The sequence below is a fragment of the Sprattus sprattus genome (genome assembly GCF_963457725.1).
Source record: "Sprattus sprattus genome assembly, chromosome: 9".
Classification (NCBI taxonomy): Eukaryota; Metazoa; Chordata; class Actinopteri; order Clupeiformes; family Clupeidae; genus Sprattus; species Sprattus sprattus.
In genome coordinates, this window is record NC_137928.1 from 27,213,228 (window position 1) to 27,445,727 (window position 232,500).

A 232,500-nucleotide genomic window follows, 5' to 3' on the forward strand; every position below is an offset into this window, starting at 1 on the left:
GAGGAGGAAGAGGAGGAGAAGAAAGAGGAGGAGGAGGAGGTTGAGGAGTAGGAGGACAGACAGAAGGAAGAGGAGGACAAGGAGGAAGAAGAGAATGAGGACAGGTGAAGAAGGAGGTGGAGGAGGAATGAGAAGGAGAATGGTAATCTCTAATGAGATTTGGGCCGCTGTGGTAGACCATGTTTTCATGGTTTTTCATTAGAACCTTCAGGATGGAGAACAAGTACGAAATCTGTTTGCCTTGTATACTGTAATACTGCATATTAATAGAATATAGTGTGCTCACAGTATTTGTATTTTGCAGGACTGAAAGAGAACCACACTGTGGAGGAAGAAAACACACTTTCAATATTTTTTTTAATCAAAGTAGCATTTTCCAGGAGATATTAGATATAGGTGTTTAGAGTTTTGAGAAAACGAGGCATGCTTTCAAAAAATGTGTGTAAGCAATTGAGAAAAACTGTAAGCATTTTGTATACAATATTATGTCAATACAATCTAGTGTTTGGTGGAACAGGAGACTGAAATTGTAAATATGGTTTGTGAGAACAACGGTATTGCTGTTTTATGTTTGACTATGAAAAATGAAGGCCTACACTGATACATTTTACAAAAGGAGAAATGGCTCAATGAGTCATTGTCATTCATATGGTGTGTTTCGATGATTGTGTTTTCAATTTTGCACTTCTGTGTGCTGTAAATGCTTGGAAGTGTGCAGCAAATGCTTAGTTGTGTGTACTAAATGAATGTATGTGTGTGTGTTTTGAAAATATGGCTGTGTGTACCAAATTAAAACACGAGTTCCATTTTGTGAACAGTTAAGAGATTTGATAGCAAAGAGTCATCTTGCAAAGGGAGTGTCAGGTTTAGCATTTTGTGTGTGAGGTTTTCAGTTTTCTGTGTGCAGTTTTGAGAAAGCCGTTATTGTTTTGAAAAACGGGTTTTAGCAACAGTGAAAAACTGTAAAAGACAACAACTTGTTGATTAGTAATCAAAACGATTAGGTATATATATACTGTATAAATATTTGCAGGCAGCACCTGTGTGACTTTCATGTTTTCACAAAACAGAGCTCTCATTGCAATCTCGCTTCCGGGAGGGCTCTCCCCACCGTGCTTTCGTAATACGTGATTGCGTATAAGGACATCATACGGATTTGATCAAGTCACATTCTGTCAAGATGGCTAACGTTCAGTGCAACAACTCGATTCGCTCTTTTAATAACCTCCTTTAGTCGGTGTACTAATGAAGATAAATTGACAAGGATCAAGACAGCTATCTAAGTTTTCGAACACCGCCCTGTTTTGTCAATGAGAGAGATCTGGGGCGATTTCCTTTTCGCCCCAAAAAGGGGCGGGCCATAATAAGCACCACTTTTGCCACTTTTGGCAAATTGACTGATGATTGATTCGCCAATGACATTCAGAGGCAGATTAGATGGTCTAGTGGTAGAATCCGACAGAAAAAAAATCTCCTTCTGCCTAAACACTGGAGAAAGTATTTTGAGTATTTTAAATACAAAATGACTCGACTCTAAAGTATTTTGTTACAAATTATATTCGATTTTTTTATCGGCCATATCAAATACAAATTACAAAATACTCAAAAGTAAAATAACTGGTATTTCAAATACAAGTAATTGAAATACTGCCCATCTTTGCGACACACACACACAGACACAATTACTGCGTCCATGATGAGGGCTCTCTCTCACTCTCTCTCGCGCGCACACACACACACACAGACACACAAACACACAGATGTCTTTGATCTCAAAATCCCATTAGACACAGACTTTAAGACCTCACTAGGACCATGCATGCACTGCATGCTCTCTCATTTTTCAAATAACTTACCCTGCATCATACAAACACACACACACACACACACACACAAACATACACACACACACACACAAACACACAAACACACACACACACACACACACACACACACTCACTCACACTCAATTTGTGCTATTCCAGATCACATTCGTGTCTCCTATTGTACTGAGGGATGTGGGAGACAAATCCGCCAGTTAGGGGCTTGGTGTGCTTTGTGCACTATTAACTCAGTGTTACCCTTCAGTGAGTCACACACCAAATTAAACACAAACACACTTGCATACACACACAGGCACATGCACACAAACAAGCACACTTGCAAAACATACGCACACACTCGCACAGAGGAATGGAGTCAGGAGAGTATGCTTGTCTAATAAGAATCTAAAGGGCTTATTTTCAGTCTTTTGTTCTTCGCGGGAAGGTTAGAGTCTTAGCCCTGAGAGAGTGAGTCATCTCACAGCAATTACACAATCCCTTCATCCTCCAGCCCTGCTTTCAGGCACACAGAGAGAGAGAGCGAGAAAGAGGAAGGGATGGAGGGAAGGAGGGAGAGGGAGAGAGAGAGAGAGGGAGGGAGAGAGAGAGCAAGAGAGACAGAGAAGACTTTACGACTTTTTAAAAACTCTTTATTTTAAACATTTGAGCCATCAAAAAGAAACACTAAAAAACAAGCCTCCCAAAGATATTTAAGCTAACTTTCCCCTCCCGTCCACACCATTTCTCCCTGAACGGAGCCCTGTTCTCCCTTTGCTGCTTGAACTTGTCCCAATACCCTTCCCATTACAGCAGGTAAAGGTGCTAGCCTTGCACATTCACAGAAAAGATGGAACACAGTATCTGTAATACTGTAATACAGTATCTGTAATAAGGGCAAATGGGCGACACCCCCTCATTGAATCTAGATACCACCTTATTTGTAGGAACTGTACAATGCAGCAACCTCCACAGACGGTCGCCTGACCTTTGGGGCTATGCAGTCTTATAGAACAGCCTCCATGAGGGAGGCAGCCCATCAGGTACTGAAAGGTGGACCCTCTACTTTGTCTCATGCCGTCCCTTTAGCTGCGAGTAACCGTGCAATCTTCACACAAGTTAAAGTAAGCACCTTTTTTCCAATGGTATGGAAACTCAAGTCACAATACCCAGTTAATGACAGTATACAGCTAGTGTGATCCATTTCCATCTCTATAATTTGGGGTATTCCCCTCAAAGCTAGGAAAGCCATAGGAGCTGTACAAATGCATAAGGCATGGTCAGCACATTTCCTCAAAGTCTGGGGCAAGGAAGCTTTAAGACTCCCCAGCAACCCACTGACCAACCTAACTAACCACAGCCCAACCTGCTCTGCTATGAACTGTGGAGTTCATACTGTGGACAGTTGAGGCAATCCACTCCTCTACTGCTGCCAAAATCAAAAGCATCAAAAGCTCATAAAGCTACTTGTAAAAATAGATAGCATGTGGAACAATCTCTGATCAGATGTCTCCCTGCCATCTGGCAGTTTAAGCTGTAAAAGTTGTTTCCTCTTCCATATCTTTTTCTGTAGTTCTAAAAGGAGGGATGTTGGTACAATTATAATTCCCATCAATGTACTGCATTTGCTCAATAATTGCTTGTTCAAGGGCCAGCATCCTCTCTTTAAGGGTCCTGGTGTACAGTGTACTGCAAACAAAATGTCTTTATCTGCACCATGCCCATATCCCATCATTGGCTCAGGCCTGTCATAATCTCGTGTTGAAGTGCCAGTGCAAAGAGAAGCGCTCATTTGAGTGGCCAGAGGCAGCTACTGAAACATAATGATGGTAAGACACAAGGTTGGGGATATAGAGCTAGAACATGCTCCTCCAATCAAGTCTTGCCCCAGACACCTGAGTGGCACTTGTCCTTAACCAAGTGTACTGTCTAAGCCTATGAAAGGCATTCTGCCACAGATCAATTAAAATGAAATGGTCAGTTACTGACCTGAGTGCTTCAGCAGATTGAGGATGTGGGTCTCAAGATTCCTGTCCAACTCATGATCTAATGTACTGTTAAAATCAACCCCCACAACAACGTTACCCCCAGGGGCCACCAATGCCTCAGACAATGGCTTAAAAAAACCTACACGTTCAGATCCTACATCTGGTGCGTACACATTGAAAAAAGAGAACATTTTGTCTCCCAGGGTCACATCTACCCTCAGAAAGCGGCCCCTCATAACCTCAACTATAACTGACTGACCCTTTTATCTTGGTTGAGGGAGGTACTCCAACACCTGCCCTCAGGTTAGTCCCATGACAAAAACAAACATTAACCCTCCATTCACGGATCCACTGCATTTAATTTGGTTTCTTGCAACAGAACCACATCAGCTTTTTTAACCTGTAGGAAATTAAATAAAGCAATACGCTTTGCTACACAAGACTCAACGTTAAAGGATGGCATAGATGCAGTAAGAGAAAGCCACCATATGATCCACGCACAACATACTATCTTAGCCTGGGAGATAATTTCTTAAGCCTATATCGTTTTGGTTTTAATCAAGCCCCCTCAAACATTGCCTTTTTCATCGCCATAGCAAGGAAAAGTCCTAGATTAGGAAAAAACTTTAGGATGAGTTTTCGTCTGATCAAGAAAAAATATGTATTTGTTTAACTGTGTAGCATGAAGGCTTCAGGGTGGGTTTGGAATCTGTCTTGCTAGTATTATCCTGAGAAATCTTGTTAGTCAAATCATTTATAAGCTCGTTCTCACTGTCAGTGTCATTCTGTGCTGACTGGTTTTCTCTGACAGCAGATCCCGGTCACACTGTGGCATGTTGCTGTCTGGCACCTGTGACACCAAGGAGTCCTCCGCCTCCACAATCGCAGACTGATCCACAGTATTTGCACCTCCTTCGCTACCGAAGGGGGTCAGAGCTGGCCGGGACCGTGCTGTCATTTTTACCATTCTGATTCACATTGCCAACAGGGGCTGCATCTGTGTTGTTACTAACTGGAGCTGTTCTCCCTGAACTCTCCACACTTTCCACCAGAACAATGACCTCAGCTGAATCCTGCCCTGCCAGATTAGACACCGAAACATCGGGCTTATCGCCACCACTACCCCCAACATGGCCTTCCCTGATGTTGCAAGTTTAACCAAATCATCCCGTATCTCATCCTCCGCCCTCAGTGTCATGTTAGTCCTCTCTAAACGACATGAGAAGCCCAAGAGGAAGCCCAAGAGGAATCATTCTAATAGGTCCAATCAGTTTACCATATCGTGCAAGGATGTGCTCAAGTGTTTCATCAGGAATGAACAGGGGAACATTTGAAAGGATCCCGGACAGCGGCAGGACGGGAAAGAACTGATCTTTCATCCTTCATCCAAATCAACAATAGACTTGTTCATTCTAGATGCTGCCAAGATATTCTGAGACCCAATATCACTGCCAACAGCTAGTAAACTATCCTAAACAGACACTGATTCATCTGCCAAACACTTGCATCCATGCCAGGCAGTCAATTCGGAAAGACCATCCGAATTATGGAGTTCAACGTTGACAAAAGTGTAATAAATGTCGACAAGCTACAAACAAACAATTATATGGCACAACCAGATAACCTAGATTAAACTTGAGAGAAAAGGAAAAAGAGGAAATCAAAACTCTCTCAAACAAGCCCCCACTCACATGCTCATGAACTCTGCACTGGCGCTAAGAGAGAGACTAAGAGGGAAGGATAGAGAGAGAGAGTGAGAGAGAGAGCAAAAGGGAAGGAGAGAGATGGGGAGGGAGAGAAAGAAAGAGGCAAAGAGAGAGGGAGGGAAGGAGAGGAAGGGACTAAGAGAGATAGAGAGGGAGATTGAGAAAGCTAGAGAAAGAGAGAGATGGAAGGAAAGAGAGGGACAGTAAGGCTGGGTAATGTAAAGAAAGACAGTGACAAGTAGAATGAAAGAGAATGAGGGAGGGCTGGAGGGAGAGACAGAGAAGGCAAGGAAGATAGAGAGGAATGTGCAATGCTTGGAAAAGACACACATGTTTCTCCAGAATAAAAGATGACCCTTACTGCATGTTATTAATAGTGTAGACCCTTTCAGGCCCATATCTTATGTTTATCTGTGTGTGGGAGGAAAAAAGGGCATGTATTGCATGCATTACTCTACTGCTCGCATTATTATTGGTGTCAGTGTCTGAATGTGTTTGCATAAATAACTGAGAACATGCATAGCTGTGTAAGTGTTATGGTGAGGCAAGTATGTGTGTACGTTTGTGTGTGGGGCTGACTGTGTGTGCCCGGGGGGGGGGGGGGGGGGGTGTAGGTAAGTGTGTGTGTGTGTGTTTGTGTGTGTGTGTGTGACTGACTGACCCGGCTGCTCCTGTCCATGGATCCAGTGAGGATTCGAGAGCAGTCCCAGTTAAACTGCACACTACTGATCTCCCCACGGTGACCAATCAGTGTGTGCAAACGCCTTAGAGAGAGACAGAGAGAGAGAGAGAGAGATGAATTGCGTCTACATCACTTTGTCAGGTTTATGAGTCTATGCAAGGGACCGGTGCAGCATGCACAGTGTGTTTATTTGTGTTTATGTACTGTACCTATATTGTCTGAGCGTGAGCATCTATGTGTGTGTGTGTGCGTGTATGTGAGGACCCACCTGCCTGAAGGGACATCCCACAGAGCCACGGTGTGATCGAATGAACCAGTAACCAGCTGGTCCCCCACCGTGTTAAAGGCCAGAGAGATTACCTCAGCAGCGTGACCCTGAGCAGCAAACACACAAAAAGAGAAATGACTTCTCTGCTACATAAAGGGTTTGTTACATATTAGTAGGTGCTTCACATTGCATCACATTCACACCACGTTCATTGACACACATATTGTCAGCAGGACCCTCTCTGCCTGGCATTCTAACCCTCTTCCTTACACCTTTAACTAGACCCCAAGACACACCCATCCCCTTCCTGATGCTTTCCTGTCACGTGTGTTCCATGTATGCTAACACCTTCACACCAGGATCAAATTCCCCTCAAGTAGACCAATTGTCCACATTCTCTTCCCCCACGGAAAGACGGACACATTTACATTTACGTCAAGTACACCCAAACATCCACATATTTAACTAAAACTAAAACTAAAATTAAGTCACCCCCTCAGCCAAACTATGCTTTCCTGCCAAAAGGTCGCAAGTAGGTCACACCCTATATACCCCAAAAGACGGTGGATAAAACGCTAAAGGGTATTCTCAGTAACCTGTAACTGTACAACCTGAGACTACTGCCAGTTGCAATAATAATTCTGAGGCTAACCTTAGCCAACCGGCTTCCCAAGTCTGATCAAACCATATCATGTTACTCGTCATTATGACAGCCAATGGCCAATAAAATGACAGTGTCATGGTACCACTATCCTTAACTGGTTCGCAGATTTCTTTTCAGAATTGTGCATATTGTAGCCGCCTACGTGACAATGACATATGACATGTTTACACCAGTCTCATGATGAGAGGACAAGAATGTGATAAATGTTTCTTAATGTGACGTGACCTTTCCTTCAGCATCGCTTAGAGCTGCTTCATGCTACTCTATCTATTCAGTTATTCTTCTAAGTGCTACCACTAGGTGCTACCCTGTTGCTCATTCCATACATCTCAAACACACACTAAATATATACAGTTCATTAATGACATATACAAACCAAAAACTCATAAACATAACCAGCTATGATGGACGGTAATATGGTGGCAATTTCCACGAGTATTTTGAACATGCGGATGAAGTAAATGCTCCAAAACCCATTCTATAATATCTATGTTTGCACTGTACAGTACACTGCAGCCCCCAAGAGATTAGCATAGAGGGGGCTAGGGATGCTGGAACCACACAACCGGAGCGCTCCTCCGAGGGGACACACCCACTCTATTAGTCTTCCTCACGCTGCCAAACCTCTTCCTCATGGCGTCACACACTGCTGCTCCGTTACTCCATTACTATTCCCAGGGTTTGCCCGTGTTTACATACTCGTTTCATGACAACAAAGTGCTCATTTAATCTAATAGTTTGAGCTGCCAAAATAACAAAGCATTCAATATGAAACACAGAGAGGGTGGGATGGGGGGGGGGGGTAGAGCATTGTTGGAAAGGAAGGACAGGGGGGGTAAATGGGATGGAGTGAGGGATTCGAGGAGAAGAAAGGAATACAAGGACAGTGTGCGAAAAGAGGACAGGCAATTTAATTAATTTTTGTCTTTGCATGGATTTGTGAGAGAGCCTAAAATCCCTCTTAATCATCTGCAGGGCGTTCCAGTTGAAACTTTCCCTGTGCTTGTTGTGATTTTATAATGTGCTTCTCAGTTGCACTTTCTTCATATCCACTAAGACTTTATTTTGTGGGACTGACTTTGTCCTCTACCTCATTTATTAATTAATGCATTAATTTAGCTTTTATCCGACTAACATAACAATTTGGGGATAGCCTTCAAATCAGCAGTGTGTTGGAATCAAGCCTTTGCCCTTGGTGGTGTTAGTATCCCAGTAACAGTGTGATGGAATCAACCCTGTGCCCTTGGTGGTGTTAGTATCCCAGTAACAGTCACTGCATGAAATGTGGGATTTACGACAGTCTTCGACCCTGTGTATTGCCGTAGAAGCCCACATTGGTGTGAAAGCCCCCCCACCCCTTCCCCTTGGCCAGGCCTAGGTTTTGTTATGTTAATTGAATTGACCTGGACTGAAAACAACTCCCCCCCCCCGCCAGGGGAGGCACCCCGTCACTGCTTCACTGATTTAAAAAACCTGAAAGTCACAGGTTCGATCCCCACTAGTGGCAACCATGGCCCAAGTTGCTTAACGACTGTTAACGACTCTTAATGACTGTTATCAGAGTAAGCCTGACTGTATAATTACATGCCAGAAACGAATCTCAAGAACATTAAGGTGAAATAATAATATATAAGTTAGGAACATTACACATAGCCTAAGTTAAAACTTTTAAACACATACCACCCTAAACATGTGAGATAATTCGAGACATTGAAAGACAGCTAACTCACTGCTTCGTCAAATAAGAGAGATCAACTATATATATATCTGGAAACCACTTACAGATTCCGATTAGCTGTGAATGTCGATATGTAATGGTATGGTGTTATTGAAACTTACTACGTGTAAAAAAGACTAGAAATGGAACGTTTATTATTCGAATGTTGCCTCGGGCGCCTTTACGTGAACATAATTAAAACGTAACATAAGTCCACTAAACAATTCCCAATTCGCACGCTCCAGTAACAGAAGAGAAATACCCCAGAGGAGGGAGGAATGATAAACCAGGTACTTGGTCGCACCGACGAGCTAGATCCTTACCAGCAAAGGTGGCTAAGCGGCTAGAAACAGCACCATTAGGTACACAGTACCACTAACCTGAAGAGCGCAGGTTCGGCTCTTGCGAAGCTCGCGTAAGATTTCAAAATCTACCTGAAAAGACACAGGTTAGATATTTACGAGTGGCAAACATGTCCCAAGTTGCGAAATGACTATCTCAATATCAGAGTAAGCCGACTCTGTATAATTACATGCCAGAAGTGAATCTCAAGAACATTACAGAGAAGAAGCTCCGGAATATGAGTGGAACAGCCTCGAAAGTACATTGCAACCCTCGAACTCTGAAAATGGAAGGCAAAGCAAGAATCGTGATATCCCCGAAATCAAAACCCTAAAGACAGAACTCTGAAAACGGAAGGTGAATCAAGAAATGTGATAACCCCGGAGCAAAACCCTAAAGACAGAATATTAATTAAATTATTATCGTGTACATTTTAATTTCGTTTTTATGGGGCAATTGCTGTAAATGGGAGGGGATACGTTTTGCCAGTTGAAAGCTGACCTATAGACAGAATCTCATTCCGTCTCATCACAAGACGTTTTAATTCAATTCCTTGTCGTTTTCAACAAATGGCTGCAGCAGGGTGTGTGTGGCTAGACTGCTGACAGTCAATATGCTAATAAGAGCATTTCGCACCTCTGTCAGCGGGAGGTGAGAATGCTAAACACATCGGCCCCCCTCCCTTCGCAGGTTTATTTCCGGGAAATTCCGTTCGTATGCGGCAGACGGATATTTCGGGGGAATGTCTGCGATCAGCCAGGAATGGTGATCATTCGCGGCTGTATCACAGCGTATACGGGCCTGATAATCTTGCTTTTCGTGCAGTGAGTGTGATGGAATCAACCCTGTGCCCTTGGTGGTGTTAGCACCCCAGTAACGGGTTAAGTCATAGAGACACTTGAACATCTGGTACAGATAAGCTGAGGAGTAACAGGAGTTAACAGGAGTAATGCCAACCCTGGTCTCTCTGGGCATCATATCCCACCATATCCCGCCTCTCACCTTTTCTCCCTCTTTCCTCTCTGGATTTCCCTCCCTCCATCTGATTCTCTCTCTCATCTACCTTTCCTCCCCTCTCTTCTCTGTCCTCCTCTCCCACTCTGCCTCTCTCGCTCGAGTGGCACATTAGACTAATGGCTGGTCCTCATCTCTCACTCTGATGACTCTGTGAGTTTGATCTCTGAATCAGATGAGCCATACTACCCCCACGACACACACACACACACACACACACACACACAAACACCTTCACATACACACACCTTTGCTCACATATGTCCCACAATATGATACTCCGTCTGACAGCAGCACTGCCCGAAGCCAAAATAATGGCTCTCACCCACACAAGCAGGACGCTGGGAACAGTCCAGTACTCTTAGCACAGGCATGCCCCAGCACAGGTCCTCGCTCTCACAGCAAGCACTATAGAACACATACATCTGGAGCAGGGCTTGCCAGTGCGACTGATCTGGTCGCACATGCGACTGGAATTTTGGCCGTGCGACTTGATTTGAAATCACAGTCGCACGCGTGCGCCTATAGAAATAGGCACAAATTGCGGGTTTCAGGGTGTTTTTTTCCCCCACTAAATTTCCAAGAAGAACTGATTTTTACTTGACAACAATATTAATTTGGACTATCAACGTTAATGCGTTAATCTATGATATTATTGTAGACGGGCTTAATGCGATAAAATATTTTAACGCAGGTAACGCAACTTTGTTTACTTTCGGTTTGCGTTGACACGACACGAAACGTGCCTGCAGTCATTTAGCAGGAGATAACGAAGCGGTAGTGGAAGATAGGGAGAGCAGAGAGGAAAGTTTCTATTTAAGAGGCAAAATGACAGAACAATCGACCAAACTAAAGTTGTATCGAGAATTTGAAAGCTAAATTTAGCTAGCACAGAAGCAGCTTGTCTTTAAGTGATCACCTCAATGCAAAGCACCCGACAGAAAGCAGTCCCAGGTTAGATGGTCGCCAACCCACACTCCACGACTTAGGAAAATAACTAGACCAGTCTGTGGCGATATTAGCGGAGAAATTGAGAAGTTTCTTAAGCGAAAGGACTACTACCAAAACAATTATTATTCAGCGTAAATACAAACCTGATTCAATTATATTTGGTTTTGTGAATGGAGCGCAGTGTGTTGAGTGCGTTTTAAAGCTGTCTAATGAGGCGCTCAAGTCTGAATCGACATTTGGAGACGCGACATCCAGCAATCACGTACAGATGAAAGGCAGCCCGCTCCTTTTAAAACAAGTTAGACGAGTCGACGGACGTCAGTAAAGCTGCATTTGTGCTGTTTTTTGTGCGTTATTATTGGAGTGTTATTCTCCAAGAGGACATGCCTTTCTGTGGAGAGCTACCAATTCGAACTACTGCCCAGGAAGTGCTATTTATGTTGATAATATATTGCAGCCACAGATTTAAATAATTTTTCCAATTATTTGAACCTATTTGTTTGCATGTCTGAAGCATCACCTATTTTAATTAGGCCTAGCTGAGTGGTCTTGTTTGCATGTTTTATCACTTGATTTGAGTGCATGCTATCTTTTGGGTATATTCCGGTGTTATTTCCTTGCTTGTTTGCTGTGCACAAATAGGCCTAGGCCTACTGCAACTAAGTTCTGTATTTGATTTTATGTTGTTTTTTGGTGCACAATACAATTTTGATGCAATATCTAGAGTTAGATTTTCTTTTATTAATTTCTAGGCATCCACCTGTAGCAGGTGCTGATGTTCGCTTATTAATTAGAATTAATGGATTATAGATTAAATTAGCCTAATGGAATATATAGATAAACTTAAATAAGCGGAGTGTCTGTTGGGCCCTGACCTGTTACAAATAAGAAAAGTCGTAAAGGTTGGGAATCCCTTATCTAAATTACCTAAAATACCATGCAATTCTTTTCCACCTATCAATGTAGGCCTAAACAAGGTCATGCCTTTCCTTTTATAATCTGTTCAAACATGTTATTCCAGGTTGTTAACATTGATCAATAGTAGTATTACTTGATTTGGCCAACTTTTTATAGTGGTGCGCCTAGATATTTGCTGGTGCTCCCAAGCCAAAAAGTTAGTGTCAAGCCCTGATCTGGAAAGACACTACAGAGCATAGACATCTGGAGAGACACTATAGAACATAGACATCTGGAAAGACAATATAGACATCTGGAGAGACACTATAAACATCTGGAAGGACACTATAGACATCTAGAGAGACACTAAAGAACATAAACATCTGGAGAGACACTATAGAACATAGACATCTGGAGAGACACTATAGAACATAGACATCTGGATAGACACTATAGAAAATAGACATCTGGAGAGACACTATAGAACATAGACATCTGGAGAGACACTACAGAGCATAGACATCTGGAGAGACACTATAGAACATAGACATCTGGAGAGACACTATAGACATCTGGAGAGACACTATAGACATCTGGAGAGACACTATAGAATATAGACATCTGGAGAGACATTATAGACATCTGGAGAGACACTACAGAACATAAACATCTGGAGAGACACTATAGACATCTGGAGAGACACTATAGACATCTGGAAGGACACTATAGACATCTGGAGAGACACTATAGAACATAGACATCTGGAGAGACACTTTAGAACATAGACATCTGGAAAGACACTACATGCACACACACAGAACACGTGTTTACAGTTCGCATTCAAACATGTCAAGGCCACACACGGGCTACATGCGACCCTGCACAATGCTGCTCACAGTCAGTCTAAGCACTGCATGGGTGGATGGGTGAATTAGTCACAGAAGAGATGTAATGAATGATTAAAGAAATTAATAAATTATAAACATATGCGCGGATGGAACATTACCACACATAATCACCAGGGGAGGCTTATGATAACAATGAATGGAGACTGGGAGAGGGAGAGAGGAAGCCAGAGTAGAATGAAGTAGAGGATAAGAAATCCAGGGGTGTAGTAAGCAGCTACAGACCAAAGAGATAGAATTAAATGATAGTGATCACACTGGCAGATAAGGAAATGGTGACTGAGAGTGAGAGAGAGAAAAAGAGAGAGAGAGAGAGAGAGACGCACCGTGAGAGTGACCACCTCCTCTCCTGTCTGTACATCCCATAATTTAGCTGTGGTATCCATGCTTCCCGTGGCAACCAGAGAACTCTGGGGGTTAAATGCCAGGCATACCTGCATTGGAGGTGCACAAAAATCATGGATGAGAATCACACACACACACACAACAGAAACTTCATATCTGAGGTTAACTTGTCCATGCACAAAATTATACAGTACATGATAAACACCTTTGCGCACACACCAACACCCTTACTCATGATATTCACCTATACCAAAAACAAAAGGTGTGACGTGTGATTAATGCAGATACAGCACGTACACACACACGTACACACACACACACACACACACACACACACACACACAAACACACTCCTCTTGAGGCAGAGAGCGATTGGACTTACTATCTCTGCTGTGTGCCCTCGAAATGTGTGGAAGCACTTCCCCGTCGCCACACTCCATAACCTGCAGGTCTTATCAAAGGAGCCCGTGGCAATCTTGTCCCTGGAAGAGACAGGAAAGAGAGAGAGAGTTTGAGAGGAAAGACGAAGAGAGAGAGAGAGAGAGAATGATGGGATTCGGTGCAAAAGAGATAGAAAAAGAAACAGAGAAATGTGCCCATTACAAGTCCACACAGCCACTCACACCCCAGAGCACCCTGCCTTTTTGGAGGGCAGAAAGGCAGAAAGAGAGTAATGGACAAATGCAGGAGGACAGCCTGCGAGAGATGGAGCTCTCAACAAACAAACATTAGAGAGAGAAAGAGAGAGAGGGACAGAGAGAGAGAGAACAAACATTAGAGAGCGACAGAGAGAGAGAGACAGAGAGAGAGGGACAGAGAGTGGCAAAAGGAGAGAAAAAAGCAGACAGAGAGAAAGGAAAGAAAGTCCGAATATATACTGAGACAGTCAGAATTAGATGAAAGAGTGTGTGTGCGTATGTCTGAGTGTGTGAGAGAGAGAGCCATAGAGAAATGGCAAAGGAGAAGAGTTACCCGTAGGGATTGTTGAATGTAATGGCGTACACCACATTCCTGTGGCCCTCCAGTGTGTGGAGCTCCTCTCCTGATGCTGTGTCCCAAATCCTACATGTCCTGTCATAGCTGCCTGTTATGAAACTAGAGACAGACACAATATGCTGAGTGTGGAGTTTAAAATGGCAGGAGACAGACAGGAAAAAAAACGTGAAAACAACAGGGCAAGCGACAAGACAAAGAGCAACATAGGGAGAAATGTGTCCGAGAAATGATGGTGTGAGATAAAATAAAGGACAAATAGTGAGGTTTGGGGAATTTAAGACAGGACAAATAGTGAGGTTTGGGGAATTTAAAAAAGTGGGGCAGGCTGCAGAGAAAAAGAAAAAGGAAAAAGCCAATGACCACGACTGAAACCCAAACAAGCAGAGAGAGAGGACAGGCAATTGGTGGAAGAGAGAGATCAGCAGTGAGCCAAAAGCAAGGGAGAAACCTACCAGAGAGAAAGTGAGTGAGTGCGTGAGAATGCAGAATGAGAGGATGACTGGCTGAGTTGATCAGCCAGAGAAGCAGAGATGCCCGAGGAGTTCGTGTCTCTGCCTGATATATGAGCACGGCACATAAACTCACCTCGACCCTGATTTATTAAACGCTACGTTTGTCAGTGGAAGGATGTGTGCCTGAAGCGCCTGAGGGAGAGAAAGAGACAGAGGGAGAGAGAGGGGAGGTGAGGAAAACAGAGAAGAGGGGGAGGATGAAAAAGACACGCATTTATGTGCATTAATTCAATCCAAATCTATACGTTTGACCGTGTAATTTTCATACATAATGAATCGCTCTGATGTGCTGGATGTCCCACATGACGGCAGATCGCCATCTAGCGGCGGAAGTCGGAAGTGCAGTTTGACATGATTGTGCCCAAGGTTTAAATTCGCTCGTCAGTATTTCTCTCATCACATAGAAATTGTTTAAATTATCAGCCATATCTCTCTACTTATTATAATAATCGCTGTAACTGTAAAGGAATACATTTCATTAATTGCATGAACTTTCCAGCGGCAGATAAAGATAAATTACTCTAAATCTGATATAGGATTGGTGTGTTGGAGTAATGCTATACAAGAGACGAGGGTAATGGGCAAAAAGATAGATAAGCTTTCAAAATGGACTTGAACCTTGAACTGGTGGAATCGGCGGTCGCCTTGCTTGGCCAGTTTTTCCTGCAGAGTGCGTAGGAGCAGACGCATCTGGTCCGTTCGCGACTCAGTTATCAGAGGCTCTGACTCCTGAATCTCCCTGATAAGCTTCTCTGTGTCGGTCCTAAAGCAGTCAAGGGTTATCGAATCAAACTGTTACAGAGTCGAACAATGGTTGGCTTGACATCCTCTGATGGCAACATTTACGAGGCGGTTCCAAAAACAACCATCGTCAGTAAGGTTACAACACACAAAGTAGGAAAATACACTCACTCTGGATTTAAGTCCAGAAGATCTATGGATTTGTTCCTCAGTTCTCCACCCTTCACGTATTCAAGAATGATTCCTGCATGTGGAGACAGTTGTCTATCTAATTAGCTTGGCTAGCTTAGCAGGAGCCATGTCCATAATGCAAAAACACGCTTATGTCTGCCTCAACGCCCATTGGAACTGACCTTATTAATTCGTTGTCAAAGGCATGCAGAACAACTAAATGCACTTTAAGTTACTTTATTGATCAAAATTAAATTATTTTAAAGTTAACATTGCAACGTGTAAGCCTGTGTCTGAACAACGTTAACTGGTGTTAGAAACATGTCATATAAAAGAAGAATGATCACACATTTTGTGCTAGGATACTACTACAATGCCCAAAGCGTTGCTTTACTTTACCTGGAGGATAGTATCTAATAAGAAGTCGTTTGAGCCTCATTTTGCTCTACCGAGTGACTCGCGACGCGTAGACAGAGTAACTTGTCCCTTCACTGTCAACAAACTGTTACCACAGCAACGCGCATCATGGGGCCCTCATGAGGGAGCGTGATCTTTTAAAATTTCAACCCACAGCGCAAACTAGCCGTTACATGGCGCATGGTTTGTTGAATGTTTATTGCTTATCTACAAAAATGATAAGATGAAAGGCCTACCATAACACTGACTTGCGTGTTACATTGTACAAGTAGCCATAATACCAAGCCCTTGTCCTCTTCTTGAAAGAAACTTAAACTGTTAGTAGCACGTGAATAAAACCATAAAACATAGACAAGGTGCAACTCATGTAAGCGCTTGAATGTGAACTTGTTGGCTACTCAGCAAAACACATGATCAGGTATCGTCTTCCGCTGACCAAAGTCTAGTTTGTAGCTATAGCTATCGTAGGAGGCTATTGCCGTGAAGGACTTTTCTCACAAGGGCGTTCTGAAGTCGTTCTATAAGCTGCTAAAATGAACCTCCGGAAGATCTGCAGCTCGAGCTGGATTTATCCCACTGCAATTCTCTGCCTCTACGGGTTCTTTGCAAACTGCAGGCCTGCTGAACCTTTTTTGACTCCGTATCTGGTGGGACCCAAGAACATCTCAGAGGAAGTGGTAAGGATAACAGAGGCGTTTCATAGCAGCAGACATATAGGGTTACAGCGAAAATGTTGTAACATGATGCTTCTCAGCGATTTGGAGTCTTGAGGTCAGTAAAAAAAAAAAAATAGTCGAGATTGATGTAGTCCACAAGAACTGATTGTTATCAATGATCAGTGATTATTTATCAGTGTTGTGTCCAAGTTCGAACACTAAAATCCTTTGCCTTTACTAGGTTGACAGGGTAATTGCTATTATCTCTCAAGATTTTATTATGTCCCAATTTGACATTCCAGGTGACAAACCAACTCTTCCCCATCTGGACATACTCCTACTTGGCCATCCTCTGCCCGGTGTTTCTGCTGACAGACTTCCTACGCTACAAGCCTCTGATTGTGCTGCAGGGGGCTGCCCTGGTCACCAACTACTGCCTGCTAAGCTTCACGGACAGCCTCGCCGCCATGACAGCCTTGCAGGTAACCTACGCCGTGGTGACCTCCACGGAGGTGGCCTACTTCTCTTCCATCTACTCCCTGGTCCCTCCTGAGCACTACCAGCGAGCCACAGGCTACCTGCGCGCTTCCATGCTCACTGGGTATGCACTGCTGCTGGCCTTCTCCTGATCTGTCTGGCACACTCAGCCTCGTAAACACACACAATGTCACTGCATAGATAAATAACAAAGATGAAAATAATTTGCTGGGGTTCCTCACAATATGTCGTCATAATCTGTAAAGGCTATCGTACTACTGCAATGTTATTAACATGGGTCCTTTGTAGTTGTAGTGATTTTTGGAAACATGATAATCAAACAGGTTTTTTTAATTACCTTAATTCCCTTCATCTGTAGTGACTCTCTGGAGGATGTGTATGTTTTTTCACAGTAACAACGGGCATGATTGTCAAAGAGTGTTGACCTGTCTTCCAGGTACACATTTGGTGCCACCCTCAGTCAGCTGCTGGTGTCTCTAGCGGGTACAAGTCTGTTTCACATCAATGTCATTACACTGGGCATGGTGAGCATCTCTTTACTGGTGTCCATGTTTGTGCCCATGCCCCAGCGAGGCATGTTCTTCAAAGGGGCGACAGGGAAGGGAGAGGGTCAGGAGAAGGAAGTTGAGAAACAGACGCCCAGGAGCAAGGTGGAGAAGAGAGGTTGGTTTCCTCAATACAATGTTTTGGTTCTCAAGTCTGAAACTAGAATGCGTTTAGTGAACGAACTGCGAGAGTGTGCTTGCTCTGTTGCGGCCATGACAAAGAGAACAAGTGCCTTGGAATTGGGGCAGGTGTCAGCCGTGCGCGCCTACCACACACACTCTCCCTGCTGGATGAGCATGCACAAATGAGTATGCATGAGTGAGTATGCATGAGTGAGTATGCACGAGTGAGTAAACATGAGTGAGTATGCATGAGTGAGTATGCATGAGTGAGTATGCATGAGTGAGTGTGCATGAGTGAGTATGCACGAGTGAGTAAACATGAGTGAGTATGCATGAGTGAGTATGCACGAGTGAGTAAACATGAGTGAGTATGCATGAGTGAGTGTGCATGAGTGAGTATGCATGAGTGAGTATGCATGAGTGAGTAAACATGAGTGAGTATGCATGAGTGAGTAAACATGAGTGAGTATGCATGAGTGAGTATGCACGAGTGAGTAAACATGAGTGAGTATGCACAAGTGAGTAAACATGAGTGATTATGCATGAGTGAGTATGCATGAGTGAGTAAGCATGAGTGAGTATGCATGAGTGAGTATGCATGAGTGAGTTAACATGAGTGAGTATGCATGAGCTGTCTACCATTTCGCCACGAATAGACAGGCTGTGTGGACTTCACCATGCCCAGATTTTACACTGACAGGTCTCCCCTCTCCCCACACATGCACGAACAAACGCACACACGCACGTGCCCAGGCACATCAGTGGGCCGCGGATTACTTTCTAGTCAGAATGGTGGTCCCTGGGACAAAACCAGTTGAAAACCCCTGATCTATTGTATTATATTAAAACTTAATTATGAATATAATGTATTACGTTATAACTTAATTATTAATATAATAATGGCAATGCCGTACCGTCCACTATGAATATAATTAAGTACCTACATACAGTTTGCGGCTGTCTCTCTGTGTTTCAGGCTGGTGTCAGGGAAACGGGGTCGTCGTCCAGATGTGGGCTGCCCTGAAGGAGGCTTACGGCTCAGAGAGGGTGGTGTGCTGGTCCCTGTGGTGGGCCCTGGCCACAGCGGGCTACACACAGGTCTTTAACTATGTGCAGTTGATGTGGGACCACGTGGAGCCGTCCAGCTCAGCAGCCATCTACAACGGCGGGGTGGAGGCCGTCTGCACTCTCGTGGGTGAGCGATAGAGAGCGAGAGACAGTGGCAAGGAGAGATTTGAATGGAGATTAAAGAGAGAGGGAGAGTAAAACAAAAGCTGTTGGGAACATTTTGGAAATGAAAAGGCTTCTGTCATCCATTGTGTCCTTTTGTGTTGTGTCTATTAATGAGGTACTGAATAGGTGAAGAGGTTTTGGTTTGAGTCCTCTGGGAGAAAATGTTGTCTTGTTCTTGGTGGTCCAACAATACTGTTCTCATCCCATCCATGCCCAGTTATGATCCTGTTTTTGAGTGTAGGTGTGCTGACAAAGTGGGTAAAAATACATGATAAATGACACTGCGGGAGAACAATATTCTGAAAAGTCAAGCTATCCAGAGAGTATCAAGTACCACAGCTCTCTGGAGGAGCTGTACGACTTTGACTCAACAGTAAATTTGACTTGCAGGGACACCGATTCACCTCAGAGAATGGCAATGGCCGCGAGCGCGTACTTGCGTGTGTGACCGGGACGTAGATAACATCACTGCAGGGGAAGAAGCAATGAGGAATGTGAGCGCAAAGTAATTAAGACGATAAGAGTTAAGGTAATTCTACCCTCGATGGCAGCCGATAAGGACCTCAAGGCTTTTGGTGTGTCTGACAAGACAATAATGGAGGCAGACCAATTAAGATTAGCGGGAAGCTGAATTAATGGGGCTGCACAGTTCAGTCCCCCAGCTTAAGGCTGGTCGGGTCTGTCCTGACTCGGACATTTGCAACTGATCATGAAGACAGAGTGAAGCCAGGTATGTGTAAAATAAGCCAAGTATAGAATGTGTAAAATAAGCTGTAGTCCACACAGCGCACGAAAGAGTAACAGAAATATAAATTGTTGTTACACTGTTGTTTTTTTTTTGTTACCTCAGGTGCAGCAGCAGCTTTCGGGGTGGGGCATGTTCGCGTGGCATGGGACGTGTGGGGAGAGCTGTGTCTGGGCGTGTTCTCAGCTGTGGGGGCAGGGACTGTGTTCCTGATGGCGTTCACCACCAGCATCTGGGTTTGCTACGCCGGCTATGTGCTCTTCAAGGCGTCCTACATGCTGCTCATCACCATCACTACGTGGGAACAACAAACACACATGCATGCAAGCACACACATAACCCACTCATACATACACATGTGTTGGCCTACACACACACACACTCACTCCAGTATTCAGACACACACCACCACACAAGTTTCAACCCTTATGGACATGTTGCTTCTGTCAGAGAAATACCCACTGCCTGAATATTCTTTACCATACAGCTGCTTTGGAACTAATTGTGTCATTACATCACCAGTTTCCAGATTGCGACCAACCTGTCGATGGAGTGCTTTGCTCTGACCTTTGGCATCAACACCTTCGTCGCTCTGGCTCTGCAGACTGTCATCACGGCGATCGTTGTGGACGAGAGGGCACTGGGATTGGATATTGTGACCCAGGTAAGTGCCCCAAGCATCAGGGATACTGTAAATCATGGATGATGGTTTACCATCCAGGGGGTGTCAGGCTTTAGAGGGTTAGCTTCAACCAGTTTGCTAACTCAGTTATTTTGGTGCCAAGAAGTTGGTTTCCCAGAGGTTGGTTTCAATCATGCATCAGTGTGGCCGATTATTTGCATCAGCTATTGAACTCTAAGGGAGTGGTAATATGTCACCCTCTCCATGGTGGAGTCAGACTAAAGAGGTCACAAGTTCCCCACATCAAGCAGGAATACATAATGTCCAATACAGTTGAAGCACCTAAAGTGAACTAGGGATACTTGATGAAAATAAGGTAATGAGGTAAAAGAGTGTAAAAGAGTGACATCTAGTGGTGAGTTTTTTATCATTTCTGTGACATTCAGAACTGGAATAAAGGAGTGGATTGTGATTAATTTACTTTTTGAGAAGGAAATACTGTAGTACTTTTATAACATTGGCAAAGGTCAATGGTAAAGGACTAATTTAAAACATTTGGGAACAGTGCCCAAGTATGCAGATGTCATGGGTTTGATGGGAGATGTTACAAATAATTAATCAGAGGAATCCAGCTGTATTCAACTGGGTTGTTACACACTATAGCATTTCGTCTCTGTTTTTACACTGGCAGTACTATTCAAACTCTTCCATCAGTGCTGCTTGAAATTTGCAGCATCATTCCTTTATTAAGCTGAACCCAACTTACAGTATGTTCCAAAGTGGAATGAGCACCTATTGCCGTTATAACACTGCTTTATCTGTTTGTGTGTGTGTGTGTGTGTGTGTGTATTAGTTCATTGTCTATGGGAGCTACTACACAGCCGTCTCCACGCTGTTTTTCATCAAAGGACTGTATACTGCCTGCATTCATCACTCCAGACCCTCGCACCCAACACCACACACAGACATCGTCTCCTCTCAGAGGCTGTGATCCACAACAGGAAGCTGACATGGCATCATGCACCCAGAGGAAGTTGTCATCATAGACACAGACACAGCTACTGGAAACTCTTAGGCTGGCTGAATCTGGACCTTCTCACTTTCTCATAGGCTGCTTCTGACGAGGTCCAGAGGAAAAGGGACTGTATATTTGTATGAATATTTAAATTTCAAAGGGGGCCTGTGCAGAGCCTGGCAGTAACAATTTTACAATATAATTAAAAACAGGTTTACTGTATACTGTATAAAACAAGTTTACTGTATAGATACTGTACTGATAATGGACGTCACAGTAATGAGTGATCTAACTTCTTAAGACATGATTCATGTAAGTGAAATGTTCACAGACTTGATACTAATTTACATTACTTTAATTTTTATTTTATATGCTGCTCAGAATTGTATTATGCTGTAAGGTTTTTATCTGCACGCATACATACTAGGTCTAGCAATGCTTTGCATAGGTACTGTGATCTGTAAACAATGGGCCTCATTCTCGACCTTTTTCTGTAATTCTTCAGAAATGTTTCTTACACGACTTCGCAAAAACAACGTAAGAGAAACGCTTCCGCTGCATTCCCGCACGCTTGAAAATGTGTTCATAAGCAGCCGAAGTCTTCTCAGCTGGGTTCCTTCCGATTAGCTTCTTAGATTGATGCGCGTTCTCGTGAAAGTGGATTTGCATATATACACGCCCTGCCAGCTCCTTATTAGGAGACGCAATTTTAGAAACGTGTGCTGTCGCAATCTCCCGAATCCACCTCGTAACAGGTGTTCATTAATTAGGTGGAGATATTGTATAACGTTGAACGTCCGAAGTCCGTAAAACACATTTAAGTAGTCACTTTTTTTTTTTTTTTTTTTATCGAAAAATAGGCACCATAGGTGTGAAGACCGGTCCCAAGTACGAGTATAAATTGTAGTCCGTCCTGTCGTTCGAAATGGCCACCATAGGGGTGAAGACTGGCCACCAGTAGTAGTATAAATTGCAATAAATTCATTTCCTAGTTCTTAGAGATTGAGCTTAGTGTTTATTTATTTATTCACTTACATTTGCAGTGTTCATGTCATTCACAATCAGTCTCTTAGCAGACGCGGCCTTTGTCCAAAGTGACTTACAAGGGAGAGAACAGTCAAGCTACGAGCCATATAGACCTAGTGTAACAATAAACACTACCTCGTATAATTAGTGTGCTTGCCCAAAGGGAAGCACACTATTGTTCTTCGTTTTTTACTATTTTTTTTATTCTAGTAGTTTTTCTTGCAGCTAACTACTCCTCGCCCGATTGAGATAGAGACGCCGTTCAAACACCAAAACGTCCGGCCCGATCCGGTGCAAGCTGCTATGACTTTTCGTGGCGGTACTCCTTGCCACTCCTTTTTTATTCCTCTTTTTCCATCACCTTTTTTCTCCATAGACTTGCATGGCAGAACTTTGAGGCATTATGACATCATAATAGGCTCATTAAACTGGCTTGCACCTGTGATTCACTGACAACTCTCACTGACACCTGCGCACGGTTCCTCTTCTCTCTCTGTCCCTCTCCATTCAACTGTATAACTAGGAATATTAAGAGACACCTTCCATACCAGGGCTCTACTCACTCATGCATACTCACTCATGTTTACTCACTCGTGCATACTCACTCATGCATACTCACTCATGCATACTTACTCATGCATACTCACTCATGTTTACTCACTCATGTGTACTCACTCATGTTTACTCACTCATGCATACTCACTCATGCATACTCACTCATGTTTACTCACTCGTGCATACTCACTCATGTTTACTCACTCATGCATACTCACTCATGCATACTCACTCGTGCATACTCACTCGTGCATACTCACTCGTGCATACTCACTCATGTTTACTCACTCATGCATACTCACTCATGCATACTCATTTGTGCATACTCATTTGTGCATGCTCATCCAGCAGGGAGAGCTGGAGAGCTGACACCTGCCCCAATTCCAAGGCACTTGTTCTCTCGGTCATGGCCGCAACAGAGCAAGCACACTCTCGCAGTTCGTTCACGAAACGCATTCTAGTTATGACTATAAATGTGAAACGTAATTGTTAATGATACAAATATTCTCGTATTTATTATTATCATAATTATTTTAATCCGAGGGTGTCTGTAGAGTTGACGTGAACGCAATCTCCAACGGGTTCTCACAAATTCGCCCGTTAACCCTTTTACTGTAATACGGAGTTTTTTCAAATGTCATTCCTCAACGCGATTCCTCAAATAACCACAAGATGGCCCGTGGAATCCCATTTGAGAAGATTCCGGTAGAGTTACGACTGCTATTTCGAGTTCTGAAAGTTGTCTGAAGTTCAGAAGAAAGCACAGAAGAAAAAAATAACGAGAATGCAAATGTTTTCATAAATGTTTCCGAAGTGGAGTTCCTTCTGAAATCCTTCGGAAAGTCTTCCCAACTGCTGTCGAGAATGAGGCCCAATGTCTTTTTTATTACTTTAGTTTGTAAAGAAATGGTTGTGTACAAGGTAGGATAGTATGAGAGGACCAATGTCCCTTCTGACTTATCAAGGCTGTATTCTGTATTCTCACTATAATAGAGGACAGACATACACAAGGGCAACATATAAATAAAAAGTTACTATCTTTCAAAACTTCATTCTGTTGTGGAGCGCTGGGGAGATAAGAAGGAAAGGTCTTTAAAATAAATCTTATTTTAACCCCATACAAAAGAAAAACATTTCAGTTGAAAGATAAATTCGGAAAACATGTACAATATGAGACACCTGCCACTCTGCCATCCAAAGCTTTTCTGAGATCAATTTAGTTCATTAATTCATTATGTGGTAGGCTACGTAGTATGTAGTCATGGTCATTTGATTGATTGATACATAATCTATCATATTGAGTTATATATTGTATTATCAACAAAGGATAACATTTGAAATGTGGTAGAAATTACGAGAAAAAAAGGATACAAATAAGTATGCTCCACAGTCATGCAAATGTGCCCACTAAATCATACTTTTGTTACAAGACAAATTCATGAAACTAATGAGAATGTTCATAGTGTATTTTGAGAGAATTCATATCCTAAAACTTGACTGGGCCAAAAGTTCCCGGAGCTGAATTAACGTCAGGAAATAGCTGCCTAGCGAACATGATCAAGGCTATTTTCGTGTTTTGGCACAGCTCAGCTGGTCCGAGTTACTGTTCCTTTAAGGGTTAGTAATTTAGGGACTGTCAACCTTAAGTTATATTGAAAAAAGGGCACCTAATAGGTGCCACCTATGCATGCCATAGATATAGCACCACTTAGTTTACGATTTACATTACATCATGAGATGTGGGATTCGGATTCAATGTAATGAAACTTCAATATCATAAAAACACACAGGAAACCACCTTTAGTCTTTTAAATGTTTATTTCATAAACAAATCCAGTTAACCTATCATAACCTAAAGGCAGGTGCGATGAAAACTTTTGATGCTTAGCCTAGAGCTTTCTTTTGTTATTTTTGTCTGCTAAATGCACCGTTTTCAAACAGATTGAAACAGAAACAGTAAGCCTCGAGTAAGACGTCAAAGGTTTTGTGTTGACTTGCTTATTGTGTATGCACCACATTTTGTAAATAGAATCGAGGTGCGGACATCATGTTCTAATAGATCAAGGTGATGGCTGAGGTAATGGATGATTTGTTTGAATCCAAGGTTGCTTTAAATTCAGAAAGAAGGAAGAAGAGTGGATATTCATCCCTTTGTGCAGTGCCTACTTAAAAATCCAACCAACACTGCTGCAACAACAATGGGTATCAATATGAGTAAGGACTTTTCTTTGCCTTGTCTCTGATGATGTGAGGATGCATGTCTGCAAAAATAACTGAACGGTTCATATCAGGATATGTGTTAGTGCTTAGTTCCAATGAGGATTGTGTTCTTGCAGAGGCTGTTGCTGCTGCTGTCGGTGCCACAGTTGGAGCAGGTTGGCCTAATTGGAATTTCTGTTTCCTTTTCCATTCATCAAAATGTCTCTGTTGGGGTAGTTGTGCTTACCTACTTCAAAGAGAACACTCCAAAAGGCCTGTGGAAGCTCATGAAAAGTGTGTTTCATCTCTGTTTTTCAGCTGGAACCATCGCCCTGGCGACTTCAGCCCTTCCAGCCATGGGTTTCACTGCAGCTGGCATTGCTGCGGAATCTTATGCTGCTGGCATGATGTCAGCTGCTGCTGTCGCTAACGGAGGTGCCATTGCAGCTGGGAGCTTAGTGGCAGTGCTCCAGTCTGCAGGTGAGAAACACACACATATCATCATATCATCACCTGTTACCTGTTACTCCTGTCACAAATTAGCATAAGGGCTTAGTTGAAAAGACCACATATTGTATTAGGAAGGAGAAACTTAGTAAGTCAAAGTGTAATGTGTAAAAATATATGTATATACAAGTTATCAAAATCTAGCAAAATCTTATTAGGAAACCATTCTCCTAACCTCAAACTGTTTTTTTTTTTTTTTTTTTACCCTTTGACATGTTCTTACCTCATGCAGGTGTGATTGGTCTGTCTGGAGGGGCATTGGCTGCTGTGGGGACTGTAGGGGGCGCTGTGGTCGGAGCCCTGGCAGGTGCACGTAGATAGATGCAGGAATCAAGACCAATAAGAAGACTTCCAAAGGTGATTCGGAAGATGACCCTAAAGACGCATTATGATGTACTGGAAAAGGCAGCAGTGACATCCAATGAGTGGCCATAATTCAGCTCATATGTGGTTTTCGTTCAGTAAATACAAATAAATATGTAAGTACTTGTGAGTGGGCTTTTTTTAAATAGATGTTATGTTGTTTTTTTGAGGATCAAACTGACCATAATTCAATAATAATAATTCAATTAAAATGTATGACTAATTCAGTTTGTTGTTATTTGAGGACAGTTAGGTGAGCAATGGGGTGTGGGTACTGTTCGGCGTACTGTTCGGCAACGCTCGCTAAGCGGTTTAGCGAGCTAAATTCCAGGCAAAAAAAATGAATCGTACTACATTAAACTACAATTCCTACGAAGGTGAGGGAAGTCGAACCGGTGATCTGCTGCATGCAAGCCATACGCTCTACCCGCTGCACCAAAGTCACATGTCCAACAAGAGAAAAGATATCACCACTTATACAGCCTATAGACAGTTTCTTATATTGCTGTCGCAGCCGCGGGAGTGTTGAATTTTGACATGATTATGGTCTTGAATTCTTCATAACGCGTTCATGATCATATCCTGCCTCATCGGAGAAAAAAATGTACCATTGTACCTTTCAAGAAAATCATGGTTTTGGTGATCGACTTTCCTTGCCTTTTGAATCAGGACGTGCAACCATAATGCTGTTGTGGTCCAAAATGAGTTTGGCACCCCTGGTCTAACAGTTACATCCGGCCTTTTGAGGTCAACCATAATTCTGATGTGGCCCAGGGTGAAAATGAGTTTGACACCCCTGGTCTAGGATGTGCAGCCCTCTGGATGAACAGATTCTGGAGTGCCCTCTAGAGGTAATATCCAGTATTAGTACACAGACAGTCTCAAGAATGGCCAGATTGAGCTACAACCCCCTCTCCCTTTTTAGCTGTAAGATGTTTTTACAGCCTCCTGAAAAAGGAACATTTATTTTCTGAGTCTTAGATGAGGTGGAAGGAGAGTCAGCTGGATAGTACAGGGCCTCATCAGGGTTTAAGGGTCAGCCTCAGTCAGAAGAGCTCTGATGACGTTCATATGAGACTCACTGGGGGCTCTTGCAAAGACTGACAGATGACGTCAAAGGTGAATTAAAAAATAAGTGAGTGAATCAATGTCAGATTACAGTTATCTAGCACTTTCTAGACACTCAAAGTGCTTTATATATCATATGTGGACCCTAACACAGTAGCAGTCGTTATGTGCTAGTACACTCACTACTCACTGGCTGCCTGGGGGTGTCGGCAGATAAAGCACTCCCCTCCCTCTTTATGACAGCTCTCTTATGACCACTGACAGATAGGACCTTATGTTTTTGGGTTCTTATAAGGAACAGATACCACAAATCATTAAGGTATTGCCTTGAGATATGGATGCCTTAGATGTGTTCATATGATGTATGGATGTGTGCTTAGTATCTTACTCAGCACCCGTGTCACTGTTTTCATCTGTGTTCCCCAAGTTGTCACAAGCTGCAGAGCCTCTCTGATTTCTAAGGACAGCAATTACAACTTCATGAGAATGGAAAAATACAGTGCATAACTGTGATATGAATAACGTGAACTTGACCTTAAACTTCTGAAGGAAAAACATCCTGATGGTTCGCCAGTTTCCTCCGGTTGCTCAGGAGAGGCCTTCATCACTGTCTCCCTCCCCTCAGTCAAGGTCTCTCTCATCTCTGGCTCACCGAGAGCTGCAACAGAGCCTGGAAAACATGAGAGAAGAACCATAAAACATTAAAAATGTTCAGTTTACTTCATCAACTCAATTATGGGATTAGTGCTTACTAAACTACTGTTCAGACTTACTAGTGTTGACCACGGTGCTGGTGGCACTGCTATCTTGGCCTTCCTCAGTATTGATGCGGTGTAGTTGTTTATTAAGGTCCTTCCCTGAGAGTTAATCATGAAGAAAATGGCAACAGAAAAAAGCACACACCCAAACACAAACACTGTCCACGTTAATATTTTCCAGATACACGTACATAATACAGTTCAAATATTTAATGTCAAAATTTATGTAGGTGTAACGTCATGTAGTCATAATATTAATAGGATTTTAATTGCACTCTAACTTTAAACCAAACTGAACCTTCGGCATCTTGAGAAATGTTGAGTTTGAGATAAGGAACCAGGATGGTCTACAGGAGGTGTAGTCCCAGTAGAGCCCATAGTTTTTGCTAAGTGAATGGTCATTAACTGGACCACTGACACGTCAAAAAAGGGCCCCTGAGCCTCAAAAGTGACCTGGGGCATCTCTGAAGAGCCAAATTTTCTGATAAGTGTTTTGTAGACGTTTCTATAAATGTGGTGGATCTTCAGATGCTAGGGATAATTGGCCCATTTGTCAATGCGAGTGTCTCTAGCCAGCTCAGACAGGACTCAAGCCAGCTCAATTAACTCTCAAGACAAATCCAGCATAACATCCAAGAGACCATCCTGCTTTTTGTCTGTCTTCTGCCAATAGTTCTTTATTTCCTCCAAGAGGTGACTGACGAGCATTGACACCAAACAACTATTTCCAGCTGACTCTGGAAGCAGTGGGAAAGGTGATCAGAAAATGGAAAGGGAACTGTCTTTGTCTGTCTCCAAACCTGCAGGCACTGTATCCAATGTGTTTGAACTGCTAGGGTGCAGACCAGTGCTTGGTGGAATGGACAGCTGTGGTGACCAGTGCCTAGTGGATTGGACATCTGTGGTGAAGTTGAAGGTTTTAAGGCAGATCCAAGAGCTTCATCTGAACTCATGACATCATCCGCTGATGCTGTTTTGACAGCAAGTTGGTCCTTTTAAGCCAGACAGTCCACATTCTCTGGCCCTGCATCAAGTGTTTCAGGCATGCAAGGGATGGTTTTGGGCAGTGGGCAGGTCTGCTTGACACTGGCTTGAGAAAGTCACGGTCAGATTGTTTAGTGAATCTGGGACGGTTTTAACAGCACTTTTTTTTAAACTTTCAGCCACACCCTGTCATTTACATCACAATGTCAGAAAAAACTAAAACATGGCAAGATATACATTTAAGTTGTTTTTATAATTTTAAATTTCAATGGCGACTTTAAAATTACCTGCAGGAAATATATTTCTGATGATGAATAACACTACTCATGACATGAGCAATTTTAAGTAATAATACATTTAGTTCATGAAGTCGTTGTGTGGTGGGCTAGGTAGTCATAGACATTTGATTTATTGATACATAATCTATCACATTGATTTATATTGTATTATCAACAAAGGACAACATCTGAAATTTGGTAAAAAATTACGAAGCATTTAATGACGCATTAGAAAAATAAAATAAAAGTATGTTCCACAGTCATATAAATGTGCCCCCTATATCATACTTTTGACAAAAAAAATAAACTAATGAGAATGTTCAAAGGAAATAGCCTAGCCTACATGATCAAATTCAGGCCATGACCATTTTCGTGTTTTGACACAGCTAGTCCGAGTTACTGTACCTTTAAGGACTGTCAACCTTATTAAGTTTCGTTTTCGGAGGAAGAGCAAGATACGCAGTGGCGGATGCAGAACGTGACAGACGGGTGGTCGTGGAGTAAGTCTGGGTGGGCCTGATCACCGCTTCGCTAAAATTGATAATGCCTATGTATTGGTAGTCAGTGTTCAGACATACCACTACCTTATGGGGTTTAGGGGTTATCGACCGATTCTTTTTTTTTTTTTTAACTAGCCTGTTCAACGTGCAATTTCAGGGGCATAACTTGGGCGAACTCGAGTAAAGCTCGCCAATGAGCTCCCTATTTGGCTTATCGTTCGGGAAATTTTCTCATAACTCTATAAGAGAGGCACAGGATTGCTTACTTATGATGTAGACCAGGCACGTGCAGAGGGGGGGCTAAGGGGGCTTGAGCACCTGCCCCTTTTGCCCTTGATGCCCAAAGTGCCCTTTTGTCAGAGTGTTTTTTTATTATTATTATTATTATTTATTTTTAATTTGTGTGTGAAAAGTCCGTCTGTGCGGCCCAAAATAATAATACATTTAGCCTAACGAAATGATTATAATTTAGATCTACCTTGGTCGGTCACATGATCCACAACGTGCCCTCTCTCTGCCCTGACGTGCCCTGCTGACCGACGCCTCGGATAAGTTTCTCTACAGCTCCCGTTTTCTAGGTAAGCCGAGTAGCCTTGTGATGCCAAATGTGCCATGATGACTCGGGAATAACTCGGTGTAAAGTTTGCTATAGGGGCTTATATGCCTCTCTCTTGTACGTCGCTTTGAACAAAAGCGTCTGCTAAATGACTGCATGCAAATATGAGCCAAAAATAGTTGATTAACTCCCGTAAATAAACTTGTCAACGTATGAAGTTTGTATCGTTTAATATAGAGCGTGGTCTTTAAATCTGAGAGCATTTTCGTTCATTTCACGTCATGATTTTGTATTGGTTGGTGAATTTTGGTAACGTTATTTTCTTATCAATCAGAGAGAGAGAGAGAGAGAGAGAGGGCCAGATAGCGAGAGCGAGCAGAAGTCTTTGAGCAGAACGAGTGCGAGAACTTAAAATGAAACACAGGGAATTTTGCAAGCAACAGTGTATTTGAGTGCAGACAATCCGTTTTGAGCATGATCCCCCCCCTCTCTCTCCATCCGTCTCATTCCCTTTCTCACTATCTCCATCTCTCACTCCCTCCCTCTCTCTCCATCCATCTCACTCATTGAAAATTGTATGTTGAAATGGACCCACATTGACTATAAACATTGCACCCTTTTGACAACTTTCATACTCACAGTGAAACACAGCTGTCTACAGTACTTGCTGCCTGTAAAATTATAGTTTAAAGGCCTTGTTCCCATATAGTTCCCCCGCTCATTTAAAACCTAATGAGTATGCACCTGTTTGTGAAATGGATGTGTGTGTGTGTGTGTGTGTATGTGTGTGTGTGTGTGTGTGGTCAGCTGTGGAGACACTGTAATGTGTCTGGGGGTATAAACCAACCCCTTGTGATAACACTGTCCTATAGTGTGAAATGAACTCAGCGTCACACTGGTGGAAATGACCGTCACACCAGTGGACATAGGCTATAGAAAAGGCCTAGATAAATACATTTTTACAAATCCGTGCTACATGTGCCCCCTTTTTAACTTTGAGCACCTGCCCCTCCAAAGGTCTCTGCACGGCCCTGATGTAGACTACAATACATTAAGGGTTGCCACAATATGTTTGAATGAAAATCATTTTTTTGTTAAGAGTTAAGACTGATTATTGTTAAAATGTAGCCTATAATGGGCAGGTGGTGACTCAAGTATGAAAAACGGACATCATAACTGAGAACTGTTTGCGAATTGAATATGATAACGTCCCAATCACAACCTGTAAATTCAGTAAGAACTTGTATTTATCACTGATGAAGACACTACGGTAGGCTACGTTTTCGCGATCGATCACGCCACTGGGTCAGAATCAAAGATCTTGGAGCGCTATACGCGCGTATCGCTCTATGATTTTAGGTAAGAATTGTACGTGCGCAACAGGTGGGAATCCCCATCAGTCAGTTCTGTATTTATTCAAATGAATGCACACTTAATCAGTGTAATTCCTTCCTGTAGACGCACAGACCAGGCTTCCTTTGCTGGAAAATAAAGACATTTAATTTCCTCAACTCAAAAGAATCCAGCATGTCATCACAGACAGCATGGTAATAATAATAACATTAGGCTACCGTAACCCTGCAAAAGATACAAAACATTCTGAATATGGAGGCTACTGATTGATAAACACAGGTAGGTAGGCCTATAAAATCTGATTCTGATTCTAACACAATTCACAAAACATATCCCCCACCATAAATATAGGCTACAAGATTACACTAACCTATAATACAGTCAAGTAGCAAACATCTAAATCCATTAGTCTCGGACACAGTAAATTCAATTTCGCCGAATAGCGGCTAACAACATATGTATCACAATTCAAAGTGTAGAGTGTGTAGTGTAGTGTAGTGCAGTGTAAGTTTAGGCTATAATGTGGCAAAGTCCATCCGTCCATTCGTGCTGCTCGGGAAGTCAGTCAAAAGTGATCATTTCACTTATAGTCAGTCAAGTCAAGTGTGATGAAACACTTGATTATGAGGAGATCATCGGCGTCTTATCCGGCTACATCAGGCGGAGTCGCCTGGGTTTTGAATTGAAGACGCCGATGATCTCGTCATAATCAAGTGTTTCTGTCAGCTGTCGTTCAAAAGACAGAAGGGTCAAGTGATTCAGGCGTTCAGTCACCATAGATGACCTAAGGCGAGTATGGATCCTGTGAGTTGCGGAGAAAAGTCTCTCCACACTGCAGGACATCATGGGGAGTGTAATGATGGCCCTCAACAAACTGTTCAATCCCGGGAAAATATCGGCTGGACAGGCATACCTCAATGAGTGTGGGTAGTTTGTCTCTGTCAGCTTTGCCCTTGACGAATTGGGTAAAACAGGCAAATTCCGCATCAGTTACTTTAATCCCGTATAAACTGCACGGAGGCTCCAGCAGTTGTTGAGTGCCAAAAGTGGCGGATCCTGGGAGGAGGGTCGCTGAGGCCTGTATTATTCCATAGGTGTCGTTTTGAAACAGGTGTTGTACCCGATTATGCCCCCCCGTCAGAATAAGCCCCCCCCTGTTCAATTCTACCAGGAAGGTGTCACATGCATGAAACTCACTGTGCTTACTCATACTAGTCCCATGTCTGTACTCTGAAAAGCATTTGATGATCGGATCAACAGAATTATTTTAAAGGGGGGGGGGGGGGGGGGGTGCATATCACGACAGGCCTATTTTCATACCAGTTTGATTGCTATTATCCGAGGTTTTTGGAAGATAAACATCGCTTGTTTGTACTCTTTAGAACAGTTCTAAAGACTGTAATCACTTGTGTTCTTCTCTTCCATCTCTTTCACAAATAATGAAATCGTAGTATAGTATTTTTCCATGCGTTTATTAAGGCGAACTGCTTTCCTTTCCCGATCAAGGGGGGGGCTTATTCTGACGGGGGGGGGCTGAATCGGGTACATAAAATGCTTTTCAGAGTACAGACATGGGACTAGTATGAGTAAGCACAGTGAGTTTCATGCATGTGACACCTTCCTAGTAGAATTGAACAGGGGGGGGCCTATTCTGACGGGGGGGCTGAATCGGGTACAACACCGGCTGTTCAACTCAGACACCTGGCTGTCCAGAACACAGTTCCAGAGTGCCCTGAGATCACGTTCATTCCTGATAGGGGATGTTTTCCCCAATGTTGTGGTGACGACAGATCTACTGAACTTTTGAGGCAGCTTTCGCTCACGAGAGGTTGGCACATCCAAGCATGCCATCTCGTGTTTCTCCATCATCTCCTCCGTCAATCGCAGGACTTTGTTAAAGTCACCATCTGAATCATCTCGAAAAGTGGCAAAGGTCGCTTTCAATGTTTCAATTAATGAGATGCAGTCTGTCACGCAGAGTGCTGGACTTTGCAGCCCCTTTGTGGCAAAATCGCTACACTGAAACAGCTTGCAGAACACAACAAGCATAAAAACGAACTTTTTTGTTTGCATCTATTGTAAGAGGTGGTCTGCATCTAGTTTTGTCTGTCCGCTTGTCTCAGCACACTCAGCAAGAGCCTCAAGTAACACGTCCAGCATTTCGAAGACTTTGTGAACCGATCCTGATTTGGAGCTCCACCTGGTCTCACACGATCTTTCCAGCTCCTTGCATGGGCGTTCTGGGTGCATTTCCTTCTGGAGCTCCACAAACCGAGCGTGCCTCCCGGCCCCAGTGAAGAAGTTGTGTATCTGATTGATGACAGTGAAAAAAGTGCTGACGTGCCCAGAGGATTCCGCAGCAGTACAAAGCACTAAATTCAGTCTGTGTGAATTACAATGTACATACACAGCTTTAGGAAATGTCCCTTTCAAGATAGCTTGAACGCCACCTCTGTATCCAGACATGACTGATGCCCCGTCAAAACAAAACCCGACACAAAGAGAAGGGTCCAACCCAAGTGGTTCTAGGATTTCCAGGATCCTCTGTAAAATCCCTTGAGCAGACAGGTCCGCAGTTTGGACAAAGCCCAGCGCCCGTTCTTTGATGACCCCACTTTGGACAAATCGAATACACACAGCCACTAGCTCGCGCTCTTTAAACTCATCAGCAAGTATGGCAAAATACGTGCTAGGCTGTTATGTAATTCTTGGCTGATCCTCTTGAGCAAAAGTGAAGCATCAGCCTCAAGCAGTTCGTCCTGGATGTGGTGGGACATTAGTGTGGCATTTCGTGGCAGTTCGTCCAGTCTGGTTTTTATGTTTGGATCATACTTGGATATGAACTCAAATAGCTCCAAGAAATTTCCCTTATTCAATGCTTCCTGACTTTCTCGGTGCCCTCTTAATGGTATTTCCATTTTGGCACACTGCATTACGACATCCAGCACAACTTTAAGGTGCTGCCGATTACGTTCTATGAACGAAATGGAATCCCCGTGCATCTTATTTAATACAGTACCCCTGCCAGTGCCTTGGCCATGACTTTGGTTGTAGGACTGTAATTTTATGAGTGCAGAGGCATGCACCTTGCTAGCCTGATGCTTCTCACAGACCTGTCCCATTCGTTTCCAGTTTTTGAAACCCTCCCCCTTGGTGAAAGTGGCCTCAGTATGTTGCTCAGGGAAATGTCTGCACGCTTTACAAAAAACCGAGTCTTTCGACTGGCTATATTCGATCCAGGTAAATCTCTCATACCATTTGCTGTTGAAGCTTCGGGATGTCCCATCTATCTTTGAATATGGAAATGCCTGTAGCTGTGGCTGGGTCACAGGTTCCCCCAGGGCTGACAGATCTAACGGTGATCGTGGGTTAACAGGGGAGCTAGTCAAGGGAGTGGGCAAAGGCAGAGCAAAGGAGGTCGTTGGTTCCTCTTCATTCTCAGAGGAGCCTGCAGTTATTTCCACCACGATCCGCAGTCTCCAATGCCTGGTAGTCATTCTCAATACGAGGTTTTTTAAAAAAACGATTAAGTGAAATTTGTTTAGCCATAGGCTACTTAAGTTGCTAACTATCACAGTGCACAATCTAACGGGGTAGGCTCCAACGGTTAGGGCCAGATCGCAATAATGTTACATTAATGTTGCATTGACCAATGAAAACGCTCCAACAGACACACACACTCTCACTTTCTAATACATTGTCAAGATTATTATTGGATGTAGATTGCGCATCGTAAACGGGGGCCCTGTCCATGATCACACTAGCCTGACGATGTCATACTCGTAATTCTAGCGGGGTTTGGGCTGGTATCCAGGCTATGATCACACGGGATAGATACAAAATCATGTCGAACTGTCGTTCATTTGACAATGAAGCCACTCATTACAACAGATGCAAATCATTCGTTTTTCCATATGTTGTCTATCTACTCATTGTACATTGTTTCACCAAAATTAGTTTAATTGATTAAATACTGTGTTGATTTGTGTACTGTGTTCATTATAACAGAGTTGAGCAACCCTTAATGTGTAGCCTATTGTACACCATTGATAGCCTTGCGCCTTCTACCGTTAACAGCAGTCCGCGACTGCCGACAGCTAGTAACCCGGTCTCCTAGTGGAATTGTAACCCCTCTACAAAATATCACGGCCGAGAATGTAAGCATCTTACATTATTTCAGCCAATCAGGGCAAGCTATTCTTACATTCTCTGCCGTGATATTTTGTAGAGGGGTTACAATTCCACTAGGAGACCGGGTTGCGACAGCAGTTGTGGTAAAAAAAAATTGTTAACCCAATGTTAATTCTGTAAATTGTAAACACTGTAAATACATTTGTGAAGACCTTCATTTCACGTTAAATCATCAGGCAAGGAAGTTCAGCGTCTTTAGTGATGAAACAGACGTCAATCTGCGATCCGTGAATTTATCGCATTGTCTAATTAGGACGGGCGAGTGGTCAATCTGGGCGGGCATACGCCCACTCATGCACGCCATGCCCTCTCTGGCAGCATCTGGGGTAAATGTACAAGCGTCTACAATCAGACGAAAATTGAATAGACATGACATTCATGATCGGGTTGCTAGAAGGAAGCCTCTGCTCTCAAGAAAGAACAAAACTGCCCGTTTCAACTTTGCCTGAGAGCACTTGGATAAACCAAAGGCCTTCTGGAAGTCCCTTCTTTGGGCAGATGAGTCCGAGATAGAATTATCTGGTCACGATCAAAACCAACAATTTTCGTCTGATTGACCCATGTACATTTACCCCAGATGTTGCCAGAGAGGTATGAAACTCTTTAGAGGTGATGTGTGGGTTGACTTTTCTGATTTATTCTTCTTCTGGTGCTTCTTGGTGATGGTTTTGATGGGCGTCCACTTCTAGGCAGAGATGCGGTCATGTTGAATGCCCTCCATTTCTAAATGATTTGTCTTCGATGAATGGATGGAGCTGGAATCTTTTGGAGATGGTCTTATAGCTTTCCCAAGACTGATGGGCTGTCAGAACCTTCTTCCTGATGTTCTCGGATATCTTTTTTCCTTTCGGCATTGTTGATCTGTGTGGTTACACCTTGGCACTACAGTAGTTTGGTTGGTTTCCTCTCTCTTTTAATCTGTGATGCCCAACCCTTTTCCTAAGGATGTCTCAGTTGATTAGTTTGCTTAATTGACTAATTAAGCACCCAAATATGTTTCACCGAATCTGTTACTTGCCTTTACCAATATAGCTGGGGGTTCACTTACTTTTGAAAATACACTAATTCTTTCATGTAGTTTTTTGGCTACTCAAACTATTTCCTCTAAATAAGTACATGCAAATGATAAACATAAACCTGACATTTCATCTATGGAAAATTGGTGATAAAAAAATGAAAAATCATGGTAAAACAACAGAAAACGCTTAAGTGCTCAAGGGGTTCACATACTTTAAAGTGGCACTGTATGTGTCCATTCTATTCCACTATGGATATTTTAACGCGATTGGGTGCTTATTTATTTATTCATTCACTTACATTTGCAGTCTTCGTGTACATTTACATTTAGTCATTTAGCAGACGCCTTTGGCCAAAGCGATGTAGGCTACAAGGGATAGAACAGTCAAGCTACGAGACCTATATAATGCGCCTTCTCTGGATAGATATCAAGGCGGCTTGAATCTCCGACTGATGGAAATAATCCGACATGTCTGTTGTTGTTTGGCTGTACTGCACATGGATATGATGTCAACGCGTATGCGAGGATAGCCAGCGTGAGCAGCTCAGAGCACACTTTTGCGTTTTCAACCCTTTAGACGGGAACGCAACGGTGGAGCGTTTTTAAGATTTCCACTCTGGAGGGTGGGTTCATTTTTTTGCGTTTTCAAGCCCCCAAAACGCTGTCGCCATCTAAACGAAAGACACATCTGATCAAATATTTTGTCGGTTTCACCCGGGAGCGTTGTCGTGTAAAGCCACCCTCAGTATAACACATGACACATACAGCCGCGAAAAAATCAAGAGAAAACTTCAAAATTATCAGTTTTTCTGGTTTTACTATGTATTGGTATGTGTTTGAGTAAAATTTACATTTATGCTTTATTCAATAAACTACTGACAAGATTTGAATGAAAATTCAAATGAAAATATTGTCATTTAGAGCATTTATTTTGCAGAAAAATGACAATTGGTCAAAATAGCAAAAAAGATGCAGTGTTTCCAGACCTCGAATAATGCAAATAAAACAAACTCATATTCATTTTTAAACAACACAATACTAATGTTTTAACTAAGTGTTACGCGTCCGGCTAGGGTCAGGCAACGTAAACAAAAACAAGTTTGAGGAAAATGATGAAATGGCAAACAACGTCGGGTAAGGGAAAAATAATCGATAATGTATTATTATTAAACTAACTCAAAAATATAATGAATAATGGAAAAAAATGTAATCAAGGAAAAACGATGCGACAACCAAATAGAAAAACCAAAAAGCTCAAAGTAACAAAGAAACAAACGGGCCTTAAGAAACAGGCCTCAAGGAATCCTGGGCCTCACTCTCGGACTCTCACTCCGAGAATGTTAGAATGTCTGTAACGGCCTAGGCCAGGCACCGAGGCATCCTAACGTGGCAAAGGTGGGGCAGCCCCCGGGTGACGTCACAAAAGGCTTTTTATGGGACTGGCTCCGATCGCGCACCCAATAAGCAAACAGCAATTAAGCCGCCTGCAGGGCTGTCTGCAAAACACGGAAGACATAATAGTATTCACAGACCACAGAATGTTTAGGGACGTAACACTTAGGAAGAGTTCAGAAATCAATATTTGGTGGAATAACTTTGATTCACAATCACAGTGTGACTCAACAAACCAGGGAGACGGACGAGGGATGAACAAAATAACAATTATTTATTATAACACTGAGTTAACAATAGCCAAAGTCAATATCCAAGTCAAATGAGCAGCCGTCTGCAACTGGGAAGGGATCTCCCCTGGGAACTGGAGTAGAAATCCTGATATAGCCAAACCGGGCACAGGTGTCGCTCATCAGGCCTGATGACCCACCACTCCAAACCAGACACCTGGAAAAGAGCCAAAGGAAAAGGAAGAGACACCTAGTGGAGTGGAGGGGTCGTCACAGCAGCTTTTGTGTGTCTTGGCATGCTCTCCACCAGGCTTTCACATTGCCGGTGGGTGAGTTTATACTACTCCTGTGGCAAAAATGTAAGCAGCTCGGCTTTTTTGATGCCTTGTGACCTTCCATCTTCCTCTTGATCACATTCCACAGCTTTTAAATGGGATTCAGGTCTGGAGATTGGGCTAGCCATGACAGGGTCCTGATGTGGTGGTCCTTCATCCACACCTTCACTGGCTTGGCTGTGTGGCATGGAACATTGTCCTGCTGGAAAAAAACACTCCTCAGAGTTGAGGAGCTTTGTCAAAGCAAAACCTACAGCCATTGTGATAGATATACATTTCAAGACAAGTTATAGCCTACAAACATTATGGTAGGGCAGGATTTCTAGGCTACAAGTTGGGTACATTTTGGTCGTTATTAGTATTACTTCCTAACAACTTTTACAGTAAGAAATGTTCCCAATGAGAGTCAAACAAGACATTAATTGTGTACACCATCACTGGTATGCACCACATTTTGTGGCGCAGTTATTACTACAGTTCAGCACTGACTTTGTTACTTGACATATCATGAATGCAATGTGACTATTTGGGCTGTTTATTGATTACAAACCACACTGAGGGTAAAAGAGTAATGAAATTTTATATCAAAGTCTAAATAAAATCTAAGTAAGCATTTCTTACTTTGGCTTGCTGCTAAAAATCTCCATATGCCTATGGCTGGTTCAGTTTTCATATAGCCAAATCTAATCTATCATATGTTCTCTAACCGGCTCCTCTGAGTATCACAGGATGTCTGAGACGTGATAAGATAAACTATTTTAAAACCATAGATCAATTCAGAGTGTAATTTTATTTAGTTTTATTGCATTGGCCAGTTAGCTCCACATGCTGGAGAGGCAGCCGCTTCCTGCTATCACCTATCACTTGAAGACCATTGAATCATACAAATTGCAGTTCCTCCGCTAGCACATAAAACATCTTCCTATTCATTTTCAATGGGAAAATTAAGAACAGCAATTGACCCTTCGCTAAGCCACGCCCAAAAACTGCCCCAGGCCAATCGTAGTTTAGCAACGGGTAACTAAGCGCGGAGGACCTGACAAGCATTTGGCAAAGTGAAGATTCCGAAGCACTGTGCCTATGGGTTGTGCAATACCGACAGCCGATACCCAAAGAGTTTTGGAGGGTGGGGTTGAATTTTTCCATTCCCAAAACCCAAAACTCAATATGAGAAATGCCGTGAGTGGATAAAGAAGTGTGGGAGGCCCCAATCGCAGCTGAATGTTTACAAAGAACACTTACATTTGCTTACAACAAGCTAATGTTAGCAAGCGAGCTAACTCATCTCAGTATTGCTTGCATAAAATTACAGTTCTTTGTTCACAATGCACATATTTTAACGTAAAATGAGACTATAAGATACATATCTACTGTTCGCGTTTGACACACTGTTGAATGTATTTGGGCACTTTTTTAAGTCTCCAACATGAGGACAAGCTAATGTTATCAAGCTAGCGGATAGTTAACTCATCTCAGTATTGCTTGCAAATGATTACGGTTCTTTGTTTAGAATGCGTACATTTTAACGTAAAATAAAATGGTAAGAGTCAAGATGCAGGCTTGCTTTGACATACTGTTCAATATATTTTAGCATTTTGTTAAATGACGGCCGACACACGACTTCCCCAATCCGATTGCTGCTCTCCCTGTGTCAGTTCCTACGTGGGAGCATCAGGGGGGTTGCCGGAGGTTTTAATATGTATTTCCCCATTGTCTGACTTCGCGCAGATATCATGTATGTATCCCTCAAAAGCATACTGAAGCCCAGGGGTGCCCAAATTCTTTCTTGTCAGGGGCCAAATATTAATCGGAGTGGAGGGCCGCGGGCCAAAACCAGAGTTTCATGTTAGGTCATGTCCCATTATATTGAAATGTATTGCATATGTGTACCCAATTAACATTACCTTTAATGTACATACCTGCAAACTCAGAAGGGCTAAAAAAAGGTGACAAACCAAGCCCTGCCTGTAGGGGGGTCTGGGGGTATCCCCCCCAGATTTTTTTGTTATTTTAACATGTAAATTAAGCATTCTGGTATACTCCAAGACGAAAATAATGGGGAAAGATAACATTTGCTTCAGGTAAAAAAAGAAACATTTATTAACATATCATACTAATTGTATGTAATTTATTAGTATACACAGGGAAGATAGGTAGGGGACTTCTATAATGGCCAATCAACTAACAGCAAGTTAAAGGCTAATAAACATGATTGCAGGCAACAAGAGTGACTGCTGATGTTTCGATGGAAATACTCCCATTATTTTCTATTTGTATCCGTCAAAAGAGAAAGATATAACAGTTACGTGTAAGCTGTGCCGTGGAAACAAGCGCCGTGACAGCACTTGACTCCAAAGGCTACCTCCACAAACATTTGTTAAGCTAACACGAGCAGGTGAAACTTGTAGCAAGAGAGCGTCATGCCTTGACCTCAACTGAAGGACAGACTGCCCCAACTCAGATAGAGAGAGAGAGAGAGAGCTTGCACATTGACTACTGGTTGATTTCATATTTCATATCAACATTCTTTACACAAACATAAGTAAGGTACTTACAGTTGGCAGTTGCTAAACTCGTGTTGACATGTGTGAATTTGAACTCATGAATATGAACTTGTTCTACCTTTTCCCATTATAGGCCTACATGTAAGTTGAGAAGACTATAACATCAGCTAGATAACTAGCTATCATTTCATGCAAACGGAGCTCTTCCATTTAAATCGTTTAAGGTTAAGGTAAAAACTAGCTAGTTAGCTAGCATAGCAACAAGATAACCATAGATATGGATCTGTATTGACAAAAGGTCAATAGCGCCCCCCTTGACCCATCTGAAACAATGTTAAAACTGTGGCCAAGCAGTGAACTGCAACCAGTCTTAGTTAAATATGACGTTGAAACAGAGACCCTGTTAAAAATGGGTTAAAATGCTGTCTAACGAATGACGTTCTAACTATAATTCTGACCGGAGCGCGGGCCAAAATAAATCCAGCGCGTGCCACATTTGGCCCGCGGGCCCCAAATTGGGTAGCCCTGCTGAAGCCCCTTTTGCCTCGTTCTTTCAGAGATTTCCCCCTGAACTCCAGAAATGAGTAATTATCTCTCTGCGGACGTCAGATAACGGCACTTATCATTGAGATTGATATGCCAGGTACGAAAGCTTGTCAGGCATAGCAACAGTAGTTAAGGTGGGCGGGGCTTAGCGAAGGGTGAATTGTGAATTCTAGAAGGGTTTCCCATTCATCCCAGTAGGAAACAAAGCTTTGAGCTCAAAGATCCAAAAAGCCTCTCTGTAATCATTTCTTACCACCTTATCACCACCTCTCCTATTGGGGGGCGCTCAATGCCCAGGAATTGTAGATCAGAGGTGAATGGTTGGCTGATTGGATCACCTGTTATCTCTTAATTAACCTACTTATAAATGTGTGCTTTCTTTGTGCTGTATTGTATATTGTAGGTTGCTTTAAATTCAGTAAGAAGGAAGAAGAGTGGATATCCATCCCTGTGTGCAGTGCCTACGCAATAATCCAACCACTGCTGCAACAACAATGGGTATCAATAAGAGTAAGACATTTTCTTTGCCTTGTCTCTTGATGATGTGAGGATGCATGTCTGCAAAAATAACTGAACGGTTCATATCAGGATATGTGTTAGTGCTTAGTTCCAATGAGGATTGTGTTCTTGCAGAGGCTGTTGCTGCTGCTGTCGGTGCCACAGTTGGAGCAGGTTGGCCTAATTGGAATTTCTGTTTCCTTTTTCATTCATCAAAAATGTCTCTGTTGGGGTAGTTTTGCTTACCTACTTTAAACAGGACACTCCAAAAGGCCTGTGGAAGCTAATTAAAAGTGAGTTTCACCTGTTTTTCAGCTGGAACCATCGGCCTGGCCATTGTAGCCCTGCCAGTCGTGGGTTTCACTGCGACTGGCATTGCTGCGGGCTCTTTTGCTGCTAGCATGATGTCAGCTGCTGCTGTCGCTAACGGAGGTGCCGTTGCAGCTGGGAGCTTAGTGGCAGTGCTCCAGTCTGCAGGTGAGAAACACACACATATCATCACCTGTTACCTGTTACTCCTGTCACAAATTAGCATTAGGGCTTAGTTGGAAAGACTACATATTGTACTAGGAAGGAGAAACTAGTCAAAGTGTAATGTGTAAAACAAATATACAATTTAACAAAATGTAATTAGGAAACCAGTCTGCTTACCTCAAACTTTTTTGTTGTTTTTTTTTACCCTGTGGGTGTGTCATGTTCTTACCTCATGCAGGAGTGATTGGTCTGTCTGGAGGGGCATTGGCTGCTGTGGGGACTGTAGGGGGCGCTGTTGGTGGAGCCCTGGCAGGTGCAGGTGCATGGATGGACGAAGTGTTTGGCAAGAGTAATAAGAAGACTTCCAAAGGTGATGACCCTAAAGACGGCACTAAGAAATACCCCAAAAATCATGCTATAGACACATCTGATGACGAGTCTGAGGAGGAGCTGATGGAGCTGAAGGAAGGATTAAGCTCTGAGATGGAAACGGCCAAAGAAACAGGAACTGTCCCTTTTTAAAACAACATGTACTGGAAAAGGCATCAGTAAAATCAAATCAGTGGCCATAATTAATCTCATTTGTGTTTTTTTTTACCCCAGTTAATACAAATAAATATGTGAGCAGTCTAAGTGCTTGTGAGTGGGATTTGTTTTTAAATGAATGAAAAATTCAGTTAGTTAATGTTATGTTGTTATTTGAGGACAGTTAAGTGAGCAATGGGGTGTGATTTATTCTCCATCAAACCGACCATAATTCAAATAATGAACTGTAATGTTGATTATCGAGTAACATTCATGCCCCTTGGTTTCAAAGAACAAGTGTAAAGTTAGAGGCCGGAGGTCTGTTAACACCATCCTCAGGAGAAAACAAGGTGTCCAATGTTTAGTACCGTAAATCCTCAAATTGTGGTCGGGGCTTTTATTTACTTACCTTGCACAGCGCACCGGCCTTTATTTTGAGCAGGCTTGTATTAGGGGCAGGCCGTTATTTCTTATTTATCTTCTGTAATAGAATTATTGTATTATTTAAATCAAATAATGGGCATAATTACAGTAGGCTAATATCCACTGATCTCAAAAAGAAACTGGATAGCGCATCCCATGGTATCAAAGTGAGGCCACACGAAAAATCGTGGCGGCCATTTTTTTGAGACCAATGATTATGACGGGCGATGAATATTAGATATAAGATATTTAATGAATTTGCATATTAAGCCTTATAGTAATTTGAAGTTTTCATAAACCTTGTTATATAGCTAATGTGTTTGCTGGATATAAATAGTTTCAAATATTGAAACTTGTTCCTCTATTTTATTAGTGTTGATGATTAGAACCTGGCCAATTACTATAAGGCTTAACCCTCTAGATCCCATAGCGGCCGCCGACGGCCTGCTTGTATTCTCCCATAGCGGCCGCCGACGGCCGTAACTTTTAAAGACACAGTCCCTGCGTTCCGAAGGGCTTAAAATGCCTCCTTCCTTCCTTCCTATTCAGAGAGCGAGGACTGTCCCATGGGTCTTAAACCTTCAGTTCCGCTTTAGTCAGAGACCTTGAAATACGTCACATAACGGTTGTTTTTCAAGAGAGCGTCTGAGCTTCCTTGATGCCCTAATGGCGGCATTTATTACCCATAACTCTGTGCCCCATTCCCTAACCGGAGCTTTTCGTTTTATTTAGAAAACAATGGCGGACATAATGGTTACGGAAGCTACGGTAGCAGAGTCAGTAGACCACAAGCCTACAGACCATAAATGTAAATATCAGCAGTAATTAAACAACTGTACTGGTTTTTCACGATGTATACCGACAGTTAGCATACCTAGCTAGCCTAGCTTGGTAGCATTACCATTGGTTCTGAATGGCAGTTATGCTAAGCAGCTGGCTATCCCCCCACCCGGGACTGTAGTTAGACCGACGAAGAGGCACTAAATTGGGACACTTTTCGCTTGGTGAGCGGGGGCAGATGGCAGGCTCCAGGCACTCGTTACAATGGGCTATTCCACCACCCGGGAATAGCCTGTTGGTGCACTTTTAATCAGACACTTTTCGCTTGACTAGCGGGGGCAATTATGCCGTGATTGATTAACAAAGAATTGTCTGGATTTGTTAGGGAGGTATACGTTAGCCATGTCGCTGTCAGTAGCTGATGATGATTTCTCGCTTGCTAACAACGTGCTTGCTAACGCACAGCGTGATGACACCACATACTGCCGTCTGACAGAGCGCGCTAGTGCGAGCAGATAAGTACACACAGTGTGATGACGCCACATCCTCTCTGAATAGAGTGTCCCGAATATCGAAAATCAACGTTTTTTTGGCATACCTTGATCTCTCGTCAGACACCTCTCTGACTGGACATCGAGGAGTCAAGAGAACTCACTTGGTACCGGAACGCAGGGAGTGTTTATACTACAACATTAATATATGAAAAAATACACCGCTAATGGATAGATTAACTTAACCGGAAACTGGGTATGCTGTCATTAGCATTTTTGAAGTATTTGTTAACTAAACGTCGCTACTGACAGATCGCCTGAAAATGACTAGAAATAAGACGTCTGCATCTGTTCTCACTGGATGATATCATTTTTTTGTGCACCAATGACGACGACTAATCACGTTTGTATGACAGTAACGATCCTGTTTGAGAAGTCAAAAATAAAAAAAAAACGTATTCAAAATAGAAAAATAAGTATCCCTCTGTTTATTTCTAACTAGCTTACTCGCAAGTAACGTCTTCTTATGGCGGTCACTGAGAAGGGTTGGTTTACAAATAGCACCAGCCTCATCGAAGACAGACAAAAGTCATAGCTAGATCAGTGATATTTGAATGGATTCTAAACCCATGACACTTTTATTTGCAGAGATATGTAACATTTAATAATTGGTCTTTGAGGGAAGTTCAGTAAAGCTAATTTTCACGTTACCTCACTTGTGGAAATGGCGGTCAATTCGTGACTTTTGCAACCTACGAAGGAAGCACCCGCGTCTGTGTGTGAGAGCTATTATGTGCACATATAAACGACGTGGGTAATCGGCTGTGTTGTCTGTTTTTCAGGAGAAATGTCTTAAAATTTGTATTGTCATCTCAATTTCCATGACCATTTTGCCAGCTAACTTGCTAACTATCTACATTGACTGAGGTAACGTTAGTACTCTGAGGGTTCGAATACACATAAGCGTTAGTGATGTGTCGTTCGTGAACGATTCGTTCATTTTGAACGAATCATTACAACGACTCGAGAGTAACGAGTCCTCTCAAAAAAAGATTTGTTCTTTTTCTCGTTCATGACCGCGCATCGGGACTGTTGCATTGGCTAAGCCAAGGAAACAGAAATTATTTGTTGAATGCAGGTCACGTGAAAAATGATCCAAAGACCCGTATCCGAGAGACCCAGTCGGAAAAAGAACGACTCATTTCTGTTTCCTCTAGCTGACTGTACTGAGCCTATGCAGGTCACGTGGAAAAGGATCCAACGACCCATATCCGGCAGATGAACGAATCATAGATCCAAAGACACGGTTGTCAAAAGAACGAATCATTGAACGAAAGACCCATATCCGGCAAAAGAACGAATCATTGAACGAAAGACCCATATCCGGCAGATGAACGAATCATTGACTCAAAGACACGTTTGGCAAAAGAACGAAACATTGAACGAAAGACCGATATCCGGCAAAAGAACGAATCATTGAACGAAATACCGATATCCGGCAGATGAACGAAACGTTGATCCAAAGACGGTTGGGAGGTGAACGATTAGGTCATCTACCGGATACAAGTATTTGGATCATTTTTCACGTGATCTGCATAGGCTCAGCATGGGAAGCTAGAGAAAACCGAAATGTTTCGTTCATTTTGACTGGGTCTTCGGATTCGGGGCTTTGGATATTTTTTCACGTAACCTATATGCTCGCTCAGAAGAGGAAACAGAAAGGACTTATTAACCTCGTTCACTTTCGAGTGTATATGTTAAGTAAGACGTGAATGATATTCGTTCACAAGAAATAATTACAGGTTTAGTTATTTTAACTTTTTAAAACTTTACTTACAGTTCCGTGCAGCGTAATTGTTTGCCGTGATAATTAAATGCTTATGTGATAATAAATGACCATTTCCTCCAAACTTTCATAATACATTATTTGAATGCAGGAATTTCTTTTAAATTAGTATCTGCTGGTTTATGATACGTGTAGTGTAGTGTTTGTAGTGGACGTATTTACGCCAGGGAATTGGCTATAAAATGTAAAAATGTTGAACAGCACCCCCCGCCCTGTTGAAATGAACGAATGACTCGAAAAAAGATTCGTTCATTTTACTGAACGAGATTCAAAGATTCGAGTCGGTAAAATGATCCGAACTTCCCATCACTAATAAGCGTCTTTTTACAGGCGCAGACGCTTCAGTAACGCCTTGGCAAAGTGCGGACTGCGGAGGCCAAAACAGACTTTTCACAGCTAATAATAATCACTCCGCGATGAAAGCGCATTGATGAAAACCGTTCATTCAAAATTCTGACGTTGAAAATGGAACTATTTTTCGTGTTTGAATGTAAATTTGTTGACTGTAGAATTGTTTTATAAAAGCAATACTCGTGGGAGTGGGTTAGGTAAGGGATAATCCCACTCCCACTCGTGCTATATTGCTAAATCATACATCTTATCAAAACAGGAAATAAGTGATAAAGTAGTTAAGCCCGCCTGTTGCTTGATCTGATTGGCTGCCTGGGCCGAGTGTGACATTGATGAGCGGTGCGCTTCCCTGCCTTGCGCTGGAAAGTTGAGAATAGTTCAACTTTTAAGCGCACCTAAAAAACGCTACAAAGACGCAACTCGTGGTGGAGAAAGGGCGCACACGCAAAGCGCACCGTACCATAGGAATCAATGCATTTTCTTGCGTCCTGTTTTAAAAAAACGCGTATGTATTCGAACACTGAGGAGTTCGTCTGGAGTTGGTTGATAGCAGCTGTTGACTCAGCCTCATCACTTACTAAACTGATCAGATTTAGATAAATAACATGCAGAGTAAAAATCTGAAAATGTGTCACTTTGTTTCATTCTCACTTCTTCTTATTCTTCGTTCGTCTCTACTAGTATGTCAAATCCCTCCTTTGTTTTGAGCTGTAAGCTTATGGTAACAACAGTAGCTAAATACAATCAATAGCAAGGACATCATTGAATATTGAAAACCTCATATTGAAATGGTATTCAGTAGGTTATTCGACAGCCAACTAGTAATATGTTAATGTTGATGTTAAATTTTAAGCTTGTACAGCTTTTATGCTGTAGAAAGCTAATCACAATGAAATCAGGATTGTTGGCTAACAAGTATCTGACCTGGGTTCAATTCCTGGGCAATGAAAGATGATAGTGTAAATCACTTTGGATAGACATGTTTGTTTTAGTTCCCTTTTTGGGTCACTGTCTCATTGATGGCCTATGACTTTCATATACATGTACATTTCAACGCAAATGCTGTACTGCAGTATAGTTGGTAGCAAGGCTGCAAAACAAACAAATCAAAGATGTAAACTAAATACATTTATGAGTACATCAGTAAAAACTAAATCTGTCTTATGTCAAGTGTATAATTTAATTTGTCTGAAAATACAGGATCTTTCCATCTACAGTGATCTAAATTGTGTCTGGTTAAAAAACTAAAGTTAACTGTTTTGAACAGAGTATCTAAATATCTGGAAAATAAATGCTCTAGTTGCACAGCATTTTGCTGGTGGTGAACATTGACTGAGACAGGTATCCATGAATTTTGGAAGTGGTCATTGACTGCATTTTGTATCTAGGCAATGGAAAAGTATCCCATTTAGTGAGTCTACTGCTGGATGTGTTAAGTGTTTTGAGAAAGAGTACATGGTATTGAACCAAGTGTGAAAATGATTGGAAAAAACTGTAATGGTCTCACTGAAGCTTGTCACCAGAGTCTGCTTTCCCTGGGTTTGAACAGGGTAGGTATCTGCATAACTCCTCATACTTATTTCATGGCATTGGTGTCTGCCACATAGGACACTTGTAAGGCTGGATCAGATGAACATAGTCAAGAAAAGAGGGTAAATGATAAATACCCATGAGGATGTTTATCCTCACAAACACCTTCACCTCCTTGACAAATGCATTGCACCAGGATGTTTTTGAAGAGGCATAGAGAAACAATAGTTTAATGATAAACCGTCATTCTTCCTCCACTAAAAAATAATAGTTCCTAAATAAATCGTTGCCACGCAACCCTTGAAGCAACGCAACAGCCAGATGGAACACTGTGTATGAAATGCGCCATATGAATGCCTTGCCATTCGCTGCGCAGTAATATGGAATGTTATCAGGTCAAATTGTAAGGTAATGCTGGATTTTAGCCAATTTTAATCAAGGATTTGAACAATCGAGAATGACGGTTTATCATTAAACTATTGTTTCTTAAATTTAATTGTCTTTATTTATGAAACCATATAAAACATTTGTAGTAACAGTTCTAGAAAAGCAATAAGCCCCGCGAGTCCGTGGTTTGCGCTGATTTTAGAACAGGTAAGGGGGTTTAATGGCACTCCACTTCGCGTCGTGCCTAACAACTCCCCTACCTGTTCTAAAATCAGCGCAAACCACAGCCTCTTGGCTTATTGCTTAAATATTCATCGCCCGTCATAATCATTGGTCTCAAGCAGGAAAGTGGTCCCAACAAAATGGCCTCACTTTGAATCTGTCAGAAACCATGGGATGCGCTATCCAGTTTCTTTTCGAGATCAGTGGCTAATAGTATGCATTGCATATGCGTTCAACACTTCCTGCACATCGCATAGCGCTTTATAAACAGTGTCAACGTAACACTAAACATCAAAGTTATGGTCTCCACTGTCAGTCACGGAGGAAAAGATTCCCAAAGCTTTGTTTTTATCATTTTTGTAGACACTCTATTAATCTTATCGCAGACTGAAAAAATCCATTCGACGAGGCTGGTTTCAATATTCTTTCTACCTCCACCTGCTAGTCGCCCTCTGGTCTTTTTGGCTGCATTCAGTTCATTCTTTTGCTTCTTCGAGTATCGAATTCGTCTCGGGTCAACATCAAACTGCTTTGCTGCTCTTTCTCCCGAATGTTCTTCAGCATACACCTTCTCTATATCAAAGTTTCGCCTTAGTGCCAAAGTCTACTGCTTTATGATCCCTTCTGGGAAAAGTAAGTAACCTTGTCAACTAACGTTACAGAAAAACAACAGTAGGCTACGATACGTGCATTTAGGCTAAACAATAACACATTCGCCTAGTAGGCCTAGTCCTACGTGGGAATTATTATTATTTTTTTAATTGCAAACAGCAGATGAATTTAGCCAACAACATTAAACATGAGGAGTGTAGTGGCTTAAAGTTCCCTTCTTTTGGTCAGTGTGTAGTTCTCATATACCTTAAGTAACCACTCTTAGAATGGGTTGCACCAACATGGATTAAATTAATCCTGGTTTAGAGTTAATCTAGGTTTAGTAAATCCAGGTTTAAACTGGTTTATAATTAATCAGAGTTGTGTTGCACATCTTAATTTTAACCCCGGATTAGTTAAACTAGTTTAAACAAGGATTAAAACAGGATTAGTTTATGTTCGATGTCCGCCATGTTGGATTCCGACGAAATGTAAACAAATTGACAAGTTTGTTTAACAATTACGGAACTAAATGCATCCGGTATTTTTCCTAAACTAGCTGCTTTTTTGAATAAATGCCGTTACTGATACGGTTTGTTACCGTTTAACCCATAGACATACATGTCTTTGGTTGAGCCTACAACTAGCAGCTATAGCTAATAAACACAGTTACTTTAGCCAGCTAGCTAGCTATTATGGCACGTCAAAGAGGGTCAAACTTTTCAACTTTTCAACAGATTCTTCCATCTCGAGCAGGAGACACAGCTTATTAATGGGTCTCTCTAAAGTGTTGGTCTTCGTTTTTACAAGGACCCGACGGACAAACCCTTTGGCATCTGGGATTGTGTTCTCCACTTTTCCCATTAACCAGGACCCTCTTGGAGCCCTCTCATCCACGATGAGTACGACGTCTCCCTCTTTCACATTCCTCTTCTTCTCCAGCCACTTCTGCCTTTCTTGCAGGAGGGGCAAGTATTCTCTGGACCAACGCTTCCAGAAGATGTCGGAGATATACTGCACTTGCCTCCATCTTCGTTTGGTGTATAGATCCTCCTTCTGAAACACGCCTGGAGGGAGTGCTGGTTTTCCCTTGAAAAGGAGAAGATGATTCGGCATCAGTGGCTCGAGGTCGTCCACATCATCAGATGACTTGGTAAGGGGTCTGCTGTTGATCACTGCTTCTACTTCACACATCACGGTTTGCAGACATTCGTCGTTGAGTGATTGAAGCTTCAGAAGGTTGGTAAGTATCTTCCGTACTGTTCTTATCTGTCGCTCCCAGACACCACCGTGGTGAGACCCAGCAGGCGGGTTGAAGATCCAAGTGACTCCTCTTTGCAGTAGAGCCTCAGAGATCTGGGACTGGTTCCATTCTTTCATCGCCCGGTGGATCTCGTGTTCTGTAGCTACCAGATTCGTTCCGTTATCGGATCTCATCACTTCGACGTGTCCTCTTCTGGCTATGAAACGCCTCACTGCGTTTATACATGAGTCGGTGTCGAAAGAGTGTGCGATTTCTATGTGGACTGCTCTGACTGTAAGGCAAGTAAACAAGACTTCATAACGCTTTACTTGCACTCGTCCACGTTTACTTCAAAGGGGCCGAAAAAGTCTACACCAACGTTAGTGAATGGTGGATGGTCAGGCAGTAGACGATCAAGTGGTAGATTTGCCATCTTCTGTTCACTCACAGCAGCTTGACTCTTCCGGCATTTGACACACTTTGAAAGCACACTTCTCACCGCTGCATTTCCTTTACATATCCAGACCCTTTGTCTCAGCTGAGCAAGGGTATGGTTTCTTCCTCCATGGCCGATTTCCTTATGAGTGTTCCTGATGATCAAGGTCGTGATGTGGTGATCCTTGGCCAGGATAAATGGATGCTTTGTGTGTTCTGGCAAGGCTGCATTGTGCAATCTTCCACCAACCCGGAGAACCCCATCTTGAAGGAAGGGATCCAGCTTCACGATAGAGCTGCTTCTCTTGATCTTTTCACCTTTCTGCAGAGCGCGAAGCTCCTCATGGAAGGTTTGACTTTGGCTGAACTGAATGATCACAGTTTCTGCTCTTCTGACATCCTTGACAGTCAAATGGGTTCCTTTCAGGGTAGATTTCCATTTCTGCATGTGGTTTTTAACTGTCTTGATTTTAGCATCTGGACTTTCTGAAGACTGGGCTTGAGACTGTCGGTTCTTCCTTGTTTCGCACAGACTTCGAAGCAGCTCCTTCAGCCTCAACATCCAGGCCACCGCCTTCTTTAGGCTGTGCCAGTCGGAGTAGTGGTGAATCAGCTTGAAGAGAGGGTCTGTGCTTGAATCTACAGTCTTGATGATGTTTACATTGATCGTACGTTTCACTTCAGTGTCGTCTTCACTCATCTCTCTTGAGAACTCTGATAGGACAGGCCAGTGAGACACACTCTTGACTAGGAATTCAGGACCTTCAATCCAGCTCTGACACTTCATGAAGTGCTCTGCCGTCATTCCTCTTGACGCGTAGTCAGCTGGGTTAGAAGCCGTGTTGACATACTTCCAGTGTGCTGGCCTCGTGTTCTCTCTGATTGTTGATACTCTGTTTGCTACAAATGTTTTGAAACGAGCACCGTCGTTGTCGATGTACCGGAGGACGGTGGTGCTGTCTGTCCATAGCACAGACTCTTTGAGGTCCATCCGAAGATCTTGCTTCATGAGCTTATCCATTTTCACCGCAATGGCGGTTAGCTCAAGGCGTGGAATAGTGACTGGTTTAAGCGGGGTCACTCGGGATTTTCCTTGAAGAAACGAGCAGTGGACTAGACCGTGGCTGTTCTCGATGCGGAGGTAGGTGAGAACGCCATAGCCCTTCTCGCTAGCGTCAGAGAAATGGTGCAGCTGTGCTGACATCACTGGACCAAATCCGTCTGGCTTGATGCACCTTCTGACGGAAAAGCTGTTAAACTGGCTCAGATCAGACAGCCAGGCGAACCATCTGTTTGCCACGTCTTTTGGAGTTTCTTCATCCCAGGTAAGTTTCATTTGACAGAGACTCTGGACGATGGTCTTCGCTAGAAGAATGAACGGTGACAGGAATCCAAGGGGGTCGTATATAGAGCTTACGACCGAGAGGATACCCCGTCTGGTGATGGGCATGCTCTTCACATGGATCCGGAACTTGAAGGAATCTGATTCTATGCACCAGTCCACTCCAAGTGCCCTTTCCATGGGTAGTTCATCCTTGTCCAGGTCTAGATTCTTGATCTCCTTTGCTCTCTCTTGTTCGGGAAGTGATGACAGAACTTCGCGGCTGTTGCTTGACCACTTAGTCAAGCGGACTCCTCCACTCTCACACAGTGCAATGAGGCCCTTTGTCAAAGCTGTGGCCTTCTTCTCGTTGGACGTCGAGACCAGGCAGTTATCGACATAGAAGTGCTCTAGGACTGTAGCTACTGCTTCAGGTGATGACCTGTCTTTTCCATCCTCTGCAGTCCGTCTTAGAGCGTAGTTGGCGCAGCTCGGGCTCGACTTGGCCCCGAACAAATGGACCACCATCTTGTACTCACGCGGAGGCTGGCTCAGATCTCCCTGTGGCCACCAGAGGAATCGTAGAAGATCAGAGTCCTCGTCAGGAACTCCTACTTGATGATACATCGCTTCAATGTCAGAGATGATTGCAATGTGTTCATGTCGAAACCTCGTCAAGACTCCAACCAGACTATTAGTGAGATCCGGGCCCTGTGACAGTTCCTCGTTCAGTGACTTCCCCTGAAACGAAGCGGCACAATCAAAAACAACCCGCAGCTTTCCCTTTTGTGGATGGATCACGCCGTGATGGGGAACGTACCATACTCTGCCATCGTTGCGATTGCGCTCGTCTTCAGGAACTTCCACTGCGTAGCCTTTGTTCAGCAGGTCTGACATGAAGGTCTTGTAGTCATCGTGGAAGCTGGAGTTCATAGCAAGTTTCCTTTTCAGGTTAGATGCCCGTTGCTCCGCAACACATCTGTTGTTTGGCATCATTTTTGTTTCTGAGAGGCATCCCAATGCTGTAGTGCCCATTGACTTTCTTGATTGTCTTGGTCACAGACTTCATGAACTGAACGTCTTCTCGTGACATTTCTGATTTCTCTTCACAGGCTTGCTCAGGAAAGTCGTGGTTGTATTGCTGCAGCAACATGCATCCTGAGATTGTGTTGACTGATGCCCTTTGACTGCAGTGACTTGACTTGAATTGTCTTGACTTGTGGTGATCATCATGTTTCTTGAGAGGGCCATTAACGACCCACCCGAGAGTCGTCTTAACTGCGTAAGGCCCGTCATCTTGGCTGTGGATTATCTTCCACGGCTCCATCGCAGAATGAGCGTTCATTCCAATGAGTATGTCGACATCTGCGTCGATCTGTGGTAACCGTACTTCTTTACGCAGATACGGCCATCTTTCTAAGTCCTTCTCAACAGGAACGTTGTCCTTAGTTACAGGTACAGTGCCCTCCGCAATTATTGGCACCCTTAGTGAATGTGAGCAAAACAGGCTATGAAAAAAAGGCTTTGCTGTTTAGCCTCTTGGTCTTTCACTCAAAATATTCACAAAAATCTTACCTTTTCATTTTTGTTTTTTGACATTAAATAAAATATGTTCCTCCAAAACATGGGTGCCATAATTATTGGCACCCCTAGAAAATCTTATAATTAAAATCTATTTGAAGTATATTACAAGTATTGTTTTACATTTGTAAGTTCACCTGCTTGATTAGGAACTCTTAAATGGTCAACCATGACTTCCTGTTTCACTGGGGTATAAATATGAGGTGACACAGGCCAAATACCCTTAGTCATTCATCAAGATGGGAAAGACAAAAGAATATAGTGTTGAAGTGCGACAAAAAGTTGTTGACCTGCAGAAATCAGGAAAAGGATACAAGAAAATATCTAAAGAGTTGAAGATGCCCATTTCCACAATCAGGGCAATACTTAAAAAGTTCAAAGCGACAGGAAATGTAAGAAATCTGCCTGGAAGAGGGCCCATCTGTAAATTGACCCCATGCACCATGAGGAGGATGGTTCGAGTGGCAAAGGAAGCTCCAAGGATCACAGCTGGAGAATTACAGAGGTTAGTTGAGTCTTGGGGTCAGAAAGTCTCCAAAACCACCATTAGACGCCACCTCCATCACTACAATTTGTTTGGGAGGGTTGCCAAAAGAAAGCCTCTTCTGTCAATCACAAACAAACTTAGCCTACAGTTTGCCAGACGCTACTGGGACTTTCCATGGGGCCGGGTAATGTGGTCAGACGAGACCAAAATTGAGCTTTTTGGTAAAAGAGACAAAAGGTGTGTTTGGCGTAGAAAGAGAGACAGCCATAGAGAAAAGTACATCATGCCTACTGTGAAGTATGGTGGCGGATCTGTGATGATGTGGGGCTGTTTTTCATCCAAAGGGCCCAGGCATCTTGCTAGGATACATGGTATCATGGACTCCTTGAAATACCAGCAGATTTTAAAAGAAAATCTAACAGCCTCTGCGAGGAAGCTTAGGATGGGCTGTGGTTGGACCTTCCAACAAGACAATGATCCAAAGCACACATCAAAATCCACAAAGAAATGGTTCACCGACAACAGAATAAAGCTTTTGCAATGGCCATCACAGTCCCCTGACCTAAACCCCATTGAAAATCTGTGGGAGGAGCTGAAGAGGAGAGTCCAGAAGCGTCAACCTCGGAATCTTAATGATCTGGAAAGATTCTGTAAGGAGGAATGGTCTCAGATCCCGTGCAATGTGTTCACCAACCTCACCACACATTACAAGAGAAGACTCAGAGCTGTTATCATGGCAAATGGAGGCTGCACAAAGTATTAAATAAAGGGGTGCCAATAATTGTGGCTCACATGTTTTTGAGAAAAATATTTGTTTCATTATAAGAATTTTATGTTTCTTTCAATTATGTTTCTTGAATTAAAGGTTTGATTTTTGGAAATATTTTGAATGAAAGATCATGAGGATAAATAAAAAACTCATTTATTAGCATCTCATTTTTTTCATCTTTACTAAAGGGTGCCAATAATTGCGGAGGGCTGTGTGGGTGTAGACATCTGGCAGGCTTATGTACTTTTTCTCTGTCAGACCGCACACTTCCAGGTCTGAGACCACGTAGCAGGACACAGGCTTCTCCTGGCCCATAGTACGGAGCAGCAATTGAGTCTTCTTGCCATGGACGCCAAGCTGTCTCATCAACCTTTCGGAGCAAAACGTAGCGGAACTTCCTGAGTCCATGAAGGCATACGTCTCTATTGTTGTGTTGCTCCTCTCCGATTTGATGTGCAGAGGCACGATAGACAGGATGCAGTCATTGCCTCCGGCCCCGGTGACTGCCGTAACTTCACTCCTAGCTGGCGCATCTTTTTGTTCAGCTGAGTGTCTGCTGGCAGAGCCTTGACCTTTCTCGTACTTGATGTTCTCTTGGTCGGTGTTCTCGTCCCTTTGGCTGTGAAGCAGGCTTGGGTGTTTCTTGCTGCAGATTTCACAGGTGGCTCTCTTGTTACAGTCTTTTGCCATGTGCCCTTGGGTCAGACACCCGAAACAAAGTCCTTTACCTTTAATGAACTCAACTCTCTCTTTGTTTGGCAGACTTCTTATCTTGTAACATGCGCTCAGGGTGTGTCTGTTGTTACAGTACAGGCATGGGCTCTTGAAATGCATTGCTTGCCTGCTTGTACTTCCTTGGTTCTGAGGCATCCCCTTCGTCTTGCTTAACACTCGTAGCACAGCCAGTGGTTCTTTTCAGACCGCCTCCCTGGGCAGAGTTAAAGCTTGACCTGCCTTTTTCTTTAAGTACTCGTTTACATCACCGAACAGTGGGTCTGAACCTATCCTAGCTTGTCGGTTGATGTACGTTGTTAGATCAGAGAACTTTGCTCTTCTTCCTTCCCTTTCTTGTATGTCGAAAGCTATGACTCTCCATCTTTCACGAAGTCTGAAAGGCAACTTTGAGAGGACGATCCAAAGGTTGCTCGGGCTGTTCATCTCCTCGAGGTATTCCATGTTCTTCATGACATTGTTACATCCGGTGAGAAAGATGGAGAAGCTGTGAAGTGATTTGGCATCTTCTGCTTTGACTTGAGGCCATTTGAGAGCCTTGTCAACATAGGCTGCAGCTATTTTGTACTTGTTGCCATAGTCATAGGTCAAGAGCCTTCTCGCTTCATTGTAGCCTTGTTGTTCGCTCATGTGTTGGCAACTTCTTACAAGTTCTCTTGGTTCACAGCTGGTGAATTGCTCTAGATAGTACAAGCGGTCTTCATCGTTGTCTGTACAGCTGTGGATGATGTGCTCAAAGGCCTTCAAGAATGGCAGGAACTCGAAAGGATCGCCACTGAATACAGGGACTTCTCGTTGAGGTAAGTTGGCTAGTCTCTGTTGTGTGACTAACATCTCTGTGATATCCTTCTGTTTCAATATCACTTTGCCAAGTTCAATCTGCGTTCCATTGGAATTTGTACTTACGAATTTGTTGTTGTTGTTTTCTTCCTCTACTTGCGCATAAGACTGGTGTGTAGTTGGAAAATGAGAAGCACTGTTGTATTGGCTGACTAGAAGACTGCTGGTCAAGTTTGGTCTGACATCTGGAGCATGATGTTCGATGGTTGCAGCTGTAGGCATGTTCTTGAAGAGGTAGGAATTCATTCCGTTGTTGTCCATGTTATCATACTCTTCAAAAACTTGTAGCTTTGCTGTTGACTCTGCGATAGCAGTCTCAACATCTAGTTCCTCCATTTGAGCCTTCAACTGAATCTGCTTGGTTTTTATTTGAGCCTCCAACTGAATCTGATTGGCATTCATTTGAGCCTCTTCCAACCTCAGTGCCTGTTTCTTCTTAAGTGTGGCTGCGCGTGCAAGTAGGGCTGCGCGGTTAGCTTCCTTTTTTCTACGCACAGATGAAGCAGTAGATAACACTGTGGATGACTTTGAATGTCTACTGCTTACACTGCGTACAGTGACTGAACTGTATTTTTCATATACGGCTGATGCACTGTCGTCTGGATCCACATATTCAACGGCAGACTCACCTTGCTGTGTCGTCGCGCAAGTCTTTGGAGACACATATTCAGAAGCAGCCTGTTCGTAAGCGGGGTTGGCGTGCCGTCTTGCTTCTATTATACAAAGCTCTATATTAGTCAAAAAATGATCATACTTCATAAAGTTTGGCTCACTCCAATACTGCTGATCAAATTTCCTTTCTTCTTCTGATAATAGTTCACTTACTGTATTATTCACTTCAATAAAATCATTCAAAAATTTGGAGTAATCACTGAGATGAATCTTTTCCACTAAAAGTGCATTAGAATCATTTATAATGAGGTTTTCAATTTCCTCTGCTTTGGAGACAAGGCGTGCTAATATGTTTCCTAAGTTTCATTTGTTCATCACATTTCTGTTGTAGGGCCTTTGTAATGATGACATCATGGTATTTGGGTTTCTCTGTTCTCAGGAGAATCTGGGTCAATCAACGATCCCAAGATTGGTGGCATCTTGTGATGAATAATTGGACCGACAGACAGTTTCTACTTAATTTCAGAATGAGAAGAGGAACATTCAAATATGTTTGTGGTATGCTGCGACCCCTCCTGACCCGCCAGCACACCAGATACAGGAGGCCCCTCTCTGTCGAGATGAGTCGCAGTCTGTTTGTGGAGGCTGGCAACAAATGTAGTGTACAGATCCCTCAACAATTTATTCGGCATTGGCATTTCCACCTGTTGTATGATCACACAGGAGGTGATCACAGCAATAAACACAGTCCTTAAACCAATTTATATTAAACCACCAAGTTTGGCCTACTGCAGAACCATCATTCAAGCTTTCAGAGATAAATGGTGATTCACCCAGGTAGTGGGTGCCATAGATGGCTCCCACATACCAATTAAGGCACCGGCAGAGTCACCGTCCCACTATTTTAACAGGAAGGGGCAGTACTCCATTATTGTTCAGGCTGTGGTAGACCACAAAATTAAATTCTGGGATGTCAATATTGGACAGCCAGGACGAGTGCATGATGCTCGGGTTTTCTCTTTTCGACCACATGCAAGCAAATGACATTTTACCACCATGGACTGAGGTTTTTGAGGATGTTAACATGCCCCTTGTAATTTTAGGGGATGCAGCCTACCCCATGCTCCCCTGGCTTGTGAAGCCTTTCCCCGACAGAGGATTGACTGCTGAACAGGTCAGATTCAATCACCGCCAGAGCCATGCAAGAATGGTTGTCGAGAGGGCCTTTGGGCGGCTCAAGGGTCGCTGGAGATGCCTTATTAAGACACAAGATCACCACATTACTCTGGTTAGCCAGGTGACAGCAGCATGTTGCGTTTTACACAATTTGTGTGAAGAACAGAACGAAGAATACAATGAGGAGGACGGCTATGTGGAGGACGGAGATGAAGAGGAGGAAGGTGGAGAAAATGAGAATGACGGACAGAACGATATGGAGGAAGGAAATCAGAGGGCTCAGGACATACGAAATGCTCTTTGTACGTACTTTTCAAGGTTGTGAATTAAATATGATGTGAAATGAGGAACAAAAGTACGAGTTAAATGTATTCATATATTCTGTTTCTTTGTCAGAAGTGAACTGAAGTTGATGTCAAAATGTTTACCAATGGACAATAAAAAATAATCATTTTTATAAAGAATAGGCCTATAGATTTACACTTAGTAGTTTCAGTTTTTTAAATGTCAAGTATTTAAATGTACACAAAACATTTCATAGAAAACAGTTTCAGTATTTTAAAAAGGCCTATACATTTTTATAAAGTAGAATGGAAGTAAAAATAAATAATAATGCATGAGCACATGAATAAATAAATGGATAGATAAATAAATAAATAGATAGGCCTACATAAATAATCAATCCATTAAAAGGCATTACATTTCATACAGATGGCTACTGCTATTGACTTGATGCAGAATTTCTGAGATTTCATTTGCTCCAGTAGTGGGCCAGGCAGGAGCAGTGTTGGACTGAGCTAGAGCTGGGTGGTTAGGCATCCAGCAATTTACAGGAGGGTGCTGTGGTGGAGCTTGTGGGTGCTGTGGTGGAACATGTGGGTGCTGTTGTTGGACATGGCACTAAACAGTAAACTAAACATGTTGCTGTTCTCCTGCATTTGGGCTTGCATCATGGCATACCGTCTCTCTTCTGCCTCCCGCTGTGCCCTCAGGAAATTCTCCAGATAGCTATTCTCCTTCTCCTGACACTCAGCCTCCATCAGTTCCTGAAGCTGCTGGTGTTGCCTCGTCAAAAAAGCCTGCTTCCCATCCTCACTCTGTGAAGCCTTGCGTTTTCGGCCCAGATATTGCCTGGCTTTAGCTCCAGGAATGCTTGGCATTTTGGAAGAGGGTTGACTGGATGGCATGCTCTCTGTCAAGGGAAATAGCAATAAGTGAGGTTAAACTCAGATTATGATGACACAACATGTTGCAGAATGGTAGGCTATATGTGTGGTGTAATATATGCCAAGACAGTAGAGGGAGCCGTTTTACCCGGATCCCCTTATATGTCATATAGAGATGCACCAGTGTATTATGCTCAGGCAAGCTATTACACCAGTGAAGTGAAGCCACGCATTTCCCGGTCTCGTCTTGATTAATGTTTTATAAAGAACCCAACTGGACAACATGGTAACACATTTGAGTAATCAGGACAATACACAGGTAAATCAAGTAATAGTAATAGTAAGAGCAATACTGGTAATATTTACTCACCATTTAAGAAATCCTCCTCAGCGGGAGTTGGGGCAACGCTGCTGGCGGGTGTGATGTAGAGAATTGGTAATACTTCGTACTAGATCTGAGTTCGATAATCAGAAGAGCCAAGAGCCATCAAGATTGAGGAGAACTGGAGCTGGTTTAATGCCACGCACACGAGACAGAAGACGAACAGGAGTTTGGACTCCGGAATCCAAGATCTAACTAGCCACAGAATACAAACTGTTCTTATACCCATCAGAAATCCCAGAATAGTGTGTAACTTTGCCTACTTCTCATATGACATTTCCCCAAGTTACCTCCAAATAAGAGAGAGTTTGTTCAAAATAGGTGGAGACGGTTAGTCTAATGGGAAGTGGCAGGTGGCGTCCTGCTGAGTGTACTCCTTAAGTAAAAACCTCTTTGTCTAGCAGTTAGGCCTAAAATACAGTGAACTCTGACCTCTGCTTTACCATTTAAGGTACACTGGAGCACCCAAGAGCCACACTTATTAATAAAGAAAGAGGAGATGCTTAGATTAACTTAGAACTGATCATTTCAGGCCTACAGGTGATAATGGTGGGCTCCGCTGGTTAGTCGTAGCATCCTCACCCCTGTTGCTTCGTGCCGGCAGGGCCCCCTCAACTACGTCGACCGGTGAAGCAAGGGGTGTTGTCCCCGGAATGCCGTCTATCTCTTCAAAGTATTTTAACTTCAGCTTGGCATCACTGGAAGAACCACTTTTTGACAGGGTGTCCCGAATTTTTATATACATCTGGCGTAGTTTTTTCAGTTTGAGCCTGCACTGCTCAGGCGAGCGATTGAAACCGGACTCTTTCATTTTCTCAGAAAATATGCCAAATACGTCAGCGTTTATATGTGTACGCTCCAACATATATGAAATGTGGGCATCTGTCCACGGGTCTCCTCCTCGGCCCAGGTTTGTCCCCTACTCATTGTATTAAGATTTTTCCCAAAAGTTTGACAAATGAATACCGGTAACACAGGGTTCCCACGCTTGTCTTGAAAAAAAATTCCATGCTATCTCCTGATTTTCCAGGTACCATATTAAGTGATGATCTATAGGCCCATAACGCTTTCAACCCCCATCCGCGCCCCCCTCCCCTCACACACCCCTAGGACACCTGACTACTTACTTGATTTAAAAGATGTGCCAGTCAAGTTTACATAGTAAATGCTGAGAAATAATGTCTTATTGATAATATCAATGCATGAAATAATGCAACAAGCTGTAGATGAACAACAATTTATTGAACTGGAACTTTGAGACACATGAGCACTGGGATTGATGTATGTTCTCTCTTCCACTCCTCTCCATCTCATCCTGTCCTCTTCTCTCCACACCTCCCCTCTTGTGTCCGCTCCTGTCTTCTCTTCCTACTCTTCTCAATTCCTCTCCACTCTTCTCCCTTTTCCTCTGTCATCCCCTACTCTTATCCTCCTCTTTCATCTTCTCTTCCTCCTCCCTCTTTCCTTCTGTGCCCTCCTAGCTCCTCCCACTCTCCACTCTTCTTCCTCCTCCTCTCTACAGTCTGAAGATCTGAAACAAAATGTTATTTTGAGTTCAAATTGGTCAAATCTCCATAAGCTAAAATGGTGTTATATTTGTCTTCATACATCCATAAAGGCTATTGCACATACAGTACCTCATTGCTTTAACTTATTGACAGACTCTTGCAGCTCTTTCAGGTAGGGCCAATAGTTTTCCGCGAAAACGGAAAACGGACGGAATACGCGGAATGGACCATCTGAAACGGAATGGACCACTGAAAACGGAATTGCAACTTTTCAAACGGAAACATAATTTAACACAACAAACAATAAATAAACACAACAACGATCGCAACAATGAACAAACATTAATTAAAGAACAAAAGCGGTCAGAAAATGTCACGTCTGCGCTGAACTCTGCTCCGGCCACGCCCCCCTTTTCAAGGGTAGTCACGTTCATTTGCTCATCTTCCCAATCGCGTTAAAAACTAAAAATGTTAAGTCTTCTGTTGTGTTGATGGCTGGCAAACAACAATCTAAGAAGGGCACGTATTATTCACTGAGTTACCAAGCAGTCTAATTTATGGGGACTAATTAGCACTGCACTGAATTACATTACCATGACTTATTGCTACACAATAACAATTACACAACTAATATTACCAGATACATATAATAGTGGACATTACACTAGGCAACATGGATGTCATTCATATCTCATCCAGTCGAAATCTTAACAGGATTGAACCCATCTTTATTACAGCGAATCAACATAAGAACAGAACATAGCTAAATCTCCGCTTAGCATCATGCTAATCACTACTAATAGCACGAGCAGGTAGCCCAAAATTTGGTATTTAATTACACGATCTATTACAGAAGCAACTTCATGAAAACCCTTACTTTCATTAAGTATGCACATAATGCCTCACATACAGGTCGAACAATGATGATTTAAGCATTGGAAATGTATAAGGCACAGTATGGTCAACTACTTAGCGACAAACTGAACTCGACAGTATCTTAACTGTGGGTGCTGCACGCACGCAAACAGCGTTGCTAGGCAACATCACTATCAACAGAGTTTTTCATACAGTTAACGTGCAGAAAGGCATTATACGGCTGTTTTTATTTTTTTGACGCGGAATCACGGAATTACCAAAAACGTGACACGGAATTTGCTTTTTTTTGACGCGGAAAACTATTGGCCCTACAGGGCTTTGTCTAGAGCTGCCACCTCTTCCTTTTTATCAGCAACCCCTTTCCGATAGGCATTTGATTTTGACAGCAGTGTAAAATCATGTTTCTTTTCTGCCATGACTGCCATTTCATGTGCTTCTTTCTCCATCGTTTCAGCGCTTGTCATTACTTTTTGCCGCTTTGTTTTCACTTTCTGGATTTCCTGGCAGAGCTCCTTTCTTTTCTTTTCTTTGGAGGTTTGCTCTCTCAACTTCTTCTGGTCTTCCAGATACATCTCATATCTTGTCCTTGCTCCTCTGCAGTGTTGCTTGAGGTCTTTTGGAAGAGCTTCATCTGTGTGCCCAGCCATTGCATCGTGGACCAAGCGCATTGCTATTAGCGTCTTCTACTCTAGGTTTTCAACAAGCATATCCTTGTTAACAGAGTACCCCCTTTCTACTGCAGCTTGTCCATGAGACAGCGTGAAGAGACATCTTATGATGTTCCACAGTTCTGCATACTCTTCTTTGCCACTGAGATATCTTCCGAAGAATTCATCAAGTCTGCAGCTGTAAACAAATTCTTGGAACTCTGCTTTGTGGTTTGTGTTGACATTGAGTGAGAATGCTTTATACTGAGAAAGGACTTTGTCACACTCTGTGGCAGGGCACCATCCAGCACTGAGGAGAACCTGAAGGAGTTTCTCAAACATTGCTGTTGCACTTTCGGTTTCTGTCACAATCATCACAGGGTCAAGGGACCTCATATGCCGCACAGCTGGATACATGAGAGGACTTCTCTCCATCATTTTTTTGCAGGTCATTGCGAGTAAGGAGACACATTCTTTTTTAAACTCAACAATTTTCACTGGATTGTCCTGGAGCTTCTCACATGCCATCTGCAAAGCCTGCTTGGTTGAAAATCCTATGTCCAGGTGTTTGAGTGGTACATGGATTTCCTTCTCTTGGGGGTCCAGTTTAGTGAGCTGGAGAGGTGTCTTAATCTTTGCCAGCTCTTCTCTCTTGATAAAGCATGACAGCAGGCCTGTCAGGGTGCTTTGGAGCTCCTTTGCCAAGAATGGCACCATTGGGGCATCTGTTTGAAATACCTTCAAAAAAGGCTTCAGCTGTCTTGCAACAAAAGCAAAAAACTCCAGTTTAGCCAGGAAAAGAGGGTCTTCGGTTGCCTTCTTGACGGTCAAGTAGGACGCAGATGTTGGCACTTTACTCTTTAGAAGTTTCTTGTGGCTGTGGATGTACGCCGTCACAGCTGGCCACACCTCGATTGCCCGCTCAGCAACTTGCAAGTCTTCAACCCATCGAGTGGCACAGAATTTCAGAGGAAATCTTGCCGTTTTAGTCAGCTCACTGAAATCCTCTCGCCTTGCTGGCGAGTCATGGAACACCTGCCAAAGCGCTCTCAGTGCATCTCCGATTTTCCAGCCGGTTTCCCTCTCTCCAGTCTGGAAACTTCCATGCACAACATGTAGACCACAACTTCCCAGGTTGATGAGCTTTGGTGCATCTGGGTCCTCTTTGCTCTTGTCCTCTTGGAATATTCTCAAGAACTTCCAATTCACTGTAGGGCCGTCCATCGATATTTGCAGGAGCTTCTTGGGGTCCAGAGGTGACAGGGATCTGTTTATACCCTCCAAAAGCTTCTCTGCCTGAGTGTGTCCTAGGAACTCTGAAGTGAAGTAACGCACAGCTACTTTCCCTTCGCGCTCACTCCAGTAGCGCAGAATTATATCCATCTGTTCTGTTTGTGTCACTTTGTTAAGGCATTCGTCAAAAGACACTACATGACACTTTGCTTTTCTTACGTCCTCGATCAGCTGCTCTTTAAAATGAGGATACAAGCCAAAACATATAAGGTAAGCCGATTTTGTTGCACCACATGTAAATTGTTTGGCAATTTCGCTGTCTGGGAACATCTGAGCAAATGTTTTTGAAATGTCAGAGTTGGAGTTGAACGAGAAGTGGGACCTGACCATCTTCATGACCCAGAGAATCTCTGCTTCAAACACAGCTTGGCTTGAAAAAAATGTTTTCCCCTGAGCTCCAGAGCATTTTTCCGTAGGCTGTTCACTGCTGGTGCTGGGCACCTGACTGTCACTTTTGTTATCCTGGCTTGTTGGGCCGCGTCTTCCCTCTCCTGTTTTTGAAGTCAAGAAATCTGTTATTCTCCTTTCATTATTTAGCTGTCCAGCTACCTTGTTGTGTGTTTGTCCTTTTGCATGGCTCTTGAGGGAAGAGACCCCCATATTGCTGATGTCAAATGACTTGCGGCAAAACTTGCAATAAGCCTTGTGGACATCTCCTGGTACCTCTCCAATCCAGTCCTTGTATTGGGAGTCATCTTTCCAATAGGACATGAATCTGCAGCGTGTCATTGTCACTCACTACTGTAATGCACATTTGAGATTATGAGTCTTACGTAGAAGGGGTAGTATGCCTACTCTTACTCTGTAAAAGCTTTTGTAAATCAAACTAATGAACCTAAAAGGGAAAACATAAAGCTAGGGCCCTGTGGTTCCTCAGTACAGCAACCTCACTAGTTATCTTAGCTTAACAGTAAAGATGTATAGAATCAGTCTGGTCATGCTCAATGATTTTCAAAAATGTCTCACCCCAAATGTTCCTATTAAGTAGTATCATTTAAAAAAAAAAAAAAAAAAAATCACAAAATAGCTAAAAGGAGGTATAAGAATAATGTTACACAATTGGTCAAGACTAGACTGGTCACGTCAACTAAACATAGCACAAAAAGTAAGGAAATTTGTGTTAGAGGTAGATTACTTCTTTGTTGTAACAATGCTTCTTGGCAATAAATCTTGTACCGTTGGAAAGCCTGTTTATTTACCTTTGAAATGGTTTGTAAGGAACATGCATTTGGGGGATGAGTAGCAGAGCTGAGTATGTGGGTTGCGCCCATGTAAAATGTACCAAATCTTCTCTGCCACTACAGCTTATTGTTCCATAAGAAACTGTTTAGCATTTAGCAATAAGCATTGAGCAATTTTGGCAAATTTGTCAAAAGGGAAATAAACAGGCTTTCCAACGGTATAAGATGTATTGCCGAGAAGCATTGTTACAACAAAGAAATAATCTACCCAACACAAATGTCCTTACTTTTTGTGCTATGTTCAGTATAGAAGTAATGTCACAGCTTAATGTGAAAATGTATTGGTAGTTAGCTAGCAATGCAAGCTAGCCAACACTAGCTAGTTAGTTAGCAAGCTGAATGTTGGCTAGCAAGATTGCACTGCATGTGCTTGCTAACCATTATTAATGAATCCAAATTCAAAACAAACTCCCCTAAATGTGGTGAATAACATGGTTTTAGGAAAAGTAAATGAGTGAAATACATCAAACATAGTTCTAGTATTTTAAAAGCAAGCTAGAAATTACCTCAACAATTCAAGTGCAAGCTGCTAGATAGCAAGTTGCAGCTAGCTAGTTAGCAAGATTAATAATAATAATAATAATAAAACTTTATTTATATAGCACCTTTCATGCAAAAGAATGCAGCTCAAAGTGCTTGAGATTGCACTGCTTACTAACTAACATTTATAAACCCAGGTTTACTACACAGTTAAAACACAGCTACTTACATTTGAGGATAAACTTGCAGAGGTAGACACTTAAGATGTCAAGGCTGTGTGTGCAGTGTTGGCTGGGAAATGCATGTATTTCACCGTTCTATTGAGATCGCGTGTAATGTTTCTCGGTTATTATTCACAGAAGTACACCAAACCGAAACTATACTTTTAAAGTCCATATCACCAGGTAGGGTTGCCACCTGTGTCTGACAAAAAACCTGGACATATTGATGACACGACATACCACGGCCCACCCATGGACGGATTATGAAACCATGGGCCCCTGGGCCTGGCCGTCTAAAAGGCCCCCCACTCTTCGCGCCCGAAAAAAAGCATTCTTGTGCAAAACCTTACATTGAATTGACATTTTTTTTGTTCAACAGCACAATAACTTAATTCACCTGTACCTCAACAGGATATACAGTGCACATATACAGTACATTTGCTAACACAGCGCAGGTACACTTAATAGTTAATTACAGTGACTTCATGCAGAGGCTCTGGCTTAGGGGCCCCCTGAGCTCATGGGGGCCCTGGCCCAGTATGCTTGTTTGTCCAATCCATCCCTGGGCCCACCAATATTTTAAACATAAAGCAATCTCATGAGTGGAAACAGCTTACCTAGTTCCTTAGATACTGGTGTGTGCATTGCTTGTGCTTGCCTTCTCTACCTCTCAGCTAAACACATGAGGGATGACATTAGAGTTGCCTTTATCATACTTTGGCATCACATAGCCTATAACGCTTAATGCATCTGTCATATAGGCCTTCTTGATGTAATCATTTTCTTACCTGGTCTTCCATTCACACTGTGTGTTTCCCTTTGCTGCAGCTATCAGTGACACTTGACAGGTAGCTGTAACCATGTCGCACACCATGATAAGTAGGCCTAGCTGTTAATTCGGCAACAGTAACTTTGTCTGCTGAATATTTTATAATCATGAATGAAATTGCCTTGGTTTGTCTGGTAACTTGAACACGATTCTGATGTTTTTTTGTTTAAGCATGTTCATCCGAAGCAGATTTCACTTCATGCTTAACGAGAATCTTAACTGAGCATAGGTAACATGTAGCAGAAAGTGGATCGCCTGGTGTGGTTTTAGCCACTTGGAGAAATTTCCTTTTTTCATCCAATCATTATTAAAACAAGTGTTACCTTAAATTTTCTTTTTTAACTGGCCTGTCAGTTCCAGTAGTGCCGTCCTCGTCCTCAGTCTCCCCTCCCATGTCAACGTTGTTTCTATTCAGCACAACCTACAGTAACTTGCAGTAAGCGATTCAACCTCTTTCACACGCCCTCCGATAACAAGCATCAGTTGAATTAATGCGCGAGCGAGATTGGCTATGCAACGTCACACACCTAGTGGCCGTGCAGTCTGCGCAGGAGAGAGAGATTGAGCATAATGAGATACAACGCATATTTTGAGTGTATGGACGCAGGAAAACATATTTTATGATCAGGAATGTTCATGTTGACAAAGCAAAGCCCATGAAAAACCGGAACATTCCGTGTCCCGGGAGAATTTTGAAATTTTCCGGGACAGGCTACAAAAAAGAAGGACAATCCCGGTAAAACCGGGAGAGGTGGCAACCCTATCACCAGGTTGCCTGCATCAAATTCCAACATCCAATATACCAGATAGGATGTCCAGAGCATGCTCTACAACATGGGACCATTTCTATCTACAGTTAAAGCTGTTCACATGAAAAGGGCTTTTATGAACTCATCTTTATTCTAGTAGTTTCATTTAATTACTATTTTACACATCATCCAATACTTTTTTTTCCAGGACAACTGTTTCAATTTCCATGTAAGTGTTCACTTTTGTTCAGTTTCCATGACTTTTCCATACCTGGAAAAAGAAAAAAGAAATTCCATGTTTTCCAGGTACCGTGGGAACCCTGTAACAGTAGCACTACTGTGGTCGGTTTACACTCTGTTACCCAGCAACACCAGACCAACGACGGAAGCTCCCGAGGTACAAAATAGCAAAAAGTCTGGGATTAGGTCCGGTCTGCTTTCACACCTCCAAAAGGTCTGCACCAGGGTTGTTTGATCCGGACCGAGTCCGACCTATCAGCTCGGTCTCGGTCCGCTTGTTTGGTCCGGACCAGAGTTCGGTGGTTTGTATTCAGACCATCCCAAAAGGTCCGAACCAACGAAAATCTGGTCCGTTTGGTCCGGACCAAACAGGGTAGGTGTGAATACGCCCTAAGAAGCCTAGGAATAACAATACAGGGCAAATCATGCACTCTAATAAAGATGTTTATTGTAACTGATGTCAATGAACGTTAACGTCGTTAGCTACTCGCTAACATGTATGCTAGGCTAACATAAAACACTTATTTTAACCATACCTTCATAATTATGGACATAATTTGAAACGTATAGTTTGAATCCTTTGTCCTTTCTTGCGATGGCTGTGAAAGAATTAGCCCTGATGATTCTGCTCTCATCTGTCAGTAAGATTGTTGGGAGATCCAGGAGTTAGAACAGGGGTGTCAAACATACGGCCCGCGGGCCGTATCAGGCCCACAAGGGTGTCCAGCTCGGCCCGCCGGATGACTTTGCTAAGTGTGAAAAGAAAGACATAAATTGCAAAAAAAAGTGTCAGTTGTGGAAATGTTTCGTCAAAAAGTGGAACAGAACGACCAATGCAGGGATACATCAAATGATGGAAACGACGAAACACCAGAAAAGCGGCCCCGGAGAGAAGGAGGCTCGTTGCTGGACATGTATGATGAGATTGTGAATGAGAACGACAGCATGACACAGGAACAGGAGGGCAGTCCGGCACAAGCAGAGGTAGGCTACATTTTTTTTTAGCTAGACTCTAGCTGTGCTATTATTATACCTGAGAATATGCCTATGACCAATATAGTAGTTGTTTACAGTAGTGAATTCGTAGACGTATTAAACAGAACGTGTTCTTTGTCATTTATTTTATAGTTGCAAGGATACCTCGGAGAATGTCTTATTTCACGAGAGCAGAGCCCGTTGGAATTTTGGAAAATGAATAAGAGTCGCTTTCCAATACTGGCCCAAGCTGCGCGGAAATACCTGTCAGCCCCTCCTACTAGAGTGTGGATAGCGAGCGTCTGTTTTCTGCTGCTGGCCATGTGATTGATGAAAAGCGAAACAGGCTTGCATGCGAAAAAGCAGAAAAGCTTTTGTTTATTAAGAAAAACCTGCCACTCATGTCTCCCAAGTAACACACACCACATCCTCTCACCTACCCTACTGATGTGACCCACACACGCGCGCACACACACACACACACACACACACACACACACAGAATGTGTCTTGAATGTTGGATGTTATTGAATGTTATTTGCGTTGACTTTGATTACTTGATTGCTTTGATTATAGTGAATACAAAGTACTACATTTTAAGTGTTGTAGTGCATCCTGTTAAGTGTTGAGGGTTTAGCCATCAAATGTGTTGCTTACTGATGTGACACGCACACACACACACACGACAGTCTTGAATGTTGGATGTTATTTGCTTTGACTTGATATTATAGTGAATATAAAGTACTACATGTTAAGCGTTGTAGTGCATCCTGTTGAGGGCTCTAGCCATCAAGTGTGTTGCTTTTGATGACATTTCTTGTGCCCTAACATTTGAGAAAATAAAAAGGCACATCTAAAACCTTTTGTACCCTTTATTTTTAAATACAAAAATATCGGTTATCGGATCGGTATCGGCCACTAGTGGTGGGCGATACTGCAAAATTTGGTATCGATCCGATACCAAGTATTTATAGGGTCAATATCGCCGATACCGATACGATACTTTTACTTAAAAAAATACTTTTGTGTAGGAAGAACAGTATGTAATTACGAATGAATGATCAATTCTTAAGGAACTATTTTTTTATTGATGTACTGAAGTGCACACAATAGTCACTGTAGACACTGCATTACAGCCTTTTTTGAAGAAGAAAAAAGAAAGAAAGAACAAAAAATAACAAAAAAATCTCTGTTTTTTCTGGTTTTAAAAGCAAAAGAAATAACAAAAAGCTCTCCCTTTTTTTGGTTTCATAAGTAAATGAAATAAAGCGCACACTGAAGAACAAACAAAGAACAAATATACCTGTGTGCAATTTCAGTCCCTGAGCCCCCCTTTTCTGGGCCCTGTCCCCTGTTGAAGTCAGAGGTTTTTATTAAGAAACAACAACATATTTACATTTTTCCCCTTTATGGCACTTCTTCTATCGCTCACTAGCTGTCCTGCCTTGGAGAAGATCCTTTCTGATGGAACTGATGAGGCAATGACTCCCAGGTGTTTCCTGGCTAGCTTGCTTAGAGAAGGGAATGTTGCCTCATTCTGTTTCCTCCAAAGAAGTGGGTCTTGATCCCTGGGAACTGGCTTCTGTTCTGTGTAGCGGCGCATTTCAATAAGGGAATCTGTGCCAGTTGTGCGATGCTGCTGGGAAGCCTGTACTTGGGAATCAAATTCCATCCATATCCCACCTTTTGCAGCAGCCCCTGCAGGGGAGCATGAGGTAGTCGCAGGAGCCATTGATGAGGCAGAGCTGGTGGCAGAGCTTGAGTTTGGATCAGGAGGGGCTGACATTGAAGGGGCCGAGGTCTGGTTGATCAACTGCATTTCAGCGATGAGGCGCGCTTTCACAGGTTCAACATTTGCCATATCGCGGAACCCAAGGTTTTTAAACCTTATGTCCAGGTAGGTGCTGATTCTAAGAGAGCTCTCTTGACTCCTCGATGTCCAGTCAGAGAGGTGTCTGACGAGAGATCAAGGTATGCCAAAAGACCGTTCATTTTCGACATTCGGGACACTATTCAGAGAGGATGTGGCGTCATCACGCTGTGCGTTAGCAAGCACGTTGTTAGCAGGCAACAATCATCATAAGCTACTGACAGCGACATGGCTAACGTATACCTCCCTAACGAATTCAGACAATTCTTTGTGAATCAATCACGGCATAATTGCCCCCGCTAGTAAAGCGAAAAGTGTCAGATTAAAAGTGCACCAACGGGCTATTCCCGGGTTGTGGAATAGCCCATTGTAACGAGCGCCTTGAGCCTGCCATCTGCCCCCGCTTGCCAAGCGAAAAGTGTCCCAATTTAGTGCCTCTTCGTCGGTCTAACTACAGTCCCAGTTGGGGGGATAGCCAGCTGCTTAGCATAACTGCTATTCAGAACCAATGGTAATGCTACCAAGCTAGGCTAGCTAGGTATGCTAACTGTCGGTATACATCATGAAAAACCACCAAAATACTCATGTCACTGGCTTTAATTTGAGAATGGCATGTTATTAGTACATTTAATATCAGTACAGTTGTTTAATTACTGTTTAAAGCCTTGTGGTCTACTGACTCTGCTATCATAGCCACCATAACCATTATGTCCGCCATTGTTTTCTAAATAAAACGAAAAGCTCCGGTCAGGAATGGCGCACAGAGTTATGGGTAATAAATGCCACCATTAGGGCATCAAGGAAGCTCAGACCCTCTCTTGAAAAACAACCGTTATGTGACGTATTTCAAGGTCTCTGACTAAAGGGGAACTGAAGGTTTAAGCTAAATGGGACACTCCTTACTCTCTTGATAGGAAGGAAGGAAGGAAGGAGGCATTTTAAGACATTTGGAACGGGGGGTATGACTTCAATGATACTAGCTTTGACAGCCCACTCTCAGACAGATCGTAAGCTAATAATGTCCTTACAATGGGAACACAGTTTAAATACTCTGACTGGAGATGGCGTAACTATTCCCCACCCGAATTAAGTGCAGGACTGGGAGGATAACACGACGACGTGGCCCAACATAAATTACAGCGAGATTTGCGCGTATTTCGTGGACTCCATAGCAACAGATGGGAAAGCAATGGACAATCTGAAAGCCTCAGAGGCTTATCAATATAAGCTACCATTTGTAGTGGTGTAGTACTCCACTCTTGCGTTGTATAGGCAATTTTACGCGACAAACCCTGGGCGGCGCCCTCCACAAATGCATTTCACCTATTTCTCTGAATTACTACACTACCCATAATGCCTCACTACCAGGGCTCGAAATTAACTTTTTGCCTTACCAGCCAAAATGAAACCTGCCATTTCAGACCTACTCTGACATTGTTTGATACAAACAATCTTTACCTATGATTTTAATATCATCGTTAATCACTCTCAGAATGGATTTAAAGAAATCAAGCAATATTGCCCAATTGGCTGGTGACAGCCGCAACATGTGTTGTGTCATGCTGTACCCGGGAATCCTTAAAGTCCCTCCTTCACGATACGTTAATTATTTAATTAACTTTTGCATGACCTTTCTTTTTAAAGCACATTCAAGAGTTGGCTATTAAAGTGTACTTCAGATGAATTAATTTAACCTCATAAGAAGTGTTTCATAAGGTCTACTAAAAAAAAATCTAAATTAAGCTTTTAAATGACACCTATATGATAGATAAATATTGTCCAACTAACACTACAGCATAGATATTCAAAAGCTTATTATACTATAGTCTTACTGATCTGACAAAAAAACACATTGAAAAACAGAGGGAAGGCAAACAGTACCACTGCTTCACTGAAGGGGGCGTGCGAGAGCCCACCGGTCGGCGATAAGCTTATTCAGCCATTGCTCTTCTACTACGCTTATACTACCACCGTCAACGTATTTCAGCCACTGCCGTGGCTCCCCATTATTCGCAATGAGCCACCTACTGCAACATGCTCTTGGTGTAGCTGTAGCTGCTGTTGTGGCTGTTGTTTCTTCCTCCCTAAATGTTCTCTGCACCTTTGCTTGAGGTGATGCAACGGCAATGAATCGGCACATTATTTTAGCTTTCGTTTAACTGCGTTAACTTGCGTGTGGTTAACTAAGTCGGTTTCAACTTTAATTCGCGCTCAAAATATTATAACTTTATAAGCTCAAAGTATTAGAACTTTGTATTTGCTGGAAAAATATTAGAACATTGTATTCGCGTGCAAATTGTTATTGTTGTATTTAAATTCTAAGAACTTAATGTTTCCCTTTCACTTCTCCCACTGTTCGTGTTGGCGTTGCAAGCTATTTTTAACCATGACGGGCGCAATAGTCGGGAGATTTGCGCCGCAATGTCACTCGCCAAGTGGCGGAGCATCTGAGACAATTAAGTCGCCAGCCCAAAAATCTACACGCCATTGGCGCTTGCCAATTTCGAGCCCTGCTCACTACCCATAGTGCCTACGGGAAACGATAACCCACAGTGCCTACGGGAAACGATATCCCACAGTGCCTACGGGAAACGATAAAATACAAATACCTCGCAAACTATGAATTCAAAAATCTTCAAAATCAAGGATGCACAGGTTCATGACATGCGTAAGCTACATGCGAAATCTCATAACTAACGTAACTAATGTCAGGGAGATACGCCCTAGACAGACTGACTGACTGACACACAGAAAAAATCTTCAAAATCAAGGATGCACAGGTTCATGACATGCGTAAGCTACATGCGAAATCTCATAACTAACGTAACTAATGTCAGGGAGATACGCCCTAGACAGACTGACTGACTGACACACAGAAAAAATCTTCAAAATCAAGGATGCACAGGTTCATGACATGCGTAAGCTACATGCGAAATCTCATAACTAACGTAACTAATGTCAGAGATGGTGAGATTTCTGGATTTATAGATAGATACCGTAATTTTGCGGACTATAAACCGCTACGTTTTCCCCAGCTTTGTAGCTCTGTCTTTAACAATGACGTGGCTCATTTATGGATATTTATCGCTTCTTTAATGCCGCCAAAAAACTGGGCAAAAGAAAAAAATCTCTTTTTGGCAGTAGCCAAAGAGATTTTTTTCTTTTGCCCAGTTTTTGGGGATATCATTGTTATGGGCAAAAGGACCACACAAATAATACAAGTATCCTAGTTAAATTAAAACAGATTAAAGTTTATATTGATCAGTTTATATTGATTCGATTATTATAGTTTATATTGTTTGGTGTGATTATTACAATCAGCTCCTACAGGTCAGGAGGAGATATGGCACATAGCCATTCTCCTTATTGATGAGGTTAATGTGGTGATGATGATATATTTAACCAGAAGGCAAAAATCGATCAACTATCCCTCTTCCTACCTGTCTGTCTGTATATCTATCTATCTATCTGTCTATATATCTATCTAGAGATATGGAGGACACAGCCAGAAGACAATACACAGAAATAATGAGAGCACAACATCCCAACTTTCAAGTGCAGCTCTGCGGTCTTGCAAACCACATCTTGGGGCATCGGCGGATATAATAGCAAAAGCTACCTGCTGTGGGAAAGCAACTGTAAACAGTGCAAAAAACACAAGTCAGAATGAAATGTACCTCGAAGCAAATTATTTAATACAGTACTCATATTTCACATTAAACACTTGAATGTGCAATTAATTGTGTTTATGACAATAAATAGTTACTTACAGAATGAATCTAAATTAAGCCATCTTCTTGGGACTATTCATTTACAAAGGTTTGTTAAGAGGTCAACCTGTGTGAGTGGAATAACAATAGTCAGAATATTTTCATTTTCCCATCTACCTATTATTCTTTCAATGTGTTTTCTAACATTAGACCAACGCCTTGATATTTCCACTTCTTGAGCAGAGAGCTGGTTTTTACCTTTGGTAAAGTGAAGGATCCTAAGGGTTGCACCACGTGTGGCAAGCTAATCTGATGGTAAAATCACAATCTGCTAGTATCATCATTATGCTCTAGAAGGTAATAAAATCCAGACTCAGCTGTAATTTGTTTATCTGCAACTCGCCCACCCCAACCTGCCGACAGAAATGAAATGGCTCCTCAAGGTGACATGCCAACCAAATATTTAACAGTGTTGTGGCTTTTATAAGTCGAGTACGTCTGGGCTCTGGATGTTAAATTTGTAGGTCTGTTGATAAAAATGTATGTGCAGTCAATAATGCACCTGCAACGTTTGTATTTAGGTTTAAAACATTTTTGGCATATTCTTTAATACTGCATGCTTGCTTGGCCACTTTATGAGAGGCTTTAAAGTCGCAGACATAACAGGGAGCCAACTTCTCAAAATGTTTGAGATGTCACTTTCTGTGACATTAAATCTGAAAGTAATATCCTTGTTGCAGAGCAATAATCTTAGGTTCTTTAGGACGATCAATAGATGACCCTTCAGGTTCATAGAGCCACGCACAACCTCTACACTGTCTTTAAGTTTGTGTATCAACCAGTTAAATAAGACACTGGTAAGACTTGTGAAAAACAACCTGCACAGCTTTACTCTTGATGGAGCTAAAGGAAAATTGTGTATTTATGAGTGTTGCCTTTAGTTCCTCATTCTCAGAATTCAGTTTGTCGATCTCCAAACGTAGGTTGACACACTAGAAAGTTTGCTGTACTTGTGTTTCAGATCATCATGGAGAACCTTTGGGTCTGGCTTCTGAAATAGATAATAGACAATAGAAAAGAAGCACTGTCACTTGTATTAGTTGAGCTTTTCATAATATTTTTTTATGTTTTCAAACAGCATGTGCTAAACAGAATAATGTTCAATGTCAATGGACCGCTGTACATCATCTGGTGGTCTGTGGGTGGTTTCTTCCCTTTTTCTTTTCCTCTTAAATCTGATACACAGAGATGAAGGCAAACAGTCAGTCCAAAACAGTTAAGTTGCTTGGTAAATCATAGGAGGTTATCAGGTATCAAAACCAGGTCAAGTGTAAATTACATAGCATAGCTAATGCAGACATTACAAAAATCTGGTCTGAATAATTATCTAAAAACGATGTGACATTACTTGCCATACATTCTCTGCATTTTGATGCAGGTAACGTGATTCCAGTTAGCACTAAATAAGTCTAAAGTGCCAATATTTACCTCTTGTTTTGTATCGCCATTGTCTATTTCTCACTGGGTTGAGAAGGAAAAGACAAGATACAAACTCGGGACTATAGAAGTCCATGGATACCTCTCCTGTCCAAAAACAGTATTCTAGTTGACAGTACGAAAGTGTAACAGGTAAATTTAGCCTAAGTTTGCCAAGTTTACGAGACTAGCTAGTCGTAAAGGGTAATATATGCTCTGTTTGAGATGCAACGCGTAAGCACGTAAGATACACAACCCCCCCTTGCGCAGTAAAATACCCCCCCTTACGCTTAAGTGCTTTGCCCGAAATTTCTGACTATGCGACTAAAACACTCCGGCCCTACGCAGCTCGCAAAGACTGTGATTGGCCGGCTAACCACAGCCTTTCACAGAGTCTCACGTTTCCGGTTTTATATAGGGATGCACCGATCCGCTTTTTTCACCCCGATACCGATACCGATATCTGAGGTTTAGTATCGGCCGATACCGATCCGATACCGATGTTAAAAAAAACAGCGTGAAAGTATGGTAACTGTGTGTATGTGTGTGACCACACGTGCGAGAGGGAGAAAAGAGGAGTGCATGACATGAGATCTTGGTGCATTTTTTGCTCATTTGCTACTAAACATCATGTCTAGTCATCACTATCAATTCATAGCATAGGATAAAAATAATCAAAAATAATGTACGTTCTAACTAGGGCTAGTCTTCATATTAGTTAGCAATCATATATCCGCTAGCGTCAACTTTTACGTTACATTGTAGAGGCTCAGCATGGTGACCTGTTAATGCATTTGCTGGTTCTACTCTGTTAAAAGACCCACAATTACCAAAACTGTATTCTTTATCTCTCTTTAATGTGCATTCATCAATTTCCATTACATGACGATGCATGTGATTGTACACGTGTGTGCCTGCAATGAGAATGGGGACTGCACTGAATTACTTTAGCATGAGTTATTGCTACACGATAACAATTACACAACTAACATTACTCGATACATATAATTGTGGACATTACACTAGGCAACATGAATCTCATTCATGGCTCATCCAGTCGAAATCTTAACAGGATGAACCCATCTTTATTACAGCGAATCAACATCAGAACATAACTAAATCTCCGCTTAGCATGCTAATCGCTACTAATAGCAACCTGCACTCATAATACTCTACCTATCACAGCCGTAACTTCATGAAACCCCTTACATTCATTATGTACGCACACAATGCCTCACATACATGTCGAACAATGATGATTTAAGCATTGGAAATGTATAAGGCACAACTACTTTGCCACTGATGGGCGACGAACTGAACTTGTCACTATTCACCGAACTTAACTGAGCAGACAGCGTTGCTAGGCAACGTCACTATCAACAGATAGTTTTTCATACAGTTAACGTGCGGGAAGGCTTTTGATGGCTGTTCTCTGGATTGTCTGCTATCGCGCCACCCTAAATCTTTGAATGTGCGTGTTTCAATATAATAACAGTCCGTTTAAAACAATGATACCGGAGCATGATATGAATTAAACAAAGCCTCCATGTAAATACATACAAATAAACATATAAAAAAAAAATATATATATATATATATATATATATTTTTTTTAAATATGGATCGGCTCATTGTCACCGATACCCGATCTAGAAATGTCTTCAATATCGGTATCGATACCGATACAAATATCGGATCGGTGCATCCCTAGTTTTATAGCATACTACAGTCTTTTTTAGACCCATATTTTTTTTTAAATCATGAATACCCTGCAGACCGTCTCACAAGCCTTTTCTTATGGATTATGAACAAACATAACAGAAGAGGTCCGAAGACATGAAATCCTTTACAAACCCCCTTTTAACACTTATAAGGACGCTCAAATGACCGCAAATTTATGGAGAGAATATCCCATTCTCACCCGCGATTGTTTGGAGAGAATGTGCTAATTCACAAACAAATACTTTCATATTCATTTTCCACCACTTGTGAGTCATGGTGATAGATTTCATATTGACGTGAATCAATCAATTGCACCCGCGAGTTTGATAGAATGAGCCCGGTCTGCTCATATACAAAAGTTAACATTAACGTGGCGTTAACTTGTGGCCAGCACCATTGTATTTACAAGCATTGACAACATAGCTCCACTCATGATGAGATTCTCTCGCCGTTTACCTCTCATCTTTGAAAAATGTGACTCAAAAACACATAGTTTTAAAGCCTGTCGCAGTCATCAAGAGATGTGTCAATAAACAAACTTTTGCGTCATGTGATCTGTCTTTTTCACCACTGGTACTGAATTGCCAACCATTGTATTTTGTGTAACACATGTATTCATAACATCAAGCCTTTCGCCCGCTACTTTCATGCCCTGGTACGTTTTTTTCCTTTGTCCTACTGCAATAAATACGCTTACTTCACTGAAAATAAATCTACAGTTCTGGCGTCAATTTGCTTTGCAATACGCACAATCCTTGGGGAACCTTAAGGAACCGTAAATCAAAACAAGTCCCTTGTGTAAATTACGTGCTTACGGCTCTGTGTCTAAAACGAGCCTAAATCAGCCTTAAGGCTTACTACTAGCAAGACAACGTAACACAATTTAAGGTAAGCTATAGCTGAAAAGCCTTAAACTACATCATTTTGTGTTCTAGCGTTAGATAAGCGTACAACGTTACCGTTATTTTGTTGGTGTAAGCCAAACCAAGTGATGTGTCTGATTTAGTGTAGCTATAAAGTTAACTTACCTGATATGAAGTGTGAACTGCAGAGTCTGGCATTTTAAATATGGTCTTTGTTCCAATCGGAGCTTCTGATAAAGGCAGAGCGAAACGCAGGTCCAATTTCCCATGAGGCTTTGCTCCGATCATTCTCCATTAATTTATGAACAAAAATACATATTAAATCGCTGTCCAATTTATATTTGTGGTCATAGAAGTTATGTAACGTCTGAATAAAAAGAATTAGATCAAGATAGGAGGCTAAACAAAAATCAGTAGGCTGCTGGAATAATGAGAGTGCTTTTCATGACAGACACCATGAGTGAGAAGTATAGTGACAGCAAGTATTATAAATATTGGTTGGACTACTATTGTTTGAAGGTGTTGAAGACCTTGGAGATTTGCTGGGCAATGTGGCCAACTCCATTGCTAGTGATTTTAACTCAATGGGCTGCTCATGAATATTAGATGCAAATATATGTTTGATTTCATTTTCATATTCTTTTTCTTTCATTTCAGCACATTCAAGATCCCTGCCCATCTCCCTACCCTCCTCAGTATTGCTGATCGTTGGTTGTCAAGGTGACAGTTGCTTATATTACCTTGGCAGTGGCTTATATTACATACACATTTTTATATTTTTTTAAATATATATATATATATATATCCATCCTTAAAGCAATTTAGCAGTGATCCTTAAAGTATATTTATGTATTCATGAACTGTATTTTAAGCTATTGCCTTACAATCAGGCCTCAGCTCAGATTGCGATTGCACTTCAGGCAAAAAATACACATATTTACACATTGATTTTTACCCCAGCATTTTATTTATAGGTGGCCAAAATCTGCTTTGTCCCAACGGCTCTGTAGTAAGGGGTGAGTATCCTTTTCTGGGTTTCATTTCATTATTGCCATTGATTTTAACTCAATGGGCCACTCATGAACTTCACACAAATTATTGGATGCAAATATATGTTTGATTTAATTTTCATATTCTTTTTCTTTCATTTCAGCACATTCAAGATCCCTGTTCATCTCCCTGCCCTCCTCATTATTGCTGATTGTTGGTTTTCAAGGTGACAGTTGCTTATATTACCTTGACAGTGGCTTATATTACATAACATTTTATATATATATATTTTTATATATATATATCCATCCTTAAAGCAATTTAGCAGTGATCCTTAAAGTATATTTATGTATTTATGAACTGTATCTTAAGGTATTGCCTTACAATCAGGCCTCAGCTCAGATTGCGATTGCACTTCAGGCAAAAAATACACATATTTACACGTTGATTTTTTTCCCAGCATTTTATTTATAGGTGGCCAAAATCTGCTTTGTCCCAAAGGCTCTGTAGCAAGGGGTGAGTTCCCTCTTTTGGGTTTCATTTCACTGGCTGTTCAAAATAAATGTTTGACAAAAAAACAAAACAAAAACAGGACATTATTACTACTATTACAGCTTTGTTTTATTTTGTGCACTAATCTAAAATAACACCTTCTCCCTCTTTCTCTCTCTCTCTCCACCCAGTGAATGTGGCAGTGTAAGGGTTGTTTAGTAGCCGTTGAAAGTAGGCATGACTTGTTGAACCACTATAAACTAAAACTACATTTTGGTCGCACTGCAAGATATCCGTGCACATACGCAGAATGCCCATGCACATTTAAGACATGGAACGCTTTAATTGTACACCAAAGTAGAGTGCATTCAACACAAATTAGTCACAACTTGTCTACTTTCAGCTGCCATGTATGTACATGTAATGATTTAGCTACTGAAAGGGTGTTCTTTCTTCATATTTACACACATCTGAAGAGAAATGAAAGTGTCCCTTGTATGTTTGTTGGATGTAGTTTTCAAACATGTATTTATGGAACCTACAAGTCTCATAAGAGTCGCAAACACACACCTTCCTGAGTAATTTTATACCAGGTATCGTGACAACTACATTAGCATCACCCTTATTATTTGATTAATTTGCTGATTACTAGGAGGAGTTTGAGGAAGACAAGGTTCCTGTTAAAGACATAGATGGGAAGGGCCAGTACGACGTACTCCCAGGTGCAGTGGCGGCTCCTGAAAAAATTCTCAGGGGGGGGCAATTTTTTTGATAATGATTAAGGAGACCCATTTAGTAGGTACATTAAGTTATCCAATTTACTCATACAGCAATACCTTTTTGTCCACTATTGGCAGCAACCAACAGTAATATCTCCCCTTTTTCTGCATAGCTAGAGTAGCAAGATACAAGTGGAACGCTATGGAAGAAAGTTACATTCAGGAGCCTTCATAAGCAAACATGATGTGGCTCCACATTAAATGATCCCACTTTTTCATTATCCACACGTCTCAAATGTTATATGATGTAACATACCTGAACAGGACACAGGACACAGGTTAATTTATCTTCATTATTACGCTGACTAAAACGAAGTTTCTGTCAAAGAGCGGATCGAGTTGTTGTGCTGAACAGGTGCCATCTTGACATGCCTTTGTCGAAGCTGTGTGACGTCCTCATTGGCTCTTACCATAGGCTTTTGCGTCGCTTACTTATGACTAGACTTGGAGGGGATAGCCCTCCTGGAAGCCATAGAGAATGCATTGAGAGCTCTGTTTTGTGAAGAAAAAAAACGCATTTAACATGGGAGTCAATGGGAGAGGTCTGGGGCGATTTTCATTTCGCCCAAGATCGCTCTGAAGGGGCGGGGCCATTTGAATCACGACTCTAGGCTGACTGAATGACTGTTACCTGATTCGACAATGACATACAGAGGCATATCAGACGGTCTAGTGGTAGAATCCGACAGAAAAAAAATATGAAATTTACATTTACATTGTAGTGGTGCAATTGAATTTATACATCAGGAATTATTATTTTAATTTTTTTTATTTTCTTCCTTTTCCCATAGGCAGTGCATCGCCCCAATCGCCCTTATGGACGAGCCGCCCCTGCCCAGGTGTAGTTGAGCAGCAGCTTGCAGCATCCTTGTTGAAGTTGCAGTATCTACCCTGTAAGCAAAATTACGTCCCCTGAACGTCCTGTAATGGTCTCTCTGAACGTTCTAAAAACGTAAATGTGTATGGTTCCCGTGACAACTTTAGGACGTTTTGCACGACGTTCCAAGACCGTCCCGAGGACGTTGCTGTGACAACTGGGAAACGTTTTCTATAGGTCCTGGGGACGTTATGCAGGACGTTGCCAGCACCTCCCGAGGGCATTGTGGTTACGTCTGGTGAACGTGTTTCTATAGGTCCTGGGGACGTTCTGCAGGAAGTTGCAAGAACGTCCTGAGGGCATTGTGGTGACATCTGGGAAACGTGTTTTAGACGTCCTGGGTACGTTATTCAAGGATGCACCGCGAACGTAGCAGGCACGACCGTTTTTGCTGAGCTAAATGAATACAATAAAATAATACTAGATTGCGGAGCCGTCATTTTGCTTACAGGGCGCACAAACACACAAGTTCAAGTTCATTTATATTACACATTTCATATGATATGCATAGACACACACACAGACACACACGATTACAAACTTGATTGCGGGCATGGGAATTGAACCGTAAACCTTCCTATTACCAAACCCGATCGCTACCTACTGCACTAACACTGTCTGATTATTATTGTGTCACTTTAACACGTTTATCACAGTGTGAGACAGCCAACAAACTTAGTCTTTTTTTAGAGGGTTTGAGGAAAAGCATATTGTAGCGATCTCAGTCACTACGCATTGAGGGTTTTCCTTAATGATTCCTTTTTTAATTAACATCCATGGCACGTCACGGACGTGCGGGCAGGGAGGCAGAATAACTAGCCAAACTAAGAATGATGAAATAAATAAATATGAATGCTTCTCTACTGATCTGTGCTATAAATGTAATGTCTGCATGATTCTAATACAATGCATACATAGGAAGGTCTATCAAGTAGCTTTAACACTGAGCTTTCCACAGGCCTTCAAAGATGCTGCAACAGAACGTATATGCTCACTGGTCAAATTGTCAGATTGGAATTTCTTTAAAAATCCCGTCTCGCAAACACAATCTGGATTTGACAACAATCCTAATATTTAGGCCTATAAAGCAAACGTGCACTGCCCTTATTATGTTTTAAAGGAACAGGCTAATCTGCCGTTAGAAAGTTATTTGACAACACGCATATGCTGCATTTTAAATAAGGCGCAAACCCTCGGTTTCAAACGAGGAGCGAACTGAGTGAGAAGGATCCAACATGGCCAAGCAGACTAGCCTTAAAAGTTTTTTTTCAGAGGCCAAACACAACTGATGAGGGTAAACCTTCTGACGAGGATGAACCTGTAATACCTGCAGTGTTGCGTCCGAACGCGTTTCATTTTATTATACTGTCTATGCCAGTGCGTTAGCGCCGAAGTTGCGTATCCGAGAGCGGTATTGCAGACAGAGATTTGGAAAAATTAGGCTATAGCTCGCCCTCGCAGCATATTGAAAATTGGAGCTGTGAACTTAGTTCAAAATTATGATGAACAATGAACTGAGCTACTTCATGTAGAAAGTGAACTTTCCAAACACTGAATGACCATGTTGCGGCGCTCATTTTAACGCCACAGCAGGTTGCGATTAAAGGCCACTTATTGACGCGCATCAGACATTAATGTTTTTGTTTCCCATTGTAAACTTAGGAAAATAAACATGTTGCATTCTAAACTACCTGATTATGCTATTATTGAAGCTATGCAGGCCGTCAGTTTTCTTCAATAGGCTAATTTAGAAGCAGAAATAGATATTTGGCCGGCTTATCATTAAAATGTCTCGCAAATGAAAAACATTTTTCTCTAGCGAAACCTCTGGTTCAGAGAGGACCATCAGAGGACGTCAAGGGGACGTTTTGGAAGGACCGAATGCGAACGTCCCGCAGAGGACCACAGGTAAAGGTTACGGGGACGTTTTTAAAGGATGTCCTGGGGACGTATGCTGAGAGACCAAATAAGAACGTTCCCTAATAGTCCGTTTTAAGGATCATGCGAACGTCACGCAGAGGACCTGCAGGTAAAGGGGACGTTTTTAAAGGACGTCCTGGGGACGTGTGCTGACCAAATTATAAGGTTCCCTAATAGTCCGTTTTAAGGCTCATGCATGCGAACGTCACGCAGAGGACCTGCAGGTAAAGGTAACGGGGACGTTTTTAAAGGATGTCCTGGGGACGTATGCTGAGAGACCAAATAAGAACGTTCCCTAATAGTCCGTTTTAAGGCTCATGTGAACGTCACGCAGAGGACCTGCAGGATAAGGTAACAGGGACGTTTTTGAAGGACGTCCTGGGGACGTTTGTGAGGGACCAAATTATAATGTTCCCTAAAAGTCCGATTTAAGACGCATGCGAACGTCACAGAAGGACCAAACGTAGACTTGCTACGAACGTCAAAAACGTTCTGGTAACGTCCTCTAGCGAACGTTGTGCCGGGGACCTATTGGGGACCTTGCGAATGTCCTGTTAACGTCCTGGGGACGTTCCCTGTTTGCGGGGTAGTGCATGTGCCAGGTACTCACATTGATGTTTTTTTACAAGACCTTTACTTCCTTTTAAGCACTGCATCAGTTCCAGTATCTAAATGTCTTGTAAGTGAGATTTTAGAGCGTCACAGCCTTGAAGTTGATGACACTGTCATAACTGATATCGTCTCAGCAGTTTGCTCATCTACCCCAGTTCCTAGAGCAATTGAAAAAGGGGGCCCTCTTAGCACTTCATATCAGCGTTAACAATATTACAAGAAAGAATTTGGTGTTGTTGAGCCAATTACCTACGTACTTCATCGTAAAAAAAACCCCCACACCTTTCAATATGTCCCACTGTTAAAATCTTTGCAGCAATTATTAAATTGCCAAGTCGTTCTTGATAAGGTAACTGAAAACCATAGAGGACGGCAGGATGTTGAACCTGATCCTTCATTTGAATTGAGGTCGCCTCAAGATGCTTTGTATTTCAAAGAAAACTACTTTTTGAATGCTGAGGAATTACGAATATCATTGCGTCTATACGTGGATGATTTTGAAACCTGCAATCCTCTGGGCACCTCACGTAAGAAGCACAAGCTTTGTGGTGTGTATTGGGTATTAGGTAATCTGCCACCTGGCTCTCACTCAGCTTTGTCATCCATCTTTCTGGCAATACTTTGCAAAAGTGTTGATGTGAAAAGATACGGCTATGAAAAAGTGTTAGAACCACTTCTGCAAGATTTAAAAACTCCGGAGAAGAATGGTGTGTATATCGCTTTGTTAGGCAAAAGTCTAAGAGGTACAGTGCAGTGTGTTATAGCAGATAACTTGGGGGCACATGGTATTGCAGGCCTTACTGAAAGTTTTTCAAGTGATTACTTCTGTCGGTTTTGCATTGGAAAGGGTTGCGACATCAGGTCTAACTGTGTTGCATCTGGTGCTTTTAACCTTAGAACTAAAGATACTTCTGTGGCACATGCAAAAGCAGCTATTGAGAATGGTGCTCATTGCTTTGGAGTGAAAAGTGAGTGTGTATTAACTAAAACTCTGTCTCATTTTCACATTGTATCTGGGTTTCCGCCTGATGTTGCTCATGATATACTTGAGGGTATTGTTCCAGTTGAGCTTGCCCGTTGCTTGTCATTAATGATATCAAAGAAGTTGTATATGTTGGATGAGCTTAATAAAGCTATATTGTCTTTTCCCTATAAATGGTCGGACAAAACAAACAAACAAAATGTTGTCCAAAATAATCAATTAGGTAAAACTATTGGAGGCAATGCACATGAAAATTGGGCCTTTATTAGATTTTGTAGGAATTATTTAATGAGTAAGAAGTAATTTAGGATAATTCATTTCAGGGGTTAGTCTCACACACACACACACACACACACACACACACACAATACAATGTCAAAAAGGGGTTTACCTAGAAAATGGGTGTGGTATTTGTTTGGTGTCAGATGAGGAGGTCATGTTAATTGGCTGGCTAGGTCAGCCAATGAAGCAAAGATGGGTGGTGTTTAATGTTGGTTTAAATTGTCTTGGCGGGACGTTTAAGGGCAGATGTAATATCCGGCATGCATCTCTTTACTGTAGGCCTAACTTACTTACAGTAAATCCATTTTGAACAATGCGTCCTTTGTCTGACTTCTGATTGTGAATTAGTTTAATACTTAAGAATTGGCCACAAAAAGTTCTCCCATTTCTGATTGGCGCTCAAGTGCCAGAGGATGAGCCAGCATGGCTTCTTTTGATGGATTTGAAAGATATAATTGAGTTAGTTGTTGCTCCGGTGCATACAGACGAATCTATATCATATCTTGAAATTAAAATAGTTGATTACAGACAGAGGTATGAGGAGCTTTTCCCAGGTGTTAGGCTTATACCAAAACAGCACTTTCTCGAGCACTACCCTCACCTCATAAGGTGCTTTGGCCCTCTAGTCCAGCTTTGGACAATGCGTTTTGAATCAAAGCATAGCTTTTTTAAGCAGATTGTTAAGCATACGAGTTGTTTTAAGAATATACCTCTGACTTTGGCATCAAAGCATCAGTTTATGATTGCCTTTCATATCAGTTCACCATCTTATGGCAAACCTAGCCTTGATGTCTCTAGTGTGTCTACTGTACCAGTTGATGTACTGAGAGAGGAAGTGGTTGTATCTGTAAGGTCAAAATACCCAAATATATCTGAAGTGTGTCTTGCCCGTAATGCATTAAAAGATGGAATTACCTACAGTATAGGTATGGTAGTCGCCTAAGGATCAATAAGTGGATTACCGGAGTTCGCTGAAATCATTCAGATGTGTTTTGTGAACGGGGAGTTGTTCCTTATAGTGAAATTGTTGTGTGGCTGGTATAGGGACCTAGCCTGACGATGTCATACTCATAATTCTAGTCAGCATGAGTCTGAGTCTGCTCCATTGAGTTGTGATTATGGGGTGTGTTTCAACGAACCAGGAAAGAAAATGCCTCTTCGCTCAATTGGATACCTAGAACTAATCAGAGCAACGTAGTATGACCATCTGATACATTAAACTTTTACCGGATCCCGTAGTAAGGACGGCAAAAACATCTTTACGATCTACAAATGCCTTGATTGCGTTTCTTTGTTCCTCTTTCAAAGTTAAGGGGCTGTCGAGGTCTTCTAAAACCGACTCAATGGCAGAATCTACACATATTAGCTCTCCAGCGGCAGCCATGTTTGTTGAACACGAATTTGAACCGAGCGCTCTTTGGTGACGTGGTTGATTACCTTACTGTTCATCATCTGTCGATCATTGTATAAAGCCCGTCCTGGGACTTTGATTGGCTGTACTGTTTTCTACCTGGGAAAATCTCTCCACAACGGCCGAAGAGCCAGACCGAACTTCCCGTCCAATTTTTTTTGTGAGCAGAGTTCGGGCTGGTATCCAGGCTAATAGGGACCACTACAGAGCCTTTGAACTTAGCTCATCACCGTCAACAGAATTGAAGCTTGTGGCACTAGATGAACTCGCTGACAACTATCCTTTGGCCGACTATATGATCGGATCAAGTCGTATGGTAACCTTAAAAAGGCACATCATCATAAAAGGTTAGTTAATAGGCCTACCCAAAGCAAACTTTAAATTCTGTGTTAAATTACAATTTTGGACTTGAACGTTCTTTCCATGCTGATTTGGTTATATTACAAAAACATGGGAGTGTATTGCATGTACTAAATATTGTCAGGGTTCTGTCTTGTGTTTTATGTCATGAACTTTTAGTTTGGTTTCCCCTTGTGTTTTCTGTGCTTTAGCCTCCTGTGTTCTTTGTTCCAGTTAGACTTTTAGTTCCCCCCCCCCCCCCCCCCCCGTAACTTCCTGTGCCTCCTGTGTGTCTTCTCCCGACCAATGTTCTTGGGCAATTACATTTGTAACTTAAAGGGTCCAGAAATAGGTCCGTTTGTCAACTTGGTTCCCATTGCCAATGGTTCTTAGCATATATGTTTGACTATTACTCGAAATTGATTATTTTGTATTTATTTTTATCTTCACAGAACAAGACAAGTAGAAGGATGAGCTCCCCAGCCTTTCTAAAAGTAATCCTGAATAACAACAGTAGCCAGAGATTGACCTTTCCAAATGGACTGCCAGGGTCTGTTTGTGAGCTTGTCTTTGAGGTACAAAGACAGTGTGGCCTCAACTCCTCTTCTTTAAGACTACAGTTTATGGATTGTCTATTTGGAAATTACTTTATGAATCTCACTTCAATTGATGAAGTGCAGGAGAGAGGCACGATCAGACTCATTCCTTTAACAGGGACTTCACTTCACCAGTGTTCAAATAGTTCTCCCACCGCAGCAGCTCCATCTAATGTTCCTGGAGAATCCTCAGCCTCATCTGTCGATAATGACATACTGTCATCATCTGAATCAGATGCATCTGGTTCAAGGTCAATTGGGCCCAGCATCTTTTGCGTTCCTCAGTTTGCCTATGATGCGGAGCTGAAAATGGAGCAGGGCAATGCCGCTTACAGGGAGCGGGGTATCCATCTCCTCCCTGATCCGAAACTTAGATCGACTATTCTTGAAGGATTGATTCAAGAAACACTTCGATACAAGATGTATATGACAGACAAACAATGGAACACAGTTGGAGAGGCCCTCATTACGAAACATCCGTGCCTTACCGAAAACGGCTCACTCTCGGGATATGCAGGATGGAAGTATAGCTTCAAAAACAAACTTGCCATATACATTACGCATTTGAGAAAGCTGGGATGCCGTGAGGTGATGGTAAACTCCATCAAGGACAAACCAGCGGGCAGAGCAAGTGCTGCCTTAGGAGTAAAAAAAACCAAAGCGGTCCGAAGTTAATTACTGTCCCCTACCGGAGAGTCTGAAATTACTCTTGAGAAACTGAGAGTAGAACTTCTTTCAGATGTGAAAATTAGAAACAACATAGAGGTTGGAAGGGTTAAAATGGAGAAGACTTTTGCATACAGGAGGTATGAAGTGGTACGTGACACACCCATGATACAGGACTTCCAGGCAAGATGGCCAGCGCTTTTTGAAGTAGATGAGGTATGTCCTTTATGAAATTTGTTTAGAGCATGGCTTGTCTGTAGTGCAATGGAAACTAAGAATTATGCATTATTCCCTTTTGAGTCCTTGTTTGCATTCATATCATTGCTACATGTCGCATTACTGCAGTTGAAGTTGATTATGTTTTCAAGCCTCAGCTGGGGACCACCGGTGGTTGGAGCCGTTATGTTTTCATCTTGTCTGTCCTGTTAAAATTACTGTTATTTTTTAGATAAATGCGGAATTCAAACGCATAACCACGATTCCCCTGCAGTCCAGATTTCTGTCGCAGCTGGATATGCTGTCTGACAAGCTGCTGAAATTATTCGACAACAGAGGAGGACAAATTGGCAAATGCCTAAAAAGCATTTTGACTCGAATGACTGAAGTAAGAGAATTTTGAGAATGTACTGATTGTGGTGTTCACATCAGGGACGTGCAGTCATAGGAGGCAGAGCCTCACCTGTCATTTTGAAAAGTAAAAAAAAAAAATATTTAAAAAAATGTATAATAATCATATATATTTATGTATTATAAAATAAATATTCATATTTCTCTAGTTATCTGTGTTACGAGTGTCATTTCTGCATGATTCCGATCATTTCGAGCATTTTTATTATCAAAATCGCTGAATTTGAGCATTTCCGGTTCCCAGTGACAGTGATCAGCCAATGAACATGAGGCGTGCCGTCAAGGGAGGCAGATGCATTGGAGTCTATGGGCAGGGTAGGCAGTGCCTCCCCTAGGATTGCGAAATCACTCCAAACTGAGTTTTACGCATGCGTGCGCAAGCGTAGAACCTTTTGAGTTGAGCTGAAAACGCATTGAAAAATATTGCAAGGGAGGCACGCACTACCACTGCTTCAAGAAGGGAGGCGAGCGAGAGGGCACTTGTTGGGTATATAATCTGACGTTGGATGTCTTCTTCACTTCTTGAGCTTGACAGCGAAAATGGAAGATTGCATTGCTAACCTGAAGCAGTTCTCAAAACTGGATTTTCAGTCCAAACAAGAAATGATTGATAATGGGAGTCCAATGCCGGAGCTAAAAGGTTTGGTTCAAACGACGGGGCAGAAGGTATTGACATTGCATTGGAGTGTTTCATGTTTTCCAACGGGACATATTCATGCTCAACACAAACCTCGCTAAAGGCTGCTAGGTGCAGGGGAACCGTGAATGGATTACGAGCTTGCGAGTGCACCAACTTTAAATTATACCGGTCAGTAGAACATTTTGGTATTGTGTGCTATGTCTGTGGTGTTTAACTGTTTGCTTGTTAATACGTTGTACAAATAAATATGTAAGTGTCAACTTCGAATTTCTCTCTGTTCGTATCAGTGCGCGCCGTCATTCTGACAGCGATCTCAACTTCTCTAGCTCATTTCAGTGCTTACTAGCTGTGTTCGCAGACAAGCTACGGTAACGAGCTAGCTTTAGAGCTAGCCAAGTTCATTAGGCTCGACAACATTTGATAAAATTGACATAAAGCTGAGTGTAAAAAAATGGTGAAGGCTTGCGACTATCCAGGTTGTGGCAACAAAGATGATGGTGAATCGACTCTCAGTTTTCATCGTTTTCCTGTGACGGACGTTTCTCTCAGGCAACTTTGGCTAATCGCCTTGGGCTTCCATGTTGACACCAGACTGTCCACCCTCTCTCTTTCTGCCCGATCTAACTCCATTTGTCGAAGTTCATCGTCAGTGTACGCGGGTTCATAAAGATATCCCCTTGGCTCTGAGTGGAAGTCGATGTTTTCCTCGTCGCTCTCGTAATCAGACATCTTCCCGAGTAGTAAACAATCACGAATCAAACAGGTAGGCCCCAGCTGTCAGGTTGCGGTATCGCACGTACTGATACGAACAGAGAGAAAATAGGGCCAAGTGATAACAAGGTGTGACTTTTTCCACTACCATGTTTTTCGGATGCAAATATATCACTCTTTTGAACACATAATGTTTTGGGAAGAGAAACGTTTTATTTTGCTGGGTCTAGCAAACCTGCCGGACTACTTTCGGCTTGACCAAACTTGGACGAAAACTCTGCTCACAGGACGCTGCCAGGGGTAAGTCAGTGTGATTGCATGACACTGGTGATGGGGATGCCATACAGATTCATGTCAAAAATCCCAAACTATCCCTTAAATGAGATCAGACATATTCTGATTGTATCCATACTGAGCTTGTGGGGTGCTGGCAGAAAGCTGAGGGTAGGGCTGGCCGATAAAACGATAAAAATAATTATCGCGATAATGACTTCCCTCGATAAAGCTATCGTAACATTAATTCATTTTCAATAATATCAATAATGTCGATAGAGAATAATTAGGAACAGCAGTCCATTTCATTTCTGTGATGCAGCAGGAAGTTGCGGATAAATGGTATCTGGGTGGCCGCGGGGCATTAAAAAGTCTTAAATCGCTGCATGGTCTATGGTTAGGTCAGAGTGTAGACTGCGCAGCTAAAGCGTCTACAAACAAGTGACTAGATAGCCTACTAGCTGGCTAGCCTGCTAACTAGCTCGCTAGTCCTGTCAGCACTATTTCCACACGCTACACCACGCCCGCTAGCAATGTATTAATTTTTAACTTGTAAACGGTGGTCACTTAAACATATTTATCACAGTGTGAGATAAATGGTTTTACATTTACGTTACGTTCTAATATGTGACCGTTAGCACACCATTCATTCAACTCCATTGGTAGCTAACGTTACCACTTATTAGCCAGCTGTGCTGTAATCTACTGTTGCTCTGATTTTGGGAGGTGATCTACCTGTTGCATTGATCGCTAACTTGCCACCGTAACTCAATCCCTGGAATGCTTTGAGTAGTAAAACACGACCAATGTCCTATGTTTCCATTGTGCACTTTATTCGCAAATGTTATTTTCTTGCTGTCGTTCAAATGATTGGAACTTCTTGCGTTAGGGCTGAATCTCGTAGCCTAGACTTGAGGGGATAACCCCACCCGCCGGATTGCTCCACAGCCAGGGCTCCTCTTTATTGGTTTGTCATCGTATTTTTGCACTACACACATTTAGCTGATGTTCCTAAACTCAACCGGACGAACCGGTTATTATCAGACATCAGTTTGTTTACTGTATATTTCCACTTTTGATTGAAGTTGAGAAATGTTGGGAGTTTACAATAACAAAGAAACATTGAAACCTTTGGTTTGCACAGGCATTCTTGTCTGAAGCAAATGAAACAGACTTAATTTATATCGTCTTATATCGTTATCGAATGAAAATATAAATATCTATCGTGATAATTTTTTACCCATATCGCCCAGCCCTAGCTGAGGGTGTGTTATTGGTGAAGGTGGGTGTGGCCTGATCTGTGGCTAAATCTGAGTATGTGACTCAGGTGCAGGTGGCTGTTCCGCAGGTAGGTGACTATGGTTCTCTAGTGACCCGATGTGTCTGAAATACGATTTGTGCTTCTGCTCTCTAAAGTCTGAAAGCTCTGTGATTTGTGCTGGTCTAGTAGTATTTGCATCAGAGTAGGTTAATTGTCTCTTTACGCTTGATGCATGTCCACTGGGGTAATGCGTTTCATGGTCAAATGTGGCATTTGAAGACATCCTGCTATAGGAAAAGCAGCTGTCTATGTCCAGGCCCTGCATTAAAGATGGCATAGGTGGCGGCAATGGCTCCTCTGGTGTCAAATCTAGAGCTGCCTGTGTGTCAGTCCTTAGCCTTGCCTGCTCTTGAACGTAATCATTAGTTTGCCTCGCAGAATCATTAGAACTAAATCCTAGATCACTTTTCAAGTCGCTGTGCGATTCTTCATGGTGCACAAGAGCTGCCGCCAATGCTTTGGCTTTTGCCAGCGCCCCTGCTGCTGTTTTTTCGGCATTCAGGACATCAAGTTCTGCATCTAAGCATATGTTCTCTGCATCCAAACGTGCTTTTTGCTTTTTAATTTGCACTAGTGCAGTGCCCGTAGGAATTATGCATTCTGTAGTGTTAGCAGACGTAGGTGTAGCTGTTGGGTAGTGTAATAGCAAGACATAATTGCACTCCACATAGGTACAGGTTACACTGAAGTATTATTGTGATGCATGTTTCCTTTTCATTAAGAAATGTTTTAATGTTTATTTGCGCATATTTTGTGGACTCCATAGCAACAGATGGGAAAGCAATGAACAATCTGAAAGCCTCCGAGGCTTATCAATATTATCTACCATTTGTAGTGGTGTAGTACTCCACTCTTGCGTTGTGATTTTGATTGGCACCCAGCCGTTTATTCATACACTCTGACAGGTTTAATGAACACAGAGCAAAGGCGATCACACACAGTATCTTCGGAATGACAGCCTCTCCCAGCCAGGGTAAATGCAGACTGAGGTTTATAATATTGCAATAATGAGAAAACAAAGTACACACGAATTATAACAGATACATCGGGACACTAATACATCGGAAAACCTCTCTCATTGCGTCAGTAGATGCCATGCCATGAACACATGGTCACTGGTCTAGGCTAACCGGCAACGTTGAATAGAAAGCTAACTCTTATACAAATACATCAAACTACAATATACTACTTAACATGGTAATGAGAGTTGGTTACATGCCAGGCCCATACGCATCAGCTGGGGTAACATCTATGACGAAGACTGTTCTATGACTATGACATAATTCACGTCGCTAAAATTCATGCGTTTTGCATATGCCATGAATAAGTGCTGTAATCACAGTTACATTTCAACCATGCTTAAGAAATGAGTTTGCCAAGTTGTAAGTCGAATAAGTGCAGAAATGTACTGTAAAAATACGCTATACTAATAAACAATATGAATATTTTGATGGATTATTATTCCCTGTCTGTTAGATGACTGTACAACTCTAGACATTACTTTGAAACTTAATATAAAGAAGTTTAAAAATAAACGAATAGATAAAATCAATCACTGTCTTAAGATTACCTGAGCAAAAGTCTGTATCTGTTCACCAAGAAGAATTTGAATGCGGACCTCCTTATCATATCCAACGCTATTCTGAACTTTGAGTGAAGGCAGGATAGTTTTAATACCGCTACGCGTATATGTTCGATTGTGACGTCATTTCGGTGCACAGTGGGACTTGCTACGGGAAACGATAACCCATTAGTGCCTACGGGAAACGGTAAAATACAAATATCTCGCAAATTATGATTTCAATAATCTTCAAAATCAAGGATGCACAGGTTCATGACATGCGTAAGCTACATGCGAAATCTCATAACTAACGTAACTACCGTCAGGGAGATACGCCCTAGACAGACTGACACACAGAGATTCCTGGATTTATAGATAGATGTCCCTTTCTGCATATTTTACTCTGGCTTTGGACTCTTCTGCCTCTGCAAATGCAATGGCAGCAGCTGAGCTAGCAGTGGAGGCTTGAGAGCGTTTTGAGGTTGTTGACCTGCTGGACCAGGTATTATAATAAAGCTGTTTGGAGATTGTGGATTCTTTCCTTCCATGATGCCGTGGAAGCCTGAGTGTTGAGCAAGTGCGTTGCTTCAAGACTCCTTCTCGCCGTTCTGTTGTGATGACACTGACCTGCTCTGTTGTATCTCAGCCTGCCAGGATGTGTCGTTTTACTGGCCAAACGTTATACGTCTTGTGAATGTTAAGCAGGGGCAAATCTTACAGCTTGCCGTCCTCATACAATAATAAAGTGAAGCTCTTTGTCTAGAGCTGACATTGATAAGCCAATTAAGATATTTTTTTTATGTTAATGGAAAGTCTAGGTAGGTAAGTTCTTCATCAGTAGTTCCATAAAACATAACCATAAATGTGTACAAAAGCAAAATGAAATGAAATAATTAAACCTTAATGTGCTGCTACTCCAGAATTAGCTGTAGCCTCCTCTGATATCCAACTAGCTATAGGCTCTAGTTAGCTATCTACAAAGACAAAATATGTTGGAAACATTAAACATGTACCAAAGTTGATTGCAAACATTAGACAACATCATCCCAGCTCCGATAGTTTTTTTGAGATGTAGCTAAACTTCAAAAGCAAGTGTGGTGTGACGTTATTCTCTCCTCATGGTGGCAAGCAACAGAATAGACTAGCAAAGAAACGTGGTTCACTCACCGACTTCCAATCACTTAAAACTCAACAAAACGTTTTTCTCTCATGATCACAGCTGGGTTCTGATTTTTTTTTAAATGATTTACTTTGACAAATGGAGATAATATTCGAATTATTGTGTGGCGTTTTATATCAAAAGTTGGTAGTCGGTTCAATGACGTTTTCCAGACCTCAAAGAAAAAATGAGATGGTAGCTGCTGTAGGCTCTTTACCCTATAGTTGTGCATAGTGCGCCCTCCTTCGGGAGAAACATGCTACTACATCTCTAGATGACACTGATGACACAAATTCCCACCAGATGGCGCAAGATAGTTTTACCTCTCCAGAGGAAGTAATGTTATGTGCTGTGCATTGAGTTGATAGTATATTAGGCCTAGTTGTCAATATCTGCAATACCGACCAAATACACTAGACCATATGACCAGACTAGGCCAGATAAGTTCAGACTAAATAATCTTAAACAAGATATTACCAGACTAGATAAAATTGTACCTGACTAGATTGTTTATAAAGATAATGTTATGTTTATGTTTGTATGTATCAATTGATGCACGTATATCTGGTCCCCGCATTGTTCTTTCCTTTCCTACCCCCACCCCTCTCTTTACATTCTTTGTCAGAACTGGCACAAGGTGGATAGCTAGTGGTCAAATGAGTTTGATTCTTTTCAGGAGTTCTTCTGGTTATATTAGTTTTTCCTAGCCTTTCAGCTAGTGTCAGGCATATTGAATAGTCTTAAACCAAACAAGGTCAAACCAGGCTATGGCTTTAACCAGAGCACATCATATTACACCAGATAACACAAAACTAGATAAGTTAAGAAATATAAACTAAAGTCAAATTGTCTTTTTATGTCTATGCCAAAACAGTTTGAGTTTGCATGTATAGCACTAACTCTGCAATGTCTTGTCTCCCTAGACATGAGCTTTTTTTTCGCTACGCTTTTGTTTATGTTCAATAATTTATAAGACACAGTTACATTTTGTCCATGTTATTTTCGTTATGTAATTCTGTCCAGCTTTGATATAGGCCTTATCAATGAGTCTGCATACAATATGATTTAAATTCAGACTAAATGTATTGTTAACATTCATGATTCAAAATGAACGTGTTTGATTATGTGCACTTACATAGCTCTAGCTGTAGGGTTGAATAAATGAAAACAATGTATAAACCGCATCTCGTCATACTAGGGACTATATTTCCCTGCGGAAGGTGTGCCACAGCCTTCGCGGAAGAAACGTTTAAAGAGGCGTTCACACCAGGGTAGAGACATTGTATTGCAGCAGTGAGAGAGGTGTTCCATGCGAAAATGTTTCAGACACAAACGTGACACAAACGTGTTTAAGGAGCTCGGCTGGAGCACAAGACGTGCAAAAAAAAAAATTGACTGCTACACGGGAAATAGGAAGCTAGTCTGGCTAATGTTAGCTGAATCATCGTAACACACAAGTGGTTCCTTTCTCTCAAGTGGACCTCTGGAGCTGTTGAAAAGAATAATCAAACAAGAATACATCGAAGAGATGCTCAAGTTTTGGATTAAAAAGAAGACTGTAATGTGGACGTCATAGTTCCATTGAGAATTAGACTCTTCTGTGACAGAACCTCTTTATACTGGGAGAGATAACACAAGAATGAGGAGGTCAATTTGTCATTGTGACAACCTTACTTCCATTCTTCGACGATTCCAAGGTCTCTTGTGTCCTTACCTCGATTGCTGACGGGATAGAACATCTTATGCAAGATATATCTGAAAATCGTAAAAAAATCAGTTCAACGCCTTATTTGTATGTAATGGGCACAGACGTTGTTAGCTAGCGAGCACGTAAACGTTAGCTGCTTCCACTAGCCCTATGGCAAAATATGTCAGTTGAGTTTGCCAGATAACCAGGGACAGTGGTGTTTTGTTTGTGAATAAGGAACGCTAACTGACATCATGTAGTTTGACAGAGTTGTCATACGAGGGCCTGTAACTCAATAAAAACATTAGCTTTTCTGGCTGGTGACTTGATTACTAGCAAATTGTGTCATGAAATGACAGCGGGACGCTGCCCATTATGCCACCTTGATTGACAAACATTGAGTATAGTATGAATATCAGAAGGTATCTATAAATAGTAAAGCCAAGGTGCTAAGACATCCACCTTGCATCGCTTCCAAAGCTATGATATATTATAGTTTGGGTCATCCCATCATCGAGACGTCGAGTATTTCAGACGTTTTATTGGACTGCAAACTGCTTCAGTCCGTGTTTGATTAATGGGACTGTTTTGTCTGTGCCTGGTTTAGTTTATTGTGCAATATAACTTGTCTGAGGTGTGTTTGTTTTCAAACATGGTATTGAGATTGGAAGTCAGAGCTTCAGAATAGATTAAACTCGCGACCTATCTTGTAGTTGCTCAATGGCCAAATAACATCAGTGAGCTCAGTGAAAACCGAGCAGCCAAGCATCATCATCATCTATAACGTGCTTATTTCCTCGGACACTGATTAAAACATGGAGACGGTGGGAGACTTTGAATATAGCAGAAAGGACCTAGTTGGACATGGGGCTTTTGCCGTCGTTTTCAAAGGACGACATAAAAAAGTAAGATGTTTTTTTTTCTCCTCTTAACATGGACTTACCTATATTTCCTCAGTCCGTTTGACCATGCGATGTGGTTTTGAGCATCCAGAGGTAGAGCAAATTAAGTAGGCATGATGTGTATTGATGAAAATGTGTATCAATTGTTTACTTTAAAAAAAAATCATGGGTCTTGGGTCAGTGAAGAAAGTCTTACACTGGCTATTACCATTACCACATATATTACAAAACACCTGCAGCAATCTACCAATTTCAAAATAAATGCTTCAAAGCAAATCTTATGCCAGAACGGCGTTGTCAACATGGAATTACTATGTGCGATGGAGTCCATGTTGAACACATTTTAGTATGCATCTAGCAGAACTGAAAACACACGAGCCATTCATTCATAAAGCTGTGACTCAAATACCATTCGGTCCAGCGCGGTGACGTAGAAGGCTATGTCGTGTTGTTTACCTCTATCTTGGGTGGAGGTTCACTCTGAAGACGTGTTGTTATCTGGTCATAACCATGCTACAGCCATATTTGTAATATGGAAGATATCAGAGAAATGTTATTTATAAGCATTTCCTTTGTATTCTTACTGCAACATATTACAAAACTCTTAGGCATACAACTGTTATCAAACATTTTGCTTCACCATGTCAAGCTCGGACGAGATTCCCGGGGATGATAGTCTCTCTAATTAAGCCAGGAAAATAGTTATTAGGCTAGTCAATCGGTATTCAGGTGATTGTAGCCAAAGCACAATGAGGTTCATTTGTGCTGGTGCTGCAGTTGGCAAAGGACCCATTTTCCTAGTACACAGATCTGGATTGAGAGTAGCCCAATACCCTTAGGTGAATGCAATACCTATGCATGATTGCTTAGCATGCTAAATTAGATCATAGAGATTATGTGACTATTTAGACCCCATAACTTGCACATTCTGCCCAGTTTCTGCCTTATTAGCTATGCTTATAAAGCTACGGGTTTTATTTAGCTTTAGGTTCAGTGTACGCGTGTTCTTCCTGTTGCTTCATGTCTATGAGCAAAGCATGTGATGAGGTGTATTTATAAACATTGCATCTGTAGAGTGTTTATTTATAGGATTATTTCCACTGGAGACGGAGATGATTGGCGCTTGTAAAGAGTAGGGATGCACGATATTGAATTTTAGCCGATATCCGATATGCCGATATTTACAAGCTCATTTTGGCCGATTGCCGATGCCGATACCGATATATACACCTCAGCTTTTTAATTATTGAAAAGTCTCTCCTGTACTAGAATTTATTTGTTATTATGCTAGGGTATTGCTGTAAATACAGGACATTACAGACTTGATTTGTATAATTTTAGAAATAGACATTCACTCATGAAACTGAAATGGTTTAAAATATGAAAGATTTATTTATATTTTCACGTCACAATTTTCATACTTGAACAGTACATCCTTGAACTTGAACAACTACACTCTGGAAATGCAGCTTGGCTTACTTGGCAAGCTAACTTTGGTTAACTGACTTACAGTTTAATAACGTCCCTTCTAGGATTTCTAGACTGAACTATTGCCGAGTTAGCTGTATAAATTCCATATATGGAAAAGTAAGCCATGTACAGATAGCGTGGGCTCGTGAAATAACGTTTCACATCCCGTGAAAGGAGGCATCATCAACTTCTCTGGTGTCACGTAGCATGCAAGCTAGCAAGCTAGTGTTGTCTAGCTAAAACCGTAACTTATTAACGTCTATTAGCGCGACAGGTAATGTTGTAAAGCGTGGCACGCGGGTAGTCTGCATCTATGCATGCAACCTACGTTATGGCCAAGCTGCATCTCCTCCTCCTTCTCCTGAAAAGTTTTCGGACAAATAGGCATTTTGTCATCATCCTCTGATACTGTGAAGTAGGCTACTGCCACACAGCCGACGCTCATAAACATTTGCTTGCGTGCGCATAATTTACACGTCACCTTATCGGCCAGGTATATCGGCAGAAATCTTTCATATCTGCAGATACCGATAATTAAGTTTTGAAGCCGATATCTGCCGATACCGATGTCTTGCCGATATTATCGTGCATCCCTAGTAAAGAGTGACTGATTGCCTCATACTTAAACCAGAAGACTATGAGGACAAGGCCACGTCTGAATGTGGCTTACTTAATGTATTTGTTCCTTTTCTGTGTAGATGAATAAATATGTTGTTTACCACATGTCTGTTATCCAGAAAGGCTGATGGGCTAGGTATTCACTGTGTCACTGATCAGTAAATGGTCCCGACCTGGCAAAAATGGCACGCTGATACAGTCTAAACCGGCTGTGATTCAGTCTGATGTCATAGATGCCTGCTCATCTTCAGTCTGTGCCAAGGCCCTCTTAGCCCTGTTCCCATTTCAGCTGATGAGATGCAGACCCCCACCCCAACCTCCCCAGCTTCCACTTCTCAACCCAGCTGGAAAGGGGTCAATCTTTTTTCTTTTTTCTTTTTCTTTTTTTTTTGCATGAATGTTGTGCTGCGCTTTGCCTCGTCACGCTTGGCTAGGCAGGCCCGGGTGGATAGGACGGAGATTGCCACTCTTGCATGCTCTGTGCGTGTGTGTGTGTGTGTGTGTGTGCTGGAGCTCTGCACTGAGAGTGTGTGTCGCAAGAACATCTCCTATTAACCTAGATTTAGCTGAAAAGCAGACCTCTATTCATAGATTTCTACACCGAGGCTCCTCTCCTCAAGCTGAACTCACGCTCCCATTATCTGTTTGTATGGCCCGTGGCTTTGTGTAAGGGCTTCTCTCTGCCTGTTATTAGTCCGGTCTCTTTGCTATCGCTTAAGGCCTAAAGACCACTTTACCACCTCGGTCTGAAGTAATGCCCTTAGCAAGGCTGCACGCTCAGCAGATGTAGCCTACAAAGATCTTGTTTTGTGTGAGCTGGAGCATATCTTGTTGCTTGTTGCTCATTAAGGGGATTGAAAATTAGGCCAAAAGATACTCCTGTCTGTGTGGAATGCTGTCTTTTCTTTTTTCAAGCCTAACTTTATCGGCATGTAAAATGGAAGGCACTGTAACTGTAGGCTACTGTGGGCATGCAACAGTGCACACATTTTAATAAAACAAGGTATTTAAAAAGGTCAATGTTGCTTCATGTATGCTTCACTCAACCTTTCAAATGTTTGCGTGGAAAGAATCAGATGCGTAAGATGAATGCAGGCTCTGTTCCCTAACTGTTTCCTCGTCTTTATCTTTGCAGAAAATCGACTGGGAAGTTGCCATCAAGAGCATTAACAAAAAGAATCTCAGCAAGTCTCAGATTCTGCTTGGCAAGGAGATAAAAATTTTGAAGGTACTTTTGTTTACTATCAATTTAAGACTTTCTTATGCTAAACAAACACCTGATGTGGCATGTTTTATTGGTTGTTTTAAAAGCAGTAGATTTGTGACAATATATGTGTTCTTTGTTTTTTTTTAGGAGCTTCAGCATGAAAACATTGTTGCCCTCTATGATGTACAGGTAATGTGTTTGTTTATTGTATTTGGAGTGTTCATTTCCCCCTCCCTTGGTGATTGTGTGCTCACTAATTGTTGTTCCTATTGAACGCCCTTGGCATTATAGCAATACGGTAGCCAGCCTGTTAAAATGTTCTTCGAAAATCAACACAGACTAGGTGCCAGGTTCTGATATGCCCCTTTTCTTTTTTCAAACACCGCTGCACAATGAATTCATCTATAGAGGACAGTGATTTTTAGCTATTAACCTGGTGCTGGGATTGGCTGTGGAGGCCATTGCTCCTGCTGTTACATAAGACCCACCTCTCACGTGATGGCTCATGACCCCTTCTATAGCAAGGCCCCTTGTGTACAGTCTGAGCGCTCTTTCACGAGCAGCACCACCTGTCCTAAGGGGGAGTGGGTGGGGGGCCCTGCCTCCTGAGAGGCATGAAACGAACAGACGTGTTGTTAAGGTGAACCTGGAGGATGTTGGCTGCTTTTATAACTCCCTGTCAAGAGCAAAGAATGCGACCTTCCTGATAGTGTTACTTATAACCCTGGCTGATGTCGTTCCCAATGTGAGGGAGAAAGAGGGCGAGAGAGAGAGAAAGAGAGTGGCTTTTGAGTAGCCTGCCTCTACAGTCTCTTCTGTCTTATGTGTGGGTCCTCAGTTACATTTACCCGGCCCCCTTCTTCGCTCCTTTTCTCTCTCTCCTTTCACTCACTTTGTGGGGGATGGAGGAATGGGAGAAAAAGAGAAATAAAAAATAGGCCACAGGTCCAACCTGTGTTTGAAAAGATGACTGGAGTGGCCTGCGGTGCCCACACAGCTTGCCGTTTCCGGGCTTTACGTAAGCCTCCCACCACGGCCCTGTGCCGGTTGTGTGATGGGATCCAGCCCCTTGTTCATTTCGGTGCCTGGGAGAAACAGTCGATATTAACATTCCAGTCAAGGCGGCCCGACTGAGTATTATTATTTACATATTTTTTTCTGATCTGTTTTCCTCCAAGCAGAATAGTGCCGAATGTCAGCCGTAGTCTCCAATAGCACCACCCTTATTACCTCAGAGAAATTAACTGGTGTTGAAGTGTGTTCCCCTAATTTAAATGCATGTCTGTCCCACAGACAAGGAAAGTGGACCAGCTGCATGGCTTGGTCTTGGCTTTAAATAATCTGCTGCTGAAGGGTTTGAGGAGGGGGCTGGGTGAGGGGGCTGGGTGGCTCCATCAATGCTGAAAGGCTTTACTTTGGAGGGTTGTCCTATCTGCACCTGGTAGACTTTGTTTGCTGTTCTGTGTGTGTGTGTGTGTGTGTGTGTGTGTGTGTGTGTGTGTGTGTGTGTGTGTGTGTGTGTGTGTGTGTGTGTGTGTGTGTGTGTGTGTGTGTGTGTGTGTGTGTGTGTGTGTGTGTGTGTGGCTGGCTCGTTAGTAATGGAAAGTGGTCAGCTGGGTGGTAGAGGAGGTGGTGGTGTGTTGGTAATGTTGTAGCCCAGAACACCATCTGTTCGTTGCTGCCACACATGCCGGGTCACGTAACTGTTTGGAGGGCCATAAATACCTCAGTGTGTGCAGCTGACAGGCTTGTGAGGGATGGAGGTTTTCTGTAACACAACACAGCGCAATGCGCCAGCTACCCATAGTGTGGCTTATACGGTGTTAAGATGCTGTCAAGTGTTGGAGTTTTGGTGTTTTTAATTCAATTGCGTTTCTAAACTGAGCTAAACTATACTGAACATAAAGATGACTGTTTCCCTTAACAGAATACTTGACTTCAGACAAAACTGGAGAATTAGGGAGTAGTGAAATCAACAGCACAACCAAAAGTATGATGATATTGAGGCCATTTCTGACACACACAGTATGTGGCAGTCAAAATGTAAGAGGTAACAGTGTTTTCCCTTAAACCCTTCACATTAAATACAGAACTTCACCTGAAATTTTGCCGGAAACCTCACAATAGCCACAACTTTTGTGATAAACCGTTTTCAGCATGTTTGATCAGGAAAGACGCCTTGGTGTTTTGCATAAACATCATTGGTTTAGGTGTGCACGTGGTTTGGAAGGGGTTAAGAGAGAAATAAAAGAATAGGGTTAAGCCCCAGCAATCATCTTCTGATTGTCATTTGAAGGTTAAGGCTAGGGTTTGGATCATGCAGGCTTTGTTTAACTGTCTGTACCTGTACTGCATGACATTGGCACAGCTACAGTTCACAGTACTCATTTAACCTAGATTGAAGGCAAATGACGTTGTTGTCTTGAAAGGTGTCACACTGAGTTCATCCTGTGCGCTGGTGCCTTAATGAGCCAGGCTTGACGTTGTGGCATTAGACCTGATTGGCGTGGTGGCATCTGGCTGGAGGCAGAGTTAAAGTGGCAGGGCATTGGACGTGATTGGCGCTCCCATGGCTAGGACTGGCGCTCGGATCGCGGGGTTGTTAACGTGACCTTTTCTTACCGTTGCGCTGCCTGACAGCCCCCTCAGAGCACCGCTGTTCATCGACGCCAATCCCTGCAGGGCCCAATTAGGCCACTGCAGCCTGTTTATGGTCGGCTGTCATTAGGAGCGATCAGGATTTCATTTCCTTTTCGTCTTTGAACCTTGAACGCGGATGGTTGCTTCGTTAAAGAGGGGCGACTCAGGAGGCTTGGCCTTTCCCCCTCTCTGTAGCATGGAGAGGAAATCTTCCGATCACACTGTGAGCTTTCCAAATATAGGGCTGAGGGCTTAAGGCCTCAATATACTTCTGCATCCTTCTCCGTCCTTGAAAAAAAATGGGCGGGCGGTGGATTCAGAAAAATTTGAACGTACTAATCGGCCCTACATACTACTCCGAAGGCTATGCGTGCTAAAACCTTTTCACAGCAGACCACTGGGTGGGGTAACGATTGTTTGTCGAGGCCGGAGCTACCCCATTACCTCTTTGTTGGAAGTCATTGGTTGTTTTTCCTCCCATCTGTCTGACCTCACATGTTAGCTACCTCCAGACCTGCCGAGCAGGTGTCGTCACATGGGCCTTGGAGACATGTAGTTTGGTTATAGAATGCAGTCTCTAGTGCATTCACTTGAGAAGGCAAATGTATCTCCATCGTGGTGGTCATTTTTTGTGGAAAACATAGTAGCGATCTATAACAAAACAATATGCTTATCTTACATACAATATAGAAAGTATTTTAAAACGATTAAATAAAATGAATACATTCTTATTTTCTTTGGTATTTTTGTCACATTCAGATTTGCAATGATTTCTGGGTAACCTAATACCTAATACCTAATACCTATGGTGAGTGATTTTTTCGCTTTATATCACTACATCACTATGACAACGCACTCTCTCATTGTCGGCCACGAGGTGGTTGCCCTTGTCAAAAGTGGTAACGTAAATGTGTCACTATGAAACAAAGCATGCACACTTCGAACAAAATTACCCCCCCCCCCCCCCCCAAACTCTGAGGAAAGGGCCAGAAAAATAAAAAATATGTGTGTGGTAGTCGTTTATTGTATAAATACCTCCTCTCGGCATTCCTCAAATACAGCGAACGATGGCAACTAATAGACAACAGTTGATGGTGGAGCTGAACTAGTTTGAGTTATTAGCAGAGGACGTGCTTATAGCAATTTTTTTTGGGCGACAACTACAACAACAACAACAACAGAACAGGCGACGGAGGCGCAGGTGGTATGTACGTCCACAAAATTTTCCGCTAAATCAAGCGTTTAGCGTATTCACAATAACTCTCAAAAGTTTTATGCTAATGCTTAGACCAAAAATCCATTGAAACACATAGTAGCAAGCTAGCCTCGCTGCTAATAAATACAGCGTTATCGTGCTGATATGCTCTCACAAGCCACCCTCATTGAGGCAAAAGTAATGTTTGCCTCAAGTCTCTTTCACTGCCGTTTTATGTAAGGTCAGCTATTCTAAATAGGTTTTACACATACGTGAAATACATGTCCTATTTAATGGATACAGAGTAGCCTACTGCTCCCAGCATTACTCCGTAGCAAATTATGTTAGATGTCATTTCAAGCTGTTTGAAGATGGCACTTTCAACACCGAGCCACCAGCCAAGAGACCAACAGTGGTCTGGAGCAATGTTCTTTTCGAGGGTTTATAAAAAATAACAGGAAATGTGAGGTCCGGACATGTGTGATTCCGGAAATGATGTAGTTTGGAAATGATGCCGTAAGCAGGCCAATCACAGCCAAGGGGGTATCCGACTCTCTCCGACTCTCTAAGAAAAGTTAGAAAAAAGCCTTCCTCTCCGACCAGCTCTCCGAGGGCTCGGATGGGCGTCAACACCTGGGTGAAGGTGTTGCCAGGGCGTGCCAAGGCTTGCCAAAGTGTTCCTGTACGACCGAATCGGTCGGAGAAGTAAAAAAAGGCCTTTAATGCATTGGCACATAGATTGCACACCCCCCCCCCCCCCCCTTCTGTCTCTCTCTCTCTCACACACACACACACACACTCTTTCATTCACTCCATCTCCTACACACTCTTTTATTCACTCCATCTCCCACACACATCCTTCTCATGCAGCACATCACATCAGCAGGTCCCTGGCTAGCCTACCCACTACCAGATCGGATCAATTGTGGAGGTACAGGAAGGGAGAGTGATTCACTCAGCAGAAGTATGTTCACAGCCACTTCCACTGACGAGCATCTCGCTGACAGGCCAGCCTCACTCTGGTGGGAGGACGGGAGTTTTTTTGTGAATGGGGGAACCTGCAGTAGGTAGCAGGAGCTGTCTCCACGGCTGTGTTAATTATAACCCTGCAGTGAGCGCAGTTTCTATTCAGTTCAGTAATCACAGGGTTTTGAGGAGTCCCTCTTCTCTCTCTCTCTCTCTCTCTTTGTCTCTCCCTGTCTCTCTCTCTCTCTCTCTTTCTTTCTTTCCCCCTCTCTCTCTTCTCTCTTCTCTCTCTCTCCTCTCTTCTCCCTCTCTCTGCAGGCTAACCCTGTTCCAAATGCTGCACAGCAATTTGAAGTAGCACTGCAGTTAAAACGTCGTACAGAATGTTGTTTTTATAGGGGCCCATTGTCGTCTGAGACTTTGCCCAGGAGTCCTGTTCATACAGAGCAGAGGATAATAGCTCTGCCTCCAGATTGAAAAAGAGCAACATGTTGTTGATATGAACTGTTAGGTAATGTGGAGTCCTAAGAAAACAGCTGCCATGGAAAGGGAGGGAGAGGGGGAGAGTGAGAGTGTCAGGAGGTGTGTTTGTTGATGAAGTTTGATGAAGTCACATGTGCACCAGGCAGTAGGCCTAAGTGGAAGCCTCCTCGACAGACACTCCAAAGCAGCATAAAAACCTGAACTTCCTGTTGTAGAACACGATGTCCTGACTGAGAGGGACCTTGTTTGTTTTGTCCAGGACTCTCTTCTTCAGGAGGAGAGTGGGAAGGGAATGACAAGAGGGGTGTTGTGTGTGTGTGTGTGTGTGTGTGTGTGTGTGTGTGTGTGACTTAAAATGAGGAGTGGGCTGAAGAATGAAGGGGGACTGGCTTGGCCCCTGCGAGGCACGATTAGTGGAATGTTCTAAACCACTTCTTTCCTAGAAAGTAACTGCCTGTTTGTTTCTCTCTGTGTTGTTTTTCTTTTCTTCCAATCGGCTGCACTTTGCCCTGTGATGTGTGGTGTGTGCCTTGAGGGGTTTCCCCTCCTTCCAGCCCTCCTCAACACTTGTTTTTATTTATAATTTCTTGGTAGTTGGGAGGACAGGATCACGTTTATGCTCTATTGTTTACAGCTGCTTGAACTTCCATGAACCTCTGAGGTGAAAGTCCCATAATCACCGCACTCTGCCACTGGCTCCCTGACAGTGCAATAAATGTGTCTGAAATACAGAATTGACACTGAATGTACTTGATAGCAACTTAAGAATTGAAGACGGTTAGACCGTTTCGCGTTTACAGCAGTGGCACAGAGGTCATGTGAGTGAACTTCATCACAAGCCGGCTGGCACGACGGCTGATCACGTTCCCCCAATACTGAGAGTGCTCTTCTTCTGTACCCTGTCAATGTCCTGTGCCTGCTAACTTAACATTTTGTGCCAAAGCCACTTGGTTCTGTAAGTTCAAGAGTCTCTCACTCACTCACTCACTCACTCACTCACTCACTCTCTCTCTCCCTCTCTCTCTCTCTCTCTCTCTCTCTCTCTCTCTCTCTCTCTCTCTCTCTCTCTCTCTCTCTCTCCTTTCTATCTCTCACTATCAGCATAGGAGACTGTTTACAGAGTTTCAGAATGGGAACTGTCATCACTTGAATCATCTTTGACTCTCAGCTCTGTAAACATCACATGAGGACAGCAGTACTGTGTGGCTGTGTGTGTGTGTGTGTCTGTGTGGTGGGAAGGGGGTTATTTGTATACAGCCAAGTTCAAAGAATTGAGGTCTGGATCTGGGTCCTGGTTGCACACATACCCTAGGCAGAAGTTCTCATGCCCGCCCTGCTCCACCCCCCCATCCCCTGCACTTATGTAACTGAGGACGCCATGTGTGAAGGGGGGACTCAAGAATTTGGCTGTGGAGAAATGAAGGGCCCTGTTTTGATATGTGCACCTTGCTTCTGTTTTATGGTTTTACAAAACAGCGTTTGTTTGTCAGTGTTAGTGATGGATTGGGAAAAAAACAAGATATTTGCACATTGCACTTTTTTGTCATGCTGGCAAACATTGTAAGATAACAAAGAAAACCTCCATTGGAATCAACCCCAATGTTATAAAAGTGAAACATTCTGTTATTATGTAGCATTTCACAGATGTCACAGTCTCATGGATGACGTTCTATTACGTCAGCAGAATGTTTTTCTTTTTCTTTTGGGTGGGACATTGTTAGTCATCACTGCAGATGTCCAAAGTCTAAAAGTTTTGTAACCGGCCTTGTTCTCTGCCTTCAGTAACACTGTGTGCCAGATTGTGGCATTTTTTTTTTTTTTAAAGCCTGTATGTCAATGCGTAAAAAATGCAATGAAGCAAAATATTCTCACACATGAGTGATTACACAGAAAAACCAATTGAGCAGCGCTTTCACACCAAACTGAGCTCATGCCAAAAAAAAACACCTAAAAAAATCAGGCCATTTCTTCCTCTCGCGGCCAGTGTGCGGTTCCGCCTCGGAGCTGCTTGGGCTTGGCAAATGGGCACCGCTCATAGCGGGTTCTTTATGGCACGCGCCCGGTTGCCATTTGTACCAGCCTGCATGCGGCACCCCCACTCAAGAAGACAGCAGCCAGTGTGTTAAGGCCAAGTTAAGAACGGTGGAATGGCTTGGCTGAAATAAAAGTGTCAGGTCAGGCCACAGCATGCTGTGGGGGTTGGGGGTGGAGAAGAAGGGGTGACCGGGGTCGTGCAATGTGGCCTGTGACGCATAAGCAGCGCCCATGGTCAGCCACCCCGTTGGGCAGGCAGCCAGCACCGGCGGCCTCAACCCTTCCCACTGTGTCCAGTCCTCAGAGCGCTACCCCTCCCCCTTCTCTGCTGGGATGAAGAGAACACGTTATGTAATCCTGCCCTCTGGCTCCCTAGTGCAGGGCTGGGGCAGGGGGGGGGGAGGGGGGGGTATTATCTCACATGCATCCCAGATCCCATTACAGAATCCCAACTCAGAGAGCAGGATGTTGGGAGTGCGGGTAGGAGGAGCTGACAGGGCTGATGGGCTGCCACTGCTGTGTGAGGGAAGGGTGGATAGAGAAGGGAGAGCGGAGGGGGGAGTCACGCCGACAGGATGGAGTGAGCGGAGGGACGAGTGAGGGCGACAGGATGGAGTGAGCGGAGTCTGTCAAAGCCCAGAGCTCGGCTAATTGATGGATCCTATCTGGAAAGTCATTATCAGAGAGTGATGAAGGCTTTCCTCGCGAGTCCCTGAGACGAAGTGCTATTTCCAAAGTCTGTAATAACCCTGAGAGAAAGAAAAGAGATTAGAAAAAGAGAGGGGGGGCATGATGGATTACAGTATACTTTATAGGCAGTGCACTTGGTTCGATTCAACTAGAATGATTTATGGGCACACAGACTACAACCGCAATATAATTATGTGTGTGAGTCGTGTGCCTGGTGTGTAGAACAGGCAGTACAGGAAAACAGTTACAGGGCCAGTCAGTTTAACTCATGCCACCCAAAAAAAAATAAACTACCAACATTTTTGTAATCATTTTCAGCATAGCAGAAGTCCACTAATCGTTTTGAACATATACTGTATACTTTGTTCAGTTGACTAGCTCTTTCCGGAGGATTCCGCTGTTGTTTGGTTGGTGCTGGTGATGACACACAGGGCACTAATGCTGTTTTGTGGCTCAGAAGGTCTACATACACCCTTTTTAAAAGATTTACACCCCCCCAAACTTGTGCAGAGTTTTGAAATCTGATAGGCCCTTACTGCAAACACACCACCGTGGTGCTGAGGGTTAGCTGCGGTCGCTAAGCATTGGACTGTGCACATATGCACTAGGGGTGGGAATCTCTTGGCACCTCACGATTCGAAATCGATTCAGAGGTCAACAATTCGATTTTAAATCGATTATCGATTTTAAATCGGTTTTGTAATTTTTTTTAACACATCCATTTTATGTTGAAATGCAAGCTGCATCGACTATTGCATTGCTCATAGAAAGTCAAAATTGTGACCATTAAAAGCTTTTTCTCTAATAAAGCAAATAGAGAAGGTAATTCATCTGTTGATTTTCTATAATTATCAAACACAAAGTAGGAAGTGATTTTAGACTCTGAGTTGCAAACTCTAATGATTCAATAGTCCAAATGCATCGATAATCGTTTTATCGGTTTGGAATTGATAATCGATAATCAATCGATAATTGCATTTCAACATAAAATGGATGTGTAAAAAAAAACGATTATCAATTCTAAACCGATAAAACGATTATCAATCCATTTCGACTTTTAAAACATTCGAGTTTGCTACTCAGAGTCTTTGCTACACTTCCTACTTTGTGTTTGATAATTATAGAAAATCAACAGATTAATTACCTTCTCTATTTTTTATTAGAGAAAAAGCTTTTCCATGTCACAATTTTGACTTTCTATGTACAATCCAATAATCGATGCAGCTTGCATTTCAACATCAAATGAAAAAAAAAAAAAAAGTATTACAAAATCGATTATGAACTTTTCTGAATCGAGAGAGAATCGTTTTAGAGAGAATCGAGAAAAATCGAATAATCGATTTTTTTCCCCCACCCCTAATATGCACCCTCTCGTATGAAATGTTTTGGCTATTTTCATTTTATCATATAATCCTGCTGTACATCACAACCTGAGTATCTTTCCGTAAGACAGACGTTTTGGCACTTTGGCACACTAAACCAGTTGGACCTCATTTGTTTGTTGCAATAGGCACCCCTTGGATCCATTTCCTGCTGATTCTTTAGAAACATTCCCTTCTGCTAGAAACATCTTGACCCTGAAACCTCCTCAGATAGGTTAACCTGCAGTTGTTTAGGTCAGGCCTGGCTCAGTAGTGAGAGCCTTCTCCTTCTCATATTAGCACCTTCTAGAGGCGCATGACCCCACTAGTGAGAGCCTTCTCCTTCTCATATTAGCACTGCCTTGTACAGGCCCATGACCTCAAGGGCTTTAAGTTTAGTGTCTCAGGGCAGCCAAACATATACCTTGGCATCATTTCAGGATCTTTGAAACATGCGTGACAAGCTGGTGATGTGGAATTGGCAAGCACCACATTACCATCTGGTTCATTTGAATAGGAAATAATCATGTCATGTGTCATTGTCAATCATGTGTCATTGGCACACCCTCCTTTTCAACACTGAAATCTGACAGATGTGATGAAATATGAAAGAATTAACGGTTGTTGTCTTTATCTCCTAGGAAACGCCAAACTCAGTGTTCCTGGTGATGGAGGTAAGTTGGCTTTGTCAGCACACAAATCGATATTAAAGATCACATACTGAGCGTGTGTGTGTGTGTGTGTGTGTGTCCCTCTGTCTCTTTCCTTCACTCTTCTCTCTCATTCGCTGTGTCAAGCTCTTCCTATCCCCGCTTGTGTTATAAGTGTCTATTTCAAGTCACATGATCTGGACGATTCGGCAGATTGCTGCCTGGCCTTGGTCACTCGTGTTGCCCAACACTGGAGGGCCTGAAGGAAAAACAAGTCTGGTCGACTCAAGTGCTCCTCTATAAATACACATTCACAGAACGCTCTTCTAGAAACAAAAATTGCAAAAGCTTGTTTATTTGCCCCTATATTTAGTGTGCGCCATTAGACCAGAGATACACTCCGTACCTGGTGATAAGATATGAGTGGATGGAAACCTGCCTTCCAAAACACACACAGGTGCCGCTGGGCTGTAGGGATGTCCTGGGGAGAGCATCACCCATTGGATTAGGGCCTGATTGGATTTAAACTTCCAGCACATGAAGGAACTTTTAGATCTATAGATTCCCTCTTTGTTTTGCCAGAAAGGAAAGGCAGCCATATGTTGTTGTTGTTTTTTTATTATTATTTAAAAATGTTAGGGTTAGCAAAAGTGCCGTGGCACTAATGCAGACTGGGGGACTTATAAACGCTGTGCTGGCTGACTTTATCACTCTGCTTCTCGCTTGTAGCTCTCTGGAGAGAGACTGGTCTTACTGAGAACAAACAGACCTTTCTCCCGGGTGCTACTCCAGTGTTGTGACCGTAGTTATTGTTAGTGATGGAAAAGATTAGAACATGATGTGAGTGTGTATGGGGTCACTTATTCTGAGCCTCAGGGACTTTGTACACAAACATGTCAACCTATTTGTTCAGCTCGACTGATGCTTTTCGTGCTAAACGAAACAGATTCTTTCAAATATGAAATTAATTTGCCCATTGACAAAGAATGTTACTGCATAAAAGAGATGAAAAAAACACTGTGGCTGTAGAAAACATCTCTGATCATAGATCTGTGGCCTTTGGAGCAATAAGTGGTCAGGAGATACAGGCTTCAGTGTGTGTGTGTGTGTGTGTGCTTGCGCATGCGTGTGTGTGAGTGCTGGGAGTGTATCGGGGCCACTACAGCCCCATCCCCCATCCCTGATGAGTTCTGGTGGAGCGGAGAGTCAGTAGCTAGGATGCATTACCTCATCATTTTATACATAACAGATGAGCTCGCCATTATCTCAGCTTTGTCAGATGGTGTGAGGAGAAATGTGATGTTTAACCCACGTCCCACATACACACAGGCTAACATGCACACTCAGAATAACACACACACATACACACACACAGGCTAACATGCACACTCAGAATAACACACACACACACACACACACACCCACACACAGGCTAATATGCAAACTTAGAATAACACACACACACACAAAGGCACAGTCTGGTAATTAATTGCAATTCTCTTTTGCTTTTTCTTCACAGTATTGCAATGGAGGCGATCTTGCAGACTACTTGCAAGGTAAGCGTTTCTCAAAGTGTTATGAACACAGACTAGCATTTGTACTATGTGGGGGGTTTTGTTGTTGTATTTTCCTGACTGGTCTGGCTGCTGTATGCTCCTGCTCTCTAATTAGACTGATATAATGTAGATCTTCATTAAATTTGAATTGAGTCGGCGGCCTGGGCTGAGTGCCAGTGCAGTGCAGTCGGCACCATTCCTCCTGGTTCCCCGTTGGCCAATCGAAGCTCACTTCCTCTGTTTAATGTTGCCTCAGTCAGGCTGCACTGCTTCCTAAAACCCCATGATTAAATAAAACTCCTGTTCTCCTGAAGCGCAAATACCACGCGCTCACAAGTTTCCAAACAAGCCGTTAAGCAATACCAGCGGTCAGCAGGTTTGTACCAGGCAAATTTGTTGTCATGGGGACACAACCTGGCCAACCCCATAAAGCTCAGATGCTACAGTTTGACCCCTATGCTGATATGCCTGCAGGAACTGCAAGTGTGAAAAATAAGGTGATTGTCTAAAGGACTGAAGGAGAATATGTCTTTTTAAACTGATGTCAGTTTGACTATTGATAGCAAATGGACTTGGAAGGTGTGATTATATGGACATGTGTCCTATCTGTTGGTTCCTGCCGCCAGTGTTCAGAACAGGATGTTCTTGGGACGGGGCTCTGCTGGACTCTTGGCCCTTTGTTTTTCCTCTCTCTCTTTCATACACACACACACACACACACACACACACACACACACATTCACCCATGCACACATACACACAAACACACTCTGACTGGAGCTGTTATCAGTGCAGTGACTGTGCAGGTGAACGCTCTCCCACATCAGGCAACAAGGTACAGCTTGTCTCCAGGCACCCTTGAGCAGCATTACACAACGGTGCCACCGTTACACAACAGGGCCACCGTGACACAACGGTGCCACCATTACACAACGGTGCTGCCATTAGGGCCAACAGTGAAGTTTGGGGGAAGTGTGGTAGTAAAGAGATGGGAACTAGTCTATTGTGATCCCAAATCAGATCCATTGTGACCCAAATCAGATCTGTTGTGATTGTAATTGCTCTATTTACGATGGGAGCCATTATAGGCAGCGGTGGGAATCCTCTTATTAGCTGAGCAGATTAGGCACGTTTAGTAGCAAATAGGGGGGAACCAGGAACAACATCATTCAGCAAGGCCCTCGGATTTTGAAATTCACTCTTAATCCACCTCTCCTGTCCTTTCGGAAACAATGTGCTGATCACAATAAGACAGCCTGGTTATATAACGGCTGAGTGGATGGACTGGTGTGATGTGAGGCTGGACTGGTGTGGTGAGAGATGGACTGCTGTGGTGAGAGATGGACTGGTGTGCTGAGAGATGGACTGGTGTGGTGAGAGACTGGACTGGTGTGGTGAGAGGCTGGACTGGTGTGGTGAGAGGCTGGACTGGTGTGGTGAGAGATGGACTGGTGTGGTGAGAGATGGACTGGTGTGGTGTGAGGCTGGACTGGTGTGGTGAGAGACTGGACTGGTGTGGTGAGAGGCTGGACTGGTGTGGTGAGAGATGGACTGGTGTGGTGAGAGACTGGACTGGTGTGGTGAGAGACTGGACTGGTGTGGTGTGAGATGGACTGGTGTGGAGAGAGGCTGGACTGGTGTGGTGAGAGATGGACTGGTGTGGAGAGAGATGGACTGCTGTGGAGAGAGGCTGGACTGGTGTGGTGAGAGACTGGACTGGTGTGGTGAGAGACTGGACTGGTGTGGTGAGAGACTGGACTGGTGTGGTGTGAGGCTGGACTGGTGTGGTGAGAGGCTGGACTGGTGTGGTGAGAGACTGGACTGGTGTGGTGAGAGACTGGACTGGTGTGGTGAGAGATGGACTGGTGTGGTGAGAGATGGACTGGTGTGGAGAGAGATGGACTGGTGTGCTGAGAGATGGACTGGTGTGGTGTGAGGCTGGACTGGTGTGGTGAGAGACTGGACTGGTGTGGTGTGAGGCTGGACTGAAGTGGTGAGCACAGGGGGGAGTCACACACAGCTGTAGGGAACCGTAGCATGGCAGGGAGACGGCTAGTTCCAGCTACCTCGGATTCCTTCGATTGTGCTGTGGTTGCAGCAGAGGAAATGCAAAGCTGGCGGTTAAAGCCTTCAAAAACTGTGTGTGTGTGTGTGTGTGAGAGATTTTCTGCAATATGGTCTGACCATATCACTCCCAGCCAGACCTGCTGAAGGGTGAGTGACAGCAGGTTCTGTCTCTCGTCAGCACTTTTTAGTTTGACTCGCTTGGTGCTTGCCTGGCATGTGTGCCGAAAATAAATAATTGAACTCATCATGGCACATTAGAAAGTGGTCAGATGCAATCAACAATATAAGGAGAAGAGCAATACAAAAAAACATTTAATTGAATGAGTAAGAAATGTGTTAGCCAATGATGGAGGAAAAAGAACCCATCCCAATGAGTGTCTGTTCTGTGTCCTCCCCCCAGCCAAGGGAACCCTGCGTGAGGACACCCTGAGGATCTTCCTGCAGCAGATTTCCGCCGCCATGCGCATCCTCAACAGCAAGGGCATCATCCACCGCGACCTCAAGCCCCAGAACATTCTGCTCTCCTATGTGGGACGCAAGAGGTCTAGCATCAGCGGCATCCGAATCAAGATCGGTAATTAGCACTGCACTGTCAAACCTGCACTCCACCAACGGCCCTCACCAACTAGACAGATTGTCCTTGTAATCTCCACATAATCATTTGATCTGTACAATATTAATAGTGGCGGTTTTATTTTCTACTCTAGCTTGTGTCCCAATAACGCAGTCGTGGCATAGTTTCCATCCCCTCCACTGGTGTTAAAGCCGCGGCGCTCAGACGATAGCCATGTTGCTAATAATAACACAGACATGTTTTGTTTCTCCACTCAGCTGACTTTGGCTTCGCACGCTACCTCCAGAGTAACATGATGGCAGCCACCCTGTGCGGGTCCCCCATGTACATGGTGAGTGCATGCAAGCGTGTGAGAGAGTCTGCTGGCTGGCAGCCATTTTGTTTCAGATTGATCTGTGACCTTTGACCTTTAACCTTTCTCCTCTTTCTTTTTTGTTGTTGTTGTTTTTTTGCCAGGCCCCGGAAGTGATCATGTCCCAAAACTATGATGCCAAAGCTGACCTATGGAGCATCGGGACAGTTATTTACCAGTGCCTGGTGGGAAAGCCACCCTTCCAGGTAAGAGACAGTGGACAGTCGTGTGTCTGTCAACATAGCAGTGCTCTCACATTTTGCTTTTTTTATTTGGACACCATCTCTTTCAACAGTGTCAAACTCTACCCTTTATCATCTAAATTTCTTATTCAACAATTACTCAAATTACTGGGATAATATATATTGACTTGCAAGTCACCTTGGCCTAAAGCAGTTACTGAATCAATAAGGGTATCAGTGACCAATGTAGAGTGAATTCATCACATCGTGGTGGTGGTGGTGGTGGTGATGATGGCACTCTGGACACACAACAAAATAACCGAAGCTGTCTTCCTCAACAGGCAAACAGCCCCCAGGACCTGCGCATGTTCTATGAGAAGAATAAGACCCTGGTGCCCAAGTAGGTTTTTTTTCACACTGCCCTGACGGCCCTCCTTTTTCTAATTTCTTTTGTCCTCCGGCTCCGTATCCTAATATCACGGCACAGTAATAACAAACCGCTTTGAGGAGCTCATTTTGATCTTCCCACGCAATGCAAAGAGAGCAAGATAATGACTGCATTTGTCAGTGCCATGACACGGAGAAATATGATTGATGGAGCCCAGTGCATATTATAGTATTGTAATATGAGCCTCTCCCAGCATGAACTGTCTGACTGCTCCCCCTTCTTGCAGTATCCCTCGGGAGGCGTCTCCTCCACTTGCACACCTGCTGCTGGGGCTGCTGCAGAGGAACCAGAAGGACCGCATGGACTTTGGTTAGTGACCGCTCCGCTCTTGGGCTCTGATGTCCCAGTGTGGCTGTGGCTGTTTGTGTGTCCCTTGATTCTTTAGAGAAGTGAGACTGATTGAGGTCCATCCCGGCTATAACATGTGTTCTGTTCTGTGCTCTTCTGCTTGCTTACAGACGCGTTTTTCAGCCACCCTTTCCTGGAGCCAGTGGCAGCCATCAAAAAATGTAAATAGGAGGAAGGCAGATGTAAATTTCTCTGTGTTTACAGTTTTATTGAATTATTCTGTATTGCACGATAAAATGTACTCCCGTAACTTAAATGCTTAAAACAGCAACTCAAATTCATGACCGGTTACTTAAAGAGCATCTTGTATTGTCTTTCATGAATCAATAATGTCTGTTTAAAAATAAATCGTTGCTCATATTTTGTTGGTTGTGTCTCTGTTTGTGCTAGCCTGCCCGTTGCCTGTGCCCAACATCCCTGGCTCTGTATCAGACAGCTCCTGTGGCAGCTCGCCCTGTCGCTACGTCTCGCCTCCTGTAAGTACAGCGGCTCCCCATGGCTCCTGTTATCAAGGGCCCTGAACTGTGTGCTCTGCAGCCTGCTGCTGGACTAGCAGAGATTGCTCTACCATCCTATGCTAGTTCATTGCTTGCATTATAGTGTGCTGTAGTCTTAGTCTTAGTGTTACTAGTATGCACAAAATGTAAAAACTGCAGTCATGGTAAGTGTGCCTTTTCAGTACATACTAATTCAAGGAGCGGTGTCCATGGGGAAAAGGCACACTACACTGCCTTTATCACTTCACACCAAAGTGTTTTACTCGATTATGATTCCTTGATTCATTTGGTTCTGGTTTTTCCACTTCAGTCATGTGCTTTCTTGTCTCTGCAGTCGCTGCCGGACATGCAGACGGTCCCGGAGGATGTTCTGTCCTCGCCCCCCCTGGGCCCGCCTAACTACCTGCAGCTGTCCAAAGAGTCGGGGGGCAGCACCAGCAGCAAAAACTCCTCCTCCGACACCGACGACTTTGTGCTGGTGCCCCACCTCACGGGAGAGCAGCCCTGTGAGTCTCTCAGAAACACTTAGACACTCCAGCATGCTGAACACACACAGGCATGAGCACACACACGCCTGTACACACTCAGGCATGAACACACACAAGCCTGGAGCTGCTTGAACTCCAAGCGTGGGTGTTGCAATGAGATATTAGGAGAGTCTGGGTACATTTCCAAATTAACACTGTTGGGAGTAAACAAACTTGACAGTGTAGAACAGGCTGAAGCCTGCACAACAGAGTATGACCTGATGTGCCTCCCCCTTACACACATGCTATGATATATATGTTTGTGTGTGTGTGTGTGTGTGTGTGTGTGTGTGTGTGTGTGTGTGTGTCTGTCTGTACATAACAGCTCTGGTTACACCACTACACACTGGCTAACCTCTCCTCTTGCTTCCTCTCTTTGCAGACGACGTGCCCATGGGAATGGCAGGCCGCCGTCCGTCCAGTGAATTCCTCCATTGCGGCGGGTGAGTGCTAGCTCCACTGTGCCGCCGCTGTCACCATCACTTTCCACACTGGCACGCTAACTGCCCGAAGCCGTGCCTCTCTCGCTCCGTTCGAACACAACTCCTGGTCGTGTCGTTAACACAGAGGAATTTACTGTCACGTAGTTGACCGCTGTTTGCACAGGTCGCACCGCACAAAAATCAGTAAGAGACGTGCATGGGTAGTCAGCCCTCTGCCTGCACGGCACCTCAGCTTATAGAATAGGCTGGCTGGGGGGGGGGGGGGGGGGGGGGGGGGCTCACCCTCACCTGAGTGGACCTAGCGACAGTAAACACAAACAAAATGAATCTAGTCCGCCATTAAGTCCTATGACCACAGCGGTGTCTGTTTGTTTTTACTCTTAACGGGGCATTACGGTGCTGCGCAAAGAGATTTTCATTTGCTGCATAACAACAAGCGAAGGAGAGCCTGGTACGGATTATCTCCTCAATCTATTAGATTTTACAACGTTAGCAGACCTATAATTTCCCTTCTCTCCCCACCCTCCTTGTCCCCCTCCACCCCCCTCGAGGATTTCATTACAGAGCCCTGGGAAAGTGCACGCTCCCAAAGGGGAATATGACATGGAGCAGGGAGTTGGCTGTTTTGCGGGTGTAAAGCAGCAGGCTGTGAATGTGGCCTCTCCTCGAGTAAGTGTGAGCCCCCAGATCACCCGTCACACGCCCAAATGATGAGGGCTGTGTGTGACCCCAGCCGGTGCCCTCCCGCTGCGCCCTCAGCAGCTGTGGCTGTGGGAGTGTCATATGCCTGTGTGTGAGCTCATTTTCACACTGTCACTCATAAACGCTCACGCACGCCGTTTGGTGGCTTTTCTGTTTTGCTTGTTCGAGGTATCGGTGTGTTGCTAAATACACAAGGGTTCTAAATTAGGCATAGGTGCCCCAGGAAACCGTGAGAGACACTTGGTAAAGAGTGTGCTTGTATAGACAGGTGGCACTGAAAGTTTTTTTTTTTTTTTTTTTTTTTTTTTACATTAATCGTTCTTCAAACTTCACCTTCACATGACCTTCCCATGAGCGGTGGAGTGCCTGTGGCAGACATTCCTGCGAGCTGTTGACTTAATTTGAATGTTTTTCTGCCATGGTGTCACACACACACACACACACACACACACACACACACCACACTTCTTCAAAGCCACTTCCTTGTCTCCCCTCTGCTTATGTGACTGTCTCTAAATACCCGCCGGTGAGACGCTATTCCCCGTGTCACGTGCCAAACTTCTCTCCCCCCTCATCACACTGTTTTCCATATCTCTCTTGAGGTCGCTCATGTGCCTCAAGTATACCCTTACTAACCCTGTTTTTGTTTGGAGCCTCCACAGATGCCTCCATCTCCCTGTTTTTCCCTGTCTTTCTCCCTCCCTCTCTCTCTCTCTTTCTTCCTTTCTTTCTTTCTTTCTTTCTTTCTAGAGGTCGACCGATATGGGTTTTTCTATAACCAATGCCGATGCCGATACTTAGAGGTCAGGGTTAACCGATAGCCGATATGGGCTGCCGATTTTTTTTGGCCGATTTTTAGAGCCCATATCTAAAGGTTTTCCCATTAATTTGCATGCCAAAGCGTCACACTAATAAGTAGATCCACACAATTTTACTCCCCTACTAGTATCTTAAGTCTGAAGTCCGTGCCCCCGTACACACACACACACACAGACACACAGCCTAATACTTACAAACATCCATAATCTAGGAATCCAGAGAACCCCCCCTTTTTTTGAAATGTATTATTTATGTTATTATTATTTTAGTTATTCTTTTCTTCAATGTATATACTATATATGTGTGTACAGACTATGTCTTTATTTTAGGGTTGCTGTCTGGGCCGTGGGAGGGGAGAGGGGGGAAGGGAGAATTCTTTGTAAAACTTGAATCCGTCACATTTTATGTTTTCATGTGTTGTTACTTCAAGAAAACAATAAAACCGATAGATTAAAAAATGACAAATATCGGCCCGATACACCGGCCGACCGATATATCGGTCGACCTCTATTTCTTTCTCTCTCTCTCTCTGTAGCTTCCTCATGTTTTACTCTTTCTTGTCTGTTTTTCACACAGCTAGCATAGTTTTTATATCCAGTGAGGTGTGTTGTGTTTGTGAGATTGTTTTGGATAGTGTGATTGACCTTTGGTGCACCATACTGACGCTGAGCAGTGTCTGAGCCTGTCTCTGTGTCTGCCTCATCTCTGGGCTGGGTCCAGCTCATCTGGGGCCAGAGACGCCTCCACTCCCCTGAACGACAGGCTTCTCTGTGCCTGTCCACGTCCCCCCCCCCCCCCCCCCCCCCCCCCCTCCTGCAAACCATTTTGGCTCTGGAGTTTCCAGGCCTGCTTTAATTAGTAGTACTGCTTCAGTGGCCTGCTATCCTCTAAATCCCCCCCACCGTCCTCGGGGCGGACAAAAGCGGGTCACCAGTAATGCATACTCGGCCTTAAACTAAGCTCTTCCTCAGCAATAAGACAAACTGTCTGTCTGTATTTTGACCTACAAACAGTGCTTTTGTTGAGGAGGACCTCATTGTTCTGTACTCTGAAGTAGTCTGTTCAATGGCACAGATGAGGTTGTAGATTCAGGTGATGAATTTGTGGTAAAAAAAAAAGAAAACCACACCGCAATGCTTCCTTTAGTCTGTGAGCCTGGGTGTTAGCTGAGGTGTTCAGTGTGCCAATGTTCCACATTTGTCGAGTCCTGGGAGGGTTCACGGATGTAGGGCGAACAAAGAGAAGCCCTTCTTGGTGCCGTGCCGTGCTGTGTTGTGTTCTGTTGCTGGATGCCTCGCGTGGCTCACGTGTACTCGCGTTCTCCCCTCTCTCTGCTCCGGGCCCTCCTGCTCATTACATAATTCTCCCTCCTTACCACAGCCCTCCCACCGTCTGTCGCGTCAGCCTCAATTTCTCCCCCCTTTTTGGGCCCCTCGCTACCCCCCCTCCCCTCCCCTCCCCTCCACTTCCCCCTGCTTTTCAGTAAAATATACTTAGTCCTACATGGATGACCCACACATGACTCGAGTCTTCAAGACATTTTGTTCTCGGTGTGGAAACAAAGGAATGCAAATGAGCCTGGGTGCACGGAACAGAAGGCGGGCCCTGCACGTGCCATTGGTTCAGTAGAGTTCAGTGCCCCAGAGCCAGGGCCCCTTCCCCCGTCCCCCTCCACGGGCAGGTCTCTCCTGGTTGGCTAGTGTGTTCTGTGTTTACACAGAGGGCCCCTCCCACTGGAGGCTGGGCTGGCCTTTCTCAGCAGGAACAGCAACATGCCTGAGCTAGTGCCTGTAACAGTCACAACAAAGAACTTTCTAGCAACACAACAAAGTCGGCTGTCTCGACAGAAAAAGGCTAAACTGGAAGTTGAACAGAAAGCTTGATGTTAATCTTAGGAAGGGCCTGAAGTTATAGGCCATACATGACAAAGAGTAGAAGCTTTAGCCCGAAGGCAGTGTCTTAAAAGACTGTAGATGCAGAGAGGAAATGGTAATTGAGGTGTTTGAGAAGCATGCCGACTGGATCTCAGCCTTTCTCTCTGGCCTCTCCAGGCAGCAGCAGCCAATCCACCCTGGACAGCCCCCGCTGGTGTCGCCCCGGGCAGAGACCACCCCCATCCCGGTGCCCACGCAGGTGCGCAACTACCAGCGGATCAAGCAGAATCTCTCCAGCAGTCCCACCACCACCCTCTACGGCTCCCCCAGGTAAGGGCTGCTGTGTTTCCACACGTTCTCTTGTGCTCATCTGGTAAAGCGTGGTACTGACAATGGTCTTGGGCTCAGTGGTTTGGTCTGGTAAATGCATGTGTTTGAAAAGACCAATCATCTGAAGTAATTCCTAATAAGAATCAGACACCTCAGTGTATGGAGCCCAACATTTGGGCTTATCTTTGATGCTTACTTCTACCCCTCTGAGGAACTACCATTTACCAGCAGGAGATCAAGAGGTCTATGTATGACAGAGTCACCTGTGTTCCCTCAGCAGTGTTTTGTTAAAGTTTTATTGTTGCATTGCACGTCCCTTGTGGTTAGCTTTTTTAAATAGGCTTGTCAGTAAATCGTTCGACTGTCGATATTATTGTGACCTCTCACCGTTTTTTCAGTGCAGGACAGGTATTGAGAGGGTGTTGCATCAGTTTCCTCCTAAAGCATCTGATGCTGTGTGGTTTCCTCCTTAAGTGGCCGTGTAATTGTGTTAATGCATTGGAGAGTGTGTGGGTGTGGGTGTGCCAGTGGGGGTCAGGCCAAGACAAAGGTCTAGGAGTGTGTGTGTGTGTGTGTGTGTGTGTGTGTGTGTGTGTGTGTGTGTGTGTGTGTGTGTGTGTGAAAAGACTGTGTCTGCTGTCCAAGGAGGTGCGATAAAGCTGGCTCAGAGTAAGCTGGGGGGTGGGTTGGGTGTTTTGGATTTGGCCCACTGTGTGGAAGACACCTTAAAGAGATTAGCAATGTTAGGTTAGCACCTTCACCCGGCACCCCCATGCTCAGCATGCCCACTCCACTGTGCCCACAGACTACCATCCCACTTCACTGTGCCCACAGACTACCATCCCACTCCACTGTGCCCACAGACTACCATCCCACTTCACTGTGCCCACAGACAGCCACCCGGATCACTCTGTGATCTGTGTGAGAGAGAGAGAGATGACTCCAATCAGACTCTGTCCTTCTGAGCTAGCATGGGCAGGCTAGCGCTAGCTCCTATTTAAGTGATCTATCTTTAAGTGCTCCGATGAGGGCAGAGTTGGCGCCACACAGGGGAAACAGCAGGCAGACACACACACACACACACACACACACGCGCGCTGCCCTTCCTCATGATTCATGCTTGTTTTCAGTCTCTGGGGGTTTGGGGTGGTGTGTTTGTCTGTGTGTGTGTGTGTGTGTGTGTGGTGGTGGAGTCTCAGCAGCTCTCAGATGTTCTTTCATGAGGAGCGATGGCGTCATGCTTTTTAATTTTAGAATCCTGCACATAACACCAACCAGTGCTGCAGGACCAGCGGAGGGTCAGGCAGTTCAGGAAGAGCACAAGGGAAAAACGTTAAAAGAGACCCTCACGCTCCTCACTAACTATCAGCTGCTGCCCGTCACACAGCTTCTTTCGCACTTCTGATCGTGGTTCTTGCCCCGGGGTGTGAAAAGTCTCCGGCGGAAACGTGACTAGACAAGTGACATTGTTGTGTCTGGGTTTAGTTGTCACGGTGACCGACACGTCTGCGTCTGCTTCCAGGTCGGGCACGGTGCGACGCTCCAACACCAGTCCCATGGGCTTCCCCAAAGTGGGCTCGGGGTCGCCCAGCTCTGCCGAGGTGACCCAGACGCTTGGCCGCCGGCTCTCCACCGGGAGCTCCCGCCCATACTCGCCTTCCCCTCTCGGTAAGACCACCAAAGTTTATATACAGAACTGTACAGAATGTTTATGTTTATCTTAAAAACATCCTCTGTTTCGAAGGTGACTAAAATGTTTATATACTATAGATATGTGTGAGTGTCTTAAAATTGTTTGGTTGTCAAATGAATGCTTTTTATGGAAGGATTTTTTGGATTGGATTTTTTGGATTTTTTTTTATTTATTTATTCTTTTATGTTCTCCACAAGTGCCTGTTGATGGCTCATAAACTCTTAACCCATGTTTTGGGTTTGCTCTCCCCTTAAGCCACTGTTGTGACATGCCCTTATGTGTATGTGTGTGTGTGTGTGTGTGTGTGTGTGTGTGTGGCTTCTCTCCAGTGGGCACCATCCCGGAGCAGCTGGGACACTGCTGCTGTGGACACCCCCAGGGCCATGAGGCACGTAGCCGCAGTTCCTCAGGAGGTCAGTACTGCTAGAGCGAAAGAGAGAGTGTGTGTGTGTGTGTGGGGGGGGGCGGGGTGGGGGGGGTGGTGTTAGATATCTGTATGTCTCTTGTCGGGAGTTGGTGTGTGTGTTCTGGGGCGGGTTATATCTGTATGTCTCTAGTTGGGAGTTGGTGTGTGTGTTTGTGTGTTCAGATTGACACACAGCCCTAGTGGGCTCCTGTGGTGGCTTGTCTCCAGCTCTGCGGCAGGTGCTTTTATTACCCTTCCCTGTGGTCCCATTAAAAACACACCAGCCTTCTTTGTGCCGCCCCCAACTTACCCTTCCACTGCCACGGTCCTCGCCGAGTGTTACTGTCATTTTTCCCGGGGACCTGGAGTGGTCGCTATAGCAACCAGTCTTTCACCAGGAGGGCCTGCCTTTCTGGCTGTTCGGAGCCGATTGATCTAGATACAGAACTGGGGCAGCATAGTGAGGTGAAGGAACAAAAGGCGTTACGTAAACCCAAGCACTCCCCTCCTGCACCCCTCAAATTCATTTTAGAGTGGCTTGTCAATCAGTCAGTCGCTCGCTGTACAAGACTGGAGACTGTTGTTTGTTGACTGTTGACTACTGAGGCAATTGTTTGTCCTCTGCAGAAATGTTAGTGAACAAGACATTTGACATGGCTGAACGTGGCCTTTAAAACAAAAAATCCAGATCCCAACTTGGTATCTGTGCCAGGTCCAGCTTATTACCACAGGAGGCTGAATGGCCTGCTGACTGTTAAGTGACAACACCACCATCTAGTGGTTCAGAGGTGAACCTAGCTTTTTAAAGAACTATGATGGAAAAACCCGTCCGAATGTCAGTCTGACACAGCCATCTTTTCTCCAGGGTCCCCAGTGCCACCCTCTCAGCTGCTGGGAGCTCGTCTCCAAGGCAACCACACGCCCACCGACGTCTACCAGAACAAGCAGAGGCTACACAAGCAGCTCTCCGACCCTGTGCACCCCACTACCAACGCCTACCCCACCAGTCACTCCCCGCAGCTGGGTCGCCCCGGCAACCTTGGAACCTCCCCCACCAAACACCTGGGCTCCTCCCCCCGCTCCTCTGATTGGTTAACAAAATCACCCTTGCCCACTATCATTGGCTCTCCCACAAAGGTAAGTGATTGGAATCTTTGTTGAGTGCTTTAGTTGCTTTATCTTTGTGGTTTATAGACTTTTGTATTTGGAGGAAAGGTACTCCTATTCTCCCAAGCCTTCATTGGCCAGTTCTACTGTATAACTAAATGCAGTGTATGGGTCTTATTTAACATACAGTTAACATGCGCCATTTTTACCTCCCACACAGACAACGGCCCCCTTTAAAATCCCTAAGACTCAAGCTTCCTGCAACCTTATGGCCTTGGCGGACAGCCCCACCCCTCCAAAATCTCTGATTGACCCTCGGGATCTCTGCGCGCACCACTGCTCCCACGGCACTGGAGGGCGCCAGTCCGCCCCAGAGGCCAGCAGGACCACGTTTGGCAGGTGAGTGTCAGGCTGGCTTTTCACACTTACGATTGGATGCCTTCACATGCCGGCTCTCTCCGCGAAACTCTTTCAGTTGGCATGTTCCAATGTCTGTTTCTGTTTGAACTGTTTGATCTTTTAGTTTTACACACAATCTTAGTGACCCCTGTTTTTCACACAGACTACTTCACACTCCTTTTCTTACATACACACAAATAAGTCGCTTACACTCTCGTCCTCTCTCTCTCTCTCATTCTCTGTAAGACAAATCATTTTATTGTGTGTGTGTGTGTGTGTGTGTGTGCTTTAGGTCTGTGAGTACGGGCCGGCTGTCTGAGCAGCCCATTCGCATCAGTCTGGGTGGTCAGCAGTACCAGGGCAGCACAGACAGCCTGAACACGGAGAGGCCCATGGACACAGGTAACAACCCACACCATCACCTCTTCTACCTCAGGGATTTACCTCCATGCTAACATTAAACAGCCACCTCTTGCTTGGAAATATCCACTTCAAGTGTTCTTAAATGTTCATCCATCTTAGAGTTAGAAACGCAAAAGAACTGTTAGAGTATGACCTCACTGATGATGCAGCAGTGACATGCTTCACATGCACATGCTTGAGCTTCATCGCCAACCCGTTGGCCTGCATGGGGCTGTGCTGTGGCTTGTGGTTGGCTGTGACTGGCTGTGTATGGGCGTGTGCTTTTGCCTGACCCAATGAGTGACAGGCTGTGTGTGTGTGTGTGTGTGCTTCCCCCCTCCCTCCTCCTCCCGCCCCCTCAGCCCCTGCAGGATTGTACGCTTTCCCCCCCGGTGGGGCCAGTCCTCGCACCGTCCTATTCACCGTGGGCTCGCCCCCCAACAGCGGCACCCCTCCCACCTGTAGTCACCTGGGCACCAGGCCGCGCACGACATCAGGTGAGGTGCCCCAACCTAACCATGCCCGGCTTGGCCTGGTCTCCCCCACCGGCTGGCTGACTGGCACTGGACATGCCCGCTCTCTCACACATCACACTGGCACTGGACATGCCCGCTCTCTCACACATCACACTGGCACTGGACATGCCCGCTCTCTCACACATCACACTGGCACTGGACATGCCCGCTCTCTCACACATCACACTGGCACTGGACATGCCCGCTCTCTCACACATCACACTGGCACTGGACATGCCCGCTCTCTCACACATCACACACACTCCCCTTCACAGGTTGCACTCACTAAGCCCTCTGCCAACATCCAAGCTGGTCGTTAGCTTGCACAGTACTGAATTACAAACTGGGGTGTCCTCCAAACAAAGTTCGAGGGGTACCGATTAGTTCCTGTTTGGGTTCTGCGAGTCCCATAACTGTGTATGTTCAATGGCTCCACCTACTGTGTGACCCCACTGACTACCTAACTAACGGTGTGAAAGATTTTTCTTTTGAAAAAAGTCACATGTGCAATTGCCACTGGCCAGCTACTGAATAGTTGCTCAAACCCCATTCAGCAGACTGCCTTAAGCATGTACCCCTCTCCCCTGTGCTGACCGCTCTGCCTGTGCTCCATCTGTGTCTCCAGTAGGCTCCAACAGCTCCGCAGGCTCCCTGTGCTCCACCAGCGGACGCGTCTATGTGGGCTCCCCGCCCGGCATGGCCATCGGCACCTCGCCCCCGGGAGCCGAGGCGGCCCCCAGCGGCGTCCGCTACGTCCCCTACGGCACCTCGCCGCCCTCCCTGGATGGCTTCATCACGTTTGAGGCCCCCGAGCTGCCCGAGGAGACCCTTATGGAGGTGAGAGATGGCAAGAGTGCTACCACTAACAAGGGTTATGGTGATGGTGAACATGGCAACAAGGTTGATTTGGAAGATGTACTTTGCCACTTCAAATCTTGTAGGAAGACTTTAAATTTAAGTTAAGTGTCCTTTTGGAGGCTGGAGTAATAGCTTGAAGCGTTGTTTTGACCTTTGTAAAGACAACCAGTTCAAAGTGAAATGGATTTGAAGATGAAAGACGAGTATGCTATCAGTAAGGTCATGACAATGTGTGTAACTCGAGACTGTCTGGATTAAAGGTTAATGTGGTTTTGTGTGTTTGTGTTCACAGAGGGAGCACACGGATACTCTGATGCACCTGCGCATGATGCTGTCCTTCACCGACTGCGTGCTGGAGATTGCGGCCGTGCGGGCGGGCGGGGCCGATCTGGGCGTGTCGGCAGCCTCGCTGTACCCCCAACAGGAGAGCGTGGTGGTGGACCAGATCAGCCAGCTCAGCAAGGAGTGGGGGTGAGCGAGAGAGAGAGAAGGGAGAGAGGGGGGCCAGATCCTCTTCCATAGCACATTTAAATTCAATGCATTTGCACACACCATTCAACCATGCAATCACACAAGTGCTAATGCTGTAAAAAGCATTGCATCCCTGCTTTGAAAGTGATGAATCATTAAATGCTAATGTAGCCAATTAGCCAAAACCTGATGTCAGTGTTCCACAATTCCACCACGCAGAGGGTGGAAAATTGCTTTAGTGATTTAGAGACCGCACTAGTGCTGACTGTGTTTGCTTATGTGTGGGAGTTTTTTAAATTGTATTTTTTGTAATCTTTTTCATGTGTGCGCTTTCCTTTGGTCTCCCCACAGGCAAGTGGAGCAGCTGGTTCTGTACATGAAGGCGGCCCAGCTCCTGGCCTCTTCCCTGCACCTGGCTAAGGCTCAGATCAAATCGGCGAAGCTCAACCCCTCCAGCGCTGTCAAGCAAGGTGAGTGACTGCACCTCCAACGAGCCCATCAAGAGCAGGGCAGAGGGGAGGGAGTTTAACCCTAAAGGTGCAGCGACCTCTAAATTAGCAGCGTGTGCTGAGGGAAATTAAGTTAGGTAATGTTAGTACAGCTTCACAGCTGTAGTGAGTGTGTTCAATTTAGTGCTAAAAAAGAAACTTGTAAACGCCTCTAAACCTACTGAAGCCTATTTAATAGGAACAATTAAAATGAAATGGGTTGTTCAGAGTTTCTCCACATTTTATTCATTGTGTCAGTGCATTTGAGTACGTGTGAGAGTCTTTATTTTTATTAAAAAAGCTGACATAGCTCCTGTAAATTAACTAGCCATTCCTGACTGATTATAACTTGTACACATTATCTCTACGACCTCATGTTATTTTTTTTTTTTAATTTTCTGTTTTCTCCCTTTGTAGTATTTTCTTTCCTTGTTTAACCCTTACAAAAGCACTATAGCACTGTGCTGTCCATGATTTATGCCCTCTGTATCATTCCTGTGGGTTGACAGGAATGTTCTGTAGGTCAGCTTACAGTGCTGTGTTCATAAATAAAAAGTAAAAAAAAAAAAAAAAAAAATGACATACTTACTGTCTTACTTAAGTCTGCTTTATTAAAAAATGTCAAGATATAAAAAAAGCCAGGCTCATGCTCGTCTAGTTCTTGAATGTGCTAGAACGTTACGCTTTTAGCATTTACTATTTGAGACTGCTCCTGTGTAATGCACTGGAACCGCTTCCTCTGTCCCCCCTAGTGGTGAAGAGCCTGAATGAGCGCTACAAGAGCTGCATCTCCCTGTGCCGCCGCCTCACAGACAAACTCAACCACTTCTTCTCGGACAAGCAGCGCTTCGTGGACGAGATCAACAGCGTCACGGCCGAAAAACTCATCTACAACCACGCTGTAGAAATGGTAAGAGTCCGTCATGGCAACATACCTGCGATGTTGTCCTCCATGTGTGTATTTCTGCGTGTGTCTAAACTGTATCCTCTCCCCTCCACACCTTTTCTCTCTCTCCTCTCTGTCAGGTGCAAGCAGCAGCCCTGGATGAGATGTTTCAGCAGACAGAAGACATTGCCTACCGTTACAACAAAGCAGCCATGCTGTTAGAGGGGCTCTCCAAGGTCCTGCAGGACCCCGCAGACATTGAGAACGTTGCAAAGTGTGAGTCCCATAACCCGCATCAAACACATTTAATCCTTTTTGATTCTCGGGCTCACATCATGCACACTAACACTAGTCATTTTAAAAATGATAAACAGAAACATAAATAGCAGCATTGAAAAAAACATTAGAAGACATATCAGCAAGTTTCAACTTCTTTCTTATTCCACTGAGTCATGTTTCGCCTCCTTGTGTGTGTCCCCCCCCCCCCCCCCCCGTGCAGATAAGGCAAGTGTGGATCGCCGGATCTCAGCTCTGTGTTACTGCACAGTCACACTGTACGAATAGGAGAGCTACAGCCACACCAAGAGAGATGGATGCTCTCTCTCCCTCTCTCCTCCCCTCTCCTCTCCTCTCCCTGGACCGGGACCATTGTCTGATGCGCTCACAGCAGCCGGAGGACAAGCCCACATTCTCATTTGTAGCAGTTCAAGCACTTTTACTTTCTTTTCATTTTGTTTTTATTTTAGACTTTCTTTTTAGCGTGTGTGCGTGCTTTTCCCCATAAAATATCACAGCTGCAAGAAGTAGTTTTTTTTTTTTTATGGCACAACGGACTGATTTGCTTGTGCAAGAGCACAGGTTCACTACCAAAGATGAAGACGACAGCAACGATGGTGACTTTTTAGAAAGAGAGCGAGAGAGAGAGAGAGAGAGAGAGAGAGCCAGAGGACTGGCACATGAGTGAGAGAAGCTGTCTCCTTCACTTTCAGCAACTTTCATCATCTGCTTTTTATTTTCTCTCTCTGTTTTTATTACCGCAAACGTCAATGGACTAAAATATGAGGGAAACGCAACACAGACTGAAATCAATGATCAAGACTCAAAAGTTTTTAATGCAAATCACCTTGTTATACATATTGTTTTTACTATGTCCTTTATTCTGTTGCCATTATTTATTGGTGTTTGTAAAGGTATGCTGTTGGTAAATGTTGTTACACCTGGCCAGATTGATTTGTTTTCCTGCAAGACAGAAAACAGTGTGCTTATCTGACCTTTTAAAATCAATTAGCTGTCAGACTGGCTTACACAACTTCACACACACACACACACACAGACACACACACACACACACGTTCACAAACCGACATGCGCTGAAATTGACATTCTTACACACCAAATGCACTAAAGCTCACTTGGACAGGCACACGACATCATCACAGCAGCAACCCTGAGGAGCAAAGGAACCTGTAGATTTGTAATTAGTCTTCTTCATTGTTTTTACACAGAAGCACTTTATCAATGATATATAATATACACATGTAATAAGTAAACATGGAGGATACTTTCCCTGTAATGCTGGGAATGTGAAGGCTGCGAGCTGATTGGCTGGAGGAGTAGGGGGAGAGATGTGATTGGGTGGATTCCCTCCTTCTTTCTCCAGGGTCTCTCAGCTCTCCCTCTCGTTACCTTCTGATCTGCATGAGCGCTGTCACTCAGGGCAGGTGAACACCTCCTCTCAACCCACACTCACACGTCATCCATATCACTGGTGTTGTGCAGGATTCGAACAATACCTTGGAGCTTAGTGAAGATCAGATGTTTCTTGAGAACAAAAAAAAAACTGTCATCTTTGTGGTTGGGATGGTGAGCAGGTTTCTCATGGGGCCTCAGTCCCACCATGACTTGGACAAACAAAGGGTCAGACAAAGAGCGTGGTCAAAATACTTGAGTAGTTACTTAAAAGAAAACTGTAACATGCTTTAAAAAAAGAAAAAAAAACTGTCCGTATTAATACTGTAGCTAATTTTTTTCAGACAATTTTGATGTTTGCAACTTGTGTACATATTTGTATGTTGTGCATGTGGTTTGTTTTTCCTCTTTTTATTATAATTTTTTTCTCGAGTGAGTGCGTGAGCACATCATGAGAATGGAATCGGCAAAACAGTGACTTTGGTTGCCGTGCCTCACATAAACAGCACAATGTTTTTATTTCACTTTTGTTGTTGTTGTTGTTTGTTTTGTATGGAGATTTGATATCTACCCTTTTACTGCCACGGGTTTTCCTCAAACTCAGAGGCCTACATGAAAGGGAGATACCTCTGACTCAACAGCATGGCAGCTTTAAAACATCTCCTCCTGTACTGCGACTCTTTGCCTGAGGTGCAGGATGAGATGATCTTTCAGAAATTCTCAAACAGTCAGTATCATATGAACCTGGGCACGACTACCGAGCATGCACCTGGAGTCCGCCTGGGATGCTGGTCCGCTGTGCTCACTGTTGTATTAGTATAATGGCACCTCTGAGGTGTGTGAAAAGGCCAGTGATGTGACGTCTTGAGTACATTGAGTGCTTTAGAAGGTAGTGCCCTCTCTCTGTACATGTGTGAATAAGCCCTGATGTCCATTTGCAGACTGGCTGTGGTGGGCCAGGGGCGCTGAAGTGGTGTACTGTATGTTCAATAGACATATCAGAGCTCCTGTGATGTGACTTTTCTCCTGTCCGACTCTTCTGAGCGCCAATGCTCTACAAAAAAGCCTTTACAACCACACAGAGAAGGTATGACTTGCTCTGTGCTTTTTCTTATGTCGTTTGACCAAGTCCTTGCATATCTCTGTAGTCTTAGGCCACACTCCTACCTTGTATGTGTCTGAGGGGACTGGTGTACAGAGGATGTAGTATAATAAACTGTTGGTACTGAGCACATGGTGTACCCGTAGAGTTTGTAGAATGTATTAACCCTGTCAATATAGCGCCTTCCCTGCTCCAATTGAATGCGTAGATTCCCATGGTCATGGTAAGATACTAAGGAGACCATCCGATGCAACTGAATTTCTAAGCTCCTGTTTTCAATTTTAAAAAATGTTGATGTTTTAATCGATAATGTGTGTTTCACCAGGGGCATTTCTCTTTGTTCTGTATGGGACTTTAGAAATGCAGCCTTTGTTTATTAAAAAGGAAATTTGGATCAACTCTAATGTGAAGTGTGTTTATTATCCGTCTAGAATCTAAAAAAAACATTGTCTCAAATGGAGTGAAGACATATTAGCTGCAGCACTTACAAAATATTAAGGTGATCAAAGTACTTTCTTGTTTTCTCAAAGTTCATGTGACCAAATTCATTATTGCTAGATCATCATAGTTTCCATTAGGCTACATCAAGCAGGCCTTCAGGATCTTGCAAGGGTTTGTTTTGATTGTTGCAGCCAAAAGTGACTGAATTTGCTTCATGAATTCTCTCAAATTGCTGTGATTTTGAGTTAAATAAAATCAATCACAAATAATGCGTAAATTACATGACTGTGTTTTAATTAGTGAAAAATCATGGAGGGACTACATGTAGCTGTGTCCTTATATGACTTGCCAAATATATTATTGAAGAAGGTGATTTAAAAAGAAAAACAGTGTCCATTAGCCTACATCAAACTGATATATAAACTCATGTTTTCACTGTATCACACCTGAATTTCCCTAAAGGGATTAATAAAAGTGTATTTTATCTTATCTTATGAAAAGACAATAGGCCTAGCTATCCATTACATCAGCCTTGTGAATTCTAACATTAGCCCTGCTAACTGAAATTAGACTACACCTTCCTGCCGTAAACACGAACTGAACTGTCTAAAATGTTTTACGTCAATCAGTGATCTTAGGTCATCTTGTAGACTACTGTATAAAGGTCTACTTTTAACTATAAAAAGTAAAGATTTAAGTGGATTTGAAATTATGTTACAAGCTTTTGTTGCAAACTTTGGTTTCTCATTTCTGTTGACTTATTATTCAGATTTGTTCTGCAACAATATAACAATATATTCCTAAAATGATCGTTGTTTAGGCCTATGGTTAAAACTTCGGAGCCCCCTTTTCACTTTGGTATTTATTTACATTGAGGTGAGCCCCAGGTTTTGTGGATTTCATAATGACTGTCTTTCTTACATAAAAGCCCTTAAGGTTATGAAAACTAAACGTGTAGTGAAACTTTCTAACATAATTGAAGATTGATTTACAAAACAAGCCATAATCCTTTTGACCCCCCGTGCAGTTCTTTATGGACGATTTTAGATCTATGCTGTTTGTTTATACAAATCGTTAAATAGAAAATGAAATCAATCAATAATCAAGCTTTGGCTATTTCTTGAAAATCAACCTGTAGGCAGAGATGCGCCTGCGCACTGGGACCATAGTAGCTGTAGGAAGTGTCTACGTTTACTTCCGGGTGAACATCCGGGAGTCGGCCAGTTACGTTAATACCGCTTTTGTCCTACCTTTCGACGTAAATCTCCAGTCAAACAGATTGGGCTTCGGCACACACGAAACGTATCTTGCCTTTCGGAATTTCAAGAGCATACGCGCAACGTGCGTAGTCCGACGACAATCAGTGCGCCATTCGACAAAGCGACCATTGCAGGAAATCGTGGAAAACAGTCTTATGAGCTACTGAACAGAAATTAAGGGGATATTAATGTATATGTGAACTGTAAAAACAGTTATTTCGACTCTGAAAGTTACTTTGGAGTTGAAGGTAAGGTTTACTTTCATTTTGCACGTCTATAAACAAATACAGGTTGGTTTTGCAATGTAGCTCGCGCTAGCTTTGCTAACCTGATGGCTTTTCCTGAATAGTTCATTTGAATCCAGCATGGCTAGCTAGCTAGATCACTTCATATGGTAAGCCTAATTTAAGTGATACAAAAGGCACCCAACAATGAGCCGTAGACACCCACATGTTGGCAACCCAATTTGCCATTCATTGATAACAGCAACTGATATGCTGTATTTTCGCAGGTAGTTAGCTAGTCACCGAGTGGCAACTAACGTTAAGTGGATAGCTAGTCTTGAAAACATAAGGAAGAATGACCAAGTTGCACATCAACAAAGTTTTCCAACTGCGTAATAAATATCACCTAAGTGTCGTGAGCTGAAAGTGCTTCAGTTGTGGTATTTTTATGTTCGCTATTTTATAACTTAATCTGTTACAATTATATCGTTAAGACGGTAGTTAACTGATCCGGTAACTGGCTTGCTAGGTAGCTAGCTTGCCAAATCAGTTGTACGTTTGCATCAACGAATGTAAACATTAACTAGTGTGGGTACTGGGTAGTCGGTTCATGGAAATGTGTTTTTATATTTTTAGATGTGAGCATGTACACTTTGTCCATCAGAAACGACTTATGTATCGTAGCCGTTTGGATTGAATTATATTTTAATTTTGTTTTTAGGATAAGCGGCAATGGCAGCTGCTTTCCCCTTCAGAGGTGTACCGGGTGGAATGCCTCCTGGCATCCCCCCTCCAGCCCCGATACCAGACTACATGTCCGAGGAAAAATTGCAAGAGAAAGGTGAGTGTAATGGAAATTTGCACATTGCACATATAAGGCCACTTTCCAGTGCTGACTCTACTATTTGTTTCTGAACTATAAACAGCACGAAAATGGCAGCAGCTCCAGGCAAAGCGCTACTCCGAGAAGCGCAAATTTGGGTTTGTGGATGCGCAGAAGGAAGATATGCCTCCAGAGCACGTACGAAAAATCATAAGGGATCATGGCGACATGACCAATAGGAAGTTTCGTCATGACAAGAGAGTATATCTTGGGTGAGCAATGTGAATGTGTTCTGACCTGAATGTTGACAAATTTGATTGTAATACAGCTTTATGTTTGGGATTACATTATACAATTTTGGAAACATCTTTATTCTCTGTGTTGTCTGTAGGGCACTGAAGTACATGCCCCACGCAGTGCTGAAACTGCTTGAGAACATGCCAATGCCATGGGAACAGATCAGGGATGTTCCTGTGCTCTATCACATCACTGGAGCCATTTCCTTCGTCAATGAGATCCCCTGGGTCATTGAGCCAGTCTACATAGCACAATGGGGGTGAGTGTGGTGAAATGATCTTCCACTACCGTGTGTCCTATTGTATCTTCATCTCTGAACATAAGGATTTGCTCTCTGGCGATGGAGTATGTGAGCATTTTTCTTGCGTTTCTCTAGTACTATGTGGATTATGATGCGTCGTGAGAAGAGAGACAGACGGCACTTCAAGCGCATGCGCTTCCCACCCTTCGATGATGAGGAGCCTCCGTTGGATTACGCAGACAACATCTTGGACGTGGAGCCTCTGGAGGCCATTCAGATGGAGCTGGACACAGAGGAGGACGGCCCCTGTGTGGAGTGGTTCTACGAGCACCAGCCCCTTAAAGACAACACCAAGTGAGTCAATGTGTCAAACTTAAACGTCTTTCTGATCCATCTACTACCAGTGTTCATTTTAAGAATTTAAAGTTCCACAGGTTGTCTCCCAGCTGAATATGAGACATTCCTCATTTGCGAGACTAGTTGATAGTTTTGTTCCTTTTGAACCTAACTAGATTTATAAGAATATTGGCTTGCTCACATAAGTTAAACTTGAAACTGGCCTTTGTGCATTGGGAATTTGTACTTGTGCGTACAGATTTATGCAGTTGAATGATTGTTTGTTTTCCTTTTTAACCAATCTTTTGAGATGCAAACTGATCTGGGTTGTCTGCAGTGCCAGCCATTTTGTTTCCTTCATACTCGTCAGGGCGTAATGAACAGAAATTTCCCAGCCGTTTTTTTTGTCAATATTTTGTAATTGAGCAAATGAACACTGTCTTCATGCCTGTTTGTTTATTTGCCATTCGTTCACTTTTCCCTCAGATTTGTGAATGGAACCACATACAGGCGGTGGCAGTTCACTCTGCCCATGATGTCCACCCTGTATCGTTTGGCCAATCAGTTGTTGACTGACCTGGTGGATAGAAACTACTTCTACCTGTTTGATCTGAAGGCATTCTTCACATCCAAAGCCCTGAACATGGCTATCCCTGGGGGGCCCAAATTTGAGCCCCTGGTCCGAGACATCAATCTCCAGTGAGTATGAAGACCGCCTTTGGCCAGGTGCATGTGTTGGGATTTTATGTCTGCATCAGTGTGCCTCATGAATTCTCCTGAACTTTATACAGGGATGAGGACTGGAACGAGTTCAACGACATTAACAAGATCATCATTCGGCAGCCCATCAGGACCGAGTACAAGATTGCATTCCCCTTCTTGTACAACAACCTGCCCCATCATGTGCATCTCACCTGGTTAGTAAAGGCCCCTATTTGGCTTATTTCATTGTTCAATTGGAAGTGGTCAGGATGATTTAAATGTTGTCGTTGTTTTAATCTGTCTGTAGGTACCACACTCCAAATGTAGTGTTCATTAAGACAGAGGACCCTGATCTGCCAGCTTTCTACTTTGACCCGCTCATCAACCCCATCTCTCACAGACACTCAGTCAAGGTAAGAAGCTTTATTAACTCCCCAGGGGGGGGGGGGGGGTCGGGGGGTGTCATCTTTGGGTTTTTGTCAAAGGATGTTGATGACAATTGGTATCAACAGAGCCAGGAACCCCTGCCTGAGGACGACGAGGAGTTTGAGCTTCCTGAGTATGTGGAGCCCTTCCTCAAAGACACCCCACTCTACACTGACAACACTGCTAATGGGATCGCTCTTCTCTGGGCCCCTCGTCCCTTCAACCTGCGCTCTGGAAGAACTCGCCGTGCCATCGACATTCCACTCATCAAGAACTGGTGGGTAGAATGAAAGATGGAGCATTAGTTCTTGACTTACAACTTCTGATCTAAAGTCTTACCCGAGTTCCTCCTACACCAACACTAAATGAGCGACTTGTGTCTTCTCCCTCCAGGTACCGGGAGCACTGCCCTGCAGGCCAGCCAGTGAAGGTTCGAGTCTCGTACCAGAAACTCCTGAAGTACTACGTGCTGAATGCTCTCAAACACAGGCCACCCAAAGCGCAGAAGAAGAGGTAAACAAAGGGGGGAATGAAAGGCCAGCTATACCACTTATTATTGTTTTATTGTTGTGTAAATATCAACCAATACATTTTGCGTTTTAGTCATTTCAATTGTGATTCTCCCCTTGCAGGTATCTTTTCCGCTCCTTCAAGGCCACCAAGTTCTTCCAGTCCACTAAGCTGGACTGGGTGGAGGTCGGGCTGCAGGTATGCAGACAGGGCTACAACATGCTGAACCTGCTCATTCACAGAAAGAACCTCAACTACCTGCATCTGGATTACAACTTCAACCTCAAGCCCGTCAAGACCCTGACTACAAAGGTGAGTTGTCCACAATGAGAGGAATCGAAGTAAGCTCAGGTGTTTCGCGTGTCTGCCAGGTGTCCTCATACACGCTTGTCTTTCACCGCCACAGGAACGTAAGAAGTCCAGATTCGGAAACGCGTTCCACTTGTGCAGAGAGGTGCTTCGCCTCAGCAAGCTGGTGGTGGACAGCCATGTGCAGTACAGGCTGGGCAACGTTGATGCTTTCCAGGTAAGGTTCTCAGAGAGCATAATTGTTTTGAATTAGGAGTTGTGTCGCCGAATTAGTTTGTAAGCATGCAGCCAAAGGCTAGACAATTATAGCTATTTTCCTAAATTGATTTTAAACCTAGTTTCTCACTGCTTTAAGCATGGTCATGGTTCTCGTTGCGCATACTCATTGTCGTCTCTTATCTGCAGCTGTCTGACGGCCTGCAATACATCTTTGCCCATGTGGGCCAGCTGACTGGCATGTACCGCTACAAGTACAAGCTGATGAGACAAATCCGCATGTGCAAGGACCTGAAGCATCTCATCTACTACCGCTTCAACACCGTGAGTACATGCCTCAGGGTTACAACCTGCACAGATGTTGAGGTGTACTGACCTGTTCAAATAGGGAAGAGTCTGGTAAACCCTGTGTGAAGTGTTGCGATGTGTCTGCTTATAGGGACCGGTGGGCAAAGGCCCTGGCTGTGGTTTCTGGGCTCCTGGATGGCGTGTCTGGTTGTTCTTCATGAGGGGCATAACGCCACTGCTGGAGCGATGGCTTGGAAACCTGCTGGCCAGGCAGTTCGAGGGTAACTATCACATGTTTACTTCAATAAGTGGACATATTTATCCTAAGTATTACCGTATCTTTAGTGTAGGAGTGGAGGGACGACCGTTTGTCTGATGTTTTGATGTGTCTTCTAGGTCGACACTCCAAGGGAGTTGCGAAGACCGTCACCAAGCAGCGTGTGGAGTCCCACTTTGACCTGGAGCTCCGTGCTGCCGTGATGCACGACATCCTGGACATGATGCCCGAGGGGATCAAGCAGAACAAGGCCAGGACCATCCTGCAGCACCTCAGCGAGTCCTGGAGATGCTGGAAGGCCAACATTCCATGGAAGGTCCCAGGCCTTCCCACTCCAATTGAGAACATGATTCTCCGTTACGTGAAAGCCAAAGCTGATTGGTGGACCAACACGGCTCACTACAACCGTGAGCGAATCAGGCGAGGCGCCACTGTGGACAAGACTGTCTGCAAGAAGAACCTGGGCCGCCTCACCCGACTCTACCTGAAGGCTGAGCAGGAGAGGCAGCACAACTACCTGAAGGTGAGTTTCTATTCGGCCAATGCAGACAGAGGGAGTCTCGTCAACAAAGGATTGGTGTCAGCTTTGGGGAGTATGGAGTGTGTGGTGGGGGGATGAGTTTCTGGTTGGGCTCTCGGGTGGTTCAATGAATGAAGGAAGTTGGTGGTGGTTTTGTGTGTTGTGCATGTGGCCATCAGAAGTGCTCATTTGTAAAGAACAGGGCACACTTGATTAAACGGGGTATTGGCAGTGTCTGGAGTTGGGAGAACGGGGCAGGAAGCACAAAGGGGCCTCAGTGGCTGTTCATTTCCAAATAAGTGACCCTGGTCTTCTTCGAAAAAAGATTTTTGTCTTTTTTTTATTTATTTAGTATGCTAGATTAAAAGGATACATTGTATGAAAATGTCAACGCGTCGTCATGTGATGTTCCTGGCATGGCTGACATTGGATGGTGTTTTCAGGATGGTCCATACATCACTGCAGAGGAGGCCGTGGCCATCTACACCACGACTGTCCATTGGCTCGAGAGCCGCCGCTTCTCCCCCATCCCCTTCCCTCCCCTCTCCTACAAACATGACACCAAGCTGCTCATCCTGGCCCTGGAGCGGCTCAAGGAAGCCTACAGGTAATGATGCACACTTCCTCTGTGGGCGTTTGTCCTTTGATTTCACCCTCTTTCATCCTGTACAGATAAATGTGTGTTGTATTTTGGTGGTCTGTTTAATGCTTTATATGTGTGTGTGTGGGTAGTGTGAAGTCCAGGCTGAACCAGTCCCAGCGTGAGGAGCTGGGTCTGATCGAGCAGGCCTACGATAACCCTCACGAGGCGCTGTCCAGGATCAAGCGTCACTTGCTTACACAGAGAGCCTTCAAAGAGGTAAATAAAGATGCCCACACTAAAACTCTCATTGAACCATTCAGAGACGTCACTATCAAGGTGTTTGAGGGATTTGTAGTTTGAATGACACCACCTTGTGTTGAACTGTAGCTGTGTGTGTTTCATGGTTGTAGGTGGGCATTGAGTTCATGGACTTGTACAGCCACCTGGTGCCCGTGTATGACGTGGAGCCACTGGAGAAGATCACTGACGCCTACCTGGATCAGTACCTCTGGTACGAGGCGGACAAGCGCAGACTCTTTCCTCCCTGGATTAAGCCTGCAGACACGGAGCCCCCTCCATTGCTGGTCTACAAGTGGTGCCAAGGTGGGTTTGGAGGATTTTAGTGGCACTTGTTCAGAGTAAGATTGCTACTGGAGGCTTTTACCAAAAGACCTGATTGTATGTTGTGTTAAAATCTTAAAGGAGGTTTTGCTTGATATTTTTCCCTTTAGGAATCAACAACCTGCAGGATGTATGGGAGACTGCTGAGGGAGAGTGCAACGTCATGCTGGAATCCCGCTACGAGAAGATGTACGAGAAGATTGACTTGACGCTGCTCAACAGGCTGCTGCGTCTCATCGTCGACCACAACATCGCTGATTACATGACGGCCAAGAACAACGTGGTCATCAACTACAAGGTTGGTTGTTCAGACTTAAGTTTGTGCATATTCTCTTATAATGCTTTAACAGGCCAGTTGAGTTTGAATCCTACTTTTTGGATCTTTGCTTTGAACCAAAAACTAAAGAGTAAGAGTTTCATATGAGATAAAAGTGGTGTTGACAAAAAAAAATGTGTTGTGCTTAAAATCTCTTCTCTGATGTGATTTTTTTTAGCCATAATACCAGTGACCGATTGTTCATCGTATTTGTTGATCCCACCCCCTTAGGACATGAACCACACCAACTCGTATGGCATCATACGTGGCCTGCAGTTTGCCTCCTTCATCGTCCAGTACTATGGGCTGGTGATGGACCTGCTGGTGCTGGGTCTGCACCGGGCCAGCGAGATGGCAGGACCCCCGCAGATGCCCAACGACTTCCTCAGCTTCCAGGACACCTCCACCGAGGCAGCCCACCCCATCCGTCTCTATTGCAGATACATCGACCGCATCCACATTTTCTTCAGGTTAGGACTCAAAACAATGCTCACCTACCTCCTCTCTGAACCCAGTGCTTCAAATCTAAAATCTTTTTCTCTTTCTCCTTTTCTCCCTCTCGCTCTTCTCTTCAAATGATAGGTTCTCTGCCGATGATGCCAGAGATTTGATTCAGAGGTACCTCACCGAGCACCCGGACCCCAACAATGAGAACATCGTAGGCTACAACAACAAGAAGTGCTGGCCCAGAGATGCCAGGATGAGGCTGATGAAGCACGATGTCAACCTGTAAGTATCGCCACAAAGACTTCTCTGGAATCTCTCATGTCTGTCAGAGGTGTGTGTGTGTGTGTGTGTGTGTGTGTGTGTGTGTGTGTGTGTGTGTTACTGAGGGTACTTAACAAATAGACACATTTCTTTCCAGGGGTCGTGCTGTCTTCTGGGACATCAAGAACCGTCTGCCCCGTTCCGTGACCACCGTGCAGTGGGAGAACAGCTTTGTGTCCGTCTACAGCAAAGACAACCCCAATCTGCTCTTCAACATGTGCGGCTTCGAGTGCCGCATCCTGCCCAAGTGCCGCACCAGCTACGAGGAGTTCACCCACAAAGATGGAGTCTGGAACCTGCAGAATGAGGCAAGACAACCACCACAATAAATTGAGCTGCATTATCATGAATACGTTGGCAATGACTATGGGATTGGATTGGTTATTCAATGTGTGCCATTATTCACTCTGTCTGTGCTATTGTCATTGGTTTCCTAGGTGACCAAAGAGAGGACGGCCCAGTGCTTCCTGCGTGTGGATGATGAGTCTATGCAGAGGTTCCATAACAGAGTCCGTCAAATCCTCATGGCCTCTGGATCAACCACATTCACTAAGGTGAGATGGGACAAAGAATAACACAAATGAATGTAAAATTCAGGCGTTTAAATGCTTCTAAACCTCCATGGTTTGGAAATATTCCACCACTATGTAAAATATTAGCCTTTTCATCTTAATCATTTCCTCTACTGCACCTGTTTCCTCCTTTCAGATTGTGAATAAGTGGAACACGGCTCTGATCGGTCTCATGACCTACTTCCGTGAGGCTGTGGTCAACACCCAAGAGCTGCTGGACCTGCTGGTCAAGTGCGAGAACAAGATCCAGACCCGTATCAAGATCGGGCTGAACTCCAAGATGCCCAGTCGTTTCCCTCCGGTGGTGTTCTACACCCCTAAGGAGCTGGGAGGCCTGGGCATGCTGTCCATGGGCCATGTGCTCATCCCCCAGTCTGACCTCAGGTACACACAAGGCTTACATTCAGAGTTCATTCATTATGTACCCATTAATGAATGTAGGTTCTATTTATTATTTTTTTTAATTTCTCTTTTTGTAGTTGTCCTACTCATACTTGCCACACAAAAACTTACTTACCACACTAAAAGTTACTTACTTAAGTAATTGTTGAAGAAATTGTAAAAAAGAAAAGCAATTCCTTTCAGCCATACTGTGTATTAAATGTGTGGAGGAGCTCCTGTGAGGGGTGTAATGGGACTGACCTGCCTGTCCCCCCTGGTGCTCTCTGCAGGTGGTCCAAACAGACGGACGTGGGCATCACTCACTTCCGCTCCGGCATGAGCCATGAGGAGGACCAGCTGATCCCCAATCTGTACCGCTACATCCAGCCGTGGGAGAGCGAGTTCATCGACTCCCAGAGGGTGTGGGCTGAGTACGCCCTCAAGCGACAAGAGGCCATTGCCCAAAACAGGTACAGTGTAAACAACACTGCACTGGCTGTGGTCAAGACACACAGCAGATTTATGGCAGGATGTGTCAGTGTTTTGTCCATGTATGTACTCGCCGGGAGTTTGCATAAACTATTGGATTTTTCTCCAACTTTGGTTTGTTGCATCCACAGTACCTAACTCTCGTCATTGCAAAGCATAGGCCCTTTCTTTTCTTTCCTTGGCAACTTTACTGGAATGACTGAATTGTGGAATTAAATGGCTTATTTGTTCCACAGGCGCTTGACCCTGGAGGATTTGGAGGACTCATGGGATCGAGGCATCCCACGAATCAACACCCTCTTCCAGAAAGACAGACACACCCTTGCCTATGACAAGGGATGGAGAGTCAGGACCGACTTCAAGCAGTATCAGGTAAAGGCCGTCACCAATGTCATATCTGCAGTTAGTAAGCATGGCAACCTAACAGAGGAGTCTGTATGCAGTCGGAACGTTTCTACAACGTATGTGTCATCAGATGAAAGTTAAAGTGTTGATAACTTGGACCTAAACCCTCTGACATGTCTGTGCAGGTCCTGAAGCAGAACCCCTTCTGGTGGACCCACCAGAGACACGACGGCAAGCTGTGGAACCTGAATAACTACCGCACTGACATGATCCAGGCCCTAGGTGGCGTGGAAGGCATCCTGGAGCACACGCTCTTCAAGGGAACATACTTCCCCACCTGGGAGGGTCTCTTCTGGTGAGTGCAAGCAAAGCTTTGCAAGGACGTGGGGAAAAAAATCCCCAGAAGTAATATGTCAAGGCTACAGGGTTGATGATATGTTTCACATTGCTTCAAATTGTAGCAGAGTTGTAGCGGTCATGGCTGAGGAAAAGCTTGTGTAATTGGTTTGTCAGTGCTATGTGAACTCACAAACATTTTGACTTCCCTGTGCTCCTCAATAACTTTATATCGGTTTTTTTAGTGCTGTCAGTTTAACGACGTTAAAGCAAACCCATTTTAACACCGCCAAATGTTTTAATCGCGCGATTATTATTATTATTTTTTTAGATTAACGTTCTTTTTGCCCTCGCAAACTGTGTAGTAAGCTAACGTTAGGTTTGAGTGAATGGTGAGCGCGATGCGCGAAATGGGTGATAAAAAAGCTTCTGAATAGAAAGTTTACCTTTTAAAAGTTGTGTTGTGCAAAAGAAGCGAGCTTCACTGTTGTCTGAAAATGTCAAAAGGCAGCTGGCTGAAAGCACAGAAGTAGTAGGCTTACCTTTTATTGGTAACCTAACTGTTACGGTTCATTGTTTTTGAAATAAGAGGCCTGATTTCTATGTTCACAGCAAACTTTAAAAAAAAATATTAAGCCATGGTTTACCTGCACTATAGGCTGAGTCCTTGTTTATCTGAAATGTGCACTTTATAATTTTATTTTGTACCGCAATGTTGTTTTTCAATAAAATAAAACATTGCATGAAGCAAGCCAATCCACTTTTCCATGTTGATAAGAGCATTAAAATAAAAATAATTGAAGGGACATTTAGAATAGATTAAAAATTTGCGATTAATTGCTATTAATTTTGAGTTTACTATGACAAAATTGCGATTAATCGCGATTAAATATTTTAATCGTTTGACAGCACTAGTTTTTTTATTATTATTATTATTTCTAGCTCAGATTAAAATGTCTTGCCCCCACTTGGGCTTTTTGCTAATGAGGCCTTAATAAAGATTTGATTTGTGTAGATTTTGAGGTTTACAGTTTTACACATTCCTAATAGTGTCTTCTGTATCTTACAGGGAGAAGGCCAGTGGATTTGAAGAATCCATGAAATGGAAGAAGCTGACCAACGCCCAGAGGTCCGGTCTGAACCAAATCCCCAATCGACGTTTCACCCTCTGGTGGTCCCCTACCATCAACAGAGCCAATGTAGGTCATGCCATCTGTGTATACAGTTGAAACCATACAATCTCTTGTAGTGTCTTGAAGGCTTTGTTCTCTCCCTTGTACGTTGCTTGGGATAAAAGCGTCTTCTAGATGTAAAGGCTTATGTGTCTTGTTTCCCCCCTCTAGGTGTATGTCGGTTTCCAAGTGCAGTTGGATCTGACTGGAATCTTCATGCACGGCAAGATCCCAACCCTCAAGATCTCCCTCATTCAGATCTTCAGAGCTCACTTGTGGCAGAAGATTCATGAGAGCATTGTCATGGATCTCTGTCAGGTAAAGGAAAAACAAACCCAGATGTAAAAATAAGAAAAACCTGTAAGTTCAATCCAAGCTCTGCACGCTGAGCGGTTTGAGCTTTAGAGCCTGTTGATTTCATGAGTGTTTGTTTTCTGTTGTTCCTTTCAGGTGTTTGATCAGGAGCTGGATGCCCTGGAGATTGAGACTGTCCAGAAGGAGACCATCCATCCCAGGAAGTCCTACAAGATGAACTCGTCTTGCGCTGACATTCTGCTCTTCGCCTCCTACAAGTGGAACGTTTCCCGACCCTCTCTGCTGGCAGACTCAAAGTAGGTTGTCACCGTGTGAAACTGAGACCTCATAGCAGAGCTTCAGTGTAGTCTGTGATGGATTGAAACTGATGGTTTCCTCGTACTCCCTCTCCTACAGGGATGTCATGGACAGCACCACCACTCAGAAGTACTGGATCGACATTCAGCTCCGCTGGGGAGACTACGACTCTCATGACATCGAGAGATACGCCAGGGCCAAGTTCCTGGACTATACCACGGACAACATGAGTATCTACCCATCCCCCACTGGGGTGCTGATTGCCATCGATCTGGCCTACAATCTGCACAGGTCAGTGTTTTGTAACAGTTCAAGGGGTCTTACGCATGTATATACAGAGAGAGTGAACATCGGCATCAAATGGAGAAACTGTTGGTTCCTAAACCTTGTTGATATTATTGATGTGGATAATAATAATGATATCATCATTATTATTAATAACATATCAACCAGTAAATAATGACATTGTTACAGCCTCTTTCTGTGTTCAAACTTTATTATTGATTAGTCTGTATTGATCCTTGTCATCTGCAGTGCCTATGGAAACTGGTTCCCAGGAGCCAAGCCACTGATCCAGCAGGCCATGGCCAAGATCATGAAGGCCAACCCTGCCCTGTATGTGCTGAGGGAGCGCATCCGCAAGGGTCTGCAGCTCTACTCCTCCGAGCCCACTGAGCCCTACCTGTCCTCACAGAACTACGGAGAGCTCTTCTCCAACCAGATCATTTGGTTTGTGGACGACACAAATGTGTACCGAGTCACCATCCACAAGGTGAGGAATACATGCTGCTTTCCAAATCAGTAACCATTCTGTGATGCATGTGGTGATCTATTGTTAATCAACTTTAAATTTCTTGATTGGTTATAACATTCAATTAATGGTAGTATTTCACCCACTCTCTCTCACCAGACGTTTGAAGGTAACTTGACCACAAAGCCCATCAATGGAGCCATTTTCATCTTCAACCCAAGAACAGGACAGCTCTTCCTGAAGATCATCCACACGTCTGTGTGGGCAGGACAGAAACGTCTGGGACAGGTACCTGTGATTTCTCTCCTTTTTCAAAATCGGTTGTTTCCATTTCTGGTTTGTGTGAAGAAGGTTCATCGTACCAACAAGCCATAACATACTCCATTCCTGATTTGTGTTGTGTGCCTGTAGTTGGCCAAGTGGAAGACTGCTGAGGAAGTGGCTGCCTTGATCCGCTCACTCCCTGTGGAGGAGCAGCCCAAACAGATCATCGTCACCCGCAAGGGCATGCTTGACCCTCTTGAGGTGGGTTTTGTTAATTAGCCCGGGGATTTGAGTTTTACATTCCCGATGTTACAGTCAAAGTACCTGAAGAAGTATCACAACTAGTACTTCCCTGTTGAAGTGCAATTGTTTGAAATCCACAACTTAATCCCAAACCTCATGCAGGTCTGCCAAGGCGGATTTTCTCATTTTGTTTTAGAATGTCATTATTTGGTTTTGTGTTTCAGGTGCACTTGTTGGACTTCCCCAACATCGTGATCAAAGGCTCCGAGCTCCAGCTTCCCTTCCAGGCCTGTCTGAAGGTTGAGAAGTTCGGAGACTTGATCCTGAAGGCCACAGAGCCACAGATGGTCCTTTTCAACCTCTACGACGACTGGCTGAAGACCATCTCCTCCTACACGGTACTTCCCACCACTTTAGACACTTGACTAGATGGCCCAGTCTCAAGTCAGTTGTCGTCAGGCTTGTAAGTGCTCACTTTTATGCCCCAGTTAATAAGCTTGTCATTTGTTTCTCGTGCAGGCATTCTCCCGTCTGATCCTGATCCTGAGGGCCCTTCATGTGAACAACGACCGTGCCAAGGTCATCCTGAAGCCAGACAAGACCACCATCACCGAGCCTCACCATATCTGGCCCACTCTGACAGATGAGGAGTGGATCAAGGTTGAGGTGCAACTCAAAGACCTCATCCTTGCCGATTACGGCAAAAAGAACAAGTGAGTCTCAGAACCCTTGTAGTCAGGAATGTGTTTTATATTTGTGTACTGTCTTTGAATGAGTGTACTCAGCTGTGTCATTGTTATGCAACTATTTGTTGCTCTTAAGTATGGTTTTGTGTTTTGGCCATCTCCCTGATGGTGTATATCTGCTGCATATTAAGATGAACTATAGCATGTGTTTGATAGCTTCTGCTGTGTCTGTCTTCCAGTGTGAACGTGGCATCTCTGACCCAGTCTGAGATCAGGGACATCATCCTGGGTATGGAGATCTCTGCTCCGTCTCAGCAGAGGCAGCAGATCGCTGAGATTGAAAAGCAGACCAAGGAGCAGTCCCAGCTCACCGCCACCCAGACACGCACCGTCAACAAGCACGGAGACGAGATCATCACCTCCACCACCAGCAACTATGAGACCCAGACCTTCTCCTCCAAGACCGAATGGAGAGTCAGGTGAGGTTTCAGGAGGAATCAGTTTGAATCTGTAACCTGTGTTTTCGCCATCCTGTTTTTTTTTTTTGTGCAGTATGTTTTACTAAATGAGAACATTTTCTCGTCATATGTAGAGCCATTTCTGCTGCCAACTTGCACTTGCGAACAAACCACATCTACGTGTCGTCGGATGACATCAAAGAGACTGGGTACACTTACATTCTGCCCAAGAATGTTCTCAAGAAGTTTATCTGCATCTCTGACCTTCGTGCCCAGGTTAGTAAAACAAACCGCCATCCTGGCCTCATAGACCATGGTGCAGTGCTCTCAGTGTACGTGCCCTTAACACTGAAGACCGTTTAGTGTGGAGTGGATGAAGTGAACTAGCTGACCTGCGCCTATCTTCCCCACAGATTGCTGGTTACCTGTACGGTGTGAGCCCTCCAGACAACCCACAGGTGAAGGAGATCCGCTGCATTGTGATGGTGCCCCAATGGGGAACGCATCAGACCGTGCACCTGCCCAACCAGCTGCCCGGGCACGAGTACCTCAAGGTAAAGGAAGACATTCAGTACTTCACATCCATGAGCCAACACACTGGTAGTTTATGGGACGTATAGATCACTGGATGTTTGTTTAGGTGAGTTTAGAATAGGGGCCAGTAATGTGCGGCAGAAATGAAGTAATCGGATGAAAAGATTAGTTTGGCTCCAAAGGGCACTCAAAAGGAATACAGGACATGACTGATCCTTCTATATGGCAGAATTCAGTTGACTACAGTATGAGTTGCCATATTGTATCCCCAAAAGACAAATATTATAAGTAACTGCAAGAATTGTCCTGTCTAAGTATGCTGACCACAGTACTCATAATGTGTAGGCAAAGTCTCCATCTGCCTGGGTGTGTTTGTTATGACCTCAACACTCTGTGTCTGACGTGCCTCACCCTCTTTCTGTGTGTGTGTGTGTGTGTGTGTCTGTAGGAGATGGAGCCTCTTGGCTGGATCCACACGCAGCCCAACGAGTCGCCCCAGCTCTCCCCACAGGATGTCACCACCCACGCCAAGGTCATGGCGGACAACCCGTCCTGGGACGGAGAGAAGACCATCATTATCACTTGCAGGTATACTCAGTTCAGAGACACCTCTAACAGCGCTTTTTAATTGTGAAGAAATTGTTAACTTTGGAAGTAAGGAATCTTAGACACTGTCTTTTTAAAAGAGCATCAGCTGTAACAAAATGTTTAGGGCCGAGGTACCTCCCTTTGATAATTGACTCAGGCACTGAATGGGGTGCTACTTCAGAGCGAGGAAGAAGACAAAGCTTAAACACTGACTGTACAAACAGTCATGTTCTGCAGTTTCCTCACAGCTATTGAGGGAAACAGACCCAGGTGTGTCTCTGTAGGGATCCTTACCATGTTGTCAGACCCTTATTATAAAATGAACCTGTCGGTGGTGAAACAAGGGGGTTACTTTGGCGTGTTGGCTTGCCTCATAGGATAGGACAGTTGTTGTGTTCAGTGTTCTCACTCCATACTCAATTCGATAACAGCAAATGTTTGAACCCAAAAAGATATAAAAAAAAGAAATAGGACCCAGGTTTAAAAATGTCCCTTAAAAACCCTTTCTTTATTTGTTACCCTAAGATTATAAATTGGATAAGCCGAAGATGTCCAACTTTTCTGCATTGTCACCTAGGATATTTGGAAAAGTGTTTTAGGTAAATAGTCAGTTTAGTCATTGAATTCCATCTTTACTTTTCCTTAGCTTCACCCCTGGCTCCTGCACCCTGACTGCCTACAAGCTGACTCCCAGTGGATATGAGTGGGGCAGGCAGAACACAGACAAGGGCAACAACCCCAAGGGCTACCTGCCCTCTCACTATGAGAGGGTCCAGATGCTCTTGTCTGATCGTTTCCTTGGCTTCTTCATGGTGCCTGGACAGGTGTCCTGGAACTACAACTTCATGGGTGAGTAAAATGTTTCCTCACAAAGCCGAATGGAAATAGAGGTGGATATATCACCGGCCCGTGGTGCGCCTAACACTGTCTTGGGAATCAGTTGTAGATATCTGATCAAATGTAGGCCACCTATCACTAATGGGTTGGTGTGTACAATTAATGGTGAATTACTTGATTGCAACTGATGTGTGGAAGTGGGGAGGCACATATTTGCATTCAATATCCACCTGCTTTGTGGGATAGCCAAGTTGTGATTTATCCTCCTCTTACAATGAAAATTATATATGGCTCTTGGTGTAGGTGTCTGTGCTTTGATAGGGCTCTTGGTGTAGGTGCCTGTGCTGTGTTTCATCTCTGCTCCTTCCCCCTTCCATCAGGTGTGCGCCACGATCCCAACATGAAGTATGACCTGCAGCTGGCCAACCCCAAGGAGTTCTACCACGAGGTCCACAGACCCTCGCACTTCCTCAACTTCGCCTCCCTGCAAGAGGGCGAGATCTACAACGCCGACCGGGAGGACATGTACCAGTAGAGCCGAGGCCAAGCGCTCCTGGCACCGACTGTTGATATTCAACAACAAGGATCTAAGAGGCTTAGACTTACGGCAACCCCAGTCACTCACCAAAGCTTTTTGTTGTTTGTGTGAGCAGTTAGGTCAAAGCTTCGGAACCTGTTTTCGAGTCTCTCAGTTGATAATCTTACCTTTTTAACTTGCATCTATTCACCAGCTCACATACGGTGGCTTGATTCGGCTCGAATGGTCATGGTTTTTGTCCATATGGTTTGACGCGCACCACCGAAATTGTGTTTTTTGTGTGACCCTGAGCTGTAGTTGATGTTTGTATGTGTTTAGCTAATGGGCGAGATGCCTAGTATCTGTGGGAAAGGAATCAATGCTCTTTTATTCAGTGACCTTTTTCCTGATTAAACATGGAAACTACTCTTTTGTTTTTTTTTAAGCCAGCTGTATTTGTCTATACCCTGTAGCTATGTTGTGCATCCATTGTGGTCACTGTAGTTTGGGTTAAAAAAATAAAGATCTACACTTTTATAAATACATTGGTTGTTGAACTTGCTCATTCATTTGCTCGAGACTAGCTGCACACCAAGTGTTTTCCTCTGTCTTTATGATGGTTATTCTCTCAGTGTCAGTAAAGAAAAGACTTAATTGAATGTGGGAAACATACAAATGTTTTTGTATTTTTAAGAAACGAATTGCTCTTGTGTTTGCAGAACGTCGTGCTAGTGCAGTGAGGAATAGAACGGCAGTGCTGCCATTTCGGTGCTTACAGAGAGCTAATTTCCCTCCTCTAGCTCAGATATTTCTTTACGGTCGACAGAGCAAGCGGACACGTGCCTCTGCGACGAACTCAAGTTGCATTGGTCAGGCCAGAAGGAGGGTCCAGTGAAGCAAAACACGCCAGAGAACACCATTTCTTTACACGTTCGCTTGATTCCGCTGGACACTAGTTTTATGTTACGCACGTGATATTACGTCGTAAATCATTCTAGCCAGGAAAAGCGAGCTGCTGCTGCCTCTGCCGTTCCGTCGCTGTGCTTGAAAATATCCGACAATAACCGAGAAAAATGTGGATATATAACCAAACTGAATGTGCGTTAGACGTGTCTGGGTTAACTGTCACGCAATCGTTGTAACATACGTTCCAGTACCTTTTAGGGTATGTCATGACGGGCTGTTAGAAGTTGGGCACGAAGTTTCGATTCTTAAACGCGGATATCTACTGTGGCAGACATGGAGAAGAGCTGTGAAAGAATAAGTGAACGCAAACAGGACAGCAAGACATATGGCTGTATGGAGAGGACATTTTCGACTCTGTCGGTGGATGATGTGTATGAAATTGCCAAACTTATTGGATCTGAAGTAGAAAAATTAATCGACGGTTATGGTAAAGAGAGTGCCGAGGGTCTAGTTCCTAAAATTGTGAAGGTGTTAGAGTTGCTGGAATGCTTTGCTGCGAGAAATCATGCACAGAAATCCAAAGAGGAGGAACTGTTAAAGGCGTTTGAGACGCTACAGGTACAACAACAAAAGAAACAACGCGGGGCCAAAGAATGCGAGGAGAGCAACAACACTGAAATGCTGGTAAGACGAGCTAGCATGCTAGCTAAAGAGCTAGCTAATCCTACTCACTACTACCTTAACCTACGCCGTTTACGTGATGTATGCAACGATTCATTTGGGCGTGTCTGTTAATTACACACTGACGATGATCCAACATGTCAATACAAGCGTTATTTTGAGACATTGGGGCACTGCACGGGCCGGGTACACAGTTGTGCTGAAACATGTTGCTGAGATGTGTCGCTCTGCACTGTCCTGTCCCCTTAGCTATTCCACACTAATGAACGTGCACTAGACTTGAAGACTGTTTTTTTTAGCGGCGTATGAACTGGACACTGGTACTTGGTCCTCCCTTTATGCAGTGCCATAATGTAACAATTTGTTACTCCTTGTTATTCAATGTTGTTGTTGCGTAATGAAATGCACTTGTGGAGTCTGCACATTTAGGGGTTAAGTTTGAGCCTCTTCGCCATGATAAATCAACAGCCTGCCTATTTACTTTTGTGTAAAAACGGAGAATTCCTTCCGAGTAAATGTCATTCATTCATTCCTCATGTTTTGCCCCATAGGAGTAAGTTCATAATAAGGCCCTGGCCTGTAGAAATAGTTGTTTTAATGTTTTAACCATGTATCTATTAAACCACTACCAGCTTGCTGCTCAGTCTGAGCTGATTTCACTGTCCTTGTTGTCTGCCTACCCACAGGACTGGCAGCAGAAGGAAACAAAGTGGCAGAAACGGATGGAGGAGCTCCAGGACCAGGTGCGTCAACTGCAGGAGGAGAACAAGGAGCTGCTGGGTCGCATCAGGTGCACCCACTCTCAGGAAGGTGCGAACAATGACTCTGTCTTTAACTGTTACTGTTACTGCGTAACTACAGTCACATTACTTATTGTAATTACTGTACACATTGGTGGAGGAAACAAACCCCAAGATAACTTTCCATGATTATTTCGTTTTTTCATCTTGTACTGTGAGCTATGCCAAACCAATGCCTTCACTAGCTCCACAAAAAATGAACTGCTCACATGTGTTTTGTATAGATGTTTGTGTAGTAGAGTGAATGTGTGGTAATTACATTTGAGCTAAAATGTGAGAATTTGACCTAGAAATGTCTTGTTTTCTCCTAGGCGCATTTCTAATTGATTTACCACCCTGAATTTTAATAGGAATTGTATTGGCCTCTATAATTGTAATGACTGAGGTGCCCCATCCTGCATTGAATTACCAGGCATTGGGGCATCAATTTAGCAACAGATGCTTCATTTTACTGCTGGCTAGTTTTTGTCTCTGCTGTGTTTTACTCATAAAACCAGCCACATTGGGCATAAAACCAGCCACATTGGACCATAACTTGTGAATGTCAAATGCCATTCCTGGAGAAGTACAGAGTTCTATGGAGAATCATTTGTGGCAGGTCCTGTCCCTGTGTTGAAGGGTTCTTCTGTTGTTTGTTTCTTGGTCTGTAGACCGCGTCCAGCGGCAGGAACGTGAGGTGATGTTGAAACTGAAAGAGGTGGTGGACAAACAGCGGGATGAGATCCGTGCAAAAGCTCTGGAGATATCCTCCGTGTCCAAAGAGGTGGAAGCGGTACGGGTTTTCTCTCTCTCTCTTCCTCTGTTTTTCAGACACACACACACACACACACTTTCTCATGAAAACGCTCACTTTCTTATGAACACTCTCACTTCCACATATACATTCTCATCTAATCTCTCTATCTCTCTCACACACAAACACACATACACACACGCACACACACAAATACACTCACACAAACATACAAACAAACAACCAAACAACTTGGGTACTGACTTACCCTTCTCCATTAATGATCCCACTGATGACATTGCCTTTGTTAGATTGAGCTTGTTAGACCGCTACAAAGTCAAGGTTAGCCCTTTGTTGTTGTGCCATCCAGCACTTTGATATGTTTTAAGCTAGAGCTCATCTGAGGTGTAGGTGCCTTTATAGGACTGTTGGTGGCCTCCACCCCAGGCCAAAGGCCTAGTGAGTCTCTGGAACAGAGACACACCCATATAGAACAAGTCAGAGGACATGTCTGAGCAAAATCACAATCTTTGCCCTGTCACAAGCCTCAGCCATGAGGCTTTTGAATGTGTCCAAGGCAGAGATGAGTGGAGTTGTGGTGCCAGGAACTGTCAGGTTATGGTCTCAACAACAGTGAACAGTTTGTCTGGTGAAAAAACATCATTAACATATAATTGTTTGTTTATTATATTTTCATGAGATGGGTGGAGTTGTGGTGCCAGGAACTGTCACGTTATGGCCTCAACAACAGTGAACAGTTTGTCTGGTGTAATAACATAATATACATATAATTGTGTTATTGGTTTTGGACTGGAAGTGGTGTCTGTATGATGCAGTATTTGTGCCAGAGAGTTATGTAATATGCATATATTTAGTGACTCAATATATTGATTCATTACTCTCAGTCTGTGATATAAAGTCATAGTGCACACAAGTATTCTTTGTACAGATCTAAAAATATACAATGTGAATATATAAGTTCTAAATACTAATAGAAATTATGATTGTAGCATGTGTTGGAATTTATACCATTCAGTCAGTTAGAATACAGGGGGGAAGAGGTGAGACCACACCCTATAGGTGAGGCCTGAAGGGGAGACAGTGAGAACAGAGGACGGGTGATAGTAGGAAGGCGGCTATTTGTGGGGAAGGGGTTCAGATGCTAACGGTTCAGGTCTCAGTGAGACAGACAGAGTATTCATCCAGGGGTATGAGTTACAGATACAAAATAATACTACACTTAGTTCATGTCTCTTACAACAGTAGAATGGCAATATTCAGTTCCAACAGTCCCTCATATGAGCATTTCTTTGCTCACACAAGAACCAGAATGCAACAATCAATCAGAACAGGAAAACATTGATTCCATCAATACCTTCACTGACATGCATAAAAGTAAAAGTCATTCTCAGTATAGTGTTTTGTGGGTGCAGGTTGTGAATGGAGTATTTTGTCTTACAGTTGCAGGAGCAGTTGGACCGTTTCATGAAAATGAACGGTGAGCTGCGGCACAAGCAGAGCGTCATGCAGGCACAGCTGAAGAGCGCAGTGGAGCGCAAGGCCGACATGGAGGCCGACCTGTGCGAGAAACAGAAGGAGATAGAGTGCCTCGCCACACAGCTGGAAAAGGCCAATGCCAACACAGTAAGAAGGCTTTGTGTGTGTGTGTGTGGGTAGGTGTGTGTGTGTGCGTGCTTTGATGGAGTGCGTTTTTAAAATCTCCTACATTTTTGAAATCTTTTCCATTTAATGGGCCAACAATTGTAAGTATGTTGACTAATGATAATTTGAGTATGGCAGTGGCTACTTTATTTAAGCAATTGAAATGGATAAAAATAACCTTAATGATTTGGTTTGAGCGGAACAATTGCCAACTTTAAACCAACCTGTCTTTCTCTTGACAGCACCCCTTATCTACGCCGGCTATGGACCTTACTGACAAGATGATCATTGATCTGAAGGACCCCAACCGGCCCTGTTTCACCAAACAGGAAGTGAGGGACATGATTTTCGAGCGTAACGAGCTGAAGGCTAACCTCTTTCTGGTCCAGGAGGAGCTGTCCTACTACCAGAGGTGAGGGGTCAGACGCATGGCCCACTCTGTGGCCTGTAAATGTGCTGGAAATAGAATGGGTTTTTTTTGGCCATATGTAAATACATCTTCAACATTCTTCACTTATCCTATGCTCACTGTGCTTGAATGGTGTGTGTCTGTGTATGTTATTTGTATGTGTATGTGTATGTGTCTGTGTATGTGTCTTGTGTCTGTGTCTGTGTCTGTGTGTTATGTGTGTCGATGGCTGGGTGTGTGTTGGTATGTCTGTTCACATCAACAGGGAAATCTTAAATGATGAGAGGTGTCCAGGCTTCTTGCTGGATGCAGTGCGCTCTGCCATAAAGAAGCAGAGAACTGTCATCAAGGCCAAGATGTTGGGGATCCGGGCAGACGACTGCAGTAGGTGAGTCAGAACATCATCAGTTAGGATCAATTCATCATCAGTGGTTTACTTCTAGCTCTTTTCTCCAAGGGAACATTTAAAAAAAGTACATTTCGCAATCAATACAACATGAAATGCTTGGGGGGAAATAACATTTTTTTTATAATATATATTTTATATATTATATTGTAAATATCCTAAACATATACAAATTTGGAATAACCCATCAATAACAATTCAAAACGCTCAACTACGCTGGGAGATGTGGATAAATTATGGAATTCAGAAATGACTTTCCCTTCAGAACTAAATAAGAAAAACATAGCATTTCTTTAAGAACTGGCAATTGAGAGGTAGCTTTGTTCTCAGAAATAGAGTTCAATCTAACATAGGGGACATAAAATAATAGGAATAAAAGGGAGGTTTAGTAGGACCTACAGTCAAGGGCGTAAGTTTGCATAGGCTTGGTAGGGACTAGTCACGACCAAAGTTCGGGAAAGACAAAAAAGTCCCTACCAATATTTTGTTAATTTGAGAAAAAAAATATTTTGCACAATATATTTGCAAACTCATTCGTATTATTATCAATACAATGTTCTTCGCCCAGAAGAGTTATAAATACATTTCTAAGTTTTCCAATGCGCCCTTGAGCCTGTGAGACAAGATGCTGTCATTTAATTGGCTGAAGTGGCAGAGTCAGAAACACTATGAATCCTGAGAGAGTGCTGCTAGTAGTCTGATACGGTAAGCTACTAAATACGCCATGAAATAATAACGCCTCATATCAGTATTTCGTTTGGTCTCAGCATTGATATTTTGACCCTTTTGTGGTCTGTAGATAGGGAAAAGACACCTAAAAAGAAAAGAGATGCCAGAAGTGTTTTCCACCCATAGAGTAAGGAGCTATCAAAAAGCCCAGGTCGCTGTTAGTTAGTCGGAAAACTACCCACACTGCGAAGCTGCTAACCGTAAATCGCCACCCATTGTACAATGGAAACATGTTTTGAAAGTTTGTAGAGCATGTAACTTTTGCTTGCATTACATTTCGTCTTGTTGAAGCCAGAAGGATAAGCTACCCTACCCACCTAATTAGACCATGCTAGTTCAGTCTAGTACCAGCAGCCTAGCAACTCATAATAAGGGTGACCAGATGTATTTTTACCTGGGCATCTCTTTTTCGATACCTAAAAAATGCGTCCGGCCGGGATTCTAAAAATGTCTGGGATTTTGCCTTAATAACAATCTAGTTATTACGTCCTTACAAGTTTTGGAAAGGGTAACTCCCTTCTTCCGCGAGCTCTGACTGTAGAGAACTGTCATTGGTGGGCCGCTTTCCCAGTGTTGTCAGATAGGATAATCATCCTCCAAATACGATCATTTTGAGTCTCTGATAAGATACGCCATTTCCAATCTGACAAAACTAAGCACCTTGCAGCATCCACTAGTTGCATCGTTTACAATAGTACATGACATCCAAAAATTCCATTGCGGGAGAGGAGTCGAAGTGTCCTCTTTTTCACAAACTCAAATCTGGTCACCCTATAAACTGGTAGGCCTATATGATCCCTAGGATAGTAATAAAACTATATCCGTTCCCTGTAATGTCTTGACCAATGTCAGCAGTCAACTAAGCATGGTTAGTGTCTATTGAATTGTTGTGCAGGAAAACCAGCAGCCTGAAGCTACAGATGTAGAGCAGGGTGATGATTAATCAGCATGGGGTTCAGATGAGACGTTGAATATTCCATTTTGGTAAAGATTGCATTCAAATGCAGTTTTTTAAAGGGATGTTTAGACAATTTTACCCATGAATGTAATCAATCACTTTGGCTATTTTGAGAATACATGTTATACTTGAAGGTAGTAAAAAGGTGCAATAAATTGGGATGCCCAAATGTATGCAGCATATAATTCATGAATACATTATTTCATTGCACTGCAATCCAGATGATGTAGGCTTAGTACAGCTCCATAAAACCTGAACCAATTACCTACATATTACAAATGAATTTCAGAACAAAAAAATGCACTGCATGTACTTCTCATTAGGAAATTTTGTTTATTGAGGCAATATTTTGAAATGCATTCAGGAAACTAAGAAATCCAGTGCAGATGTAGTGCAGGTTGAGGAAGAAGCAGCTGGACCATCAGGGCTTCAGATGAGGTCTTACTCATGTTTGGGATATCCAAAAAGGACAACAAAAACATTTGTTTTTTATTTAAACTAAGGGTTTATTATTTGTATTATGTCTAAATCAGTTCCAAGTTCCACAAGTTAGTACACAAATGTTAATATATTCTAATAAAGTTTGCCTGTTAAATATAACATCAACTACATTTTTTAATTTATGGTGGGGGTGGGGGGGGTCTGCCGGGCAGTGTCCCTACCAATGCTGAGACCAAACCTACGCCCTTGACCACTGTATATACTCAATCTTTTGTTCTGTTGTGGGTTGTGTGTTGATGACGACCAAAGGTGACTGTGAGGTACTTTTGGATGAGTAAGTCAAACAGAGACAAATCAAATGATTTTGAAGATTTGATTTTGTATGTTGTTTTGACTTTGTAACATGTTGAATTACTGAATGTATTGTATTCAGACCCCCCAAAAACGAAAAAAAGAACAGAACTAAAAAACCAGGCTGCTACAATGGCCTTCAATGCAATGCTCAGTTCCCAGACTGCTGCTTCAACTATGTGTTCAACTATGTCTCTCTATCTCTCTCTCTTTTTGTGTGTGTGTGTGTGTGTGTGTGTGTGTGTGTGTGTGTGTGTGTGTGTGTGTGTTTGTGCACACACACTTGTACGCATGCAATTACGTACTTGTTTGTGTGCGTGTGTGTGTGTATGCGTGTTTGTGTGTGTCTCTGCAGTGATGAGGAGGATAAAGGCCCGTTGTTTGAGAACAAGGACACAGACAATGATACAGATTGTCCTGACAGCAGACCTCCAGAATCTCGCATCAGAAACCTGTAAGTTTTGGAAGGGCAAGTTGGATATGTACTGACGTTTTATGGACAGCAGCCATTAAAATAGCCATAAGATATCAGTCTTAGCTATAAACTCTGTTTTCCTTCCTAAGAACTGTACTGTATGGTATATTACACTGTCTTGACAGGAGGTTTTTGCAAATATTCTCTTTGTAAATGTTTTCTTCTATAAATGTTTCAGAATGTCAACATACACAGGTAATTTAAATATTACCAACACACAGTTAGTTACAATGTTGATAATCCTGCTTTCTTCGACAGTTTGTAATTTACGAAGCAATTTCAACATTTTGGTAAATTCCATAGTATAATTAGTGGATGTGGATACTTACCTCCTTTTTAACAAGTTTAATCAATTTGATAATTTAACTCAATTGTACCCAATAACAGAAAGCTGTGTTTCCAGCACACTCACTCTTTTTTAAGATTTCTGTAGTAAAATCCCATAGCTGTGTCTAAACTATAGCAGCCTTGGGAAAACCAAAGGACTTAACATTAATTCCAGCCATTAAAAATGCATAATCTGTGCATAATCTTAATAAACATAATCTTAACCACGCTAAAACTATCACCTTTGATAGTCTTTACTATACCATCATCAGACACAGTAAATATGGACTGTGCATTAACAGACACAGACATTTACAGTGTCGTAATCCATCACTAAAACTTTTATCATATGTCATTGAAGTGTGCTGTGCTTTCTAGTATTACAGTTTATTCACGACAGTATCCTTAGAAAACCCCAAACAGGGTTTTTCCTGACTCACAATCAGAATTAGTTCCAACCAATATTATTGTTATTGTAATAGCAACAGAAATGTGACAAAAAAATATATCCAATCAAAACTATAAACATTGGCAACAACTGTTTTGGCACAGGAAAACCTCTGTTAAAAACTCTCAGGTTTGTCTCTAGAACAGGCTGACCCAAAACTCAAGCAAGGGCATTTTGATAAAGAGAACTTAAGCCAGTTCACTGAACCTACAGAAAAGTGCAGTGTTCATGTTATGTGGCAGTATTAAAAGAGAGAGACGTCCTGCACACCTTACATACACTGCTATGTGAACAAAGTTCAAATCAGCAAGCCTGGACAACAATGTCCCAGAAGTTCTGATGTTTTGGGACAGTGTCAAGTTCTAGCTGCAAGTGCAATATTACTTTCATTTCCTTTTAATGTTGACAGTGTTTATCGCTTAGGAAAAGTGTTCTTTTATCTTTCTGGCTTTAATATATGCCTGTTATCTCTTCTTGTGTGCTCTCATTAAGGTTTGCCTGTTATCTCTTCTCTCGTGCTCTCATTAAGGTTTGGCTTCCTGACTCGTTCGGGCAGCCACACCAAGAGCCCCAGCCCGAACAACGCCGGCTCGTCCTGGGAAATAATCGTCCCAGACGACATGGAGCCTCAGGCGGACGCAGAGCCCCGCCGTTCACCCTGACCCCCCACTTCCCCCCACGTCCCCAGTAGTGCCCTAATAAGACGGAGGTGTTCCTCTTGATTACACAGTATAGACACTGAGGCAGTGCAGGGGTTGGCTTATGCAGGGTCTAGCCAGACTCTCCTTGGAAAACCTTTTTTGAAAGGTTATTTGTCAATAATAATTGTCAGTCCTTTATAACTGACATCGTATTGTATTTCCTGTATTACTGACATGGGCAGTATTTTAGGGGATTGTAATTCCTTATTGGGTATTCTGAATGATTTCAACAGTGTTGTTAATAAGGCAGATGTATTTGGAATATACCGCAGAAAGTGTATATACTATATATTTGATTTTAAAGTCCTCTTTAAATACCGTTTAAATACTTGCAGCTATTTTTGTAGACATATTTTATTACAAATATTAACCAAAGATACAAACGAGTATCATTTCTAATTGCAATGTCAAAATTGGACACAAGGGGGCATTAAAGCAACATATTTTTACACAGTTTGACCACATAAAAATGAATGAGTGACATGTCTTCTAATGCAGTAGTTAAAGATCTTTTGAATATAGCATACAATCAACCTAATCCAAGGCTATTTCATATTAGCGCATTTAAACCCATGAACTGTGTACTAATTGCTCAGTAAGCACTTTGTGATGCCATCAAACCAGAATGTACAGATATTGCTTTTCCCAGTGCCATCCCTTCTAACTGGACCTCTCTGTCCTTGGGAATGCAGTATGCTCCTTCTCATGTTGTATGTTTAAGGTGCAGTGCGTAGTTTCTGTTGTGAACAAATCAAATGAAAGTGCTTTTTAACCTACTTTAATGATAATTCTGTAGGGGCAGTAAAAAAATATAATGTTACTTGATGTTTCTGCATATTGCATGCATTTGTGTTTTGTTGTTACATTTGTCAATGGTGCATTTTTTCCCATGAAAAATGCAATAAACGTTAGCAACAGCTAGACACAAATCCTAGAATGCATGACAAGTTTTGGTTCTCATTAGAAATCCAATCCTTGTCTTAAACTTGGAAGCACTTTCACTGTTTTGACGGCTGTTGCTACTTGTGGCGCCTTCAACACCAGTGGTGTTAAGACATGATTCCATGTTCTAACTGAGCGTTGGCACCAGGGCATTAGCCTCCAGTTCACCCAGCCATGGGCTGAACTTCCTTTAGATTAAGTGTGTGTGTGAGAGAGAGAGGAAGTGTGTGTTTCCTTCAGGGGGAAATGAGACCTCACACGTGTGCCCTGAGACATCAGCGTGACCCCTCCAACCTTCAGTGGGTACTTAAAAATAATAATCTTATTCTACAGGCGGATACCAGTAAAGATGTCCTGTGCCACAGAGGATACTTTTCCTTAGAGTGTTCTATTTTTGTAAGCATGTGTGTTTTCATGGGGAGCCTTTGTGCTAAAAAAAAACAAATAAATATTTGAAATTGATTTCAATACAGGTCTGTTTCTCTGGATGTATCTGTTAATGGAAACCACACTCACAATTGAGAGGTTTTTGGATACCATGCTTATGTTGCCTTGCACAGGTGTAAATTGGCTTAATCTCAACACCTCCCTCGGTGTGTGTGTGTGTGTGTGGGGGGGGGGGGGTTCTTGATTTGATGTGTGTGTAAATGTCTGTCTGTCTTGTCTGTCTCCTTGACCTGATTGGGTTGGGGCAGCTTTTAAAAAGGCTTCCCAGAATTCTGTGCTGTCATTGTGTCTTAAAACAGCATTGCAGCTTATTGAATAGGAGGAAGCTGCCTGCACTTCCCCAGGAAGCCTAGGGAGAGGATATGGACGAGCTTGGAGCTCACAGTACACTGCTGGCCCACAAGACACCATACGCTCGGGGTGTGAACACAGAGAGAGGGGCAAAGGAGAGGATTTTGTCCCCCTCCGTGTCCTCTGGAGACCAGGGCTGGAGAGAGGAGTGAAGGCCCCTCCTGAAGTGGAGGCCATGGGCTTCCCTCCGATTGGTCTCGGGCTTCTGGTCTATGTCTGCTTCAGTTCCTCTCAGAAACTCTCCCCAACAGGACGGAACGTCTGTCTGGACCACAGGTAGCAACAGCCTGTCTCTCTGCTCGCTCTGATCTTGTCTTCATTCCATCCGAGACTTTCACTTCTCTGTTGCTTATCGTCTCCTCCTTTTGTGTGGTAACTTCAAAATATCATTTTGTACAAAACAAGGCCATTCAGCGCCTGCTATCAGACTGTTTACTTACACTTGATCATATTGCTTACATATGGGGTTTCTGAACTGCATGTTGTCTAGCTGTGCCTGAACTGCATACCTGAATGAACTCATCAGTGGCCCTCTTGGGGGAAGGGTGGTCTCCGGAGGAGGGCTGAGAACCCTGGATTAAAACTTTGGGCTCTCTGTGTGTTTGTGATGGTACTGTTTGTGCTTCAAGGGATCTGTCCTCTCAGTGTGTTTGTGATGGTACTGTTTGTGTTTCAAGGGATCCGTCCTCTATGCTGTGCTGTGATGGCTGGCTTCCACAGGGAGAGGAGTGTAGTATCCGTGAGTTCCTCTGCTCTCCTCTGTTTGGGTGCCTCCCACCATGTTTGTTTTGCACAGAGCTAAACACAGACATAAAGGGATGCTAGTTTTCTGGAGTCCTGTAGATGTCAGCACTGTTGTGTGTGTGTTTTTGTGTGTGTGTCTGTCTGTCTGTCTGTCTGTCTGTCTGTGTGTTGAGTGTGTAAGATAGAGAGAGTGTGTGAGAGAAAGGGAGTGTGTATGTGAGAAGGAGTGTGTGCGTGTGTGTGAGTGTGTGAGAGAGAGCGAGAGAGAGAGTGGGTGGGTGTGTGTGAGTTTGAAGCTGAGGCCCAGTATGACCCTGTGTTGTTTTCCAGCTGTGTGTGATGGAGAGAGGGCCTGCCAGCAGGATGAGGTGTGTGTCTACCCGGGCGTCTGTCGCTGCAGGCCTGGCTACTTTGGGCCTCAGTGCCAAACCCGTGAGTCCAAAATGACAGTAATCTGAGTGCCATCATTCACCCTGGGTGTGACGAGTGAGGTTTTTTTCCACTTTACAAAGGAGAGAGTTGAGGAACACCTCATATAATGAGCTGTTTATGTGCCATTATATACAAAGTTGTCTGGATATAAGCACTCATTATTATGGTAGTACATACAGATACAGTCAAGCCGGAAAGTCTGATATATTCTACAATTGATTGAGCTCAAATTCTACACAAAATAGCCCATAATGACAAAATGAAAACAGGTTTATAGACATTTGTGCTAATTTATTAAAAAATGTTAAATATCATACAAAAGTGTGCACACCCTTTCACATGACACCCAAAAGTGAGCGAAGGTGCATTTTGTTTTCACTGATACTGCTTGAGATGTTTCTACAACTTAATTGGAGTCCACCTGTGGAAAATTCAATTGATTATGACATGAATGGGGATTGCCAACACCTGTCTATATAAAGTCCCACAGTTGACAGTGCATGTCGGAGCAAACTCCAAGCCATGGGGTCAAAGGAATCATCTGCTGACCTCAGAAACAGGATTGTGTCAAGGCATAGCTCTGGAGAAGAATATGGAAAAATCTCTGCAGCTTTACAGGTCCCAAAGAGCACAGTGGACAGTGTTATTCTTAAATGGAAGAAGTTTGGAACCACCAATAATCTTCCTAGACCTGGCTGCCCGGCCAAAGTGAGCAGTCAGGGAGGACGGGCCTTGGTCAGGGAGGTGAGCAGAAATCAGAGCGTCACTCTGTCAGAGCTCCAGCGTATATTTGTTGAGATGGGAGAACCTTTCGGAAGATCAACTATCCAGGCAGCACTCCACCAATCAGGCCTTTATGGTAGAGTGGGCGTGGTAGCCCTTCCTTGGTAAAAGGCACATCACAGCCTGCTTGGAGTTTGCCAAAAGACACCTAGAGGACTCACAAACCATGAGAAACAAGATTCGCTGGTCTGATGATACCAAAATGAAACCTTTTGGCCTGAATACCAAGCAACACGTCTGGAGGAAACCAGGCACCACTCATCACTTGGCTGAAACCATCCCTATAGTGAAGCATGGCGGTGGCAGCATCATGATGTGGGGATGTTTTTCAGCAGGGGGAATGGGGTGACTAGTCCTGATGGAGGGAAAGAGGAAAGCAGCGAAGTACACCGAGATCCTTGAAGAACAACTGCTCCGGGGCACTCTGTACCTCAGACTGAGCATAATGTGACAACGACCTGAAGCACACAGCCAAGAGAACAACGGCGTGAGAAAGTCTGTGCATGTTCTTGAGTGGCCCAGACAGAGCCCACACCTGAATCCAATTGAGCATCTGTGGAAAGAGCTGAAAACGGCTGTGTACCGACGCTCCCAATTCAAGATGCCTTGGTTGCTGAACCTTAAGCAGCGGTTACAGCTTCAAGTATTAGGCTAAGCGTGGGATCAGATATGTAACCCCTAAATAACCTATTTTTGTCAGTTAAATAAAATTTTATATTTTCTAAAAACTTGTCTTCACTTTGTCATTATTGGCTATTGTGTGTAGAATTTGAGACAAAAGAGCTCAATCTATTGTACAATATGTCTGTAAGGTAATAAAACGTGGAGAAGGTGAAAGGGTTGTGCAGATGTTCCAGCCTGACTGTAACAGTAAATATAATACACCATACAAACTAAACCAAAAATGCAGTATTTCATAAAGATGCCTGCTGAATAACATTGCAGTTAGCCCTGATGTGAGCTCATTGCTTCTCGCCCACTCGCTTTGTGCAGCCTGCCCTCCTGAGTTCTGGGCCCCAGACTGCCGTGAGCTCTGCCTGTGCCATCCCCACGGGCGCTGCCACCCGGCCACGGGCGAGTGCACCTGCCAACCCAAACGCTGGGGCCCGCTGTGCCAGCACGAGTGCAAGTGTGGCCACCACGGCCACTGCGACCCGCTGCACGGCAACTGCACCTGTGACGAGGGCTGGTGGACGGCCACCTGCACCAAGATGTGCCAGTGCTTCTCCGCGGGCACGTCCACGTGTGAGCCGGCGACGGGGCAGTGCGTGTGCAAGCGGGACTACTGGGGCCTGAAGTGCAGCCTGCGCTGTAGCTGCTACCTCTCCCCCTGTGACCAGAACACGGGCCACTGCCAGTGCCTGAAGGGCTGGTGGGGGCCGGGCTGCGACCGCCGCTGCAACTGCGACCTCGACCACGGGGAGTGTGACATCGTCAGTGGGGAGTGTGTGTGCCAGCCTGGGTACAAGAGCCCGGTGTGCCACGAGACCTGTAGTCCCGGCTACTATGGCAGAGGATGCCTGATGAGGTGGGGAGATGAGCGTGAGGCAGAAACCTTGCTTACACCACCAGCAGTCCAGCTGGCACTGATTGTTCATTTGCTAATTGTTGTTTTTTTGGGATATATTTGCCAATGAGCTGTGAAATCTTGTGATTTGACCCGACACACAGAACTACATAGTGCATATCCTGGATGGCTAGTGGGAACATTTGACCATAAAGCATGAAAATACATTTTAAGATGTTACCAGAACTAGAAAACACACATCAAAAGTGGCATGCTGTTGCATATTGTTGCTTGAGACATGTTACAGCCTATGTATGTGCTGTGTGTGCTGTTAAATGCATCTGGATTGTGTTTCCTATATTTTGAGAGCTCGCATAAGGTTGACTACATTTTTGGTAGACTTCTAAATCTGTACTGAGGATCTTATTTTGAGTGTATCACATGCTTAATGTCCAGCCTCCCTCTGCCCAGGTGTGGCCACTGTGTGAGAGGTCAAGCGTGCTCCACAGTGCACGGCTCCTGTGACGCCTGTGATCCGGGGTGGAACGGCACACGCTGTGACCAGCGCTGTCCACAGGGTTCCTATGGAGACTACTGTCGTAAAGTGTGTCCATCCTGCAAGAACCAAGAGGCCTGCAATCCCGTGACAGGGGAGTGTTCTCACTGTAACCCTGGCTGGCTTGGTCCTAGGTATGAACAGAGAACGTGCCCAGACATATCACCAAAGACCGCAAAGTCAGGCTTTCATGGTTTGAGTGTGTGACACGTAAATGCAACGTCATCAGCCTGCATGGCATGTAAACCTAAGTGTAGCACTGTAAGCACATTTAGGACTATAACACTTAAAAAATAATACAAGAAGTCACAGTCACAACCATGTCCGTGTCTTTTCTTGGTCTGACTGCTGCAGGTGTGACAAGTCATGTCCTGACGGGACGTTTGGAGATGACTGCCGCTTTCAGTGCAACCTCTGCCTTCATGGGCACTGTGACCACATGACAGGAAACTGCATCTGTCAGCCTGGCTTCAGGGGCGAGAGGTCAGAGTGGCATGAATTCTGCCAAACCCTATGCATTTAACACTTTCACTTGAGCTATAAGAATTAAATATACTACCGTACACAGTAAACTGTGTACTACAACATACAATACTCAGTTACTGTATACCATATTGAAGAATAAATCTATTTGTATTGAACATGTAGGAAATAGAATCCAGTCTCCGATTATACATTCAGCCTAATTTTGTAATGTTCTAAAAAAAAATTGTGTTGAGAAAATGAACTACCATGCACAAACGCAATGACTGAATTTGTGAGTAGTGTGTCTTCTTCAATCCCTGTGCAGCTGCAACAGCACTTGTCCAGCTCATCTCTACGGTGTGAACTGCTCCTCCATGTGTGACTGTGGTCAAGTGGCCTGTCAGGGAGACACAGGAGAGTGCCTCTACGGTCCGTCCCTGTCCATATCAGTGGACTCCATTCCACTTGTGCGGCATTAACACAGATTCAATTAGATGTGCTGTGACAAGTCTAGGTCATATTCTGATATGTCACAGTTGATTGGTCTTTGTCTGCTGTCCTACTAAAGTTGGCACAAAAAAGGAATTTGTATTGGTCTGTTTAGCCTAAGGGTGCTTATGTTCTGTTGTGTTAAAGACTGTGTGGGTGTGTCTGTACTGGAATGCATATCTCTCTGTGTGCATCATCAGGTCCTCGTGTGGGTCTCATCGTGGGCCTTCTCTTCCTCATGCTGCTGGTCCTGCTTACTTTGGTCTGCTGTTGTTGCTGCTGCTGCTGTGTACAGGCTCCCACTGATGGGAAAGAGAGGTGAGGCTTAGTCAGTCACTAATGTCATCTCTCTGTTTCTCTCTCTCTCTCTGTCTCTCTCTATCTCTCTCTGTCTCTGTCTCTCTCTCTCTGTATTTTCACACACAAACCACAAGCAAACATTAGCTCACGGCCAAGTTGGTAATTGCTGTGCACGAACAACATTCCACACAGTGATTTGTGTAAGCACATGTTTCTGTTATATGCAAATCTTAACTGGAAGGCAGTATGTATGTGTATGAGATGTATGTGATCAACTGATATTCTCTCATGATTTCTATGATGTTTTGATGTCAAAGGGTTGCTACAGGCGACAGGGGTCCTGCCCTGCGGATGAAGAACCACGTGTACAGTGTGTTGGCTAATGTAGGCTCATCCATTCCCTGCATCAGCCTGTGGTCTTCAGGGTTACCCCGAGTCACAGGTTAGCTGATACACGTGGCATGTTTGGTAATCACACTTAGCACCGAGGTCACTTATATGGAGCGATTTTGTTGTGTATACTATACTACACTACTATACTAACGTTTGGGAGACATAATTATGTCGTAACCTATAATATAGTAACCTGATGACTTGGGTCTTTTGAAGTAATTAATTTGGTCACGCTTTATTTGGATATAAATATATAAATGTATAAAGATTATTTACAAATATTCAGATCTGTTGAAACTCTGTTAACTACAATTTATGATTAAGGTTAGGGTTAGGGGTTGGGTGCGGATAAAGTGATGTTCAGTGAACAATTAGATGATAGTTAGTGAACTTGAATTTTAACAAACCATCTGTGAACTCTATGTAGGCGGACTCCAAATACAAATCAAATTACCAATTATTTTGACGTCTTTGTGGCTTTTATCAAAATAATCGTTTCAACAATTACGTTTTTCTAGTTAGTAATTGCGTACCAAAAACAATGCTGTTGATGTTTCCTAATTTTCAGGTGCAAATTTCTAATGTAATTTTTAAAAGGCGCATATTTGTAGAGCCAGAGCGCATGTTTTTAGAGTGCCGAGTGAGGGCTTGGTTTCTCCTCTCTGAGGACAGACACTCTTTGTTCCTTTAGTGTCACACCACGATCCTGAGCTGACGTTCAACCACAGCTTCATTGAGCCGCCCTCGTCTGGTTGGATGACAGACAACTCGTTTGAGAGTGACGAGGGAGAAGAGGGAGAGGCCTTATACTGTGTTCCACCCAGAGAAGGTACATAGGAACACATTTTCATGTCAATGTCTATCTAGGTACGTAATGTACAGCTATGGGACTACTTTCACATCTTCGTTAACTTCCTCTGCACGAAACAGTTTTTATCTATCAATAGCTTTTTATAACTTTATCTCTGTATATAGGACCACACAGTTCAGTATACATACCTTTTGTTGGGTCATAAATGAATTGTTTTTTAAATTGCTTTGATTGGTAATCATAATGAATTGTTTTGAGAATCATAATGACTATTCATTGGTATATGACAGCTCTCTTCCTGACCCGTCTTCTATCTTCATCCTTGCCCTTTGACCAGATATCTCCACCATAGCGGGAGGGGAGTTCCAGGAGCTGAGCTCAAAGTGTAACATGTTCCCCGACCCATCAGCCTTCAGCTCTGAGGACATGTCTCTAGCCTTTGGGATCCCGCGCACCTCCAGCATTGCCAAGTCCAAGCGTCCGTCCGTCTCCTTCGCAGAAGGCACCAAGTTCAGCCCCAAGGAGCGCTGCGGCTCGGGGCAGGAGCTCCCGGCCGTTGGCCGCAAGCCCAAATCCCCCTGGGGGGTCCTCATGCTCTCAGCCCTCCAGGTGGGCCGGGGGGAAGGCGAGACGGAGAGGATTGAACAGGAGCCAGAGAGTGGGGAGATCGCCGTGCACGAGCAGGGTACCCCAGAAGATCCGGCAGACCCAGAGGCCGGGAGGTATACCGCCGCACCCTCCCGTAACACCCTCGCCGTACCAGGAAGTAACCGGCGGCGCACCCTGTCCAACACAGCCAAGAGGATTGCCCAAGCTCAGGTCCTGACTGGCAGCCACCAGTCAGAGGGTGGGTTGGATAAGGTGACCACTGTGTATGTGACTGTAGGAAAAGCCTCACGAGGGTCCAAGGCCGAGGTCACCTCGGAGGGGCCAGTGCAGGCCATGCTGCGTCGGCTGGGCAGTATCCAACGGCAGAGAGATGAAGCCAGCAAGCCCAAGGCCCGCGGAGAGGCCATCAGTAAGCCCCCGCGGAGGAAGCTGGGAGCACGGGCGGCGGCGTGGGAGCAGGCAGTGGAAGCTGGAGGGGGGAGTCCGCCCGCTGCCGTGCCCATGAGGAAGCCCAGCCGTCGGAAACACACATCCCTCAGCTCCCCCTGTCCCCTGAGCTCCAGCGACACCCCACTGGAGGGCGCCACCTCCAAGAGGCCGCTGTCCTCCATCCTCAAGAGTGTCCCGGAGTGGGTGCCTCCTGTCCTGCAGGGGAGGGAGGGCCCGCGGGCTGAGCCAGGAGCCTGCTGCCCAGATCCTCCAAGAGAGGATGGGTACCTGACTGTGGGACCTGCACACAGTGTGGCCAACCTGGGGGAAGTCATCGCCAATGAAGTCATTGTGGCCTGTGAAGATGATGGACCAAAGTATGAAAATGTCATGCATTTTGAAAGCAATGATAGTAGTCCCAATTATGAAACTATCCATGATATCTGGTAACACTTTTCTTTTGCTTATTATTCTCCCATTGTTTTTTCTTGGTACTTGGTGTCATGGAGCTACCCATATAGTCAGAGATTTAACACAAGTCAGCCTTACATTGTACACTTCATTTTATAATGTAATTTCTGCCTTGTAACAGAGGTTTGGTAATTCATTGAGTGATTAATGTCTATTAGTTATACCGCTTTTAATGTACCTGCTGTATCTCTTTTTACTTATGCCAAATAAAACTGAAGTAAAGAGACTGCAGCCAAGTCAATCTTATAAGCCCATAAAGCCTGTAAGCCAGTGTCACGTTCCCTTGTAAACTATGTTGAGCAGGTTGTTGCGTATCCTTCAGTGGTGAGAAGCTATTTGTGAGAGGTTAGTGCAGTGGTTCCCAAACCTTTCATGGCAGGATCCCAGGCCAAACCACAAAACATAACAGGTACTGCTTCACACCCTATCAGTGTACAGCCGTTATATCCACAAATGTAGTCCCTTAAGTTTTCTTAATTTGTTAAAGAAGTGTGTGAGAACAAAAATAATAGGGGTGTCTGAAGGGAAAGGAAGTTTGCTTCTAGGTAGGGACTTTCATCACACAAATGGTTCGGCTGAGAAACAAGCTGCTTGACTTTAATGAAGTCTTCGATGAATAAGTCACAAATGCATCTCTCTATTTAGTGACTGTTTTTTTTTTTTACATGAAGACCTTGCTGTAGTTGAATGTTCTCAACCACACTCTCATCTCACGGAGGACATGTTGTGTGACCATTCTCACGACAGCAGCAGAGGCCACACACCACACTGCTAGTGCTGAAATTAGTGCTTGGTCTGCAGCAGATGCACGGTGCCTCCAAACACCAGCTGACTTTACACCAATAATTAGCCTACGGTGAACTGACGACCAATTCTGATCCACAGCCAGACACCTCCTGCTTATTACGAAACAAAGACAAGAAGTTGATACATTACATTTAACCTCCTTTTAAGGACGATTTAAATGTGTGGATTTCCTGAAACAGAAGATAAGTAGATTATTCACCAATTCCCTCCTCAAATTTTTTTAGAAATCGCAGGATGGATGGTTAGTCAATTTTTAGGGAAAATGCTGTCTGAGATGGTTCTCAATGGCCTACTCGAATTCCCATACTATAATTGGTTGCAGTCACTCACACTCCAGTTTGCTTCCAGGTGTCTGAGCAATACCAGTGTGGGGACCTTTCCTTTGTTACCATGATAAAATACCCATTTTTGGAGATTATGCTGACCAACATTTGGTGGTCCCAGCTGTTTTACCATGAATCTCATGTTGTCAGACAGGATATACAGTTATTTCTTCCACTCCTAGTACGTGTAGCTTCTACAAAAGTCATTCAAGTTCTGAAGTAACAAACACACTCTGACTCAGTCAGAATGATTCCGTGACAGTCAGAATGATTCCGTGACCCATCAGTTCAGAAAGGCTGTTCTACGGTACGTTCGGTTCCATGTCAGTGGACTCCATTGTACTCGTACAGTATTAACAGAGAAATCAGAGGTGTTGTGACAAATTTAGGGCAAGCACTGGCATTCTCTCTCACACACTACCTCACTTGAGCTTTTTCTGAAACACCTCACACACTGTGCATGCTGGAACACCCCACACACTTATGCACGTTTCTGTTATATGCAAATCTAATGTCATTTGTACACGTTTCCAGGGTGCACGAGGAGGTGCACGAGGACAAGCGTGCTCATCTCTGACTTGCGTCATGCCAATATCAGAGGGTTACCAGAGAGAGAGATTAAAGCCTAGTGTCGTCTACCGAAGTATAAATTGGCCTTTAAGGCACTGCTCTATAAATCAATCACCATGTACCGTGTTGGCTTTCATAAGATCATGCGTACCTTGCATCTGCCTGTGGTTGTCAGGGTTGCACCCAGCAGCTATGAGTACACTGACAGAATGATTTGTGATTGCCTACTGAGGTTTTGTTTCAGTTTTGGCATGCATTTCAACACATTTTGGCATATATATTTAAACCTGTTCAATGGACAAACATGAACGCATTTGCTGTAAGAGCATACTGCCAGAAAATGAACTTTGCTCAAGAGTATTGTGAAGTAGGTCAGAGACATTGGTTTCCAGCTGCAGTGGGAATCCACCACTGGAAGCCCAACAGACTGTTACAGAAATCCCAATATTTTAGACAGAACAAACTAATAATCACTAAGATCCATCTGATCACCATATCTGACACCCACTGGTTCATAACTAATTAAAACACTAGCTGTATTCTGCCCCACATTATATCAAGGATAAATACTGGCTTGAGCTCTTAAAGAAGGGTACATTCGAACACTTTATTTGTCAGTGTAGTCTTTGATGTGTGGTAATCTTCCCTCTTCGAGCTCACTTCTTCTCTGCACCAGGTTTCTCCTTACACCCAAGCCAATATTTGGCAATAGACCTTGGGTATGGAGGACTTGCTGGGTCCACTCTTTTAGACTGCAGATCCACTCTGTAGTACTTATCTGAATGAGAAATGAAAAGAAAGAGGTTTGAACCTACAGTCATTCAAAAAGTAGTACTTCTAATATTTTGTGATTGCATCTCACGGGACTTCATACCTCCTTTGAAGAAGTACACACTTTGTACCGGCTGACTCTTCCGCAGCATGTCGAAGAAGTAGTCGTCCCGAGGGTCGTGTCTGTAATCATAGTCATATCGTCTCCTGTGGTCGTCTCTCCACCTGTCCCTCAGACGTTCCTCTTCGTCTCGTCGACGATCCGCTTCGTCTCGCCGACGGTCCTCCATGTCTCGCAAGCGGTCATCGCGGCCCCTCCCCATGGACTCCCTCCCGATGTTCATCCCTCGCTCAGCGAATTCCCTCCCGATGTTCATCCCTCGCTCGGCGAACTCCCTCCCGATGTTCACCCCCCACTGGGCCATGGGCTGCCACTGCGGGGAGCGGTTCTGCCTGCGACGGGGCACCCACTGCTGGTCCCAGTCCTGCCCCCACTGCTGCTGGTTGTTGTTCCTGTTGGGGTACTGCCTTCCTGGGGGTCGTGGGGCGATATAGAGCCTCCCCGCCATCACGCCATCGATCGGGGCTTTGAGCCCTTTCCAGTCCTTGTTAATGAAGTGGGGCCCATGGTGGTGCCCTGGGACTGAAACAGCAAGACATTTCAACCAGAGCTGTTTTTGATTTAAACCAGAGCCCTTTAGAGATTTAAACCAGAGCCCTTTTTGTGGAGTTATGGAGTGTGGTGTGTCAAAGCATGTCAATTCCTTCATGTCAATTCATGTGACAGTTTAAGCTAAATGAAGGTGATAAATAGATCAAATGAAATGTTTGAAAAAGCATTTTAATTGACTTACATCCTTCAAAGAGGGTGCTGTAAAGCTCATCCCAGCTGTCATAGTACATGTTGGTGTACTGAAGGAAAGGCACGGAGGGAGATCTTAAGGACATCTGTATGCATTCCTCGTGAGTTGGCTGATGTTTGAACTCATACTGGTAATATTGATCGCCTGTAAAAGGAGACAATTGAGAAGTTTTAAAACAGGTTGAAACACTTGACCTTATGCATCAGTGCTTTTGGTTTCTAGAAGTCTCCGGCACCTTTGAAAAAGTAGACTTTCTCTTTGCCATGGTGGCCATGTGCAGGGGTAGAAAAGGCAGCGTCTATATCATCAGGTATCTTCTCAAACCCTACAGTGAGGTCTCGCGGGTAGTCATCATCCAACACCTCATCTTCAAACCGCCAGTATTTATTTCCCTTAAATGGAAAGAAAAACGGTTACATAACTGCATTAGATTTATCTGATCTGATTTATACATTTTGCATGGATTATGACATGGATTAAAATGCATGACAATCAATTTGATGCCTTGAAGATGTAGGTTTTGCCCTGGCAGTTGATGCGGGTGAAGGCAGCATCTATGGGTCCAGATATTCCCCACACGTCCTTGATGAGTCTGGGGTAGCCTGGCAGCAGTGATTTGTCATCCAGCCCAAAGAAGTACTCCCCTGGGGACACAGACCCGTATGGAACATTACACACTCTGAAGGTGTATTTAACCGGGGGTTTAACAGGACTGCGACTGTCTGTGTACCCTTCCCATGTTAGCTCCCAAAATGAGAACAAGGGTTATCAGGATCTGGTAACTGTGTTAGCCTAGATCAGGGGTTTTCAACCGGGGGGCTGCGGTCTTACAGCGGTTTCAAACAGTGGGCCGCAAATTACTTAGCAACCTTCTGATTACTAAACAACTTCTATACCTCCTGAACCACTGTCGCCCACTTTCTAATCAGAATGGTGGTCCCTGGGACAAAACAAGTTGAAAACCCCTGGCCTAGATGACGCACTATGGGCCCTATTTTAACGATCAGAAACGCAAGTAGGACAGCGCCAAACGCAAGTAGCTGTGTGGGCGGCTCTATGGCGCAATTGCTATTATTACGGCGGAAAAATCACACTTGCGCCCAGCGCAAATGTCAAATGGGTTGGTCCAAAGGAGGTTAATCAGCCATAGGTGTGGTTTGGGCGTAATATGTAATAAACCAATCAGAGCGTCATCTCACATTCCCTTTAAGAGCGAGGAGCAAATATTCCATAGCGGCTTGTTATTATAATGGCGGAATTACCTGGAGGAAGACCGTGAGGCCACCAGAACGTGTGTTACCAGAAACAATCACGGCAATATTTTCCCATGCTTGTTTGGAGAAATGTTTCTACCTTTCATTTCTCGTTTGTATTTTTTCAGTTACTAGCATTCGTTTTTTGGTGGCAACATATTTGAAATAAAAGTCACAAAAACATACTTTCCGATGTTTTGGGTTCACCCTCACTGAATCACTAGGTTATGTATGCATGGTAATAATATTGCACCCATCGGCACATGCAGTTCAACCTCACGTCTTCTAAAGTCCTCTAATCTATCCTCATTTATGTCATTGACACATCCATGATTCATGGCAATGTTGTGTAAAACACTGGGTATATGGGTATATGGGTGCAGTCTATAGCGCCAAGGACGCCAGGGAACCCATACTTCTCCCAGAACGCCTGCTTAGCAATCTCTTGGCTGTCGGGTGTTACGGGAAATGTTATGAATTCCCCAGCATGTCGGACTAGACCTGACGTAATTGCATGTATAGCCGAACTTATTGCAGACTGTAATCTGCGTCTGTCCCCAGCTCATCTGCCAGAGAGAGAGAGAGAGAGAGAGAGAGAGAGAGAGAGAGAGAGAGAGAGAGAGAGAGAGAGAGAGAGAGAGAGAGAGAGAGAGTGAGAGAGAGAGAGAGAGAGAGAGAGAGAGAGAGAGAGAGAGAGAGAGTGAGTGAGTGAGTGAGTGAGTGAGTGAGTGAGTGAGTGAGTGAGTGAGTGAGTGAGTGAGTGAGTGAGTGAGTGAGTGAGTGAGTGAGTGTGAATGTGTGCGCGGGCGGCCAGCAACTGATCAGGCTCTGCTCTCTTCAGATCTCTCCCTCTCCCTCCCTTTTCTCCTTATCTCGCCGCACACTGTGATAGGGACAGTGTGCGTCTGTCCCCAGCTCATCTGCCAGGAGATGGCAGACATCAGACCCACCATTACAATTAACCTGAATCATTTGGGTCAATGTGTACGCTAGATGTATATATGCCTATTTTTAAAATATCTTGGATATGGATATCACAATGATTTCCTCATGTGGTAAATACTTTATTGTCCTTGTAATTATGTATGGCTTGCCAAAAAATTGGTGTAAATCTCTCGTGTAGACGGGAGAAGTAAAGTGTAGCCTACTGTGCAGCCAAGCACACGTCCTTAAAATAGCGTCTGAATACCCGCCACAGACTCTACACAATGCGCCTGTGACCTTAGACCAGCTTTTTTCTGGTCAACGGCGCACTTTCGTTTTGAAACTGCAAGATACCACAAAGGAAGACTTGCGCCCGAGAAACGCCTTCTCTGTTCCGCCCCGCCCATGTCGGCGCAAGTTCATTTCGACGCGCGCCTCTGGAGGGAAAATCACGCTGTGCGTCGGGTGCAAGATAGGAATGATACATGCGTCGGTGACAATGTCAATTGCGCTGGGTGCAAGATAGGGCCCTATGTGTCCATAGCTATTAGGGTATTTAAAACATTGCAAGTTCAAAGGTTGAAACTGAGTCGAGCATCACAGTTTTCCCTTGGGTATCTCTGATTTGACAACATTAATTCAAACTCACCTCTGAATGCAAAGATTGTGCCATTCTTAAGCTGCAAGAAGGCATCAAAGGATCTGCCGCTACAAGCATTCGCATCCGGATCCAGCGCATGTGTTGGCTTTGGCTCAGGAGTTGGAGTTTCTGGCTTAGTAGTTGGGATCTCTGTGTTTGCAGCAGGAGAGGGACTGGTTCCGTCATGATCATTGCTGTTAAACATGTAAGTGGTACCTGGCACCGTGTCAGTGACACTTGGAGCCTCAGTGATATTTGCTGCAGCTTTAGGATTGTTATTTGGCACATCGGTGGTTCTTGGCCCAGCTACAGTATTGATATTTGGAACATCGGTGGGAGTTGGAGGAACAACGGTGCCAAGAATATTTTCTTGGCTCTCAGGGGAGTCATGTGTGGGGTGTGGCGTGGTGTCCATGACTGCTGTAATGACTGCTCCGGTTCCAGCTTCTGTGGCAGCCATGGGAGTGCTGAAGGGGGCTGGGTGCCTCTCTCGTGATCGGGCTCTTCCTGTGTTCTCGGAGGTGTTAGTCTGTTCATCGTCATCCTCAGCAAGCACAAATGTGTCTCCACGGACTAGAAAAAAAGGAAGTGAGATATTATATTTTTGATATTATATTCTTTGTATTCTTGCACAATAATATTTGCATTATCCATGTTTAGTTGCATTTATTTTGGGTAAATCATTGACAAAACTCAGATCTTACTGTGCATACGACAGGCGGTCTCGTAATCTGAACAGCAGCTCTTGTAGTATCTGCACATGGAGTCACACTGGCAAGTCTTCTGAGCATCAAAGCCATACTCACAGCGGTTCACACATGACTCTGATGCACAAGGACATTGCACAAAGACAAACAGCAGTTCAAATCAACCTCAACCTCATAATAATCTTCCCGGGACCATCATGCTCTTTTGATGATTTTCACAATGAACATATATTTGCACTGACTCCGAAGAAGAGTGGTGTTAAAACAAGGACATACCCAACCGGCGGTGGGAGATACAAGTGTAGAAGAAGAGTGGCGTGAGAACCTGATGCTCCCGCCAGTGAGGGAGAGGTACTGCTTGCCTAACAATTGTTTCTTTCGCTGTGGTTTTAGACATAGACCGAAATATGTCAATGGTTTTAGACATATATATGTCTTTGTTTTTTTTTATGTCAGATCAGCAAAACTATAGGTTCTGCATAGGTGAGCGTCAAGTGTTCCAAGCATGCATGTAGGTGTGCTTGTGTGTGGATGCATGTACGTGAGGGAGTGCGTGTGTGTGTTTATGTGTCTGTGTCTGTGTGTATATGCATGTGCCTGTGTGTGCACCTGTGTATGTACATGTGCATGCATGCGTACATATGTCTATTGTGTGTGTATGTGTGCATACGAATGTCTACTGTGTATGTGTGTGTATCTGTTGCAGTTTTGACCATGCAATATGGTGCAGTTTTGACCATGTCAGCCAGAGATACCTGCAATTACATCACCTCATGTTTGCTTTTTCATTTTTAACTAGGTGGCGCTATACATAAAATGAGTGGTTATGGTATGGGCTGACATGGCCCCTTAAGACAAACATACAAAAAACATGTGGCCCTCCTAAGCCCTACAGTTCTCAGGATATTCGAAGAAAGGCCAGTTGGTGTACAGTCACATAAAGAAAACATTATTTTATAGCCCCCCATAGACGGAATTGCACGAAACTTGGCATGCATTCAGAGGGTCTCATAATGATCCACCACTTTCGACAATATATGCATTAGTTATAAGTAGTGCTGTCAAACGATTAAAATATTTAATCACGATTAATCGCATTTTTTTTATAGTTAACTCAAAATGAATCGTGATTAATTGCAAATTTATTAATCGCAAATTTTTATCTATTTTAAATGTCCCTTCAATCATTTTTTGATTTTTATGCTTTTTCAACATGGAAAAGTGGATTGGCTTGCTTTATGCAATGGTTTATTTTATTGAAAAACAACATTGCCAAACCGGGAGGTACAAAATAAAATTAGAAAGTGCACATTTCAGATAAACAAGGACTCATCCAATAGTGCAGTTAAACCATGGCTTAACATTTTCTTTTTTTCAAGTTTCCTGTGAACATAGAAGTCAGGCCTCTTATTTAAAAAACAATGAACCGTAACAGATAGGTTACCAATAAAAGGTAAGCCTACTACTTCTGTGCTTTCAGCCAGCTGCCTGTTGACATTTTCAGACAACAGTGAAGCTCGCTTTTTTTGGACAACACAACTTTTAAAGGTAAACTTTCTATTCAGAAGCTTTTTATCATCCATTTCGCCGTATCGCGCTCACCATTCACTCAAACGTAACGTTAGCCTACTACACAGTTTGGGAGAGCAAAAAGAACGTTAATCAAAAAAAATAGATATATATTTTTTTACAACGCGTTAATCGCGCGATAAAAAAATGTACAGTGTTAAAATGGGCTTGCGTTAACGCAGTTAATAACGCGTTAAACTGACAGCACTAGTTATAAGTGACTGGAGTTGTAAAGAGTGCATAGTTTGAGGGTCTGCCACGCCCACACCCTTCAAACTTTGTAAAAGATTCTCATAACTTTGAATTCCCCATTGCTGAAGAGTAACCTGACCACGTTTGAAGGCATTACCATTAAATCTGTAGGAGTTCAATCACATGTGAGGTGTGGAAACAAAGTGAAGTTTCCAACCACCAACAGGTGGCGCTATAGGTGATATCAGTCAGGCATATGTACGCGTTCGGGCCGGATCCAGCAACCACACTAAGACATTTTCTCTGGATCAAACAATGTACGCAAGACTTATAAGAGACTTTGTGTTTTGTACTAACGCCCACACCTTCCGACTAATGAGAAAATATTATATAACTTTTAGTCGCCCATGGCTGAAGAGTAACCTGACCACATTTCAAGGCGTTACGATTAAATCTGAGACTTTTTGGTGCGTCCAAGCATGATGAAGACGTGTAACGAATTCCGTCAAGCTACGCCAAAATAACCCCAATGCGCAGGGGTTTTTGCAATGTTCTAGGGGGCGCTACAGAGACATTTAGCTCCATCCATGGACAAAAACTCTACCGAAGATGGACGGTTACAGGCTTGATGTCCCTGGCAAATTTGGTAATTTTTCAAACACTTTGACATATATAATATTAAAACACCTCATTTTTGCTTTTTAATTTTTAACTAGGTGGCGCTATACATGTAATGACTGGTTATGGTATGGGTTGACATGGCCCCTTAACATACAAGAACAATTTGGCCTTCCTAGGCCCTACGATTCTCGGGATATTCGAAGAAAACTGTGTCGCGCCACCTACAGGCCAGTTGGTGTATAACCATATAAATCAATTTATTGCATGCCCCCCCGTAAACGGAATTCCATGAAACTTAACATGCAATCAGAAGGTGTCATAATGATCCCACACCTCCGATTTCGTGCAGTTCTGACCTTGTCAACTTACAATTAACATTTTTACAACACTCCATTTTTGCTTTTGTAACTAGGTGGCGCTATACATGAAATAAGTGGTAGTGGAATGGTTGACGTGGCCTCTTAAGACCAACATACAAATAAATGTGGTTTTCCTAAGCCCTACGGTTTTCGACTTATTCACAGAAAACTGAATCGCCCCACCCACTTTAAAAGGGGTCCAGTCCGACGGGGGTGCAATGGTTCCACGCTAATCTAGTGGGGCTACATGCCCACCTAATTTCGTGCACCCCGGTGTTTCAGTGTCCTGGGAATCGTTGACAGAAAATCGGCAAACGGAAAAAAAAAAAAAAAACTCCGCGACAATGACTTTTAATATGGAGAATGGCCTCCGTGCCATACGAGGGTCCGTAGGCAAATGACTGTGTTATGAAGGTTTGCCTAAAGCCCGGTTTTTACTGTCTGCCGAACTAGTAAGTAGCTTTGCCGTTTTACTTTGTCTTGTGTTGCACTTGCTTGATGTTTGACTGTGTTAGGACAGTTGTTGACTAACTAGTTTGTCATAGTGTTAAAATCAGCACATTTGAAGAGATTTAGCTAGTTTTAGCCGCTAGCATCTCGTTTGCGATTAGTAATTGATTCGTTATGCTGCTTTAAGGTGATTAGGTTTAAAAGCATGGTAACGTACCTTGTGAGTGGCATGTAGCAGAAAGCACCGCCAGTGCCAGTAGAATAAGACCTGACCTCATGGCGAGAGCCTGCCTGTCCAAATGCTAATGCTGCAGGATCTGCTGTGATCTATGCTGGACATGGCTGGTCAATGGGGTCCAGTGCAGTCACCCTCTAGCTGTTTACTTTAGCTTGTTTTCCACATATGATGCAATAGCAAACTTTAAACTCACACACACACACTCACTTGCAAACATACACATACTGGTGTGTATTAGAGGGAAAAACTACAAATGAGGACAGAGTGAAGATAGAATAAAATAAATGGTAAGAATATAATCAGCAAATTCTCCAGTAACAAAATGGGGCATTTAATCTCATCACAATTTAACACATATAAAATTTCCAATATCAATAAAACTGGGCAACAGCCTTTATGGATCCTGGGCACAGCACCCAGCGTGTGTTGCCTCATAACCATATCCATATCCATATTCCTCATCACCATATCCATTAAAGGCACCCAGTGCAACTTTATAGGCTTGAGACTCGAAAAATAAACATTCAATTTCTAGTCTTTTTTACACGTAGTAAGTTTCAATAACTCCATACCATTACATATCGACATTCAAGGAGCAAAGATGAGACGTCGTTGTGTGGTGAGAACTGATAGAAAATCGTAAACAACAACAATTGCCGGTGGGGAGAGGCCATTTTTCCATTGACTGGAATCCTGCTTTATTTATTGGTCGCACCAATAAATAAAGATTTTGGGGGGAAATGGCGGCGATTGTTGTTGTTTACGATTTTCTATCAGTTCTCACCACACAACGACGTCTCATCTTTGCTCCTTGAATGTCGATATGTAGCCTAATGGTATGGAGTTATTGAAAGTTACTACGTGTAAAAAAGACTAGAAATTGAATGTTTACTTTTTAGCCTCAAAAGTTGCACTGGGTGCCTAGCCTATATGGCAGCCGTACTCTACCCACTGATTTTGTCTCTTTCTTCCCATCCTAGTGTAGACTATTGTGGGAAATTGATACAATCCTTCCTGACTTCCTTGATATCAATGATATAATCCCATCTCAGTTATGCTAACTAGAGAGGTCTCCTTCCTGGCGCTGCTTTAAACCTCAGCGACGGCCATCAATTATAGAATGAATAGCCTACCGGAGGAGAACCCGTCTGAAAACCATCTGGATCGCGCAGACATCAAAACGTAATTAGCAGGTCTTTTGTTAGAAGTAGACTCTGATTCTTCAAACAGACAAACGGTCGCCAGAACCTTATTCACACGAAGAGAAGTTTCTAGAACTTCTTTATTATGCAAGAGAGCAACAGATCTAATTATTATACAGAGGGCCAAACAAACCACCCCCTTTCTCTACGAGTTACTACATATTCATGAATTGGTTATTTATATTGTGGTGTTTTACAATGTTACGGGATTCATTTTGACCGAAGTATTTGTACTTTGCTACTGCGCATTTTTTGGATTAAACTTGATTCTCATTTTGGACTTCGAGGACTCCTTTATCTCTTAAGGCCCTTGCATGCTTCTAAAGGGAGCATGAATTGCTAGGTTAAAAAGTTGCGCAAGGGTCGCGCAAGGGGCTTGCGCGGCCTCTTGTGCTTACGCTTACGTCACTGAGCATAAAGGCTGATTTATGCTCGGTGACGTAAGCGCAAGCGCAAGAGGCCGCGCAAGCCCCTTGCGCGACTTTTCACGTCTTGCGTGCGTCGGCCCCTTTTTCTAGACTAGCGTCAATTTTTACGCAAGGTCTTACGCGAGCCTCGCAGCCTGCATTCTATCAACGAATGTTACGAGATGAGGTTACTAAAATATTCTGCATGTCTACTCAGTTTTACAGTGCTTCCCAAGTAAAGGTTTGAAAAGAACTTCAAGCTTCAGACTTTCTGTTAGGGAACCTGTTATCTATCTGCAGAGCAAATGTCAGGCTCATACAAAAAACACTAACGTGAATTACTTGATGCTAATACCTAGCGCGGTGTCTATAGGATTTTCCATCTACGTTAGCATTAAGCTAACATATTTTCTACCACAGTAAAACATGCAATACTATGTGATTGTTTTTAGAAAACGAATGTTACGTGATGAGATTACTCAAATGTAGTCTGCATGTCTGCTCAGTTTAACAGTGCTACCCAAGCAAAGGTTTGAAAAGAACTTCAAGCTTCAGACTTTCTGTTAGGGAAACAGCTTTCTATCTGCCAAGCAAATGGCAGGCTCATGACAACACGCGCAACCTTTGGGAGCATGAACTGCACTGAGTAAATTTTGCGCAACCGTTAACCCCCAACGCTGAACCAAGCAGCCGCCTTTACGCGAGCCTCGCAGCCCTGCATTCTATCAACGAATGTTACGAGATGAGGTTACTAAAATATTATGCATGTCTACTCAGTTGTACAGTGCTTCCCAAGTAAAGAACTTCAAGTTTCAGACTTTCTGTTAGGGAACCTGTTATCTATCTGCAGAGCAAATGTCAGGCTCATACAAAAACATTAACGTGAATTGCTTGATGCTAATACATAGCGCGGTCTCTATAGGATTCCCCATATACGTCAGCATTAAGCTAACGTATTTTCTACCACAGTGAAACATGCAATACTATGTGATTGTTTTTAGAAAACGAATGTTACGTGATGAGATTACTAAAATGTAGTCTGCTCAGTTTAACAGTGCTACCCAAGCAAAGGTTTGAAAAGAACTTCAAGCTTCAGACTTTCTGTTAGGGAAACAGCTTTCTATCTGCCAAACAAATGGCAGGCTCTTGACAACACGCGCAACCTTTGGGAGCATGAACTGCACTGAGTAAATTTTGCGCAACAATTAACCCCAACGCTGAACCAAGCAGCCGCCTTAAATCGGCCTTAAATCAGCCTTCACGTATGTTAGCTGTGGGATGCTGCTGTAGTCCTCCACTACGCTGTCATGCACTTATTCCAACCCATACTCTGTACTAGCATTTAGCTGGAATGTAAATAATTGCCACCATCAACATAGATTTCTGTTCCAATACTCTACTCACGCTTGTAATAGTAACCTTACGAGCACACCCACTAAGCTGTTCTACAACACAATAAATGCTCTCTCCCCACCCTAGCCTCTATCAGTTTTGTATGCTCATGTATATACCATATTATGTTTGTATTTATAGTGTATATTTACCATTTGTACACTAGCATGCTTATCCTAAGACATGTGCTTTCAACTATGATTGTTTTACCTCCCCTTCTGGCATAACACCCCCCCCCCCCCCCCCATTTGTATTTTTCTATTAGCTATATGCTATGTTTTACTCACACATTTCAGTGTGCAGTTTGACTTGTGCAAACCTTGACTAATTAACTTATTTGACTTATTATCTCTAAAATGTCATCATGGTCAATGTTTTCTAAGTCAAATCAAACAGGTCATTATGGGTGAGCTGTAAGCCCTTGCAATCCTTAGGTAGGTTACGATACTGATGACCTACATATCAATCAGTGACTGATAGTGCCATAGATCTTTTCTTCATCCTTCTGGACACTCCATGGCCACCAATAGCCTGCAGCAAGTACCACAAGGCATAACATATAGGGTTGGGAGGATTACTTTAAAAATGTATCCTGATACAATTACTAATTACCTTATTTTTGGATTTCCTCAATGCCAAATGTGCAAATGAAGACAACAGAAAAGAGACATCAATAGCCTTATCCACTGTATATTGGGTGTTTTCTCCATATTGATGTCTGTGATGGATATAAATGCAGAAAAACATTGGTCAACCTTGAGTCATAAACTGTACAACTCAATGGTCACATGCATTTCATGAAGTGGTTGTGCTATCCACAAACCCCTCCTAAAAGGGCACACACCTTTTTCAGATGACATACTTTCTGCATTTATGCAGTAGTAGTGCTTTAGATAACATCTGGTGTGGGCATCCTACTTATTACTGAAGAAAATGAACTTAGTACGATACAAATATCATGATGTACTATATTGTCATAGCTACGTGTTAGACAACAAACTGAACTTTATACTAAATATGTAAAGCTCTTTTGATGTGCCACTGTATTGGAATGTCAGGATATCCTTTTTGGGGCCAAATGCAGCATTTCACTGAGATATTTTACTAGTGAATCACACATCAGAAGAAAGTATGAACCATTGGAAATAAAAAAAATAAACCGATCATCCCCCACTTTTCTTACCCGTAGTGTAGTTGAACAACTGTCAACAGTTTTTACAAACAAATACCTTGCATAATTGTAGGAATGTAGCCTATACGGTCATAAGCCTCTCGGGCAGACATAGTTGTGCTTGGAAGGGCTCTCAGGGATGTCCTGCTTTGTACAGTCACTATATGATCTCTGATTTCAGAGCAAATACAAAGTATTGTTGAAATTACAAATGGCTAACTATTGCCCCACTCCTTGACCGGATAAAGCCCTGGACACTTTTCCACGTTGAGCGCTGTTAACACGCTCGCTATTTACTGGGCTGCAACTTTTTAACCATCCGCTGGGGGCAACAACGTGGTATGGGGATGTAGAGACGCTCAGCTGTTCTGTTGCTGAGGGAGATTTCTTTATCAGGGCCAAAGTATCACTGGAAGGCGGCCCTAGCGGGGAGGATGCTCAGAGATGCTCGGTGTGGAGAACGATGAGAAATGTGTCTATATTTAGTTAAATACTGAAAAACGATATCAAGGGGTGCCAACTCGCGTCTTTGGCGTCTAGAAATAACAGACACTGGCCAAGACTGAGGGATAAGAAGCTTTCTTTGTTTGTGTGAGCTAGTGCTAGCAAGAGAGAGTCATAGTCAGCTGTTTGTTTTCTATTCTTCCGAAGACATAATTGAAAATCATATTCAGAATTGTGAGGAACGGCGGGGGCGTTTGGACAGCTTTCTGACAGGCTATTATTGTGGGTTGGATCTTAATCAGTGCTATTTGGTAACGTATTGACTCTATTGGTTAAAGGGACGTCGTGGACAAAATTAAGAGGTAAACACCAGCAAGGTTGGTATCAGGTGGATGATGGGCCTGCGATTCCTAACAAACGTTTCCTTGTGATGATTATTCAAATTCCCGTATAGCAGGCATCAGAACCAGGCAAAATCTCTTCATTTATATTGCGGCTATGTAATGCATTCTTTTCCCAAGTAATTCATTTTGAATGCGTTATATTAGTCCATATCATCGTTGATTTCTGTGTCAAAGGGGTGTGACACGATTATCTAGTGGTAACAGTTAGCCCATTAGATGCTCTTATCTCTCCTCGTGTACATCAGCAAGCTCTGCCAATATTTTTCAATGTTCAGTTCCGAGAGACTCACGGTCCCTGAATATGTCAGTCGCTTTCAAACCCGGAAATCAAGCCCTGACATCAGGGCTGTCTCACCGGGTATCAGCGCTGACGTCCAGTCAATGCTAGATGTTTCTCTGCCAGCACTGCGATCAGCAGTCCTAACGTTAAAATCAGCCAAGGACACCTCCGATTTGGAGAAGACCCGTCAGGCAATCGCTGAGATTTATCAGCTGGTAGAGGAAGCCTGGGTTTTACCTGCACTTGGACGCCAAGTCGCTGAGGAGATATGCAACAGAATACGACTGGATGGTGGTTTGGAGGTGCTCTTGCAGCATCTCCAGACACCTGCAGTAGAAATCACCTATGAGTCGGCCAAATTACTGGAGCAGATTCTAGTGGCCGAAAACAGGTAGGATGTTTGTGTAATCATCTGGTGACATTATCCCCATGACCCGTCAAATGTATAAGTGATAGCTTGTTAGAAAAGCGTAGACCTAATCAAAGTATGACATTTCCACATTGTGCAGAGACTACGTGACACGCATGGGTCTAGGCGTGATCCTGAATCTGACCCGGTCTCAGGAGGATGCCCAGCTGGCCCGCAGCGTGTCTGGCATCCTGGAGCACATGTTCAAGCACACGGAGGAGACATCTGCCCAGCTCATCTCCAACGGGGCTCTGGATGCCCTGCTCTTCTGGTGCCGTGGCACAGACCCCACCGTGCTGCGCCACTGTGCCGTGGCGCTGGCCAACTGCGCCATGTACGGAGGTCACCGGTGCCAGCGGCTCATGATCGAGAAGCAGGCAGCCGAGTGGCTCTTCCCCCTGGCCTTCTCCAAGGAGGACGAGCTCATCCGCTTCTACGCCTGCCTGGCCGTGGCCTTGCTGGCCAACAACAAGGAGATCGAGAAGGAGGTGGTGAAGTCCGGCACGCTGGAACTGGTGGAGCCTTTCATCGCCTCGCTGGACCCGGACGAGTTCGCCCGCAGCCTGCTCGACAGCACAGACTGCATGCAGGGCCGCACCGCCGCCGACCTGCAGCACCTGCTGCCCCTGCTGGACGGAACACGTCTGGAGGGGAAGTGCATCGCCGCCTTCTACCTGTGCGTGGAGACCAGCATCAAATCACGCCAGCGGAACACCAAGGTGAGCTCCAGCTCTAGTCAACTACTGTGGCAAGTGAATTGTAACATGGTGTTTCTGCTGAAACTGAAAACACCTCTTCCTCTGAAACTGGGGTTAAAAAGTGTTCCAAGAAGTAATAACAACGATCTGTTCTAAACACACCACATCTGGTGTATATCTTCATCCAGATTTTCCAGGAGATTGGAGCAGTGCAGAGCCTGAAGAGAATTGCCATGTATTCCAGTAATGCCACTGCCTGCTCCCTGGCAAAGCGAGCTCTGGGCATGATGGGAGAGGAGGTGCCACGCCGCATGCTCTCCTCTGTGCCAAACTGGAAGAGCGGGGAGGTGCAAAGATGGCTCCAGCAGATAGGCTTCAGTTCTTACTCAGAGCGCTTTCAGGTGAGACTGAATGTATTCTCCTCTCTACTGTTCTGCCAGTCTCTCATGTTGTGTTTAGCTGGACATGTCCAAAGGTTTGTGAAGTTTGAAACAAGGGATATCAAATAGTTGCTATTGATCAGCAGGGAGGTCAGTGATGTGGTTTGCTACCATGGCTTTTTCATCATTGTCATGGTTCCTTTTCAGGAGTTGCAGGTGGATGGAGACCTGCTCTTGAACATCACAGACGAAGACCTCCACAATGATCTGGGCATGACGTCAGGGCTTACTCGCAAGAGGTGCTTACCTGCAGTCCCTCAAATGTGCTGTGAACCCATTTAATTAGTTAATTTGTACAGAACCGTGTCCAACAGCTGTTACATCTGTATGTGCTGTGTCTGTGTGACCGCAGATTTCTGAGAGATCTCCGTGTCCTCAAGATGTATGCCAACTATTCCACGTGTGATCCCAACAACCTGGCCGACTGGCTGGCAGACGTGGACCCACGCTTTCGCCAGTACACATACGGCCTGGTCCAGTCAGGGGTCGACCGCAAAAACATCCTGAACATCAATGACGAGCAGCTCAGGACCGACTGCAGCGTAAAGAACGGTGTGCACCGGGCAAAAATCTTGGCTTCCCTGCGCTACCCAAACAAGGCCTGCCTGACGGATGCACAGCCTTCTGGGCCGGACGTCTTCATCAGTTACCGCCGCACCACTGGCTCCCAGCTGGCCAGGTCAGGAGATAGCCATACTGGGGAACTGGTTTAATGTTTTGTTGGCAATAGCCATAGTTGGAGCTGCTTTCTTTTTGTCTTTTTATTGACATTTTGTCCTGTTTTATGTCATATTTTTTCCCTTTTAAATCCTCATCACAGGATGTTCTATGTCTTTTAATGTTTTTTGTCATCATCACCTATGCAAGTTCTGGGATCACTTTGGTTTCACACTATATATGGGTGCTGTATTAATTAGTTACTTAATGTCATGGAATGCACTGAAATAAGTTATACTGTATAGACTTCCTATTTAGAGGATGCTTTCATCAGTGCTTTTTATATCATGTAATATTTCTGGTTATTCAAGACTCCCTCCTTCCCCCCCCCTCCTGTTTGGTCCTCCTCTCTCCGTCTTTCTCTCCCTTTCTGGCTCCCTCTCTGTAGCCTGCTGAAGGTGCACCTCCAGCTCCGTGGCTACAGTGTGTTCATCGACGTGGAGAAGCTGGAGGCTGGCCGCTTTGAGGAGAAGCTGATCCAGAGTGTGCAGCGAGCACGCAACTTTATACTGGTACTCTCAGCCAACGCCCTGGACAAATGCATGAGCGATATGGCCATGAAGGACTGGGTGCACAAGGTCAGATGGGGACTGTGGTGGTTTTTATTGCACTCTTAAATCTCATTGTCCAATTTTCATCTTATTGTTACGTCATGTGACATCTGGTTATCTGCTAAAATGACTAAAAGGCTGCCTTAAACCGTGCAGGAGATTGTCACAGCTCTCAATGGCAAGAAGAACATTGTTCCGGTCACAGATAACTTTATGTGGCCTGATCCCAAGACACTACCAGATGATATGAGCTCCATCCTCAACTTCAATGGAATCAAGTAAGTCAACTTTGGACATTAACCATGTTACATTTAGAACTATGTATTTTATTCCATATGCTTTATTGTTATATTATTTTATACATGAAAGATAACTTGTGTTACTTGTGAACCAGCTATGAGATGAGAACTCCCTCTGTTTTCAAATGCACAGATGGTCCCATGAGTATCAGGAGGCGACCATAGAGAAGATCCTCCGCTTCCTTGGGAGCCCAAGCCAAGACCAGCTGGACAAAGCCAAGGACCCAGAGTTACCAAAGCAGGAATAGGTCCAAAAGTGGCCCACCAGGACCTGATGCACATGGACCAGAATTCAGTCTGTGGCCTCTGTGGCATCACTCCTGTCCCTTCCATGAACCCTGGGTTAGAATCCGCCTCTCTGTCTTCCTGCATGTAACTAACAACATGAGTTTTAGCAGAGATGGAAGAGGCCAGCTTCAGATAATGCAACTCCCCCATGTTTTTAACCCTACCTATGTACATAATAATTAATTAGCTCATTCAACTTATTTGCCTCTAAGTTGTATTATTAGGCAAATCCAGACACTTGATCTAACCAAAATGGGGAGGGGTTTCACTCTCAATCCTGGAAGTACCCCCTTTCAGTCCTACTAACCTTCTAGTTCAAAGTTGGCCTCTAGGCCAGGTGACATATGAAGAGCTCAGGGGTCCAGTCTCTTAGATTAACGCTTTGAATACCTTGTCACTCATATTGCCTCGGGTGACCTGAGAAGGATGTGCTGCCTACCTCTCAGGGTATGAACACGATATTTTATTTTAGGTGCCTTGACCGTAGCCAGCATGCTTTTGTATTCCATCCTCTTTCTTGGAGTTGAAATGTGATGGGTGTTTAGAAGTTGCTTTGCGAATATAGGAATAATATCAGTTTGGAACGCAAAGTCAATTGTTATATGAAGGAATTATTTAAACATGAGGCATGAAGTTCTGAAACGCATAGCTTACATGTAATCACAATATAACAGACTTACCAGGCACTTGAGTGTAATGCATAGGGATTGCCCTAAGACAAAAATGTGTATGTAATCAAATAAAGCAGTAACAATAACTTAGGTGGTTGGTATCACTGTGAAAATAATTTGTCATGTCAATCTACTAATCTACTCATTTGTCATCTGCTAATGCTCAAACGTATCAGTTAATGGAAAAACATGCAGTATTCACCAAGAGGGGAAACAAATACCACTTATTGACATAATATGTCAGGGGGAGTCACTGCAGTTTCACTGTCCTGATGTTGTTGGCTTTTGCCTATGTTGGGGTTTATGTTTCTGTAGCCTTAATGTACAATTGATGTTCTTGTCTGTCACATATAAAGATCAAATATTGACAATGGTTTGTGCATAGAATTTAATACAAGATAGGACTTGGACATTCAATAATCTTACAACGCTGTAAAAATCAAAGGCAATAAAAATTATCAAGTGTTTGCCAGACTCAACATTACAACATTGTCTTCATTGTTTTCATCTCAAGTAAACACAGATTGCAGTCAGCAGTTCATGGCAGTTCACACTAGAGGTTAACAGGAAGCATGTGATATTGTATCACCCCCCTGTGGGTCAGTTGGCCACTACACACTGTGGGGAACCCCCCCCCCCCCCCCCCCCCGTCACTCATATGTTGTGTTGTGATAGTCCACATAGTAAAGACGGGTCAGTCTTATATAAGCATACGAGCTGGGATTACGGAGAGGAACAGCCAATCTGTCTATGTGCTGATGACATGTCTGGACCCTAATCGCAATGTTACTAATTTTGTTTACCAAGAGAGGTACTGTAAAATAATTATGAATAAATAATTCACAGTGAATATAATAAACAAGTACATTTTATGTCGAGTTTGCAGGCTACCAAAAGGAAAGGTATATAGTTTACTGTATGTCTAAACCCAATATTACACACCTCAGTGAGGGGACCAGATTATTTTTACAGACAAGTGTTGTAAGACCTCACATTAGAAGATGCTCCAAAATTTGGAATACAAAATACAAACTTTAACCGTTACCATTCAATTGTTACAGTTATTTAAAAGAGGTACTATGATTAGTAAAATTATGGCAGAATTTTGTGTAGAAATTAAGGCACAGAAATAGAAATATGCACAAACATATACACACCATTTTCATTTCTTAAGTGCAAAAAAGCTTCATATTCCCTTTTGTGTGGTTAAACATGTGTCAGCCCCTATCTATTATTATCCAATAGTGTACCGCTGTTTGGTTCCCAGAGCTAACATACCTGAGCATGACAGACACTCAGTTCTGCAGAACACTCTCCACCCTAGCATTCCGTAGACATTCTGGAACTCTCTGCATTCTCCGTCCTCCTCTGCTGGCAACCGAGTGTCCTGGAATGTCATAATCACAGTCATTCTTATTCCCTCACCCAAGCAATAAGCAATCATTTTTCAGGAAACAATACAAGATGTGCTTGAATTTTAACCCAGTTATCCTTGACTATCTTGGAAATTAGGCATTGCAATACTGATTCAATAGGATTCAACAGTCACCAGTCTTAACCCCAAAATACAATAATTATCAGGAACCGTAGCCATGAAATTCAAGGCAAATAACATTTGGCACACTGTTGATATCCATGAAGTAAAAACAAAGACATATTCCACTGATTCCACTGATTTACATACATATGAGTAGAGGGAGTGCCAAACCAATAGTTTAATTAGTGGTTGATTTGAAATGTTTAATATGCAGAGAAGAACCAGTGGAGTGGTTTCTGGTGTACAGACAGTGCTATTCAATTATTTTGTCACTACAATGGACAGGTCTCCTGTGAGTAGTTTATGCACAAAAGGGTAACAATTTCCTCACCCAATTATTCCAGCGGGAAGAAGTAGTAGTACAGCCCCGAAGAGGAAGGGAAACCCCTTCATGATGTATAATGTTGCAGGGTACAGGGAGTTGAAGACTCCGTTAGACACCAAGGAACAGAGTCCCTCCACACAGGCCACTGATGCAAAGAGTGCCCCTGCAGAGAACCAGGTGGAAGTTCACCACAATAATGAACCAATGTCCTGTACCAATCACAATTCAAAGATCTAGTCCAAGCCGAAGGAGAACAGTGCTCTTGACCAATGCTGGGTGGACACCAACAAGTACTAAATATTTGACTTAAATTCCACAATTTCATTTACCTTGCTCGGAAGGTTCCACCAGCTTGGAGAGCTTTGATCGCAGAACTGGAGTTGAAGCCATGAAGAGGAAACCGAGTCCATAGCCTGAAAAATACATGGTAAAGGTGTTAGCATTTCTTTCAAAACACCTAGAGGGATGGAACACGGACAAACATTTCTGGACACTGCTACATTCCATCATTATACAAACAACGAGCGAGCTGCGACATTGCAAACATGATTCCCATGCACACAATAAACACAATGTAACATTCTTAATAGATAAAACAGACGACCAAAGGTCTGATCTACTTACTGTGTTTTGTACACACATGGTGATGCAAACGGGACACACAAAGAAAACATTATTGTGATATATACAATCTATCAACAATTTATTTACAACTTAGCAGCAGTCTCTCTGCACAAGTGTAACTCGGTTCATGACATTCAATATTCACGGGTTATTCTATCATGGTTCATTCAATTAATTCACAGACTATGTCACGAGTGTGTGTGTGTGTGTGAGAATAAGTACATCTTCATTGGGACTTTGGCATCCTCTGTTCTACCCGGACAACCTGTGGCGATTGGCACCTACTAGAACAGGCCTTAGTTTCCCTCCAGTCATAGGGAGCACTTTGGGATTCAATTACGTCCCACTCCTTTTCAAAACACATAGTAACATTCTTAACAGCTAAAAAAAACGACCAAAGTCTGATCTACTGACTGTGTTTTGTACAGTCTTGCAAACGGGCCACAAAAAATACACTATTGAAATGTATAGAATGTACTTAACAGAAATGTATAGAATTTATTTAACAGAAATTAATAGAATGTATTTAACAATCTATTAACAACTTAGCAACAGTCTCTCTGCACAGGTGCTCCTTTCCAAACTTTCACCAACTAAAATGTGTGGTTCCTGATTGGCTGTTTCTTGACCAGCCAATCGAGCCTGTCCACTGAAGTGTCGGTTCTCATCTCAGTATGGAATTTCCAAAAAATTATATATATATAGATTCACAAAAGCTTCAGTATTTCAGCATAGGGAGAACGCTAGATGGCAGAACAGACAGAAAGAATACTTTAGTTGAATTCACTCCTCAACCTGACCCTTGAGCTTTACCCCTGGATGAGTATTTTAATGGAGAAAGCCTGCACTGAAAGAACCCAGTCATAAAAACATGTGGGTCTATTGCTCTTCCAGATCCGTCTTTATCTGTGAGTTTCCTGACATGCACTGCACTGAGATAACAGTAGATAACACAAAGTCATTTATTTACCTTCAGTGCAGTACAAACATTCGGTTCCTTTGACTTGTAAGTAAGCAAGTGGTGGGGCATAATCATTGGCTATCATTATCTCTCTACGCCATTAAACCAAACTAAACTTAATGATCTATCTTCCCATCAGAGTGGTTTATCTCATTGGAAGAATAATATATGGATAGTGTATGATGGATAGATATAATATGTTCAGTATAGCTCATGTAGGTATGTTTATCTGTTTAGTATCTGTTTAGTATGTGTATTTATGATTAGTATCTATATTGTATATTTATTGTTTATCTATTAGGTCTACTACTTTGTCTTTTCATATGTTTATCTTATGTTCAGTACTTATTGTTAATTTATGTTATGTTATATCATGGAGTACTTATATGTTTATATATTATGTTATGTTATGGTAGTGTGGTACGGTGTCCTGTCCTAAGAATTTCAGTGCCCAGTCCGACTCTGTTGTTCTGTGCATCTGACAATAAAAGACTTGACTTGACTTGACTTGACTTGACTTGACTTCTAGTGGCAGAAGTGACAGGATTATTGTAACTTCATAATCATAAAAAGTGCAACAGGAGATGACAGTCTGCAGTTCTAATCCCATACACTTTTTGGCAAATTCAGCTGATCGCTCCTCACAATCTTTTTTCTTATCATCTTTCCATTCAGTGTGCACCCCTCTGGCCTTTGTGAGTACACAACTCTGTCCTGTCCTGACTGTAATTGGAATACCAACATAGAGGCTCGGACCAAGCCATAAACAATTCCAGCCAATCAAACATTTCTTCAGGAGCAGATAAGCAGGGGGTGTAATTTGATTAGCTGTTGAGCTCAAATATCGACAAACTTTCACCAGAATCGCAAACTGCATCTTTTAGCTACCCAGTATCGTTGACCACATTATACCTGTGAACATCAGTGCGGTGGTGTTGGCCACAGAGATGACCACCAGCCCACACATGTTGGAGGCCAGACCCACGATGGCCACCCAGGAGTCCTTCAGGCACTGCTGCATGGCCCTCAGCCCTGCCAGGCTGCTCAGATAGGTCAGGTGCTGCACCGCCGAGCCATAGCCAATCAGTGCCGGGCCCCAGCACAGAGGGGTGCTCAGCTCGTACAGCAAGTACAGGTCCCGGCTGCCGAAGTGTACCGTGACCACGACGAAGAAGCAGAGGGAGTAGAGCCACAGCTTCAGCCTCCGTCCCCCCTGCCCCGGGATGCTGTAGAGGTGGACGACGGCCCGGTGGTGCTTGGTGGTGAGCAGTCTGGCCCCCGGGTCGGGAACCACAGACTCCGGCACAAAGAGGTAGGCATAAAGGGCAGATGCCAGGCTGGTGGCCAGGACCAGCCAGAATGGGTTAATGTACCTTAAACAGGACAAACAAATGCAAACTGTTATTGAGGATGCATACTTTGTATGTCTTGTTGGACTTTTAATGAAATCTCCTGTCAAAATCAACTACAGATATTAATTAAAGGTTGAAAAATTTGGCATATACCCTTGTGCCCGTCGCCACTGTCCCCCAATGATGCTTGCAAACATGCCAGCCACACCTATGCAGGCTTCCAGTATGGCCACTCTGAACGTGCGGGAGACTCTGTCACTCGTGTCAGCCACATAGGCAAAGCAGCCAGCTAGGATAGTGTTGAAGTCCCCAGTGAGGCTACTGCAGAACCTTCCCAGGAGGAACCAGGCCACTGGCAACTTCAGGTATAGCACCACTAGATAAACAGCAGCTTGAACCGCCAGGCCAAGACTGGGTAAGATCAGGACTGGGCGCCTTCCAGCACAGTCACTCCAGGATCCAAATAGAGTCGTAGAGAAAAGGCTGATGAAAAAGCCACCCAAATTGATGTACAAGTTCCAGTGTGCCGTCATGGTCTCCACCTCCTGGGGAAAGAAAAAAAAGTTATGTTCTGTTGCATTAAGGACTTGTTATTTTTAAAGATGGTTTAAAAGACCAGTAAACTGGTGCATTCATGCATCTTGTTCTATCACCCATAATATGCCCCCCTTTATGAGCCGAGGTTCGGGTTTCTTCCTGTTAACAGGGAGTTTTTCCTTGCCCCTGTCACCTTTGTGTCTGCTCCAGGGGGGTTCAGGCACTTGGCTCTGTAAAGGGCCTTGAGACCATTTTATTGTTTTGGTGCTATATAAATAACATTGAGTTGAATTTATCTTAGTTTCAATTGTTTCTATCTTTTTTATGGACTGAAAAATATAAACAAATTCAATGTAATTCAATTCAACCATAATTATCGGTCTAAAAGCATTTTTATATTTGTCAAAAATGTTCCAAACGGAATTATGAAAACGGGAAAATATTACTATTGGTTTCTATTGGTTAATGCAGACCTGTATCGGCTTCCGTAGAAGAAACCATCCTGCTTGTTTACATTTTTACCAGAGACGTCAAGGATTTTGCTTTTACGTACCTTCTCGAGAGGATCGGGCGGCCCACTGCTGTTGTTACATCCTCCAATTTTGGTCCCGTTGTACCCCAGATCTTCACTAATGCGATCCCACAGGTATTGTGTGCAAAGCGGCATTTGAAGTGCCAATGAAAACATTGAGAGAAAGAGTACAGGCTCGACAGACACTGAAAATGGACAGGAGTAGGGTGGAGCTGTCAGACAAAGATTTCTTCTTGATTTATAATTATCTTGAGACGAATCTTCCCCGTCAGGAAGGATTGCATTGGTGTCGGAATCTTCCATTGCGTTTCGACGTTTAAAGTGAAATCAGTTTGGCAATACTGTTAGGTTGTTGTGGCTAGCTAATGTTAGCTAAGCATTCCCCCTCTATGTTTAAAGCGTAGTGTGGCTACTTTGTCTGTACCTTTTCTACGTTATACTCCTCGAAATGTTCAAATTGCTCGACATCTAAACGACGCGGCCGTCCAAGGTTCCTTGTGTTTGCGAAACTAAAATTAGGCACGTGATGGTCGTGTGCCATATGCTAACTGCATCAGCTACTGTTCCTCTCCGGAAGTGGACATGACATGGAGAAAAAGCACGCAGATGGTGTGACCATTTCGTTTATATGCACGTTCATATGATGGACTGTATGGTTAGCATAGTTTGTTGAGTAAAACCGGGATTGAGAAGGTTTGTTTTTTGCTCTCTAGAAATGCTATATTATTTATATTAGCCTATTCATGTAAAGTGAAAAGAAAATGGGCAGATTTTGGGCAGAACAAATGCTCTCGTGTCAACACCCTCTTTTATGTTCCTTGGCGCTGTTGTAGTCGACATACAAGAGAAGTGAGTACACCTCTCTGCGATATTACTTAAATGTCAAATTATTTAAAATTGTATCACTTTACAGTAATTGCATTACTCCTAAGTTGAATAGGGTATTTGCTATTATGTCAAATTCAAAGCTAACATTTTAGATGTACTATATTTAAAATACAGGCATCACAGTCAGGCCTACACCTTATTATTCTGAGATTCCAATCTTTTTTTTTTATCTCGTATGTCCACCTTTATTTTTGATGACCGACTCAAGCTTCCTTGGCATGGAGGAAACAGTGTTGCTCAAATTTCTGGTTGGATGTTATGCCATTCTTCAGATTTTTTTTGCAGCTGCTCTTTGCTGTTGAATCGCAGACTGCATCTTAGGGCGTTGCCCTATTTATCTCTTCAAAACACTCCAAAAGTCGTTTATTGGATTCAAGTCAGGCAACATACATAATTGTTTTTCCTCATTACAAACTCATGTGATTTTGGTAGTGTGCATTGGATCATTATCATGCTAGCATATTCATCTTCTGCCAAGCTTCTGGAGACTGGGAGTCATCATTTCTGCCAGTATTCTGGTATATCCACAGGCATTCATGGTGCCGTCTCTGAATGTCATCTCCCCAAGACCCTTTGGACTCCCATGCAGCCCCATATCACACTACCTACCTACCCTACCTCCATGCTTCACCGTCAGGACTATACATTCACTGCTAGTCCTGGCCAGGTACATGCTAAACATCCTGGACCCCGGCTGAGCTGAACAAATGATCTTGGTTTCATCTGATTAAATAGGTGCTCCCAAAATATCGGCTATATCGGTTGATGTCCTTGCACTGGTCACACAAAGTTTGGTTTCCATTGATAACCCCTGTGCCAAGCACTTGCCCATCTGTTTTTCAGAGCTAGATTGTGCAAGATGAGCACTGTCCGTGGCGTGATTTTAGGAGGATGGCCATAGTGGCTCTTATTAGAAATAATACTCTATACCTCCTGATTACTGCTGCAACTGTGTTTAAACTGATTTTTAGTTGGTCACCACCAGTCTTCCTGTATCCTTTTCCATCTTTGTGAAGTCTCATCCAGTCAGTCATGATCCAGCTCATAGGTCCAAGAGTGAGGAAATTCTGATGTTCATTTCGAATAACCATATGCATGCAAGTAGGCTGATTGGAAATGACAGGTGCACTCAATTTAGTTTCAATGTTCACAGGTTTTCTATATTTACTTTTGTTGCATTGAGTTTCTACTATGAGGTCTCTATTTTCAACAGTGTTTTCTAAAGCATTAGTTTCTGATTGTTCAGATGAGGAAATGCTTTACTTGTCAACCTAGAAATAATGCAACTATTGAGAGTTGATACAATTGTAAATCATTTGAAATGTAAGTGATATTTTACAGGGGTGTAGGAACTTCTGTTGTATACTGTATATGTTACTGGCTGGCAAAGAACAAACTTAATCCTAGCACTGCTCATGTTAAAGGCTTAATGCAGATTTAGGCAATCTCGTAGGAACCTAATCTGTTTTTTTATCTCAAAAATCTCATTTTAGTGTTATGCAATATCACTGTATTGGAGTTTGTAGGGTACAATAACATCCTGTAATGATTTCTTTAATCTTTGTCTTTGTCAAAGGTTTTAAATTCAAGATGGCATCTGACAATCTTCCATCTGAATTTGATGTTGTCATACTTGGCACTGGCCTCACGGAGTCCATCATTGCATCAGCATGCTCCAGGGTGGGACAGAAGGTCTTGCACATTGACCGGAGGAACTACTACTCCAGTAAATGGGCCGGTTTTAACTTCAACAGCCTCCTGTCCTGGATTGAGGAGTATAAGAGTCAGCAGGGATCTCAGAGCACAGAGGATGTGGCGGAGTGGAGGAAGAAACTGGAAGATGGGGAGGAGGTGCTGCCTCTCAGCGCTGATGACTCCTTTATAACCAACTTGGAGGTCTCCTGTTATGCCAGTTTAGAGGCTGAAGAAGAAGAAGCGACTGAGGCATTATCTCCTGCAGCACCTCCACCCACAGAACCTGAAGAGGAAACAAAGGGGGAGGGGGAGTCCAGTCCTGACGTCACACAGGAAACCCCAACCGGTATTGAAACTCAACACACCCAAGAAGATGGTGGATGTGGTGTTCAAGAGGAAGGGGCCTTGCAAGATGCCAGCCAATCAGAAGAAATACAGGAAAAGAAACAACAGGAGGACTCCACAGCTGGCCCTCCATGTTCAGCCAAGGAGGTGAAGAAAAAGAAAATAACTTATGCTGATCTTGTGAAGGAAGGCCGCAGGTTCAATATTGACTTGGTGTCCAAGCTGATCTACTCTCGTGGCAGCCTGGTTGATCTCCTGATTCAGTCCAAGGTCAGCCGGTACACGGAGTTTAAAATAGTCACCCGCATCCTGACCTACCGCCAGGGCAGAGTGGAGCAGGTGCCTTGCTCTCGGGCAGACGTGTTTGCCAGCAAGCAGTTGACCATGGTTGAGAAGCGTATGCTGATGAAGTTTCTCACCTTCTGCCTGGACTTCGAGCAGCATCCTGAGGGGTATCAGGAGGTCTCTGACCAGCCATTCTGGGAGTTCCTCCAAACCAAGAAGCTCACAGAGAACCTCCAGCATTTCGTCCTGCACTCCATCGCCATGGTCACAAAAGAGACGTGCACAGAGGACGGCCTCAAAGCCACTCAGCACTTCTTGCGTTGCCTGGGTCGCTACGGCAACACACCCTTCCTTTTCCCCTTGTATGGCCTGGGTGAGATACCGCAGTGCTTTTGCCGGATGAGTGCCGTGTTCGGAGGCATTTACTGCCTCCGCCACTCCGTCCAGTGTTTGGTCGTGGACAAGGAAACTAACGGATGCAAAGCTGTCATCGACACGCACGGGCAGCGAATCAGCTGCAGCCATTTTGTAGTGGAGGACAGCTTTGTGAGGCAACGGTGGAAGAACACCGAGGAGGGGCACATCTCTAGGGCAGTCCTCATCACGGACAGGTCGGTGCTGCCCACTGATTCTGACCAACAGATCTCCCTGTTGACAGCCCCTCCTCTAGAGCCTGGTGGTCCAGCGGTGCACGTGGTCGAGCTCTGCTCCTCCTCTATGACCTGCATGCCCGGCACATTCCTGGTTCATCTCACCTGCTCCTCCAAAGGAACTGCCCGAGAGGACCTGGAATCTCTCATTGCCAGAATGTTCTATGTGCCCTCCAGCCCCGGAGAGGAACTTGAAGAGGGCGATGAGAGGAATGGCCGACCGACAGTGATGTGGGCGATGTACTTCAACATGCTGGACATCTCCAGGATGGACGGCAGCGACGGCTTTGACTTGCCCAGCAATGTGCATGTCTGCACAGGCCCTGACGTGAACCTGGGCTGTGACTACTCTGTCAAGCTGGCTGAGAAGATCTTCCATCAACTTTTGCCAGAGGAGGAGTTCTGCCCTCCGGCCCCAGACCCTGAAGACATCATATATGAAGGAGTGGCAACCCAGGGGGAGGGCTCAGGCTTCGAGGAGAACCCCAAGACTGAGGACTCACCTCTCCAAAGTGATGGTGATGGCTTAGAGAACCACCCCGAGTCTGAGAAGGAACCGGCAGAAGTGGAGGCTCCCATCCAGGAAACGCCATCTGAAGAGTAAACCCCACTATTCTTCATCCAGAAACTTCTCTTTCCTTAACCCCCACCTACCACCTTACCAGCTGCCCACCCAGTGACCCAAACCCCCACCTACCGCCAAACCTCCACCTACCACCTTACCAGCTGCCCACCCAGTGACCCAAACCCCCACCTACCGCCAAACCTCCACCTACCGCCTTACCAGCCGCCCGCCCACTGCCCTAAGTTCCCCTCCCACTGTGGAAATAGTGTCACCAGAAGCAGTGACTCACAGTTGCCTCATAAAGAGACGTAACACATATAGTAACACAAGAAAAGCTTCAGGACTTGCATGACCCAGCTGTGACTTTCTAAGTAATACGTTAAAAAATGGTACCTACATACAGTTGTATCAAAATATGTACACCCCATGTAGATCTTTACACTGTATGTACTCAACATTAGTCAAAGACATGCTTAGTTACACAAGACCATGGTACAGAATAGATGACATTTGTCTTGCAGTACCATTTTACCAGCCACATTGATTACTTTCCCTGAAGTAATTAGTGAGGATTTGGAGGAATCATCATATCTTTAATGGTTTTAATGTCAATGGTTTATAAAATGGTCTGATCTCTTTTCATTTTGCCTTTTTAGTCATGTGTTTTGTTTTTTACTTCTGTTTAAGCATAGTTCTCACATTTTCTTAATTTCAGAAGGCCTTTTGTTCTTTGTTTACAGTTTTTCTCTCACAGCTATTTAGTTTGACAGGGTATATTGTTGTCAGCCATGGTGCCTGGAGTTGTCACGCACAACTGATTCTATAAACTCAGTCTGCTGCCTAATATCAGCTTTGTCAATGAAATGATAGACTCCTCTCTTTCAGCATACTCAGCCTAAAAGAAGTATGCATGAGATGAGGACATATATGGAAAGCGATAACGTATGACATTTTTTTTCTATGTTCAATTTTGTGGAAGTCACTTCCTGGCTAATCCCTGCTTCATGCAGGGGGTGGTATCATGTCCATTTGAAACAGATGTAAGAGAAACATGACAAGTTTTAGTTGGAGTGCCGTTGTCATTCATGCGATTTCCCTTGGTTGCTGTACCCATTACAATTAGGGTTTGTGGCTCATCCAGTTGAGCTGATTTGAATGATTGGCATGTTTTGATTCAGGTTACCACTTTTGGTTAGCACAGCTGTGTTTTGGCTTAGGGGAATTTGTGAATCTGTGAGAAAGCTTTGCATAAAGTCAATTAGTCTGTTGCCATCTTGACAGATCCTTTCAGCAGTCTGTTTGTGATTTTATACATTTAAAATTGATACATTTTGGGACTATCATTTTACAAATAAGTATGCCTACTTTGGTGGCCATAGTCTAACTTAAATTGAAACAAACCTTTATTTTCTGATTTTAACTCCAATGCTGACAAAAACATATTTGGTTCCCATGCCTTTTCCAAGATGCACTGTGTTGACTTCGATATGTAATATTTATTCATTTGAAGAGATTGGTGTATACCTTCAGTATCTAATTCTGAGGGTTTCACATCCATTTTTAGTCTGTGTAATGCAAGCACTATATTTATTGGACACAGGACACCTGTGTGTTACACACTTAAGGGAGTCTACAGCCATAAGTGTCTATCATAAAACTGTTTGTCTCTCTCTATGTTCAGTGCATGTACCCAGTATTTAATGTATGTTTTCATGATTGTCTATGAATATTAAAGTCTGTATCTTTACCATTAAATGTTTCTTATAGGGTGATCCCAGAGACCAAATACCTATCAGAGGTCTAAATTGGCTGAAAGGCTTAAAGTTGGATTCATTTGATATGGAGTGAGGGTTTTTTTTATGAAAAGTATTATACACAAGAGAAAACAAACTAAATGGAAAACAGTCAAATAAAACAGCAAACCTTTTTGATATTTAAGTAGATGAAGGCCATTTCTCCAAATCCAATTTAAATATCATTTGTGTAGTTCAACCTCGGGTTTTGATTTTTTTTTTAATGATGTTTCATCTCCTGTGCTTGTCAGTCTTCATTGCTCTGAAGCACCGGAATGATTCACACTGTCCCTCGCAGATATGGTCAGATTGGAATAGAAATGGTATCAACCCCCTCCTTAAAAAATATGTGGACTGATAAATACTCCTGAAATACTTGCCATGTGGTTGTCAGATCAAATGTGCCTGTATGGTGGGTTGCCAAAATGATGATGACGGATGTTGAGTGGTGATGAATAACATCCAAAATATCAAAGCGTTTGACTCATTATAGTGTAGTGGATTCCAGTTGTTGCTGTTTGCGTTATCTGTCAAAACAAGTCGTGAATACTTGTAATCTTGTAAATGCAACCATGTTATGGCAAATGTGGGAAAAGATGAACTGCATCTGTAGGGGATACACAGGTGAGATTTTGTTATAACAGTTTATTGGGCTTGAACTTGTTTGGCCGATACTGGGTTTGTGTGAAGATAAATATGTAGCACCCAAACTTATGCAGGGAAATACAAATAAATGCCAGTGGCAATAATATTCTGAACATACAGTCCACAAATGTTTTTTTGCAATTTTTTCTACAACAGTGACCGGGGATTGCTCTTCTTAAATAATATTTGAATGAGTCAAAATTAATAATCCTGTCATTTATTTTTAATATATTTTTTTGAAAATAGAATTTTCCTCATGGACAAATGAATGGCAACACTATGCAACAATTTCCTTCTTCTTGATTTTAATGGGCAACTGGTTTTGGTATCTTCCTATTCAGTTTGATGTGTCCATAGAAAGGACAGATTAACACCTGTGGTTCCCACTAAACTAACCTTTCAGGCTATGTACCTTGTGTTCTGTGGTTCCAGGACGGCACAACCCACCCAGAAAATACCTCACAGTGTGACGTTGCCAACTAAGTCACCAAAAGACTGCTAGCAAGCTTTTCTCAGTGCCAACTGTGCTGATGTGGATCTTTGCCAGGTTTGTGCTTGCCTTATGGTATCCCTCGCTAGTCTTAGACCAAGACTCTTTAGAGCCACTATAATAGAGATTAACCATGAGCACTCACGTCTGGTGACAGACAGGGTGGCTCCTCACATAATGCTGACATTTTCTTTAATTCTACACACAAATGTATTGTTAGTCTGGAACAAATGAAAGCTCCTTGGCTCTCAAAAGCGTTCCACAATCTGCGCTCACCAGATCAGGCCCAAACTTGTCCCTGAAGCAAAACACATTTAACTAGACATCTCCAAAAAATGAAATTAAGGGGATTCAAAATAGTACTTGATACACAGGTTGTATCCCTCCTGTTGTCTTTTATGGTTCATAGTTAACGTATTCAGGAGTTTTGTGCTGAGCTCTTGCTTCACACCAACCCAAGGTTGTCTCAGGCCATAAACAGTCACCTTTATGTAACTTTCCCTCAGAATGGGTGTGCTCAGAAGAGAGCCTGGTTCAGCTCTGACATGTGGCAAATTACTGCCTAGTTGGAAATATTCCATCAAGCCTTATAGTGATATTGTGATTGTTCTTTGCCTTGTGGACACACCAGCAGTGTAATTGAAAGATTTCTGTCATATGAATGTTTTACAGAGTCATCATCATGGCCATCTATCTATCATTTGTTGTGCAAACATGGCATTATCCTAATTATATGGTGCTGTTTGCTGCATGTTGTTTTTAGTGTTATTAGGTCAAATGTAATGCATGGGGATTTTAAGACTTCATTTTCCTTTAATTCATCAGTTGAAGAATGTAGAGAAGCATGAATGTCATAGTCATAAAACATGCTTAGGTCATTAAACATTTTTTCTCCACCAAATGACTTTCTACAGTTTATCTTTGAAAAGCGTCTCAAAGGCCTCTTGTGGTTTATTTCTGCTCCTCTGTCCACTCTCTCTACAGATGTTCCCTCCTTTTCCCTCTTTCTGACTCCTCCTTTTTCTTCGTATGCCCCCTCTTTATTTTCCTTCTGGCTGTTTATCTTCTCATCCGTTTTTCTGTTCACTCTATTTGTCTGTCAGCCCCCCTTGGTTAATGTTTAATTCTGCCAGAGTGCGTTATATATACACCAACTCTATCTGCTGCTCTGTCTGACAACAGTGTGGTCGTATCATCAATTATCCAAACCTTTTCTCCATGTTAATTGAATTTTTCTTGGTGAATTCTTCTTGAGCTAAAGCAATGTTAGGGTGTTTGAAATGGCTGTTGAGCTATCGCAATTACGTGATCATTTTTCTGACACCACTTCTGATTTTGCCCTTACCGTTGGTTATTGATAGGCCGGTGAGTATGTGAGAACATTTATACCACTTCTTTGAGAAACAAACATTTGAACTAAATATGGCAATGTCTTGCAGTAACATAATAAAAAAGCTTTTTATGTGCCTCATATAAAGCTAATTGAAGACCTTTCCAAATCAATTAACATGCGTGTGTTAAATTCTGGACTGACGGATAACATTGCCTTTGTTTATTTCTGGCTAGTTAATTATAATGGAGCATTCTCAAAAATAGCTTCTCCGTGAAAATGTGTCTATTAGGTGATATAAGATTAGGGAAGGTAAATAATCAGATGTCACAGGAGTACAGCACAAAGGACTTGGAAAAATAGGCCCAGTCTTATTTCTACAGTCTTTTCACCTGACATCTTTTCAAATCCGCTCTTGTTTGTAAGTCACAGTTAGCTCAGACATTTGAATTCAAATCTCTTCTTGTTGACAATTTGAGTATACAAAAATGACTTTGTAAAGCTAGGAGTAAAAGGTTAGGATTGGTGGCACAACTAATAGCTGATCACATTCTACGTTTGTTCAAATGGAAGGCCATAGTAACTCATATGTTTTCACCTGGAATGTATTGGGTGTACTAACATGTCTTGAGATCATAAAATCCCTAAATAAAAAGACTGAAGCGGTTCTGTGAAACTCGTTTAAAATGTCTGGCAGTAAGTTATATCTAGACATGAGCTGTGACATATAAAGCACCCTTCATAAATCAAATTGCCCATAATTGACATGAAATCAAGTTCCTGTGTAGTTTTCCCAGAGCGGTGTCTTCAAAGTGACATGTATTGTTGTTGAAGTGTTGCTTCTGACAGAGTGTGGGATCTGTGTTACAGGAGGCAAAATGTGGCTTTGCCATCATCTTGATGGCTATATACTGGTGCACAGAGTGCATCCCTCTGGCTGTCACTGCCCTGCTCCCCGTCATCCTCTTCCCCCTCATGGGGATCATGGAGTCCTCAGAGGTGAGCTGTCTTCAAGCCCCCGGCAACACTGTGCCTTCACCTCTGGGCTCGCCTTCGCAACAGATTCATTGACATTATGAATGGTCATCATACTGTTTTAATCTCTGTTTTTATCTGCTCATTTGTTAAGAGCTTTGTGTCCACTATCTGATGAGTAGCATGTGTGTGGCTTGTCTTTAGGTGTGTGTCCAGTATCTGAAAGACTCCAACATGCTGTTCATCGGAGGTTTGCTGGTGGCCATTGCCGTGGAGAACTGGAACCTTCATAAGCGCATTGCCCTCCGCGTGCTGCTCCTGGTCGGGGTGAAACCAGCCCTGTACGTGGTATCTAGCTATCTTATCTGTCCTAGAGATAGCTCAGGATGGCCCTTTATTGTTTGTTTGTTCTCTGTGTCCTTTTTACCCTCCTCTCTCTCTGTATCCTGCCCGTCTCCCGGTTTCTCTCCTGCCAAATCATCTCCTACCCTGAAATGAGTTCTTTGATTCCTTTTCTTTTCTCTTGTTTTCTTTTCCTTTGCTCTCCTCTCCCCTGCTTTTCTCCCTGCTCCTTTCCTTTCCTTTTCAATCCTTTACTTTCCATTCCATTTCATTTGGTGTTCTTTTCTTAATTTCCTCTCTTCTCCTCCTCTTCCCCCCATCCTCTCCTCCTCTTCCCTCTCCCTATCCTCTCCTCCTCTTCCCTCTCCTTATCCTCTTCTTCTCTTTCCTCTCCTGTCCTGTATAGGCTGATGATGGGCTTCATGGGCACCACTGCCTTCCTGTCCATGTGGATCAGTAACACGGCCTCCACAGCCATGATGCTGCCCATCGCTCAGGCCGTGCTGGCCCAGCTCCAGAGAACAGAGGCCGAGGCGGATGAGAAGGAGTTCCAGAGCGGCTGGCCCAACGAGGGCTTTGAGATGGATGAGACCAAGGAGGACAAGAGCATAACCACCGGTAGGTTGTGACTACCAGGTTGGTGTGTTTTGGGGATGTTTCTAAGAGCTCAGTCTGATTTTTTGTACAGCCCTGAAAACAGGTCGCAGTTATCCGCGGCCCGTCAGTCATCTTGTCCTTTAAGAAAAGAGAAGGATATGCTGACACAGTGTGTTGGAAAAACTGTATTCTTCCTCAGATCTAACTGATAACTGACTGTTTACAGTGACTGGGTGTGTTAGAGGTAACTAATCCCAGCCTGATATGACTTCAGAGAAAGTGGCAGAAGATGGATACACTCGTGCTGACGAGAGGCGCCTAAGACGTGAGAAGTACTACACCAACCTGTCAAAGGGAATGAGCCTGTGTGTGTGCTACTCGGCTAGCATTGGGGGCACTGCCACCCTCACTGGCACCACTCCTAATCTCATCCTCAAGGGACAGATGGATGAGTGAGATTAATTTATGTGTTCTGCCAAAAATATGCCATGACTTGTCAGAATACGTCTGTGCTTTTTTTTCCAACTAAAATCTCTCTCTCTCCCTCTCTCCCTCCCTCCCTCCCTCCCTCTCTCGTTTTGCTGAAGACTGTTTCCAGCCAATGGTGGTGTTATCAACTTTGCCACATGGTTTGGCTTCTGCTTTCCCAATATGGTCTTGATGCTGGTGATCTCCTGGCTTTGGCTTCAGTTCATGTACCTGGGATTCAAGTATGTAGTTGAATGACAATGGCTGGATTGACTGGAACATTTTTCACAAGAAATAACAACAAGCTTAATCCACTCTTTAGATTGACTAAAGAAAGTGTGGAAATAGCTGACACTGCTTTAGTGCCTAAAATAACACAAACCCAAGATGTTTGGGATGTCTGGATGTCTACTGTGATATGTTTAATCGCACTACTTAAAAATCCTTTCACAGACATTAAGTGTAACCGGCACTTGTTACGTTTGATCCTTAATTGTTTGGTACTGCACATTGTATGACTCCACAGCCTCAAGAAATCATTTGGATGTGGGTCCAAATCTGACAGTGACAGGGCAGCGTACCAGGTGATTAAAGATGAATACAAGAAGCTCGGCAGTATGACCTATGCGGAGGGCAATGTGCTGCTGGTGTTTGTGCTGCTGGTGCTGCTCTGGTTCACCCGAGAGCCAGGCTTCATGCCCGGTTGGGCTACGGTGCTCTTCAACCAAGAAAAGGAGTAAGTGTCCCTCCACCCCAACCCCCAACACCATTTAACCATGAAAGTGAACATACAAATTAGTGTTTCAAAGTCATGCAATGTTTTCAAATGTTGCTATAGTCATTATCCAATCGATCACATTTCATAAAACAATAACTTTGTTTTATAATTGTCACTTATCAATGAAATAATCAGTATTCTAATCAATCACGAGCTGCAAGGATCATATACTCACCTCATTCCTATGTCGCTCATGCATGGGGTGTTTAAGTGTTAATGGCCCTGTGTCTTGTGTTTCAGGTATGTCACCGATGGCACTGTCGCCATTTTCATGTCCACGCTTTTCTTTGCCCTTCCCTCCCAGTTGCCAAGGTGCTTCTGTGTTGGGGGCAGGTCAGGTGATATGAATGGTATGATGACTTTGAGAGCTCACTTGTTCACAGTACCAATGATTTCCTCAAAGACCTCTGAAACTTTGTAGACCAAAAGTGTCCCTGAGTTCTCCTTTATTTAAAATAATGTATCCAGTGCTTGGATAGATACTCTCAAGGAAGTCTTTAAACTCTCTCTGTCTCATATTTAAAAGCTCATGTTCAATTCACTTTATCATGGTGACAAGTGCTCTGTTTACCAAACAAAGGCTACCTGTTAGGATTACTTACATTTGAGAAATAGCTTTGACCTGGAGGGATGTCACCAGGATTCATTAGAAGGACACCACTTAACTCAGCTTGAATTACATGGGAGCATTTCTACTGTCATTTATTTGTTTAATGGACAATCATTGCTTAGAAACTATAGTGTTCTGTACATTTCATGACTTTGTAGCAATCAGGTTGCATTTTATAGACACATACCCTTATCTTGTACATGAGAATGTTTTTGGATTACGATTATGATTCATTATCTCAGGGTGTTTGGCTGTTGTCCTTGATTGTCACAGAAAACCACCACCTTAACCAGGATAACTATTCAGACATATTAGCCTAACACTACAGCATACATAACATTAGCCTACAGAGCCTACATGACTGATCGAATCATGTTGTGAACCTCTGAACTGTAAAGCACCCTTATGAAATGAGCCAGAGAACTGCTCTGTGAAACAACTGAATTCTGTACATGACGGTTGGGATCATTCTGAAGTACCCTGAACAGGCCTCTCACCACTCAAGGTAATGATGACAGATTGTGATTTATCACGTAGGAGAAAGCAAGAAGGCCCCACCAGCTCTGCTGCACTGGGAGGTGGTTCATGAGAAGATGCCTTGGAACATCCTCCTACTGCTGGGAGGGGGCTTTGCTCTGGCCCGCGGCAGTGAGGTATACCCCTTCTCTCCTAATGAGGCAGTGTAATACTGCAGGACCAAAACAATACTACTGCTACAGTGTAATAGTGCAGGGTTAATACAATACTATTGCTACAGTGTAATACTGCAGGACCAAAACAATACTACTGCTACAGTGTAATAGTGCAGGGTTAATACAATACTACTGCTACAGTGTAATAGTGCAGGGCCAATACAATACTACTGCTACAGTGTAATAGTGCAGGGCCAATACAATACTACTGCTACAGTGTAATAGTACAGGGTTAATACAATACTACTGCTACAGTGTAATAGTGCAGGGCCAATACAATACTACTGCTACAGTGTAATAGTGCAGGGCCAATACAATACTACTGCTACAGTGTAATTGTAAATTGCCTGTTTGCTGATTGCCACAGCTGGAGTGGTACATTTGAAATAGATTCCAGCCTAAAGCCATAAGACTCTCCCACAAGTTTTTTTTTAGTTTTTAACGTAGATTGAGTTTCATGTGTGTCTATATCATTTGTGACTGTTACATACTTGAGGTAAATGATTTACATTGAGTTATACATTAGTTAAAATGCAATCAGATAAGTCTCTATGTTCTGTCTCTATGAGGACATTCTCGAAAGTTTATTATGCACCACTATCTCAACTGCATCTGCAACATTGCGTTTCGTTATGAACCCTACTGCATTTGGACATCCCGTGATGCTTCTCCACACAGACATCTGGACTGTCTGTGTGGCTCGGTCAAAGCCTAGAGCCCCTGAAGAACGTCCCAGATTTTGCTATTGCCTTCCTGATCTGCATGCTCATCGCCACCTTCACTGAGTGCTCCAGCAACACCGCCACCACCACTCTCTTCCTGCCCATACTGGCCTCAATGGTAAGAGGATATGGACCAGGGCCACTGACTTAAGTAGAACTCAGTAGAAAACAGAGGACTCTCAGCTAGACATTGTGATAATTATGATTTTTCTTTTTAATGTTTGAGTTATGTTTTGTGATAACATGAGAATCAGCATAGTGCTTATAAACCCTCTCCATTCCTTAGTGAACTTAATGAAGCTCCTAAATGTTCCCATCAAGTTGCTTTCCCATAATAAACAGTGATGATAATAAGCATGCTAGTTATAGTGCCATGATATGCTGTCCATCCTTAGGCTGTTGCCATCAAGTTGCACCCGCTGTACGTCATGTTGCCCAGCACCATCTGCGCCTCCCTGGCCTTCATGCTGCCAGTGGCTACCCCGCCCAATGCTATCGCTTTCTCATACGGGAACCTCAAAGTCATGGACATGGTAAAGCATCTGAGCTGCTTCTTCGAATATATAATTAAATAAGAAGAGCACCCACATGCTTTGCTTTATGTAACTGTGATTGTATGTTCCTGACCTACCTACAGGCAAAGGCTGGCATCGTGCTGAACCTCTTGGGTGTCTTGTGCGTGCAATTGGCCCTGAACACTTGGGGTGTGGCGATGTTCCAGTTGAAAGAATTTCCAACGTGGGCCAACATCAACTCAACCACATCAGAGCCCTGATTCCCACTGTGCTCTGCTGCCCCTAGGGGAGAAGACAGGGAGGACGGCATGAGAGATGCGAAGCTACATGCACAATGTACAATGAGACTTGAGAACCGTTGGCTTCGGTTAAGCCTGAGGGGCCCCTGTACTCTGGACCCATAAACCCGCCTGCAGAGCTGCTCCCATAGGTGCTGAGCTCAATGGGAGCTTATTCATCTGTGCTCTGAAAAAGGGAACCTTTGCCCTCGGCATCATCTCTGGACTTTCCATATGTATTGTATATGTTATATGTAACTAGGTGGAAAGGGAAACCTTAAAAAAGCAGTTTGGTTGTAGCAGTTTTTTAGTCTGACTGCATCTGCCCTTTCACAGTGTTAAATTCTATTTTAGTCAAACAGTTCTTTACTGCTAAATTGGGGAGAAAGTATTTGATCCATTTTTGGATCCCAAAACAAAACAAAGTGGTTTGTTTTATTGGAAACTAATGTTGGCTTTCCAATATGCCATAACAACATGTGGACAGCACAGATACCACTGGCAAAGGTCTGATTTATAAATGACATTTGACGTATATCTCTGCACTTTTCTCCTGCCTTTTTGATTCATGCATCAACATTTGTCTATCATTGGAGTTGTACTGTCCAAAACTGTCCAAAACTGTCTAAAGAACACTGTAACTGTGTTCACAGTTGCATGTGGACTATTGATAAATTGTTCTTCTTTAGTTTGCATCATAATACACGACTGTTTGTCATTCTCCTATGTGACTAGTTAATGACAGGCTTCAATCCCCATGTCCACCGTGGGATTACAAAGATATGTACTCCCGTCGTTTTGGATTGACCCAAGTAACCAGAAGGCAAATCCTTTCAAAGAGGTCAGCATATACCAAATTGTACCAAAATGTAAGTGAGGGAAAACAATAAACAGGGATCAACTTTGGTTCTCTATGCAGATATAGTGTCCACTAGATCTGTCTCCTGACAGTAACATGTCATCTCATGGTTAACTGGGTTCAGGTTGGGTATGTGAGTGAGAATCTGGCATTCGCAGTGCACCCCTGCCCTTATCAGAGGGTGTGTTGAGGCTCTTACCTGCAGCATTGTTTACAGGTAAGGCAAGATTTTCACAGATTCACAGTCTCTCAGAGACCGATAAGAAATAGAACTATACTGCAATTGTCTAAATACTGTACCCTCGAGTGGTAGCACAGGTATCCGAAGGGATGTACATTCCTCTCAGTGTCTCTAATCTGTTTCCTGTGGCATTCCGGACAGCTGTGCGTTTCAGAACTGACAACCGAAGAGGACATGTCGGCTTTGAATGCAGCACCTCTGGTGAAATTAACATAATAGTCTATTCTATTTTTCAGTAGTTATCGCCACAAAATTTGACCAACATCTGGCAAATAGCCCTAAACAGTGGCACCTGCTCGAAATGGGTTGAGTTGTGCTGCTGAGCATATTTAAATGGGAGTTTATGATTAGGGCTATTAATCACTGTTCCTCTAAAAACGTCAAACTACTGGTCATAAATCATCAGCACGGCTTAAGATCAAGAGAAGTTCATTGGCATGCAACTGGATCTCAATTTGAGTATCACACACATTCCAGTCAGCGTAATGGTGATGAGCATTAACATGGTGTAGTGATTTTGGCTTTGAGGGTACTTGAGGAAAGGCATGGTGGTGGTCAAAGTGTGTTTGACAGGTGTTCTCTGGTATGTCCTCCTGTGCATGTGTGATCCGTGCACTTTAATGAATAACATTCAATAGCTGTGCATGTGTGATCAGTGCACTTTAATGAATAACTGTCAGTAACTGTGCATGTGTGAACCATGCACTTTAATGAATAACATTCAATAACTGTTTGTGTGTGATCCGTGCACTTAAATGAATAACATTCAATAACTGTTTGTGTGATCAGTGCACCTTAATGAATAACATTCAATTACTGTGCATTAAAACTTGCAGAACACAGTAATCAAAGAAACAGCAACGGCAATTGCCATTCTTGTTTCTCGGAGAGCAGGGAAATGAACGAAGGACAGTGTTGTTATTTGGGAGTTAACAGAGCTTTTGTTGATCAGATCCAATTTCAATTTCCTGCGATATATAATGCAGATGACAATCCACACAAGTTAAGCTGAATATGACTTGGTGATAAGTATTCTTCATCTATTTAGCAGCAGTGGCAATACTAGGCTATATTTCTGAACTGTATTTCTCACGTATTAAAGCTCCAAGCTACAAGAGCCACATTCCAGTGCACGCCTCCAGCTGTCAAACTGTAAAAGAAGACATCATTAATTTAAGCAATGAGCCCCAAGAGGCCGTGGTTTGCGCTGATTTTAGAACAGGTAAGGGGAGTTGTTAGGGAAGGGCAGCCTGGGTATGAAATGCGCTATATGAATGCCTTGCCATTCGCTGCGCAGTAGTATGGAATGTAATCAGGTCAAATTGTAAGGTTATGCTGGGTTTTACAACGGCTTTTAGCCAATCACAATCAAGGATCTGAACAATCAGTTTTAGAATTCACTTTTAGGCTTAGGTTGTCCATCCTCGTTTTTTTTATTAGAACATGACTTTAATGACCACCTTAGCAATTGGTCACTGGGAGGGTAAATTAAGAACTCATTTGTAGGTGAGTTGAAGACTCCCAGCCTCCCACCCCCTTACCTCTCTCTCTCTCTCTCGCTCTCTCTCTCTCTCTCTCTCTTTCACTCTCTCTTTCTCTCTCTCTCATTCACTCTCTCTCTACCTCTGTCTTTTACACACACACACACACACACACACACATACACACTCATACATAAACACGCAATCCCTCTTCGCTCAGTTGTTTTTCCTGTCAGTCAGTCTACATATAAAAGAGGCTCCCTCTGCAAAGGTAGGACTACTATTAAGAATCGCTCACTGAGGATCTTGTTGAGACGTTGGGCTCCTAAGATATCAACAGAGCAGAGCCAAGAGCTTTCATAATTAATCAACACATCACTGGGCAGCCAAGTTAACAGTGGTATGTTTTCTCATCACCTGCCATATATTTTGATATATTTGAATACTTGTTTTATTATGATGTATATATATATATATATATTGGCTGTATACTGAATGCATATATGTTGACGCATTGATGTACCTATGACATTTGTTCCTATGACATTTAATTGCATTGAAAATTACTGGTTGGGCTTTGTTGGATAGTTATTGTAAGGTATGGGTATATTTCCAGTCTGTAATAATTCCAGTCAGGTATGTTCTTCATAACCGCAAAAGTAGAAGCATTTAAATTGAGCGTTGCATACTGCATGCAACTGTGTTGAAATGAGCTGTTTCACATCACACAACACTGTGCATCCCTTACACCACATCAGAGTCGGATAGGTGTGTGACTACTCCACCTGGCACAAAGGTGTCTGGGAGAGGGGTAGTAGCGCCGAGCACGGCCGGGAGAGGGTGTCCAGTCCCGGGGCAGCGATGTCTGCCGAGAGTCCCACATGGGGAATGTTGGTGCTCAGGATGGTTCAGGAGTATCCGGTGTCACTTTTGAAATGAGAGTGTTTTTCTCATTTGTCAGGAGATAAAAGACTCCGGGTGCTGGAGGTTAAAGTAGTGTGGGCTGGAAGCCTGTCACAACAGGTCCCTCTCCCAGGGCTCCAGTGCTGCATAACCTAAGGAGAGAGATAGGCAGCCAGAGAGAAAGAAGTCGAGAAAAAGAGAGAGAAGAGGGTGACAAATGTTTACTGAGAAAGCAGCTACAGCTTTTCCCACTGTTGTGCAGTGTCAGAAGCACATCTGGGTAACTGGATCAATTTAACCCTACTCGCAGGGCAGTGTGTACGTTTCCCTTAACATATATGTCACTTTGAATGAATACCGATGTGGTGTTGATATTGGCATTGCATCACCTGTTCCATGCCCGATGGCGCTGGGAGGCTGTCTCTAACTCCTGAATCATTTCTGAGCACTACATGCAAACTAGCTCATGAATTGGACAGCGAAGTTTCACAGTCAAATGATGGCAGGTTAAACACTTGCATCCCATCCTTTGGCGGCAGAGTGTGACTCATTGACACAGTACACTGTACACTGTACACTGGACACTGGACACTGGACACCGGACAGTACAACTGTGCTGCATTGCTGTACCTCCACACACTGCTCTTCTGTGTACAGTGTATGTCTTTGAGGGCCATCTGCACAGGCAAACACACAAACCCCCTGAAAAGGGTAGACAAATGGAGTGAAATTCTCCTAATTATGTGATGGATGAAAGTGTAAAAGAAGATGCACACAGTCCATTAGACACGTCCATCAAGTTGTGGAAAGTGCAGAGGAAACAGAGCTGGCTGTGGCCGCATGGACATGTCAGGGACTAGCAAGGTGGGACGGGACCAGAAGAGGAAATGGAGTCTTACATGAAACCTGGCACCGTCAATAGAATATCATATTTTTGAATGCTTTGGTGTGTGTGTGTGTGTGTGTGTGTGTGTGTGTGTGTGTGTGTGTGTGTGTGTGTGTGTGTGTGTGTGTGTGTGTGTGTGTGTGTGTGTGTGATGTGTGTGTGTGTGTGTGTGTGTGTGTGTGTGTGTGTGTGTGTGATGTGTGTGTGTGTGTGTGTGTGTGTGTGTGGTGTGTGTTTGTGTGTGTGTGTGTGTGTGTGTGTGTGTGTGTGTGTGTGTGTGCCAAACTGAGAGCTCTGTTGCCAAGTTTCATCCTCTTATACCAGGGGTATAACTGAGGGCGATGAAACGACATTTAGTCTTTTTGCTCATTCTTTTTCCCCTCTCTTTCTTTTAGCATTTTAAGGGTGTTTTGTGCTGACAAAACAGTTGGAAGGGACACTCAATTAACTGTCCGTGAACGGACAAAAGCTGCTTTTGTTGTTTTTAGTTTTTTTTCTTTCACAGGCAGGATCTTATTTCTGTACGTATCTCAAGACTGATATGAATGATGAGTAAGGAAATACTGCTAGTGTGTGGAGCAAGACAAAGCAAAATATGATAGAACCTGAGCGATAGGAGAAACCAAGGAGTGCACTGAACCACTCAACCATTCATTTCTTGCCTGAAGCGCCCCGACTCAGATCCCGTGCTCAGCTATTTTCCTTTCTGCACTCTCACCTGAAAGGGGTAGGGACCTGGGTTTAAGGTCTTCAGCCAGGGGGATCAATTGAGTCACGTAAACAGCACAAAGGCCATCTCATCTTTCTCCTCAAGTGAGTGCCCAGAAGCGAAGGGACCAGGCGAAACACAGCGGTCTTGGTTTCAGGGTGTTAACCCCACCCCCCACCTCTTTTCTGCAAGATCTGGCTTTGTGTGACCTTACTTTTCATGGTTTGCTTGGGGATTTTAATAAGCTTTGAGGATGACGGTGCAGTTTGAGAAAGCTGAAGATAGTTACGGGCCGCTTCCCCCAGGAACCCCATCGTCTCACCTCTGGTCAGCAGATACTCAGAGGGGAGGAAAGATGAATGAAAAGTGTCCTCATTAGCCCCGCCACTCCTAATGGAACACACATTAGTCACTGTCTAGGGTATTAGATATGACTAAATCAACAAAAAATCACCTAGTTACAAAATGCTGATCAAATAAAAAACCCTTAACCATTTGCTCTTTGATTTAAGCATATTGGCGAGTTGAGCAATTTGGCGAGTTTTAATGCTGAAAGGTACAGATATATGCAATACTGTGCAAAACGTTTAGGCTTTTGTCTTTCCCATCTACTGCTTTAGTGTGTCAATACGAAGTGTCACATTTAAATTTCAAACAGTCTTTTTAAAAAGAGTGAAATTGATTTTGGTATGTATTTTGTGTTTGCTGTTGTAAATTGATAAGTAGGTACTGTTTCAAACTAGCCTAAAACATTAGCATGTATATCTGATGAGAAACCCCTCCTGCTGTCTCTCACTGGTGCAGGTGCAGGATGGCTGGGATCATGTCCACAGAGCTCCCATGCCTCTCTGTGTGTTCAGCCACTACAGCCGGATCACGTCTCCCACCTGGCTTCACCCTCAGTCTGGAGGCACTGAACTCACCTCACCTCCAAATGGGTCTTGGTCAGGAGTCCTATACATCCAAGAAAGTAATTTGCTCTAATCTCTCTCTCTCTCTCTCTCTCTCGCTCTCTCTTATCTCTATTTTGATCTTTTCCTACCCATCTGTCTGTCTGTATTAATTTCCTGTCAACTCCCCTTAACCATGAGAGCCCACCTCTGTCACAAGTCAGAAATGGCCTAAAGTCTTTTTGAACAAGTTTAATGGCTCGCCAGTGGCAAGAATTCCTCGGAACAGATATCTTTTAAGGACACTATCCCTGCAGCAAATCTCTTTAATCTTGCCGTTACTCAAATACATGATATGGATCACTGTCCTGGGGTGTTTTAGCATGTTAGAACAATTTTATATTATTCTTGAAGGTAAGCCACAGTTCAACGATACATGATGATTTTTAGGTTACGGACACCGGTGGCACTCCAAGGTCACCAGCTTATTCAGAGCCGTTTACCTGTGCAACATTGCCCAAACCCCCGAACACCAATAACAGTCAATGCAATCTTCCAATCTGCACAGCAATGTACTTCATACAGCTTTGCATGATATAATAACTAGTAACTAATATTAACTCATTCTGAATAACACAATTCTAAATAACTAACTTTATACGTGGAAGAAGCATTGACTTGATTGGTTGCCTCATCTGTGTTCATTCCCCAGATGGAGGTGGTCCCCTACAGACAGAAGCCAGCGGCCTTTCGCAGACGCAGCACAGATGGGACGGGCATTGCCCAGGAGTTGGTGCAGGGTGGCGAGGAGCGGCGCTTTCACCCCTACTGCCGCCAGTACAGCGAGGGCAGCCCAGTCGGCTGCCCGACGCTCTGCTCGTCCCCCTTTGCTTGCTTCCAGGAGGTGGAGATGCCCGAGACAAGCAACCCGATATCCCCACCGGCGGCAGATCATGAGGGGGAGCAAGGCCCATGGCCACCTTACAGTCTGGCTCCTCAGGCTTCCTTGTTTATGGTTAGTTTGCCACTGATGAATGTAATTGGTATTTTGCCGTTGGTTGCTGGCTGAGGTTTACTATGTCTGGAGAGACGTGAGATGGGTTGACTGGTCTGATCACTGCCACAGAGGCAGGCGAGCATCATCATGCCCCCTAGGCAGAGAGCTGCAGAGGTTCCTACTGGGGCTTATCATTTCCATTGATTTATACCACGGCCAGGGGCCTGCACTCTATGTACAGCAAGGCTTGCCAGACAGATGTTCAGATGAATGAGTTTTGCCATAAATCACCACCCAACTTACATATGTGTGTGCGTGTGTGTGTGTGTGTGTGTGTGTGTGTGTGTATGTGTGTGTGTGTGTGTGTGTGTGTGTGTGTGTGTGTGTGTGTGTGTGTGTGTGTGTGTGTGTTTGTGTGTGTGTGTGTGTGTGTATGTGTGTCTGTCTCTCTCACTAGCAGGGCACTGCTGAGAATCCACCCAGTTACTCCTCCCAGACCCGGGGCACTTTTGACTCCCTCGAGCCCTTGCAACAGGTGTGCTTATATTGCTCCTTCTGATAATGTCTATTTTTATCTTGTGTACCTTAGGCATTCTTATGGTCTTTGTAAGATATTGTGTAGTTTGCATGTGCCAAACTATTTTACATTCTTTACTCTAAATACTCATCTGTCAATATTAGTAATCATTGACCTGTGTCTGTATTTGTGTGTGTTTGCGCGCGCGCGCGCGTGTGTGTGTGTGTGTGTGTGTGTGTGGTTGTGTGTGTGTGTGTGTGTGTGTTTGTGGTTCAGTTCCAGTTTTCAGATGTATTCACAAGTGGAAAACAGACTCAAAGTTCTCATTACTCATATGACGGACTTTCCATCAAAACCAGTCAACTGAACACTGCAGAGTTGCTGTACCCCAAACCCATCTATTCATATAGGTAAGACCCCACTGTACCCAAACAAAACCATCTATTCATAGAGAGAACACCCCACTGTACCCCAACAAACCCATCTATTCTAAAGGTGTGACCCCACTGTACCCTAACAAACCAATCTATTCATAAAGAGAACACCCCACTCTACTCTAACAAACCCATCTATTCATATGGAGAACACCCCACTCTACTCTAACAAACCCATCTATTCATATGGAGAACACCCCACTGTACCCAAACAAACCCATCTATTCATATGGAGAACACCCCACTGTACCCAAACAAACCCATCTATTATAGAGAACACCCCACTCTACTCTAACAAACCCATTTATTCATATACACTGTAAACCTGAACAAGTTCAGAGAACTCAAAACTTTTGATGTAACCGATTACATAAGAAAATTTGAGTACATATATTTTTTTTTTAAAGTAAACTTAACTCAAAAATTATACATCGGCTATACTGATTTTTTTTGTTATCATTTTCATAATTTTTGAGTTCTCTGAACTCATATTATTCCAAAGTCGTAAAGGATTTAGCCTCGTCAGATATTTGTGTTTCTCTGGGTCTTTCGCAAACTAGTTATTACGCCCTTACAAGTTTTTGAAAGGGTATCTTCCTTACGTTCCAACTTCTTGCGCAAGCTCTTACTGTAGAGAGAACTGTCATTGGTCGACCGCCTTCCCAGTGTTGCCACTGCATTTACATTTACATCTGTGATTTAGCAGACGCTTTTGTCCAAAGCGATTTACAAGGAATTTTGCATTTATAGATCAGGAGCAGTTTAGGGGTTCACACTTATACACTTGGTAAGGAGGAGTGGGGAATCGAACTAGCAACCTTCCAACCTCTGGATTACTAAACGACTCCTCTACCTTAAGTCTGCTGTCTCCGTCTCTCATCACAAGAGCTTTGCAATGGTGTTCTCAACGACGTTGATGACGTCAGATACTAACATTTTTTGAGTTATCAGGCAATGTTAACTCAAACAAATACATTCCAATACAATTAAAACGTCTGCACTGTTGCCAGGTGTGACCCTACTGTACCCTAACATATATGCAATAATGGGGTGATCTGCTATGGAACATATTTTACGATGCTGAGGTTATGACTACATTATAAATGCATTAGATATGACTACATTATAAATGCAAGTAATAAACCAAATTGATAATATCAAGAATGTGGATTTAAATGCTTGCTCGGAGGCTTGCAGGTGTGAATGATCTCTCCATGCCCCCAGTCCTTTAGCACCGCCTATCCATGTAGTATTTCAGACACGAAAAGGAAAAACACTATTCCCAATTTCTGAGATTACGACCATTAGAGAAAAGTCATCTTTTGCATCCCTTCCACTACTGAGACTCAGCATGGTTGATGTGATCCAAACAGTAACACCTAATCCCTCTTGGCAGCATCCTCATCTTTATGGCCCTGAGGAGCAGTACCACTGGAAGCTTGCCAGTCAGCGAGATCTACAGCTTCATGACTGAACAGTTCCCATACTTCAAGGTAAACTCACCTTATTTCAAGGCGTTTCTTTAATTACTACTATAAATTAAAGACATTATTAAAAATGAGCAGAGATGGGCAAAAATACATCAAAATGTATTTTGATACAAAATACAAAATACCCATCAAATAAATGTATCAAAATAAAATACAAAATACTGTTGCCAGAAAATGTAACAAAATACAATACATGTATTTTGTATTTTTAAAATACAGGAAATACTTTTTCTGAATTTTCAGTTTTCTCTCAATTTGGTATAGCAGAACATTCAGGTTTGGGCTATTCAGTGGCGTAACGTAGTTATCACGGGCCCAGGTGCAGGCTATTATGACGGGCCCTTGTCAGTGTTGTAAGGCAGTGGTTCCCAAACATTTGAGTCCCGTATCTTATTTTTCATGTTTGTAACCGCCGCCACCACGCCCCTGCCCCCGCACACATATTCCGCCTATTACACCTGTCAGTGTAATTTTTTCGCTGAATATAGGTATACATCAGTATTTTTGGCAATGTGACTGGGCTATTCAGACTATTCAGATTGACATAAATATGTCTATGGGCCCTGGCTACGGGGCTATATAATGTACATAAAGCTCTGGTGAACCCAGTAAAAAAGGAAGAACAGTCACAGAATGTCAGTGTAACTAAGCAAAGCTATTAAAAGACAACAACTTGATTGATTTTGTATATATATATTTTTGCAGGCAGCAGCTGTGTGACTTTCATGCAATCTCATTGCAATCTCTATGACTTCCGGGTATGGAAGTTTATTAGACTCTTTATTCAATTGGCAATGCATTTGTCAAATGGCAATTCAATGTGCAAAGTGACAATGCAATCCGCAATTCAAATAGCAAACCAATTGTCAAATGGCAATTCAATGTGCAAATGACAATGCAATCCGCAATTCAGTTTGTATTATTTTGAATAAAAATTTGAATGAACGCTTATTGCATTGCATTTCATATTGACACGGTTTTTTCGTCTCTTTATTCAAATGAAAATGCATTTGTCAAATTGCAATTCAATGCGCAAAGTGACAATGCAATCCGCAATTCAAATGGAAAAGCAGTTGTCAAATGGCAATTCAATGTGCAAATGACAATGCAACCCGCAATCCAGTTTGTATTATTTTGAATAACAATTTGAATGAGCGCTTATTGCATTACATTTCATATTGACACGGTCTTTTCGTCTCTTTATTCAAATGGAAATTCAATGTAGTAGCTGAACAGCGCCCCCCAGTATATTGCATTAGCATTTACTTGTCATCACACTCTTTTTGTTGCAAAATTCAAATGAAAATGCAATCTGTCAGTCGCCCCATCAAGGCGGGTCCCTACCCCTATTAGGCGTATTTAGTCACGTGACCAATATCCATGACAACAACCTTTGCCGGCCATGTTGGGGTCCATGTACGGCACTGTTTTGCAGTGTTTTATACCGCTATTCTCAAGAAGCTCTTATTTTCTCTTCACTTCTCTTCAAGTCTAACTCCACATTTCCATTGGGACGAATTATCGGCAGGCGGTATTTCGCCTAGGGTTCGTGGTCAGAAAAAAAACATGTTTGGCTGTCATGTAGCGAGTGTCAAGTAGCAAGCTCGGCTGCAGTGCAGCGCTTATAGCATTTTAGCAGCTATCTTCTACATTGATCTCCAATTAAAGTTTAGGCAGCAAGCTAACCATAACGGTCGAGAGCTTAATTTAAGACCTACAATATTCTGTTTGCCCTGACAGTGTTCGTATAGTATATTAACAACAAACCGAGTCGATGTAGACTTATAAAAGTTGTGTAAACACCTTAATTCACATACAAATATTTCCAGTTTTAACAGACTCCCGAGAGCCAGGATTAGCAGCTATCTTCTACATTCGGTCTTCGGCAGTTCCTCTACGATACATTTTTCTAAAGAACAACTTATTGTTTTGAACTGTTGTATTATATTGTTTTGCACTGTTGTATTGTTTTGTGTTATGCTGTATATTTTGAGGAATATGTGTAAGCACAGTGACACTTAACTTCCCCGCAACCTTGACCACAGCAGTCACAACTACAAACGAAATCCGGAGTAGCATGTAAGAATTCATTAACTGCATGTTTTTCATGTGTGCATCCATGTTCAGTGGCAGGTGAGGTGAAGTTGAAAAGCTTTGGGTTACACATATTTCTGATAAGGGACTGTGAAGGCTGGGCAGGTTTTGAAGAACTGTCCTGTTTAGCGATCGAAGCCCCAATTCTCCCGGCTCTGTGTTTGAAAAATGAACCACCCATTGCCTGCTCTTGTGTCCTCCTCAATTACTTCCATGTCAGTGACAGAAAATTGTATGTTCATTTTTGATTAAAAGATGATTACTTGGCCCAAAAAAGCTGATTCTGATTCTTCTGACATTTAATACATGGACCCCATGTTGAGGTTCACACTAACTTATCACGTGACTGACATCACGTGGATATTGATATGTTGCGGATTGCATTGCCACTTTGCACATTGAATTTCCATTTGAATAAAGAGTCGAAAAGACCGTGTCAATATGAAATGCAATGCAATAAGCGCTCATTCAAATTGTTATTCAAAATAATACAAACTGGATTGCGGATTGCATTGTCATTTGCACATTGAATTGCCATTTGACAACTGCTTTTCCATTTGAATTGCGGATTGCATTGTCACTTTGCGCATTGAATTGCCAATTGACAAATGCATTTTCATTTGAATAAAGAGTCGAAAAAACCGTGTCAATATGAAATGCAATGCAATAAGCGTTCATTCAAATTTTTATTCAATATAATACAAACTGAATTGCGGATTGCATTGTCATTTGCACATTGAATTGCCATTTGACAACTGGTTTGCCATTTGAATTGCGGATTGCATTGTCACTTTGCGCATTGAATTGCCATTTGACAAATGCATTGCCATTTGAATAAAGAGTCTAATAAACTTCCATATCCGGGAGGGCTACCCCCACCATGCTTTCGTCATACATAATTGCGTATAAGGACATCATACGGCTTTGATCAAGTCACATTCTGTCAAGATGGCTAACCTTCAGTGCAACAACTCGATTCGCTCTTTGAAAGAACCTCCTTTTTCGTCGGTATACTAATGAAGATAAATTGACAAGGATCATGACAGCTATCTAAGTTTTCGACCTGAGCCCTGTTTTGTGAAAAAATGGATTTAACATGAGAGTCAATGAGAGAGATCTGGGGTGATTTCCTTTTCGCCCCAAAAAGGGGCGGGCCATAATAAGCACCACTTTTGGCAAATTGACTGATGTCTGAGGGCTCAGATACACATACGCGTCTTTTTTCAGGCAGAAACGCTTCAGTAACGCCTTGGCAAAGTGCGGCGGCCAAAACAGAAGCGGTGTGCTTCCCTGCCTTGCGCTGGAAAGTTGAGAATAGTTCAACTTATAAGCGCACCTAAAAAACGCTTCAAAGACGCAACGCGTGGTGGAGAAGGGGCGCACGCTTTAAACGCGCCGTACCATAGTAATCAATGCATTTGCTCGCATCCCGTTTTTACAAAAACGTGTATGTGTATCTGAGCCCTGATTCGACAAGGACATTCAGAGGCAGATCAGATGGTCTAGTGGTAGAATCCGACAGAAAAAAATCTCTGGAGAAAGTATTTTGAGTATTTTAAATACAAAATTACTCCACTCTAAAGTATTTTGTTACAAATTACATTCGATTTTTATCGGCCCTATCAAATACAAATTACAAAATACTCAAAAGTAAATTAACTAGTATTTCAAATACAAGTAATTGAAATACTGCCCATCTCTGAAAATGAGCAGATGGAAAAGTGGGTAAATCCTCCCAATGCAATCACCCATTGTCTCCTGATGTAAATCATGTATGCTGTACTTACACAACAGTATTCTGGTGGGGTCGCCGTAAATCACAATTGCATAATGGAAAATTATACATTAATGAAACAGTATCTTACTGTTGAAGTGAAGTCCTGTATAGTACTTTGTGTCCCACAATTGCATTGTGGAAAAATATAACCTTTTACTAACTAGGGATTAAGTGCCTTTGGACAACATCAATTTTAATGGCACTAGTACTTTATATTAACTAGTGCAGTGCCCGTAGGAATTATGCATTCTGTAGTGTTAGCAGACGTAGGTGTAGCTGTTGGGTAGTGTAATAGCTAATCAAGTCAAGACATATTTGCACTCCACATTGGTACAGGTTACACTGAAGTATTATTGTGATGCATGTTTCCTTTTCATTGTGAAATGTTTTAATGTTGTATAGCCTTTTTGGAGATATACCAACAATTAAAGTTTGAGATTATGTAGTGGATGCAGTTGAATATAGATGTCAAAGTTGCTGTCTAAACTATAAACTAAATGTCATAGAGAAAGAAATTATTTAAAATTAAGTTATGGTTGAAATAGGATCACTTTTTTATTGTAAGGGTAAGTGTAGGGTAAGAATGGTCATGCAGTTGGACTCAAATGTAGGTTAATTTTATTGAATGTATGTACTGTACTGTATGACTTGATGCTAGCTTTGACAGCCCACTCTCAGACAGATCATAAGCTAATAATGTCCTTACAATGAGAACACAGTTTAAATACTCTGACTGGAGATGGCGATACTATCCCCCACCCGAATTCAGTGCAGGACTGGGAGGATAACATGACGACGTGGCCCAACATAACTTACAGCGAGATTTGCGCGTATTTCGTGGACTCCATAGCAACAGATGGGAAAGCAATGGACAATCTGAAAGCCTCCGAGGCTTATCAATATAAGCTACCATGTGTAGCGGTGTAGTACTCCACTCTTGCGTTGTATAGGCAATTTTACGCGACAAACCCTGGGCGGCGCCCTCCACAAATGCATTTCACCTCTTTCTCTGAATTACTACACTACCCATAATGCCTCATACCCATAGTGCCTACGGGAAACGATAACCCATAGTGCCTACGGGAAACGATAAAATACAAATATCTCGCGAACTATGAATTCAAAAATCTTCAAAATCAAGGATGCACAGGTTCATGACATGCGTGAGCTACACGCGAAATCTCATAACTAACGTAATTAACGTCAGGGAGATACGCCCTAGACTGACACATTGACTGACACACAGAGATTTCTGGATTTATAGATAGATGGCAGAGGGGGGAAAGCAACACCAATACTTCAATACTTATCAACTTAAGACCTTAACAAAAGTGAATGAAAAGAGCACAAGAGAAGTCACACCCACAAACGTGATAACTGTTTTCTACCACAAGTGTAATAATTGTTTTCTACCACAAACATAATGACTCATTTGCCACAAACGTCATCATTTTTACATTAGCAGGTATATAGGTATATACTAATATAGTGAAATTATATCAGTTGTTTGTCAAAAATCGTAAGAGGCTGAAAAGGCATCTCTTTTTATTCTGTGTGTGTGTGTGTGTGTGTGTGTACTTATATGAGATCCTCCTGACTGGATTTTAGGGTTTGGGTGGAATATTGCCTGACTTTATTGGTGCATCTGTGTTTTATGGAAAATGTAACATTGTTGTAGGAACTTTTTCAAGTTGAAACACCTCTTACAGCTCGCAAAGGTATAAAGGTACAGCCGTGATTCTAATCCCATACACACTTTGTCAAATGCAGCGAATTTCTCCTCACAGTCCACTAGCTGTACATTCAGTGTTTACACTCACTTGTAAGTGGGAAGCAAAACGAATGGCTCTGAACCGAGCCATAAACAATCCCAGCCAATCAATACAGTTCTTCAGGAGCACAGAGGGGTTGGTGCAATTTGATTGACTGTTCAGCTCAAATATCAACATCCTTTCACAAAACCAAACCACAGACTGTACCTTAAATAAGAGACACCCAAGGATTAACCGCACATCCTTGTCATCCTACAATGCTCGTTTTTATTTTTGACTTCACCATAATAGTATCTTTTTGACACTTTATGAACTATTTATTGATAATTTTGTCAAACACAGGTCATCAATTGGCCACAGGTTACAATTTGGCCCTTTTGATGTTTTGTCACCCAATGCTTACAGAAATTTTAATACAATTAAAAAAATATTTGTGCTCTCTCTTCGGTTGTATTAGCAGCTGGTTTCAGGGTCTTGTTTCCTCTCACTTCATCAGACAGCTCCTGATGGCTGGAAGAACTCTGTCCGCCATAACCTCTCGCTCAACAAGTGCTTCCAGAAAGTGGACAACAAGGGTGGCAGTGCTTCCCGGAAGGGCTGCCTCTGGGCCCTGAACCCAGCCAAGGTGGAGAAGATGAGGGACGAGCTGCAAAAATGGCAACGCAAGGACCCGCTCACTATCCGCAAGAGCATGGCCCGGCCAGGTAGGTCCACTTTTGAACATTTCTCCTAAAGTGAAACTCACCTGACCCGAGGTAACACACCATAGGAACAGCCATTGACATGACCCACAGTTGTGATCAGATACTGATCGGTTATTACGATTTATTTTTTTTTTTTTTTACCAAGGAATGATGTTGACTTCTACCACTAAAACCATCTATTATGTGTCACAGTACCACCCGCTAAAAACTAAGGTATGCAAATAGTGTTGATATGTGGGTCTGATACCAAAGATGAATGGAATGACCATGGATCCAATGGGTCAAATGGAACCAATGACTGAAATGTGACAAACTTCAATTAAGTATTTTCCCAACTTCATTGGCCATCATCAACACACAAGAAGCAATCGGATTACACTGTTGATTAAATTAAATTCATTTAGGATTAGACTGGGAATGACAGCTTGCATTTTTGGTCATGTTACAGACAGGGTAAGTCAGCTGCTGAAGGCTGATAAATGTGTTCCATAGCCTCTGCTGGCTCTGCAGAACTGACCATTGAAATAAAGTGTTTACAGCAGTGGGTCATGGGACAGTATTCTACAGTATTTTTCCACCGGTTGGAAGGGTAGTGTAGTAAGTAACCAAAGATAAGAATGAACTTTGGAATGAACTTTAACAGGATTCATTGCAAGCCCTTAAAGTGCCCCCTAAAATGAAAATGATGTCATTATCTATTCATCATCAGTAAAACCCTGTATTTCTGTCTTGGGGTGGAATCTCTTGTTACTGCTAAGCAAATAACCAGTTGGGTTATGATGAGTTATAGCCCCTTTCTGACAGCTTGAGGATGTCAAATACTGGATGAGAAATAGCTTCCTTAAACTTGAGATGTGATCATCTTTGGTTCCCCAACTGCTAGTGTTGATCCTCTCACACCATACAAGAATATTATTGTAAAGAACTCTCCAAGCTACATGTAGTCCAAAATGCGGTAGCCAGACTTATCTTAACTAGGACCAAAAAGTTTAAGCACATTACATCTGTATTAGCTGCCCTACATTGTCTCTCTGGTTCAGGATAGGTTAATATTTGACAGTTTGTTTTTAAGGCTGTGAATGTTAAGGCCTGTATTTCAAGTCTACTACTCCTTATCTCTCTTTCTTAAGTCTGTACTTTGTTATTGTGTTGTGGTCTTTTATTCTTTCACTTTATGATGTCCGATATGTTTCATATGTTTTATTTATCATATCTGTTGTTTATTTTTATTGTCAATTGATTTACCTTGACTGGAAAGCACTCTGGTACATCTCCTGTTGTCTTCAAATGCGCTATATACATAAATGTGACCTGTCCTGTCTGACCTGTATTTCTCCTTCTGTGGAACCTGAAAATATAAAACAGCATAACAAACAATCTGTTCAAGAACCGGAACTATCTCCTGTTCGGGCCTGTTCGGCTGGTCTCTAACCCATGCCAAATGTTTCTATTTTCTTCAGACGAGCTGGATCACCTCCTTGAGGACAGATCTGACAAGATGAAATCCACGTCCGCGCATTTAAACCCGCGACAGACATACCCAACAGTGAGGACACAAGGATTTGACACAGTCTCACCCTACGCCCCAGCCCAGCCAAGGGAGCACAACCCCCAGTCTCTCAGGCTGCCCCAGTACAGTTATCCCTCGCCTGCCTCCAGCCAGCAACCTCCTTACCTTTCCCGCAATCCTACTGCATTCCCCTTCCAATGCCCAGTTCCACAGCAGCCTTGCACCATCCTTCTTCCCAACTCAGGCTCTCTGGAGTCCCCCCTGCTCGCACAGACCCCACCCAGCTACAGTGCTGCCCTGCAGGCCACCCGCGGCGTCTCCGGGAGCATGCAGGAGCTTCTGCTGGAGGGGGACCTCAGCACAGACATCGACACCCTCAACCCCAGTCTCACAGACCTGCAGCTGCACGGTAAATAAAGGACACTCCGGGTATACTGAGAGCCTAACTGCTGAATATCACAGATGAACTTAGCTTACACAGACTTCAGTTTGATTAATTTTGTGCCTACCCTTCTCACTCTCACTCTCTCTCTCTCTGTCTCTGTGCAGGAAATTTGTGGGAAGAGTTGAAAGACGACAGCCTGGCTCCAGACCCTGTGACGGCCACCTCTGTCTCCCCTTCCTCTAACTTGTCCAGCCCCCGACAGAGAGACGAGAGCCTGCGAAGCCTCGGCTTAGCTGGGGCAGATATGAGTGGCCCCAGGCCTGGAGAAGGGGACCCAGGGGGACTGTTACACCTGAGCATCACTGCACACTACTCCACCACATTCGCTAACATGGATAGCATGTCAACCAACCAGCCAAACTTTGGTGATTTGTCCATCCCCCTTGTGTGATAGGGGTTGAATTCAGTGATGTTCTCATCTCCACTGAGAGCTCACACTCTTACATTTGTATTGTATAAAAAAACGTTCTAGTAAGAGAATAAATTGAATATGAGTGATGTCACCGAATTCATGAATTCAAGATTGTGATCTAATCAGTAATTGTGTACCAAGCCTGCCATCTAGAGGCAGAGGTTAGGCGGTTGTTTATTTTATGGAATATTTCTTAAGCCTAATTTATGCTCAGCGCAAGAGGCCCTTGCAAGCCCCTTGCGCGTCTTTTCACGTCTTGCGTGCGTCGGGCGATTTTTCTAGACTTGCGCCAGGGGGGTGTTTTACTGCGCAAGGGGCTCTTGTGTATCTTACGTGCTTACGCGTTGCGTCTGAGGCTGAGCCACCAGATTGTGTTGAACGGGCTGTAGTACATACCCCACGCCTGTGGGTGGCGCTGTAGCGCTTTATTTACACAACTGAAAAAACGTGAAAAACCTAGAAGAAGAGACTGACCAGCACAAGGTAAAGTAGCACAGCACACGGATAAACACATTACACAAGACATTCAAGCTCCAATTAGCAACATTACATTATGGTGGTTAATAAAATCAGTGGTCAGACTAAAGGATATGCGAAAATTAATTCTATTTTCTATTGATAATAAAGAATTTAGAACAGTACAACATGACATGTCTGTCATCCCATTTCCCATGAGGCTTTGCTCCGACCATTTTACATACATTTATGAATAAAAAAGCAAATTAAATCGCTGGCCAATTTAATTTGTGGACATGAAAGTTATGTTACGTTTGAATAAAAAGAATTAGATCAAGATAGGAGGCTAATCAAAAATCAGTAGGCTGGGTTAATTACAGTGAATTCGAGGCCCACCACGAGTGAGATTTTGAGGGAGAACAGGTGATATATATAGTGGTTGGAGATCGCAAAATGATCACGTGGGGCAATGACGTCATCATGTTGCGTGAATCCGTGCAGACGAACACCAGCCCCCGTATCGATTCAAATCTACTCACTTTCTACCCCCGACTTGGATCGTTGCGAATAGAGAGTGCGGATAGAGAGTGCTCGTCTAAATGATAGGGCTATCTGTATTAGCTATCTGTATCAGATTGACAAACTAGGGTCCATGTAAACGACCTCTAAAGCTTAGTTTATGCTCAGAGACACAAGCACAAGAGCAGGCACAATAGGCCCTTGCGCGTCTTTTCACATCTTGCGTGCGTCGGCCCCTTTTTCTAGACTTACGCCATTTTACGCAAGCCTATTGTTCTGGCGGTGAATTGCTTGCGCTTACGTGCTTACGTGCTTACGTGCTTACGTGCTTACGTGTTGCGTCTGAAACTGAGCATATATGGGCCTTAAAAACTGAGTATATATCGGCCTTCAAGAAGCATGCTGGCCCCTTTACATTTTGTAAATTAAAAGAAATGGACATTGTAAATAGAAAACATTTCGTTTTGTTGAGCTCTAAAGGCTTCTCAGCACAAAATTTGTTTCAGGTGTTGCGTAGCAACCAATTACTTGCTTACTTGTTACAAGTCACAATGATCAATAGAAAACAGACAACACGGCTCAGCTGGGCGTTGGTGTCCTGTTTGCTACGTTGGGATTTATTTTTCGATAATTACGGCCCGACTATACATTATCCCAAACAGTACACAACTTGTTGTGAAATGTAAACCTGTTCCAACTGCATAGACTTTGCAAAACAGAAAAGATTGAAATAAAACAGATAAAAATAGATCAAATAACTAACCTCGCAATAACGGATCCGTGGTGGATTGGGCCCTCACGCATGTGAGACGGATAAACAGGACACCTCCAGTGCTAGGGCAACACTTAATGGTCTGGCTCTTGAAAGGATCCATTTAGAGAAACATCGTTTCTCAGCAGGCATCATTGCAACTATTCAAGGGACCAAGGTGGCCTCCACTCTGTCTTCATGCTACACTTTGGGAGTTGTTTTCCAGATGGTGTGAGAAACGGTGAAAAAAAAATATTATGACTATAATAGATAATTGTATACCTGCCTCTCTGTGTAAGGTATACAAGGCATTTCTTGTTAGGAAAAGCCACAGACAGATGCCTGTTTTCTTCCTTTTAATGCCGCAGTAATATATTCAGATTCCTTTTTCATCTGTTCTTCAACAATCCCTCCTATGGTCTTTTCTCTAACAGCATTTTAAAGGGGTAGGTTTGTGTTATTTTATGTGTATTTTTGTGTTATTTGCTTTAGGTACAAAGGCATTGCTGTAGATGCAGACTGTCAGATTTTACATTATCCCTTACATACAATATTTCGTTCTATTATTTATCTAGATGATTGAAATTCTTACAATTTACGCTCATAACTCCAATCTGGTATCTAGTTGTCAACCTCAAAAACTAGCCTAAAGGATGCTTTTATATAACTACTTTCAACAGTATACTGCAAAACCAGTTTTCCCAAGGATATAAATTAAAGTCTATCTTGTGCATGGGTGTGTTAGGGTGTTAATCACTTATCTGTTGAAACGAGCTGACATTGCCCTGAACCCGTCAGGAAAATGTGTAGACAGTACTGCTGCATTATTCCACTGGGTGGCGGTGAAGAGCCACTCTGCGTTCAACTCTGACATCACCACTGTTTGACTTGACCCAAGTATGCAGGCCTGTGTAACAACTAGAGTATTATCAAACTGTGTTTAACCCCAAAGCCTTGTGGACATTGCTGGTTATACACTTAGTTTTACTTCTAGGCTGGTGCATTTGGTGTACAATTTGTCATTGACTGAGATATTATATGACACCCTGTAGCGTTTGGGTATAATAATAATCATTGTATCTTAAGAAGACTGTTAAGGAAATGCTCAGTACAATAAATTATACAGAAAACCACATAAAGAATATTTATTTCCGGAATGCCATGTAAAGTCCCCAAGTGCATACAGTATATATTATTTTCTATTCAACAAACAACACATAAAATATAGCTATCACACCTTTAAGACTAAACAAAATGTATATCAAAACAAGCATCTGATTTGTCTTTATTGTACTTTGAGCATAGAGGCTATGTAAAAATATTTCTGACATGGAACAAGACATATATATGTATATATTGTATAAATACAACACATCTCTCGACCTGCAGGTCTACTGTCTTGTGTCCTTGCTAATGGGGTTAAAGTTAGGCTGAAGAATGAAGTCTATCGAGTATAAGCTAACCACTGAAAGAAAAAATGTAAATTAAACAAGTGTACATACAATGGGGGCCCCTGTCATAGTACACCAAGAGGCTTGCTGGGAATCTACATTTTTAACTGCATTTGAAAAACAAAAAGATTACGACCCAGTTATCTTATTAAGGATGGTTTTGTCAGTCTGCTCTTCAATATCAGTCAGAACTGACCATGCCTGTACAAACCAGACTACGCCACAAGGTGGCAGTATTCTGCCACAGAGCTTCAGCTGATGAATGACCATATTCACCACAAAGGCATTCCAATGCATTATGCCTGAGGATAATTGTGTGTAAATCTGCATGTCTGTGTGAGCCAGCATATGTGTAAGTGAGTATGTGTTGTGTGTGTGGATGTCTGTGTGTGAGTGTGTGAGTGAGTATGTGTTGTATGTGTGGATGTGTGTGAGTGTGTGTTGAAGGGTATGTCATAAACACCCATTCGACACTGACACTCCTTTCAAAAACTGTAGTCCCTCTGCTACAAAACAAAACAAGAACAGGATGCTGGAATGCCTAATCTGTTTCATATTCTATTGGAATACCCAACAGTGCTTCTTTCGCTTTCTTTGGAAGGCATTTTGACCATGCCATTTATAAAGACATTTCATTTTTTCAGTAAACTTAATTTAATTTAATTTAGTAGTGAGAAGCTGTAGACAACCAGGAAAAGGTGTTCACATGGAAAGATACCATCAAATCCATGAGATCAAGCAAGGAGAGAGAGAAGCCAGAAATAGCCAAGAGTGCAGAGGATAACGTGTGACATCTTAAATTAAAATGGATTCCTGCTTTTCCCAATTCTTGGAATGTCCTCTGTGAATCCCCATCCTGGGGGAAATTGTAACATATTTTTTGTTTTTCTGGAAGCAGTGTAATCTTATTTTGATACACTGTGAATATGACTTCTCAAA

At 43.4% G+C, this 232,500-nt stretch overlaps 13 protein-coding genes across 16 annotated transcripts in view; 9 read left to right on the top strand and 4 right to left on the bottom strand.

The window, feature by feature from the left end:
• daw1 (dynein assembly factor with WDR repeat domains 1) overlaps positions 1-16,158 on the bottom strand; it is a gene marked incomplete at both ends in the record, with an annotated part of 22,135 nt that extends 5,977 nt beyond the window's left edge. The window contains 9 exons of the mRNA XM_080844391.1: positions 6,176-6,278; positions 6,465-6,571; positions 13,281-13,388; positions 13,682-13,781; positions 14,272-14,394; positions 14,881-14,939; positions 15,426-15,570; positions 15,720-15,792; positions 16,119-16,158. Of these exons, the coding sequence (XP_080700517.1) occupies positions 6,176-6,278; positions 6,465-6,571; positions 13,281-13,388; positions 13,682-13,781; positions 14,272-14,394; positions 14,881-14,939; positions 15,426-15,570; positions 15,720-15,792; positions 16,119-16,158 (858 nt within the window). The remainder of the gene's footprint in view (positions 1-6,175; positions 6,279-6,464; positions 6,572-13,280; positions 13,389-13,681; positions 13,782-14,271; positions 14,395-14,880; positions 14,940-15,425; positions 15,571-15,719; positions 15,793-16,118) is intronic.
• A 511-nt stretch (positions 16,159-16,669) lies between these two features.
• slc19a3b (solute carrier family 19 member 3b) lies at positions 16,670-21,549 on the top strand (the record flags this gene model as incomplete). The annotated part of the gene is made up of 7 exons (XM_080845066.1): positions 16,670-16,813; positions 17,095-17,393; positions 17,727-17,953; positions 18,935-19,153; positions 20,042-20,234; positions 20,459-20,600; positions 21,412-21,549. The coding sequence occupies 7 exons, from the start codon at positions 16,670-16,672 to the stop codon at positions 21,547-21,549; spliced, it is 1,362 nt and encodes a 453-aa protein (XP_080701192.1).
• Positions 21,550-29,755: 8,206 nt separating this feature from the next.
• On the top strand, positions 29,756-43,541 carry LOC308369908 (uncharacterized protein). Of its 3 annotated transcripts, none has more exons than XM_080844468.1 (6): positions 29,756-29,811; positions 30,284-30,389; positions 42,340-42,446; positions 42,570-42,608; positions 42,750-42,911; positions 43,147-43,541. In XM_080844468.1, exons 3-6 carry the CDS (start codon positions 42,431-42,433, stop codon positions 43,428-43,430), a joined length of 501 nt encoding a protein of 166 aa, XP_080700594.1. In that variant the 5' UTR covers positions 29,756-29,811; positions 30,284-30,389; positions 42,340-42,430; the 3' UTR covers positions 43,431-43,541. The 3 variants fall into 3 exon arrangements, with proteins under 3 accessions (XP_080700594.1, XP_080700596.1, XP_080700595.1); XM_080844469.1 differs by having other exon boundaries at positions 29,803-29,821; XM_080844470.1 differs by lacking the exon at positions 30,284-30,389 and having other exon boundaries at positions 29,762-29,811.
• Positions 43,542-97,039: 53,498 nt separating this feature from the next.
• On the top strand, positions 97,040-131,796 carry ulk2 (unc-51 like autophagy activating kinase 2). Its single transcript, XM_080845259.1, has 26 exons — positions 97,040-98,328; positions 101,549-101,641; positions 101,768-101,809; positions 111,631-111,663; positions 113,159-113,195; positions 115,663-115,836; positions 116,094-116,167; positions 116,293-116,394; positions 116,712-116,770; positions 117,045-117,127; positions 117,277-117,327; positions 117,557-117,642; positions 117,998-118,169; positions 118,573-118,633; positions 122,206-122,358; positions 123,881-124,026; positions 124,381-124,464; positions 125,323-125,594; positions 125,785-125,963; positions 126,256-126,365; positions 127,506-127,717; positions 128,031-128,209; positions 128,561-128,679; positions 129,450-129,607; positions 129,724-129,859; positions 130,083-131,796. The coding sequence occupies exons 1-26, from the start codon at positions 98,239-98,241 to the stop codon at positions 130,145-130,147; spliced, it is 2,970 nt and encodes a 989-aa protein (XP_080701385.1). The 5' UTR covers positions 97,040-98,238; the 3' UTR covers positions 130,148-131,796.
• Positions 131,797-134,185: 2,389 nt separating this feature from the next.
• prpf8 (pre-mRNA processing factor 8) lies at positions 134,186-150,859 on the top strand. The gene is made up of 42 exons (XM_080844641.1): positions 134,186-134,322; positions 135,020-135,139; positions 135,225-135,393; positions 135,513-135,677; positions 135,795-136,013; positions 136,482-136,694; positions 136,787-136,912; positions 137,005-137,110; positions 137,210-137,400; positions 137,517-137,636; positions 137,756-137,945; positions 138,040-138,159; positions 138,348-138,482; positions 138,598-138,727; positions 138,843-139,246; positions 139,687-139,850; positions 139,976-140,102; positions 140,237-140,429; positions 140,558-140,745; positions 140,995-141,233; positions 141,346-141,492; positions 141,629-141,839; positions 141,969-142,085; positions 142,240-142,487; positions 142,775-142,954; positions 143,210-143,345; positions 143,504-143,673; positions 144,724-144,853; positions 144,998-145,144; positions 145,277-145,437; positions 145,538-145,729; positions 145,973-146,210; positions 146,349-146,477; positions 146,601-146,714; positions 146,921-147,094; positions 147,216-147,409; positions 147,622-147,861; positions 147,975-148,116; positions 148,254-148,394; positions 148,823-148,962; positions 149,609-149,811; positions 150,180-150,859. Exons 2-42 carry the CDS (start codon positions 135,031-135,033, stop codon positions 150,332-150,334), a joined length of 7,017 nt encoding a protein of 2,338 aa, XP_080700767.1. The 5' UTR covers positions 134,186-134,322; positions 135,020-135,030; the 3' UTR covers positions 150,335-150,859.
• Positions 150,860-151,262: 403 nt separating this feature from the next.
• On the top strand, positions 151,263-161,747 carry rilp (Rab interacting lysosomal protein). Its single transcript, XM_080844221.1, has 8 exons — positions 151,263-151,906; positions 152,590-152,713; positions 153,354-153,475; positions 154,898-155,080; positions 155,341-155,510; positions 155,773-155,895; positions 158,748-158,846; positions 160,172-161,747. Exons 1-8 carry the CDS (start codon positions 151,556-151,558, stop codon positions 160,302-160,304), a joined length of 1,305 nt encoding a protein of 434 aa, XP_080700347.1. The 5' UTR covers positions 151,263-151,555; the 3' UTR covers positions 160,305-161,747.
• A 347-nt stretch (positions 161,748-162,094) lies between these two features.
• scarf1 (scavenger receptor class F, member 1) lies at positions 162,095-170,112 on the top strand (the record flags this gene model as incomplete). The annotated part of the gene is given in 12 exon segments (XM_080845399.1): positions 162,095-162,197; positions 162,200-162,359; positions 162,761-162,822; positions 163,158-163,259; positions 165,036-165,570; positions 166,021-166,239; positions 166,460-166,588; positions 166,896-166,999; positions 167,260-167,377; positions 167,677-167,801; positions 168,444-168,581; positions 168,901-170,112. Coding segments are annotated over 12 exon segments (2,946 nt in total). The 3' UTR covers positions 170,052-170,112.
• Positions 170,113-172,428: 2,316 nt separating this feature from the next.
• Positions 172,429-180,399, bottom strand: vtna (vitronectin a; the record flags this gene model as incomplete). The annotated part of the gene is made up of 8 exons (XM_080844858.1): positions 172,429-172,550; positions 172,647-173,186; positions 173,398-173,550; positions 173,642-173,798; positions 173,911-174,050; positions 176,233-176,796; positions 176,928-177,047; positions 180,339-180,399. The coding sequence occupies 8 exons, from the start codon at positions 180,397-180,399 to the stop codon at positions 172,429-172,431; spliced, it is 1,857 nt and encodes a 618-aa protein (XP_080700984.1).
• Positions 180,400-185,595: 5,196 nt separating this feature from the next.
• sarm1 (sterile alpha and TIR motif containing 1) lies at positions 185,596-189,021 on the top strand (the record flags this gene model as incomplete). The annotated part of the gene is made up of 8 exons (XM_080845404.1): positions 185,596-186,050; positions 186,169-186,787; positions 186,955-187,167; positions 187,354-187,445; positions 187,559-187,885; positions 188,312-188,501; positions 188,631-188,752; positions 188,907-189,021. 8 exons carry the CDS (start codon positions 185,596-185,598, stop codon positions 189,019-189,021), a joined length of 2,133 nt encoding a protein of 710 aa, XP_080701530.1.
• Positions 189,022-190,530: 1,509 nt separating this feature from the next.
• Positions 190,531-196,162, bottom strand: slc46a1 (solute carrier family 46 member 1). Its single transcript, XM_080845150.1, has 6 exons — positions 195,622-196,162; positions 194,685-195,076; positions 194,092-194,552; positions 191,924-192,007; positions 191,601-191,757; positions 190,531-191,119 (listed from the first exon to the last, which is right to left on the bottom strand). Exons 1-6 carry the CDS (start codon positions 195,901-195,903, stop codon positions 191,053-191,055), a joined length of 1,443 nt encoding a protein of 480 aa, XP_080701276.1. The 5' UTR covers positions 195,904-196,162; the 3' UTR covers positions 190,531-191,052.
• LOC308370492 (rab proteins geranylgeranyltransferase component A 2-like) lies at positions 195,583-202,536 on the top strand. Of its 2 annotated transcripts, none has more exons than XM_080845148.1 (2): positions 195,583-195,714; positions 198,065-202,536. In XM_080845148.1, exon 2 carries the CDS (start codon positions 198,079-198,081, stop codon positions 200,065-200,067), a length of 1,989 nt encoding a protein of 662 aa, XP_080701274.1. In that variant the 5' UTR covers positions 195,583-195,714; positions 198,065-198,078; the 3' UTR covers positions 200,068-202,536. The 2 variants fall into 2 exon arrangements, with proteins under 2 accessions (XP_080701274.1, XP_080701275.1); XM_080845149.1 differs by lacking the exon at positions 195,583-195,714 and adding an exon at positions 196,185-196,293.
• Positions 202,537-204,219: 1,683 nt separating this feature from the next.
• On the top strand, positions 204,220-210,245 carry LOC308370416 (Na(+)/citrate cotransporter-like; the record flags this gene model as incomplete). Its single annotated transcript, XM_080845068.1, has 12 exons — positions 204,220-204,321; positions 205,157-205,285; positions 205,466-205,602; positions 206,010-206,221; positions 206,475-206,652; positions 206,788-206,910; positions 207,195-207,404; positions 207,687-207,784; positions 208,594-208,709; positions 209,427-209,588; positions 209,866-210,003; positions 210,108-210,245. 12 exons carry the CDS (start codon positions 204,220-204,222, stop codon positions 210,243-210,245), a joined length of 1,743 nt encoding a protein of 580 aa, XP_080701194.1.
• Positions 210,246-232,315: 22,070 nt separating this feature from the next.
• unc119a1 (unc-119 lipid binding chaperone a1) overlaps positions 232,316-232,500 on the bottom strand; it is a 20,361-nt gene continuing 20,176 nt past the window's right edge. The window contains exon 5 of the mRNA XM_080844306.1: positions 232,316-232,500. This exon is cut by the window's right edge and continues 445 nt beyond it. The gene's annotated coding sequence lies outside the window, so the exon portion shown is untranslated.

Excerpts from the sequence above, each read along its gene's own strand:
- LOC308369908 (XM_080844468.1), top strand. Across the intron at positions 42,609-42,749 it reads CGGTGCCACAGTTGGAGCAG|CTGGAACCATCGGCCTGGCC; the intron begins GTTGGCCTAATT and ends CCTGTTTTTCAG. Across the intron at positions 42,912-43,146 it reads GGCAGTGCTCCAGTCTGCAG|GAGTGATTGGTCTGTCTGGA; the intron begins GTGAGAAACACA and ends TACCTCATGCAG.
- ulk2 (XM_080845259.1), top strand. The coding sequence starts at position 98,239 with ATGGAGACGGTGGGAGACTTTGAATATAGCAGAAAGGACCTAGTTGGA. Across the intron at positions 118,170-118,572 it reads CCTCACGGGAGAGCAGCCCT|ACGACGTGCCCATGGGAATG; the intron begins GTGAGTCTCTCA and ends CTCTCTTTGCAG. Across the intron at positions 126,366-127,505 it reads GGAGAGGCCCATGGACACAG|TAGGCTCCAACAGCTCCGCA; the intron begins GTAACAACCCAC and ends CTGTGTCTCCAG.
- prpf8 (XM_080844641.1), top strand. The coding sequence starts at position 135,031 with ATGGCAGCTGCTTTCCCCTTCAGAGGTGTACCGGGTGGAATGCCTCCT. Across the intron at positions 135,678-135,794 it reads GTCTACATAGCACAATGGGG|TACTATGTGGATTATGATGC; the intron begins GTGAGTGTGGTG and ends GCGTTTCTCTAG. Across the intron at positions 141,493-141,628 it reads ATGAAGCACGATGTCAACCT|GGGTCGTGCTGTCTTCTGGG; the intron begins GTAAGTATCGCC and ends ATTTCTTTCCAG.
- rilp (XM_080844221.1), top strand. The coding sequence starts at position 151,556 with ATGGAGAAGAGCTGTGAAAGAATAAGTGAACGCAAACAGGACAGCAAG. Across the intron at positions 151,907-152,589 it reads GCAACAACACTGAAATGCTG|GACTGGCAGCAGAAGGAAAC; the intron begins GTAAGACGAGCT and ends GCCTACCCACAG. Across the intron at positions 155,511-155,772 it reads GAGCTGTCCTACTACCAGAG|GGAAATCTTAAATGATGAGA; the intron begins GTGAGGGGTCAG and ends TCACATCAACAG.
- slc46a1 (XM_080845150.1), bottom strand. The coding sequence starts at position 195,903 with ATGGAAGATTCCGACACCAATGCAATCCTTCCTGACGGGGAAGATTCG. Across the intron at positions 191,758-191,923 it reads GGTGGAACCTTCCGAGCAAG|GGGCACTCTTTGCATCAGTG; the intron begins GTAAATGAAATT and ends GGTTCTCTGCAG. Across the intron at positions 191,120-191,600 it reads CTTCCCGCTGGAATAATTGG|GACACTCGGTTGCCAGCAGA; the intron begins GTGAGGAAATTG and ends ATGACATTCCAG.
- LOC308370492 (XM_080845148.1), top strand. The coding sequence starts at position 198,079 with ATGGCATCTGACAATCTTCCATCTGAATTTGATGTTGTCATACTTGGC.